Source organism: Anoplopoma fimbria, chromosome 13 (assembly GCF_027596085.1).
Source record: "Anoplopoma fimbria isolate UVic2021 breed Golden Eagle Sablefish chromosome 13, Afim_UVic_2022, whole genome shotgun sequence".
In the NCBI taxonomy this organism is placed as follows: Eukaryota; Metazoa; Chordata; class Actinopteri; order Perciformes; family Anoplopomatidae; genus Anoplopoma; species Anoplopoma fimbria.
In genome coordinates, this window is record NC_072461.1 from 5,022,335 (window position 1) to 5,310,692 (window position 288,358).

Genomic DNA, 288,358 nt, shown 5'->3' on the forward strand with positions numbered 1-288,358 from the left:
CGTATGTATAACTATATGCAGGGGTGTTTGTGTCAGATGTTCTTAACATAATCCATATAGAGACTTTCTAAAAACTGCTCAGACCTTCAGAAAAAATGTGTGCTCTAACTGTGTGACCATTCTATTGTTCATGTAATGAGTTAGTTTCTGTATTTGCGTACGTGTGTATGACACATCTGTGTAATCTGTTTTGTCCCTCACAACATTTCCTGTACATATTTCATTTTCTTTTCTTTCTCCATCTAGATAAGTTTGAGGTGACCAGGTACCTCTTTCAGAGTCAGTGTCGGGATGTTTGTCCAGAGGGGTTCTTCCATTCTTCCAGAAGACGGTGTGAACCCTGTCCTGCAGACTGCATCATCTGTTCATCAGCAGATCACTGCCTCCACTGCAGCCCAGGACACCAGATCAAAAATGGCCAGTGTGCCCCATTGGAGTGCAGTGCAGGTGAGAGATGCTGGGAGAGCCTCATAAGACTTATTTACTAATGCCACCAGATAAAGCACTCTTGAATCATTCTGCAGTAGAAATGCTAAAATAGCTGGGCCACCACTTTGAGAAATGTTGTATCACAAACAATAAGCATGGTTTAAAAAAAAGTCCCCTCACTAATGTTGAATAAGAAGAGTTTGGAAAGCATTTTATAATAGCTGTTGCTCAGCACCACTGTCATGGAGCTTGGCTGAATATGGCAAACATCACCTCAGGGAACATGTAGCACAGTGACCTTATTTTAAAGAAATAATTAAGATACAAAATATGCTAACACCCAGGTCTCATATCCACAATTAAATATATAGTATAATATGCATAGATTGACCAAAGAATGGGACATATTGGCTTCTTTTAACTAGTACACCATGATACTTAAAGTGTTTTGATTTCAGAGTCATGTGTGAAATCTGCAGTTCAGAGGAGAAATGTTAAGCTTTTAAAGATAACTAACTGATAAGTGATTTAGGGTTCATTTGTCATATTACAACACATATATATTTAATTCCACAATGATATATATTTATATATAGATCCCTCTATATCTCACAGCTATGCACATTTAATATATATACAATTGAATAGAATAAAATGAAATGAATGTGTCCATGAGAAGATTCTGATAGTTTAGGTTATTCTTATTTATAGCAATGAAGGAATACTGTATGAAACAGAATTTCTTCTTTTTTTAAACAATATAAATGCCCAGACAAATACAGTCAGTGATTATTTGTTCAACTAAATAACCTTTGCTGAATTTATTTAATTCTGAAAGATGAACACATCACACTTTATCTCCTCATATCAAATGTAAATTCCTTCCATAGTAGGATTGAGAAAGAGCTGAAATACTTTGAGTGAGATGCTTTTTTAAATATTTCAGATAAGGAGGAGAAGTGAGGTTGGGGAGTTACAACTTGAATGTGAGACGTAGATGAAGGGTAATGATGAAAGTTTGTAAGTGAGGATATAAGATGTGAGAGGGAGAATGAGACAAAAATCTTAACATATTGCAGGCAGGTCTTAACAGGCCCCACAGACCGCTTGGAGTAGGTGAAACATATCTGTAGCTATTAATGAGCCAGTTTGGCAGTCTCCTCCTTTGTTGGTATCACAGGCAGAGCAATGACACCACATTGATTGATGTGACATAGATGAAAAAAAAGGTGAACATATAAACGTTGCAAAATGAAGCAAAAATGTAAAAGATGGTTAAGTATGAAATTCTAAAATAAGACAGGCACCATTAAACTGGCATCATCTTATTGATTGATGACAAAAAATAATATTACAATGGTAATTTATGAGACAGGTAGTAATTTGATCGTGGTGTCTGTAAGATATACTGCACCCTATTTAAACATCTGTGAGTAATTTGTTGTGACAAACAAAGAAAAGTGCTGGCTTGAAAGTAACTTTTAATACAACTTCTTTTTCTCAACTACAAAACTTAAACAACATCCAGTATTGAGACCTTACCATGAACTCAATACTTATTTCAACATTGTCTTGCGTTACTGTATGTATTTTTATATTTGTTGTTTTCATCAGGTGAGGTAACAGATGTAGTGAAAGAGGACTGTGTCCCCTGTGACGAGGGATGCAAGCAATGTGAACACAGTAAGAACACCACATCTTCTTCTCACTCCTCACTCTCCCTCTTCCTCCCTCTTTCACCTACATCGATCAAAGGGATAGAAATAGAAATACAATCATGTGCGCTATAGCTATAGCTACAGATATATGGCACACCACAACATCATATATCTTATAGTCAAAGTGACTGTAGATGAGGAAACTTGTACTGCTCAAATTCAACTGTTTTTTAGAGTTGGAGACTTTCATTATGTCAGTCTTCAGGCGTGAGATACAGTGACATGTCAATAAAGCTTGTAACCAAAACATAACTGTTAATAAAGTAGGTTTTAATGTACTAGCTGGGGTGCCTGCATTTACTTATGATTCTGCCGTTGATTGTTGATGCACCTTACTATTTACTGTAGGCTCTCTTTCACTGCAGATACTTCATCATAAATTAACTTAAATGAGACACAATAACTGAGCTAAGTTATTAAAATGAAGATTTTATATATTCCAATAAGCTTTATTCATTAGGGAAGTCATTTGAGCAAACCAAAGAAAATATCTTAACTAGCTGTAGAATAATTATCAGACACTCATATGATGCCACAGGTGCAGAAGATCCGTTATTTTTTCACTTTTTGCAGGACTGATGTTAATCTTCTCACAAGGAACACTTCCTGAAATCTTAATTATGTCAGCGGCAGACATCATCTATCCCGCAAAGGGTTAAAATATTTTCCCCTACTGGGTAAATGCTGCCAGTAATTATTTGTATTTCCACTACAGGTATCCTCCATACTGTTAATTTAAAAAAATCAACATACCTTTGTACACAGCAAAACAGCACGCTATGGGCTCTTTTACTGAATGGTGTTTTGAATGAGATTTGTTTTGTCTTAACACTGTGAAATGTGAAAACGTATATAGTATACCATACAGTATAAAATCAGTATAAATCTCCTTGTTTGTGCTTATACACCTTATCCTGTCAGTACAAGCCACATAAAGGCGAGAGCACTTCTCTCAGAAATGGTTATTGACATACCATAGAAAGTTATTGATGTGCTGAACTAGTCTGAGGTGGAGACGGGTGTTATTATGTCATTATGCATTCTGGGTGGAATATCTTTCTTCACTCTCACCTCCACCACAGCCACCCTCCCACCCACCTTCTCTTAGTAATCACAATTCTGCTAGCTAAACAAGTCAGCAGATTAGATATTTGAGATGATTGGCCCTGTGTGACGCGATGCTACGGGCTAAAGCGAAGATGAAACAGAATGTGTAGTGTCTGGCAATTGATATATATGTGTTCGCATGCTTACACTTTGTCCTTATTTAACTTTTTTTTGCTAGCTTTTGATAACCAGTTTTAGACATTTACAGTAAGACATGTTTGGCATCTGAGGCAGTTTTGGATGCCCTCCACTTTTTTAGGGGCTACTTGGTAAATCTTAAATCAAATCTAGGATTAGATTGATAAAAGACATGCCATTTTTTTGTATTAAAATTAGGTTCAACCCAAAATGTTATTATCTTTTCAGGCATGTTTATGCAAACATTCTTCCAAAAATGATTCTACGTGTGTTCTGAGGCCAAACAGTTGCATTTGTGTGTAGTTTAGTGTGCTGATCCATCAGTGAGCTTGCCAGCCTGACAGTGTGTGATAGGATGCAGCAGAAGTCCTATCTCCTTCATCAAATTACCTCAGTACTTCTTTTTAACTCATCATCACCCATTCATCCTCTTTGTATACTTTACTCCTTAATCATGGTATAACATAAACATAATATAATATTTTATAATATAATTCAATCAGTCATGTTTTGAATCTTTTTTTCCCTATTAAGTTTTTTTTTAGAGTTCTTTTCCTTATGCAATCAAGGGTCCAATGTGGACAGTGGATGTTATGTGCTGCACAGATTGTAAAGCCCCTTGAGGCAATTTTGTGGTATTGGGCTATATCAATAAAACAACCTTGGCTTTGCTCAGCTCTGTATCACTTGGGCCAATGATAAAAGCTCTTTCATGCTGGCGAAACTCCAAGATGTCCTCTTTACCTGGGATAAAAGGCCTCATTATCTTAGCCCTCCTTGGCATATGGCTCCATGGCTTCCTCTATTAGGGAGCATTGCTGCTGACAACATTTCTAATCAGTCTTTGTGCTCTTCTGTGTTCAGATTTTCTCTGAACTTCAACATTCTTTCTCTCTGGGTATCTGTGCCTCTCCTTCTTTCATTCCTTTGCTTTGCTCCATACACTTTTTTCATTTCATTGATTGGAGTTGCTTGACAGCTTTTTTGACCATCAGTGTTCAAGACAAGATGATTTACACATACTGTGCAATGCACCATGATTGGTTTACTTCGTTTCAATATCAACTAGGATTTATCTTTTCTGGTCATATTAGGCTTCAGGCAAGAACTATTCCTATAGCTCCTTTACTGTTGAGCTGGACTCTTGCTGCTCAGAGGCTCTTCGCACCTAAAGCTAATCTTACCTCCAGTTCTCTGCTGTTGTGATATATGCAGCTCATATCTGAGCTTGAAAAAAAGCTGCTTTACGCATTGAATGGTGTGCGTCATTACATTACACATCTATTCTGGGGTTTTTTCAATATGCAATCCACTTCTCAAACACTTCTTAATAAACACATGTCACTTTGCAGTGATCATTTGAGGTGATGGTCCTCACTCCTGACTCTGTATCACCTGTTATTACTGAGACTAAATGCAAATCACTTTAATGTGTGATTGTGTGTACATGTGAATGTAATCTGTAGCTTGTGAGTGATTGTAGACTGTAAATGTGTGCGTATGAGTGCTTGCACATTCCACAAGTGCATACTTGTGATGTGTATGCCAGTTTAAATTCTGTTGAAATCCCCCCTCCCCTGGATTTCACAGTTAATATTTATGCAGGAGCTATTTTCTCTCTACCCATAGACACAGCCTGGAGGCATGATTTCCAGCTCCTCTGTCCCTCCCACCTTTCCTTTGTTCCAGTCTCTCTCTGTATGAGTAATAGCTTTCACAGGTAGTGGCTTGTCAAACGCATTGAAGTGCAAACCAGTGCAGTGTTAAGTTGTGGCTGCTGGAGGAAGACTGAGAGGAATGGGGTGTGGGGGTCGATAGAGGCTTTTCTGGAGAGGATTAATGTCCCTGGGGAAAGTCTGCTGAAGGGGCCTTTTTTTTTTTTTTTTTTTTTTTTTAGTCCCATCTCTTCCTCTTCCTCCTATCTCTCTTTTACTCTTTGTCTCTCTGCTTCCTGTCTGATCCTTTACTTCTCCTCCTCCCTTCTCGCTCCTTCTGTCCTTGGAGATATTTTGACATCGTTGGACTAAGAGATGACAGGCTCGCTGTTATTCAGTTACCGGTTGGATGGTTTTGATTGACAGCAAGAGTGAATAAGTTTGGAACGAAAATTAACTTTCTCCTTTTTTTGTGTACAAAAACAGCCTCTTACACACACCTGCATTACTTATTAACATCCCCTGCCTAGGTTCCTCGTCTCCAATAATAAAACACACACTGACTGCATATATGCAAGTGTTTTACATAACCTGTCACTCACATTATGCTTGTTGTGTCATTCAGCAAAAGTACACTTTCAGTGCAAGCTACACAGACGACACTTACTTAAAAAGGACAACAGGACAGCAGCATGTGACTTCTGACTTCTTAGGATGAGACGTTATAGATAAACTGATATGCCTGTAGAAACTCTTTGACTTTTACATTTGTGAGGGCTTCTGGGTTAGATTTGTTTGCTAGTTCTACATTAATCACATTCAGCTGAAGATTGAACTGTGAGTGCCATTCAATTCTACAGCATCTGAACACGTTTATGTGTGTGGTCAGAGTGCCTCCTGCTGGTTGTAAAGGAAACTGGGATAGAAAGAAATGACGGTTCAGGCAGTAGAAATTAGATATGTTTCCTGTAATACTTACCACCACAGTTATATTGACTTAATATTAATTTTTTTACTGTTTTCAGTATGGTGAGATAGTTTTGTCAGTGCAAAACGGGTAAACGGCTACATCATATTTAAATGTGAGGCTGATCAATAATGCTTGATTTTTTGTCTTGCAAAAAACTGATCTGGTAGTGATTTCTTTCATTTCTGCTCTTCACCACAGAAGATCCAGGAGATCAGGAGCAGGCAACCGTTTGTCTCAAATGTGAAGATGGTTACTACCAGTAAGTCTCTTCGGTTTAGCCACATTGAATTGCCACCCTATATTCGTATGTCCTCATATTGATACCATCTGTCTCTCTGTCTGTCTATCAGGTTAGGCACAGACTGTCATCTGTCCTGTCCAGATCGGACCTTCAGTGTGGACGACACCATGGTGTGTGCTCCATGTGAAGATCAACAATGTGTAATCTGTGACCAGTCCCAGTGCTACTGGTGTAAAGAGGGATTCTATGTCTTTGGTAAACATCTGAACTATTACCACACCATTATCATCAATTGGAGACATTTCTGGAGAAACTGAGATCCAAATCTGATTTAAAATATTTTCAGAGCTGTACACATACATTAATTCAATTAAAATTCCCAATCTATTGGTGTCTCTGATCACAAACATCCAAGTCGAGAAAAAAATCAGATTGTCAGTGTCAGATTACAAATTATCATCAAAAGAGTTTATTGTATAAGGAGAAAGTAAAGATGTGTATTTGTGTGTCCAGATGACAAGTGTGTGGATCACTGTGACGACGGTTTCTTTGTGGATGAGGAGAGCCGGGAATGTGAGCCTTGTCACCGCACCTGTCGTACCTGCGGAGGGCCACAATATGATGACTGTGACTCCTGCGAGGACAGATTCATGCTGAAGAGTGGGGAGTGTTTAACGGGCAGACAGCTTCCTTCCTGCCCTGAGACACACTTCAGAAACAGTATGAATAAGTAGTAAATGCTGTCAACATTACCTACTTGTCTCTACTTGTAAAATTACTTTCTACAGATTTCCTTACTTAAGCATTAAACCCAAATGGTGAAGCATGCAGTGAAATATGTATTTTCTGTCTTTCATTAGGCGCCCCCTTATTTCCTCCTCTCTTCCATGTCGTTCATGTTTGCATATTTTGCCCTGGTTTCCTTTTGCTGTTCACCGTCAGGTCAGGGTGAATGTGAGCTGTGCCACTCCTCCTGTAAGACTTGCTCTGCGGAAGGGAAAGAGGACTGCAACAGCTGCAATTCTGGTAAGCATTCGCTGCTCCTAAAACTACAAAATGTTCTGTGGGCTTGTCTTAGATATTTTACATCACATGTTTTCCTTGAGCAGGCGGTTTAAGATAGGATGATTAAGAATCTACCTTACATTTAAATAAGCTTTAGACCACTGACCATCTTTGTGCCCTGTATTTGTTCTCTTTTATCAGTGCTGCAATTTTTCTTTCTGTCTTCAGGCTGGTTTTTGACTGCCCAACAGACCTGCTTGTCCCGTTGTCCTTCTGGTACTTTTGCCAACAAGATGTCCAGCCAGTGTGAATACTGCTCGAAGGGGTGTGTCACGTGTCAGGATGCCCAACAGTGCCAGCGCTGTCGCAATGGGCTTTACCTCGACAATGGAGTGTGTGTGGTGGATTGTCAGAGGTGTGTGTTCTGTTTTCACATTTCTTGACTTGCAGATGAACACACACCATCATAATACATCAATGATACCTCTTTCTCTCTTCTCCTTCCCAGAGGGTTTCCTCAAGGTGGTGTATGCCAGCCGTGTGCCCCAGGGTGTGCATCCTGCCAGGGAAATTCCTCTCACTGTCTGAGCTGTGAGAAACAGTACTTGCTGCTGGACCACTCCTGCAGGTCTCACTGTCTAGAGGGCTATTATGCCACCGGGACAGAATGCCGTCACTGTCCAGCTCACTGTGGAGAGTGCAATCAGGATGGCCTGTGTATGAGTAAGTACACTGGGTGTAGCAGTGGAGGGTATAGAAATGTAAGACATGGAGAGGAGGATTAAATAGAATCGTTTTTTGAAAGGTGACTTAGTTTAGTGTTGAAGAAGCTAAACACAGGGGGAGGAAGATGAGGAGGAAATGCGAGAGAGATTGTTCACTGCTCACTGGACTGCAAATAGTTCAGCCATAAGGCTTAAATGTAAGATTGGATGGTATAAAGAGTGAGGACCAGAGGAAAATCAGATGATGCAAAGGATGGAAGAATACAGGAGAAATTAAAGAGAAGATGTTGAAAAGTTGGGGAAAGGAAAAAAACAACATTTGTCAGGGTCAGAGTATCCTTATTAGTAGTACCTATAATGACATGGCGTTTTATTCTTGACTGCTTCTTGCTATAGAAGTGAAAAGTGGATAACAAGAACAAGCCAGTTTGAGGAACAGTGAGGGCTGATTGAGGGAATGAAGAGTTAGGAGTTGCTTTCATTTAGGTTATTACGTGTGATTGGGTAGCATGAGGGATTTTGGTCTTTGGTGCAATAGAAACTGAAGCACAAATAAAATGCTACTTTTAAAACTTAGACAAACATATTAAGTCTGTTGAACAAAAATGACCTTTGAATTGGTTACAAGCGCGTAAGTGCTCCCCTCAAGCAATTAAGTAAGTCAAACATTTTTATAATGACGCCACATAAGTCAAAACAGTAATTAGTCCAGTCTTGAATACCAATAATCTTTAGTCATTGGCCTATATTTCTATTTTTATTTTTTTGTAAATTATGTAAACACCACTTATTCCACTTCTTGAAATGTTCTTCTCTCTCCCAGAATGTGCTCAGTACTACTTCCTCCATGAGGGTAAATGTGTGGATGATTGTCCCGATGGCTTCTTTGCCAGCGAGAGGCAACAGGAGTGTGTGCGTTGCCATTCTGATTGTGCCTCTTGTGACGGACCAAGCTTTGATGACTGTGATGTGTGTCGCAACCCGAAAGCTGTCCGTTACAATGGAGAGTGTCAGGCTAAGTGTCCCAACAGCACTTACTATGACGCGACTACCAATGAATGCAGAGGTAGGGAAGGTGGAAGTTCATATTAATCATGCAAAACAATATAAAGCTCTACTCCATCATTACAGGATTTATTCGTTGTCTGTGTCTCACTCCTTTTTTATTTTCCTAGTTTGTGACAGGTCATGTCTGACCTGCTCAGGCCATGAGCCTTCATCTTGCCTCAGCTGCGATACCAACAGGCGTAGAGATGCCAGCGGACACTGTGTGTGGTACATTCAGTGCTCTTTGAACTCATACATGGACCATAATGGGCAGTGCCAACCGTGTCACAAACTCTGTCATCGCTGTTCTGGACCGGGCAAAGACCACTGCCTCAGCTGCAGCAAGCCACACTTCCTACTGAGTAAGTTATCTCATTAGTAAATGTTACGCTTTTTATCCAGGTAAACTAAGTTGTTTTTCTAAATTTTAACTTTGTGTCCATTAGACAACACATGTGTGCAGGCTTGTCCTGTGGGTTACTATGCTGAGGACAAAGATGAGCGTGCTTGTGAGCGCTGTCACTTCAGCTGTAAGTCATGTGTGGGTCATCACAGTTTGCAGTGTGTCGTCTGTAAATCTGGATTCTTCAAGCAGGGAAGCAACTGCGTCGAAACATGTTCAGAGAGGTTAAGAGAACACACAGGCACATACAATGAAATCCTCTTTTTCATCAAAGAACATCACACACTAAACTGATATCCTCTCTCCTTTTTCAGTCACTTTGGCAACACCACCACCATGGTTTGTGAGCGATGTGACCCCTCCTGTAGCCAGTGTCGGGGTCGTGGTAACAGAAACTGTCTGAGCTGCCGGGAGAGCTACGTCTACGTGAGGCAGTGGGGACAGTGCCTGCCGAGCTGCCCTCTAAACTTCTACCATGGCAGCCGGTCCAAGACCTGCCACAAGTGTCACCCCACCTGCAAAACCTGCAGTGGTAAAGGAAGCCCGTCATGGCTTATTTCTGCCATTTGTTCGGTTTTTTTTTGGTGGGGGACTGTGTTTTGGACTGACTTCCTACATTAAGCATGAATAATGCCCCCCAGACTACAAATATCATAGTCACCACCCCACCCACCAAGCTATGGAATATGGGATGTGATTTATATAATTTGAATCTCTAAATTCTAGTTCAGCAATGTGATGACATTTGACAGTATTTCTCTCATTCCAGATAAGGGCGCTCTGGCCTGTCAGTCCTGTTATGAAGGCTACAAGTTTATGGGAGGCATCTGTGTATCCCAATGTCTCCTGGGCTACTACGCTGCTTCACAGGTTAAATTGTGTTTTTGTTTATAATCAAACTCACATTGGTCTCGTGAAAAATGAGTAATATATTAGACCTATAGCTCATTTTGTCAAGGCTGCTCTCTAGGTCTTGGATCAGTAGTTGGAGATAAATTCATATGACCTGACGGTGAACATATTCTTCTGTTGCTTTAGGGCTCTGAGTCCGGGAGTGATGAGCCAAACTGCAAGGCATGTGACGCGTCCTGCATTGACTGCAAGGGTCCCAGCATGCTGAACTGCACAGTGTGCCCTGTTCTCCAGATTCTGTCTGATGGCCGCTGCTTGTCCTGCTGTGGAAATAAGACACGCGATGATGATCCACCAATACCCAGGGAGTGCTGTGACTGCAAGGCCTCACGAGGTAAACCAGAGCCCACACTGGAACACAGTTGTTTAATTAAACACGCACAGATACAGACTGTATTGAGACTTTCTCCTGGAAAATTGTGTTTAACTTGTGTGTGAGTAATCAGTCACACTCTTTCAGGGCATCTATAATTTGTAATGGTGGCCACCCTGTGTAATTGATTGAATTGATAGCCTTCCTGTTGTATAGACTTAAGTCTCATTTTCCTGCCAAACATAGTTTCCAGTACTTTTAAATTATGGAAATGTGTTGCTTTTACAAAGAATGTTCCAAGCTTTCATGGCCTCTGGCCATCACAGACAAGACAGCATTCAACCAAAATAAGATTCTTATATAACACACTCATGCCAGACAGACCCAGTATACAAATTACATTTCTTTCTTGAATTGACCTAATGGCATGCTCCATCTCCTTCTTCTCAGAGGAGTGCATCCTCGGTGTCAATTTTGTGATGAGGGACGCTGAGGCTCAAGGCAGCACCGCCAAACTCTTTGTCACTGCCTGTGTTCTACTTATCCTCTCTGTGGGCTGTGTGGTCTTCCTCTTCCTCCGTGCTCGAACAAGATCACTTGCCATCGCACCTAAAACCAAAGCAGGAGGCTATGAGAAATTGGGCACCAATGTAGGCATTGCCTCTGAACCCACCACCTCTTCATTTGGGGAGTACAGCGACCGAATCGCTGAATGTGAGGATGATGAGGAAAATGATGATGACGACGATATAGTGTACATGGGACAAGATGGGACAGTGTATCGGAAGTTCAAGTACGGACTCTTGGATGAGGACGAGATTGAGCTGGAGTACGATGACGAGAGCTACTCATACGGTTGAAAAGAAAGAACTGACTGGAGAAAAGTAGCTCTGCCTTGCATATCATTGGAGTCTAAAAATTTTGTAAAAATTGTTTCTCACCATTCCTAAGATACATGATTTCCATTTAATTGTTTTTTAAAAAGTTGGATCTCTTCAGATCATGTTGGCCCAATCAGCAGGTGGAGCAGTCATTTGTGAAAGAGGGTAACAATTTAGCAGCAATGTTTTTCAATGACGATACATTTCAAAGACATTTTAGTCATACGAGCCAGTTACCAATCAATATTTTAATATATTACGACATTTATGATGGCTACAACTGAAATTCTAAAGAAGTCATTGTGACTGCTGGGTCATATTGGATGTAGACCTAGTAGTGGTCTTGCCTCAACATCGATAATTTTAAATTTACTGTTGGATTATGCAACCTATTCCTTTGAATAGGATGAAGAATTTGATTTCTTTTTGGAATCACAAACCTCAAGGGAAGTTGTAAATGTGCTGAAAATCATATTCATTGTGAAGTGTTAGTTTACATTTTCTAAAATACATTTTATTGTCGAGAACCTTTTTTATTTGAAGAACAACATAAAATTATATGGTAGTTATTGTCCACTAATAGTGCTTAGAGAAAAAACACCTTACAAAGGTATATATTCATGTTAAATAAAATTTGCAGAGTTTTCAAAGTTTTTATCTTGGATTTTAGGTGACAAAACACTTTGTAACACAGTGAGACATCAAGACTACATTTAATTGCAAATTGTATTGTGTTAATACAACTTAGTTTACTCCACATTTGGACAGAATGCTAATGTTATATAATTCCTCTGTTTCTCCATCATCTGGTAGAAAGCCTTAATGAATCAGTTATGTATGATTACTGTCAGTAGTTTTTTTGTGTTACACTGTCTAAAATTACACTGTTTAAATTGTAAACTGGACTTTGTATCGCACTGCAAGAGTCACCAAACAATTCAAAGCAAACTTTACAGTGAAGTACAACCTGTACCTTGTAGAGTACTGTTTGGGTTGGTTTACACAGAGAAAGATATGTTCTTACTGGATTTGTCTGGTTTAAGCCACAGTGAAATGCTGGCGTCTACATGTTTGTGCATGTGTCCAGAATACTACTCAAAACATGAGTGGTCATTTCGCAGACATTTTTTCTTTTATGTCTCCTCCAGTTAAGTTTTTGTATTTGCCTTTTATTACTGTCTCCCTGGGACAATAAGAGGTCTGCGTCCCACTCACCAGGGAGTTTGAAGACTAAATAATTACTATCGGTATCTGTACTTGGTTGAGGTGAAATTTGCTGTGAATCATTTTTTCATAATAAACTTGGAGTGTGCACTTTTGATGAACATTTGTGTTGTGAATTAACTTGCTGATGCAAAGAGGTGAGCTGAAGTGATTTCAGGGAGCTGATCCCTGTAATTGTTGAGCTTAATAACATGTTAGTATTGGCTTCTATGTGTGATGTGTTGTGTTAGAGAGTTGAATCAATGTACTACTTTTTAAAGAGTACAAATCATTTTTGGGTGTAAGTTGACCAATGCAAGTGCGATCTTAAGTTAGCTGGTTCCACATCTACCACAAGGGTTTATTATAACAGCCCTGCTGTTGTTTTTTCTGTTTTATTCTCACACATATTGAAAAGAAAGACCTTTAAGAGATAAATCCTTACTTGTTACCGAAAGACAGCTTTTAAAGTTCCAAGTTGTTCTAATTTCCAAGTTGCTTATGCACTGACATAATCAGGCTCACTTATCAACTCATCCCTCATCAACGTGGAGTTGTCTTTTGATAAGGACCTTTACACTGACTCCCCAGCAGAGCAGGTTGAATCCAGTGTCTTATCTCATTCTAGACTTTGTAGCAGCCAGCCAAAAAAACAACAGCCTGCTCATTAACTGCACACCAGAGGATTACTGACATCTGAATGAGAGTGGGCATGGCACGACAGATGAAAAAGGTGATAATTGCTGACACCTGGAGAGACCAGGAGACAGACACATTGCAGTGAAGAGTGGCGTGACTTAGACTTGAGTGTTGGAGCCAAATCTATAATACTGGCCTAAAACCATTTTCATTCTCATCTTTTTAAAATGATAGCAAGCTTTGAGTGGAGTGAATAACCCCAGAGCCGCAGCAGACTCTATGACGACCATTGCAGGCAAACACCAAGAGGAGGTTTATGTCTTACCATTTGGCTCCTGTGATATTTGATTGGGCTGCTTGTTGCTCTGCTCTCCCTACTTCAAGAACACATAACTGTCTCATATTTACCCCTCTGTTGGACATTAACTGTCCTCTCTCTCTCTCTCTTCAATACACACACACACACACACTTCACACACAAACCCTTGACCTTCATAATCAGTAAGTCCTTTTGGGACATTTGGACTATTGACACTTGTTAAAAGAGTATCTTGTTATTGTGGAGTATGAACGCGTATTGGGACATTGTAATTCTTTATTTGGATAAAATGGGTTTCTTTTGAAATTGAAATGATCCAAAGTGTTTATGGAAACTATTTTGTTAAACAATTAGATTGATTTCTTTTGGCCCTGAGGTTATTAAATCAAGCTACAATTTAACAAATACAAAACATTGACTCAGGGACATCTGCCACTGTCCTTCACATAGTGCCTGACATTGACATTGGCTTTCTCTTCCTGAGCCTCAACACTTCAGACTTTGTTTTTTGTTCTTGCTATGACACTTATCTACACATTCACATAGCCAGGGTGACAGGTAAGAATATCCGTTCTCAGATTTTTTATTTTAGTTACATAATTAAAAAAACTTAATATAATCACTATCTGTGCATATTTCCTGGCCTTGACATTAGGATAATAATAGTATTCTCGCAAGTATCAGCTAAACAACAGATGTCAGAGTCCTAAAGAGATCCCTCGGCTGCCACGTAAAGATCGCTCAATATTTTAGTCTGTGATTTGTTCTTTACGAATGTAGAATAAATTCAATTTCCATTGCATCTTTCACAAAATTGTGTAAACAACAAAATGGACAAATGTATTTTGATCAAACAATTTATTTGATTAAATTAAAGATAGCACAGAATGAAAACATAAATGAGGTTCTCTACATGCAACATAACGCTGGTCCCTGTGTAAACGAGAATAAATCATTGCGACAGATGAGCCTGGAAAACTTTCAACCCTACTGCAGCAACGCATTGGCATCAGAAGTGTTGGCGTTATGAAAACCTACCTCCTTAAATCTTTGACAGGTTTGAAGAAGCAGCACATAACAATTCAAAGTTACAATCAATTTTATTTTGTACATTAAGTGCTTTAGAGGATGATAATAATGGATATTGTAGCATTCAGCGTGAAAGAAAAGCTTTTTTACAGCAATGGAAGTTTCAACATGATTACAGTGACGTAATGCTTCCTCTATTGAGTCTTACAATCATTTCCCTGTAAGTTAAAAACCAAACTGCTGAAAAAGGGAACCTACAAAAACTACCAGACTGAGAATAGAAAGGTACCGAAAAACAGCCAAGATCTTCTTTTGGAGATGAACACATTTACTGTTTCATGATTGCAGTCATATCTTTAACTCCCTAAATAACAGTTTATTTAAAATACAGACTTAAAATTCCAAATCAAATAAGTAGACTCATATTTAAGTCATTAAAAACAATAATTTACAGGGGTTAAAGTATTTAACATACTTGTATATTAGATTTTGTCATTTTCTTTGTTAAACCATAAGAGGCGGAGGCGCACACACACACACACACCTAAAAAACAACCTGTAAAGCACGAGCATGTCTTGAATATATTTGTGTCAAAATTTTGAAAGAGCCCATGAACATAAAATGAAGCTAATATAATAGAATATTATGCGGATTGTAGATTATTCTGCACGAACTGCCTTTCACATATTTATGGTTTAAATCAGGGTTCATATACTTCAAAGACTGCTGCCTTTTATAAATATCAGCGCAGGATACAAGAGCTGTTCCCCTTGTACTTCATCACATATCAAGGTTTTACTATCTGTAACAAACCCACAGAGACTATTGGACTGTAGGTCTGAGCATCAGACACAACGTAACCAAAGTGCATAAGAATACATGCTTACTTATCCAGCCTGCATTCATTGACTCATCTATAATATTCTATCCGCTGATAATGGAAAGATATTTTGAGCCAACAGACAACCACTCAAACCCAGAGGGTAAATACGTTGAAAATATTTTAAAAGTCTATCCTTCAAAAAAAACAAAAAAACAATCATTCAATAAATAACCTTTCTGTAATGGTTAATAATTCCTGTAATATTTTTATTTTTGCATATGCATCAAAAACCGTAAGTCAAATCTCAGGTCCAATGTTATATGGTCGTCCATTATAGGGCAGTGATAAACAGTAGAGGGCTTGTGTCTAACTGGAAAGACATTTTATTTGGGAAAATGAGACGAGACAGTGAGAATTCACTGTTAAATTTACAATAATAATTTAATCTCCCTGTCGCCACACATGCCTTGTATTTAGCTACATTTCTGCATAGTCATCTAACTGTGCTACCAGTGTTTTTGTTACAGATAATAATGCCCAGACCTTCTCTCTAACCATCAAACACAGAAACAAATGTCAACAGAAAAGGACATTATAAAGTATCTTATCTTCGACATTGGCTAGAGAGTGTTCACAGAGTTGAGGTTATGGAACATTTGTGTCTTCCGATATATATACAGAGGCAATCTACTGTGGATATATACAAATGAACATCTATTTAGCGATCGGCTGTCTGAAACAAAACAATACAGGAAGTTAAACAGTTGAGACATATAAAGGAAGTAAAAGAAAAACACAATAAAAAAATGGATCCGTTGTTTTAGATTATGTCCATGTGCAGCCATAACGACAGCTAAGAGATCTCAGAATGAGGCTGTGCATGTTAATGAACACATATACCTGTGTGTATGTAGAAACCTTTGTGTTGTTGTATGTGTGTATGTGTGCACAAAGTGCTACAGTCACAGCCAGCTGTCAGTGACCATTCATAATAGTCTGTGATGTGGACGCGCTGGCGGGGGGCAGGACCGACGACGGGCTTAGAGCGCTGGTGAAGAAGTTGTCGTCTCTCAGTTTTAGATGCTCTGGGAGCTCCAGCTTGACCTTGGCCTCCTCGATATCGTTGTTTATGGCTGCAATGAGCGCTTCTGTTACGGACAGAAAATGAGAGAGTTGAAGACATGCAGGAAAGAAATCTGGTGTAAAGACAATAATAACAAGTGGAGAGGAAGTGTGGAATCATGGTGGGTAAAGAGGAGAAATATAGGAGCTTATATGTGTGTGTGTGTGTGTGTGTGTGTGTGTGTGAGAGAGAGTTGCCAACATTCAAAAGAAGTACAGTGCTTTGGTAATTCTGTATTTTGTTATGGTCACGCAAAGAGGGAGAGGGGAGGGAGGGGTGACGTACCAAGTGAGTTGTAGCTTCTCTCTGGACGGATGTAGCCCACCATGACGACACTGAGAATCTCTCCATAAAAGTCTTCTTTGAATGTGTGAATCACATGGGTCTCCTAGAATAAAAAGAAATATATGGATCTTTACAAGAGTACGAGTGTGTACGACAGTGTTGAAAACAGCCTTGAGACCTTTTTTAAGGACTGAAATCTTTTAGCCATATACTTTGAAAACTAATTCAGTGACTTATTTCACAGCCGCTTTCACTTTAACTTCAAAATTGTTGATTAAATAAATGTGTTACATTGCAGACTTTAGCCACTATTCTTTTTAGAGAATTCAACACGAGGGGTATTCAATCCATTTTAATGAGCAGTCGTTATTTTGTTTTTATTCAAATATGTTTCGTCCAATTTTGGGAAATTTGATTCCGAGTGGGACAATGGCCATGTGACCATACAATCCCTGCCTTTAACCCTGGAACATAAAATACTATTTAACATTTTATGAATAGGTTTGCAATGTGCAGGCTCTATTTCTGACTAAAACACCAAGCAGTTTGCAGTGAACGCTGCTTTTCTTGTACTGACCATGGACTTCTTGGTATTTTTGTAGTAAGGGTTCCAGCCAATGCTCATCACCATCTTGTAGACGTCACCATTACTGACGCAGGCCCACCCATAGTAGATCCCTGTGCCGATATCTGCTGGAAGATTGTCCACCACTGAGTCAGGAAAGTTTGCTGGAGATGGGAGAGAGAAAGGTAGGCAGAGAGGCAGAGTCAGAAGAAGAAGAAGAGAGAGAGGTTATCATGTGAAGGGCACCGCTCCTCCTGTGAGTTAGTGTCTTTCTCAATGTCACCTCAAATTAGATCAAACATTTTTCTAAACCAGAGAACTCTACATAGAGAAACAATTTGAACTGCTTGTTAATGTATCCAAGACTGAAGATTAATCCACAAAAAAAAAAAATTCTACTGTGAGAAATGAATTTGTTACAGTGGCTAACACACTGGGTAGTTTGGCAAATGTCTTCCCTGTTGCAAATGTCTTCCCTGTTTGGGAGCTCTACATGATTAGACACAAACCTATGTAATCCTATGTAAAAGCAAACATTGTTTACGCAAGAACATCGTTACAAATTCTTTGAATTTAATGAATATCTGTATCCCTGTTGAGAGACAAGTCAAGCAACCCGTCTGGAGTTTAAAAAGGGATCTTAATGAAATGTGGAAAGTGTGTTATAATCCCACACATGATTTACAGATAGTGATTCGGCAATTTACCATATAGTTTGACAATTTCCTGGGGGATTTTTTGAGAAAGCAATGCCCTGGGTAAACAGAGAGCACTGAGGTCTGCACACACAAACAGCTGCATGTCTTCTCTGGGGGTGAATCAGGGTGAACCGTCCACTTTGTTTCAAATATGACGTCACTACATAGTTCAGGACACTTGGGTGATTATCAGATCATTAATCATCCATCATAATAAACTCACACTGACCGAGGACAAAAACAGAAAAAGGTGCGTGCTCGATGCCTAAAAGTGTGTCGTCATCAAAGCTGTTCAGTTACCTGCGACACACACACACACACACACACACACACACACACACACACACACACACACACACACACACACACACACACACACACACACACACACACACACACACACACATCTCTGCAACGACTACACATGATCAATAATCACATATCTGTCGGATCAGACGAGGAGCATGTGGGTCACAATCAAAGACTGCCAATGTTACTTATGTAACGTTACGTAGCTTACGTCACGGAGAAGGTTAGCTAACGCTGCTCGTACAGAGTGAAAGGCAGACGAAGGACTCACCTGTGGGAATCCCGAGTTCCTTGCTTCCTCTCCCGAAGCCTCGGATGACCTCTCCCCGGCAGAAGTACGGAAGGCTCTTCATGGCTAACGCTAGCTTCACGATCACCGCTGGAGACGGACGGAGTGACCTCGGGCGATGCGGAGGAAGTCGGACTGGCCAACTACAGCCGGCTGCACCAGCTCTGTGACCGCTAGCGAAACCGAAATATGTCCCAAGTAGAGTTCAAGTCCGTCCTTGCATTCGGCTTTAGCCTGGTTAGCTCGCTGGAGCTGTGTGAAGTTGAACGCCTCTCAGTGAGCAGGTTAAAGTTAACCAAGCTATGCTAGCTACAGTAGCTACAGCAGCTACAGTAGCGTCTCCTGAGGCTCCCTATTACTATTACGGGTCTGTCCAAAGGCTTGTCTGCACGGCGCTCAGAGGATGAATGTCCCGGGTTCACTTCCAGGTCGGTCCGCTCACAGTATGACGGCTAGAATGAAGCTCTCGCCGGCGGTAAATATTACATGTGTGTGCTCTTGGGTTTCTGTAACGCTTCTGCTGACGTCACTGATCACATGACCAAACCGGGCCGGGGGTTACGTGTTGCGTTCACGTGTCGTAGGAAAATATAGAAAGTACAAATGAGGCGTTCAATGACACATCTAGACGCAGATATTCATATTTGTTGTGCACGAAAACGCACGGCGAGCTCTTAAACAAAGGCGAAGTTTACTATCGTTGCTTAATAGTGCTTAGCGTTTTAGAAACATTATCTTAATGGTACATGTGTAGGATATACCAAAGCCTTTAGTTGGACTGCCTTTGTGTTTGAATGAAACCACAAGAGGGCGACGTGAGGACTGTCCTCCGAACCACGGCCCAAACGACCTGTTAACCCGTCCTTAGTACATCATATTTTAATGATATAAAAAGTAAAATTATATAAAAGTATCCTCTTCTTCTTAATACTAAAGATTAAAATAATATTTACTGTAAGTCAATTAAAATATATAAATCCGGGAATCATTTTATATAAATGCGTCCACATTGGAGCAGCATTAAATGGTCAAATAAGTCAAATTCTATGAAATTATTTTACCACATCATCATTCCGACAGGGCTGCAGTGAGCCCAGAAAACGACAGAATACCTGAGCTTTAAATTATATGAGAATACGGATATTTTTAGTGTATGTTCCTGTTTTTTCTTGCTCATGATCCTGCTTCCTGAGATCGACTCTCTAACAAATATCAGGTCCTGGGGTTGCCTTCATACAGAGTATGAAGCAAAGTCAATATGTTAATGAAAACTAAAGACAGAATTCATCTACATACTGTTATTTCATACAATATGTAAAGGTAAAACGGGTCCTGAAGTGTAACATGTGCAACCTTTGGTAATATTTGCCAGTGTAGCAATTATGCTGGTCTCCACCTTAGTTACACTCATATAGTGCAATCCCAGATAAAAGTCCTTATCAGTCCCTCCCTTTGTGCAAGTTTTACACTATAACTCATTTTACGAGAATGTATTTCTTCTGTAAATCATCAGTAACCAGAGTACTAACCTGCATTAGGCTTCTTTTAATCACATTGGATAGTAGCATTCGTTAGCTTTAAGGCATCATAAAGACTGACCTGAACTAACCCAGTAAATAATCCTTTATTAGTCCGGCAGCAGGGAAATTAACAGGATTACAGCAGCATAGAGGATAGTGCAAACAAGAGACATAGTAAAAAGACAAGATCAAAAATAAGTATTATAAATGAGCAATAAAAAAACAGTAAAAAACAGTACTGTCAGTCCAACTACCTTAAATATCATTTAAACCCTTATCCATAATATTGGTCATGACTGAGACACTTAAAAGATGCAGACCAGCACAAACAGACAGGTGATGTCAGTCATCAACATTTTACATACAGTTTATGTTTAATATCTTTAAACTGTTGCTCACCTAGTCTACAGTAATAACATGATAGAATGTTAAGCATCAGCAGTCGACTTATTAAGGTCATTAGATTTATGACTTTATTGCTACACTGTAATACGTCCTTATCTCATTCTTTTGTTCAACAAAGTCTGACAATCATTGCCAGGCTTGGGTGAACTTTGAAAATGCTGACAGGAAGTCTTAGCATCAGGAGTTTACTCAAAGACTCCAATTAGATCTGCTGCTTGAAAAATGACAGGTAGGAAGCATTACATATTCTGGTGTTTAGGTGAACTTAAGCTGTAAATTATTATTATTTATTTAAAAGTATTCAATAATAATTTAGCTCTTCTTTATTACATCCTGTATGCTAGCACTGTTATTTGAACTTTTGTATGTAGTTGCCAAAGTTTTATTGTTTTGAAATAGCCATTTAAGGTGCCAGAACAGTTCAGAGGTCTGTGGACAAAAAAGCTATTCAATCAGCTAAATCATCAGTAACCAGAGTAATTGTAATTTGGTGTCTTCACCTGAAATAAGCAGAAGTTAAGTATGTTTAGAGGGAGTGGAGGAGTGGGATTTACTGTGTCTGGAAGAACAAGTCCACCAAACAATCCTTGCTGTCTAGACCCGTCCTTCCAGATTATAAAGCTCATTAACTGAATTAGCTCATTAACTGAATTACCCCCACTGAATCCTATTATCAGCATTACATCTTTAATTGCCCAACATAATTCCACGTCAGTATGTGCTGTTGGATATAACACTTTTTAATTATGACATTGCTTTAGACTTATACTGTTTTGTTTCAGTATTTTATTTAACCCCTCTATTGGTAAAGGGAGGATAATATTACAGAAATGTAATTGTCAAACAAATCTGTCATTGATGGAGAATTGGGTTTGGTGATTTCAGCATGTGAGCGCTGATGCTTCTGCGGACACATCTGTTCCTTTTATTTAGCACACATGTAAAAACCTTCCTGGAAAATCAAAAGGAATGATGTAAATATCAACAACTGACCAGAAGTACAGCTGTGTCGTTCAACCAAAATTCATTAAAAGGAGAAAACTAATTTTCAAGATACAGTGTTAGTAATGTAATTTAAAAATATTTTGAACATTGTAGGACTTCTACTTTTATTTACTTTTTCTTATATTTGTGTATTTTTTTGTGGCTTGCAAGGTGTTCATTTGTTATAAAATATGTCAAAGTTTTACTTGACTAAAGATGGATTCCTTCTCAACAGTATTTAAAAAAAGTATACGAGTAGTATACTTTTTGAAAATCTTCTTGTTTAAAAATGTTTTTGACGAAACATCAAAGAACAATTTAAGATCTTTTAAATTTCAAAGAAGGCTGAAAGATATAGTTTGCCTTTTGTTTATCTCAAAGTCTCAATCTTTTTTTGTTCTTTCATTTTTTATGCTTGTGTTTTTATTATGGTATACTTTTTGTTTGCCTGTTCATTAAACTAGGATAATTTCTAGTTGATGTATGTCAACATAATTTATATGAAAACAGGAACTTTACTTTAAGATCACCTTTACATTTTATAGTCGGAAATCACGTTTGGCTACAAAATGGATGTGTTAATACTTTATTGTTTGACTTTTTAAAAACCTATTTCCAGGGTCAACAACATATGGAGTGGCTAATCTTCCTGGATCCATAATGAGAGGAACTGATCTACACACTGTCAACATTACTCCATAAACATAATTTATAGACCTGCTGATCCTGCTGATCACATAATTAAGCAATCATTCAAAAATCACCTAAACAGTGCCAGTGGACAAAGCCTGGACCAGACATTTTAATCTTAGGTTTTGGATTTTAATAATACTAAATTAGAAATTAAAAAAGGCTCAGCAGTAATCAAGTAATTATTGTAATCAATCAGGTTGGCTTTCATAGTTTTTAGACACATACTTTTTCTTAGATATTAAAACATTAATCAGTGACTTTGAGAAAACTAAAATAACCGACTGAAGCTTCACTACATAGAGAATTTACACTGTAAAGGTAGGTTTAGTAGTTGAGGTCCTCCTCTTAAATTATGAATTTACATAAAAAATGTTGGCTGCTGCTGAAGTTCACTGTTGCACTGGAATTACTATGGGGTCTTTCCCTGCTAAATCACCTAGGCTGGAATCCTATTAAGATTCTCAGGTACAGCTGGTTGGATTATACAGATGCTGATGGCAACCCAGAGAATGTGTGCAACTGTTCAGCAATCCTGCAGGGAGAGAGAGATGCACTGGATCAGGCCATATTACTGAGCATCACTAAAGACTTCAAAAAGAGTGTTCATATCCCCAATGAATATTATGTCAATGCAAGCCAAGACTGCAGGTGTGTTTCTTTAAACTACAGGTTTCAGTAATTGCAGAACTGTAAACTATTGTTTCAATACTGAATTTAACAGAAATTAATATTTGTTAAAAAAAAATCAGGAAATTCAAGTCAAGCAGAAAATACTTAACATTCCCGTTAAGCAAGGAAGAACAGGACTTTCCTCTGGCTTACTCCATGGTTGTGCATCATAAGGTATGTTGCCTAAATTTAAAATAAAATACCTTAATTTAAAATAATTTTGAAAAGTGCTGCAGGAATGAGTCCAAAAACCCAGAAATTAGTTATAGCATGTCTGCACATCCAGTTCCCTAGTCTTTAAGTAAATGGGTTTTTAAAGTTTTTTTTGGTTAAATGCCTTAAATACAGTCTGTGACTAACACAAGCCTAAGATACTTTAATGTTTTGTTCTATGATTTAAAATACTTCAGTCGATACACCAATCGTAAATTCTGAAGCTTACAGGTCTTAAAAAGGCGGTTGCTAACAAGTGGCTGAATGAGATCCTCTTCAAAGCCTGGTTGTGTATGCTCACACTCAGGGGACCGTGGTAAAGCTTGTTCATAGAGTAACACTAGCTTTTTACTTTTACTTCTGCCAATTGCATTCACGGTTCCAAAATCCTAAAAGTAATGTTCATTAGTGAAGATTATCTTGTTGAACAAAACATTTAAGTATGATAAACTATTGTTTGCCACAGAGTTTATTTTCTGCAATAATCCAAAATGAAAAAGTTTTATTGAATTTTGTTGGTGGAACCAGTGTGACATGTGAACATCTGGGATTGGCCCAGCAAAATGTCCTCCCTGCACACTCTATTCACTATAATCAATCATTGAAAGACCTCTCCATAGATTTTACACAGAGTTCAGTTATGTTGTCTGTGAAAACAACTGTATAATGTCTTTTGTGCCTCTGGAGGGAGCTTTCCAAAGTTTTATAATAACCCAGATTATGTCTTCAAGGTTATCTCAGCTTGGTGTTGAGAATTGTCAAAAAGCCTGAATTTAAAACAGAAGGGGTAGAAATTGAAGGAATTGTGCATTTTGGAGGCACTTTTGTCTAATGAGAGAGTTGTTTTACAGGAATTGTGGGAAAGAACTTGCCCAATACTAGAGACTAAAAGTTATAACAATATCTCGGCATCTGCTGCTGTAGTTATTACATTTTTTTTTTTAAAATCTGTCTCTTGTGAGTAACTCCAACTATATGTAATACAAATACAACCTTTTTGGAGTGCCTATTTAAATAGTTCATAAAGAAAGAAAGTACATGTAACAATAAGTAAATATACAGCGTTGCATATATGATACACAATTTTTTTTTTCATATACTCTAGGTTCAGGACTTTGAGAGACTGCTGCGAGCCATCTATGCACCTGAAAATGTCTATTGCGTCCATGTAGACAAGAAATCAGAGGCCTCAGTCGTCTCTGCCATCAGTGCCATTACTTCCTGTTTCCCAAATGTCTTCATGGTCAGCCAGGCTGTGAGTGTGGTCTATGCTTCTTGGTCACGTGTCCAGGCTGATCTTAACTGTATGGCAGATCTCTATGAAGCTAAAACCAAATGGAAATACTTCATAAACCTTTGTGGCCAGGATTTCCCTCTGAAAACCAATTTGGAGATTGTAAGAGCATTGCAATCATTGAAGGGCAGTAACAGCTTGGAGTCAGAAAAGATGCCTCAAGAAAAGCAGTGGAGGATGTCAAATGCTCACCAGATAGTTAATGGACAAATCACGGTACTGGATTACTACAATATTTTTTACTATGCGATACATGGCTAAATTGAAAATTTGCACAGTAACTTTGTCATTGTTACTTTTTATTCAGATTGACTTAAATGTCTTCAACTGTTTCAGGCAACAGGAACTAAAAAGGGGCCACCTCCCTTCAACCTGCCCATTCTGTCAGGAAGTGCCTACATTGTGGTTAACCGAGGCTTCGTCCGCAGTGTGTTGGAGGACAACCGTATACCAGCACTGATCGAGTGGGCCAAAGACACCTACAGTCCTGATGAATTTCTCTGGGCAACCATTCAACGACTCCCTGGAATACCTGGCTCAAAGAGGCCCAGCCCCAAATACGACATGACAGACATCAATGCGATTGCACGGCTGGTGAAGTGGCATGCGTACGAGGGGGAGGCGTACCCAGAATGTCAAGGCCACCATGTCAGATCAATATGTGTGTATGGTGCTGGAGACCTGCAGTGGCTGCTTCAACAGCCTCACCTCTTTGCCAATAAGTTTGACACAGACACAGATCACATTGCTGTCTACTGCTTGGAGAAGTATCTGAGACACAAGGCACTAGCTGAGATGATTTAGGTTTATTGGACATTTTTCCAGCAACCGATAGCTTCAAACTCTATTTTAATATTTTATTTGCAAAGAGATTTTTAAAATTATGAACATTTGCAGTGTAACAAAGCCAAAGTGATAAGAAAAGATACAATTCAAAGCAATATTGGGAGTGAATATCCCTTTGAAATGATGCTGCTTCAGCCCAAAACCTCGAGCAAACCTTATTACAACATCTGAACGTTAACAAAGTTAAGGAGGTTTTAGTTGAGGCATGCTAAGGCAGAATCTTCAAATTGGCCTGCCTCAACATTGTTTTAGTGAGTAGCATTAGCACTGTGTGTGCTCATTTAGTTGCTTGGGGTTAGAATTGTGTTTAGTTAAAATTGTTTTCTTATGAGCTTTTTGTCGGGCTTTTGTCCGGTATGTGGGTGTGAAGGATTTATTTGTTGCTACATGCTTAAGATGTCCTTATCTGTTGTCAGCTGTTGTGTGCACAACTGGCTCGGTAGCGGGGACACTCAGTTTCAAGATGCAATGAGCAATGTGTTTATTGTGACTTATGGTGCACTATTTGAAAAGACTGTTGAGGAGGAAAACATCTTTAATGAAGTTAAACATTTTACATACTTTACAACAAAAGAATATCTTGCAAGCCACAAATATAAGAATATGTATATACAAAGATAAGAAAAACAAATAAAAGTAGACACACTTTAAACAAGGCCTTCTGCTATACTGTACCTCTATAACCATCAGTCAACATTTAGATTTTTTCATCACCCCCCAACACACACACACACACACACACACACACACACACACACACACACACACACAACTAAGACAAACCATGACTTAAATTACATTGGTAAACAATTCTTCTTTATGGTGAGTAATCAGATCAGACTAACCTTAAATTGTAGCAACTGAAGCATGCAACACATTACTGCAGCTACTGATCAATACGGTGGCCCTGAGAGCTCAACAACTGCAACTCATGAAAACAAATGTAAATAGACAAAACAGAGAAATACAGAAAACTGTGCTAAAATTTGCAACTGGTTTCCTATTTGCTTGTATTTTCTGTAGCAGCCCGCTGCTCCTCCGGGATGGGTTAAATGCAGAGAAATAATTTCCCCATTGTGGGACTAATAAAGGATTGATTATTATTATTATTATTATTATTATTATTATTATTATTATTAATTGCAGTGCATTTCTGTATTTGCATGGGTTTTCTGTATATGCAGCATGTGTTTTCAAATTGACATTTTCTTAATTAGCTTGTGTTTTGTCTATTTGCATGTGTTTGCAAATAGACAAAACACGTTGCAGAGCTGAGCTCTTAGGATCATCATAAAGAACTGCTATTTTGCAACCTTTATGATATGATGCCGCAAGTCTTTTTAAAGTGACATACAGTGTTAATAGAACAGCCAAATGAAAGCCTTTTAAAGGTTGTATGAGTTGTTAAAACACTGACATGAGCCACCTACACCATCGGAAACTATTAAAAATACAGTTTGGCCTTTCTCTTACATGCCGCTACAAACAGATGTGCACAGTGGAAACCTTTTTTTGTGTATGGATCAGGTTTGTAAACCTTGCTACCTAAAATTACATTCTTACTCGAGTATCCCATAACATTGCGGTCTAGTGACAGAAGAGTAACATCCCAACTGTCAGGGCAACACAAATCTTTATTTGTAGGTAAACGGGCTGTACTACAACTTATGTTGGCATGTGTTTGGTTTTAGGTGAAGAAGTCATGAGCCTCGCTACGGCCTCAGAGAATGGACACTTATGATTACAATGTGTTACAAAAGGTACAGATGGCAACTGACAGGTTAGATTAATACGTGAATATAACAAAGGCAGTTAGTAATTCCTCCTTAGTGAATTACATAACAATCAAAGTGTCTTTCAAATTAAATATAAAGTAAAAGAAAAACAAAAGGAACAGAATTGTGAACTTAATCAAGTGCTGTGTAATGTACAGTACTACAGGGTAAAGCATCTAGCCTTCCGCACAGTGTCTGTCTCTGCAATGTAAATACAGTATTATGTTCAGCAACCTCAGGTTAGTACTTTCCTTAATGAACAAGCAACTGCCCGGCGTTTTGTACCACAGCGTCTTAATTTCTAAACCATTGGTGGTTGTTGGTGTAACAACCGTGAGCTGTACACATCATGCTGCAGGCTGGCTTATATTCAGATATGCTGCGGTAGAGTACAGTAGAGTACAGGAGAGGATGGGCAGCATCCAGGTATCTTGTAACTGTCAAACAAAAGATTTCCCCTTCTTGTCAGCTCTGAGTGGGAGAAAAGATGAGAGAGAAGTAATTATACTACATCTTTGTCATCATGGCATTAGGGTTGAACATTTAAAGCAGAGGGGTTGCCAATGAAAATGTTACGATATGGGAGAAATAAAAACAGTAGATCATAAACTGCATGCCTCTGCAAAAGCTAAACTAAGCCTGCTGCAGATGGACATATTCCATGGCCACAATCAAAATGGGACATAGGATATGGCTATTGACAATCAATCTATACTGTTAACTGCAACACTGCAAAATCAGCATTTGTTCAGTGGCTACCAGGCCTACTCTTAGATGTATAGGCGTTATTCAATGTAGTATCTTTAAATATGGTTCACTCTGAAGTAATAGAAACTCAGTGATGAGTTTGCTCTGCAGCAAGTTGGGCATATGATTATCTATGATTCTACTGTCTTTATCAATTATCTTGCATTCCTTATTCATAAAAAAACATTCATTCAAGCAGGCACCATGGCTTTGTAATAGTGGTAGTGATTTCAGAAACCAGCCAAGCATTTTCCTACTACCACAGCCTTTGTTAGTCTGGGAAAACATTGCCTCTGTTTTCAATGAAATGCTAGTATGAACATGTGAGGCAGGCAGACCAGCATGAGATAGTTTATTGATGCTCAAAATTGTTTATTGTTCCCCTGCAGGGAAATTAGCCTGCGAAAATGTAAAGTTGTATCGGTTCAATGTCAATGTAATGAAATGTATACAGTAAACTTGAGATAATTTACTACATTTTTTTCTTGCAAATCTGTGCCTGTATGTGTCCATGTCCTGGCTAATCAGTATTTTATCACTGATGCCTCGGCAGGTTAGAAGTAGTTAGTTGACTAGATAAGATATTAGGCCAGTCAGGTTATTCTGTGATGGAAAGATAAAGGGCTAAAGAGAGGTACACCATTTACAAGGACTTTTAACATGTCACAAACTACTTAAGAAATTTGGCAAAGCAGTATGTGAAAACTCTCTTTATTTTTGAAATGTCTGAATGCTGCTTGTTTGGGCCAGTACTTCTTTATGGATATTTTTGTCCTGTCCATTGAATATTGGGGCAATATTAAGGAAACATTTTTTTCTTTGTCTATGTTAAAATTAACTCGCTGACAGAGAACAATGGCCTTACTACTTACTTAACTGAAGTGTCTTGCAATTCAGAATCCAATCTGGTGTAGCATTGGGTTAGAGGGCAAACAGCAAAGGTTAGTGAGGGAGGTAAACCAGTGAAAGGAGGGGACCATATTGTCAGGAAACATGCAGTTGCTGGGGATTAGTAGCCTGTGTCCACACTGCCATAGGAGGGTGCATTGAAGGAAAGGGAAACAAGCATCTAGTGCTCTAAAGTGGGAGTGTTCAAGGTCAAAGGAGTGAGCCACAGATGCACTGCAACGCATAGGGAGCAATCATCTTCCAACGATTAACCAGTCAAAAGAGCCAACATTTTGACCTTAAAAACTTAAACAGTAAAACACTCTTTTAAATAAGCACTGTGTCAAGGTCTCTAGTTTTTAGACTCAAGTCATGGCCCCTTAGATAATGGATGGGGTTAAAGTTGAAATTAGATAGCTTTAATTTTTCCACTGTTTCATCTCTACACTACTTATGCCAAAGTATCAGCAAGTGTGTGTTCGTGAGTGCAGCCTGTGAACTGCAAACAGACTATTTTCTCTTTTAAGGTTGTAGATCTGAATAGAAATAGATAAATAGAAAGTAATTAATTAAATCGTAAAACATAAAATCTCATGTCATATTTTTCATGGTATTTCTATTTTCCACAGAGACTGTCCTCACCAGAAAAAAACAACTGCATTGATTATTTGTTAAAATGTTCACATTTTCCTGACGAGTGACCAGTAGTCGTGTACATGACAAAGAAGTGTTAAATTGTTATATAGTGCTGCAGGTTATGGCGGCTATGTTTTTTTTTAACTTTCAGAAACTCGTTTTAGTTTTATTAAACTTGGCCTTACCTTAAAGCCACAAGTCATTTTTTAAAACTTTGGTACAATCTGGTGGCGGTATCAATAAAGCCATACACAACAATGTACACTACTATTGTCATGACTTTGGTTTAATATATGTGGCTACTGGGCACTGCTTTTTGCATAAATCATTTATGCTCCTGTTGTATCTCAATCTCACTTGAAGCTATCATTAGCCGGCTGCTGATTAAATTCATGTACCTCATATTATTTTACACTGTGGTAATATTTTGCTGCCAATTATGAGAAAGTCCAGTCTGTGAAGTCCACTAACAACTCTGAACCCTTTGCAACCTTTCATTATGACAGTGAAATTGGTGTTTTTCAGTGTGGACTGGAGTCTGTCACACTAAGCATTGCACTTAAATCACATTACAGACCAGCCTAGCTTGGGAAGCACATTTGTTCATTAGATTTCTAAAAAGAATTCACCCATGAGAGGTGAAATTAACCAATTCAGAGAGGAAGCCACATCACAGATTGATGGAAGTAAGAAAAGCAATATGTGGCTCATTTTATGTTGGATAAGAAGACACCCAAATGTCAGTAAACAGTTAGTCCTAGCATGAGAAAATTCAAAATAGTGTTGAAGGATTTTTCAGGGAGACGTCTACACAACCAACTGATCAATACAGGCAGGTTAGGTGATTTACCTCATGCATGCAAATTTGTGTATACCCCTCTCCTCGTCATACCTTGGGGCAGAGTGAGAGATTTTTTAGTCCACAAACAGCTTCTGGAAACAAGCTATTCTATAACTTGTTTGAGCTTATACATATTTATCATACAGGTCTTAGTTTAGTTCACTTTGAACTGGAAAAAATGGAATGGAGGAGGGGAGCATAAAAAGGACAAGGTGTCCTGACAGAGTGCCATTAAGTGTTATCTTAAGATAAATACAAACAAACAGTTTTCCCACCAGGTAAAAATGTGTTATTATTTTTACCTTATGTGGAAGCCAAAAGTGGCGAATATATATATGTATATTCATATATTACACATTAAAACAGGCTTACTCACTTAACAATGCTGGGCGGAATGTGGACAAACTCCATTGGGATGATTTCTCCAAGCTCCTGCAGACTGTTCACATATTTGATCTTACTGCTGAACTTGGAGCTGTAGAAAACAGAAATAATAAAGTTTTGTCTCAGTGATGTGGAATGTCATGTGCGCTTTAGCTGACACCTGGATTTCCAATGTAATCAAATAGTCATCTTGGAATTAGTAAGGGCCGTAAAGATAGTTGTATTTTTGTGGTGGATTCAAGTGCAAATAGATCACAAAGTATGCCCATAGATGGGGAAAGTGAAATAGTGTATCTGGGATACTGTTATAGCATTGTGAGAATTTTCTTTCCCACACGTGATGCATGGATATAGTTATTGGTAGAGTTAAAAGTGCAATGTTTGCATTTTCATGTACGTTCTGTTCTGTGTGATGTGTGTGTCCTCTTAAAATTAGAGTAAGTACAACAATGAGACCTTATGAAGGGACGGGTGATTCCTAGCAAAGTCCGTATGAACCAGGAGGGATGGACAATGATGAACATCTTAAGGTTTTTCTTCAGTCTGTGGAACAAGACAAGAGGCAGAAGTGGTGTCAAAAGATTTGTAAAAGCTTCATTCATAACTATTACTTATTTACTAATCATTAGGTTTTTTTTTAACCATTCCTGCTGGCAGATACAAGTACACTTTAGAATAGGAGTAGAAAGACAGTGGTAGGTAGAGAACATGGATTTTCACAGCAAAGTTTTCAGCTTTAAAAGATAAAAACAGCATGAGCAGTATCTGAAAAAAGGATGTTCTTACTGAGCTCTTAAGATTTTATTGAATCACTTACTGACTTTTTATTTGAGTGTGAAATGTATACATTAATATGTTCCATCAAATATTACCACAGTGGAGGGAGAAAAGTATTGTTTATCGTAGGTACACTCCTTTCTGTTAGCAATCCCACAATACAGGGCGTTGAATATTCCAGATTTGCCAAAATCATCATCAGTGATGACTCAAAATAATGACTCAGAAGTGCCAGGAATCTCATTTTAATAACTATGGACTCTGACTGTCTACCATATAGGGCGTGGATGAGTGAACATGGGAGTGATTTCTGACACAGCTTATAGTGACATCATTAGAGTGAAAAGGTACAACTGAGGTCATCACACATTTGTTGTTAAGCTTTAAAATAAAAGGTTTATGTTTATCCAAGTCAGATAAATAGCAACGTGTGATAGGTATGCCCCCTACTGGCCTACCTATGAAACTAAAGCTGAGTAGTGATGGTACTTATGTCCAAAAGTAATGGTACTTATGTCCAAAAGTCTTTATTCATTAATGTAATTGGCTAAGCATGCATGATTTTATTCATATAAACTCATTTATTTATATGAATAAATCTTACCAAAGTACTTTTTCTAAGCAGCACTTTAATAAAATATGTTGCAAAAGGGGAAGATGATTTACTATTCATTGTCCCCATTCAAGGTTGTTTCCTTTCTTTTTAATCAAACTAATGTATTTGAAATGTGTCATTACAGTTTGATTTAGACATTCTGCATAATATAACAGTGTTATGTAATGCCATTTAAACTTAGTAACTATGTGATATGTAATCAAAATCATGTTATAATATCCCGGTCCGAAAAAAACAACAACACTAATATCATTATTAGAGAGTAGGGTCAAAGTTTTTTTACATTATTTAGTATTATACATTGCAGTGTTTGTGTGAATATTACCTTCTGTCTATCATTTGGTAGCATTTTTTCATCCAGGTAAAGCCGGGCATCTTCCTGCGAGGTGTGGCGCCATTCAGGTAAACAATCATGTAATCTTCTGCCACCATTAGTTCCAGCGTACTTATTACATACCTACACAGATGATGAAAAAAAACAACAACTATGTAGCAATAGTTTGGCAAAGGCCCTTTCTGTTTTCCAAAGCAAAATGCTTGCATGCACAAACAAGGTCAATAAAGAAATGTTTTTCATTGTCTGTTGTGCAGGAACTTGACTTGACCTTAACCCTATTTGACAAGTTTATAATGAATTGGAACACAGACTGCCAGGCAGGCCTTATTCAGGACAATGTTAGTGGCTGACCCTATCAGTGATCACGTAGCCGTGAGAATGGGAGCAATCTCTACCAGCCTGGATCTACAATCTTGTTCAAAGCCTTGTATAAGTGTGAAGGTTACTTTTGCAGCATATTAATGAATGCCTATAGTCCTTGCTTATTCAAACGTCCACAGATATTTGATAATGTAGTGTAGCTTTACTCACAGAAAAAGGTTTTCCATTACATAATTGTAGTTTTCACAGTCACTGTCCGGTAGGAAGCATGCTGCAAACACGATGATGGCATTCTGTTCAGCGTAATAACCTGAAAACATTAACACAAATAAAGACAGTTTGTCTCACCTCCAGTGCATATGCACCAACCTGTTCTTTTGTCCTGTATTATACAGATTTCTCAAAAAACATTTGAAATTGTTACCAATTCCCCCAACTCCCCCTTTACTGCAAAGGGGGATTATATGGGGAAGTGCAGGGCAAAGCTTATGTTTACCAAAAAACCCATTTTGAGATAAAACACTGAACAGGTCATTGTAGTAGTTTCTAACATTGCGGTGGATTTGACTTACTGTAAATTCATTGTTTTATTTCAAACAAAAACAGAAAGATACAAACCAACAGGGAGTATCAAGAGGTGGCATCAGCAGAGAACACAAAGGACCAAAAGCTATGAAACATACAGCAGAAACAGGTAGGTATGGATTTAAAGCATTTGTATTTGCAAACCTCCATGAGAGATGACCCTTTTGTATGACTCAATGCATTTCATATCAATGCGATGCTCCTGCTCTCCAATCACCACGCTCCTCCACAGCCTGTTTTCCCTTCTCTCCTCAGCTGCTCTGTGTCCTGCAATAGCATCATTCGATGCTGCTCCTGCACCCAGATTAGACTCTTCTGACTCCCCTGTTTGTTACAAGACAACATAACTGCAAATTTATATTTTTACTTTTAAATTTCTTTGAAAATATGCAAGTGTCTGTCTGCATGACCCGTTTGTGTTGTAAGTCTGACCGTGTTCGTTGAGCTCCAGTAAATCGGCCTCATCCGATGTGTCCAGCTCATCTATGTTCACATCCAGGTCATCACCAGTATCCAACGCCTCGTCCTCTGTGTCCAGGGCATCTTCTGAGAGGAGAGACCCCTCACTGCGTTCCAGTGACACATTCATTGGTGGAGCTGCCAACTTTCTCCTTTGGTTTGACCCACCTGACAGATCCGCAGAGGAGGCTGGATCTGGTAAGAGAGATGGTTTCATTGTTTTCTTAGTTTCTTAATTCTTCAGAGAAAGGTTGTGTATTCACCTAGCCTTCCTCTCATTAGACTATATTTTAAGAAACATTTGTCTTAATTCTATTATAAGGTACATCTACGGTGTTGTCCTTAAAAAAAAGGTATGGACCCCCCCTGACTTGGTCTGGAAACAAGGGCAAGTCTGAAAGGAAAAATGGTGAAATAAGCTAATTTATTTAATGGATTTTCAAAGTTGACATTTCCAAAGATTATCATTTCACATGAAGAAAACAGAACTTAGTAGAGAGTTTTCATATAAAAAACGGGAACACATTTCTACTTGGGTTAACCATCTGAAAATACATCCAAGTAAGCTTCCTAAATCACGAGAATTATTCCCATAAGACTGCTTAAATCTTTCTTAAACAGAGAACATTAAATATTGTCTTGCTTTATATTTACCTTGGTTTATATTTACCTTCTCTGTTATTCATCTCTTCAGCAGCTTCCTCACTAGAGGGCATCTTCATCATCATCCCTTCTTCACCGTCTCCCTGTTGGGAGTGTCTGCTCAGAGGCACAGAAACACAATAATGAGCCACAACATAAATTATCATCCCTATTGCCACTGCCACCATAGGCACAGCTACGCATAGTATTGGGCCAAACAGGCCAAAGACAACCATCTACAAAGAAAAATAATCTAACTTTTCCCATGACATTGAATAAGTAAGAGTTTCAAATCTGTTCATTTGCCTTTGGAGATAAAAGATTACGTAAGCAGAAGGACAGAAAGCGACTCACTGCTTCATTCCCAGGCTGCACGTGTGGGCTGAGAAACAATACTGAGCAGTGTTGCTACCTCCCCCCAACCAAAGCCCCTCTAACCGACTCTGATTAACATGAGGCCTGCTAACAATAGAGGGAAGCATAACAGAGAAACCAGCACACATGACTGACTACAGAAACAAAGACACACGCATGCCCTTTTTTCTTTAAAAAAAAAAATCTCTGTCTGAGGACACCTACCTTACCCTCACTCTGTCTTCTCCCAGCAGACAGACTGACCCGCTCTTTCCACAATCAAATCACATGACCACTTGATTATGAAAAGGTCTGCTGTGTATGCACGCAAACAAACAGAGTAAAAGACAGGGGAGGGTCGTCCATCCCAAAGAGGGGGCAGGACATCAGAATTACAAAGTGGGGCACCATGATGCAGCTGCTAACAAGGAACAATTACACTGTAGTATACACATACACTCGCATACATACACACACACACACACACACACACTGAATACTGATTCCAGAGCATGACTTTGGCTTTAAATTGAGACAAACAGACACATCTTGGATAAGGGATACTGTGAAAAATAGAAGTAGCAGCAGAAGCTGAGATATTCTGACTGACACCCAATGATTGGCTTTAATGTAATTGTATTATGTCAGACTAATATTCTGTACATGTGACATCTAGTGGACGTCTGTCCATCCAGATAGAGGGATCAGTTGCTCTTCCTGAGGATTATTACTTTTTTCCCCCCTCATTAAAGGGAATTTTGAGGGGAGTTTTCGTTATCCAATTGAGGGTCTAAAGACAGCGGGTATTATATGCTGCATAGATTGTAAAGCCACTTGGGGTGAAATGTGATTTGGGATACTAGGCTAAAGCCTTTATAAATAAAATAGACTTGAAGTCACTTGACACTTTAGACCTTCACACCTGGAAATTGGAGTGGATTATTTTTTCATGAAACGAGTGCTGTGGATTCTGTCCTCCATCTCTTCTATTGGAAGCTTTTAGACATTTCTGCAAATTTTGCAATCCAAAAAAAGGAAAAAGAAATTGGTTCATTCCTGCTTCTTTAATCCTTTTTTGAACCCACGTGTGCATCGTGGAACATCATGCACTGTCTGCTAACATGCTAAATGCTAACATGCTCATGGGTACTCAAGTGACGGTAGAGCCTCGTTCAACTCAAAACGCTTTGAATTTGAGGAGTGCAGTGGGACCAGAGAGGCCTAGTGGACTGGTTATACTGGAACAAATAGGCCGAGAGGACTGGTCATATTATGCTTTGAGAATGACCATGGCGAGAAAGTCAACGAGAAGCAGATTGTGAAGGACTTCGCGTTGCCATTCAGACAGGTGAGTACAATACAACTCTGCTTTAATCTCCAGATGAATTAATTACAAATCCACTTTGTTGCCTAGCAACGTAGATGCGTGCATGAGATGCATGGTGTGTACACACTTTGCAGTCTCTCCTTTGCTGTAATATGAGTGTTGGTGGCTTCAGCCGCTGTGGAGTTTATATTGTTTACAGGTCCACATTGTCTGGTTTTGTGATGTCTCATCTTACCGTTGATTCTAAAACAAGTTTAATTGCAATTGATCTTTTTGTTTACTAATGTAAAAATAACTATTCTTTGAGTACAATATTATAGGAAACTCTTTCCACCTCTGCAAATACGTTTAGGCTCATTTCGGCTTGTCACATCAATCCTTGTCCCTGCTATGGTACAAATAAAACAAATGTTGTAAAATATCTGAAGGATTGATCACAGTTTTAAAATCAGCTGTGCTACCTCTTTGTGGTAAAAGACCGTAGTGGAGCTCTCAGTCTGGAAAAGCTGTGCACAACCAATGTTGATCTCTCTCTCTCTCTCTCTCTCTCTCTCTCTCTCTTTCACACACTTATAACGGACAGAAAACATATATAATCATGTTTTAGCTTTTTGGAAAAGACCAATGAAAGAAAACATATATCTGAAATAACGTGTTGCCGAGGCTAGCTCGCAAAGGGGCATTTGGCTGATACCAGTAGGACATATTGTTAGATCCCAGAGAGCATTAAGAATTTAAGTTTTGCACAGTGCAGAAGCTGTTTAACTTACTGAAAGGCAAAATTAAGTCTGTATGAGCAAAAGCTCACCTTGAGAGGAGCAAGTGAGCATTTCCCTCTGGCACATACCGCGCATGGTCTTCCTTCTCAGGGTGGACATGTGATTGGTAGAATGGCTGTCCGTCAAACTGGTAATGAGCGTGGTCTGACTCATACTGACTCTGGCCATCAGCTTGGTACTGAGAGCTCTGTAGTTCAGAGGCGATCATGGAGTTGGCGTCATTTCCATACTGGCTTTCGGCTACATATTGAAACTTGGAACCTTGATTATCCGAGCTGTACTCTGCATTACCTCCAGGTTCATAATAGTGCTCAGCCTGCTCAGATCCGTACTGTATAGCTGATGCATCAGTTGTAAACTCAGCATAGACATCTGTGGTGCTTTGCTGGCTGTTGGATTTAGTATGCACACAGGCCGGGTTGGCGCTCTGGTTTTCAGTTCTTTGGTCAATGTGGTGGTAGTTGTAGCCATATTGGGTTTGACTCTGAGTTACGTTCTCACTTCCTGTCCACTGGTATGCAGCGTTCTCGTTGGTTGGCTGGGAGGAAAGATGTGATCTCATCACTTCTTGGTGTCTTCATTTATGGGAATAGGGATTGGGGATCAGTGCAGAAAAGGGGAGAAATTCAGAAAGAATTGTAAATACAAATTGTATGCAGTGAACTTCATCCATCTGCGTCTGGTATTCTGTATGGTCTATGTCTTTTTTTTAAACGTACAAATGTTGGGGGTGTTACATAATAATATACTATATAATGTGCATAATATATGAATCACACATTCAAACTGCCCAGTATACTTTCATTAGGACAATTCAGTGGCTTGCGAGATCAAATTCTTATTGGACAATATCTGTTCTTCAGCTCGTTCAATAGACCGGTGAGTTTAAACCCTAATTTAGGTTCACATTAAAGATGCCCTGTGGTGTTTCTGACCACTAGTAGCATTATTGAGCAATGAATATACAAGTGGATCCTGGTTTTGTTTGTTCTCATGAGGACGCACATGCTTGCGCTTGTCATGCCATTATTATACTGATTGACAGGTGGCTGTAATTTGTCAGGAAATGCAGCATTGCCTCACTAAAGGCAGGGAAGAGGAGGACTGCTAGCAAGGAAAACATGGATGTAAACAATGGTTTGAAAAAAACAGACTTAGATACGTGTTCAATTTAAAATGATGTACTTGTTGCTCATGTAAAGTTGCAACTACATGGACAACTTTTTCTGTCTGATACATTGGATATTACCTATGCACACACTCTCACAAAGGATTGCACACATACACGCACACCCACACCTTGTAAGAGAGCTAGGGGAGCTGTTTCCATTAGCTGTGGTGGGGCTCCAGCTGTAATGAGGCAGGTAATGCATATTTAATGAGGCGTAAACAGATTTATAAATCTAAACACACAGAGCAGCAGATCAAAGCTTGCTGCCGATCACATGAAATATTCCCTCATACCAATGTTGTTTCCTTCTCACATACACGCACGCATTTATGGAAACAATCTTTTTCTGACACACTACCAATATTAATTCTCACATTCTCTTTGTCAGTCTCAGCCTGTCACTCACCTAAACAATCCTAACACACACACACACACACACACACACACACACACACACACACACACACACACACACACACACACACACACACACACACACACACACACACACACACACACACACACACACACAGTCTCAATTCCTCAGGAGGGCCTTTAAGCTCGATTTCGACAGTCTGTTCAGCGAGGCTAATATTCCTCTGACATACAGACCATTGAGAAAGCTGCAGAGATTCAGAAACAGAAAATGAAGAGTGGGAGTGTGAGGAGAAGGGGGGCACATGTGTATGTATGTATGTCAGAGGAGGTTGCTCCTCTTATTTTGAGAGGCAAGAGGGAGCTCAAAATATAAAAGGGTAATTGGTTGAAGTAAACCATCAATAAATCTCAGTGTCATTTATTAAATATTTTTTCTCTCTTCTTTGAAAGAATACCCATTATTGAAATTCGGATTAGAATGATCAAAGACACCTGCAGGACAGTCAAGATAGGTAGTTTGGGGCAGAGGAGGTCCTCCCTAATATATTTCATTTTTTTCATACTACTCTGTAAACAAGAGAGGACGTCATCAACTTTACCAATAAACAACCTGAATATAATATTGACATTGCGCTGGTCCAATCATGATTTCTAAATTTTGTCTTCAACTCATACCACCCTACGAGAGTGTGACAAACTGGCAGTCAAGTAATAGATGAATAGAGATGAATATTAGAAAATAAATTATAACATTATAATAACATTCTATTTACATTCTATATAGGCATTTTTACAAATAAAATGAGTCAGAGAAGGGGGAGTGTGTGTGTGTGTGTGTGTGTGTGTCTGTGTGTGGGTGTATCGTGCGTGCACAGGCATCCTCATTCACTGGCTGTTAGCAGCCTGGGAATAAAGTCTGACCTCAACAAGACAAGAATGCTGCAAAGACTTATACATCTTTCACTGGTAACCTCTCGGCACAAAGGAAATTCCATTCACTGTATTAGTTTGAGGTAGACATCTCTGAGATAGATACCTTTAAATCATGGAAAATCAAACAATAACCATCTGCATGGCCAGATATACAGTAGATGTTCATGACAAAAATATGTCAATTTTTTTATTTTATCTATTGCACTTTAGGTTAACCAACCTTTTTAAGATGAGTATATTGTCTAAAAACTTTAATTTGTCTTTTATGAAAAGTTTTTCATTTTACATAATTGTACTGACTTTTGAATAACTATAAATGTGACTGAAGTAGAATTGCACAGCTTAAGACACATCATTTGAGGTGCATTGCTTACCTTAAAAAAGGGGAATAGCTATCTTGTGAAGATTCTTGGTCTCCAATCTGTTGTTCAGTCGACCATTTATCAGGATTAACAGTCCTTATAGGTTTTCCATAATAGTAATCCACTGTATTCTGTAAGTATCTATCACTCTTTGGCTCAAGTGTTTGTAAATCTGTTTGTTGAGATGAAGAGTCTCCAATCACCTGCTCAGTGAAACTTAGGAGATCAGAAGATCCTAACTGTTGCCTTTCTTCCCTCTCACTTTGTACTTCTGAAGTCCATATTGGCCGGGAAGTGCCTTCTAATTCAGTTTCCCCCTCCTGCTCTTCCTCATCATTCTCCTCTTCCATCAAATCTCCAGAAAATGGTAATCCAAGTCCTCTCTCAGCAGAAATACCCGATTCACTTAATGGGGTGCCAATCAAAGAGCTAGTGTGGGAGACTGAGCTGTTGGTTAGTACAGGCGATTGTTGTTCAGATGTTTGTGGCTTGTTCTGTCTCGCTAATTGCCCCCCCCAGACTTGAAAGTCGCCCAAAGAAGTAGGGCATGGTGGAGGTGCAGAGGGTGACTGCCCACCCTCGTCTGAATCTTCCATTGAGATCTGTGAATGGACATAAACTTCCTCTCTGGTTTTCAGGAAGTGATCTGACGGATATCTTAAGGATGGAGACACACTTCTGGCCACAATGCTTGATTTATCATCATAGTCTCCTTCTTCTTCCGGTGTTTGACTGCAACATGGTGGTCTTGAATCTGACTGATGAAAAGATTCAGAGTTACTTTTCGATTGGCTGGGACTGATCAATTCTGGCACAATGGGATGCTTGATGTCATTATCAAGAAGTGCCTGGAAAGGAGTGCATGAGACAGCTTGACTTTGCTCTGTAACGTTACTAAGTGTACTGTCAGGACATCTGATTTGATTTTGCCTACTTTGTTCTGTGTTCCCCTGGTGCTCTTTATTTGCAGCTCGGGCCTGGCTTTGCAGTGCTGTTGCGGCATAGGAAAGCATGCTAAACGTCTCCATGGACTTTCTTGTACTTTTTGATTGCCTGTCAGCCTGTTTAGGCCTATCGTGCCATTCTCTCTCAGCTTCTTTAACTGTGCCAGACACAATGATGTAATCCATTTCTAGGCCTGATGATGAATCTCCATCAGAATTGGATCTGAGTTCGTCTCGACTACCCGGATGAAGGCTGTCGGGGCTATACTTCAGTGTGTCTCTTTCCCCCCCGGAGCTGGAGCTGAGAGACATGGTTTCCGATGTTTTACCCACCATATTTACAATTATCTCATTGTCAGGACCACTTTGGCTTGCAGTGGCAGGCCTATCTTCATTTTGGGCCATTGTGAATGACAGATCATGTTTTTCGGAAACAAGATCGCCCCACTCGACGAGGTTTGGGGATAAAGATTGGTCAGCCTGGATTTGAGTATCAGCAGCTTCTCCTAGACTTGAATGATGCCTGGCTGAAAGGGTCTGATTGAAAGTGGGGCAGTCCACCACAACAAATGGTGAATGATCACTGGATTGCTCTATCCAATCAGCTTCCTCTGATCTTTCTCCACCTTTGTTGTTGTAATTTGTCTCAATTGAACTTACCCCACTGGTTATCATGTGACCCACCTCACTAGTTCCCTCAAATAGAAACACCTGGTTGGTTGGCTGTTCTTTGTCTGAAATTACTTCTCTGTATTCAGTCTTTCCCAGAGGATCAGCCTTCTGGTATTGATCGTGATCCTCGTCTATCTGAGTAGGTTTTGTCACAGCAACAAAAGGGCTAGACTGCTCCTCTAGCTGTATCATGTCTGCCACAGGGCTAGAATAGGTCTCAGGGGAGGATGTGAGGCTCCATGTGCCAGCTCTTACATTGTCATATTCTGAAGTAGAGGCCACCATGCCAGGGACAGGTAGGTCCCACATGTCAGTGCCTTGGTGTGGGGAGGTCTCATTTTCTGAATGTTCAGATGCTAAGTTCTGCAAGACAGACTGTTGGATCTGAAAATTCTGAATGTCATCGTCACCTGTTTCTTCGCCCTGTGTTCTACCCTCTGCCGCCTCTATGACTATTTTTACATTGTGTTGATAACCCCTCCACTCTGCTTCTTCAGGTGACTGTTTAAGTACTTTATTTATACCTCTCTTCTCCTCTATAGCCTTTTCTTCCTCTAACTGTTTGCTTGCATGTGTATCAGGAGAATCACTGGCATCCAATGATCCCATCTGACTAAGGTCCTTTCCATTTTCAGGTCCTTCGGGGCTTGTTATAGTGGAAGAGCTGTCTTCCTGTATGGTGGTGTTCCACATCACCATTCCACCATCAGATAATTCTTGTGGACTTTCCACAGATGCGCCAGCCTCAACATGGGGGTTCACTCCACAGAAAGAACCTGAGTTTCCAGACAAGTTGTCAGGGGTTGTGAGAGGCGACAGACTGTCATCCCGGATTGTCATATTCCACATATCTAGTGATTCAGGGTAAGACGTGGTGGTTCCGCTATCTGATTTGAGAAATCCCTTCTGAGCAGAGTACGTCCAAAAGTCTAGAAGCTCCATCTGTCCGTCTCCTTTTTTCCCTTGTACTCCTTCATCCTCTTCCTTCGATGTGTCTGGCGTTAAAGTGTTTAGGATTGCTTTCTTTCTCGACAATGAGTTTGTTTTTTCTTTCACCCCCATGATTCCAGCCCTGCATTTTCCAGTAACTTCCTCCTCTGGTGGTGTCAATTGCAGATAAGCCAAAGTAGCTGGGTTCCATGGATCCTTAAGTACAGCATCTGGTTTCCAGTTGTCGTATGATTGAGTTTGCTCAGTGATCAGACTAAGCTGGGGCTCAAGACTCTTTCCCCTCTGGTGGGCATTCTCTGACTTAAAGAGCTCATCTCTACTTTCTCGTTCTATCATATCATCAACTGACTCTTTCCCTCCAACTTCCTCCACAATATTCTGAGGGCTCTCAGATTCCTTGGTCCTATTCCAGATATTATTATCACTTGAGGACGATGCTCCTTGTGTGTCAAAGCCAAGTTCATCCCAGGTCTCTGACAATGATGATGACACACTGTCCTTGTGCTGCAGGCCATTAATCCTTTCAACCACATCTTCTGGAAAGAACCTGACCCCGCAACTGCTGGGTGGGCGGCTACCTACCACACTGTTGACTGGGGTTGGAGGAACAACAGTTTCAATCATGTCGTTCCCATGGAGTTGACCATGGTGGTCAACTGAAGAATTTCTGCTGTCAAGCCCGCCCAGTGAATTGGGAGTAGAGAAATCCAGCAAGCTCAGCTCTTCAAGTTCTGATAAGCTAGAGCTCCCTGCTCTTCTTTCTCCTTCATCTTCTCCTACTCCAGAATCGACCAATCCCCCTGTTGTTGGCATAGAGTGATCACTGCTATGTAGTGGGTCAAAACTAAAAAGGTCAAAGTTTTCACTCTTATTTCTGCCAGAGCAGTTCTTCCTCCTCTCAGGTGGAACAGGAGGGGAGAGGGATGACAATCCCAGAGGAGAGGGGTTTCTCAGGAAGGGTCCTCCTGGCCCTGCTGCTGGCCCTCCTCCTGCTATAACTTCACCAACTGGGCTGTCATCACTGAGAAACACTGAACTCTCCTTGGAGGAGCGGCTGCTGCGGATGGTGGTCATACCACTGTCAGGGCTCACAAGCTCCCCACCAGTACCAGCTCCAACACCTCCTGAGTCTTCTTCACCATCTGCCATCACCCTATATTCAGAGATAAAACCGCACAGTCACCGTATTGTGTAAATCTTTGCCAAGTGTCGAAGAACAGGCCTCAATAATATGAAATCTCAGATTTCATGTTTTGATGACTTTCACTGACACTGTTGAAACATATTCAAAGGGATGTATTAAATTACCTTGCTATGGGCACCGCATCTGCACTGCCTCCCTCGGCTCTCTCTATGTCAGAGCCATCCATGTCATTGATACCAGATGATCCCTGCGAGAACTCCACGCTGCCTGCCACTCCCTCTGTGGACGAGGTCCTACTGCTGGGGTGGCAGGCTAATACAGAGCTCCGCCGGTCAACAAAGTCCTTGAGGAGGCCTTGTATTTCTTCTATCAGCAGAGGAGGAGTACCAAAAGTTAAGCAGGTGTTTATAGGAATGTTGTAGACCTGGAGACTCTCCCTGGCATCCAGTTCACCAGAAAGAGACCAGCTTGGAGACTCTTCCAACTCACAGCAGATCTGTAATGAAAGCCACCGTGTTGTATTATTTTACAAAGTCATTCATAGAGTTGTGTTTATCAAAGAAGCACTTGTGTTTTGTTCTTGACATATAGCTGTATTTATAGTCTTACGTTTTATTTACCTGCTTTAAGAGATCTGTGTTGCTTGAGTAGACAGCCACCTGCTGGTGGGGATGATGAACTGTGTCATTGATGGACAGTAGAACCACCAGACCATCATAGCCATGACGATGGCTGAATGATTTCAGCTCGTTCACAAAACCATGCCAGTCCTGGGAGAGAGATGTAAAAAAAAAAAAAAAAAAAAAAAGACAAATAAGCAGAGACAGAAAGAAAAAGGCAGAAGGAATGAAGATCTGAAATGTATAATGCAAACTACTGATGCAACTTTATTATATTATATTATTAATGTACTAATTAATCAATTCCAATAATTATGAAATAACTATTTTAAAATGCATTTTAATAATCTAAACATTTATTATCAACATTTTGGTTACAGTTGTGTAGAAAACTTTGTTAGATCCCTGCCTTTTATTGCGCATATGATTTAATTTTTTGGTAAAAAGAAGAAGTGGTTTCAAGTCAGCTTTCATCTGTAGCAATGAGAGACGAAGCTGTCAAGAAGCACAGAGGGGCAGAGAGACACTTTGTGATTTATTGTTTGGAAATTAACTGTTTGCTCTTAAAACAGCCACCATGCACAGATTATGGTAATTCAGTGCCACGCACAATGATTGATGGATGGAAAGTTGCATTAATTAATTGTTTTGCTTGTCAAGGCAACTTGCTTTTCTTTCTTTCTGAAATGATTAACAACAATGTTATGGCATCCATAATTTGCAACCCAGTGTTACACATAAAGTGATACTTTTGAAAACATATTTACTTGATTAATCTAGATTTGCACTGCAACTGTTTGCTTTGTGAAGTTGTCAAATTGTTGTTGTGGTTATTTAAGTAGAACTTTTAAACAAAAGAGATATTGTCATTTTAGTAAAGCTAATAGAGGAGTAAGTCATAAAAGTGTTTCTCTGGTTTTCTTGAAAATATGCTTTTGTTCATGTTGCCTGACTTTTCCAAATAGCATTTGATCCTGTCTGACTTTGAGAGTTTGAGTTTTTTTCTGTGTGCTGTGTCTTACATTGTGTGTGGTCCTTCTCTCTGCTTGAGCCTGTGTGCGTGTGTGTGTGTGTGTGTGTGTGTGTGTGTGTGTGTGTGTGTGTGTGTGTGTGTGTGTGTGTGTGTGTGTGTGTGTGTGTGTGTGTGTGTGTGTGTATTTGTATGGGTCCACTGAAAGTGATGGATGGGCGCTGCAGGCACTGTATCTGCCCAGGCTGTGTCAATATTAACCTGTGAGGATGAGGGGGCTACAATACTCCTCCCTCTGTTCCTCCCTCCATCCCTCCATCCTTCTCTCTCTTCACAATATGGCTGCTGTCAGACTCAGGCCAATCAATCCTAACACACACACACAACTGTCACTTCACTGACACTGCCATTTTTCAAACACTGATATCCTGATGAGTGCAATGAAGCCTCCCAAGATTCGTTAAAACACACATATTCACTCACATAAGTACAAACACACAAGTAAATGCACATGTAACCCTTACACATGCAGACACACACATACATTTGCCTGCTGTCGTCCCAGTGTATGAACAAACATGTACCATTATGTACACATACGAGCTCTGGTAAAGCAATAAAGTGTTCATGATTTACAGTACAATATCAAAGAAATGCTCAAATGATGCTGATACTCTAAAGCTACTACCCAACTGCGTGTGTGTGCACACAAAACTGCACACACACATTCTCACTCACACAGGCAGGGAGATATAGTCAGAAAACGAGCAGAGTGCAAATCTCCGAGATAACACGCAGGGCGACAGTCTGTCTGCCATTTGGCTCTTGACTGAGTAAATTACTACTCATATTGCCTGCCCCTCCTCTTTCTCCCTCTTTCTGCCACCCCCAGATACACAGATTGCCTTTTTCTTATAAACTACCAACATGTACACCATAAAAATCCACTTGCTAACTGTCTCCAAGAACCTTAGGATCCCGACAAAGAAACCTGTTTCTCATTTGTTGAGCCTCTGGGAAGCTGAGATATCACAAACATGGTTTCCCGGTAAACCCTTCACTGTACTTACTTTTTTATTGACTTTCATGTTTATTTACTGTAAATGCAGAGCCTCACTGGTAACAGTTCTGCTACTGCAAATATTTCAATTATTAACAATTTAAACAATTTTAAACTACATCTGAGAAAAGCATGTTGTTATCAACCAGGCAGTTTTGTCATAAAAGTAGTACAGATGAGCTATAGCTGTAACTTGATGTGTGTGTTCAAAAAGATACACTTTGGAACAAAATAAATTGATAGAAGAAGAAATAGAAATGATCATAGTTTTCAACATAAATAACAGTAAAGGGAAAAAGCAACAACAACAAAATTATAGAAATATTTTTAAATGTTTACAAAAAAGTATGGAGAAAATAACACTTGAAACACTGAAAACCTAACAGCATATTACAGTTTTACACCCACGATGGAAGGAAAAGTAATCTCTCTACTGCTTTTGATGGTGTCAACATAGGCTATCTGATCACGCTTAGTTTTTTTAAGTTTTATGAGGCGGTTTCGATTAAGGAACATTTTCATCCTGAGCTGTGGTAATATGACAATAGCTTTTAGCTTGTTGCTAGTTTCTGCCTGAGATCTTTGAGGTCCAGGTTTATACTGGGTATGCACCGATAGCTATATGTTCAAATACCTCTTAGCCATCTATCTTGCTCTATCTTTGAATGCTTTACCCATAATTTACTGGAATAGTTGATTGATGCATAAATTGTAATTTTGAAGATTCTTTGTACAACTCATTATTTTTATAATAAATAACATCATTACACATTATATCTATTCATTCATTTGTTACATTTTGTTTTACAAAGTTAGGAAAGTAATATTTAAGTCCAGCCTGGTGTTTCCTTACACATAAAAGAACGATCCCAGTCACTTTCACACAGTGAGGCATACAGCAACACTGGTATTTGATCAGTGCTCGGTATCGGCCGATACCCAAAGCAGTGGTGTCGCTACCCGGACCAAAAAAAATAATTATTTTAATTATTATCCTCCCTTTAATAGAACGTTGTGTGTTACATTTCATTATTTTTATAGTGGCATTCTGTCCTTAAACCCAAACCTTCCTTTCCTCACCTGTGACTCTTGTTTCTCTTTCACACTTTGCCTCTTTATCTCTTGCACTCAGAGACTTTGCAGCTTCTTCTTTCTCTCACACTAGGCATCAATCCACACATACACACTCCCTCCCTCCCTTCCTCCCTCCCTCCCTCTTTGGTTGTCTTTGCTCCACAGGTAGCAAGTCTTTAGCGGCTGCTTGCAGTTCTCCCAACCTGCCATCATTATGCACAATAGCCTTAGGTACAAAACTCAGGCCTCATAACTCACGCCCCGCGCGCGTAAATTCCCGTGCAAACACAGTCAAAGCAAAAACACATTTCCTGCTGTCGCCAACATCTTCGGCAAAGAATTAATCAAGCGTTCATCCATTTAGGCTCTTTGCATACCCTTTCCGTCAGAACACAGAACGCTAAGAGAGTTGCGAGTTCTTCTCAGGCGATCGTTTCGCCACCCTGATGAATCCATCAAGCAAGGTTTGATTTATACATCTGTCTGTGATCACAGCGGTACAGCTACAGCAAATGGGGTGGCAAGGAGCGAGCTGACACCACCCTGCTCAAATACACACATGCAAATGCACGCACACATGTGAGACATGTACAACTTGCCACACACACATGCGCAGCCAAACTCACACATGCATGTGCTCACAAACCAACAGTCATGCACTCTCGCTCACACTCGTGCGCACACACAAGAGTATTACTGCTCATGAAGTTTTTGGAGAGACAGAGGGAAAAGGGGAGGGGGTAAAAGTTTGCAGGGAAAGAAATGTTTTTCTGTCTGTCTTTCTCATATGGGCCTTCCCCACATGCTCCATTCGCTCAGCTCTAAGTGCAGGGATTTGGGGGCCAAGACGTGAGCACTGAGTCTATAAATGTTTTGTTTTGTTTATTTGTTTGCCCTCAAAGCCCAAGGAAGCCACAGGGGGAGAATGAAAATGGATGAATGAAAGAATGAGAGTTTCAGAAGAGATGATGAGGAAGAAACATCAACGCAAGTTACTTAAGATACAGTATGATGACTGTCTTGTGTGGCGGCTTTCCAAACTTGGTTAAATATGTAGACTATATAAAACAATCCACATTATATTGTGTGTTACAGCCAAATAAAATTCACAGCAAAATATTTTCACACTGCAGATAAAAATGATGTTTCTTTGTGTACATTAGTCTTAATGTATTCCCACATAAAGAGCTAAAACGCAAAGACACTAAACAGATTTAGGAAATGTGCATTTGTGCTTTAGTTTCCTGATGGCATAAGCAAATCTCAAGCTACTATTAATAGGATGTTTATGCATGTAGCTTTAGAATCGGAAGACTCTGAAGTGGCTTCAGCGATCTGTACTTAATGGACACTTTCAGCAAGACAATCACTGAGGAGCAAGAAAGAAAGAACCAGGAAGTCATGGAGGGATGGAGGGGCGGGGTACCCTGACTTCCTGGTCTTCAATCTTAGTCCCTGGGAGGCCCACCCTGCACCTGCTGTCTCCTAGTGCCTCTCATCAGAAATGCATTTACCGAGTGCCGTGGCTGCGGGCCCCTTCATTAGCAAGCATAATTATTTGTGCAAGTGGCGCAGGGCAAAACTGGCCCCGCATAAACAAACAGAAGGGCCGTAGGACTGTGAACAAACAACACATTAGAGACAATCAACGTTGCCAAAATGAAACCTAAAGCGCACCTCAGATGGAAAGCTGGACAAACAAACACATGCACAGAAAGAATAAAACAAACAAATCTAGAAACAAAAACATTATAGCAAAGAAAATGGAGAAATGGTAATAAACATCCAAAATAATGTTGTTGTATGTAGATGCATTATCCCATAACCAGACTCACACTCACACTGAACAAAAGATGATTGATTTTGTTTACCACAAAGAGAAAAGAAACATTGGTAGAACACTGGATTATATGTTTATATCATATATCACTCTCAAACCAAAATGCAAACTTTTATTAATTTCCCTCGGCTCCCCTCTTTAAAGTCTCAATAGTGGAAAAAGCTTTCAAAAGACAGAAAACAAAGAACTCGAAAACATATTGTAATACTTAGATGTCCATGTTATCACATACTAAAAGCCCATTATTCACATATTCATGACTGTGTGTGTGTGTTTGGCTGTGGGCTCCTGTCCTTCCCACAGTTCATCAACTCCACAGCACGACAACTCTTTATCCGACCAATGCTTCATCTCCCAGGGCTAATTACTGAGCCATGAAAACACACAAACACACACTCACTGGCATGAATATGTGAATAATGTGTTTTTAGTGTGTTTTTTAATTTGAGCTTCATGTAAGTGTTACACAAAAAATTTCATACAAGCAAGAAAAGCTTCCAATTTCTCAAATTAGGTTCTAGCTGTCATGTCTGTCACATCTACAGGTGATGCTGCGCAATGACTGTGTGCCCTTTAGCAAGGATCTTGACCCCTATTGGCTCCTGTGGTGTCTCTTCTGCGGGCTGACAAAATCCTGCTAACAGCCTATAGTTCACTTTGTACAAATTGGTGACGTTTCAAAAAAAAGTTGGCTTGACCACTTAAAAGTAAATACCTGAATTTTTGGTCTTTTCTGCAGTGAGATACCGAGGACAGCAAATATAGAAAATGTTATGATACATAAGACACAATATGTGTCTGCCATAACGTAAAAAACTAACACACAAAAATAAATGTAAACAATACATAATAACTAGAAATGATTATAAATGCTACTGATAATTTCAAATAGAGAATTTCTTTATGACTTATTTTTTTTAAACTTTAAAATCCTTGCCCAAAGAAATCCATGCAAATATCTAACGTATTAGATTTTGATTTAAATAGGTATGAATTTAACTTTATTCTCTCCTAGAGTTTGAATTAATATAGACTACACAAGCTTCAATGGGCATATTTCCACTGAAACTCACAAGGACTTAATTATAGTATTAGAGTATTGCTTTTATTTTTTATTTACTTAGTTACCAAATGTCAGCTCAAGCTCGTAGTTTATACAGGACGGTGACAATGAGCCAAATTGTTTGTGAGACTGCAGAAGAAATAACAGGTCTGGGCTCCAAATATTCACACAACAGTAAAATCACAATTATTTATGTGTTAGTTTTATTCACATTTATTTATGTGTTAGTTTTATGCAGTTGTAGCATGGGGTATTATGTAAACAACAGAAAAATAGCACAAACTTTAAGCACGTGCAGTTTAAACGTCAAACAAGCAAAGTCTCTTTGTTGGGTTTCACACTGGCATACTGACAATATTAAATAAAAAAAACTGACAAGGTTGCATTGCAAATATGTAACTTACTGCTTTCACAGCTTTATCTACACCAATTATATGCAGTGTGTCAACTTCAATTTGCTTAATTTTAAACAAGCATCACATAGCCTCCCTGACAAATTCATACAATTTTTGCTCATGTGTAGCATTGTGGGAAACTTTGTTCATGTTAGTTTTTGTATGCAGTATTTTTGTGCCAAACATGGAACTATTGTTTTAGGAACTGAGAAAGATATTTGTCTTCAAGGTTTCAAATGTAGCGCACATTGATGAGCAGTTACAAATGACACATAGAAACATCCCAACAGGCGCTGGGATTTTGAGAGAATGAAACTCCATTCATTTCCACTTTTCTCTTCCGTAATAAAGGAGCACAAAGACTGACTAATGTATGTTTGTACAGTATAAAAAAAATACATTAGTCAGTCTATATGATGTGTCCATATCGTTACACCAAACACACTCTGAAGCTTTTTCTTCTGCTAACTAGGCAATCACAGCCAGATTTTTTTTTACCTCAAAATCTAACTCTGTCCTCTTTAACTGCTATCAAACACACACACATACACACAGACAGAAAACACACTTTGACAAACACATAACACATAAACCATTAAAGACTAATTGAATCTAATTTATTTAGTTTTCTGGAAAGAATCATTTAAGGCAGAACTTCCCTAAGCCCCTCCAATAAATGACACTCTCATACCGTTTTACTCTCTTTTCAAACACAATTAAAAAATAATATATAAATATATACACACTGCAAATGACATGCATATAAGGAGTTCATTTTGGAGCCTGATCTCAGGTCATTAGTAACCCACCATGACGCTGTGGAGTTGGAGGGTCCGCTGGCGACACACAGGCCCCTGGCCATTTATTCTATATTAAGTCTCTAATGGGCCCTCTCCCTCTCTCTCCCTCTCCCTCTCTCTCTCTCTCTCTCACTCCTGACACACAGCATGTAGGCACAGCGATGGTAAAATATGCACAGAAAGTCCGGTGCGCACACACAGACAAAGCCATTCAAATGAATGGTTATTTATTCGCTAAACGAGGATCTGGGTGTTTAATGTTCCTTGGACGTTAGGTAGTTTTCTGGGGAGGCAGAGCCATACCCCTACGGCTACAGACATCATTTATTTTACACATAGCCTAATACCGCACGCTAGGCAGCCGCTGAGAAAAATGGGCTTTGGAAGTGAAAGGGAGATATAAAAGAAATAATGAATGATTTTTTTTTGGAGGCGGGTAGTGGTGGTGATGGGAGGGGGGTGAACGCATTAGAAGTTGCAGCAGGGAGAGAAACAAGGGGGTGAGCTTTAAGGCGTAAAGCACCTTCTGTGTGTTTGTGTGTCTGTGTATCTGTGTGTATCTGTGTGGAGGAAGAACGAGCGAGCGCCACAGATAGAACGATAGAAAAGTCAACACAGACATTTTTGTGTGTGTGTGTGTGTGTGTGTGTGTGTGTGTGTGTGTGTGTGTGTGTGTGTGTGTGTGTGTGTGTGTGTGTGTGTGTTGGATTCCAGGATATCAGTGGGCAGCAGGTGATACCTGGGTGTGTGTGAGGCTCTCAGGCCTCCATCTGCATCTCATCCAAATGCAGAACATCACAACATCAGAGGGGTCCTCTACTTGCATAACAACACTTCCCCAAAATGACACAGCGCCGGTGTGATGTATCCAAAACAACAAGACCATCAAAAGTAACTTTTTGAAGAAAAAAATAATGTTTTATTCATTTATACATTTTTGTCAAAATGTATAATTTTATTTTATAAAAACACTGTTCAAGTTATCCTGAGCTTCTTTGAAAACAACTAACAAAGGGAAGTGGACGGCATTAAACCCGGGAAAAAAAAAATCACCATGATATATTAAAAAGAACCAGTCATACTAATGAGGCCATTATAGTAAGTAATGACTGTATTTATTAGTCAATATTTCTGTGTCAGCACTCAAGCTTTAAGAATGCACAGTTACATAGTTTAACTGTTGTTATATCAGAAATATCCAATAAAATACTTATTCTATAGAGCTTCCATTTTATCAGGGCATGAAATGGACACATTTTAAATGTATTTTATAGAGATGTAAATAGTTTTGACATAAAAATTGGTCTTTGAACCTGAAACTCTCTGAGTTAACATGATTTGTCAACTGAGCCTCAGGTAATACATCTTTATTGGGTTTTCTGCCTTGCACAGCTGGGTAAAATGTACCCTTATATTTTATTTGACTGAACCAAAATTACATGAGTTCGCCATTTACATTTTTTTTTTATGATAAAAACTTACCTCCTTATATGTGGTGACTGAAGTGAGTGCTATGGTCATCTCTCCATCAGAAAACTCCTTCAGCTCCAGAGTCATCAGCTGCCCCAAGTCTACATCCAGTCAGCACACACAAACAGACTAACAGTTATATAAAACACACACAAATAATACAAAACAATTTCACAACAGAAAGAAAAAAACACAAGCATGAACACCATTTCCAGAAGTGTGAGGTAATTGAAAGGATGTTGCGATACTTGTAAAATGAGACTCTACAGGAATTATACAGAACTTTAAACAGTCATGTGACCTGGCCTCTGTCAACAGTAGAGCACAGAGAGTCTCAGACTGTTAAATATGTTAAATATGTGCTCTTTTAGTTAAAGCCTCCATAGCTTGCTGATGTAGCCAATTTGGATAGAGGAGTAAAAGTCAAAATGCTGTTAGTAATGATATAAACTGGGAAGATTTTGATTCACCTCTTACAAAATAACACAACACACTTAAAAAAAAAAAAGAAAATCACATAACAATAGAATAATTGACCAAATAACATTGGTAACAGAAGTGTAATCAGATATTTCCAGCTTACTCTGGACTGCATACTAGCTCTACAGCACATACAGTATGGCTATATAAATAAGATGTTAATACAGAATACAGATGTTTCCTGGCAGCTAGTTTTCACATTATCAAAGTATCTACCTGTATCTATCTACTCTTCGGTGTTCAATAAAAGCCCAACTGCTCCGCCTGTTTAAATATGCACCTTGTAGCCTCGTTGCATCATGTTGTCCTGCAGAGACATCACCGCATTGCTCCAACAATCTCATTAGCTCCTCCATTTGTGCTGGCCGACGGCCATGTTTGACCCACAGAGCTTCACTTTGCAGCCGCAAGGCCTCTGTAGACACACAAGCACACACATACAAATGGGCGTGTCAAGGATGCACATTCTGGCTCTTGTTCATAAGTTCATGTACATTCAGTCTAGGTTCAATAACAACATGATATATGATGATCAATATATTTGATCAGGTTGTTGATGAATTTCTGCCTGTCAGAACCTAATCTACATGTCTTAAGAAGTTGTAAGGAAACCAGCACTGCACAGTTTTGTCTTAAGCCAGATATTTTTCTTGAGTCTTTGCTTTATTTAGTTTGCGGCCTTTGTATGTATTTATTCACGTTTCAGGCCACTATAAGCACTTCCAGAGACCTATGAATGCAAATAACTGATTGCCTATACCGATAATCATGTGAGCTACTTGTGGTTAAAATATTTAAATTTGTGTGCTATTCATCCTCCACCAAATACTTCCCATTGGTCTCATTATAGTCAAGACAACTCAAACATATGCAGTTTGTTGAAACTGTACAGTACAACTATACATAGTACATTTACTGTGAATTTTAAAAATAGCTGACATTCCGTTAAAGAGCCATGAATACCTAATTACCAGTTCAGTATATATAAACCTATAAAACAATTGCTCAACTCAGACAGAGGTTATGAGGATCAGGAATTGAGCTAAGCTACTGGCCTCTTTAGGAATCAATGAACCAGATAATGCACTGTCTGAAGAGCTCTCACAAAGAAATACGATAACTGGACTATACATCGCTCTCCTGCTCTAATCATTTCTCACTCCATCCACCTAAATTCACTTTTCTTTTATAGGACTATTCTCTGTCTGTCCGTGTGTCTGTAAAGCACTGTGAGCGACAGCAAAGAAGAAAAGCAGCCGAGCGCTATTGAACAGAGATCCGCAATGTCTCCTGCCCAACCTTTACACAGCTGCTTAACATCTTGAATGACAACTTGAGTACCTGTTTGGAAGGCTGTAACTGACTTAACAAAACACACACACACACACACACACACACACACACACACACACACACACACACACACACACACACACACACACACACACACACACACACACACACACACACACCACACACACACACACACACACACCAAGTTTTGTTCTCTGCCACAATCTACATTTGACTGTTTGCTCTATTATCGGCTTGCTTTTTATCCATGTATAGCATTTACTGATATCACTTTGATTTCTTGTAACAACTTTTCTTACTTTAGTGGAAAAAATATGACTACCTGACAAAACAAAAACAACTTAACAGACTAAACTAAATTACATAAAGAAGAGTCACATTACGGGACTCTGTGTGTCTTTCAGCTCTCTCCCTTACTCACACTCACCACCCCTCATCTCTCTCTTTCTCCATCTCTCCTGGTGGGTGTTAAGCGAGTCATGTCAGGGGATTTGTGTGTGTCCTCCTTCATCGCCCCATTACTCCCCCTGGGGGGCACCTGCGCCTCCCTCACCTCCGAGAGTCTCCCCCAGCGCTGCTCCGATGTGCTCTGCTGCCTCTTGAAGAATCTCCCCGGCGACTGTCGTCACCGCAGACGATGCCCCATCATCCCCTGCGTCCTGCTGCCTGTCTTGATGGACCACTCGCAGGATGCTGGACTCTAAGATGTGGTGCTCAGAGCTAGGAGAGTGAGAATATGGTGGTGAAGGAGATATGGATGGCTGCAGGGGAAGGAGCGATGATTGTGAGGCATTTGCATAAATACAACTCCCGATGGGTCATGAGTGATGAAACAAACACCCAAACATACTCTCAATCTCCTTTTCGCCTCCACAAATACAGACTTCTGAGCGAGAAGCCCACTGTGTCTGTATATCTTTGTGGTCTTTGCGTGTGTGCTTCAGTGTTTACACACATTAATCAGTGTTGGTTCATTGAAACATAAAACTTTCTAAATTCCCTGAACCCTGTCTTAGATTTTAGATTCTAGATTTTAATTTCTTCCCTGGTGTCTATCAATATAGCAGTTAAGATGAGCTGAAGTTATCTACACACTGACCTGGTGTTTGTACTTTGACATGATGTGAGTGCATATGTGAGTGTTTACCTATCTAGCAGTCCATCTCTCAGTAGTGTGAGTGAGAATTTTCCGGTGTGATGAAGCTTCACGAGGTCCACATCCTCTCTCCACAGCAGCGAGCTCTCACAAATTTTCACCCTCTGCAGATACCTCATCGTCTCCCCGGGCAACACAGCGTCACATTGCCGGCGGCACAGCACAGGCACACACACTCCACCTGACGTTTCCTTCTGGAGCACACAATAAATCAAACCACACTCTTGAAACAGTACAAAAAACAGACTTTGAACCATATGTGCCCACAGAGTTAAACAATTAGTAGGCCTACATTTTATTTGATTAAATACAAATTCAGTATTTTACGAGATTGTTGCATATATAAGTGCAGCAAACAACATTTTACAGTTAAATCATCTTTTGATGATCATATGTTAATGATTAAAATTGTACTATGCAGCAATTCTCGCTTACTGGTTCTAAACATAACATTCAAACTCAACCCCTCATCTGCAGCTCAACGAGCAAAAGAGAGAGAGCAGCAGTGGTCGAGCAAGCTAGAGAATGATTGAAGAGGGAGAATGGCGTTAACAAGAACAAAGCAGTGAATAAGAGAAATAAAACTGTATTTTCTAGTTGTTTTTCACTGCAGTCATGTTCTATTGGCACTCCCACACCTCTGCAGGGCAAGGTATGCATTGCCAGATTTTTTTAATGCAGCCGAAAGCATCGATTCATCCTGTCCACCGTGGCCTCTATGGTCGGTGTGTGTGTGGCTCTCCTCCTCTCTCGGTAAAAACAGCTAAGAGAGTATGGGAACTAACCCCAGTTGCTCGCTGCTCTCCGGTAACAGTAGCGGGACTACCCTCAGACCAAACAGTCAAACCTATAGGCAGGCAGGAGGAGACCCTCCAACTGTTGTACGCGCACACTCTAGCGCTGGCAGCCTTGTTCGGTGTGGGGAGTGTCACCAACATATGTCCAGCATTAGTTCTTGAGAGCGGACATCTTTCTGCTGGTGTTACTATGGCTGTACCAAAAGCTTCATTCATAACGTTCCAATGATTATTATTAATAAATTAAAAAAATTGCACACAAAAGTCCAATGTCTTCCACTTTGTCCTATCCCCTCTCTCTCAATCTCTCTCACAAACACAGCGAGCAATGTCTGTAATTATATCAGTCCTTACTCCAAATATCAGAATTTATTGAAAAAAGATAGATGTTATCATTTCAAACATGTTTTTATCTCACAAAATATTTTTTCCATATTTGTTGGTGTTTAGCCTTTCAAAAACTAAAAATGTCACTGCTGTCATAAACTGTTTACTCTCCTTGCATATATGTAGTGATGGTGCAGCTTAGCAGCAAACTAACTGACTCATACTATTATATTATTACTTTGTTTCATACGCTAACATTACAGCATAGAGAAAGCAAGAGAAAAGAGAAGGGTAGAGAAGCAAAATTTATAACAGGCTGTTATTATGGCCAACCAATATTGTGTTGCAGTAAAAAGTAAAAGGTATTAAAAACCCATCCACACAAACAGAGAGAATTCATATTACCTGGCTGAGGTGTAGTGCTATGCACAGTGTCGCGGCCACAGTATCAACATCTGGCTCCGGTCCGCCTAAAACAGCGTGGATGGGATAATCTAATGCATCTGCCTGGAAACACACAAACATACAAGGTTATTGTGGGCTTCTTCATTACTAAATATCTCTGACACGATATCATTCAGTGATACTTTATTTTAACAACATCTAACAAAGGAAGCAGGTAACATCAATTGTTTGATTTGATAGCTGATGTTACTGTGTTACTTGACACTCCTTGAGCCAGTATGACTGTGTTAGATGACTGCAGCATTTTGAAACCAACAGTATGCATTAATAATGAAATGGTGCTGTAAGGTTTAGCTCATGCTTGAAAGAGGGTAATACTCAATATGCACTAGACTAGAGACAAAATCAGTTGTAACAGCGGTCTAAATTAGCGAGAGAAACGTTTTCACTGCTAACTCACAGTAACACGCTGCATCAGATAAGTGATGAGTTCCATTAATTTAACTAAACAATGCAGACAAACACTTCTCATTTAAGTTAAGTGGACATTAATGACAGATCCATTACAGAGATTAAGCATTCATCTCCGGGTGAAAAGGCATAAAATTAAGTTTCTCCCTTCATTTATTGACTGGGACTCTTGGTATTACATTTTAATATGGCATTCCAGCATTGGTATTTAAATACAGGCATTTACAGAATTACACACTCCCACATCAAAAAGTCTGGTCTCTGGACATTCAACATTTGTTTTGTGAAAACAAAATCTAAACATTCTAATAGAAACTAGCAAAGGCTTCCTCTTAAATGACATGCATCCTCATTCATTACACCTACAGAAAGTGAAAGGAAACGATGCAATCATTTTTTGGTAATTGGGATCGAAATCACACTGAGCCATCCCCATTATGCACTTGCACTGGGTGTTCTGTGTCAATCTGTAATGTTTTATCTGAAACAGATAAGCTGACTCACCACTAGTACAAGCCTGCCCTGCAGCCTGCACCATTAATCAAGAAGCAAAATGTGGATACAATGAAAACCCTGTCTATCTGGAACTCATCTTAATGGGCTTGTATGCTCTGATGGGAGAGGGAGTGTTGGAGCAGCAGAGGGGAAATTTTACAAAATCAAAGACCGGCAGGAAGCCTTGACTATTCGTATTTCTTGACTCGATTCTTGCCACAAACTGGCAACCTTGTGGTAACAAACTCAGTTGTGTATCCTCTGAGCATCTTCCAACCTTAGCTAACAAAGGATACCCTTTCTTAGTGGGCTTGACAAAATAACTTTGATAGAAGTCCATCAGGACTGTCTGAGTGGGTATTTGAAGTGGCATCTTGACAACTCTATACACATTTTGATATACCCTCTTAAAATTATTCTGCAAAGTTATTTAGGAATCGTCCAGTATGCTTCTTTAACTTCCCTGACTCCATACAAACTGCAGATTACATGTAAAATTGGTTTGCCCGTGATTTAACAGCTTTCCCCTGTGAAAAATATGCAGCTGGCTAGACATTATCAAATGACAATGCATTGTGAGTTAGTCAATATCATGAATTGCTTTCAATCTAAAAACAAAGACGACTAAATGTTCACTGTGAAGGAATAGTTATTTACATGAGGGGAGAAGAGATAAGAGACCAAGGCCCAGAGAGGGATTTGGCGAGAAGTCAGAGGCTCATTTCCTACCCGAGTTAACTCTGTTTGTAGTCGCACTCAAAGCTGATTGAAGCACTCTTCTTTAAGATGTAGGATATAAATACAATGGCCATCTTAGGGATGAACACCCCTCTCTCTGAAAAGGACAGTTAAAATAAATATCAAAATCGAAATGCTTTATTGATCCCTGGAGCTAAATTGGGTTACTGCTCCTATTCTGGAATAGAAATATATTAAATAGAGAAATTATAAGAAAAACTTAAATAAGAAATAAGTATATAAAAATATAAGCATTATACTACAAGATAAAGACAATACATAATACAAAAATGAATTATGTTTAATTATATTTATATATATATATATATATATATATATATATATATATATATATATATATATATATATATATATAAGCAGTTTAGGGCTAAATATTGGTTCAGGTAGTCCCGCGGAGCCATTTGTACAGAGCATGTTCCATGATGAACACAAAACAGCGTTGCACGTGGTCAGTAAGGGCGACTGGTTAAGCCGGCACCAATAGAGACTTCCTGTTGAAGGATTTTATAACCCATTATCACTCCCCTCTAATTGGTTTGAGACAGCACTTAAAAAAGGGGACTGCAATATAGGGACTATGGATAAGTCTGACATGTAAAGGTGGTGGGGGAATAAAGAACAGGAAAAAATAGGGGATAGACAGGTGAAAAGAATGTGATAGGCATAAGAAAGGAGGAGGAAGAAATTAGATAAGAGGGAGTGAAGATGAGAGGCAAATAAGTGGAAAGGGAGAGAGAGAAGAAGAGGAAAGAGGAGAAGGTGTGTGAGAGGGAGAGAAAAGGAGAGGGGGAGGAGGTCTGCAGCCAGTCCTTTATAAGAGAGAGAGAGAGAGAGAGAGAGAGAAGGAGTATAAATCAATACTAGATAGCCAGAGAAAGGAAGCCATGCATTAGCAAGAGAAAAGGCCACTCAGTGTCTGTTCTACTGCAGCTGTGTGTGTGTGTGTGTGTGTGTGTGTGTGTGTGTGTGTGTGTGTGTGTGTGTGTGTGTGTGTGTGTGTGTGTGTGTGTGTGTGTGTGTGTGTGTGTGTGTGTGTGTGTGTGCAGGAGCATGCGTCGGCCATCTGATATCCTTCAATCTGAGTGCTCACCCTCTGAGCTCAATCCCCTTATCCCAACACATTCACGTCCTCTCCTCTCTCCTCTCTCCTCTCTCCTCCTCCTCTCTCTCTCCTCTCCTCTCTCTCTCTCTCTCCTCTCCTCTCCCTCTCTCTCCTCCCTCTCCTCCTCTCTCCTCTCTCCTTTACTCCCCTCTCCTCCCGGGAGCCCACGTTTGGAATATATTATGAATCTCCTTTAGATGCCCTGCCGTTTCAATTTGGATTTCAAGCCAAATAACAGTCTAAGATGAGGAGATTTACTCCTCTTTACGCCCACAGTTATTGCTCAATGCATAAAAGCTGTGTGTCTTCAGAAACAGTAAGCTTTAACATGGCACTTGCAGCCATTGGAGCCACTGGAGCCTGTCCAAGCACATTAGATTGAAGTCAAGAAAACACTGACAACAAGTCACCAGTCCATCATACACAGACATTTCGATCATGTCATATACATATATCTATACATAATCATATCTATTGGAGTCTCGTTTTCATCTGAACTAAAGTGAAGCACAAACCCTCTTAACCCGGGCAGAATACAGAAACACACAGAAAGGACCTGGCCTGAGAATGAGAGACACGTTCTTCCTGCTGTGTCAGCCACTGAGCCACAATACCACTATTTACATTATATACATACACACATAGGGCTGTCACGATATTAGATTTTCACTACACATTATCATCCAATTCATCTTTAGCTTTGATCATTGTGCGTTTTGTCTGTTTTTTTGGAAAATGAATTATGCTCAAAATATGAGTGTCTGTGGTGGAGAGAGAGTCTGTAACCTTAAAATGATTTAGGAGACCCTGAATTTGCTGCAAGACACTCTCACTGCCAACTGTAATTAAGATTATATAAATATTTCATTTGTAAATATCACGGTTCGTCACTACCAGTAAATAGTGACACTCCTGAACATATATATTCTTTGTGAATTTCTCATTACATCTAATGTGTGCCTTGAAGTATAATTAACATTATTTGTTTTGAAAAAAGAATACTTAGTGAATCAACTATTATTTGTTGTTTTAGGAAAAATGTATTAGTAACACATAGGGTTTGGAAATTACCTCTTCTTTTTATCACTTTGAAATGATCACATTTTGCTAATAAACGCAAAGCCAAAGCCAAGATCAAAGTGGTCCTGAAATATATTTTCAGGTGTGTGTGTGAGGCTGTATTAATGTGCAGACTGAGAAGGGCAGATGGTGGCAGTCCACTCAGCACATTGCTTCAGCTCTAAGCCAAATGATGGTAGGGTGAAGGAGGGAGAGTCGTGGAGCCATACGAAGAATAACTGAGTGAGAAAGAAGGATAGGTTCAGTAGCACTAAGAGCCAAGCCAATTAGAGATATGGATGTTCTGGACGGTGGCCACACAGAGAGTAGAGAGAGAGGGAGCAAGATAGACAGTGGTCAGCAAAATAGCAAATCATCAAAGTTTATATTGGAGAGCTAAGAGACAGATAAAGTGAGTCTGTGTGCATGAGAGAGAAATGTTTTATAATCATGACATGTGTAACACTTTATCTGCGACCTCCATGACACTCATCAGTTGCCCTCCTTATCACTCAATTACCCTGCTGTGCTCTGATCTGCTTCTGTGATCTTCACTCTACTCTCCCCCTACGTTTGTGTAAAGTTCATCCCAGATAAAAGCTCTTATCCTCTTTAAATGTAGTTCCATACAGGCTGTTCATATGCAAGTTTGTGTTGTATTGACAGACACCTGTTTAGATGAATGAACTGTGAATTATTAATACTGTAGCATGGCTAAAAATGTATTCATTAAGAGAAATTAGGCAAATGCAAGCATTATCCTGATGATTTCAACCCTCTATGAAGTGTAGTAACAGCATATTGGTGTACATATCAACATATTTTCTACATCATCCCTTTAAGTAAAAAACATTTTTTCATGTTCATTTAATGCTATTATAGAATTTCCCAATTTCATAAGCATGTTTTACTATCTTAAATTGCTAAATCATCTTTTGTACACGTGAACACCATCACCTATATGTTATCACCAATGGCCATGAAGTGTATAGTTTGGACTTTAACATTCTCATACAATATATGTACCAATCTGTGAATGATTGCACATACACAATCGTTGTCTGCAGATGAAGAGCATGTGATATGCTCAAAAGCTCCTAGATTGTTTTCTCAACTGTTGTTTGAATGGCCAAGAATGAATGCTGAGATCAAAAGATCCAGAACAGGTTCTCTAACCGATATTCAAAGTATGAATATAGCAGTAAATAACTGTTATCTATGTGACGATATAGTGGAGAAATGGCTACTTGAGCAGGGAATGAAGCCACTCTCCCTCTGTCTAACTCATGGCTGTTGCTCTGCACAGCACTCATACGACAGTTACAGATGATAACGATGTCCCAACCCTAGCTTAGCACCCACCCTCTTGTTCCCACTCAGGTAAACGCTAGCTCAGTAAGCTCTGCTGGCGTTGTTTGCACTGTTTGTGCTGTTAGCACTGTTGGCTTCTAGCAACTGCCTATTGAGCACCTTTAAGGAGAGATTGTTTTTGTAAACCATATGGATAAAGTTGGGATTTTAACTAAGTCTTCACAGATAATCTTTCAAATGTTGAAGAATAAGTATGTTCACAGCTCAAAACCTTTGACAAATACCACCATGGACATGCACTGCAACTGCTAATATGGTCATGTCTTTTAAACAAGCACATAGAGAGGGCAGTTTCACAGGCCTTTGGCCTCAAGACATGTACATCATCATCCATGAAAGGATCCCTGATGGGAACGTCTGTGCAAGTGTTGCAGGGCTCCCCTGACAGTCTAAATGTACACTAGCCAAGACTGTATATAGAAATGTAAAAAAGACTTGAACAACATATCTACAATCTATAACAATATGCTAATATGTGTGCCCCGAAGGCTCCACAGTCATTTAGTCTATATAAATGACGTTGTTTAGTATTTGCATGAGGCTTTTTTATGTGTGAACTATATTCAGTCCTGGATCAAATGCAAATCATGAGTCAGTATCTGCAGAGCATCCAGAGGAAGGACGGACAGCCTCTGGCTAAACTTGTTGATGTCACGCCTCCCCCTCATTAGAAATCTGCTCCTCATTCAAATCCACACACTGCTGTTCCTGTAAACACATCGAGCTCATTGTATGGAGCCTCTACTGTCATATTGTCGATCTACAGGTGCTTTGGGGACGTGAAAAGGCTTTCTTCAGCAACAGGAACGCAGCCTGTAGCACAGCAGTGTCAGCCTTCCCGTCAAGGTCTCATTCATTACAGCCACAACCTGGTGTTAACGCCGCCGAGGGCTCTCAACTCACCCCGAGTCTGCACTGGACCCTCCGCAAATACTCTTCCATGTTGGCCTGCGTCGCTACGGCGTCGCTGCAGATCTCCCCATAGACCAAGTTTCGGCAATATTGCTGCTGTTGATGCGTGTGCGTGTGTGTGTGTGTGTGTGTGTGTGTGTGTGTGTGTGTGCATGTGTTTTTTCTCTCCGCTTCCGAGTCCCCCGCTGCGCTCCCACTGCAGCACGTCTCTGCTGCTGTGTGTGCCGTCGGTCCTCCCCTTCTCTACGGGGTGAACCCACAACGCCGAGCAGTGGGTGTGACGGCAGGAAGAGGAGATCCGACGGAGGCGCGCTCCGTGATTCAACCACACACACACACACACACACACACACACACACACACACACACACACACACACACACACACACACACACACACACACACACACAAACACACCTATGCTATACTGTACATATACCCTAAGCGTCCAGTCGACCAATGGTGCAGCACCCTTTCACTGCCAGTGGCCGCAGCGTTGATTTCAGCTCCTACAATATATATTTGTTTTGGTGTGCCGCAATTTTCCACACATTTTTCCATTTTTGCCGCAATGTGATCAAAACAACATGCAAGAATCAAAGAACACTGCAATGCCTTTCTGGATTGTGTGTGTGTGTGTGTGTGTGTGTGTGTGTGTGTGTGTGTGTGTGTGTGTGTGTGACAGGAATCACTTTAATTAATCTGAAAGATGACCTGTGAGTAACAACCTGAGAAATAGGGAACACATGAAGACAGAAACTCTCTCTCTCTCTCTCTCTCTCTTTTGCACATACACACTACCATACAAACGAGAAGCCTACCCTGAAACTTTAATATTTAAAATGGACAAGGCATTTATCATAGGGTCATGGTGCCACTGGATTTATCTTATATCTTATATATTCTCTCTATCTATCTGTCTAACTGTCTAACTTATTTATCACGTGCACAGCCAAAATTAACCTGCAAACAAACCTTGTTGGGCCCCTTCTGACCCCCTTTGTGCATCATACAGTATGTACCAACCACTACTCGTATCATGGAATGATTTAGTTTGTGATATTAAGATTTAACCTAACTTCATGTTGGAACTGCACCATGCAAGCACAATTTAAACAAAAAATGATAAAAGTTTTGACACAGGTCCCCTTTACAAGACCAGGTCACAACCTGTTGATTATAAACACAGGACCTGCCTTTTGCAGTTACAGTGTCAGATTACCAAAATGTGCCTGCATAAAGTGAACCTGAAGCTCCCACCTGGGGGTCTGGTACACCTGGACAGTTGCTTGCCGTTCCATGTTGGTAATCCAGCCTTGTCTTGTCATTTGTAGGCTTTAACTAGCAAAAGGGAACTATGCAAGTTTTGGACTGACTCCCAGTGACTGAAGAAGATAACAGAAGTAGGATGTTTATCACAAAAGCAGTATAGATGAAAATTATTTTCTTATAAAAGGACAAAATGCTTCTTGCAGTAATACATCACAATAAACATGCATTTGTATAACTTTGTGTGTGTGTGTGTGTGTGTGTGTGTGTGTGTGTGTGTGTGTGTGTGTGTGTGTGCGCGCATTTTCACTGTACCTGTCAATTGCTTTTTAGTTCACTATTTTTACTGCAGGACACAATGAGATGACATGAGAATCTCTAAAAGATGTTGCGAATTCCCATTTGTTGTGAAAGCAGTGATACTCTGGTCGTACAGTAATGAAGGCTGCGTTATTGCAGTATCAATGTGGGGAGCCAAAAGGTCCTTGTACTTGTAGTCAAGCCAGACATAATATAAATAAATTATGTAAATTGAGAATATTATGAGTTGAAATCTGATTTATTATCAAAGAAGCGACCTGTTGTATACGCAGAGATTCACATTCAAGATACACGGTGGTGTTTTTTATTTTATTGGAAAGTATTTTTGTCATTTTTTTATTTTTCTATTAGTTACTTATTTTATATATATATATATATATATATATATAATAAATCATATATATATATATATATATATATATATATATATGATGGAAGGAAAACACCTTAGTATGGTCACTGTGTGTAGTTGTATCAGGGCTACAGTGGATAATCCTTTACTGCAATGAGAATAACAGTATGTGAAAACAGAGGAGCCTGTATGTACACAGTTTATTAAAACTCTACAAGGAAATCTGCTCCAGGTTTGCTATTGTGGCTGTCAAAAGATAAGGCATAATATGAATAGGCATATGAGAGAAGGTTTCAGTTAAGTAGGTAGTTGGTTTATGAGCAAGTTGAAAGTATAAGCTACAAATCTTTCTAATTAGTGGAGCTGTATTCCGTGAGAAACACAAGAGCATCTGACCCTTCATGTCCCTTTAAATGAACTCACAGAAAATCTAATTGACAGTAACCATCCTCAAGAAAGGATGTGTTCAAGTTCTGTATTACAGTACATCCTGTCCTATAACAAAAACACTAAAGGAAAATATCCTCCATTACTTTCATTCCATTGTAAATTGCTCTTAATTTTTTTCATTTAAAAAAACATAAACTGGGAAGTTGGATCCAGTATTTTGCTTGTTGGTGACATTGTGTGTGTGTGTGTGTGTGTGTGTGTGTGTGTGTGTGTGTGTGTGTGTGTGTGTGCATGTGTATAATGGGAGGAATTACAGTAATTTTGAGACAGACAGAGAGAAAGATAGCAGATGAGCAAGCAGGACCGAGGTAACGATCACTGTCCAGCCCAAAAGTTCATAAAGAATGCTTTTCGCTGCTCACTTGCCTGTAAAAATCTATCTACACTGGCGTGAGTGTTTATTTTCCGTGTCTAAATGACAACAAAAACTTTTAAATTAATTTAGTTTTTTAAATAATGCACGTTTGATTTCCAGGTTAATCATTTGTTGTCATTTTCAACTAGATGTTGAACCTGTCCAGCTCACAGTTAGGAAATTCTACTGCTAACCCTGCAAAGTCAAAAAATTAAGAGTGGAAAAGTGATAAAATATTTTTCTATTATTATATTCACATATGTGTATGAGCCATTTTCCTGAAAGGTTATTGTACCCTCAGTATTTTGACAAAATTAAAGGAAAACTGTACGACAAACTACAGTCTTAGCATAGAGTTGTATTAACTACTCTCTCAGTCAGAATTAAAGAAAAAAAAGTATTACTGTTTACAAGTACACTGATTTGTAATCATACATTAATAAATTATTTTGCAAGATTTAATATTTATTTATTCAGACTCCGATATGCAATGTGGAAGTATTAGGTTAGGTTTGAGCAAAAGAAAGGAACAAATACAAAGCTTATGGATAAGATTTATTCTGGTGACAGTTTTCTTATTGTTGTTCTGGAAGTATGAGGTCAGAGAGTTTGAGGAGAATACAAGACTGAAAGCTTTATTTACAAAGTTTTCCATCGTGAATGAATAATGATGTTATAGCAATACCTTACTGACTGAAATCACTCTTGAAGGCAACAGGCAGACAGACTGCAGCTTTGATCTATGAATGTTCCTGGTTGCTCGCTCTTTTATGGGGAAACGGAAAGATTTGTCGTATTTTGTCTCTAAATAATTTCCCATTACACGTGTAAGGCTTACAGCGTTTGTCCTAAACTGGTTTAATTTTCCATTGAAAACAATAGGCCTCGCTAATTGATTTTAATGGCTCTCTCCGCGACGATGAGCCCCTTATGACTTGGAGAGAGGTCTTTAAGATTATTATTATTAGTATAATTGCCATTACCCCCACACTTTCCCTCTGCGAATGGGAGACAGAGAAAGAATATCTTTGCCCTTAAGCTGAACAAATAATTATTAGAGACAGGAAACAGACACATATGAAGGCTCCACCTTTGAGCAGACCCCCTCCTGGAGACCCTCATTCCCTCTGCCTCCTCTTCGTGCAGTAATTTATGCAAAATTAATTGATACATCTTTTATAATTGATGTGCTGTAAAGTTAATGAGTAATTTATGTAATTAGTCAATTAAGGATAATTCCAGCATATGTTCCATATGCCCAGAAGGTGTGCTTTACAACTAGTTATTTGTCCAGGAGTTGGGTGCAGGCGAAGACTACCTAATTAATTCTGTTATGCAGATCAGCCACGGTGTCTATTTAACGGCCCCCTTTGTGAAAACAGATTTAATATTGATCTTTCCCGGGCGTTTAAAGAGGATGCTTTTTACCAGCGCTGGCCTCTGAGGGCCTCGGAGTTTCAAAACTCATTTTTCAGGCGCCAGAAAAACAATTGTGCACACAAAACAAAACCAAAAAAATAAATAATAATAAACACAAGCACAAGCACAACGACGACTTTTCTTTATTTAGATATGAATATATAAATGTTCACTCTTTGTCAGGCCAAGTGGCGCTAAAAAGGTGATTTTAATTGCAATTACATAATGTCTTTAAAATATGCTCTCCGTCGACACAGTTGACCTTTTGAGTGGGCTTGAAGGACTGAGACATAACGGGAGATACACCGGCTAATTAATTGACACAGTTTTGAATATTCATACCTAATACAGCAAGCTTGCCCTTAATTACATTGTGGACTTCTCTCCTAGGAGGCTAAATCACGATAGGCTTAATTATTGTAATGTATTCGAGGCCCCCCAACGGGGCACCGGGGAAGACAGGAGCCGTCAAGGACCCAGTCATGACACCTGGCTGAAGAATACACGGGAAGGGAAGCAGCTTCTGTTGTTCTGAGCAGACTTCGGAGCAGGGGATGAAGTTTGTTTACATCCTTGTAGGATTCACAGGAGAGTGTTTGAACAGACAGACAGCCGCCGGACTCCCCTCTCAGCAATTAATCAACAACAGCCTCCCTCCTCTCTCCTCCCTGTCTGGAGCAGAGGAGTATTGCGCACTGATGATTGTGCGCAAAGGAAGACATGATTTATTGTTTGCAAAGTCTGAAAGTGCAATCGTGCAAATTTAGCAAAGAGGTTGTATTTATGTATTCCATTCTTTACTATTTATTTCCTCAAGTAAAAACAGTGTGCTAGTTGGCCTTTTCAAATCATCATCATGGTTATTTCAATGATGTTATCTCAGCACAGACGTTTACTTTTTTTATTAATAGGGATTATATGCTTTCGGCAATGGTTATGACACAGAGATCTTTATATGCAAAGCAAGAAAGCCCTCCAACACCATACCATGATGTGCAACATACAAACTGACTGACTGACTTTTTTACAACAGAGGTCAAAGGTCGAGTCAACAGCAGTCAGGGAATTGGGGGGATTGGGACATCCAGAAGCTGGGCCCTTTAAACACAGTTCAGTAATTAAAATCAGTCACTCTGGTTATTTTATGTCCCTGTGTACATTACGCAGGAATCTTTGATTGGCAAACAAGAGATGAGAAGCAAACCCATGTCTTGAACGCACCACCCACTCCTCATTTTTATTCATTTCTTTGCCCCCATCTCTCTCTCTCTCTCTTTCTCTTTCTCTCTCTCTCCCTCTCTCTCCACACACGCACACACAGCCCTCTGCTCTCCCCTGACGTGTCCCCTAAGTGTCTGGATAACAGATAACAGAGCCAGCGACCTGCGGGGGTCTTACAAAAACGGCATTCGTGGAGTGGGAGCATCGCATAAGAGGTGAGGAGCACAGAGAGAGGAACTCTTAACTTTTACGCACAGAGAGTGGCTTTTACGCGCAACGCCAAGTAAAGAGCATAATTTGACAGTGAAGAATCTGTAGAAGAAAAATCTTCTTGGGATGCAGGAGCTTCTCACGGATCTTACCTGACAGCTGCGGGCCTTTATAGGCAACTCTGTATATCACTGCTCGACAATTTACCAGCTTCTAATCCGATGACTCCGGACTTTGGAACAGATCCGTCAGATGGAGACTGATTTGAAAGCTGTCAAGATCATTATATAATTCAAAATATAACTTTAAAGTTTCATTTAACAATTCAAAACTTCTAGAAAACAGTTAACATGCCTCGTCCGGGGAAGAACTCTTACAGCGACCAGAAGCCTCCATATTCCTACATATCCCTGACAGCGATGGCTATCCAGAACTCATCCGAAAAGATGCTGCCTCTGAGTGACATTTATAAGTTCATCATGGACCGGTTTCCGTATTACCGGGAGAATACCCAACGATGGCAGAATTCCCTGCGACACAACCTCTCTTTTAACGACTGTTTCATCAAGATCCCTCGACGGCCTGATCAGCCTGGGAAAGGCAGCTTTTGGGCTCTGCACCCGGACTGCGGGGACATGTTTGAGAACGGCAGCTTCCTGAGGAGACGGAAACGCTTCAAGGTGCTGCGAGCTGAGCACATGGCCTGCAAGAGCTCTCCGATGATGCATTACTTCCACCACCACCACCACCACCACCCGGTTAGCAAGCTGGGCACAGCATCCGGCCACCAAGACCAGTCAGCCGGCCCTGCAAGCGCCGTGGCTCGGCTCCCTCCCTTCCAGGGTTACGGGGGCATTTGCTCACAGTCCGGCGGGTTTAAACACCCATTTGCCATCGAGAATATCATAGGACGGGACTACAAGGGTGTGATGGCCAGCGGGCTCCCACTCACCTCCGTCATGCACCACCTGGGTTACCCGGTGACCTCGCAGCTCAGCAGCGTGGTCAACTCCATGTGGCCTCACGTCGGGATGCTGTCGGAGTCCATGGGTGGCGTGCACGTCCCCGCGTCATCCGAGTACGCGCCTTTCGGGGTGTCAGCAAAGGGCCTGTACCACAGTGCCAATGGGCAAACCCTGCCAATCAAACCGACCCCATCTCTGGGTTCTGTGCCCAGTTTGGCTGGGCTTCAGTCCGGCCCGGCCCAGCTCTGCTCACCGGTGTCACTGATGGAGAAGAGCGATCTGCTGGAGGGGAAAGGCAACCCTCTACACCCGGCTCTCCTGCTGTCCTAACCGGGGTAATTTTTTGAAAAGTAACGCAAAAAGAAGGACATTGTTATTGCATAAAGTAAGACAGAAAAGGCTTATCAGCAGCATCATAGTTTACGTTAAATGCAGCTAAAAGAGTTGTAAAAACTAAGGTTGACATTGTGCTGTGTAATGATTTTTTTCATTAGACCCATGTTGATTGAAATCATAATTTATTTGCACAATTTGTGAGGGCATTTACCACATACTGTAATGTGGCACTGATAAATACAATCAGACAAGTAGATATGCTGAACCCAAAGAAAGCTTTGATTTAGGAGACAAGCAGCCTAAAATTATTCCCAAATGCAAACATGAACTCTGTTTTATATATTTTTTGCTCTCATTCTATTTATTCTTAATCTATGGCAGGCCTATTGACTAAAGACAAATAGGCCTTCATGTTTTTTAATTAGGCCTGTTGCACTTTTTTGTGTGTTACTTAGCAGTGAATTGAAAATGTTATGCTTGTATTATAACACTATTTATCTGAGAATATTCATAAAGAACTTAAAACCGAATCTTCTTTGGTGTTGTAGTTATTTATATACTCGTTTTAATTAAATGTCCTCGCTGCCACTGTTTGCTCCATATTCTTTTATATTAGATTATTGTGAGATTAATTTAATCTCATGCAAAAATCACACCTTTTCAAGTGAATGAATTTACGAATCCATTTAGTTGATTTTAGCATGTAATAATAACTTCCATACCCAGTTATTAACTAGTGCTTATATCACCATCTACAAAAGGAAATAATAACTGCACATACTTGCCACCAGTTGCTCTCTGAAACACATTATGGATGCCTAAATTAATTTCCTTTACTTTAAACCAGCAGTTTTCAAATACAACTGATCCCCATATAATCTCCCTTGTTTTTAATTTAAAGTACTTTTAACAGTATAGGGAGCATACAGAAATAATGGTGAGTGAAACCTGTGACCATGCAGTAATTTGGCCATTTTTAGTGAGTCAAAAACATGACATGAAAGTCCTTTAAACCATTAAGACCCTGATCTCAGCCAAACAAAGTGAAAATGTCAGACACAAATGTGAGACACCTAACTCTAATTGATCACAGGGGAACAATTGTTGCAGGACAATTTAGCAGGAGGTTGGTGAAAATGTTCATCATTTCAACATGATGGGAGTCCCCTACATTCAAGAGATACATTTGGAAAAAGAAGAATTAAAATAAATTCAGTGAAAAACAAACTTTGCCTGAGCCAAACTTTTACCCAGAGAAATGTTTAGATTGAAGTCAAGCTACCATTTTCCATAATTCATCATTATATGAACTCAGGCAGGACAGTGAGAATGGGAATATGTGCTCGTATACGTGTATGATCTTTATTAGATTGATTTGAGCAGCTGACACTTGGCTGCAGCTTCACATCTTCAAAAGCAGGCACGGTGATCGGATCAAGTTTTGCTCTTTTGTTTGCTCTGTTTAAACGGAGCTTTGAAGCTTCTCCTCTCCAGCAGCACAAAGCGCCAGGTTCAGCCCACTGAAAATGACTTATATTCAACCTCCTGTCCCCTGTTTAGCATCCCAAAGGCTCCCGAAGCCGACACTATTGTCACACCAGCCTCTGAACAAATAATTGAGATGCACCAGAGCAGGAGAGGCGTGGGAGTGAAGAATTAAAACCTATTTCGGTGTCATTGCTAACGAGCAGAATACATATAATAGTCATTACTCATATCTTCTCCCTTATCCTATCATCCTCTTATATTTACCTGTTTTATATTACTATAGTTTTTCTATATTAAACCTAGATCTCCAAAGGTTATCTCCTCTCATCTATCACTTTCTCATATCTGCACACACATTTTTGCCCACACTTTCTCTGCAGGGTGTCTCTGATCTCTAGTTAAAGGGAACTGAAATTTCAGTGGCATGCTAGTGTCTATGTGAAAAGTGTGTGCATCTGCATGTAGGTGTGTGCGTGTGTTGCTTTAATTCCCTGATCAGCAGGCCTCAATGTCTTTAATAGCCCTCGCTGCATTAGTGTATAATTAAATGCCACTAATTAAGACACAATAAGAGGAGTAATAATGCGGCCATTATTACCCTCCATGATCCTCTGTCCTCACAACACCGTAGTTAGAAGCCTCTGGAATCATAATATCACATGAGGTCTCCTAATGTGCACATGTGTTTATGCACAGGCTAATAGGAGGTATATGTGCAGCTTATTTATAAGCTTTTTTTAAAGGTAGCCACTGTGCTGGTTGTGTCAAAGCATTTAACAGCATCTGTTAAGTGATTTTCAGTCTGCGGAACAAGATGGGAAACCGAGATATATCTTAGATGCTCTTATTTTTGTTTTTATGTTTATTTGCAGGCTCCATTTCTGTGTTAGATCTCATCCTATATCTGGTTGTGTGTTTTTGTGGCGTGTCAATATAAACATTTTGCCTGATATGTTGAAATGAAATTCAATCTAGGTAGCAATGTGTTTCTACAGACTAGTTGGATTGAATGTAATTCTCAGGAGAAACAGCTTCACTTGGAAGTACTTGAACCAGACTTGCATATTTTGACAACCTCAACATCATATCCAACTCAAAGGTAAACATACTATTGATTAATTATAAAAAACTTCAGCTCACTAAAACTTCTCTTCACCTTGAGATAAAAGCGATCAGTAACTTTGATTCACCAAGCTTAAGTTTTTTTGCAGGTATTAATATGAATTAGGAGCTTAATGTCATCAAACTGATATAAAATATATTAGAGTGATTACAGGAAATAAAGGAAAATATGACAAGTACAAAAGGCTATTTTAGTGTGTCACTCAAAAGTCAAAATCACAGAAAATTACTCGTCTTCTTTTTTAGATTGCTAAAGAAGCATGTACGTACTCACCTTTTTTTTTTCTTAAAATAACGATGACGTTTTTACTTAAAATTACGTAAACTAATTTGTAAATATAAAACAAAGAATCCAGTTTTCTATCAAATGATATGATGGTTTATCCTCTCTGAAAATGAAAAAAAAATTGTTAATGTAACAACTGCAGATTTCCTTTTGTAGACTATTAACATCAACACATCAGCTTTTGATAGAATGAGTTCAAATGTAATACAATGCACTCAAAGACTGAGTCAGATGCGAAGGCAATTTAAAGTTTGTTTGAAAACTATTTGTTGGTTACTTGCATAATATTTCTCAAACATGCAATATACAAAAAAACATATTAATTATAGTGAAAACATCCATGACTTAGGCCAAGAACTAAGTTCAGTAACTTAGCAGTCTGTGCACCAGCCTGTAAAATTTGTTTCTGTTTGTTGGTCGGTTTTGTTTTTTTAACAGGCTGACCTCATGCATCCGTTACACCAACCCTAGATTTAGGAGGGCTCACTGTGATATGGTGATATTTCATTTCAACAACACAAATATAATATTACACTGCATGAAACCCAGTGATTAAAGTGTATGGGGAATTAATATGGAAAAAACTGTTAATCATGTAAAAAAGAGCTTAAATGAATAATAGGAGTCTTATGAATGAATAAAACATTTAGGTCAGAGGTGTTTCACCGTCAGCCCTCGCAACGAAACGTTGCGGTCTTGAATAGGCGATGATACATTAGCGGTAATTACCCACACTTCATAGGGGCAAGGGTGGCAAATTCTACATGCGTTTTTCTTAACGACCAGCAAGAGCAGGCCATGATAATGAGCAGCTTAATTCATTGATCTGATCTGCCGTTCACACTAACTCAAGCTCACTTGCACACATACACATTCAGACACACAAACACGCACAACCTTAAATAGTATTCTTTGTTGCAGATCGTGGTCTTTCATTCAACGTATTGGCAACATTAGATAACAGACATTTATTCTAATTTCTTTAAATCTATAATTGCTGTATGAGGATTCTTTGTGCAGTGGAGCCATTTAAAAAATAAACGGAGGCATAAAACTTCATTACAGCAACTATTAACTTTGTTCAACAATTTTTTCAGAGAACAGAAATCTGTCTGTATCAAATTACCCTCATAAAGCCCTCTTTAATAAAAGTTCAAATGCATCAAATAGTTTCATTATTTGCAGAATCAGAGTACAGTGAAGGGAGCACATTAGAAAAACTCTCACTACTGGAAAAAGGCTCAGGCTTCCTCCCTTTTCTAACCACAACCAGGAGAAATGAAAATGAATGGAGGATGAAAATAAGCAAAGAGAGAAAGTAAAGTAAACAGTGGGACAAAGACAAAGAATGAGGATGAGGCAAGAAGAGAAGGAAAGGGGGACAGGAAGAACAGTGTGAGAGAGAGATGTTCTCCTACACAAGGTCATGAGGTCCAAACCTTCTCACAGAACTAATGAAACGGTAATATTCTTAAGAGGTTTCTTTTTGTCACAGATTACAGGATCATAATGACCTCCAAATGCAGTCTGACGAGATTTGTACATGAGGACCTTGAGACAGACAGACAGAGACCTTTGAGAAACAATTTACCAAATTACATAAATTTATAATAACTGAAAGAGGCAGCGATAATAAATACGACTAATGCAGTGTTGAAACTCCTCTCTGTCCAGAGATTCAAATTTTTGTGTACTGGTTGTCGCATTCTGCTTTAACCAGAAAATTGTAATGGTACAAGCGCCACTTCTCACTTTTATTGTAGGAACCCAATTTCCTTTACATATAAGAATACATAGTATTGTATTGTTTTTAAGTTAAACCTATATAATAAACACACTATATTCTTGTCTCCCATTTTGTTAAAATAGAGACAGGATTTAAGTCCCTGTTTGTTTCGTTTTTTTTGTCCACAAGCAAAATATATTGTGATTTCAGATGTCCAAGTTGTTTTCCGTGTTATTATGTGTTATACAAATAAACATATTTATATTTTTATAACTCTGTGAATATAAAAAAACTGCCATCTTTAAGTTTACATGTAAAATAATCCATATGTCCAGATCCAAATTCTTTCCCATATTTCTTCTTCTTACTCCTGCTGCAATGATCTCATTTGCTGAGGCTGAAATGTTTGATGATTATCTTGTGAGAAATTGTGATAATAAAAAGAAAACCATTAGCTAAAGTGTTACACAAGGACAATTAGATGTGCTAATTAACAATCCTATTATTCCATTTTTTTATTATCAATATGTTATTAATAATGTAGTGAGCACTGTTTTAGAGTTAAAAAGTATTAAAACCATTTTGATTAAAACTCAGAGCTGCAGATACAGAAATACTTTTTGTAATATGTGGGCACACTATAAATTGCTGTAACGTCAAATGTAACTTTGATAGACCATTCATTCTCTATGGCACATTGTTTTATTGGGGTCCAGAAAAACTGATGTTCTTGCAGTATAACTGGTTGAAAACTACGCATTCACTTTTATTTGGCCTGTGACTCCTCATATTTTTCTGTATACTGTATGGCCCACAATCCAAAAGGTTCGTTTAATTTAGCTTAATTAACTCAATATTAATATGTGATTTCAGGTCTGCTGTCACCAATCAGGAAAATGAATAAACCTAAATTCCAAATGTGTAGTTTTGCAATTTAAGTTTCTCTGAAACTATAATATCAATACTCTTAATTAAGTCCATTAATCCAAAATTTTGGGAGATTTTCTAATGACTTTCATGTGTATATGGCATCAATTAGATCCCATATATTACTTTTCACCTGATGAACAAACACCAAATGTGCTTAAAGCACATTTGGTGTTTGTTCACTTACTGCAAGGAACAGTTGTGGTACTTGTGATAACTTATTTTAACAGTACATGTGATTCAGTGCAAGCAGGCAGCCGGCATACGGCTACATCTGCTCTTATCTTGGTAATGGTCTCCTTGCCATATTCACTGCCATGGTTTTTAATAGTGGGACGAGAGGTCATCTGGCACGTGTGGACGAGAGTCAGCATCAGCCAATGAAAAGGCCATCTGAGGGGGATTAGCATATTGGCATCAGGCCTGGAGACAGAGAGAAGTTGTCAAGGGAGCGAGTCCTAACGACAGGTCACTCTGGACCATGGCACATTACTATAACTCTTCTTCTCTGTCTTTTCTCCATAATGTACCTCATTATCTTTCTGTGGTTACACTTTTTTCCCTTTGTCCCTCTTACTTTCTATTTCTCTGCGCCTTCTTTCATTCTTGAATGCAGCTCACCTGATCCTCTTTCAGCCATCGAGTGGATGGAATGGGTCTCTGAATTGGTTTAAATTATTTACAGTTTGTTTCTGTTTTGTAACACTCTTTTCCATCTTTTCTCTTAAACAGTTTCCCCTCTCCCCTACCTCCCTTCACCTATTTCTCTCTGGCAGTCCCCCCCACTCCCTGTCATCCTCTTTCTCCTTAATAATTACACAATGATTCACTAATCTGGGGTCAAACTTTATCCCCCTTCCTCTGGCTAAAGTGTTTTGTCTCTGTGCCGTCCTCGGGGTAAGGTCTTCTGACGCAGTTCACATCATCTCCAATCTGCCATCTATCTTTATTGGCCCAAATTATTACAACTTATTAGCCATTATTACATTTTATTGTCAATTCAAAACAGGTCAACGGTTCAGCCATGCTGGCCTCCTTCCCACTCTTTCCCCTTTTCAACTTGCCCACTTTCTCTTAGGAGTTCAGACAAAGAAGTTGTCTGGCCAAAAAACTTCAGCAATTTCACAAGAGGTTAAGTGCTTTGCCCATATAGGCTCATTTTACTCCGCAATAATATAGATTAAAGTGAAATGGAAATTAGCAAAGTGTGTCATCAGCTCTTCCCCTGCTCAGAGTTCACTTGGAAAAAATCTCATCTCACAATGTCAGAATGTCAGAAGTCAGAACATAAAAGTGTTACAGAGAAAACTTTATAACAAAGGTTTGGCTTACTAAAACTGCCTTGGATCTGGTCAGGACCTGTTTGGTCACATTATCATTTGAAATTGGAGCTAGAGATGCTTTTAAACAAAGACTAACCACATAGAATCAACAAATACTTGCTTGATTGATATTTGATCATCAGGCACTACAGGTCTTTCCTGTTTCATTCAATACACTGAACTGAATCACCACGAGCACACGGGTAATTCCTCTAACTGAGCAAGTTTGAAAGAGTCAACTTCCACGACCCAAAACAGGGTCTAAGTTTTCATTGTACCTTCTTTGTGATGAAGGAAGGCTAAAAGGTCATTTTTAGCTCCGGGCAAGTGGTTAGCGGGATTAAGTTACAGCCTTAATCCCGCTAACCATCAATTATAATGTACAGAAATGCAGAAGTGAAATGTGCTTTCTAACAAACCGGCTGCTTTGTTTTGGCTTTAGCTATATACATAGAGAGAGATAAATATATATATATATATATATATATATATATATATATATATATATATATAGAGAGAGAGAGAGAGAGAGAGAGAGAGAGAGAGAGAGAGTTATATATAGAGAGATATAGAGAGGCTGGTCTCAAGTTTGAGTCCTACAAAGGTGTTCACAAATTAACCTAAGGGGTTTTATGCAATAAGACCTTTAAAGCATTTTGGATTATTAGTTGACATCTTGTTTTACCCAATGAATTAACAAAATTAAGCCCACAAAAAAAAAGAATTATCATTATAAAAAATCTAGAGCTCCAGGACAAAAAGGTTTTTAACACTAATGCACTTGACAGCGGTAGAACATTTGGCAACAATGTCCTGTTCTCCTGTTAGCGTTAATTGCAGCTGTGACAGCGGTTAAAGGCAAAAGTCCTCTGACTCCCAATCATTTATCTCTCCATTACAGAGAGCACTTTGGGTTTTTATTAGTGTAATAAAGTCGCTCTTCACTATCACAAAAAGCCTCTTGACCCCTGGGTGCTCTGGAGGCCCCTGACTCCTCTCCAGCGTGTTCATCATCTTCATATTTCTTTCTCTGTCACACACGCTTCGTGCAAACAGGCAGGCACACAAGCAGAGGTGTTGCTTCTCACTTACATACTGTTTAATTACAACAATAAGAGAAGATCATTTTAATAAATGAAAGTGGCAGGTATATTGAGTGTGGATGTATATTTATGTCTGCAGACTTAAACAAATTACATTTTTAACACTGATGTCTTGACCGAAACAAACAGACGTCTGAGGTTGCAGGACAGTAAATCTAATCCATGTACGCCCTCTTGTGGTTGAAGCACTCACATTGTTCAAGGGGCCTTCTAGATCGGCAACCCAACCCTTATTTGTGTACAGAATACAAGATGCCAGTGTTTTATGACATGAAATGAATGCAGTTTTCTCACATGGTTATGTTGAGAATGATAGCAGATGTTCTTAGATAGAAATGAACTAACTACTACTACTACTACTACTACTAACTACTAACTACTGACTATAAACAGTATTGTTCTCCTTGATATTCAGATATCTTTTCCTTTTAATGATCAATACAAAATAACAAAATGTTATCTCAATTATGTGAAAACAAACAAAAAATTAATGTGTTGCCTATAATACACAACAGGTAAATGGTCTGTACTTGTATAGCACTTTTCTAGTTTTCCAACCACTTAGAGCGCTTTGACACTACATGTTATCATTCATCCATTCATATACTGATGGCAGCAGCTACTATGCCAATCAGGACTATCTAATCATTCATAACCATTAATACCACCGCAGAAGTAGCCTGTGGGAGCAATTTGGGGTTAATTGTCTTGCCCAAGGACACATCGACATGGACTAGCGGAGCCGGGGATCAAACTGCCAATCTTCTGATTGAAGGACGACCCTGCTGTACCACTGAGTCACAGTCATCCCATGGTCAGGTGAGCTAAGTGTCTGGCTGTTTAAAGGTCAGTGGGTCTTTGATGAGGTGGGTACTCTCTGATGGCCTGTTGCTCCTGTCTATGAATCTCCTTTGAACAAGAGGTCAGCTCTCTCAAAGGCACAACAAGACACATCTCCATCTTTGGTTGTGAGTTTTAAGGTGAATTTAATGAGTAGAGGAGAGTACGGGGTCGTACATACATAATATAATTGTGTTGTGTAACCCTATTTGACCTCAGTTATCAAAATGTATTTGATGTAGTAAAAAAGTAATAATATATTTGAACTGTATTTTAAATTTGAGTGCTGCATGCTATAGTGGAATTGAGAGCATCACAGATAATGCTTTTTGATGATGACTTCCTTTAAATTACATCAGCTGGAAAGCTCACATTACATCCTTGTAGCACAACTAAATGCACACCAATGCACCCGATTCTTATTGCCACCCACCCACCCAGTGTCCAACACGCACTGAGTGACTGTATACGCTGTGTGTTGTCGTCTGTATATACACGTGTGCAGCCTGTTTTCTGATGCAGCCGGGGGCGGCATATCAGTGACGTAGCACCTCACACTACCCTTTAAAATCTGTCATTTATACATCCGTCACATTCATTTAGTTCTTTCTTCAGAGGTGGACACATCAAGACCTAAGCAGGTGAGGAAAACATATTTTTAATTTCACCATTTGCCACGTTTAACTTTCTGTTTCTATAGTTCTGAAAAGGGTTTTCTGTTTCATGCACTGTTTGTTTGATTCATCTAAATTGTATTTTGTATTCTTGTTGCCAAAGGAACGTTACATTGTATTAAAGCATCAGAAAACAACTATGTGGGTGTTTGAGAAGATCAGGGAGAGCATGGAGAACATTCCTCTAGAGCTGAGTCGTTACCTGGCTAAGAGTGAGGAGGATATCTTTCCGTCTTCTAAGGCCAGTCTCTCTTACTATCTGCACAACAACATCCTCACCCCAGACAAGATCCCAGAGTTCTGCCTGCCCCCCAAGCTTTGCAAGAGAAGCCCGCTGCTGGAAGCTGAGACAGTGTCACCTTACCTGCATCTTCAGTACCATATGCCCAAGAGCAGCACTTCGTATGTAAAGACAAAGGACGTGAAGATGAAGAATGGTGATGCATCAATGGCTTGGAAAGCTACAAAGAAACCTTTGCCATTCTCTGCAGAGGCGTATGGCCTGGCTGGGATATATGAGAGCCCGAACACTCGAAGGAAAGAGTCTTTGTTCCACTCAAAGTGTCCTCTTTACATATTTGATAGAAGCCTTCCTACTGCGGCACCCAGGCTGGCAAAGGTGACAAACCTGCCCAAGAAAACATTATCTGGGTTTTTCCCTTTGTTTTCATCCAAAAGCCTGTCAGACACAGGAAGCACAGGAAGTGAAACACCTTCTTCCAGTGACTCCTCTCCCCTCAGTTCCCCTTATAGTGCTAAATCCTCCCTCTACTTCCCACCAGGCAGTAGCCGTCTTAAAGGAGCAACATCCTGTCCCTCATTAAATGACAGAAGGGTGGACAGAGGGAGGTGGAAGAGGGGGGGGTTAAGTTTAACAAACTCGCCCAGTAGCCCTCCAAGCTTAAAGGGAAGCTCAGACAGCTTAGCCCCACCTGTCCTCCTCCCATTGGATGTTCTGCAGTGCCAGGAGGGACTTCAGCATGAGCATGTCCTCCCTTTGCAGGGCCGGGGTAAAGTCCGCGTCTTCGCTGAACACAGCACATTCTCCACCAACACCTTCCCATCACTTTCCACAGTCAGAGTCCGTGTGGTGTCTGTGGAAGGTCTCTGGGAAGATACTGACCGACGAACCCTGAACTGTGCAGTTAATCTGTGTCTGACCCCGGGGAAACTGCAGCAACAGACGAGCGCCACCATCAGGAACTCCAGCAGCCCTGTGTTTAATGAAGAGTTCTTCTTTACTGAGCTCAGTAGGGAGGATCTGCTGGAACTGCAGCTCAGGTTAAAAGTGGTGTATAAACCTGCAGCTGTAACATTGAGGAGAGAGACAGTGATTGGAGAGACCACCAAACCACTGTCTCAGTTACTTTCTCTTAAAAAAGGGTAGAGGAATAACTCATTTCGTGTAATCTGGTGTCAAATGATATGTGATAGCTATAACAATATGTAAAAAAGAAAAAGTTTGAAGAGAGGGACATTGATGTAGTTTGTGTTGGCTGTATGAGCATTTTTCAGCTGCTATGTAAAATGTCCCAGATAGTAAGAATACTTAGCAACAATATTTACACAGACAATTGTAGTTATCAGATGCTAAACAATGTAATTCTATATTTGGATTTATTTTGCATGTTTATTTTAGGTTTCCTTGTTCTCGGACTAAACCATACATCATAATAGTTTGGGATCTGCATGTGAAATTAGTTTTTGTTTTCTGGTCTCCCTTCTGTCAATCGCCTTAGGCCTACTGATTTGAAAAAGCTATAAGGTAACTGCTTACACTTTACATAAACACATGAAAAAAGAGAACATTTAACAGATTTCCTACTGTTTGTAAACTGTGTCATTGTACTGTTTGGTTTCATTAATGAGTCATGCAAATAAAGGTTTTGAATTTGTGGATATGGTTTTTGCCAGTAAAATCTTTACGAAAGCGACTATATAATAAAAAGCCCGCTTAGGACCACTTACTATCTTCTTAGCCTCAGTTAATTCGCAGTAGAACATGTTATTGTACACTGTCAGAAATATGAGCATGAAAGAAGGCAGCTAGTTTGAAACCTCAGCAAGAAAAAACTAGATACTAAAACTAATAGATATTCTGCAAAAGAACTCAAGTGAGTGTTCAAATCAAATACTCTTCAGTATCTTAGACTGACATATATATAAGAAAATATGACCCGTTTTCTTTTGGTGTTTTTTTCCCTAATGAAATAAGACATGTACTAGACATCCTGATCCACACTCCGTACCAGTTGGTGGCGGTAATGCACCGATTCGTTGTTTGCCAACCGCCAATAATCCTCAAATAAGAAAATAATAAGAAAAATATACATTTTCCCAGAAGTAACTAATGGTATGGTTTGAACTGTATAGAAAAAAAAAATGAAATGCTATACCAACAAAAAGGCCATAAAAACAGTAAAGGCATGCATTGCTTGTGATATTTGTATGTAAATATACAATCAGAATTTGTCCTTTACTGTCCTTTACTGTCCCCTTTTATCTTTTATCTTTCTTTTTTATGCTTTTCTTTTTATCTTCTGCGTTTGCCCCCCTGGCATGTTACTTTGAACATTTTGTATTTTGCTGTCTTTATTTAACATGTGCAATTGTTAAATAAAGTTCGTTTTTAAAATAACTAAAAAACGAATCGAATGACGTCAGAGCCCCGCCCCCCCGCAGAACGTCCTAATCTGACGTCGAGGCCAACGAGTCCTCAGAATGTAAACATGGTGACAGGTCGATGAGAGGAACGACAAAATGGTCTTCGAGAGCGTGGTGGTTGATGTCCTCAACCGTTTTTTAGGGGACTACGTTGTCAACCTTGACAGCTCCCAGCTAAAGCTCGGCATATGGGGAGGTAACTGATTATTTTTGTTCCATTTTAGGGGCTTGTCTCGCTCGCTAAGCTAACTAGCTAACAGAGGTTAGCCACCAGGCGTGAGAGAGGCTCCCTCAGCTGTCAGTGTCAGCTTATTTAAGTTCAACCTGTCCAGTGTGAGCAGCACCGTGCAGCCAAACACCAGACTATAGATAGTTCAGTCAGCGTTGTGTATTTCTGACCGACTACATGAACGTCGTGATAATTCTCAGACTGTTTCTCAGTACAATCATGCGAGTTTCAGAGCAGTGAGCAGTACAGGGTTACACCCTTTCACACAGCAGTGAGGGGATCAGAGGAGAGGCTTCAGAGACACTGCTAAACGTGTACCAACTTGTAGCTGCTACTTAACCAGCTGAACCTCAGCGTGCATGTGTATTTATTGTCTGTGTAGTTGTATAGTATGTGTATTTATTGTCTGTGTAGTTGTATAGTATGTGTATTTATTGTCTGTGTAGTTGTATAGTATAGTATGTGTATTTATTGTCTGTGTAGTTGTATAGTATGTGTATTTATTGTCTGTGTAGTTGTATAGTATGTGTATTTATTGTCTGTGTAGTTGTATAGTATGTGTATTTATTGTCTGTGTAGTTGTATATAGTATTTATTGTCTGTGTAGTTGTATAGTATGTGTATTTATTGTCTGTGTAGTTGTATAGTATGTGTATTTATTGTCTGTGTCTGTGTAGTTGAGCTGCTGCAACACTTGAATTTCCCCCATGGGGATCAATAAAGGAATAAAGGAATATAATCCCTTCCTATGCCCAAACAGGTCATGGTTGGCTTTAATAAAACAAGATTTCCGTTGCCTCGGTGTTGAATTAAATCAATAGACAAAGGCCAAAGACCTCCTCTATAGATTTGACTGTTTTATCAATACTAATCGGTTTGGCCTATGTACATGTATGTCATAACGATCAGTAAACAAATACTCATGTCGTCACAGGTGATGCAGTTCTTAGAAATCTTGAGATAAAAGAAAATGCCTTGGTAAGTTGCAAATACATGCTCAAGTAAGGGAGCAAAATGAGTCTTGTCATTATATTCTGGCATTCATGATGGATTTATGTCACTCTGATTTACTGTTCTTTTGTTGCAGAGTCAACTCGACATTCCTTTTAAAGTGAGAGCCGGTCATATAGGTGAGATTGTAGTTGCTGTCCCTATCTGCCATCTGCTGTCCTTCTCTGCCACTTTTCCTTTAATACAGATTTGTGTTTCTGATAACAGGACAGCTGGAGCTAAAGATACCATGGAAGAACCTCTACAACCAGTCAGTAGAGGCGACACTGGATGGCGTCTATCTGCTCATAGTCCCAACAGCAAGTAAGGTCATCGTCTGTGTCCAGCCAAATACAAACCAAATTATGGGATTGAAGAACTCATCATGATAAAGCGTATGCTGTTGATTCCCAACATTTCGATAGACACACACAGTGCCTGAAGGATATTAACTTTATGTCACTGTTGATGATTAGGTTCCACTGTTCATATTTTAGATATTTTTAAAATCAAAAACACAAAACGTCTTTGCATTTTAATGACTTGCATTGTAGTGAAATGCCAAAGCATGCACTAAAAATATCAATAATATCAAGTTCAGTCTAATCAGTAATCCTTTTGATTAGCAGACACAACACAGTGCAGCACAGCAGTCAGACCAAGAAGGTCTCTCACTTATTCATGACTCTAAAGTACTTGTCAGGACAAACAGGAAACCCTAGCTTAGCTCTTTCTAATTTAATTAGTTTAATTGTTTCCAGGGATGTGCACTCAAATGATAATTTAATTGACCCCATTCTTTCCAGGTATAAAGTACGATGCAGTAAAGGAGGAAAAGCAGCTACAGGAGGCTCGTCAGAGGGAGCTACAGCGGATAGAGGAGACAAAGATGAAGGCTGCGGAGAAAGGTCAGGGTTTGGCTTTGATTTTCAGGGGAGTGTGTGTGTGGTGTGTGGCGTGTGGCGTGTGTGTGTGTGTGTGTGTGTGTGTTTGTGTCTGCGTAAACGTGTGACCTGTTTGACAAGGTTCAAAGGCATTCTTAGTCAAGCTGTAAGGTTGAGGAACTGAAGAAGAGTGAAACACAATCAAATGAATAACTGTTGGTGGAAAAACTAAAAATTAAAAGATGATGACAACTTAATGTGAAATGGAATGTTTTATTAAAAACATTGTAAAAGAATACAAAGGACAATTTACAATTTTGTTGTCCCTTGTTATCAGGGTGAGGTCAAATCTTTGCTCCTAAACGAAAGCTGCAGGATCAGATCTGGGGCCTGTACTAGGAAGCAGGATTTGGGCTTCGGGATGTAACTTCAGGGTTCACTCTGGGTTTTCAGTCCTACGACAGAGGTTCACTTCTTATCGGAGTAGATGAATATGATCGATTGTGCTAAGATGTAAAAAACCATTGCCCCATCTAGAGCATGATAGATCTGACTATCATCACACGTGTGTTTTCCTTTGAATTAATGTGTTGCAGAACAACCTTACTTTTAGCCTGAATTATATGCTTTACTTCTTATATTTATCTAATATTATAGTTTTATCTTTGTTTGTAGAAGGTGGTGTTGACTCTGCTGCTGACAGCAGATTTGTCAATATTTGTGATTGGTCATGTGCTGCCTCTTTTATGGGAACACGCTCACAGCCAGATGGAAAAACCAGCGGTTGACTTGCTGAGTTGAAAACCACCGTCGTAGGAGCACTAAGTGTAATCACAGTTGTAAGGGTTAGTTAGGGTTAGTTAAGCCAAAGTATACCCAGGGTACGTTGAACTTGCTTCGTAGTGCAGGCCCCTGGTCTCATATGTATCATATTGGTCTGTGTTTGACAGAGGACCCCCAGCTGGAAAAGCAGGACACCTTTGTGGAGAAGCTTGTCACTCAGGTCATCAAAAACCTGCAGGTCAAGATCTCTAACATCCACATACGCTATGAAGATGATGTGAGTATTCAAACTGAGTTACATAAATGGTGTATGCGTGTACAGCAAAACTCCATTTTGTGTTTGTAAAGTAAGCATTAAGTGAAAAACGCAGGGACCAAGAGGTGATGGCATTTTTTGAGACGCCAACAATGACGGCATGAATCATGCAGACTACATACTGGCCAGCTGATTTAATTTCTCTTGTTTAATTTATTTTGTTTGTTTTCCACAGGTCACTAATCCAAACTGTCCCTTGTCATTTGGAGTGTCACTTAAAAACCTCAGTCTTCAGGTAATGTGTTTCAATGTCCCTCCTTTCAGATCATATTCTTTGTTACATTCAGCAAGCGATGTGTTCTTAATCATGAATTAATACATCAAACTTAAACATAATTATAACATATGTATATAATTACATTGAATGTAATCTCATGAACTCTACATTTCACTGCTTGTTTCATCTTTCCAGACGTGTGATGAGAACTGGAGTCCCAGACTTTTGGATGAGAATTCCAGGCTTTTCTTCAAGGTAACTACTGAACCATTCTGTCATTTGTTATTACTTTTTGAAAGATTTTTGTGCAATTTGAGCCAGTTGGTTTGTTTTGTTGTTCGAGGAACACATTTTATTTCGTCATAACCAAACTTTGGCCCGTGATCAAAATTTTAGAACTCATTGCACGCTGTCAGTTAAGTTACGTCGTCATGGTTAGCATCTGCACTAGTCTAACTGATTTGTGCTTTCTTTCTTCTCTCAGTTGGTTCAACTAGACAACTTGTTTGCCTACTGGAATGTCAAGTCTTTACTCTTCTCCAATCACAGTCCAGATGAGGCCTTGGTGAGTCTCCCTTTTATTACAGTGTTTAGTTATGCTATCGTTTGTCTTATTCGACTCTATTGAGGCTTAAGATAAAACTTCATTAATGTAACCACTCAGAACAGCCGGTCAGTTTTCCCTTTCAGGGAGTAGAACAGTTTCAAAGTAACACAGTCACAATATGAAAGGCCAATGCAGATTTTGTTAACCATCCATTTTATCAACAAGGACTTCTTCTATTAGCCTAATGCATAGAATATTTTGCAAAGGTGCCGTTGTGATTGTTAACTCCTGCATGTTCTTAAAGCAGTTACAAAAAGAGATGTAATATGTTGAGAGGTTAAAAAATGTTGAATAAAGAAAACTGGTAGAATGTAAATGAAGCTCCTCTTCCTCTGTTTTTTTGTAGCGATGTCTCCAGAGCAGCGTGGACATCCACAACTCCATGTCTGTCTCCCATGACTTCAGTGAGTGTCTCACTGTCATATAACTTAATGACTTAAATTCTTTGTCTAGACCGCCTGATGAAACCACTCTAAAGCCACATGTTACTACTGAATCAGTAGTTTGCATGTAGAATGTGACTTTGCACTTGGCATGTTATGTTTGGCTCTGACACTGCAGTGTCTGAAAAAAATGTGTGAATCACACAGCTTGATGCTCCATCACCACCAACACATTGAAACATATTTTCAGCACATTTTAACAGATTTGTTTTGAGGCACAATCTCACAGATTTTGGCTAACCTTGCTACACAAAACCCACAAAAATACATGTATTTTTACATGATTATTTTTATTCTTTTTTTTGTCAGAGCATTTTTTTATTGATTGCTTTCTTGATACAATGGGAATTTCAACAAATATAACAAAAATGTTTTTTTAAGAAAATTACAAACCCTATCTTTGAATAATCTATTCCTTGTTGCTGCTCCACAGTTTTTCGTCCTATCTCAGCGGGCGCTAAACTGCGGATGAATCCCAGGTCAGATGTGGACTTCTCCTCTCCCAAAGTGGACCTAATGGTCAATCTCAGTGAGGTGGCCATTGAGCTCAACAGACCTCAGGTAGGTGTTGTTTTGGAAACTTGTTTATTTAAAAGTCTGGTTGAAACAAAATTATTTGGGGAAACAAATAAGTAAAAGACAAAAATGGTGAGAGAAATTTAATTCAAAATTTAAAAGGGAAATAGTTAAAGAGGTTGTTCAGTGATCTTAACTACTCTTCTGCCGGTACTCTTTGCCAGTGAGTAATTGCCTACTTCCTCTCTTTCCAGTACATTAGCATCCTGGAGCTGCTGGGCTCAGTTGATATGATGTCTCGGAATCTGCCGTACAGGAAGTACAGACCGATGGTCCACGTTCACGAGAATGCCCACATTTGGTCAGGGAACACTTTGACTTTGATCATGAATTACATATTAACATATGACCTTTGAAATTTTACCAACCTTGGATGTGTCGATACTTAATGTTGGAGATTGTGGATTTGACTGTATGCTTCTGTGTTCATGCCTTGCAGGTGGAAGTACGTGATCACAGGCATCCTGGAGGTGGATGTGAAGCCTAATCTCCACATGTGGTCATGGCAGTGCATGCGCAGTCACCGACGGAGGGTAAAATGTTACCGAGAGCTCTACAAGACCAAAATCACCAGCAAGAAACCCAGTGAGGAGCTGCTCAAGGAACTAGAGGTGGGACAGGATGGAACCGGGCTGAATGTGGGGAGAGGAAGGAGGCGTCCCTGTTTACCTCTTAAGATCCTAATATTTGAACCACTGACAAGCTTCATATGATATTTGGAGAATTTCTTGATAAATTGATAAATGGAAGTCTATGATTATTTGGAGATTATGATGCATTGATTTCAAATAGATATAATTATTACATTGCTTCCATATACCAATATTAATTTGAATTCTGTTGGTAATATCTTACGTACACATCCATTATTTTTGTAATATCTTTGATTTGTTCACAAATGCTTTGACAGATCCTGTATCTGCCTTGTCATTAAGGTCTATTTGAATTTTATGAAATTCCAATGAGGATTTGAGTGCAGGGGCCACAGTGTGTAGTTAAGGAAGGGAAGGAAGGTGAAAAGTATTGCTTACTATTTATTCCACATCTCAGCCAATCTGTCCTAAATATAATTGTGATTTGGCTTCAATTGTGGCTTTGAGTTCTGGACCTTTTTTGTGTAACTTTTGCCAAACAAAATGTATTTATAGTGGGACATTACTGCTTGTGCAAGTTCAGACTGCACAAGCAGTAATGCTCGATAGTAAACTGGCAAATACCCACAGTACTTAACCACAGAGACCATAATTCATTGCCTATATGAAATGTAATATAATATGCAAGTAGTTAATAACAAAGATATTACCTTCTCAATATCATTTCAGTGATGCTTTGCTCTAGCCATAATTACCTACTTATCCAGTGTTCAGCCCTATGAAGGGATTGATTGAAGTGCATTTGAGATTGATAATGTACCTCAGAGAAATACAACATTAAATCTAAATGCTTTTCCTCTGCCATTTCTCTGCTCTGTAAGCATCATCTTTCCCTTCCCTGTGATTAATAATGGACATTTAGTGATAGATGCATTCCTGCATGGTGTTGCAAGAAGCTGCTAAAAGCTCTAATTGGCTTGTCTGGTATCTATTCTCAGGAGCCCGAGAAGACCTTGGATATTTTTAACATCACGTTGGCCAGACAGCAGGCTGAGGTGGAGGTAAGCTCTGTCCCACCTACTTCATGGAGGGCATCTTCACTTTGTTTACCTTCTTTGCACTGTATCGTTTTGTGCTCAAATGTCCTTTTTATCCTTATGTCTCAAGTATGCTACTTAAAAAAAGTATTTAATATTCTTCCATTCATGCCAATGAATTTAAGAAAACATAGACAGAGAAATGATACAGAGTAGCATTCTTTTTCTGAAATTCCCTGTATGTTTCCATCGACATTCTCACATAACCAAAGTGATACAACAGCACAAAACAGACAGTGGTAACAGTTATCAGCAGTTGCATCTAGAGGTGAAAAACTTGAGATGCAACTGTCAAGTCCTTTAATTTGACAGATGGTAAGATATTCTTACATATTCTTGACTTTTTCTGCACAGCACTTTGCTGAGGACTGCAATGTTACAATAGAGTATATCTCTTCTTCTGTAATTCATATAGGTGGCCAACAAAATAATATTTATTTTTGGATGAGTTTCATGTCACACATAATGCAGTGAACATGTGCTCCTTCGATTCATCTATGTGTTGACACAAACTGCCGAGATATGGAATTTTTTTAAATTTACAATTAGTTGAGATGTTTGAATCACTCGTTGTCAGATTAAGATTGTGCTTTTCTCATTTGTAAAAAATAAATAAACTTTAATATTTGTAACTTCCCCAGGCAAGCAAGGCAGGCCTACGCATTTACCGTCCAGGGCTTAAGATGGAGGAAGAGGAGTCTCAGGGTTGGTTGAGCTGGATGTGGAGTTGGGGAGGAGAGGCTGATACAGAAACAAAAGAGGTCAAGACCGGAGGTAGGATGTAAAAAAAAAAACCACGCAAGACATTTTAATAATAGATAATATCCACATGTGGCTAATAGGACCAAAGCGAAGCGCTCCAGTGGGATTTTATAGCCAGAGTTAATGGTGTTAGCTAATGCTTTCCTTATTCCTTTTATTCTTTCTACTCCTTTTATTCCCTCTTCTCAGGTTTTGATGAGCTGTTAACCACCGCTGAAAAAGCCAAGCTCTACACGGCCATTGGATACAGTGAGACCGCTGCTAATCCCAACCTGCCAAAGAATGTGAGTCACTCCCCTCGACGCCTACCTGTCAACAGCACTTCCTCTCTATCCCACTTAAAGGAATACTTCATCTCCAAATAGATCATTTGAAGAATACTAAAACAAAGGAATTTATTAATGAACTGAAGTAAATGGCGGCTGCATTTAACAACAGCAAAACTATATCAAAAGATCCATTTACAAACTCTCACACATCTATAGTAGTATAACCCAAGTCTCATTCATCCAGTAGTATACTCGCTACTTCCCAAAAATATGCATTTTGACTAAAACCGTGTTATTTAAAACATTTCTGAGTTTGAAAACGGATGTTTTGACATGCGAAAAAAACTACATTTTCTTCAATTATTAAAGGTATCACAAGGAGAGTAATTAAAAGACAAATGGTCATTTTGGGTATGACATATTGCTTTAAACAATATTACCAAGATCAAAATGCAAATACTGAATCGGATACTGTGATTATACTATGTTGTCATTTCTTTATAGTTTGAGGACATGAAGGTCAATTTCCACATGGAGAAGCTGTCTGTGTCCATCAAAGACAACAAAGACAAAAATGAGATCATCAGGCTGACTGTGGGAGAGCTGAAGTCCACACTCACACAGAGACCTGGAGCACAAGCCATCAAGTTCGTCATAACTTTTTATTTTTACAATATTTAAAAAAATAACCCATTATGATAAGCAAATTATCATTACAACCACTAGAAGCGTTTTTTTTTTGGTTTTACTTTTGTTCAGTTAATAAGCAACACTCTTTATTATCACAAAATCTGTGGGGGAATTTTTTTGCCTTTCCATTATTAATTTACTTACAGTATATATCATATTAAGGATCCTGGCATTGGTGGCACTGACATTTAGTCTCTTTTCCTCTTTTTATCAGAGTCACAGCTCAGCTTAGTCTGTTTGAAGTCACCGGCCTGTCCAGTAACCGGCCCGCACCAACCCTCCTGTCATCAAGGAAGGCAGCCACGGGAGCAGGGACCCCGCTGCTCTGCATCCTGTTTGAGACCAACCCGCTGGATGAGAGTGCTAACCAACGGCTTCATGTGGAATCACAACCCTTGGAAATTATCTATGATGCTGTAAGTGGTGTCCGTCAGTGTATGAGCATGAATTAAACATGAAGGGGGCCCATATCAAATGGATTCTTTGTTTGTGTGTCTGTGTAGATAACAGTGAACAGCATGTCAGCGTTCTTCATGCCTCCTGACGACCTGCAGCTGGATGAGCTCACCAACGCAACCCTCATGAAACTGGAGCAGTTCAGAGACCGCACAGCCACCGGTCAGTTGCACATACATGTACAATGATCTTCTGTATGTCAGGGGTTAAATCTAAGCCTGGTCCCAAGCCAAATGTTTCCATTCCTCAATCCTTGTTTTTATTGGGTTATTTTCATTTTCCCATGTGCTTTCAAACAGCCTGCATGTCTGAGCCACTGTAGTGTTCCTGTTTATGTTCTTGAGACAGATGGTGCCCTGAATTTTTTTTGAAGTTTCAAGCTCATTTAGTCACTGTAGCTCATTTGGGCACATTCAACGAGGCTCTTATTCAATTCAATTCAATTCAATTCAGTTTATTTTGTATAGCCCAGAATCACAAATTACAAATTTGCCTCAGAGGGCTTTACAATCTGTACACATGCGACATCCTCTGTCCCGGTCTTATGATTACTTAAACTATCAGTGCTCATCAAGGGACTGCTGTTGGAAATTAGCTTCAGCTAAATACACGTACAGTACGACTGACGTGTAATTCATGAACTTAATTCAGCCAATAACTAAATCAGTGCTTATAATAGACCTATGATTATAATTTGAATTAAACAAACATGATGCTGACCGTAGTGCTCAATGTTGAACTTTATCAAGCTTTCTTTCTATCATCATCATTATTTAAATAATAATAATTCATACGTCATTAAGGTCCGCTGTATTTGATAACAAGCTGATCTATTGTTTTGTCTGTTCTGGCTGTGATTTATAAGTCAATTACTTTTTTTTTTTTTTAGGTTTAATGTATGTGATCGAAACACAGAAAGTCCTGGACCTGAAGGTGAACCTGATGGCCTCCTATGTCATCATTCCACAGACTGGCTTTTACAATGGCACTCAGAACATCCTACTGTTGGACCTTGGACATTTCAAGGTCAGAGAGTACAAAACTTGAACATGGGCTAAAAAAAACAACCCACATCAAATTGTATCAAAATCTTACTTCTGGCCATGGAGTTTGAGTAAATGAGCCTTTTGAGTTGTTATCCAAAGGCTTAAGTTGAAGGCTTACAAAGTTTTAACATTTAAATGTTGTTGTCTTTTCAGATGTCCAGTCAAAGCAAAAAGCATCTGCCTCAGCTGTCCGTGTGCTCCAGTAACATTGAGGATATCATGTTAAGAGCATACGACAGCTTTGACATACAGCTTAGCAGCCTGCAGTTCCTTTATAGCAAACCAGGTATACGAACTAGACTTTTTAGATATATTGCAATACATAATACAGTACAACATAATTTAAGATGTTTAAGATGTGTTGTGTGATGTGTGTGTGTGTGTGTGTGTGTGTGTGTGTGTGTGTGTGTGTGTGTGTGTGCGTGTGCGTGTGCGTGTGTGGAATAAAAATAAATGTAAAACTTCTTCTTTGTGTGATAGATGGTGACTGGAAAATGGCCCGTAAGCAGAAACAGTCACCGCTCCACATTCTCGAGCCAGTAGATCTGAAAGTGGTTTTCAGCAGGGCGATGGTCATCAAAGACTCACGCATGGCAAAGTAAGTTGTTTTTTTTTCTTCCCCCCCATACATCTTGTTATATAATATTTCATGTTGTAAGGATGTAAGATGCGAGGCAAAGTTAAAGGTCATATGTTTGGGTGTGTGTGCGTATAGCGTTTCCATGTTTGCATATGTGTTCCAGGTATAAGATGTCCGGAGAGCTCCCCCTGCTGTCTCTCCGTATTTCTGATGTTAAACTGCGAAATGTTCTGCAGCTGGTAGAAAGTATCCCACTGCCTGAGAGCAGACCTGCTGCACACACCACTGCTGCATCCTCCGCTCCAAAGGTAAGACCAGCAGGATGAGTCCTAAATGCCCCTGTTCACATTTTGTTTGGATCAGATAAATTACCGAGAGGGAACAGAACTGAACAACAGTTTTGGGCAAAATCCTGGAAAAAAATGTTTTCCTGCAGTTTCTTCTACAGGTTGCTTTTGGTGTTGTTGTTCTTAGTAGAGAATGGAGAACTACATAAATTGATCAATTATCAATTGATGAATACGATGTACTTTAATTATAACAGATTTTAATAAATTCAGTGTGTTAATACTTTTTTTGCTGATACATCTAATGTTTCGGTGTTGTTTCCTCCTCAGCCAAAGCAGTCGTTCACCCCACAGCTCACTCCAAGAAGACCTCTCAACTTAGCTGACCAGCGCTCCTCTCTCATGTTTGAGTCATGTGAGACCATCAGCATCACCTCATTGGGTAAGACTTGCTGCACATTCTATAGCCATGTCCTCCTCGTTCTGAACCCCCACGCACAGCCACACATGCGTAATCATCACGCTACATACCTTGTAACACTCTACAGTATAACAGATGGGTCATTGTGTGTATTTTTTTTCACCTCTCAGGGTCAGAGGAAGATTTGTTCTACGATGCTCCCAGCTCTCCCGTTGGTGATCGGACATTCTTCCCAGATAATCCCATGCCGCTGAGCTACGCAAACAAAAGAAAAGGTTCAGAAACTAAGAAGAACATGACAGAATTCTTCATGACGTTTGAAATCAGTGAGGTACAGAGAGGTCTTGTTGAACTAGGTGACAAGCATAGTCTGTGATGCCGTTTGATATGTCTTTCTATTATTGTAATCTGTTCTTTTTCTTTGTCCCTCTGTATGTTCCTCTGTTTTCTTTGTTCATCTAGTTTTCTGTTCAGTTGTGTCGTCTGTCCGAGGATCAGGAGGTCACAGTGCTCCACCTGGACATAGAGGGTCTGGGCACCGAACTGACACTACGCACCTTTGACATGACATCTAACACCTACCTACGAGAGATCTGCCTCAAGTGCCCTGAATACATGGGTGTGTGGATGCTTGGAGGACTCACAGTTCTTGAGACATTATTCATAACTCAATTTGACTAACATTTGGTGAACATTCTAATACGCATTTGTCAGCAGTTTTAATTTGTCATTTTTTGTTTATTTCATCATTGGATAGATTCTGAAGAGAAGCAGGTTCAGCTGATCACCACTCTAGACAACACAGAAGATGACCTTCTTACCCTGGACTATATTAAAGTATGTGTGATACCATACGATAAAACTGACCCCTTTTAGATGTGTCAGTATCCTGAGTCAGTATTTTCCAAATGGTGGTAAATGGCTTTCTCATTGAGGATTGTATGTCTTTTCTAGGCTGATAAGAATGGCCCTGAGTTCAAGTCTCAACACAACAATACAGAGCAACTTATTAAGGTGAGGAAAATGTTAGTTCACTAGTTATTCCAAGTAAGATGCTTCCATATTATTATATCCGCTGTATTGGAATTCATTTGTATCAAGTTTATGCAGGTTTCCCTATAAACTGCATAAACTGTTCGATGCTGGAAGATATTGCGAAGTACATATTAAAAAACGAACTTATCTTTATGTTCATGACAGCATAAAAACAAGCCAGTATCCGAACAAAACAATGGTGCTTGATGCAAAGCATAGATGCCATTTTAATATTCTTCGCCACTAATATTTTACTTTTTGACAATGCGTTCCCCATCAGGTGACCTTCTCGTCCCTGGATGTCCATCTCCATACAGAGGCCCTTCTTAACACCATGAACTTCCTCAGCAACCTCCTTCCTCCATCCACTAAGAAGGAGGGAGGGCAGGATGATCTCCCCACCATCCCTGAGGAGGAGGGCAGAAGCAGAGAGGGAGGGAGAGAAGAAGGAGGAAGTGACTGTAACCAGGAAAAAAAGTAATCTGTCCTCATAAACCACTTTCAGAGTTTCATTCAACTTTACATTGCAAAGCTATCATTTGCCCTGTGGATGTCTTTTATTACTCACCTTTTCTTTCTCTGCACTTTTTTCTCACAGGCACAAAGAGTTCAAAGTTCGCAAATGTGGTAAATCTGCATATCAGAGCTGATCTCCGCTGTCTGAAGGTTTTCATTCGAGGACAGAAAGCCAGGATCTCAGAGATTAGTATCGAAGGTATGGAAGGGTTGTTTCATGTCCTGCTCCGTGACACAGAGGATATTAAATTAATTCTGTCTCCCCTGCATTTTGTATCAAGCCTGTTGCCACCTAAAGTTCTTGGTTTGATGCAACCATTCTGGTTTGTTCCTCCATGCATGAATTGCATAAAAGTATGCCGTTAAGTGGGAAATGCAAAACAATAGCTTTCTTGCTTTTTTAACCATCCAGGTCTGGTTTCTGAGGTTCTGATGAGGAAAAAGGAGATGGAGGTTCTTGCGAACCTGAAGAACATAGTAATCCTAGACTGTGACAAAGATGCGCTTTACAAGAAGGTACAATCAGAAAGTTGCCTTTTTTCAAAATGCTAATGCTCTATGCTAATCTATCTTGTAGCAATGCACTTAAAGTACTCTTAACTTTTGTTCTATAATAATGAAATGGTATGTATTTAAGGCTATATTTATACTTCTCTTCCTCTGCTTTTAACTACCTGTTTTTCTGGCATGTTGAGCACTGAGCATAAGTCGCTCTGGATAAGAATAGTAGATGACTGATATTCTGATTTTTGTTTCCCAATAGCTCTTTAATTCTCCTTGTGTCATTTATTTCTAAGGCTGTGTCTATCGCAGATGAGGAAGTGTTTGCTTTCCGCATGGTAAACTATACAGACGCAACAGAGGGAGATGCTTATCTGGACATGTCTAAAGTTGACACCTCTGTCACGCTGACTGTGGGATGCATCCAGGTCATCTTCCTCAACAAGTTTGTCTCCTCCATCCTGGTAAGAATCACATGTCCCTGTAACACTTGAAACCTTTTTCTGTATTAATATTTTCATGTAACAAACTTCAAAAGCATGTTACAGACAGTACAGATACTAACTTTGAATAAGAAGTCGGTCATTTCTCTGACATATTTAACAGTTTCAACTCATAAACAACCATTGAAACAGACTAAAGGCACCCATCTTCCCAGAACAACCCTCCCTCTTCCCCACCCTCCCACATGTCCTAGGATAATACACTTCCTTGAGTGACAGATGAAACAAGTAGTAAATGTGACAAGGGGCACAGGGTCGGAGGAAACAATCCAAGATTTGTACTGTTGGTTTTGTCCCAATCAGTAAATATGTGAGGGATAATGATGGTAGAACCCCACATGCACATGTATGTATTTGCCAGGCTAAGTATTTCATTAAAATGAGTCTCAAGATTTATTTTGTAAGATAATTATGTAAAACTAATGGTGCATAAACTGTATGTTCATTTTTTCTTGTACTCAATTATTTCTGCCTTCCAACCAAAACTTCTAATCATTTATCTCCCACATTCTGTAATTGTCCATCCTTTTTTTTCCTCCCAGGCATTCATCAATAACTTCCAGGAGGCTAAAGAGGCCCTGGCTGAGGTCACAGTCCAGGCTGCAGAAAAGGCAGCGTCAGGTGTGAAGGAGCTGGCAGAGCGGAGCACTCGGATCGCTCTGGACGTCCACTTCAATGCACCCGTCATCTTCCTGCCCCAGTCCTCCTCTTCCTCTAATGTCATCGTAGCTGACCTTGGTCTGCTGTCTGTCAAGAACTGCTTTGCCAAGCAGCCCTTTAAAAGCGATGCAAAGATCCCGCCTGTTGTGGATATAATGATTGTGAGACTGACTGACCTCAAGATGTACAGGTCAGAGACCAGTCGTTTTAAGGAATTAGGAATGCATGTTTACTTGCTGAAAGAAGATTTTTATGCAGAGCAGCAAAACAAATTGTGATAGATTGAATGACAATAATATATTCTTGCGATCACTTCTCTCATTACTTGTATCTTGTTGCTTCTTTTAGGACCACATATGTAGATGAAGGTTTTCAGGGAGAGACCCAGCTGTTGATGCCAGTCAGCCTGGATTTGGAAATCCAAAGAAATCTTTCATCCAACTGGTACCACACTATACCTGACATAGAGATCACTGCTCATCTTAAACCCATGAGTGTAAGTAGTGCTGTATGGTAGCATGGGAAGGAATGACTAGTTTACAGCAAATGTAGTGTTTCTTATAGACTACGTAGATTTTAATTTGTGTTTTTTGAGTATTGGATTAATAATTTACAGGCCTAGAGATTAGGATATATTATGGCTTTGTTAGTGATGGTGACTTTTTGTCTTTTCTAAATAAGTGAGAGATTTGTATCAAATCCCATGTCTGTTCCCTACAGCTGATCCTCAGCCAGGATGACATGACAGTGATCCTGAGGACTCTTAGTGAGAACCTGTCAGAGAAGTCTGATGCTCTTCCACCTCCAGCTCCTCCATCCACCACTGACCGCTCCTCTGACTCTGTATCTAACAAAGAGTCCCAGGGCTCTGGAACAACTGGGCCGGCCAGCAGTAAGGCATTGTGGTTATGCTCGTTTATGTTCATGTGTGTAAAGTTGTCCTAAAATAAGGCAAAATTCATAAGAACTTAATGAGCTGATGATAACATTTGTGTCATTACACAATCCTAAAAAATTACCATTTTAGCTTAAAGTTTGATAAGTGAAAGTGAGGCATCTTCAGGCTTTCTAGGACCAAATCCTAGAAAGATTATGAAATATTTCATTGAAAATCTTTTAAATAATTGTAACCAAAAACTAATGATGAATCTTTCTAACGTGGTTTGTGCTGTGTATCTTTGTAGGTAACACAGTGGTGACGGCTGCTGTTGTAGAGCCTCACAAAAGCAGCAAGCTGAAGAGCACACTCAAATTAGACTTCAAGTTTGACTCAATGACACTCGTCTTGTATAGCCCTAATGGGAATGAGGTAATGCATACACACACACACACACACACACACACACACACACACACACACACACACACACACACACACACACACACACACACACACACACACACACACACACACACGCAGACACAAGTGATGTGTGAAATTAAACTTTGCCCCCTTTTACAAAACACAGTCTAACCCAGTGTTTATGACGTTATATAGATACAGCTGTTGGATTCCCACGATGAGCAGCTGAAGTTGGCGGAGTTCACTCTGGGCACCATCTCCACCTCCGTCCACATGTTCTCCGACAGCTCCATGAAGGCCTCAGTCCGACTGGCTGCCTGCCTTCTGGATGACAAGAGACCCAGTATCAAGATGGTCACCCCGAGGTACTCGGGACACACACACACACGCACGCACGCACGCACACACGCACACACACACACACGCACACACACACACACACACACACACACAACACACACACACACACACACACACACACACACACACTACACTTTTACACACATTGATATGTATTGTCTGTGCAAATAAAGTCATAGCTGTCGACTTTTGCACACTTTCCCATCAAACCAGTTAAAATGCCCACAACTTAGGCTGACATAAAAATATTGAGTTACAATTTTACACGCTATCTACAGTATTCTATCTTAAATTACAATATATCCGAGCTTAATGATTACATATTCTTGTTGTCTGTCCTCAGATGCTTTGTAATACTTTTATAATACATTGCGAGTGTGATCTTACTGACAGACTGGTAGATGTAGAAAACTAACTCATAATTTTCATCCCTAAAAATATAATTTAGGTCAAATAACATTTAATGTTTTAATGATCTGCTCCTAATAATATATAAATCACTACTCATTCTGACTCTCAGTCCTTCTTTTATTATTTTTTATTTATACTCTCACTTTGTCCTCTCCTCCACATCCCTCCTGTTGATATCTTTAACCCCTTTCCTTCGTCTTCTCCAGGATGATTGCAATGCGTCCTGGTGCAGAACAGAACATGATGGTGGAGGTGAACTACCGTCAGGGCCGTGATGGCACCACTTTGGACACAGTGGTGCAGGATGTGTACCTGTGTGCCAGCATGGAGTTCCTTCTCACAGTAGCAGATATCTTTCTCAAGGCCACCCAGCAGGGTTTTGCTCAAAAGCCTCAACCCAAGAGCAGTACTGCAGTGGGAGAGAAAAAGAACATTAACTCCTCTACCACATCTAAAGAGTCCAGTGAGTTAATCATCCATTTAAATTTAGTAAACAGTGATTTTTGATTCAGCAAGTGCTCTTAATCAGACACAGCCAATGGGGAGAGCATATGGAAAAAATGATGACTGTTTCTCTCTGGATCTTGTATTTTGTGTGTGCGGTAACATAATGGGTCATATAATGTGCCATTTATAAAGAATTTAATTAATCTGAGGTTATTTGTACCCTCTTGTCGAACGACCTGAACTGATGTTTTCCTCCGACTCTCTGCCGCTCTCAGCTGTAGCTCCAGCTGTGGTGTCAAAGACAGAGATGAATGTTCTGGTGCGTAACCCGGAGATTGTGTTTGTGGCTGACTTGACGCGTGCTGACGCCCCGGCCCTGGTGATGACCACGCAGTGTGAACTACTGATGAAAAGTGGTGCAGAGGGATCACAGATGACTGCTGTTATCAAGGAACTCAAGGTTTGTATTGTCACTGTAATGTTACCCTAAAAAAGCAGATTGTTTGAATAATTAAAAGTTGTCTTGCATGGAAAAATATAACAAAGTTTGTTTTGATTTTTGCTGTTATTGTAGGTAGTGGCCTGTCCTTTCTTGAGAGAGAAGAGGAAAAAGAATGTGACCACAGTGCTGCAGCCGTGTCAGGTGTTCTTTCAGAGTAATCAGTCCCCAACCTCCCCTCAGGCTATGGAGGTCTCCATCAATGCCCTCACATTGAAGGTAGTTATTTTTTTTATTATCAATACACAATCAGAATCGAGGAATTAAATCTATGAAGGGCATTTTCTTCAAATACAAATGCTAAAAGTTTTTCGAGGGATTAAGTTGTTCCATCTAGACGTCTATGATAAGCAATGAAGGTTTACTATTGTGTATATTAAAAAAAAAAAATGAAATTTAGCTTTTTAAGAAATATGTATAAAACAGTTGTGTCTCTGCAACCTGACTCCCTGCCTAGGTATCTCCAATAATCATCAACACAGTGATGACCATCCAGTCTGCACTGACTCCCACAGCGGAGACCCCTGAGAAGCTGGATAGTCCTGTTCCTGTAGACCTGTGGGAGAAACGGGGCTGGAAGGAGCTCAAACTTTGGTTCCTAGAAGAGGAGGGGGATGAAGACACAGAGTCACGGTCCCCACTGATACCACAGGGAGAGTCATTAAAGGTATTTGGCTGCATTTTGGCTCAACTGATGATACTTTATGGTTGATTGTATGCTATTAGTCAGTTGTGATTTTTTCCCAGTATTTATTTATTAACTTTGGTCATGTTTATACTACAAATCTTTGATCTGTTTTTGCAGTATTTCAGTCTATACACAGAGTAAAAGTTTCATGTATGAGAGTATTTTGCGTCATTTCATTGGCTATTCATCCCTGCAGGTGTCCATCAAATCTGTCTGTCTGACTCTGGAGGCTGGAGTGGGACACCGCACTATCCCCATGCTTCTGGCCAAGTCCTCCTTCCATGGAGATGTCAAAAACTGGTCCACACTCATTAACTTACACAGTGAGCTTAACCTGGAGGTAAAGCACATAAGCACCATATTTATTTTATCCTAGGACCTTATCCTAATTTTTACATTACCATTTCAATGTAAAATAGCCCTAGAGCAACGCTTGAGTTCTGCAGCTGTTTTCTTTTCTTTTGATATTGTTTGTTTGGTAAAATATGAGGAATGCACAATATTCTTTAAGATGATATTTTTTTTTATACTTTACATAGACCTATTGATGGTAACTACCACAATATCTAAAACATATTCCAACTAGCTATGGCCAGAGCTGGTGTTGCTGGAGAGTTCACTGAAATTTTCTTGTGTTTTGTATTGCGTTTTACTTTTAGGTTCACTATTACAATGAGATGATGGGAGTGTGGGAACCGCTGCTGGAGCCCTTAGAAGATGACACAAGAGATGTTTTTAGATCATGGAGACTTGAACTGAAGGTACTGATATACATAAACACAAAAACACACATCCAATATACATACTGTATATACTTAGACAAATATGCAAATAGTATTTCTAACTTTTCTCTATCCTATAATCAGATGAAGAAAAAGCAAGTGAATTACACATATTCGGATGAAGTGGATTTCAATGTCCCGGACTATAAGACGGTCATCGTCATCAGCAGTGTAGACCAGCTCAACATCACCCTCTCCAAGTGTGGCCTGGCCATGCTTAGTAACTTGGGCATGGTAAAAGAAGATCTGTAAACATTTTAACTGGAAGTCTCGGAATAGACGGTCATCTATAATGTTTGTGTTCTTGCCTTTCCCCAGGCATTTGCAGAGGCTGCCAAACAGACAGCGGACTCTTTCCAGAAGGATGAAGCTCCGTTCGTAGTGAAAAACCGCCTTGGCCTGCAAGTGTCCTTCCGCCACAGTGAGATGTTTTGTCCCATCGGCCAGCAGAGCACTAACAGCACTGTGAAGCTGCAGGATGGAGAAACCATCGGTATGGACTATTCCGCCAAAGCAGACGCCGACCAGTTTTCAGCCATGATCTCCTTGAGTGGAAAAGACTACTCCATAGAGCCTAGTAAGTTGACCTGTATACACAATTATAATATATATATTCAAATTGAATCATGAGTTGTTGCAATATCACTTATAACCATTACTGCCAACAGGGTTTGGTTTTACACACAGCCTACGGTGTACTCAGTTTGTGTTTTATCTGTCTCAAACCAATATGATAAGATCTAGGGAACACTGATACATTGTTAAAACTGGGGAGTCAACTTAACAATAAAGTTTAAGCACAAATTGTAAATGATAAAAGGAGATTTCATTTTTAAATTATAATCTAATTGATTTTGTGAGTATTTATTGTTGGAAAAAAAATGGTGATTATCGTCTTTGACAAATGCTGTCATCAATCTCCTCTCCCTGTCCTGTATTTATTTTTGCATCAAACTGTATAATCAAAAAACTATCCAAGAAAAATGTCAAAATACAATACTTTCAGATTAAATTAACCGCCCTTACTTCCTCTGCCCTCTCCAGCTCCGATGGGCCACACCTCAGCCGGTGTAATCCCCCTGATCAAGGTCGGCGGGGGAATGTACAATGTAATGCACAAAGACTCAGGAGTGACTCGTTTCCTGGTCTGTCAGATTTACTCTGTGGAGGGAAGCAAGTACATCAAGATCCGCTCTCCTTTCCAGGTAGTACACTTATTATATAATACAAGTTTAGTCATTATTATCCTTTAATTTACCTGTAAAAAATATTTCATAACAATTACACTTTCCCTTCAAGGTACATTGATCCCCTACTGGATCTCTTGGGAACTTCATAATTTAAGCAAATTAAATATGTATAGCAATAACTGTATATTAAGTGTCTTGCAGATTACAACAAAATCATTAATAATCTTTTTTTTATTTTAATAAATGATAATAGTAGCAGTTACAGGTATTAGTACTGTATTTATTAGAATAGAATACGATTAGAAATCAAATTGAAATAAAATAAAATCCACCTCCAAAACCTAATTGTTTTTCTCTCATGTCATGCAGATCATCAATCATTTCTCAATCCCATTCAAAGTTTTGGAAGGATCTACATGTCTGGGTACAGCTCTCCCAACTGAAGAGTTCTGTGTGCCTCTGGACTCATATAGGTGAGGAAAAACACAAGTACAATCCTGCACATCTTCATACACGCTCTTTTTTTGTCTCATTTTCTCCCTGCACAAGACAGTAAAGGGAGAGGATGACTAAAAGAGTCACATAGTACACACTCCTTCTCACATATCTGATCTCTGCTGCCCCCCTTAGGTCTGAGCTGAGCCTTCAGCCGATAACCGATGAGGATGCTGACGATCAAGGTGAGCAGTTTGAGTGCTCGGAGGGTTTCAGCTACGAAGAATTCAGCAACAAGCTGCCTGAGACACGCCTACAGCAGACCTGCCGTCGCCGTGGAGATCAGGGTGGTGTACTGATGGTCAACATGGTGCCATTGAGAGATACTGTGACATTCAAACACACCGGATGTGTTGGGGATAACTTTGATGTTCCCTTTGTGCTTCACCTGTGGCCTTCCGTCCTGCTTCGCAACCTGCTTCCTTACCCCATCTCTTACAAACTGAAGGTATGATGTATCTGGTTATCACCAGTTAAAAGGACAATATGGGTTTGTGCATGTTTTAGGACACTGCAACATTTAACCACCTGTACAGTCTATAATTTATGGCAATCAATACAGGTATATAATAAATTACTTATTTCAGAGACTACTACTAAGCATAGGTTTTCTATCACAGTGGATATTTCATATAGTGAAACATTTTCAATAGGGACCTGTTTTTACTTTGTTAGGATACTGACATTTGAGTCTTGAAAGTTGGCCACAGATTTTTAATGCAATAAATAACACCATCTGTATTAGTTTATTGTTAATTTATGGGTTATATTTTTAACACCTCAACTTGTGAATTCATCGCTTTTTATAAGATACCTGTGAGAACACGGATGTTTTAGGATCAATGAATGCACAAACAAGAAAATGACTACACAGCCTCTGCCTGTAGCTGCTTTGCTGCCTGGAAGATTAAAAAAACCTTAAAGTAAAAATAATCTATATATATGTTGGCCAATTATCTTGATAAAATCTGATACTCCAGATTCACTGTTGAACTCAATGTCCCTCTCTGCCTGCTGCCCAACAGGACAGTGGAGTCTCTACCCCTGAGGCCACTTTGAACCCAGGCCACTCAGCCCAGCTTCACACTGCAGTCATCGACCAATCAAGTCTCGATCTCCGCCTACTGAACTACTTGGCTCAGGACTGGTCCTCTGAGTACAGGTTTGACTTCAGTTTCATTAATGTTGATATTTTGCTTTCCCATTGTTATTGTGTTCTTGTTGGTATGGTAGATCGTATTTTTTTTAAGCCTACAACACAGGACGAGATAAATATTATTCATCATCTTTATTATATAAAGGGTAAATCTAAAATCACTTGCATTCTGCAATAAAAATGTTCATTGGAATAAACAAATTATCCTGTCATACAGTTTCCACAGTGACAAGGAAGAGATCACCTTCATAGTGTTCGAGTCTCTGCGAGAGAATGACGAAGACGATGGTGAAGGGATGGAGATGAAGAGGGCTGAGTTGGATATAGCAGTGCATGTAAAATATGACCTGGGGCAAACGGTGGTTGCCATCCACTCACCGTATTGGATGGTGAACAAGACAGGCAGGTTGCTGCAGTACAAGGCTGATGATATCCACCGTAAACACGCCCTGGAATATGACATGCCTCTGCTCTTCTCCTTCAAGCCTCGTTACTTCCTGAAAAACAACAAGGTAAGAGGATTTCAATGTCAATTAAAAGAGTTGATTTGATGTTTTATCTAGAATTTTTTTATTTAGATAATTGATAATTATGCACATGATGCAGCGTTGTGGTGAAAATTGAGAAATTATACTCATATCTCCTACATCATAATACCATTCACAAATATACATTTGTCTTAACATAAGTGTTAAAGATATCCTGCTGCATTTAAAGCGTCACTAGAGAGGAACATCTAAAGGGATACTGGAGAAATAATTAGACAGGTTTTTTTCAATTAAAGCATTTATTGAATTAGCCAAAGAAATCATTAAACTGGGAAAACTAAGTAGGTTAGTCATGTTTGTGCCAAAGTGAAAAATACTGCAGTTTTGAACTCTGGAACATTGAGACAATTCAAAGATCCTTCCCCATAACCTCTGGCTGTCATTTATTTGTGTATATGAATTTGATGCCATTCTTTCATCCCTCAGGTCCGTCTTATGATCTCAGACAGTGAACTCTCTGATGATTTCTCCCTGGATACAGTTGGTAGCTATGGAGACGTCAAATGCAAAGGCCGATATAAAGATTACTTGGTAATATTTTGCTTCTTTGGCTGATATTCACACAAAGTATGCAGGTTTGGATATTGAAAATAATCGTTGTCTTTGTATATGTCTGATCTCAGGTTGGTGTGAAGATTGACGCGAGCAGTTTCAGTCTGACCCGCATCGTGACTTTCGTGCCGTTTTACATGCTGGTCAACAGAACCAAGCACAGTGTCTTCATATGTGAAGTGGGGCAGGACAACTGGACCGAGGCTCAGCCAGAACAGGTCAAAGCCAAACCCGTTATTGTTTGCGTCTGTGTTTCCCTGCACATGCCTTTCATTTAGGGATTCTGCTGTTTTTACAGCCAGTGAATTATGCTGACCTTAAATGCTTTGTATGTCATGGCAGCAACAAATAACAAACAGTAGATCTAGAGGTTCTTGACAGTTGGACATATGATTTTTGATTCTCAATAATATCAAGTACAATTATAAAGTTTGTACTGTTATTTATTTAATTGATACACATTTCATTTCTTTTTGACTTCTAAATTCATAATGTCTAGATCAGGAGAAAACGTACATATTACAAATGTACAGGTTGGGATTTTCAAACACTGAATGACTTACTTTGTAACATTTTCAGACAGAACCCTTACTGTGAAGTGTTATTGAATGTTTTGCTTTATTCCACGTTTAGTCAGCCATTCCCTTCTGGCCTGAGAATGACACCAAGCAGCTAAAGATCAAAGTAGAAGGTTGTTTATTGCCTCCTCGGACTATTGACTTCACACGACCAGAAAACTGCTTATTGCTACATCTGGACAATTCTGTAAGTACAAACCAAAATAAGTGCAGCCCCTTCATGTTAAGGGATTTATTCCGAGATGCACATTATTAAGAGAAGTTCAATTATGTTTAGTGCTCATAAAATGTACTCCCATTGGCTTCCAGAGCATTTAGGAAACCCTTATACTATGTACCATTATGTAAACCATTATTTGATTTTCTTCTGCAGGTGGGTGGGATCACTGTAGATGTGAACTTGTCAGAGCACTCGGCCACAATCCGGTTCTCTGAGTACCACGACGGTGCAGCCCCTTTCCTCATTATCAACCACACAAAAGAACAGACTCTGCAGTTCCATCAGAGGTGAGAGATCAGAAGGAGGACCGTTAGAAGGACCTAAATACATTTTTTGTGTTGACACTAAATACTTACTGGGTAGGATGTATTTGCGAATAGGCTCAGGTTAGGGAGGAGAAAGGATATAAGTTATATATTAAACATGATAGATTAAGTTTGACACCATGGTTCATCATGTCATCAAACATACACCGGGTCTTAAACTATCACAGATATGAAAAAATTCAAGTTAGGTGGGGGGCTCAATAAAAAATTGATTGAGATGCAGGAGAGAGGAAGGAGCAGGTTAAATGATGAGACTTAAACAAACCTTTGTTGAAAATTGTGTTTGCTTGGAACTTGTTATTTACAGTTAATGGTGAATAATATCTTCCATTGCTTTGTTTCATAATATTTCAGTTCTTCTTTGGTCTAAGTGTTGTCTGTAAATGTGCTTTCAAAGTGCTCCAAGTTTGATTTCAATTAAGTTGCGGAGGTGGCACTCTTGGCACATTTTTCATTTTAGGTTTTCTGTGTATTTCTCAGATTTTTTTGTTTGTGAATGAAGTCTTTTCATATTACTCCCTCTGTAAACATCCGGTTTCAATTTTTACCAACAAAGGACAATTTCCCAATGCACAATATTCACATTTGCATTCAGTGATGTGTTTTGCATATTTCTCAATGACGATTCTCTTTCCTGTTGTTGCAGCAGCCTCTAACCGTTAAGTTAATGATCACTAACAGTGTTTGTTTTCGCTGATAGAGATTCATGTTTTTTTGTTGTGGGTCATGCAGCGCCCGGACAGAATCCTCGTGGGTGGCTGACGCGATACTCGACCTCTCCTTCTCAATGGAGGAGGACAGGTAGAAAAATATGAAAAGGGAAAACTCTGCTGCCACACTCTGAACTCATATGAAGAACGGCCTAAGATAGCTAGTTTAACGGAGAGCTAATGCCAAATGTGGGATGGAGAATAGGAAGAATTAAGTATGGCATGAAAACACATCCAAAAATCAAGAAAAATACAAATACTCTTTTCTGGGCAGGCAAGAGGGCACAAACACACAACTAATGCAACATGTAAATATGAATTGGTGTAACATTATTAGGCTCATGTCATAATCACTTCACTGTGACATGCCACTTAAGTTCAGAGTGTGGTCAGATCAAGAGTGCAGGTAATGATTAGAAGAAGTAAATCGATTCTGGTTTGTCTGTGTAATCTGCTCCTCACCGTTACCAATGAGACATAATTACTGTATCAGCCTTGTCAAAGATTATATCAAAAGACATTATTGTGCTGGCAACATACTTTAGAAATGTAATTTTAATATGTGTATCACTAAATACTTAATTTGCTTAATTACCCACCCTTTTTATTGATCTGCTGATCTGAATTTACACTGATTAAGAACCATTGGGTCAGTTAAAGGAGCAGGTTAGACATCACATCCCATTTACTCAATTATTTCTATGTTCCTTTGATCTCCTATCAAGCTTTAAATCATCTTTACTTGTAGAAATACAAGTTTTGATCGCTGCTGACTGGATGGGGTTCTGCCAGTGGAAGCACACCTCCTGCTTCTTCCACTAGTTCTGTTGCTTTACAAGTATTCTCTGATTTTCCATCTCCACCTGTAGATTATGGCTTTTTTCATTTTCTTGTGTCTGCTTTGTCTCGTCCGAATCGAGATCAGTATCAGAGTGAACATGCATATCTAAACCTTATCTCTCCAGTGGCGGGGTTGTGGACTTTTTCAGTGTTTGGCCGTCCTCTCTCTTTATGGGAATTGTTTGTGATTTCTGTCGAACAGGTACTTTGGATTGGATGGTTGTCATGGCGGTATATTCTTGGTGGCTGGGCTCTGTTCTATTGTCTTCTGTTTTAACTGTAGCGTTGTCCTTGCATTATTTGCTTTCTGTCATCTCAAATCAGTGGAATATTGATTCTTGATTCTTTCTTTTAGCCTTGATATGGATGGTTACTGATATATACAGTATATGTGGGTCATTATGAGTTTCATGTGTGTGCAGCTCTCAGAAGGAGGCTGAACAGGAGGAGCTGGAGGCTGGGAAAGCTGTGCACTACACCTGGACTGAACCCACTGGATCCCGAGAGCTTTGTTGGAAGTGTGGTACTTACAGTGGGAAGCTGAAGACTGAGGAGGTACTGTGCTATGCCCGAGACACAATCATTTTATTGGTTTAGAAACAATACAATAGTTATCAATTTATCAGTTTACTCACAGACACTTCAGAGTTCGATTAGTTCATCCATTTTTCTGCATCTTTTAGGGCCAAATAATTATCTTTTGCACATCATAATATTAAATGTAAGCACAGTTTAACTGTTAGATGAGACGTTATGTTTGTTTAAACAGTATACGTGTGTTGTCTCTATCTTTAGGACCTGCGTCAGGACATGAACAATGAGGCAAAACTATTTGTGATCTCCTTTTATGAAGGTAAAGTACAAGGAACTTGAAATGAAATATCCAGACCACATAAATGGATTCTGTAAGTTGCTTTACACAATCTTGTTTAACCTCACAATAGCCTGTTGATTGTCTGTTCATGCATATTGCCATGTACTAAGAACACATTGGCTAGAACTGTCAAAATATACAAAACAAATGGCATATTTTCTCTTGATGAATTGAATAATGAATCACATATTTTCTACCAGCTTTAGGAATATGTTTACTATTACTATGCTGTACCTGATCTTTAGGGATAAAAGGCTGTGAAATCATTAGGTTTTTATTTTGTTTTGTTTTTTATCCAAAGGGCTCCAGCGCGTCGTGCTGTTCACTGAGGAGAAGCATATCTACAAGATGCTCTGTGAGAACGAGAAGGTGCAGCTGGCCGAACAGGAAATCATCCTCTCACTACAGAGCGTGGGTGTGTCTCTGGTCAACAACAGCAGTGGCCAGGAGGTCTCTTTTATTGGGATCACAAGGTAGCCAACCAGCAACATACACATGTGTACACTTTACACACGTGTATTAAAAAGCAGATAACCTGGCCAGGTTCATGTTACGACTATGGCTCACCAATTTAATACATCAAAATGTGTATGTGTTGTGGCATAGATAGTAATGTTGTGTTTGTTTTGTTAATTGTATTACAAGGCAATTATATAAAGTTGAGATTGTCTGAAAACATCCAGCAACAGACGAAATATAATTGTTGACCAATTAAGCTCTGGTTGAAATCTTACCTTATTTGTGTTTTGTTGAATGTGTGCTTGCTTGTTGATCTTAATTTTATACAAACTAGATGCAGTTATCGTTACGCAAAATGCATTGTCTCCTTACACATCGTCCCTCAGCTCAGCACCAGTGAGTGAGTGAAGCACCAAAGTTTGCAAGAAACTGGCCATAGCCGTTTCTGCTCGTACCATGGCAAAAACACAGCATGACATTTGATTCTATAATATGCAGGTGTGACAAAATTTGAATTTAAAACGTTAACATTCCCTCAACGTCAGATAAATTGAAGATCCACTTATATCAGAAGAGGGTGCTGTGTTAAACGGTTCTTATTGTAGAATAACATAGAAGCAAACGGAACCTTTTACCTATAAATCGAGTTATCTGTATACTACAGTGAGATGCACATGCATTTGCATGATGTTAGGCCACCCCTGTTTAATCCTGCAGTTATATACCATCCAATGGTTTTACACTCTTGTTTTTCCTCTCTTGTCACAGCTCTGATGTGGTGTGGGAATTAAAGCCGAAGAAGAAGAACCGGTGGAAAACTCTGAGTTCTAGAGAAGCTGAGATGCTGGAGAGCAGCTTCAAAGAGTACACTGAATCTGGACCCCAAGACCCCGTCATCCACGACCTGGAAAACAACTTCCAGGTTAGAGACTAAATACTGTAAATTTTGATATTCTGAATTGAACCGGTAACAAGCGATACAATTTGAAAAATTTAACACGAAAGATGTCCTTCACGTTACCCATGTAGGGTGTATACTCAATAAATTGACTTTAAAGAGTTGCAGCTGCAGGCGGTTAATTAATGGGGAAAATAATCATTAGTGACAGATCTATTAATTCAATTTTGTGGTGTTTGTAATTGTCCTCCAGGTGTTCTTTACTCCCAATGGCATTGATATGAAGATGTTTCAGCCATGTGATGCTCCTCTAAGAAGGCACTTCTTGCCTGGGTTGAAGGTGGAGTACAGCGTCTCACCACGACAGAGTGCCTACCGTGTCCAAATCCACCGCATTCAGGTGAAAAGAAGACAAATATGAACAAATTCCTCAAAGCTCCAGTATATCCATGTCTGTATTACATGTTACCCAATTGCCTTCCTCAGCATTGATTCATGAATGCCACTTGAGTCCTTAGTTCACTTTCTTCTATTCAGTAGCTTTAGTTATACATGTTTTTTTCCTACAGATCCAGAATCAGCTGCCAGGAGCCATCTTCCCCTATGTTTTTTACCCTGTAAAACTGCCAAAATCTATCACCATGGATGCAGGTCTGTAATCCACTCTGTATATCATATGTCATTTTCTTCATATGCCTTGTTTCAGTCTGTAATACGATTTTCTTGTTCTTACAGAACCCAAACCTCTAACTGATATCAGCATTGTCACCAGAACAGCAGGACACTCTGATATCTCTCGCATCAAGTAATTGTTTTTCCTTTGATTCTTTACTGGCTTTGTGTCCCGTGTTTGACTCTCACTTTACTGTAATTTCCTCCAGGACCCCGCCACTGTCTGTGTTTGTTGTAATGGGCGGTCCTTTATTTGTGCTCTGTTGTCCATCTGACATTGATTGTAATGTATACTCTGATTCTGATATACTCCCTACAATCCTTTTGCCCTGAAAACCATTTGTATTTTTAAATGCTTTCAATTTTAGCCACATTCATGCATATAATTAATTAACATTGTTCTCAGTTTTGCTGCAACATGGTCATGGGAGTGTCTGTGTTTTTCAGGTACTTTAAGGTGTTGATTCAAGAGATGGACTTGAAGCTGGATCTTGGCTTCCTGTATGCCATCCTGGACCTGTTTACACCTGAAAATGCCAGCATCATGAGCTCAGAACAGGAGGTCAGATACTCACATATCCAAACACAGTCACTGTAACACACCCTCTGATTTGTTCAGAATCTGTGATACTTGATATAATCTTTATCAACTTGAAGAGTCGTCCATTCTGACTTTCGTGTTTCTGTGCTTTTTTTTTTGTGCTTGTCTTGATACTCAAGGTGGAACTGTTTGAGAAGGACATAGAGTATATAAAGACGGAACTAAACCATGCCTCTGCTGCTGACAACTCTCCTATCAGCCTCTATGAGTACTTCCACATCTCCCCCATCAAGGTTTGTACACTACACAGTGTGTATTTAGGTCATGATATATCAATGACATGATGAAGAAAAACTAAGCCTCAAATTTCTGAACTGAGTCCAAAATGTTGTTATTCACCTCTGCAACAACACCAAAAGTGATGAAAATTGTAAAACAAATGTTTTCAGTGTTAAAAAAGGAAAATCATTAATAAAACAGCATCCAAATCTAGTCACAGCTAGACACAGCTACATAGAACATTTCTGAGTTCAACACCAGAAACAGCCACGGTCAGTCGTGTGTTTTTTATTCGCAGCTTCATCTGAGTTTCTCTCTGAGTACGGGAGGAGAGGACGGCCTGAAGGAGAAGCGAGATAAAGAACTCATTCCCATCCAGTCCCTCAACCTGCTGCTGAAGAGTATCGGTGCCACACTCACTGATGTGCAGGATGTTGTATTCAAGTACGAACGCATGTGAAGGCTCAAATACACAACACATAAATCATACATAGTAGCATTCACTTATTTTGGTGTGAAACCGTGCTACTTCACTGATGTTGTCATTTATTTCAGGTTGGCCTTCTTCGAGTTGACCTTCCAGTTTTGTACCACCCAGCAGCTACAATGGGAGGTCATCAGGCATTATTCCAAGCAGGTAACACACCTGCACAATGACAAAGCCATGGTTACTCAGTAACTGCGGAAGTGGCTAGTCGAGTGTTTCTCATGTGTCATTTAAATGTATCCCTCGAGGCAATAAGTATGGAAAAACTGTGCCAAATTCAATCCAAACCAACTCAGGGCTAGGTATGTGGACTTACCAGTTTTTATTCGTGCATATTTCAGGCTATTAAGCAGATGTATGTGCTGGTGCTGGGCCTGGATGTCCTTGGAAATCCTTTTGGGCTGATTAGAGGACTGTCAGAGGGAGTGGAAGCATTCTTCTATGAGCCTTATCAGGTAGGAATGTAATGCAAGTACTGATGAATGCTAAAACAATGCATCAATGTTGTCGCATTAAAAAAAATCCAACAAAAAATGAGTAAATTTTTCATTATTTAGGGTGAACATTTACATGATACTCTATCTTGAGTATGAATATATTTTAGGACTCCAGAGATTGTGAACATCTATTAAAAACCTATGAATATTAAAGATGTGTAATGTGGAGACATATCAACAATAAGTGTTTGTTAACATTTCCAGAAGTGTGCCTGCTTTTAGCCCCAACAGTACAGACAGTACAGTGTCTGTATGTCTTCTTCCTGTTTAACTCTTATCTGTGGTCTTCCAGGGAGCCATCCAGGGGCCTGAGGAGTTTGTTGAAGGAATGGCTCTTGGGGTGAAGGCTCTGGTGGGAGGAGCTGTCGGTAAGTACAGGGCTTAAAATACTATCTTTAAAAAGATGTCTGATGCCATTAGGAGAAACCTGGATTAATATCTCTGTGGTATACAAATACATTAAGCCGTTATTGCTCCTTCAACTTAGGTTTTAGTTAAGGTTTTATTGTAGATAGATTACATATTCAGAACGTTGTTATTCTAGCAAATGTGAAACCTAAATATCTCACAAAAATGTCTACATTCAAAATGAGGCTGAAAACTTGTCTGTTTCCTTAAGGCTTATGATTAGTTATTGTGTGTCTGTGGGATGCTTGTGTGGTTTGTCGGTGTCTTTTTGGAGGCTGGGTGGTGTTCAGTGTTTGTTCTTGTATTTTAATTATTCAGCACTTCTAGTTTACCTGTAATGAAATGTGCTATATGAATTAATTTTGCCTTACTTTGCCATATAAACCGAAGATAAGGCGACAGAGAAGAACACAGTTTCTCCCACTAAATATTTTTTAAGAGGTAATAGACATATTAAAGAATGAAGTAACTTTACAGACTCGTGTTTTGCCATCCAGGGGGAATAGCTGGTGCAGCCTCCAGGATCACAGGTGCCATGGCAAAGGGTGTTGCTGCCATAACGATGGACGAGGAATACCAGCAGAAGAGACGAGAGACTATGAACAAACAACCCAGTGGCCTCAGAGAGGGCCTGGCCAGGGGTGGAAAGGGATTAGTGTCTGTACGTACTGAAACTGGTTTTAATCAGCAGAAAATGTACCTTTGACACAAGTTTTTAAGTGCACAAATTTAAAGTAATGACCTTTCTGTTGCAATTGTCATTCTTTCATTTAATAGATTAACTAGATATAATAATAATGTAGGTTTGCCACTGGCCTGAAAGAGGGTCTGCCACCAGGAAGTCTAATGTTATTATTGTTGTGTTCTTCTTTCAGGGTTTTGTCAGTGGGATCACAGGGATTGTTACCAAACCTATTAAAGGTAAGCTGAATTGGAACCTCATACAGATTTAAGTGATATAATTTGTCTCATGCTGGTATGAAAATTGAAAGGCCAAAATGGTGGCATAAATTCGAAATTTTGGTTCAATATAATTTAGCATTCTGTCATGTTTGTGGAACAGCGTACAAGCTCTGTTCAATCGGTTTTCATTAATTTGATGATATGTTATTTTTGCAGGAGCCCAGAAGGAGGGTGCAGCAGGCTTTTTTAAAGGTATTGGGAAAGGTCTGGTTGGCGCAGTAGCCAGACCTACAGGAGGCATTATTGACATGGCCAGCAGCACCTTCCAAGGGATCAAGAGGTATGTGCCACGGTGTTCATGTGTTCACAGCACCAGTGTATATTTGTTTTAGAGCATACAGTTAATGTGGATCTGTGGGGGAATCACCGGGGTGTTATACACTAAAAGAAGTAACAACTTGCATAGAGTAAGTAAGAAGTAGAGTAGTACAGTAGTTGCACAGACAAAAAAACAGCTCGTTATTAGAGCTGGTCAATGGGTCATGGAAGAAGTTTTTGGGTTCTGTGTACTCGTGTACTCGTGTGCGTTGTGTGTGTTCACAAGGAAGCAGTTTCTCTAAATAAATTCCCGCGTCTCGTTTTCAGGGCAGCAGAGACTTCACAAGACATCGCCTCTCTGCGTCCTCCTCGCTTCATCCACGAAGACGGTGTCATACGACCATATAAGGAGAGTGAGGGCATTGGCAGTCAGATGCTCCAGGTAGGACAAAAAAGTCTCTGCATTATCAACTCTCCACAGTCAGAGCTCAGCAAATAACAGTCAGTTAATACTCTTTATATAACAAAAACACTTTACGTAACATACACTTTAAAACATCATCGTTTATGCACTCTAAATCATTTGCACATGGACACAGACATTAAGTTATGTAGGCAAACCCTTCTTTTTTTATTTCAAACCATCCTCCCTTTAGTTTTATCTTAAATACTTTAAAACTTTTTTTATTGGCCTTTAGTGTTTTTGATCCTCAATTTTCACTGATTAATTCACCTCTGTGACCATTTAATGTTGTTAGAAGATAAAATTACACATTGGCATCAAAAGTGAATAAGCATAAGCAAACCCAGAGAGAAGTTTCAGCACACCTTTGGTTCCAAAGAAAATATTTACTGTGACAACTGTTTAGGTTCTATTTTATTTGTGGGTCTTATTTTTGCTGACATTATGCAGCAGTCATGCTGGATCCAGTGGGTTGAAGTTTCTGATCACATGTGGCAGGTCAGAGCTACACTGTTAAGTTCAGAGTGAAGATTTACAGATGGGTGACAAATTAAAGTGTCCCTTTAAGGTGCTGGGCCACAGTGAGCCTCCAGAACAGCTTTGATGCCCCTACAAATGTCCGAATTCCACTGGGGGGTTATTTATTCCCTCATCTGGCGTTTTGATCTGCTGATTGCGAAGAATACAGCATATGAGTCACATAATTGTCATTCTCATCAAAGCGTTCTGTAGCCCCTCATGTTTGTCCCTTCCTTTCATTCAGGTTTTTCCTTTACTTTGTCACCCATCTGGATCACCATCTTCAGACCTAGGCTAGGTTTGTGTGTGTGTAGGTGTTAGTGACAGAGAAGTCTCCTTATGCCAAATTAGACTAATTAACTAATGACACAAGTAAACTTGATGTCACATTTTATGCTTGTGTTTTATGTTTCCGTTGTAGCTAGATAAATAGGCTTCACATAGATTGTAACTTAATTGAATTTACTTTATACTTTGCGTGGGAAACTCTTGACAGCAAAGCAGATGGACAGAAGCGAATTGAATTAGTCTTGAGATAAAAAATAAAATATATATTTACAACAGAATCATTCTTTTATAGAGGTAAGACGAGGCCAAACACACTCTCACCTTGGTCTGAGTGGTTTGATGCGTCTTTAATTGACAATGTGACAGTAGCTGTCTGGGTAGAAACACGCTTTGGTTCTCTCTGCTCTGATCTTGACTCTTCTCTCTTGTCGTGTCCACAGAGGAGATTGGCCTTCAGTGAATGGCAAAGAACTGACTCAGAGGATGAGGGTGATAAGGAAGACTAGCTAGAAGCTAGAAGTGAAAGCTGTAGTGTAGCGTCAGTGCTTTGTCTTCAGTCTGTGCCAGAGTTATAGTTCACATTTGAAAGATTTAAGCAAACCAAATAAATGCCTCTGATTTAAGTGTTTCTATTTATTTTACATTTGTTTGTTGCTTAGTAATTTGATGTTGTTTCTTAATTTTTTCAGTGTCTTTATATTTTATTTTAACTCCATCACTTCTACTTTTTATCTTTTTCTTTTCTTTCTTCATTTTCTCACGAGCCACAAAGGAAACATTTCTTCTTGGTTTTTGGACATTCATTCACTGTCAAAGAAATCTCATAATCATAGATTTGTCTACTTTCTTTATTACTTAATCCGTCTTATTTATCATTATCATTCTGTCATTCACTGCCATCTTCTTCTCAATAAAATGTTCACACTTTAAACTTTCGCCTGCCATTATCTTTGTCTTTGTTTCATCCCATCATCCCTCACCACCCCACAATGTTTTCACTCTTTTTTTCCAGATTGTAGCTTTCCATTCTAGCTAAAACTTATTTACAGTATGCAGCTGTTGAAAAAAGTTTTTTTCCTATATACATTGTCTTGGAACATATACATCTTGGTACCTTGCTAGTTGTTTTTTTAGTCTTGCTGTTTTTTAATATTCACTCACTTTCCTTCTCTAATTTCCTCAGAAAATTGAGAATGGACGTTTTGCCAAGTACAGGTACTTTGCTCATGCCAAGGTCAATGATTCGGACTTCCTCATGATCACCAAGAGGTAAGTGTGGTTTTAACATCTGATTTGGCTACTTTTTCCCTTTGTGTTTGAGCATTATATTTTGTTTTCCTATCATGTTCACAAATACCCATTAATATGTGAAATCAGTAAATCCTTATTATTGTTTGTTATCTGGTTTAAAACGTGCTGTGTTTTTATAAATTGTATATAATTAATCTGTGCTCTTTATTAATGGCTGCTTAAATAAATCCCTCAGGAGTCTTCAAAGGGCATATGTGTTGCTTTGCCTAACTCTTCTGATGTGGTATCTTTTCCAGGGGAATATTTTTTGTGACCAAAGGCACATTTGGCCAGCTGACCTGCGAATGGCAGTATCTGTTTGAAGAGTTCACCAAGGATCCACAGATTGTAGAGAACCGGCGGCTTCGCATCGAGGCCAAGGTACAATGGCAGACCCTGCCAACCTAAGCTTAATTTGTCCCAGAGGAGTCTTATTAACTGATTTATAGCAGGGTTTAAACAATGATTTAGCAGATTGTTGCACTAAATACGTTGTGTTGTGTTCTTCAGGAGAGAGTGAAGTCTGTCTTCCATGCCAAAGAGTTTGGGAAGATAATAAACTTCAGAAATGCTGAGTTAGCCAAGGTGAGTGAACGATTCGCAATATGCTGCAAAAAGATACTCCTATTTATATATTTTATATATAGATTCCTATTTATTGTTGATTTGTTTAAGAAATGCCTGATTGTCATTTACTGTCTATATATTTAAACTAACCCACTTGTTGAAGTGAAACTTTCCCTGTGTCATCCAGTGCCAAGTTACTGTATGTGTCCAACCTGAAGTCCCAGTAAATGTTCTAACTTCAGTTCTTATTTGTTTTCAGTGGGTTCTTGCCAGATTGGATGATGCAAGAGAGAGTTTACCCAAATTCTGACTCATCAAGAAAGGCCAGAAATGATAATAATTTATCAAAAGAAAACACAAACAAAGTCTGTGTGTGTCAGTGCCTTTGTTCTTTACTGCATGCCACTTTGGTTTACCACCACGTGTGAGTCGTGGTAAACACTACTGTACGCTGACTGTTGGTGTGTGTCTGGGATGAAAGACTGCGCGAGGAGTGTGTATGTGTGCATGCTTAAGAAAAAGTGCTAGAAATGGATGGCGGACTTCCATTAATTTACTACAGAAGCTCAGAATACACTGAACCAAACGTCATCTTACTGTCTTCACTTTGATTGAACTCATCATTGTTGCACACACATAGTTTTTATGAAAACTAATTCAAAGCCTCGAATTTATTTTGCCATACTCAATCAAACAAACATTAAGTCACTGATTTCATCTAGTTTCAGTTTTATTGAACATATTTTAAGTTGTGTTTGGATGTAGAAGCTTCTCTGTTACATTGCAACAGCTAGTAAGAGAAATGTTAGAAAACAGCTTGAATAACATTGAGGCCAAATCACTTATAGTTGTTGTTGCACATTTAATGTTGTTCACTGTTTATTTACTGGATTATACAAAAAGGGAAACTAATTAAAATTTTGAGTATGGCTCTGTCACACACATAATTCAAATTGTGCTGTTTTCAAACCTGTTTTTTTTCTCCATTTCTTTCTTTAAATACATTTACGCTAGATGAAGACTGTTCAGTGTGTGATTTAGAGCCGCATGCTATTTTTATACCGTACTATCAAGCTGTTTATTGATCTAATGTAGTATCCTATCTGTATATATTCATCAAACACAATAGTCTGTATTATGGCGTTACAGATTATAATTTTGTGATTTTTATGTTTTTATACTACACATATGCAATGCCAACTATGTTGATGACTTATGCAGAGAAAAGTATATTTCGAAGAAATTAATGCAAATGATTAACAGCTGCTGTTCACTCTGATGTACATTTTAAAGGTTTGCTTTTGGTTTGAGGTGCATCGCAGTTTAATATGACTTAATATTTATGTTGCCAGTAATGTTTGTCATTTATGAGCAAAGTGTTCACTCCCCCCCCCCACTGTTTGAAAAAAAAAGAAAAATAATAAAATATGTGTTTCAAGTGCATCTCTTGTACCCAGAATATCTCAAGCACACAAATTGCACTCATAATTAAGTAACTATAATTCTTTATTGAAAATAACCATAAATATAATTTCTCCAGAGCACAACTTGGATTATTTACATCTAAACACACGGTGGCTGTGCTGACTGTCCTGAGTAAATAAGGCACTTGCAGGCAAAAGCTGTTAGAAAAAGAAATCTACACAATATTCAATCACAAAACTCAGGACTAAAGGGACTTTACTGCTATTGCACAGAAATTGTATACTTGGATCCTATTTCTGCTAACTTTTTTTAATAGTAATAAAATAAGTAGCCCACACAATATGTCAACAATATTACTTCACAATAAATTCCACATTCTTACTTCTACTGCAAAGTGTCATTTTCTTACAGCACATTTTCTAAAAGGCCGGAATGGGAACTACAGTACACAAAACACAATAAGAAAAACGGTAGCTTGGGTATGACCGTTACATGTTTGCATTCTCTTTTGCTGGATTTTTACAGGCACAAAAAATGAAAAATGTTTAAACCTTTGTATTAAAGAAAACCATATATCTTTTTAGTGAATATAATTGTTCTCTGTTTAAACAGCCAAGAAACGAGCCAGGTAAAGTTTTGTTTTAAGTAATTCTCCTATCTTGGCTCTCCTCATGTCTGTCCTCCTGCTCCTCCTCACACCAGATTGAACTCCTTCAGGTTGTGTCTGAGGATGGTGTCTTTGACGGCAACGAAGACGAAGCGGATGTTTTCGGTGTCTGTGGCGCAGGTGAAGTGAGGGTACATCGTCTTGTCTTTGTCCGGGTTTTGTTCTTGGTACATTTTCAGGATGAACTCTTGAGCAGCTGTCGGATCCTGCTGAGGTCCTGCAATTCAGGTTTGATTATTTCAATATGTATGGAGTAAACTAAAAAACTAATCAAGCTTTTTAGCTAAACATTTACAAATGTGATGAGAGACCAAATTTGACAAATATGAAAGGCATGCTGGTCAAGAGAACAGTTCTCAGCGCATGATGTATCTTGGTGTGTTGGAGGGTTGTGAATCTTTCAAAACACATGTTCAGTGTTTTGTATGCCACCTTTTCTACTTCATGTGCCACATACCACTCAGCTGCCAGTTGGTTAGGTACAAGCTATGTAAAACCAATCTAATACAACAGTGCTGCAATAAATCATGTTGAAGTTTACAATGGTTATTTGTTGAAACTGTATTAGAGAGGTGTTGATTCAACTTTATGATAATTTTGGAGGATGTAGTTTGTGGTGCAGTTGAACTTAAATGAATTATAAATAGAGGTTCATTTAGTCTGTCCTCATTGATAATAACTATTTAATGATTGTGGGCAAAACAGAAACGACTGTAAAAATGCAGGTCTGTTGTATAAGACTACATTAGTTTAAGCTGTTCCTAATAAACTGGTGAAAGAGTTGTACATCGCAAGCACAAACTAACTAACTAACCTGTGAATTCAGGGAAGTAGGTGGCTACATGAGAGTGCAGGATCTTCTCCTTGAGGATGTCGGTCTTGTTGAGGAACAGTATGACAGAGGAACGCTGGAACCACGGATAAGTTATGATGGTTTTGAACAGAGCCTTGCTCTCCTCCATACGGTTCTGAAATGAAAATTTCAGCAGATAAAGAGACAACAAACGATGACAATTTTTTTTTTAAAGGGTCAAAGTCTGGAACATGATCTGCTGTTGAGCTGAATTCTCACCTCGTTGTCGCACTCAGCCAGCACCTGGTCGTACTCGCTGAGCGCCACCAGGAAGATGATGGAGGTGACGTTCTCGAAGCAGTGGATCCATTTCCTCCTCTCTGACCTCTGGCCCCCCACATCCACCATCCTGCAGTGATGGCCAATCCCAACGACAACAACAACAACAACACAAAAGGTATGCAACATCACCTGTGATGCCTCATGTTCCTATGCAAGACATTTCCTGTTACATTGGTGTGTTATATCTCACCTGAAGATGACATTCTCCATGTCAAAGGGGTATTCGATGATTCCTGTGGTCGGCACTCGGACTCTGAGGATGTCCTGCAGGTCAGGTATATAAGAGGGTTCAGAAATTCGATCCAGGTCGGTGAGATAGCTGAAAAAAGGAGGTGAAAATGAGTTCAATGAGAGGAAATCTAAAGGAAAATAACAGAGTTGGGAGATTTGTAGCTATAAATCGGTAGAAAATGACATAACATGAGAAACCTGATTTATCTTACCATAAAATAAAGTTATGTGATCATACGTAAGTAAAATAATGTAACCTAATGTAAGTAAGTATTGTCATTGAAGTTAAGAGTGTGGGTTTGTGGAACATAAAGGGGAAGTTGAAACCATTAGAAAAGCATTTTGCTTCAGCAGAGAAGTACAAATAGAGTGTATTTTAGGACTCACTGCATTTGCATAGCTTAAAATAGAAACCAAAAGCTAAAAACAGTTGCCTTTCTTTTGCTTTTGTTTTATCTGGATCAATGGAGGCTTCACTATAAACAGGACCTTTAATTATGCTAATTTGAGTTCCACTACGAGCAGGTACTCGTCTATGTGATCAGGAGGGACACCTTCTGTGCTCATTGATGTTTCTTTTTTAACAGCGAGATACAGGGGGTCGGCTTTTTATACATTTTATCTCCCGACATTAAGGTCTAAATGCTCAAAGCCTTCTCCCCACTGCTAGGAAACACATCTGGTGGAGAAATACTTATTTATGTTGCGCTACGAGTGGTCAGATTTGAATATTCTAGAAGTCAACATAGTAAAAAAACAAAACGTGTACTTCTGATTTGAAGATACATTTATTGCAGGTTGTTAAAACCCCAAATATAAGGGAAAAATATTAAGGACATAACGTCAGTGTCTTCAAAGTAAGCTACAGCCCTGCCTATTATAATTCCAAGCAAGCCTTGCGAAAAACAATTGAAGCATATTACTTGAAGCATATTAACTTCATGGAGTGTGTCAACTGACCAGTTGAATATTTCTAGACCTTATTCTGTGGAGTTGAGGCTTCACCTTGTTATTTTGTCTGTCACATCTGTGGTAACTACTTTGCAGAGCTGTAGAGAGTAGGATCTCAACAAGGTACAAGTTGTACGGTGTGTTTAATGCTCACTATTTGGTGGAGTCGGACAGCTGGTATTCTCTGCGTCTGTCGTAGCACTCCTGGATCCCTGCATCGTCCCACAGACTCCGGATGGCCACCGCAAGGCTTTGATCGAACTCCTCCACCTTATCCACCTCCACCTCCAGAACTGAGTTGGCATGGCTCTATATGGACACGTAGACAATTAAAGAATGGTTCATCTCACATGTCCCACTTTATACATTCTTAAATTTAACAAATGCTTAGACATATAGCTTATTTAAAAATAAAAGGGGACTTTAAAGCTGTAAAACCAACATTTAGTAAAATGAACCTGGACTCCAAACATAATTTCTCACTGGTAGTAAAAGAAGCAGACCCAGTTTTATAGTGTCTGTAGGGTACCTGGTTCTGGGGATCAGCAAAAGAAATACTAAGCGCCTCCATGGCTCGGGTCATGGACTGCATGGAGGTGTAGATGTTCTGGTAGACCAGTTTGGCGTAGCTCTTCTTGTCCTCATCTGTGTATCCTCCTCCATGGATAATCCTCATTTGTTTGATAAAGGTACTCTTTCCACTCTCTCCAGTACCTGTCGGATACAGCGAGGCTTAAATCCAGTCATCATCTTTTCACACCCATCTGTCTGTTTCTGTGCAGCTTGATACTAGGAGTCAAGTTGAAGTTAGATACTAAAGTATGTACTTTATATTCAAATATAACACAGTGCAATAGAGGGGCGTGTGTTTGGACACATACCGGCTTTCCTCTGACAGTCAAACAGACAGACACACACTCTAGATAAAAGGCCGGCTCTCTACATAGTGACAATAAATTCTAAACGCACCTCCTCACATGTTCATCTAACCGTCTATGTTTAACACACACACACACACACACACACACACACACACACACACACACACACACACACACACACACACACACACACACACACACACACACAGGTTACTCTTCAGTTCTTACAGCTCAAGCTGCTTATTTTCTCATTCAGGCCACATGATGCTGAATCTATTTGTTTAACAAATGTGTGTTTGTTACCACACCTGAATATTGAAAGTTGCCGTGTGTGTGTGTGTGTGTGTGTGTGTGTGTGTGTGTGTGTGTGTGTGTGTGTGTGTGTGTGTGTGTGTGTGTGTGTGTGTGTGTGTGTGTGTGTGTGTGTGTGTGTGTGTGTGAAGATATACACCTGCATCTGTATCCCTGCCTGTCAGCAAAGTGTGTTAAAGCTCGGTGAGGAGTGTTACCAGCAGTCTTCTGGTTTCTTGGCTGCTTTGCATGGCATCGTGATAACTTGAGGCTTTACATCTTAGCAAACAAGGCTTAGACAAATTGTCTGCATTTGAATGCACCTTGTTTACAAGTCAAGTTTCTTGGAGATGAGGGGGGTTTCAGGCGAGACGGGCAGGTAAATACTGAGATGGAGGCAAATCGTGATCATGCAAGTCTGCTGTGATTTACTTATCCAGAGAAAGAGAGAGAGAGAGAGAGTCTGCTTACTCTTTCATGCCTGTAAGCATCCTGGTGTGTAAGTCTCTGGTAGGATTCATGTAAGGTCATAAGGTTTATTGTTATTGTGACATGTCTGTCTTTAATGTTGAATTTGGTGTTGTTATTTCAGTGGCTCTAACATCAGACTATTCTTTTTATTTCTCACCTTTGGAGCTGATGTTAAATAGAATCCAAACAGAAAGGATCTGCTCTTTTATTCATCTGTATGTTAATATAATGATCGATGATTCAACAATTTGATGACAAAAAATGTATTAATTAACTATTTATGCTGTAAAAGGTCATACAGACACAAACTTGTGTACAAGAATCAGCCAGTGTTGTGTTTACATTTCTAAACTAAGCTCTTTGCATTTGTTAGCATGCCACTACTTTTTATCTGATGAATGAATATTGACCATCTTGCTTTTTTCTCTCAAAGTTCTCTCTCTAAAGAACACCTTCAAATTGATTCCTGAGTGATTTACAGATGAAGTACTGTATAGATTAAATAAACATTTGATATGCTGGGGGTACTCCACTGATTTAACACATAGAGATAATTTGATGTGTCTTGTAACATGTATGTATCTACTTTAGCTACATTGGTGTCTTTGAGCACATAATAATAATAATAATAATAATAATAATAATAATAATAATAATAATAATAATAATAATAATAATAATAATACATCATATTTGTATAGCGCTTTAAAAGGTACTCAAAGGTGCTTTACATGATGAAGACAGAAACAAAAGAAATGTATGTCAGAGTGGTGCAGTGTGGTCATTTACAGTTTACCTGTGGGTGATGAATGCTGACCACAGATGTCTCTACACACACACACACACACACACACACACACACACACACACACACACACACACACACACACACACACACACACACACACACACACACACACACACACACACACACACACACACATACTTGGGTATTTGTATTTTTGGGATTATCACACCATTTATTTTGTACTTAATTCTATGCCACTATGTCAACACAATATTTCAGTTACTTGTTTTTCGTATTTGATGTGTTCTCCGTATTGAATGCAAAAGGGGAAAAAAACTAATAAAAATTAGATTTTTTGAATTTAACTGTTTGTCAGCTATTTCAGAAGGCTTTATTTCTTCTCGGGCACAGCAGCTGTATGATATTAGCGCAATCTAGAAAGGTTGCAAGCAAGAAATTAGTCTCTTTTTTTTTGCAAAGAGCAACCTTTCATCTCAATCCACTAAACCAAATGACTAATAGCTACTTGTATACTGTGCTGTATAGAGCGGTGTTGACATGTGTGCTTTGTCCTACAGATTTTAAAGTCTGGTCACTGAATGGACAGAAGAGGCAGAATGTGTTGGTGTTGATCTTTCATCCCGGTTCACTCCTACTCGTCGTCTCCAGAGACCTGACTGTGACCAACTAATGAAACCCACTGAGAGCTCTGAGTCACTCTGATCAGGTAAATACATTTAATAGTCCAGTACTTCCCAGGTGAAGACGATTACAGATTACTTGATACGTTTGTCATCTAACTGCTTATAATATTTGAGTTACCTGGAAAATGTTTAAAAAATCTTAAGGGTAAGATACAAAGCGACTTAATGCATATTGTGTGTTTTCAATGTCAATAAGGTTTCAATTGTAAAACTGAATACTGAGCCTTGATGACACAGTCATCTTTATATTGGTGATGTGATTTACTAATTCCTGCTAATCAGACATTTAATAATGTAATAATAATAATAACTTTATTTACACTATAGCACCTTTTAAAGTTCATAAACTGCAATGATAGGCAAAGTAAAAGCAGGATACTCAGAAGACAATAAAACAGCCAAACGGTAAGACCAAACAAAAGTGAAAAAAGACTCAGAAGTGCTTTAAAAGTGATCAGTAAAATATTCTAATAAACTGTTAATCTAACAGGGAGCCAATGGAGAGAAGCCAGGATTGGGTTCATGTGATGCCGTCTGTTAAAACCAGTCAGAAGCTCATAGCAACTGCATTCTGAACTAGTTGGAGGCGAGAGCTCTGTTCATCCGTTTTACCAGTCCACTGACTTGTCTATTGGGTCTATGGGTTTTTCCACACACAAACTTCCCAGCAGCTCTTATAGTAACTTTGTCTTCCTGGGCAGCAGTGAACTTTAGGTGCATGCTCTGTACCATAATCCACATAATGCTGAATGTTAATGCCTACGTATCAATGATTCTTGATTAATCTACTGTTCAGTGAGCTGATAAAATGTATTTTAAGGCAAATTAAATGGGAATTTTAAATAAATTGGGTTGAACCCTTTCCAAGAGAGAAATGGAGGCGAACCCATGGTTTATGTCCTGCTCAGGGCTGGATTTGCATGACTTTTGCATGAGGCTCGCCCGCAGCAGCTAGTTATGGCTTTCTATCACACCACTGACCGAGACCTTGACAGTGGCTCCTGTCCCTGAGGGGCTCCAACGCGGCTGCAGTAAAACTAGCTGTGTCCAGAGCACTGATAGTCATGGATGCTCTTTGGATGCCATGTTGCTATTCTGTGGTCTGTCACGTGTTGCCAAATCTAAAAAAGTGAACATAGAATACGGGGATCATAGCACTGAAAGGTTCAAGCTGAAGTGTCCATGAGCAAGTCAGTGAACTCATACCAGGAAGTAAGCTGTAAACCTGAAGTGAGGGGGAGAAGCTCCTTTTTTACATCTCTATGAAAGACCCCACAGTGTTTAAACATCACAGCCATTGAGCCGGACAACTCTGAAAAACACAGATAAGGTTTACTCACACTGTCTATCAGCTGGAAGAAGAAATGACTCCCTTCATATTTTACCCTCACTATTTGTTTTTCTTTACTCCCTGTTTTTCCTACTAATGCACAGATGAAGGCTGGAGTTTATCCCAACAATTGATTATAAAACGCCCACATGTCTCCAGTCCATCATGGAGCACCACCAGGGGCGCCGCTAGGGATTTTGGGCCCCATGAAAAGAATCTTTACAGGGCCCCCAACACAGCGGCAAAATTGAACCATTTTACGTAAATAGAGGGGGGGAAGGGGGGGCCCTGCAGGGGTTGATGCTTCCAAAACAAATAAAGGAATTGTTACCAGGACATGGAAAATAAAACATGTGTGATTATATGTTAGTTAATAACTTAGTGTCATTATTTTTTCTGTATTATAATTTCATCATCATTAGGGGCCTCTCTGGGCCCCCCTCCATCATGGGCCCCTAGAATCCGTCTCCTTTACCCCCCCTTTTCGGCGCCCCTGAGCACCACAACAAAGAGTCATCAACGCGCGGCTTTCTGATGGAATTTTACTGGAAATGAGTGCGCACGTTTTAGTTTCTATAGACAGTCCTGGACACTAGGAAACTCCTAAATACAATATCCCAAACTGTCAGATCTCTCTGCGCATGACTGTTTTCAATATTTCTATGGAAGGTGCGAAATAAAAAGGAGTCCAAGTAGACAAAATGAAATAAGCTTGAGAATTCTCCACGGCTGCTCACACCCTGAATGCTGGAGAACAGCCGGCGCGCACTGCACCACATCCGGAGACCAGGACGAGCAGATAGGAACTGTAGAGAACAGTTAGAAACTTGTGCCTCCTTAATCCTCGATCCACAGTTACATACATCCAACCCATCAAACATCTTACAATATATAGAAGCGACATCACTTGTTAAGTGTCTGCTTATTCCTAAATCATAACATCTATTATCATAAAAAAGCACAGTTTGCTCGACAGGTTGCTCAGTGCTGTCCCACCTGCCATGATACCTGCATGTCCAGGTGTGGCCAGGAAGGAGTGAAGTCTTCACTCAATCATCATTTGTTAAGAGCTTTGCAAGATTATTTTATGGCATTTTTGGGCAGACACAGAACAGATAATAATGTAGGTAGTTTAATTATCCTTAAAAGCATCATTGCATTCAATGGTTTTACCCCCTAGGTGTAAACTCCAGTCCTCCTCCAGGTGTGGTCCAGTGATGCTCACCTAACAGCAGCAGCTTCAGCTCCCTGCGAGAGTCCTTCTTGTCTCTCCGCAGCTGCTTCTCGATCTCCTCGTTGATCCTCTGGTTCTCTTTGTCCTCCGCCGACACACAGCATCCAGCCATCGTTCACACTGACCAGCTCTCTATCCAATTAGGCCTTTTTGCTGTCACCGTAAATAAATAAATAAATAGATAAATGCTTAAAAAGCCTATGGAGGTGTCTTCTCCACTCTTTCCCCCTTTTTTTCTTTCTTCGCTTCACAAAGTCAGCTGGAATAAACGCATAGCATCTTTAAAAGGTGATGCCTTCTTCTTCTATTAACTGAGAAAAAGCAGAGTATTAAAGAAGAAAATGTTGAATATCCCGCTGCTAAAACAGAGAGTCCTTCTATTAAAGTGAAAGTACCAGATATATATATATATTAAAAAAAAATGTTTTAGGAATAACAGGCGTTGACCCTCTCTGATGAGGTGCTGGGGTTGGTCTGGAAGCTGGATGACACTTGTTGGACTTTATGTCGCCTCGGGAGGGCGTGGCAAAAAAAAGAAAAGAAATGGGAAGTTGGGAAGTTCACATCCGCAGAGAGCAGACTGTGACGAGAGATCACTGTGACGTGATAAAGGATGAGCACTGAGGATGCCAGAGAAGGGACACTCATGCTTTACTCAAAGAAAGCTGCAAAAGCCAAGAAAAGTTGGAGCAATAGGCCATGATGACGTGATTGTCATCTGCATATAGCTTTCTTTGGACATGTGTACACATCAAACGTTTTACATGAGTTCAGTGCGTTGAGCTTCCCCCAAAATGTTGCATCTCCAAAGGAAGAGGGGAAAGTGAAGTATCGGTGAGTCCTCGGACACTGCCATGTCTCCTAGCGGCCACTAGGGGTCAGAAAGGCCAACTGTGAGTGAATGAATGGGTGTCTGGGTTACAGTCTGGGTGTATGACAAACTTTGCATTTTCAACACTTTTGCATTTTGTTAGAAAAAGGAGAGGAATGGCATTCACAGTTTTAGTTCACAGCATTAGCAGTAATGTTAAAGTATCGTAATGCAAATTGTTTCAATGAGGTAAGCCTGAGTGTCACAGGTCAGTGCTCAGTATATTGATTAAAAAAACAACAAAAAAAAGGGTACAAAAACAAAGAATTGGGAGATCAAATTGGTTGTAAATAAATTCATGTAGATATCAAATGAAGAGCAAAAAGAGAAAACGAAGCTAAAGTCATAATTAATACAATTAAATACAATATAGGCCTATGACTCTGAATTATATTGTGATTTCTAGAGTAGTATACAATAATGGTACCATGGTAAAAGAAAATCATGAAATAGTGGTTGTGGATTTGTAGTAAACTACAGTCTCTTTCTTAAATCCACAAAAAACTGAGCAGGTACTTTGTAATTTGAAATGGTGCTTTTAAGAGAAGGGTTAGCCTCAGACAGTCTTTTCAAGATACGTTTTTTTACAAAACTACAAAACATCTAATTCTCTCTGAGTGTCTTTTTATCTTTTAAAGATCTGTGTGTGTGTGTGTGTGTGTACAGGCTTTGATTATATCAGTATCAGCAATGATAAACAGTAAATGTGAATGTGTACGTGCCCTGACCTTGACCTGTCCTTGTCATTCATCCACACATTGAAATATATAAATGAATTACGATTGTTGAGTATTGGGTAGAGCTAACCGTGACAAAATAATCACAAGCAGTCAGGTTTTTTTGTGCATTTTACTCTCTGTTTATCCACACTTGTGTCCTCTTTTTGAACAATGTTCTCAATACATACATGTTATAGAAGTCCAGTCTACTCTGAATCATCATGATTGCTTTGCAACAAGAACATTTACAAAAACATAAAGACTGAACATGTTATAATCAGTGGGAACAGTTAAGTACAAAGATTTCACTTTTCAATTGAGTCAGGGGAGGGAGGGTCTGTCGGCTGCTGTATTTATTTCAATGCAAATGTCAAAATAACATCTCAACTCCCATTTTTAAAAGGAAAATCTGGCTCATAAGAATTTGTTTTCTGGAATAGAGGTCATTTAGAAGGTGAGCACCAATTCTCAAGGATATAAAAAGCCGTGGATTTTATGAAATTTTATGCATTTTCTTTTTGTTGTTGCCTTAATTTACGTTTAAATGTTGTCTCACATCTAAATAAACTTTATTTATGGTGGAGTTAGGCCTTTTAATCCAGGAGGTAAACAAAGTTGGCTTCCTACCAGCTAAGTTTTCCTATTTTTCTCAAAGTATTCTGTTGTCTCTCTGTTGTCTTTTTGAGCATGTAAAACACATAAATCACCAACAATAACAGGGATAAAAGGAGAAAATTAACTTCCGAGGGGAAACTTCTCGTTGGCCTATATTATTCTACTTTGAATAAATAAAATATGTGTTCACTTTAATTACATTTGCAGTGCTTGACAGAGGTTTGTAATACAAATTGGAGTTCAAATACATCTTGACTTAGGACATCTGGCCGGTAGTATGGTGGGGAGTAATGATATAGAAAAGAAACATGGCGTTTCATTAAGAAACGTTGAGGGCCAGATTAATGAACAGGAAACATTTTCCATTATTATGATTGGAGATCATCATAACAGCACTGTGTCAAAATTAAAAATCATATCTTCAGTATGAAAGCAATCAGATGATACGTCTGAGAGTTAAAGAGCAGTTTATGTGAAGTTAATTTTCCGAAACTCAACCGTGTAATTCTACATGACGCAGTCCTCGATATACTGTATTCGTAAAACTGCTCTGCTCATTAACATACTGCATGAAATTTGAACAGCAGCAGAGGTTTCAAACTGTCAACGCCAGCTGGAGTCTGTGCTCTCTTAAAGGGGAAAATCTTGCCTGAATACAACTCACAGGTCCTCCCTCAGAGTAACGATGTGAACGAGTCACTCACACAGTCCTTTGTTGCTCGTATTTATCTAACAAAATCAAATCATCATTTGTATTTTTGCCAGTACAATATATATTTTTTTGATGTAAAAAGCTAAACCAATACATTAATAGTAGTTAAGTCTGTAGAAGTAGAAGTCTGTTTTTTCATCTTTTTATTATTCCTTGAAGCTCACAAACAAGGCCAGGCGCTCTCTGCTCACTGGGTTGAATGCAATGGGAATTGTTTAAACAAGAATTTTCCCTTTAAACAGTAAATAAGCCCCTTAATAACAGCAGGAACACAAGTTACTGATTACTTGTTGTTACGCTACAACAAGTAACCATCAAAACTGATAAATTGAAACTATAGTCCAGCTTCAAAACATCTCCTCTGGCAACCAGCAGAATAACATTAACACAGTTTTTAACATTCAGTTTTCCTTCTATCAGGCCCTGCTGTTGATAAATAGTTATTGTAAGATTTACTCAATTCTCACTGTGAATTGGGCTGGAAATGAACTTGTTGAAGCGGTTGTTGCCTGCCAAAATTAATCATCCTTGTAAGAAATTTCACCAGCCAGCTGAAATATCTGAAAACAACAGGACCTCCGAGAGACGGCTGGTTGCCTGCCAAAAGTAGCAGGTAGATGCCGAACAACAGCCAAATGTGGCAAAAAAACACTCCGCAGGTGGTGTGTGGTGGATTAGAGTCCAGGCTGTGGAACATACTACACATCCTGATGCAATGTTGTTTAATCGTAGTCACATCAGGCTGTTTAATGCATTATAATGCACTGTGGCTTCAGTTTTAAGACATGAATCTAATGCGACAATATTGATGAATGAAATCAATAGAAGGTATGTTCAGATTACAATTCACTCATGATGTTCTTACAATGTCCTGTAATGCTGCTATATTAGCTACACTTCAAAGCCGTTCCCAGGGATTCTTATAGCACAGAATAACAAAGAGAGACCACCAAGCCATAACCAAACACCCCTCCGGCTGCACAATGGGACATTATTGGCTGCACTAGCTTCACTTCTCATAAAAACACAGGTGCCTTTGCATGAGACTTCAGAGGCACAGCTTATTCAATAAGGCAATATGTACATGTGAACGGTTGTGTTTTTTCTCCTATGTTGTCATTTCATAAATAAAGTCTAAAATAATACTGTACATTTTAATGAAATGGTGGCAATCAAGATTGAAATGAAGTATAAAAAAAAAAAACAACAGAAATATAAAAGCACCTGTGAATATACCATCAAAATTAGGCCAAATGGTTGAGTCTTTTTTCGTGTACACACTGACTCTGAAAGACTCTACAATACTGAGTTTCTATTGGGCCGGAGGTTCATTTGAGGTGGTGTTAAGGGTGATGGCATTCCGGTTTAATAGCACAAACGATCAGATAAATACATCCTTAACACGATTTCTATACAAAATCTGAGCCAAAGCAACACTTAACCTGCCTGCCTTCCACCATGTTCTAGCAGTACTTGTTAAATAAAGCATACTAAGGTGGTGGGGTGGGGAGTACTCAGGATCACAAGGTGTGCGGTACACTAAGAAATCTCAAAGTTAATAAATACTTATTGAGACGCTGTGTGATTAAGTTAAATAAAAAAGAATAAGAATCAATGAGTTATGTGATTACACCTATATGACGAGTGCTCTATTCCTAAAGTCAGTTAAGAACTAAACTATTACAATTAGCCCTGTAGATTGGATTCAGTCTGCAGTTTTTCCATATAAAAGTCAATTTAACCAACTGGCTACTATAAGTACTGGCATACTGATCAATGTGTTTTAGGATAATGATATTCCTCTTTATGTCGTTCTGAAGCTGAACAATGTTTCTTAGCTGAGAAACAAAACTGGCAAGACACAAAATTAACATTCTCCTCTGAAAAAAAAAAGGAAACAAAAACAAACATGTAAATAACATTTTTTTTCTTCCAAAAACGAGTTAGCCATTAGACATACAATACAATTACATAGATACATATTTTCAATACCGCACATTCAATCTGCCAAAAAAGTAATGATTACAAAGCCAACAAAGATTCTGCCATATATATATATATATATAGAGAGAGATGTATGTACAATGATTATAGCATTCATAATTGCACTATGCCTCAATAAATGTAAAGTACAGGCTTATGTTTTAGGGAATTGTTACGAAAAAATACTTAAAGTAACGTGGAATGAGGGAATTGCAAATCAGAGGTGCCACTCAGAAAGAAGAAGGGCTTACTTTGGTACAAACTGAACATTGACACTGTGTCCTTTTACATAGGAATTAGCCAAATGTATTCTCCACTGCCATCGAACTAAAACAGCCGAGGAGCTGCGACTCTAGAATGTGACTGGATATTCTGTAGGCCGGGGGGAGGGGTTTGTAGCCACAAGCAAGGTTGTGGTTGGACAGTTTGAGCAATTCAGCACACTGGCTGGCTTCCTCCTCTCTGACAGCCTGCTAACTAACTGTGGCTTAAGTCAGTCAAACCTGTGTTTGTTTGTGGGGGGTACCATTGACTTAGTGTTATACTTGCAGGAGTTGATCAATAAATCAGTCTGTAAAGTCTTCATTCATTAGACCTGCTCTTTACCTGTCCTCAACACTTTTCGTTTCATTTAAGCAGCAAACCGCGTAAAGTGGAGTATGGTACTTGAGTCATTTTGGCATTGGCAATAAATACACATATTACCATAATAAAAAGCGTGAATGTGGCACAATTGAACATAACCATTTAACAACATGGACTCATAAACTATCCACTCCTCAACTCCCCTCAGTCTTTGTAAAGCAGCCAGCGGGATTATGATTTCCATTACGTGACAGAGCAGAGGTGCCTCCTCACCTGCTCGCTCAAAGCTCAGAAAGCATTTCAAAAGCCAGTTTCTCACAAACTTCTTAACTTCATGGTTTCGTCGCTGCTGAAGAACTGTTGCTGCTGGAGAACTGTCGCTCAGGCTATTTTCCCCCTCTGAAATGTGGGGAATGTACTTCCATGGTGACAAATTCTCTACACTTTTGATGGTAGCAAAGTCAATGTAATAACAATAATAATGATTTAAGTCAATCAATACCAAATCAAAATGAAATAATTTAAAAATCACAGTTTATACCTACTTAACAAGAGTCTTGCCAATCTGTCCATTGAAACACCCAGGACGAAGCTTCAGAATGAACCGATACTTAAGGAGGGAGGGTAAAAAAAAAAGGGGGATGAAAACTTGTATTTTCTTCTTGTTTTATAAAAAGGCAGGAGGCAGGGAGCACATTGCATTCGTTCCAGCTCTGATGTATCTGACTGACAAACAAAGCCCCCAAACCTCAAGTGCACAAAGTAGTATCTTTCTTTCTGTCAAAAAGCAAAAGAAAAGAAAACGAAACTTCACTATGCTCAAAGCCTTAAAATAAGCATTGTTCCTGTACATATCCCCCTATTTCAACAACTCCTTAAATAGCAAGATAACATTTACTTTGCTCACCCCTTGAGGACCAAGAGATCAACAAATAGCAAATAAATTAGTATTATGCAACCATTCTTTTTTCCCCCCCCTCTGATTATCTTCTTATGTGTGTGTATATAATCTATCTTTTCACAGATTGCGTCAGTCAGTGTGTGCTGAGGGCCTCCTGTTGGCGGCCCCTCTCCGCTCTACACCAGGTTGTACTCCTTTAGGTTGAGCTGCAGGATGGTGTCTTTGACGGCGGCAAAGACGAAACGGATGTTCTCCGTGTCAGTGGCACAGGTGAAGTGAGAGTAGATGATCTTATCGCTGTCTGGATTCAGGTCCACAAACATCTTAAGGATAAACTCTCGGCCTGCTTGGGCGTCCCGCTGGGGGCCTGGAGAGGGGAAGACGAGGCTCCATGAATGCATGAAAGTTTCTTTCATCACAGTGAGTACCAAGACGTTCAGAATACTTTTGACGGGATTTGATTCTTTTGCAGGCTAATGCATTTTAATCTACAGGGAAGCATCATTTTGAAATACACAATCCTCCATCCAAAATTATATCCTTTTTTATTTGCAATGCCACATACATCTTTATCTGCTCTGGAGATGCAGATATTTATAAAACACTTCAAAAACATTACACTTTTTTTGGTTCCTCTGGGGGATTATTGAAAGCTTTCCTGTTAGACCGTGATTGTTTGTATAATAGTCAAATTACTGCTGAAATTGATATTGCTTTGATCCTTTTCAAATCCAGCGGTAATTGTCATATATCAGGCAGGCTCATAATCTAAATACGAGAATTTTGTATTTATACAAGAATTTGACAATGTTACTATTTAGGTGTTGTGTTTGCTGCCATAATATAGTACATCACTGACCAACACAAACCGATATATGGACTCGGTGTTGGTCCAATACTATTCCTATGGCTGATATCTGGATGAACTGACATTCGGTGTTACTCATAACATCAAATTACCATTAATACAAAAGCCACCAGCATCATTTTCAGAATAAGTTCATTACCCTGAGAAATTCATGTTCCGAAACCTTAACTGTCTCACTATGTAGTTACACATGTGGACATGTAGACTATGTTGAAGTTTTGATGGCACTGACATCAATTTTAAACTGACAAGAAGATCTGTGAAAGTGTGCAAACTAGCAGCAGCAGAGAAGAGCTTTGTGCCCGGCTCAGATCTTTGTTATTTGAGCTGTACAGAGTTAACTCGATGCTGCTGTTACTCACCATCATACTCTGGGAAGTAGTCCACCAGATGAGAGTACATGATCTTCTCCTCCAACAGGTCCTTCTTGTTGAGGAAGAGAATCACTGAGGAGTTTTGGAACCAGGGGTACGTGATAATTGTCCTGAACAGAGCTTTGCTTTCCTCCATCCGGTTCTACAGAGAGAGAGTGTGATTGATCTTGTGTTTAATTGAACAAAACAACCGTTCTGAAAGCAAGCTTTAGATATCACAGCGCTAACATTGCAGTGTATTTAGAGTGCTAAACAGAATATCTCCTGTATATTAGAAAAACTAATTCAATGACGTCAGAATACAGAGGACATGCAGCTGGTCAGTCTTCTCCTAAAGGGCGCAAATACAGAGGACACACACACATATGAACACACACCTGCTCATTAATACACTTTAACAGACTGACACACATGCTATATCCTCTCAAAAAGGAGATGGCCCAAGGCGGTATTCAAACCAGCTGGCTGATCATTTACAAATGCTTTCCAAGGGGAAAAAAGGTGGAGCGCGGCCAGGCAGGAGGAGAGTGTGATTTCCATTGTTTTAAATAAGGAATAAATCATCTTCAACATCCCATCAAATAATGAAGCGTTTTGAAAGGATGAAGTTTGTTTGGACATGTGAAACTAAGCATTACGTATGGGCATGTTTTTATCAATCACCTCATTGTCCGATTCCACCAAAACCTGGTCGTACTCGCTGAGCGCCACCAGGAACATGATGGATGTGACGTTCTCAAAGCAGTGGATCCACTTCCTCCTCTCCGACCTCTGACCTCCGACATCCACCATCCTGTCACGGCAGCAACATCCAGGAGAGAGAAAACAGTCATTATGAGCGAAATGTTTGCAAATCTGTGTGAATCCTTTCTCAACACACTTTGAAGGGTTTAGGCACCAAAATGACTTGGTTTGAACAAGGGAACACATCATAGTTTGGGTTAAAATAAATAACTTTAATCCCTAAAGTAAATTCAGGGAGTTGTGTAGCCTGGGTGGATGCAGATAGACCCCTCTCGTGGCTACAGCCCCCCCTAATCACTACTGGGCAGACTGTGGCTCCAAATTACGTTATATGGGATATTTATATTAGGGTTAATTAGGGATATTTTGTCTTTTTTTGTCACTTTTGTACAGTGGGAGGAGGTGGAGAAGCGTTGTCCGCCTTTATATATAGTCTGTGTTAGTTACACAATTTTATTTATGTTTCTCTGATCCTGAATATATTTCTTTCCTCACCTGAATATGACACTCTGCAGGTCAAACGGATACTCAATGATGCCCGTGGTGGGGACTCGAACCCTCAACACATCCTGCTGGGTGGGAAGGTAGGCCGGCTCGGCGATCCGGTCCAACTGGTTCATGTAACTACAGTCACACAGAGAGAGGAAATGAACCAGGGAGAGTATTTGTCATCACGGAAACCATCCCAAAATATAACCCTTTTTCCTGCTTGATAGTCTTGTATTTCACCTTAAACATTTTAGAAAAAAGTATTTTAAGCCCCAAGCTCAATTCATACTCCACTCCAGAGTTTCTAAGTCTGGTTTTGACATCTGTATTGTTTTTTTGTTTTTTCAGTCTACTCACTATTTAGTGGAGTCTGAGAGTTGGTATTCCCTCCTTCGATCGTAGCACTCCTGGATGCCCGGGTCATTCCATAAGCTCTTGATTGCATCTACATAAGGATTCTCAAACATGGAGACCTTTTCTACGTCCACCTCTTTCACGATGTTTGCGTTGCCCTGGAGTAAAGAAACAAAAAGAATAACTGCCATGAGACACATCTTATTAACCAACACCATACAAAAAGTAATGCATCATTTATCAAAACATGAAAGATTTTTTTTTTTTAAATCCCAAAACACAGCAACTATAAACTTTTTTGATCGTTACATACGAGACATTTTGACTTCTGCTTTAACCTTTTAGGAGCTGTGATCTGTTGAAAAACACTTGGAGAACAATTTGGGGTTCAGTGTCGTTCAAGGACACTTCACAATGAGAACAGGAGGAGCCAGGGATCAAACAGACAACCTTGTGATTACAGGAGCACCCCCCTCTACCCCGCTGAGCCACAGCCAACCCCAATAAGGAAAGACAACCAACATACAGGTTATGCACTCCTAATTATCACTGGTTTCTTTTCTCACTCACTCACGTATTCTATATCCAGAAATTACTTTACACCCACAGGCTCCGCATGGACCTAATATCTGAAGCTTAAATCCCATCGGGGCTATTAAGGGGAAAGTTTTGCTGCTCCAGATCCCTATTAAAACTCCCCTGTGTCCAATGACAAGAGATGTGCCTGAATGTGAACGTGTTCCTCTTTTGCACATTGCACTAATTAAAAATAATAACATGACAGAATATAATATAAAAAATCCACAAGATGACATAGAAGACAAAATAGGTATCCAATAGATTCTACTTTCATGGGTGGGCTCGATTAGCCAATAAGTTAAATCATGACATCTACTATTAGTGCTGAGACAGCCAGTGTAAACATGATAGAAAAGTGTCATTTTCACTTCCTTTATGTCAGTGAACTCCTTTGTCAAAGGTATAGTACTTCCCATTTAACCCTTACATATATTAAAGCAGAGGGATGTCTAAAGGCATTCACTGGTTCTGTTGTACACATAACTTTGATTTTATCATAAACGTTGTTGTTGGCCGTCTGTTCATGGCACAATACTAGTATTCCAGTATTTTTCCACTCTGTACTGGATGTCTGTGTATTTGACTTCTGGAGGGATACTGAACTACTTGATTCTGCTAGGATAGACTAAGTATATTGTTCTTGCTTTCTTAAGTTGCTCTTAACTGTACCAAGCCTGCTTAAAAGTGTTAGTGTTTGATGCTGATTCTGTTGTTTCTGCTATTCCTGTAATCAGGAACTGCTTTGAGAGGTGTGCTTTAGTTTCAATAGGTCACTTGTCCTCTTAACTGCTAGGGGGAGTGGCTTACACTCCTGGCAGACAATGAGCAATCAGTAGGTAGGTCCTTAACCACTGCTGGTTCTTCAAGCAAAGACTTCTTGAGCGTGTACTTGTACGGGTCAGTAATTTGTTTATATTGACTACCATGTGTCTGCATCCTATTTCTGTCTGTTCCTCTGTCCGGTGGTCACGTAGACAGTGGGTCACTCCCAGGTGCCGTGACCCCACTAATCTCATCTATCCCACTCTCTCAGCCCATGGTGAGCAATTTCTAATTTCCCCAAAATGGAAATACTCTCTTGTCTCTGTTCCACAGTTCTCCCCGTCCTCTTTTGAATTTCATGCTGTTACTGTCACTTATCCAGTCAAGCTCACCATTGCTGTTGTGTATCGCCCACCAGGCCCTCTTGGTGAGTTCCTGGAGGAGCTTGACACACTAGCCTCGCACTTCCATGACGATGGCTCCGCACTCATCATGCTCGGCGACTTCAACATCCAGACTGATAAGTTAGAACCACTGCTTTCCTTCCTCTCCTCCTCCTTTGACCTCTATCACTCCTCTTCTCCTCCTACCCACAAGGCTGGCAACCAGCTGGATCTTATCTTCACTAGACACTGTTCTACTGCTAACCTCTCTGTCACTCCCCTCCAGCTCTCGGACCACTACTTCATGTCCTACTCCCTCTCCCTCTCCTCTTACTTCCTCCACCTACCCACATGGTTTCTACCCGTAGTCACCTCCGCTCCCTTTCCCCCGCTGATCTTTCCTCTTCCGTTACCTCTGCCCTCCCTGACCCTGAATCCTTCTCTCTCCTATCCCCCGATACTGCTACTGATCTTCTCCTCTCCACCCTTTCCTCCTCTTTGGACAACCTCTGTCCCTTCACCTCGAGGCCTGCACGCCTAACTCCTCCTGCCCCATGGCTGTCGGACTCAGTGCGTACTGATAGACGGAGCCTAAGAGCGGCTGAGCGTAAATGGAGAACAGGCAAACTCCCGGAGGACCTTCTTAACTTCCAATCTCTCCTTTCCACTTTTTCCTCCTCTCTAGCTACTGCTAAAGCGGCTTTCTTCCGCTCTAAAATCCTAACCTCTGCTTCCAATCCTAAAAAACTCTTTGAAACTTTCTCTTCACTCCTCCAACCCCCACCCCCTCCTCCTACTTCCTCCCTTCTCCCTGATGATTTCGCCAACTTCTTTGACAAGAAGGTAAACGATATCAGATCCTCCTTCTCTCAGCCCCCCTCCCTCCCTCCCTCCACCCTCTCCAGCTCTTCCCCCTCAGCTCCCCCTTCCCTCTCCACACCCCATCTTACCCTATTTTGCTCCCCTCTCCCCTAACGAGGTCCTCGACCTTGTTACATCTAACCGCCCCACCACGTGCTCCCTTGACCCGATCCCCTCCCCTCTTCTTCAGTCTATTGCCACTGAACTCCTTCCTTTCCTCACCCACCTCATCAACACATCTCTCGTCTCTGGATGCTTTCCCTCGGCTTTCAAGACTGCCAGAGTCACCCCCCTTCTGAAAAAACCATCACTTGACCCCTCTGATGTCAAGAACTTCAGACCGGTTTCTCTTCTACCCTTTCTATCCAAAACACTTGAACGCGCTGTCTCTAAACAACTGTCTTCCTACCTCCACCAGAACAACCTCTTGGACCCCCACCAGTCCGGGTTCAAGGTGGGTCACTCGTCAGAGACGGCCCTCCTTGCGGTGACAGAGTCGCTTCACGCCGCGAGAGCGAACTCTCTCTCCTCTGTCCTGATTCTCCTGGACCTGTCAGCGGCGTTTGACACGGTGAACCACCAGATCCTCCTCTCCACCCTCGAGGGGATGGGCGTCTCAGGGTCTGCACTCTCCCTGTTTGCATCCTACCTGACAGGCCGATCCTACCAGGTGACATGGAGGGGGCCGTGTCGGAACCACGCATGCTGACTACGGGGTTCCACAAGGTTCAGTTCTGGGCCCCCTTCTCTTCTCGCTCTACACAACATCTCTGGGTTCTGTTATTCGCTCGTCACACGACTTCTCTTACCATTGTTATGCCGATGACACCCAGCTGGTCTTGTCATTTCCTCCCGGTGACACCCAAGTGGAGGCACGCATTGCTGCGTGCTTGGCTGACATCTTGAAGTGGATGGCGACACACCACCTGAAGCTCAACCTGGACAAAACCGAGCTACTGTTCCTCCCGGGGAAGGGTTGCCCGCACCGAGACCTGTCCATCACCATTGATGATGCCGTGGTGACGCCAACTCGGACTGTGAGGAATCTGGGTGTGACCCTGACGACCAACTGTCGTTCTCAGCAAACATTGCATCCGTCACACGCTCCTGCAGATTCCTCCTCTACAACATCAGGAGGATTCGCCCCTTCCTCACTGACGAGACGGCGCAGGTGCTCCAGGCTCTGGTCATCTCCCGCCTGGACTACTGCAACTTCTGTCCTGGGCCCCTCAGTGGTGGAATGAACTCCCCACTCTGGTGACGTCAGGAGCTTGTCCAGAAAGCTCTCGGGCTGCGTCATCTTTCAGGCGCAGTGGTGGAATGAACTCCCCACTGCCCAAGTTCTCACCTCTTCAAGAAGCACTACCCTGAGCCTTCCTCGTAGCACTTATTGCATTCGTATTAGTTGTTGCACTTACTGTATTCGGATCCGTTCGCTGCACTTATTGAATTCGTATTCGTTTACTGCACTTATCCTATTCGTAGTAGTTTGTAGCACTTATTATATTCGTATTAGTCTGTTGCAATTATTGTTTTCGTAGTAATTTGCCTCTGCACTATACTTTTGATCTGGTTTATGCTTTAAGATGCTTGTTTAAGAAAGGAGATGCACTTATGACTTCTGGTGACTAGTAGTTCTCTTGAATACCTATGTTGAATACACTTCCTGTAAGTCACTTTGGATAAAAGCGTCTGCTAAATGACTGTAATGTAATGTAATGTCTCATACATGAAACGGTTGGGCTGAAATAGCACATTCGGTTTCATTCTTCATGTGCATGCACATGTGGGACAGGAAGCGACGGCTAACATAGATGATGGTGGTCAACCACAACAGCCTAGATTTAAAAAGCAGCTTTTCAAGTTCAATACAAGCTGATTTGCCATTTTAAAGTCTCAATGCTGACCGTGTCAACCTGTTCTTTCACAAAATCTCATCGTTATAAAGATAGGGATGTTACGACTAAAAGTTGTTTGTAAACTGTCAACATAAAGCCAGATATACAGTCTTAAGAACGCAACCAGCATGTGGCGGCATCTGTAATCTGTCAATACGGTCTGCCCTGATACTCAGAAATACATCCAAATACTTAAAACTGAAGACAAACTACCTTTTGTTAAAACAACAACATCTAACTTCTGATGTTAATAATAATTTACTGTGCAATCACATGTTCTGCACAGCACAATAATTGATCTATTACCATTTAAGGAAGTCCCTCCTCTAATGAAATGAATGGGAGCCAATGGCGACAGGTCAACTTGTTGATTTATGTTTATATATGGCAATGCTGATAAAATGTGATTAACCAAAAAGCATTTCTAAAAGTTCCACAACTTTTCAGTGCATTATTCATTAAACTCTTACTGGGTCCTGATACTTATCCCAAGATTATGATCTGACTTCAGGATATCACACTAAAATCTGTTAAATAATTAATCAACCCTTCGTAACCAAATCTCTAACAAACCTTTCAGCAAGCAATGTCTGACTGGACTGTGGCCAGGCAGGATGGAGCTGAAGCAGTGTGGTCAGCTGTCACCTCACATGGTCTGATTTATAAAAAAATAAAAGGGTTGCAGAGGTAATGGTGCTCCATTGCCTTTCATTTGTACCTCTCACAGGGAATACACTGCAAGTGAGAGGTTACTGTATCTGCTCCCAAAGCTATGATTACCGTTCGAGGGTGAGAAAGGAGGAAAAAAAAGACCTGCTGTAAAAATGATAAGAGTAGTGTAAGGCAGGTCGTTCGTGTAGATTTGTGTTTTTGTGTGTGCACTTATAAATTTGAGTGCACTGAAACACACAGGCAAACACAAATACACAGTGGGTGCGATAGAGGGCTGGAGTTCTTTGAGGACACAGGAAGTGTCATAAAGGACAGGAAACGATTAAGGATGGCTGTTCATAATAAGATAGACGGCACTCTAAAAATATACAAGGACGCTGTGGCCACTTTCTAGCGTCCTTTTATTCTCCCTTCACAACCGACGTCATTTCAGCTGAGGTAATTTGAAATGGCTTGTGAGAAAGTGTCTCATTTACCTTATTGTGCTCATATTTGTAGGGGACCTTGAGCGTCTCTGAGGCTCGGATCATGGACTGTATGGCTGTGAAGATGTTCTGATAGACCAGTTTGGTGAAGCCCCTTTTGTCCTCGTCAGAGTAACCGGTGCCGTGGATAATCCTCATCTGTTTGATGAATGTGCTCTTCCCACTTTCCCCAGTGCCTGAAAAAAAACAAAACACAGTGAAAGGGACCAAATAAATAGAGTTTGATTATTCTGTACATTTGCACAGGATTTTGTTTAGCCAGACATCACATTTGATGCCTTGTGTCAGCATTCCAGCTCCTTAAAAGGACATTTAGTCTTTTTTTGACATTCCTGGACCTCTTTAAGCAAAACAGAAACCACAACATAGCAACAGTTGGATTTTCACAAAATACTATTTAGTTAGTTAATTAGAGTTTTGCAATAGAGGACAGCCATCAATAATCTAATAATGTAGGCATAACTGGCTAAAAGGCTGCATAGAGCTGAGGGAATCTGCAGAGTTGGCTGATAATTCTCTTTGGTTTCATTACTCTGAACAATCGTTTTTACATCACACATAGTCATTTGAGACATTATTAGTATAGAGTGTGAATTAATAAGCTATAAAGTTAAGTAAAAAATAATATATGGCTTAATTTTGGAATGAAAGTCATTCTAAATATTTAACATTTTAATGCAAGGACTTTTCCTGAGGGGGAAGCTGAATCATGGCTTTTTGTAACACAACATCCTGTCTGGTAAGAAACATTAGCACACACATGGATACACACAGGTGTACAGCACATGCACATAGACATACAGTATGTACTCACTTCCTCAGTCAGTCACACATCTAATATAACGTACTGGCTGCTTTCCTCACGGCCTGTTTGCTTGGTCTGGTGGCAGACCAAGAACAACATCTCTCTTCTCTCAGTGGTGACAGGGACTATTTGGGTGTGAAGAGCCGGGGGTGTAATTTCTCTTTGGTTCATTGAGAATCTTGGCAGACCAACTGAAAGGTCTAACTCTACCTCACCACCAAGTCTTGAATAACTTTGGCAAGAAGGAGCGTATGTGTGTGTTTTGCATTTCAGTGGCCAAGAGATGTGTGCTGCTTTCCAGTGGGACCTAACGTTTCTGTTCTAAAAGTCTGGAAGTGTTGCACTCCTTTATATTGTATAATATAAACTCTATTTTAGCCAAATTAGCCTGTCTACTGCGGGCCCACAATACAGACCAAACTCTTAACAAAACCAAGCTAAAGACTAAACTAGTGCTGAAATACCATAACCTTGAGTGAACTATTGTATCGTTGCCAATTTAGAAGCCTGGAATGAGCAGGAAAGGCAGTAACAACAAAACATGAGTTAGCAAAGTTACTCCTGAAGTGCTCTTGAACCAAACACTTAACCCTTAAAAATACAAATTCATGTTGTAAGGTGCATGAAGCAGAGAGGAAATGTTACCACGTACACAAAACCTTTGCTAATTTATTATAATATTATACATTTAAGCTAAATATACGACATTGTTCACACTGTAGCTGTTGCGTTGTCCTTTGGTGCTCTTTAAAATATGCACCTTGTAGCGCCAAAGAGTGGGTGAGACTTGTCCCCACCGGCTTTCCAACCACACACTCTGCCCACCTACAATTAACTATTACATTAACCTCAATGACAAGTAGTAGTTGTTGCAGGCCACAAATAGTGTTGCACAAGAGTTAATGCCTCCCGGCATCCACCCTAAAAATAGACGCATTCTACTTTATAAAACAGACAAAGTGGAACAGTGAGGAATCTAAAAAAATGAAATGAAATGCCAGTGGGTTCTGGATTTGAATGGCACAAAGGATCTGGGTCTCTCTTCTGTGGCACAGTTCTGATCTCCTTGTAGCTGTTTAAACCTGATGTCCTCACACAAGAAGAGGAATGTGAGTGGCTCATAAAATCATCTTTAGACAAAAACCTTTATGTTATAGGTGCCTTTAATTTGACATGTCTGACCTAAGAAATTTGAGCTGGTATGCTGTTATTCAGTTTTATGTTACATATGGTTATACATTCCATTCCAGTTATATGGAATGTAATGTTTTTCAAGACACTTGACTTCTACTTATTAGGGTTTCTTCTGGGGATCCACCCATTCAAGAAAATAATCCTGACAGAATAAACTTAATGTAGAAGATAGTATCCTACAAGACTACAGCATTTTATACAGGTTACCCTTGGTTAGAGAATAATAAAAGGTTATTCAACCTTGTTTAACCGACAGCTGTATGTATAATGAGAAAAAATAGATATTCAAAAGCCTTATATTCAGGACATTTCTGAATATTTCTCCAAAATATTAAGGGATTGCTTGACCACATCTGGGTCCTGATGGATCTCCTCTATAGCACCAACGAGCAACATTGTGAAAGAAAGAAAGACAGAGAGTACGAGTGAGTGTTGGAGGCTGCTGAGTCACCTTTCAAACCAAAGCAGTGACCCAGGATTAACCCTGTGACTGTGGTCAGCGTGAATAGTTCCACATTACATCTGAGGTGAGTGTGTCTTATTCGTCCTGTGACTCGTTAACATAGTCCAGCTCAGTGGCAGGAAAGGGGGGACAAAAGAAGAAGGCAGGCTGCTCCGTGTCTGTGTGTGGTGCATTCAATCACAGGTGTAACACTCTGGACATTTGAAACGTGACTGTGAGGTGTCAAATATTCACAACACACGCTGACCCAACTTTAGATGGTAGAACAAACAGCACATATTGAAGCCATAAAAAGGATGTTGTTCGTTGGCCTCAAGACACAATAGCATCATTGTTGGCTTTGCACAGAGATGCCTGCAGCTGAGTTTTTAAGCCAAAGGATGCAAGAACACCGATGTGATGCTTGATCATCCCAATAATAAATGCATGAGTGAAGAAGAGGAAATTAATTCACCACTTAGAGCAAAGCATCGCCTCAAGGAGAGAGTAAACACGGAGCAGACAGAGGCCATAGTAACATAGTAGTCTTTAAATAGTCTGTAGTATCTGTGTAGTAGTCAGATCTAGAAAACACAGTATTGGTTAATTCAGATTCATCCTTTGGCAACATACATGGACCTGCTTCTTCCTATTGCATTTAAGGGGTCAAACACTGCTTGGTCCTGATTATGAACTATTTTATATGGTAACAATAGAGTTAGTATCCGATCAAATTCGTACATGTTTGCTGGAATATTATGCTCTCAACAATGAATTTTGCTCCTCTCTATGGCAATGACATGAACATGATTTTGAGTTTTTTGCAATTTCATGAATTGAACTTTGTTCTAGGTCAGCAAGAGAAAATCTCAAGACAAAACATGAATTTGATGTGTGAAAAAGATGCCGTTTATATCATGTCAATGCCATGCAAGACCGAGATTAGGTCAAGAATTGAACTGCATTACTATACCTGCTAAGGTGGAAGTGAATCATATTGTAAGTTTTGCTCCTCTGCACTTTGTATAGCACGACTGTTAACTTGGCTGAATTCATATAAGAATCATATGACGTGTTTAGTGCTTCCTCTCACAAATACAACCATGTGCTTGTTAAAAGCTTGTTAAAAGTTGTGGTGGACTTTGTTGAGTCCTAGCCTTGAAAAGGAACCAACAGCTTTCATCCATCCGATAAAAGCAGCTGACAGCGATTGAGCAGATCAACACTTTTGTAAATGTTTCTGAGAGACGACGTGCAAAATTTGAGAGTCAAAAGTGCAGTTTAAATGCGTTGTAATGCTGAAATGATTTTTAAATGTATCTAACTGTGCACCCTGTGTCCTACAAAATCATGTTCCTATACAACTAAAGTGCACTCTCAACTATGTTTTGAGGAAAAAATATTTTCTTCTGGACTAAATGGTTGCTTTCTTAAACTGTTATAAAACGTGTAACGAAAAAAAACATAACAAGAACACTATAAATCTACATTATTGGATTTAGGCAACAAAGCTACTTTGTTAGGTTTAGGAAGAAACTTCATGGTTTGGCTTAAAATGACTATGAAATCGAAATAAAACAAAAAGGCAAAGTACTTGATGTTCAGGCAACAAAACTACTTTGTTCTGTGAGTATGTGTAAGTTTGTAAAGGGGGTCAGTCATCAGAAACTAGGTCCAATGGTCCCTTGAGGATTGGAGCTGGGCTGTGCCACATTTGTAATTGAGCATTTTTTAATCAATTTAGCAGATTAAGACCTGCCTGATAATGATTCATGTTAACCCTTTGGACTGTAAACAGACGTTTCACACCTTAATGCTAAATAAATAGAAATCTGATGCATGCAATACCTAAACGATTGCAACAAGAAAGTAAGTACTATGCAGACATTATACATCTCTATGAATTTTACTTTATCCTACAAGTGTAAAAATGAAGGGCACCAACTACAGATTATTTCCCATTTTATTAATCTGCGGGTTATTTACTTGATTAACCATTTTGATTGTAACATGTCAGAAAATTATGACAAATTTGCATTAAACTTTACTAGAGACCAAGGCAACAATAATAATTTTCTATCGATGGAATAGTTGACTTCTCTCTCATCTTTTCAGCTCTAGTGAAAAACGAAATCCATTTTATTTCAAGTAGTTAATCTGGTTTAAAGGTATTTAAACAGGTTTGGCCTTAGTTGGCATAAAACAATATCTCAGTTCACTTTGAGAATACAACTTTGAATAAATAATAAAAAGCTACCATCCTAGGAGACCCTGCACTACACAAGTGCTCTTTCAGTGGTTGTCCTTCTGTGTGTTGTGTATGTACAATAAACATTGTATTCATTATCCACACAAACATGGACGCCCTATAAAGGATCAATGGAATTTGGTGGGTTGATCATAGTTATCACAGCTAGTTTTAGATGTCAGAAGAGCCCTTATCTCCTGCGCAATGAGCTCACCAAAACAAGCTCCAATAACTTAGTTTATAACAACGATAAGATTAACTCAACTTAACTCAATAAAGATAACAAAATATCTGATATGATTCATTAGGGGGTATCTACAGAAACTCCTTTTTTAACAACTGAAAGGTTGGCAGCCTGGAAGGAAGAAAATCACTCTTAAATCAATACCTCTGGAGGATGGTCAGCCTCAAAATATACACAATTTGTAGCTAATGTACTTAAATAAACAACAATAAAACTATGAAAAACTAATTCTCTATTTCTTTCTGGTCTCCAGCCGCTATGTCACCATTCCTCGGCTAAGCTGCTGCTTTTCTCTCCTCTCCATTCATCTTGAACTTCCTATGACTGCACAGGTTTGGAATCTCAGCTAATGTAGCAGAGCCCTCTTCTACCTTCTTTCCTCTGCCGCTTCACATTTCTCCAGACCCAATGTCATGCTTAAAGAGGAGAACTTCCCATAACAACAATCTAATTCTACTGGTATTCCTAATTTACCATCATTTAACATGGAATTGCCCTCATAATGTCTTGCCGACCAAATAAACATTGTTTTAAACTAAATGCCCCCATCACCTGCATATTTCAGAAAGTTTGGCAGGAGAAGGAGAAGTGCTCTTCCTTATCTCAACAACTGGTGAAGTGCCCTCTAAGCATGGTCCACTCCTCCTCCAGAAGAGGAGCAGCTCACTCAATGAGCCTTGATTGGACAACAAGACAGTCACTTGTGCCGACTTCTGTCCTAAAGAAAATTCTAACCATGCAGACGGATCCTACTCGATCTTTGCTCGCCTGTCGCGTTGGAGGGTCCCAGATTAATTCTCTGTTGCCACAGCAATCTCATTTCTCTGAAAGAAATATGTCAAAAATCTAAGATCAAGTCCTGATCTTTATGTTATTATGCTCCACTTTATTCTGACAAAATGTAAATTTCTGTGTTGTGACCAACTATGATCTCATCTGACGGCTGTTAGCATCTTACGATTAACTTAATAAACTATATCTTATTTCCTACCCTGGTTTGAATGTGAAAAGACACAGACTTTGGAATAAGTCTTGTTAACTGCTAGCATTATTGTTCCCAAATGATTCAAACATTTTCACAGTAGACACTTTGACTTCTCATAGCAAGTAAAGCACAGGTGCCACTAATAATAAGAACAGTGATGATGCTTTTTGGCCATGCAATACAGCAATTATCAATGTTATTAGTTGGCACAGTACATTGTGTGGAAAAGCTTTTGGCCTTGTTGGTTAACATGACGTTTTGAGAATAAACAGGTAGGAAAAAAAGACTTGGCTGTGATTTATTTCGTTGTAAAACACAGAGGTCCGAACTGTTCTAATGGATTATGACTGTGATTTAATTTTCAATTTATGCGTTTATGTTCATGCTGGAAGAGATCAATTTCAGCAGCTTGTTCTTGCGGAGATGCCCCGCCTCATTTGGACATCGATTTTAGCAGGACTTATCCTGAGTCACCTATCTTAGTTTAGTGTCTCTGACTCATTAGCTGGCTTTACACTGTGTGTGTGTGTGTGTGTGTGTGTGTGTGTGTGTGTGTGTGTGTGTGTGTGTGTGTGTGTGTGTGTGTGTGTGTGTGTGTGCCAGTGAGCTCCTAAGCATTACACTATCAAAACCCCATCCTCCTCCCGCTGCTTGTAATGTTCTTTAACTTGCTCATTTGTTGTTTTGTGCCAGATCCCACGGGATGTTGCGCAATTAGTGAGATGAAAAAAAACTCACAATACACAGATAGCTAATGGAGCCATACAGAGCATGCATAACTTCCACTGTTTAACTAGTAAAAGAAGCGGTGGAGTGTGTATGAACACATAAAATGCTTTCAATGTGAATTCAGAGCACTGCATAAGCTCGTATTGAATGAGTTCTAGTCTCACTGATAAAAGGTTGATTGAGCGATAATTGTTTTGTGAGCTCAGCCACGTTGGTGTGAGGTCACACAAATGGTTCACCATTACAGGAAACTTTTCACTCTGCTACTTAATGGATTGTTTATTCCCTGCAACTCAATGTTCAAATACATTAATTGTAAGCATCCTGTCATTAGAGGCATACTACTAAAGCACTGAAATGTAACACTCTGTATTGATAGGGCCGACTGATAAGCAGCTACTACACAAAGAAATACATGTTGAATATGTATCATAATCATTAATTTGGTTTAGGCCATCAAATCACAAGACTAACTATTGAATAAATACCATACAGTCATGAGGAAAACAGTTTGTCCTCAGCCTTCATCATCATCACTTTTTGGTTTGGGTCAGTGGCTGTTTACCCGTTTGCATAATAGGCGAATTGTTGGGTATTAAAAGAGATTAGAGGAAAACAACAACACAATTATTTGTCCCGGTGGCAGTCAGCCCCTTCAAATCCTGTTAAGGGGGATTCATTTCATCATTGTGTTCCAACAGGATGGCAAAGGAGAAACCTTTCTCCTCCAACCTCTCTTAAAACATGCCTAAAGAGAGGGAAAACCCTTGCAAGCCTACTTCAGAAAGTATAGTCTGGATGATGCTATCTTAAATCCCAGTCTGCTCCCACACTTCTCCTCTATGCATTTTCTAAAGGGACTGAGATCAGGAAGAGAGGGTTCTGGCTCTGCTCTCCACAACCACGGTCATCACAACTAATGGGCTTTTCAGTGCAAATCGAATGAGTGATGGTGAGTAAATGATTTGTTTTCCTCAAATTTCTCCAGTATGACAAATACTTCGACAAGATTAACACCCACCCCCCTATCACAACCTGACACTGTAAACATGCACAGGTAACAAAGAATTCATGGCACAGTTATTTACTGACTACGAGTCTATCTCAAGTTATTGTCTCTGCTACTGCTGCATTATTTTGCTTTATGATTCAATTAGTTTGACGATGATTCAAATGTATATAAAAAAAAAGGTGGATGCATGAGCATACCACCACACAAGACTCTGTACATGATAGGACAACATGCTTCCAGCCTTGCACCACAGACTGACACCTGTGATATAATCACTGCCAGGGTTAGCTGTTGCGCTGCAATACTGCCTTGATTACTCCCAATAAAAGGCTAGACTTTGGCCCAGCCAGTGTTTTGACACACTCATAAGCTCACCACCTGGACGGGCCCTCTAGGCCTGGCTGCACAGGTTGCTGTGTCAGGCCAGTGGATGCATGGAGAGGTAAGAGGTGAGGCCCATGGTGACTGGTTTCCAGGACAATAACTGGACACTAACTGGTCGCAGTTATTCAAATCAGGTGTTGTTTTTTTTTGGTTTTCTTAAACGCTGGGAGCTCTACAGGCCTGGCTGGGCAGCATCTCCTCCCTCTGCTGACCTGCCAATCTATGCACTGGACTCACAAACACCGAGGTATTTCAACCATGCATTCCCCAACTTCACTCAGGTGGGAAGCCCCCATTATTACACCCCCACCCCCTCAGCACCCCACCCCCTGCTCGACAAATGGTATTTTTGGGTGTGAGGAATCCGGGCTGTGCGTCCCCCGGCTCCTCTCCTCTCCCCGTGTCCCTCCCTGCCCAGCTTACCGAGAAGCAACAGTTTCAGTTCCCGGCGTGCGTCCCTCTTGTCCCGGCGGAGCTGCCTTTCGATCTCGTCGTTGATCCTCCGGGCTTCCTTCGCCTCCTCGCTGAGGCAACACGCCATTATGGATTCCAGGGTCATTCTCGCTTTCTTTTTTTTTTTTTTTTTTCTTTTTCTAACACTCCTCTTCTTACTGATTCATTCAGATTTCAGGGTTGAAAAAAGAAACAGAGGCCCGTGAATGCCACAAATAACGTCCTCTCGCAGGCCCACTCACGGTGAATTAACGCGTGGACGCCTTTTCGTAATAATGAGCCTGAACAGCGCACAGATTGTGGTGGAAAGGGAAATTAGATATTTGAAGAATTATTGACACCCCCCTCCCTCCCCCCCACACTGTTTCAGTCCGCTTTCTTTACCCAAAGCTTCAAAAAATACTGTCCAAAGCGGTCTGAACTGTATATATGTGCGATCTTAATTGGCGTAATCTGCTTTTCCCTTCTCAATATGATCAACAGATCCTTTTAACACACATCTTCCGTCCTGCTCTGTGTGATCTCGTTAAGCATTTCCACTCGTGTCCGGTCACACTCCCCTTTCAAAGTCTCCAATGTTGTTGTTATTTTTTTTTTTTCTCCAAAAAAATCAACCAAAAAAAAATAAAAAATCCCACCGTGTTCACGTTGTGGTCCGCCTGTGATGGCAGTGAGGTTCACCCATGAATAAAACTGTCCGTTTTATTTCTTCCAATGGCTCGACTCCCGGGCGTGGTAAGGCAGAATATGGCGGACTTTCACTCCAATCCGCTAGGCTGGGATACAGTACAGTTATCTCCCTCTGTCTGCTCAGAAAAGCCAAGAAAGCCACACATAACATGGCATTGTGTCGATGCAAACACAATCAATATCCCAGTTCGTCTCAAGAGGCGTTCACGTCCATATGGCTCATCAGTCGGGGTGAGAAGAAAAGGAATACGCGGCCGTGTTGTTGCTTCTCCCCTCGGCCAATCTTCTCCTTTTCCTCAATTCTCTTCATGTATTTGTATTACAGAGGCCATCCACTCCTCCGCTGGCAAGGGGTGACGTCGGCCTCCCATCGACGAGGGGGGAGTGTCACGTCAAACAAACGCCACACAAGTATTTATACTCCAACCTGTGGAAGAGAAAATGTGCATGAATGGAGCAGCCGAGCACGTATATCAACGTGGGCGTGGGCGTAAATAGAGGACAATCACACTTAAAACTCCGATTTTGTGCTGACTTTGTGGGAAGAGTCATCACAGTCACAATGGGCTAGGCTAAATGTCAGTGAATGTGACGTATTATAATGGCAGTATAAGATTTTCTTATATTGCCAAATTGTTTTGTAAAAGTTTGTGATGGCTTGATGAACATAGTGGAAACAATATCACATGTAGGCCTATGCAGACCATTACATATGAATATATGTTGACATTTTTTTTGTGGCGGTATTGTTTTACGGCCTCAAGATTGTTTTACGGCCTCAAGATATAGATAGTGATATTGTACATTCCATAAATTTGTAATTCAGTAGGACTAAATTGTATCCACCCTTTGTAATAGTTGGCTCATCTGTGCCATATGCCTTTAACAAACTGGAGAGTTACACAGCAGTTGTTAGTCACAATATTCTAACAACAGGCCCACACACTTACAGATTGATGAAACGATAAGTGGATTGATGGATAGATGGATGTTAGAGGTCATATCATGTAACCACAGTTGTTCCATTATGATCATCCCCACTCTTCTTGCCTGAGCCATTAGTGTTATCAGTGAATCAGTGTCCTTTTTACTTCTGCCTTTTCCACAACCAGACATTTGGCTATCATACTCATTATTGAAAAGACAGTCAATCATGTTATAAGTTGAGACTTTGTTGTGTGAGCTGATTTGTTTTGGGTCTGGGGCTCTAAGTGAGTCTTGGGCCGACAGTGGACTTCTAGGGGGGCTATCTAATGAGAGCAGTAATGACATTACATTACATTACATTACAGTCAATGACCCTGGGTCCCAAACAACATTCTGAACTTCTCATTTGGATCCCAATCAGATTAAGGTCCACAGCCATGGTAGCATGAGCGCTGAGCTGCTTTATAGGCCAGTTTTGGTTTCAAGGCTTGTGTTCAAGGACTGCCTGAAAATTCACTGATAAAAAATATCCTGCTTGATCTACTCAAAAAAATTAGGACATTTCTGGGTAATGTTTTGATTCTTATTTTGGTAAAAGGCCACAGTCCATGTTCATTATTTAAAACATTAAAATGGAATCATCTTATTAGCAAATGGGCATTTGCATAGCAAAGTTCAGGACTTTTAAAATGCTTCATAAAAGAGCAACATTACTACAGCATACTCTCAGTGCTTCCAGCAAAGTGTGACGTACATCTCTAGGTTACATACAGCAGTGGTTCTCAACCTTTTTTCAGTGATGTACCCCCTGTGAAATATCCCTAACCAGCGCAAAGCATTTTTGGTTGAAAAAAATATGTAACACACAGCGCTGTGCCATCAGTGTCTGATTTATTAAACTGTCAACACTGAAGATTGCATTGTGGCATTGAATTCAGTTCATGAACTTACACTTATATTTTATTGAATATTTATTAAATAACTATTTTGAAAGGATTTTTGAATGGATGCTAATTTTAAATATATTCTTTAAAAATCTCAAGTACCCCCTGGGGTGCCTTCACGTACCCCCAGGGGTACACGTACCCCCATTTGAGAACCACTGACATACAGTATGTCCTTGTGACAGTGTGGGTGAGGCAAATGGATCTTGCACCATCAAGTCAGAGATAGTGATTTAAGTTAAAGCATATATATTCACTGACATATCAATGGTGAGTAAAGAACCCTTGGGCAGGGACATGTGTAGGAAAACTTTGGTGTTACTGTCCCCTCTGTACACAGAAAATAAAATACTTGTAACTGGAATAGTCACACATACTCCAATGTGAAAACTACTAAGCCAAAAGTTTCTTTTTTGTAATACTATCATCGTTAGAATCAACATTATTTTGCAATAAAAATGCTTGACAAACTAATTCAACAGTTTAACTGTACTCACATAAACCATTTGCTGCTAACAAAAAGTTAGAATTATGGTCATCTCACATATTGAACAGTGCTGATTGTAACCTAGCTAAGTGGCCTATTTAGACCTTTTAAATGTGACATCCCAGTGACTCAGTGCTTAGTTGCCGTAATGCATTGTTTAATCCAGCTAATGAAGACAAAGCCTGTCTTATCTTTCCTGACTTTGTCGGACAAAAATCAGAGCTACAGTGAAGCACATGAAAACAGGACATGAAAAGAACAACTGTAAAATAGTTGAATTAATTTTAACTGCAGGGACTTGTCTGATTCGTCCCAGATTTCAAGCTTGGGGAGCTATTCAACCTGTGCCTGTAATGAAGGTCAACCAACCAGCTCTGTAGGGACACCCAGCCACAGGTCAGTAACATTTTAACCTGTCATGGGCTGTTCAGCATAATCTTACAAAAGTCAAGATTCCCCTTTAAACAAATGCATTAAGTTGTTGAGTGAAAAATCATATTATCCCAGTTTATTTTTCATCAACAAGAAAATGTTATATTTGTTGGTTTAGCTTTACATGTACCCAGCCAAATGTGTTACACATACTGTCAAATCTTTAATTTGGACTTTCATTTTAACCAAAGAAGAAAGTTGTGTGTTCTTTAAACAAATCTGTGCATCCTTCTATGACATTGAACAGTGTGAGGATAGAAACAACAGCAATGAGACTGCATGTTTGAGCCTTGGTTTGTTATTTCTGCTCAAGACAACGATTTCATAGATTTATTAGTAGCTGGCTGAGGGAAAATATAAATAAATTGGAAATTGTTAGAATGGCAGCACAAACCATGGATGTCCAAAAGTGACAATAGATGTCAGATTAGGCTAGGCCTATTCAATTTACTGTATATGAAGATAGACAGTATATAATGTCTTGAGTGATGTACACAAGGCTGGATTACCAACTGAAAAAAGCAGGCAACTACAGAGGTCAAAAATCTAACTTTACAGAACAACTTTATTGTCTAACCAGCAAGTTTAGCTTTGTGGCCCTCATCAGTATCATCAACAAGGCGACTGCCCCAGAGCGCTCAAACACACTGTATAAAATACCCCAAGTTACTGTGTGGCAGGTTGTTTGTCTCCTTTTTAAAAAAAATATGTATGGTGCATACAGTAATACTTTACTAAAGCACCATATCAACTGATGATGCCAAGAACCTTAAAATGGGTCCTACTGTATTACCTGGTCGAGGCCCTGTTTTGTAAAAGATAGGCCAATGACCTCAGTGTATTTAATAGCAATTATACACTTTGAAACATTCAGTGATCCAATTGTCCAAATGCAGTTTAAAGGCCTTAATTATTTCAGCCAATATTAGGGTCACATATGGTGCATGTTTGTGAATATATTGTCCATATTTGTGAATGTATTTGTGTTTAATCACCAATACTTTAGATAATGCAATTGAGAGGGGGGTTGATAGGAGGAAAGCTCAGCAGCTCATTTATGCCTGGTGCCCCCAAACAGGATTAATCCAGCCAAGGGTGTAGTATAGTAGCCAATGGAGGGGGAATAATAATAATAATAATAATAAACGGTTACAATTCGCCTTGGAAACTTGACCAGTTGTATTGAATGCAAGTGAATTGTAGATGGGGGACGGTACATGTCCAGAAATGCCACAAAAATATCCTAATTATTAAATGAGACTTTTATTTTGGTAAGCGAACGCTCTCGATGACGTCCTCCCCCGTGTCACATGACCTCACCCTCGCCTAGATACGAGAAAGCGTCGCTCCATGGTCGCTACGGAGAGAGGGATGGGTCTGTTGTAGTGAAACTACTCTTCTGTGTTGTTTCCCACGCAGCTAGAACAACTTTCTACCATGGCAGTCTGGGGGAAACGTTTTGGATCGTTGCGACAACGACTTTACCAAGTTGTAACGTTTGTATAACCACGTTTCGGTGCTACTAGCACATTATCTCGGCATGACAGATAAAGATTAGTTAGCATGCTAGCGAGCTAGCCACAGCCTCAGCATCTCACAGCGACCACACCTGCCCGGTGACAGGTAAGATCTCTTGATTCACTTATCCCAGAACTGCGTACCACGAGTCATGACTTGTTTTTTCACCACGAGGAGCTAACGTTTCGGTTAAAATCTTTTGTTTTGTTACATAATGACCGCCAGCACAGTTCATAGCAGGTGTTTTCGAGCGATTAATGCCTTGTGACAGTAATGATGCTGCTCTAATAGGATTTGAGCCCTCTCCTTCCTGTCGATTGTTTGAGGAGTACGCCAGGATAACGAGGGAGGAGCTTAGCTGTGCGTGTGTGTGTGTGTGTGTGTGTGTGAGAGAGAGAAAGAAAACAGTGTTTGTGTGGGAACGTGTGACTTAATCTCACTTTGTAGACTAGTCTGTCTAACCCTTACGCAAGAGATTCTGCTGTAAGAGGCTGTCTACTTAAGTTGGGGTGTATGGGATGTATGCAGGTGAATCTTAGATAAGTATTAAATAACAATGTCAGGGAGAGCAAAATAAACAGTGATACATTTGCAGCAAGCAAAGCAGTGTAATTTCTGAAGTCCCAGCATGGAGGTTGCAATCTGACATATTTAGAATTTCAGCCAATGACCTCAGTTTATATAATTGCAATAACACACTTTGAAACATTCTGTGTAGTGTGCATAATTTTGCTATTATGAGCCACAATTTCCCAGCCTTTGAACTGAACTGTTTTGTTGGCTTGCAAAGTGCCTTGATCTGTTGTCCCTCATCATCACCACTGCTCACTAAAGGCAAGGATAGACATTTTATGGATGCAGCAACGACTTTATTTATTTTTTTTTCTCTCTATGTGTCAGTGTGGCTGCAGGTTCCTAGCAGACATGGGCAAACTACAAAGCAAGTTTCGCAAGAGGTCTGACCTCTACAGGTGAGACATGCATGCTACTGACACAGTGTCTGTGTCCTTGTATCTATTACATACTAATTAGAACCAGGATTTCAGAATGTAGTTCGTTCACACTAGAGAAAAATAAAAACAAAGTACTATCAAACATGTCGGTTTATGCATAGTAAGGTCTTTTGGTTTTGGTTTGGATCACTGTCCACAATACAGTGCACAGTAGATACTCACAGGTGTACATTCTTTAAAAATCACTGAAAGACTAAATAAGTTGTTACAGTAGTGAGACGGCTTATGGAACATAAAAATGGAACGTAATATTATAATTGATTTAATCTTTGGGAAAATATTTTTTTTCTCTATGGATATTACTCCAGTAGATACCAGTACCAAGTACATACAACGCAGTATGAGTATATACTCTGTTGTACATCTAAATGGGAGGCGTCATCAACAAATATGGTGACATTCATTTATTGAGGAGAATTTCATCTTAATAATTCATCTTAAGCAGAAGACTTTTAACAGTGCAGCCTGTAAAGGAACATAATATAAGTATAATACAGACATGGATATACTGAAGGAGTACTGCATCAGTTATCACAAGAACTGTCTGAATATGTTAGTTTTGTGATCTTTTTTTTTTAATGGTGTTTTCTGTGCAGGGCATCTCAGGGGGAGAAAGCAGATAATACCTTTGACAGTCAGGTGATGCTGTATGAACCTGCCCATCAGGGCTCCGTCAACACTGTCACCAATCTTAGCCCAGATTTGTGTGTTTCTGGTGGGACCGACCAGGTAAATTATTCTATGTACTGGTAGTATAGATTACTCCAAAAATAATAGCATTTCAAACACTTTATCAATTTGCTGATGATTTTTCTCTGGATTTTAGACAGGTTCAGTTGATAACAATGCCTAATGCAAGTAAAAGAAACTTAACATTTTTAATTAGATGGTATAAAAAGTGTCATGGACTTGGCCATTTAATATGCACGGAAAATCCTTAAACATGTGGTGGTTACGTTGTGCTCATGTGTTTGGTTGTTTATATGCATGCATGTGTCCGCACCCGTAGGCTGTGGTGGTGTATGACTGGAAACAAGGCCGGATGTGTCAGTCCTTCCAGGGTCACAACCGAGAGGTTACCAAGGTAACATCAATACTGTGTGTGCGCAAACTGATAAAGGTGTGATGCTGCTCAGAGTTGTTACATATTTCACAACCATGTCTCCTCTTAATTTTGCGTCCGTCTATCTGCCAGGTGATGTGCTATCCAGGCAGTACATGGATCTTTAGTGCCTCACGGGACAAGACTGTTCTGATGTGGGACCTAAACCAGGGGGACGAACCTATCCAGGAATTTTGTGGGCATGAATTGGTGGTCAATGGACTAGCCATCAGCCCTGGTACACACACACACACACACACACACACACACACACACACACACACACACACACACACACACACACACACACACACACACACACACAAACACAAACACGAGTCTCATCAGTCATGCGTACATCATTTAACAGTTTTAAAGCATTTTCATTGCTTAAGATAAACTACATACCATATGTAGTGTGGTATATCTCTGTGCAGATGTTTTATTTATCCCAAAACATAACCTACTATGAATAAATATCCATAGTTATACTCCTGCTCACTTCCTTGTTTTGTAGTGGGTTTGGGAACATCTATCTCTGTTCTTAATGGCCGCCAATCGTTGCAGCATTTAATATAGAGTGATGAAAAACCAAAACTGATAATAATGCAATTGCATGTTTATTTTTGATGTTTATCAAGTGAAGTATTTAACTATTCCTGGTGTTGTAGAGGCTTTTGCCTGTCAATGGTGCAAATTTATGCACATTGTCATTTATTAAGATTACTGATCAAATGGAACTGTCTTTATTGTGATTTGTAGAGGGGAGAAAGCTGTGCACCGGTTCTCGTGACAACTGGATGTGTCTGTGGGATATAGAATCTGCAAAATGTGAACAGAGACACAACATTTCTAGAAACCTGGTGAGAATAACAGTATGTGCTTTTGTGTGCACATAACCTCGTGCTAAGAATTGTTTCAAGCACTCGGGATTGCCTTAGGTGTGTACCTGAGCATGTAGAAAGAAAAGAGTCAAATCAATAAGCCATTCAATCTGACTGTTACGTCTGAGTTCATGCCCTGCAGGCTTTCAACTTTTCTCTCTGTCCAGGTGACTCATGTGTGTTGGGTGCCAGGCAGCTCTTCTATAGTCCAGACCTCTGAGGATAAGACCATAAGGTAAATAAATATTTGGGACAGCAACTACATTACTGTAGATGCACATGTGCCATCTGCTGCAAAGCAAAACAAATATTAGAAATCCACTTTGTTTTCAGTTGGTAATGGAAATATGCTGACCTGTTTCTACTTCCTAGGAATAGTATAGCAAAAAAGGTGTTATGGAGTATAGTACCAGTGCTACACTACAATTCTTAGCAGTCTTTGAATGCTTCTTATTTGGTAACAATACAGCGTCAAGACTACAATAAGTAATACATAAAAGCAGCACTAAAACTGAGCGCTTACTGTCACACATTCATTAACAGGTTATCTTTATTTGGATTTATACAAATCAGTAGACCACAAAATAAATTAACGTATGCAACTGTTTACAACCAACTATTCACTGCTGAGAGATTGACTTATTTTATCCCAACAAGGTTAGCCAAAATGTATTTTCACCTATGGCAGCCAATTAGAATACGGCAGGTGTAATTAAGTCATGGGATTGTGGCCATACTCTTTCATAAAATGGAAGGGCGTTCTCTTTATCAGAGATGGGAAAATGAGAATGAAAGAATTCTGTTAAACTGAATCAGAAATACTTGTTGATGGGTTTGATATGATTTATGTGTTTTACCTAGCTACATGCATGTTATCATCTGTTAGTCTGGGAGAATGTAGTGATAACACATCTTTACACTTCACCTAACAGCTCCTTGAACCCTCTGACATCACCTCATGCAGCAAACCGTTTAGGAATAAATAATGCCCAACATGTTTATTCCATCTCCACATGTGTTACCCAACAGTGAGCATTGTATGCTGTAAAAATTGAAATGAAGAGATAATAGGCACATGTTCAATTTAAGCAGTATTTGCCCGGTTTAGAGCCTATTGCATTACTTTGTTCGCCGCATTATCTTACTGATTGTTATACCTGTGTTAATCCTTAACACTTATTTTGAGAGATATTGACTCATTTTAACATTTGTTAGAAAACAATTCTCAGAAAACAACGGTGTCATGCTTTCATTTTACGTATGGGATAAAAAAAAAAAAGCTTGCACTAGTGTATTTCTATAGTAATGTTTTTGTGTATGTGCACAGGGTGTGGGACAGCCGTGCATGGCAGGTGACAAATACTTTTCCAGCCAAGCAATACATCCAGACCCACTGTGATGTTTCCCCAAATGGAAACTACTTGGTGTCCAGTAGCAACGGCTTTGGAGGCCAGGGCTGTGAAGCCACGGTGAGACCACTGGAGGTGTTTGTGTGGTTGTTGCTTGTCAATTAACAATATGTTTATTATTGTATACATCACGCACTCATAAAGAAGAGAGACCGGTGACTACTCAGTTAATACCAGTTATTGTTTTAATTTCTACTCAAACAAAACAATACTTACACATTGCCCTTGTGCAGATGGTCTCTGAATGTTTTTTCTGAGTTTGATTCACCCTGCTTGCAGCTTTGGCCCACAGCTAGAACAGTTATACAGTTCCTGTCTAATCTGTGTCTTCTAAAAGTAGCAAGAGACAAGTCAAATATTAAGCTAATCCTATTTGACTAATTACCAGTAGTTCTGTTGTCCAGTCCAGTCTAGTAAACAGTAACGTATATAAATGCTCTGTTTAGAGCAGAGGTTCTCAACTGTTTGTGACCTAAGGCCCACTTCTGATTGGGACCATCTTCCCAAATAAATGGGGAAAAAAACATAACGTGACAAAAAAAGATAAAACATAAACTTGGCTGTAATTATGTGTTATGCCACTGTCAGCTTGATATGATAATAAATAAATATTCATCTTACCATCGCCCATCACTGCCTTCCATCATGAATTTAAATTTAATGTATTCAGGGTCATATTTCCTCACCACAGGCTTTAGAGCTTTTACTGCCGCCGGGGTTTCTCCCACATAACTTTTTAGTTCCAACAACCGACCCATGATGTGTCACTGAACAGTTTGGGTGTGTCACATTGGCTAGCTAACAGTGGAGGGGTTAGTCTACCTGATGATGCGTCCAGTTTTAAGTTAACTTTTTTTTTATTTATGTGAATTCCTGAGTACATTGAGTTAACAAGCTAAGGCTAGATAAAAATAACTAGCTTTGTATTTTTACAAAACATATATATTTAATTTGATCAATTGGTAGTACCACGGCCCACTAGGTGGTGCTCTAAGGCCGCTGTTTAAGAATAACTGGACAGGCATTGATAGGTTTTATTACACTACTGTCAGATAATTTAGAATTACTTTCAATTGTGATTGTTCAGATTCAGAACAGGAATTTGGTTGATAGACATGTAAATGTTCTTTTATCACCTTGCATTTGATTAATATCTTATTTTAAAACTTCCAATATAAGACAATGGATGCTGTCTTATGTTGGAAGTTTTAAAATATCTGACATTGCCACTTGTTCTCAGTGGAGTTGTGTCTGTGTTATTAGCTCTGGGACCTGCGTCAGCCCGGCTGTAAAGTTGTGGAGTACAGAGGTCATCTCCAGACCGTCGCCTGCTGTATGTTTCTGCCTACGCCTCCTGGTGGCACAGCTCAGGTAGCAACATCCTCCCATGACAGCTCCGTCAGAATCTGGGATCAGAACACAGCAGGTAAGATGGAAATATTGATATACAGAAAGAAGAATACACACAAAAACAGGCGCACACACACAAAAAACACACACAGGCACATTTACAGTCATTGTTTGGGTGTGTAGTGTTTTTACACCAACTCTCCTCCAACCCTCTCTCTGCCATCCTCTGTTCAGTCTGTTTAGGGACGTTGTCTCTGGATGGTGCTGGTCCACTGGTTTGCCTGGTACCTACTGACTCCACCAATCTGCTGTGTGCCAGCTTCAACAACGGCCTCCATCATATCCAGCTGGGCAACGGATCAAACCAGGCTCATGTTTCCGGGGCAGGGTCAGGTGGAGTTGGTGGCATGGACTTAAAAGTTTTGGCTCGCTTCTGACAGCCTAAAGGAGCCTGGTGTGACTCGTAACCCTGACATGTGAACAGCCCGCGACTCAGAGAGCGTATCACTGGATTAGGACATCGTGTCAGTTCTTTTATCTTTATTTTTTACTATTTTACATATTTCTATTGACACTTTTGCTTCACTAGACTGCCATAGACTGAAGTGATGGAAGAGATCAGGGAGAAAAGGAAGGGCTGGTAATGACATGTCAGGAGGATGCACCTTTTGTCCAGCAACGCCACTTGGAAGCCCATCAGAGCTGCTCTCCTGGGAGACTTGTCTGTAAGTCATATTACCCCTTAATTGACTATAAACAAAATGATCCTGCTTCGATTACTGCCTTCATGGACAAAACCAGAATAACTGTGGATTGCTCTCAGTTTTATACGCTACTTCAGCTAGGTGGATTTGACGAGATGCTTAATGCACATGTTGTATTGCTGTGATTGGTGTTGGTGTATACATGTTTTGAGGAAATCCTAATGCATCTGGAGTTGTGTTGAAAATGTGGAAGCACTCGTAGAGCAGGAAAAATCAGCTATTTGGTCAGGTGTTACTTCTTCCAAAATCTGACAGAGAAGTGGAAGCCAAAAGTAGGTGCAGTCAGACTTGCAGTCTTGTTTGTCAATCACTTTGTGGAAAGTTATTTATATAACCAAAACAGAGTATTGGGGAACAAGTATATGCTGATAATAAGGAAACCGTTGATTAGTTTGTTCTGTAGCTTTAACCTGTGTGTTAGACCAAATGAGAACCTACGACACAAGACTGTAGAAACATCTGCTTTGTATTTTAGTAGAATTCATTTCATAATGTTTTTTAAAGACACAGATTCTGATATTTTTTAACTGAAGCTGCCAAGCTGATGTTGGTGCCGATATTCAACACATTAAATTTGAAAATGACTATGCAAAATACCTGAGTAATTCCCTTTTAATAAAGTGTTTGAATAAACAAATGGGATTAGAATATATTGTAAATAAAAAAGAAAGCTGCTCTTTGACCCGTCAAAATAAAACCTGCTGCCAGTTAAGATTGATTGAGGCATTACACTTTTTCAATGTGGTGGGGCTACTGTGCTTTTAACAACAGATGTTGAACTACTTTGTTAGGATTAGCAATCCAGACTCGCTGTAGTTTAGCCAGCAGCAGCCAATGTTAATATTAGCAGCCTTCCTGCATTCCTAACTTCACTGATTATTGTCAAGAGATGAGTTAAACCACTCTTACTCTATAATTATTTATAGTGTAACTGTAATACTAATTACTTTGTAAGTTTCAGCATCTAAAAAATTACATAATTTTCAATTTTGTATGTGGATATAAAATAACAAAATGGAAAGGTTAGGATTTGGAGTAACAAATTCAACGGTAATGTACTCTCAGGTGATTCCCAATGCACTCGTGGATTTTAATCTGAAGGCATACATTAGTTTGTTGATTTCTTCCAGGCAGACGAAACACAGCAACAAAAGATTGTAGGTTAGCGTGGAACCTCAGTCAACTGTGATGGGTGACTTTGTCATATGGCGCTAAGAAATCCACATTCTATAATAAATATTATTTCTTAAATTTAGGGAACACTACAAGCAGTAGGGAACCGAAGGTCATCAGACATTTAATTTCATGAGAGTTTACTGTATGGGTATTTGTCACTCTTAACATCCAGCTTATCTTATCTATCCGTTAGATACATTATAATAAAGCAATAAATAAATAGTTTTATAATGATGAGTTAATCTTGGTTGTGTCTCATTTTGTCAGCTGAGGTTTCTGGTCACAGACTTATATTTAATATGCCTCTTACATACTTGTGATTAAATATGAATGGATGATTCATCTCAATCAGTAGAGTACTACAGACAAATCAAATAACTTATGGTATACCAGCTTGCTCTCTGAGAGATAACTCTCAGTACAAATCAATACTTTGTGTCCGCTGTGAGAAAAGATCTAGCAGAAATACGTTTACACCTGCTGTGTAGAACTTACATTTTACCAGCCGCTGGAGCTCTTTGGTGTAAATTATTTTGCTCAAGGGCACCATGACAATCTCTTAAAAGAATGGACTTCCCCTGCCAAGGCTTTCATAACTATTTTCAATCTGAAATTCATTGTTACAAGATGCTACACAGCAGGCACATATCAGCCATAACAGAAATATAGATTTGATGTTTTTTTTTAGCACACAGCTAATATCATCTAGAGCAGTGGTTCTCAAATGGGGGTACGTGAAGGCACTCCAGGGGGTACGTGAGATTTAAAATATATATATTTTAAATCCTTCAGTGTTAGTGATAGTTTAATAAATCAGACACTGATGGCAGAGCGCTGTGTATTACATATTTCTTTCAACCAAAAATGCTTTCCGCTGTTAAGGGGGTACTTGGCTGAAAAAATATTTCACAGGGGGTACATCACTGAAAAAAGGTTGAGAACCACTGATCTAGAGTGTAGATTCATGTAAATGCCTTTTTAAGGTATTTTTCTAACGTATGTGTACACAGAAAAACTCATAGCAGAGCTAAGACACAGTCGATGCCTTTTAAGAGTCTTGAAGATAAACATGTTTGTTAGATTTTCTTTTTGTCAAGTAAACTGTTAAAAATAAGTATCCAGTGTCATAAGTTTTCAAGCATTTGCTTTTAGGCGACACCAAAGATTTATCAGTGCCATCTAGTGCCAGAAATGTTGTACATTTTTTTACCAAATTCTACAAAATAAAAGTGTATGATGTGATTCATCAAATAAAAGGAAATATTTAAATCTAATGAACATTTCATCCCAAACCACACTCATTTAACTGGTTATTCTTTTTATCTTGAAATAATTCGGATAATCACGACAACAAATGAACAACCATTCACACTTTGCAGGGATATTACATCTGAATAAAATTATTGAATCAGAAAGTAGAAGACTTTGTCATACTGTGGAGTTTAATTTATTCAAATCTGGACCTCAATTTCACTTACAAAAAAAAGAACCATTTATCCATCAACAGGTTTGGATAAAGACACATTCACACACAAACAACAGCAGGCAGAACAGTTTGGTGCTTACCACATCACTGAAGTACCGAAATATTCGAATACAAAAAAAGTTTCAAAAATATCGATAAAATGAAAAAACAGATACAAATAATAGCCTTAAATTAAACAAAAACATCTACATTATTGGCACAGCATGTTATAAAAAGCAGGCGACATGGAATAATAGGAACAAGTAGGATACAGTACATTACATTTATGGAATTACTAGCCATTCAACAGGCAGTTTCAAAATATAATAAATATAATCTGAATGTAGCATTCAATCCAGTGCTGAGATGTCAACTGAAAGATCCACTGGCATCTTTCAACTTCAGTGGTAATGACAAGTGGTACATAAATGCCTAGCTAGTGGCAACTTTAAGTATACAGATTTTTTTTTTCAAGTTGTTTTTTGTCTCACAAACTGACATTTTTGCAATTCTGGAAATTATGAATAAATATGAGGGAACTTGTGTGCAACTTTAAGACACAGTTTCAGTGTTTGAAATACAACATCTGATCGCAAACCCTCAAAATCCTGAATCTTTTAAAATTCAAACTCCAACATTAATACCATAATTAATTGGAAACTGGTTAGAAACCTTCCTTCAATAACATACATGATTATTACTATTCAATTAACATCTTCATAAATCACACATTCTGTCATTAGTTAAACATACACAGGTCATTGGCTTCAGACTAGTCACCAAGCCCCTCTTTAAAGTCTGCTTTAAATTATTGTAATTTTAAGATTCCCAACATTTCAGAGGTTAATTCAATGGGTTTGTGTCCAGTTTAGTTTTGTAATGTGGAACAGACCATGTAATTGTGAGAATTTGGACTCTACAGTACAGTATCAGCTCTCTGACTCACTAATCACATCACACAACACATTTTGGAAGGGTTCTCTACCAAGGCAGTAAACAACATGTACATAATGTAACAGAAAACGGCATGCAAGAAAGTTCTGGTAACTTTGGCTATATGGGGGTGGGGAGTCACTGCTGGGATGAACTGGGTGTGTTTGGGGAGATATTTTCAATCAATTGATTCACATTAAGATAAGCTATGTTCAAATCTTAAATTAGTTTTGTTTAATTAAGACTTAATTCTAAGATAAGGATCAAATGCAAGACAGAGGGTCTCAAACCATTGTACAAAAAAACCAACTGTATGTAATGGTAATTATCTGAATGTACACAAAGTCCATGTGTCTGTGACTGCTATTTTATTGATGCAACACGTTAATTCTCCAAGAATAATATTAATACTTCACCTTTACTACATGGAGCAACATTAGGGGTGGGGCATAAATGCATCTCACACATACAAATAGTTGCTGAGTGAGTGTCAAGTGTATAAATACTGGTTGGTTCTTTGGCCTCAGTAATGTCATGAACTGTAAGTGCCCTCTGATGATTTCCACCATTCTGCAACATTACTGACGGTAGTCAAACTTTCACATGTGAAACTAAAACTAACATTTCCCGTACCAAAGTTTGCACAGCATTAGGGTCATTTGTATAAAAACATGTGTTTACAGTGTCCAGATTCTATAAATTGAAATTACAAAAAGCTGTGCCAAGGGGAATATGAACAGATGAAAAAAAAGATGTGTTGAACATAGAGAATGATAGCAGGGAAAAAGTGTATTTTATGAGGCACATGAGAAAAAGAATTATCTGAAATAACAAGAAAAGAAAAAGACACAAAAAGCCAACAGACTTCAGTTGGCTACAGTGATGCACACCAAGCCTGTGAATAAAGCACAATTTCAATATAATGATATACTGTATGAATCGTAAATCTCTAATTAATTAAGTTACTGGTAAGTATCACTTACCACATGCTAAACATAAAACAATAAAAAAATAAAATAATTTACAGCTTCATATTTCAAATGCAGGGTCAAATGAGGCTGTACAGTACGATCTTGTAGTTTTGCCACAGAATCAAAAGGCACTGGACCAAATTCAATCTGTAATCAAGTTGAGATATTGATCCTGTTTACACTTAAGTCCTCATCAAAAGATATTATGTATTAAGACATACTACAAGCCAGTGCAACTCAAAACGACTAAAGTATTTTTTTATAGACCACTATGCAATTTCAACATGATACGAGAACACAAACTGCACCAATTCATCAACAAGTATTGTAAGTTACTGAGACAGATTTCAGACCTTGTCTGAAAAACTGTCAAGTGACTCAAAAGAGACCAAGACATGATTTTACTTTTCTTGATGCCTCTTTTCCAATTCTATATGCGTGTTGGTTGAGTCCCTGAGATATTGCTGCCTGTTTGCATTTTCTCTTAGTCTGATGGTGACTTTTTTAATACAGTGCTTTTCATTTCACAAACTTGAAAACACACATACACACACACACACACACACACACAATAATGTATTTGCACACACATTATAGTAGGTCACCCAGATGCATTTGCTTATGCACCCATGCACACAGAATGAAAAAGAGGTCCCGATGTCAAACTAATGCCACTATTGGACGGTGACTTAATGAAATAAAACTACATCTACATGATTTACATCTTGGATGGAAAATGTAATAAATAAATCTTACTATGAACAACTATTATCTTGAGGATTTTTACATAATTGAAATACAATGTTTGTTTCGGCCCCCTGCATCATGCACCCCGCCCCTTTCCTATTTCAATAGTTTCAAAAAAAGGGAACAAATGTTTGTGGTCATACCTTTGTAAGAACCATTACCCCGATGTTATTCACAAGGATAGAAAAGAACAAACATACATAAAATATGACTATTCATTTAGCAAAAGCATTGACAATGCTTATCCAAACACCAAAAATTCAAACCCCAAATTGGGAGTTTTTCCAAAAGTAGCTGACATGTAAAACTAGGCCTGCGTTTAGCAAACCATGGACATCGCTCTGATAACTTCCTCACAAGTGTAGCAAAAACCTTTCAATCAAAGCCTTAACACAAACATAACAAAAAAAGATAAAAAAGGTTGTTTGGTTGTTTTGTGTAAGCTCCAAGTCCATCAATTTTTTTTAGGAATTCTGTAACTAAAATCAACTCAAGCTGTTAAAATATTGTTTTGCCCAAACTAGTTTTGTGCCCCCATTTGACAATAGAGTTGTAAATACTCAGTAGTTGTGTTGCTGCAGATTTGTACAGGAAACATCAACTGCGGCTGGTTGTACAATAACCCCCCCCATCCTCATCCTCGCTGCTACCTACTGGTCCCCGGTGCGCTCCAGGCCGTCTATGACGCGGCTCAGCCTGATGTTCAGCAGCCTGATCTGAGTGTCCAGGTGGTCGATTTTCTCTTCCAGTGAACCTGCCCCGCCTCCCCGACGCCAGTACGCTCCGACGGGCCCCGTCATGAAGTACACCGCCATGATGAAGCAGAGTGGCAGCACCACACGCTCGGGGTCACCCTCAAACTTCTGCAGGATGTAGAGGCAGGACAGGGCGAAGAGCGTGACGCGTGCTAGCCAGAAGAAGCGCCCGAACACGGCGTGCAGCAGGTAAAAGAAACCCCCCAGGAACATGGAGAGGAACCAGTAGGCCACAAGTACAGCGGCAACCAGGAGCAGGGCGCGGGCCGGAGAGTGGGTGAGAGACGTGGGGCTGAAGTAGTGGCTGAGGTTTGAGGCTGCAGAGGGGAGAGAGAAGAGGAGGCGGCGTTACAATAAGTCCCTCTCTTTGCGACCATCTTTCATTGTTAGAATGAATCATGACACATTTAAAAACTTACAGTCGATGCCCATCACATCCAGCAAATCTGACCAGATCTTCCAGATGGTGTCGAGAAACGTGTCCACTCCATGGACAAACCGCTCCGTCGTTTTGGAGAAAAACTGCAGAACCAATAGAAATGCAGAGAGAATGGTAAGACTGTTTAGTTAATTACATTTTTAGTCAACCAAAGCATGAAGAGAACTACAGTAGTAGTTTAAGTCAGTAGAGCTGCACAATAATCATGATGAACAGACGATTCTCTAATCTACTGTCAACAGGAGAGCCACTCTACGCTCACAGTAGCTGACTTTAGTACAGTATCACAGCAGCCAGTCAGCAAAGACGTCTTGTTGGCATGGACTACAACAATGCTTTAGTTAGCTTCTGGCTCCAGCTGCTACCTATGTTGAGATGTTTGTTGAATCCTAAAAGATGGGATGGACTGGACTTAAACTTGACACTTCAAGTTTGGTGAAGCGACACAACGGCTTTACATCTTGTGATTAAATGACAGTCTTTTGAACAATGTACATGTGCAGCATTGCATTTATATCTCTCTGACTCTATTGATGTCTTATGTGCATATAAATAAAACATAAATATACATTTTTTAACAGTTTATAGAGATATTGGTTATACCTGTATTTGGCACAGAAAGTCTATTCCTTAACACTTGGAAGTCATCATCAATTAAAATGCAGACAAACTAAAGAAAGTGCTCAAATACATCGGTAGGGATGATCACAGGGTCGGCTTTGTAGACGAGGAGTGTGATGTATTGTATGCAAATGATCGCCTCCATAACTTTAATCAGCCATTCACAGTTTGCATGTTCTTATCAGTAAAGCAGACACACTGACACACGAGGCTTTCCCTATACGTATGTAGGTTTTTTTTAAATCCACATATCGAAATGTTTATTTATTTTTCAATAAGACGGTTATTAATATATCTGGTGTAGCCTAACATATGTCACTTTGGTTTGCTTTGGCGGCCACATACAGGAAATAACATATGCATTCAAAATGCAGGAAGTGCATCTGAACCAATGAGGACATTCAGGGTAATCCGTTTTTACCCGCTTTCTAATCATTTGAAGTGAAATAAAGATGAAGTTGAAATAAAGAAACACATGTCATGTCACACATCTGTGACGTGATGTTTGATGCACTTGCTGCTGGACTCAGAACAATGAATGAGAACATTGGTTACACTACAAATGATTGAATTTAAGCGTTACTGCGTAAAAAACAACTCTAATTTCATGGCACACGTCGACGCTGTATGAGCTGACATCTTTTTCTAGATGGATAAAACACGAGATAATGGCTCATTTTACAAAATGGCATCCGTGGAATTGTTGGCCGGGCCCGGGCGCTCAGGTTTCCTGTGTTTCAGCCGGCTGAGACACAGGAAACCTGATCAAGTTGACCTGTCGTCTCCTGGACACATGTCCCACACTCACCTTGTACAGCCCTCTGATGTTCTCCTCTCCGAAGACCCCGCTCAGGGTCTGGTAGATCCCGTTAGCTGCCCGTCGGAAGCTATTCTGGTTGCTGGTTTTGCTCCTGGCCGCCTCGGCTGTGTACAGCAGAGCCGCGGAAAGCACCAAGAAAACCACGAAAACCCTGATTCCCTTCATGGCACTGAAAGTCCCGAGATGAGAAGCGGAATGTGTATTAAAAAAAAGGTTCAATTAAACGCAAGGTAAGCGTGGTAGCTAGCTGCCTGAAGAGACACCTTGAAGGGGATGAGACGCTGCACAGTGACGACCCGTGGTGCTTTCAATGACTCCTCCTCCCGTATCGGAAATTTGGCTTTTTGTGTGAGAGGAGCAGTCGGTTGATTTGCTGACGCTTCATTGTGTCAGTGAAAACGAGTGTGCTAAGTCGTTGCTGTAGCGGCATTATTAACCAAAATACAAGTTTTATTTTATATGTTTTTCTTGCTAAATAAATCGCTTGTGTCTTCTGTAAGCATACAAAAATGACAGTTGTTAAAAAAAAATACGCACAAACACTATTTAGAGTATCAAGTTAATACGCTTATTTTTATGTCATGTGGTTTCCATCCGTTTGACTTTTGAAACACTTGTGTCTTGGTCTCATACCGCTGTGGTTACAACATTTCCGTTTTTCTCTAAAGGCATCACTTGTCTTCATGCGAATTTGAAACAGGATCGACTCATCTGAAGCTCGCTGCTGCCCCCCAGTGGTGAAGTAGGCTCACTGCTCTCACTGACTTTTTCATCAATCCAGCATTTTGCCTTAATGAAAGGTCAAAGCTCTGTTCTGGTTTCCTGAACACCAAGCTAATCTTTTTTAAAATAATCTCATATCAAATCCTTGGATAAAAACACATTAAAGGATTATCTTATTTTATCTTATTACCACATCATTCAGTCTCTCTCTATCTGTGTCGACAGCTACACAATTAAACTACAAACCAAAATTAATAAACACATATTACACATACACGTTTTGTACTATAATATGGTCAATATCTTTATGACATTTCCTGATGTATAGATGTTGCTCCTATTTGAGAAGTTGCCCACTGTTACATATATCTTGTCTTTAATAAAACTCCACATTTGTCCCCGCTGAGTATTTGATTGTTATTGCTCCTGCTGACTTAGTGGCTGTTAGTGGGCCCTGATGTCTGACTAAGATTTCCTCTTGGGGACTAAAAACATCCGTCAAATTAAAATCCATTAGGCAGACAAACTCCATGCTCATGAGACATGGCAGGAAGTTTAATATAAAGACGCTCAAGAGAGGTGCTTATTACTTGGTGATGGTTTACCCCTGAGTTCTCACTGACCACACTTCTCAATAGTGCAGCGGAAAGTAGGTCAAGGCTGCAAACAATGATAACAGGAGTGATGACAAGAGCGGCCCAATGCAGTAATAGTTTTATTTTTTTAGAGAAACAAGCAAGTTGCCAAATGTGTTTAATAACTTGCATGTGAGTAATCAAGGTTTTTCTATAGGCTATTTTTTGCACCTTGACAACACTAACCATTCAAATATACATGAGATTCATGTAAAATAGGCTACCCTTATAGCAAAACATTCTGCTGTGGGTGAAAATGAATTTTAGGTTGATTTCACAAATATGTGAGCAAAACCAATAATGGTAATAAATAATGGTAATGTTCCTTCAGCCACCGGCTGCTTCACCCCCGGTGTGTGAAGGAGAGGTACCGCAGGTCCTTCCTTCCTGCTGCTGTCAGGCTGCACAACCAGCTCTGCTCCCAGCAGACCACATGACCACATGACAATAAAAACACTGTGCAATACATTACACATTACACTGTGCAATAATAGTTAAAAAAGTTTAAAATAGTTAAAATAGTTTTTTTTTTCTCTGTCTGTAAATATAATATTTCAGTTACTGTTGTTTTTCTACTGTTTTTTTATTGCTTATTTATAATACTGTTTTATTTTATTTTTCATTCTTTATTTTTTAGCTTGTCTTCTTCTGCTATGTCTCTTGTGTGCACTTTACTCTACGCTGTTGTAAGCCTGCTAATAAAGGATTATCTTATCTTATCTTATCTTAAAGTGAATATAATTCATTGGAGTTACATACATGTTGTCATGTGATAGCTGTGGTAGAAACATGACTAAAGGGGACACTGTCCTCTCTGCTGTGTAACGATGTGTGGTAACCAAGCAACGCCGCACTCACCAGTCAGCTCTGGACGGAGAGCAGCGGAGGAATGCTCTGACCTGGAGGCTTCACAAACTCAATTAAGTGAGAGCGACTTTTCTTTCCTACATCTTAGGCTCGACTCTAAGCAGGTGTGCGTATTTTTTTTTACAAATGACGTTTAGTTAAACTACCCAGTGTAGTTAAAATGTATGGACGAGCTCCACGAGTGACCTTCAGGACAACCGGCGAAACGTCATCGTCAGTGGGCCCCGGCTCCTATGACGTCACGTGGAGCGGTCCTAAGTTATCAGGTAGGAAGTAGCCCGGTTTAATGTACGTGAGCTAGACCCGGGTGAACCACTGTAAGCTACTGGAGGCTCGTTTTCAATCAGCAAACACGCCTGCTGCTCTTTTTTTTTTACTCCAGATTGTAGACCAACATGCACGTTATTGAAATTCAATTAAGGTTAGCCAACGCTAGCATTAGCTGTGTGTTAAAATGCTAACGCTAACGTTACCTGGTAACTGTAAGCTAACACTGGTACATTACAGTGAGTGATATTTAAATCTATTAGAAAGATGAAACAACATTCAAACTTTAGAGTGTTATTCTACATAGACAAGCAATGTTATCCTACAGATGAAAGACAAAATATATATATATATAAATATATATTTATTTATATATATATAAATATTTATATATAAATATACATATAAATAAATATTTATATATTTATAATATAATATTTATATATATATATAAATATATATTATATATATAATATATATATTTATTTATATATATATATATATATAAATATTTATATATAAAATATATATATAAATATATATATATATATATATATGGCACAGGAAAATGATATACTGTATATTGCTTGGCCAAGTTAAAGTTTTTCACATTACTCCTATTTTGTTAAATCACTACATAAGCATCACTTAAAACAAAATTTCAGCAATACAATATGAATATGAACACAAACTACAACATTGAATCAATATAACCACAGATTTTCTGTGCCTGAATCAATCAACAATTTGCTTATTCTACTTTTGTATGTTTTTCCATATTCCAGATGGCTATGCTCCATTCCTGACGTTGACCAACAGACAGTCAGTATTCAGTCAGTCCAGTGAGAGGATACCAGGACCTGGACAGTATGACTTCTCCCCTGTCAAGGTACTGTAGGTCAGACACGATCATTTACATACATGGTAGTACATATAGTGTCCCCTAAAGCAGCTCTTTTATAGCCTTTTCCTATTCAGACATGTAAAACTATTCATTTAAGAAGGTAGGAGATGAAGCCTTTAAAACTGGATGAGAGCAAGGGGGAGAATTTGTTGACTATATGCTGTTGAGGAACTCTTCATTGGTTGCAATCTGAGAGAACCTGTCTCTCTGTTGAACACGTGTCTCTGCAGCTAAACATCCACGGTGGGCGCAGTCTTCAGAACCGCTCCAAGCGTTTTGTAGAAGTAGCATCTAAGGTTCCGGGCCCCGGGGCCTACAATGTGCTGCCTGCTTCAGGAAACACTCTGAGGGCCGTGACGGCTGTAGCCGGGCAGGCTGCGAATCTGAGCAGGAAAAAGGTAGGAATATGGATGTAAATATTTGGGCAAAGTACATTTGCAGTCAGTTTACAGGAAATGATTTACTATATATTTTCTCCCTACAACCTTTTATGTTTTTCATTACAATATGTTGGCTTTTATGCAGTATGTCTGTTGTTTGCATGACTGCTCTCTTACCTTGACCTGGTCAAAATCCACCATGGATCAAAAAGGTCATCTTATGTCTGTGCAAAAGAGAGGCATTGAGCTTGGGTGTGCAGGCTTCTTACCTTTGTTCTGTTGGTTTGCACATGCCTACTGTTTTGTTCCTTGTGTTATAGCCTTATATTAAACCCTGTGCTGGTAAGAGGTCACCTTTTCCCTCTGCCCCACAGCCAACCAGGTGTCTCATGTCCCATTAGCACTACAGACACACACACACAGGGTTACATATTTTTATTTTCACACATACAAAAAATAAAAATACAATAAAATGTAAAGCTCTCCTCAGCACTGTGCACTGTATCTTTGCCAAGCAAAAGATAAGAATAACAGTGCCTCCTCCAAACGGTGACTGCCAATACTTGCAGACAGTACCTTGCCAGTACCTCAGCCCCCCCATCTTTGGCAGTTCCACCATCTGCAGACCGTGCAACACCAATCAACGGGTATTTGATGCTGCTATTTTAAAACCTTTGAGGGAAACGGTTTCTCTAGACATTTGTCAAAACAGACACTTTGCTATTGTTCTTATAAAAAGAACACCACCTGGTGTATTTGCTGTAACGTTGTTAAAAACGTATCACATTCAGTAAGGCATTCTTTGGATATGGCAGGCAAAGCAAAGGAAAGATGGATCTTTTGTCCATAACAGGTTCATGATCATGATGGAGATATTGAGCAGCGAAACTGTAAAAGACGCCAGACCGAGAGAGTCTTGACAGTCAGACAAAAGCCTGAAGACAACAGTGTGTCAATTTTACCTCTGTTCTTTATCAGACCCTGGAACTTTGCTCACACTTTTGTGTTTGTTGTCCAGTCACAAGGAGGTTTTGTCAGGCACTGCAGACATCATTGCTATTGATCAAATTCAACAAATAGCTGTAGCTTTGTAAATCCACATTTGGCACAACCAAAGCATCAAATGTATCAGGTGGTTGGAGAGTATAAGACAAATCATTGCAATGCAAGCAAACAATTTCATCATTTAGCTCACTAAATGCATTGCATGATATTTTCACTGTGGAGGAAAGATTTTCAATTTAAGATAATGTGTCCTGTCCAGTAGCCTCCAGCTCCCCCAGTGAAGCTCACCAGTACAGTTAACTGTGATGACATTAAGTTGCTCTTTTCATTTGCATGCCATGTTAAATGTATGTCCAAAGTACACACACAAAGGTAAGCTTTGAGTTAACACTCAGCTCACTGCTTTTATCTCATCTAGTGTGTTTCTTTCACCACCAGACCGGCAAATCATGAAAGAGTCCCCATAGAGAATATGGTCACATTCTCCTACTTCTGTGCTTGCTGTAATTATCTGAATAGCACACACACACACACACACACACACACACTGCTAATTCCAGACTTCCAGAAAGTTAGTTGAATAGCTTTAATGCATTTCGACTGAGACGGTTCCCTCAGCAGATATTGTTCATACTCCTGCACCTCTACTTCTCTCTTTCCTTCTCTCTTCTTTTAAATTTCTTATCCTCTTCCTACGCTTACTCCTTCCCTTTTTGTCCCTCCTTCAGACTCACACTTTATTGGCTCAGCCACTTTATAACCCGGGGGCATCCTTTCCATCACAAACCCTGACTTCTTTCCACACTGTCGCTGTCTATTTACTGCTTTTTCTCTCTGCGCAGTGGCTGCAGGCTAAAAGTCTGCGGCTTGTTCGTCAGTCAGATATCCCCTCCATTCCTTCCCCGGGCAAGGCCTATGGCTACGAGGAGGATGCCCTGGGTGTGCTCCTCAAGCAGCAGCCCCCCTCTCGGGACTCAACCCTGGGGCCAGCCTACTACAATCCACTGCTGGTAAGGACACACACACACACACACACACACACACACACACACACACACACACACACACACACACACACACTACATTACAGTCATTTAGCAGACGCTTTTATTCATTTTTTTAATCAGTAGTATATTACATATCATTCACCCATTCACACACTGATGACAGGCTACCATGCAAGGTGCCACCATCAGACTCTAACTAACATTCATGCAACATCCAGTCCACACCGATGGCAAGCCTTCAGGAGCAACTTGGGGTTAAGTGTCTTGCCCAAGGACACATCGACTGCCGAAGCCGGGTATCGAACCACCGACCTGATTGGAGAACTACCTTGCTCTCCACTACGCCACAGCCTCCCACACACACACACACACACACACACACACACACACACACACACACACACACACACACACACACACACACACACACATACACACATACACACACACATGTCGAAGTTTGAATGAACATCAATCAGAGAATGTGAAGTGTTCATTTGCCCGCATGTGTGCTTTCATTAGTCTGTACGAGTGTGTGTCTGATTGTACTTACTTTGCCCGCGAGGCAAGCTCCATTAGTGCTAGGCAGATCTAATGCACCGCTGAACCCCCACCCTCCCCCATTCATTTGGCTCAAAACCCATTTCCAAAGCTAATGAATGCAGCTCCACTTTAAAAAAAAAAAGAAAGCCACAGCGCACCGATACTCATCCATTTTACATGCCAACAAAGAGAGCCATTAGTAATTATTCTTCAAGCCATGTAACAATATTCACTTAAATTAATGCACACGCCTGCTGGTCTGGCTCCCAATTAAGTTATTTTTCATCTGTTAATGATCAGAGGAAGTCAACAGCGTCCTTGAGTGTTGGCCGAGCTTGTGTCAACCCACCGGTGCAGGCACAGCGGCGAGCTGTGATTTAAGGCTATCAGCAGTGCATCCATCCTCAGCTCTTTTTTTTTTCTGTCTCAACTTCTGTTGCTCTCCCTTTGAAAGTTCAGCCTCCATCTCTGTCTGTCTTCCTCCCTCCGTCTCTCCATCTGACACACTCTTTTCAAACACTTCCCCTTCCCCGCGCTCCGACTGAGTTCAAAAGGTGTGGGGAGACAGAATCAAGTGGTTGTCTGAGGACGTAACTTCAAAGTAGTCGGGGGCAACCTTTGAATGATGAGACATTGGGCAGAAATCAATAAGAGCGTCGCTTTGTTTTCTGTCTGAATGCTATAAGAAAAACAAAAACATCTTAATCTGTTTCATCAACTGACCCTGAACTTATAGTTCACATCTGTATTACTTTACTGCATCGACTGATACTTACTACTTAGTACTCTTAGAATAAAAGACTAAAATGCAGGAATAGGGAGTAGTTTTTGACTGATACATTGGGAAAGGCACTTATTGCTGCTGTGCATAATGCAGTAAAACACACGTAATTTAGAACATTATCACTGTGAGATATTTTGTTCGTTCTGACTGTGTAGTTATATATTTGTCAGGTGATCAAATTGAAGCTGGGCAGAAGGTGATATATGCACTGACTGTGATCGCATATAGGAGACAGAGTACACAAATCCGTGTAGAAAGTACATTGCAGCACTTTCTTACTGGCCAATCAATCAGTGGTTCCAGTGTTAGGACGGTTGTAAGAGTTATAACAACCAGCTTTTTTTGCCTTTATTAGATAGACCGAACAGATGAACAGACTTCTAATTATTCTCAAGTCTCTACTGGATGGATGAACACAATTCTGCCGAAATATATTTCCTCTCATAAGACATTTATGTTGAATAAAAATGTATTCTCATTTAAATAATAAATAGCCTGCCATTCCATTTTATTAAAGTTGAATGAATATGTTTATACCCACTTGCTGTGTTTTTGTTTTGCTTTTAAAAGCTCTCCTTGACAGAAATAGGCAATTTGTGCCTCTGAAGTCAATGCCAGCTGCGATACTATCACTGTGCTGCTACGTGCCCCCGTGCGATGCAGAACAGTAATGTTTTCCTTTTTTAACTTTAAGCATTTGAACATCCTTGTTCCCTATCTCCCTTCCTCAAAACTGGATTGGAAGATCACAGGGGACAGAGCATCAGATCTCGTTCTCCAGTCACTGTTGAAGTTGAGATAAGGAGACAGGCACCACGTTGAGTTAAAAACTTTTGCAGACTCCCTGCCAATCCTCGCATAACCTGCCCCGCAGAATAGACACCGACAGCTGGGTCAAGGAATAGTTAGGAAAGAAAGGGAAAATTTTGGAGGCTTTGATTTTTTACTCTGTGAAGGAAGCTTTTTTTCTTACATGTCTGTTTCATTTTAGTACATGTAGTTTCATTTTTGGTGACAAACTGTAGACTTCTTTCAGTGTCAGTAATGTGAATTAAGTCAATTGGGAGAATAAGGATTTGGTTATCTCATAGTTGGTCTGGTCTTTAAATATTCCGAACCTCCCACAGTTAAGAACTCCAGTGCCAGGCTTTCTTTTATGTATCACAATTACATTGCATCATTTTTACCTTTCCCTGCAATTTTTCTTAAGAAATTTGGCTAATGACCAAAATAGCTGGAAAACTAGTGGGAGCTGTACTTTGTATTTAGCCCTAATTAGCCAGTGGTAGCATGCTAGCACACTAAACTACACTGGTTTGGGATTCACAACACAGTAATCTTATTTTGCAGCACCCTTGCAATATATTTTTGAGAAAATCTCACACATTATCTCCGAAATGTGTTTGGTGACACCTGGCCAACTCATTTTCAGACACAGCCTCTCTCAGTAGTCAAGCTGCCGAGTGGACTGGTGCTATCTAAAAGGCCGGAGGCAGAGGAAGCAAGCTGTAAAACTCAGAGAGATAAGAAGGGACGGAGGGTCTCCCCTAGATCTCTGACATACTCTGGCATTTGGCTGAACTTTACATTTCATTCAACCCCGACTTCATGAGCTCTGGCTGGAAGAGTAACCAGATAAGTGTGAATGTGTCAATTCTATTTTCTCCTTCTTTGTTGATCCATTTATCCTCTTGTTATCTCCTTCTCTCTCTCTCCTCCTATCATCTTCTTTTTCTCTCTCTTCCTCCCTGGCCAATCCTTTCTTTTATCCACTCCTCACCTCATCTCTCTTATGTCTGTCTCTTCTCTCTCTCTCTCTCTCTCTTATTATTTTCTCTTTCTGCAGTCAGAGAAGAGTTCTGCACAGAATTATAAAGGAGTCCACTTTGGAAACATGACGGGGAAAAGAAGCGAGGCGACAGTGGAGGAGGGACCGGGTCCTGGACAATATTACCCTGAGATGTAAGTATTACATATCATGGTACAGTATTAAATATTTAGTATTTAGTATCAGTCACATATGACCAATGCTGATCATCATATCATAATAATGGCAACATGTTAAAGCAATAGTTTGAGGATTAGGTGAGAAGACGCTTGACATTTAAGTTCTCTATAGGAACTGCTGAAGTTAGCATTACCTTAGGAAATGTGCTAACTAAACAAACATGTAGCACCATCTGAGATTTTGAGAATTGTGTATATGGAATAAAACTATTAATTATTCACATTTTGAAACATGGAATCAGGTTGGTTTGATTAGATGTTCCAAGGCGTCTAATCTCATAAATCCACTGCTCTTGAGCTCCTACAGAGAAGCTGTTTCACCAAAGTGAAATGTTGCTTTGATCCTACAGCCAGGACTTTATGTTTGACACTTTTCACACAGCATTTCTATTGATGTCCACAGAGGATGGGACCTCCTAAGCACTTCTGCATTGTTAGGCACACACCCAGCTCAGATATACATTAAGGAATCAACTAAGTTATAGAGGGGAAAGTTAACGCGTGAGCACTCAGACTGTTGCGTGATTATTGGAATCCTTTTAAAATGCTGACAGAGCAGTTTCAGTCTTTTTTCTTCTTCACTCCTCATTCATTTCATCTCCAATCTGCTTTTACTTTTACATTACACCTCCCTTTTCTCCCCTCATTAAAATGTTTTGCATCTCCCCATTTCACCTACGTTATTCTTTTCTATTTCGTATGTAACACTTCTCTCTCTCTTGCTCTCTCTCCCTTTATTTGTATCTCTTCTATTTGTTTGTCTGTGCCTTCTATCCTCAAAGACACTGATGTTGTCTCTGTCTGTTTCAGAAAACTAGAAATGAACTGTGAGAATGTAAACCTTCAAAAGGAGCAGAAAGGCAGAGCTGAGCTTATCATCCCTCGCTACCACGAACTGGTGCCCAAGCAAGAAGAAAAGAAGGCGAGTATGTGTTTGTGTTTGTGTCCATGCGGTGCTGTACATGCTAAGATTACACGAATGATAAATGTAAAAGATAAAAGCTTCACAGGACTGAGATCAATATGAAGCTTTTCCAGTATGGGGGACACAGTTCTTTAAAGTGAGCCTATGTGACTTGCTGAACGGTGGCCACTGTGACCGCAAGTGGCAATTAAACCTACATTATTGGATTTTTGGGCACTTGGGGGCAGTGCAACACGCTGTAAGCACAACAATGACATATTATCACCTTATTATGGTTGATATGGTGCTATGCAACCCAATCATACTTCGTGCAACTGAATTATACTTCACTCTGTGAGAATATGAGACTGTGCTCTCTGAAATAACCCTCTTTCACCCTATTCTCCTTTATGGAAGATCCCGGCATTGCCTTGTATATTTACCAGGCGTATAACGGATCACAAAACTCACAGATCAGATCAGTCACGTTTTTTGAGTCATGGATAACTTTTAGAAATGCCACGATCACGTTTTTTTACTGATTGTTTAAGAGCTATTTCGAACGATACATTTATTTGTTCTTTTGTTTTTATATAACCGTTGTTTAAGCCTGAACGCATCATAGTGTAACTCAATGAAACCCCGTTGATCTGTGATCTGCCCAAACAGTGGGCAGGAAAAGGCAGGAAAACACAACCCAAGAGCAGAGGAGAAATCTGAGAGCAGATGTTTCACGAGCACACAGAAGGGCTGAAGCTGGAACTCAGGAAATCTGTGCAAGCATAAAACACATCTGGGTTAGAGCATACAGTTTGAGTAGAAATCTGAGCGCAAGCAGGAGCTACTGAGTGTGAGGACAGGGTTTTGAGGGAGAGCATTACAAAATTGGAAGTGAAATCAATAAATCATGTTCTCAAATTTGAAAGAACAAGCTCTTGAATAAAGATAGGGAAAAAGCTCCAAACATCTGCCATTACTAGGTGGCTGTATACAGGGAGTTATTGGGGTTTAGGGGTAGACTTACCTTGGGAGTGTCCCCTAACATGTGATGCTTGTGGATTACCTGCACGGTTTACAAATGTATTAATACTCATTTTCTTATGCTTTTTTAAATCTATAGCTTCACCCCTACTGTTGTTTTCTTTGTCCTGTTTGTCTTGCCATGTCTTTCCGATGGTATCAAACATACAAAATCCAGATCAGGGCGTGGTCCTCTCAGTGATCCAGTGCCATCCCTGTTGGAGATGAACACTTTAACAAATCCAGGGGAGGTTGATAATGTTCTGCGCTGTATGGTGTCTCTTGCACTATCTACAAATAGAAATGATTATAAGTTGATATGGTACCGTATGGCTTCCTGTAAGTCGCTTTGGATAAAAGCGTCTGCTAAATGACTGTAATGTAATGTAATGTAATGTAAAGGTGTTAGCAAACAGTTGCTTTCTTAAACAGCAGCAATAGCATTTACTTGGAGTCAGGTTTGTGTCCACTTACTTTGCATAGTAACGCTGTAGCTTGTGTGCATGACCCCAGAGTTACTTAAACCTCTAATCCTCAGGTATTTACACATTCTGTCTATTTTTTCAGATTTCTTACAGTAGTTTAAAACACACTAGAACACCCAGTCTTCAATTTGAAGGCTTTGACATGTTTCAGGAGCATTTTAATGCTTAAGAAGACATACCTTTCAATTGGCAGCTAAACAGCTTGTCCTCTCTCTCCACTGCACTTCAATTCAGATAAATTCTTGCTAGATAGGATTTGAAAACTGCAGATTTAGAATGAATCATGATAGCTGGCGATAGAGAGTGATTTACACTGAGAAATGATCAAGGTAAGTACTTTGGATTTATTCTTGATTTATATAACTACAGTCGATTAAAGAGGAAAATGTATTTAACCCCTCCTCCCTCTCTTGGTATAATTCATCATCTGTTCACCCATAGAGGGCAGTAGAACATAAGATGAAGTCACACACTGGCACCCACACACACACATACAAATACACACTGATACACTGGAGCCGGTTCAGTGGAGGGGAGTTACTCACCTGCAAATGAACTTGAGTGTACTGGCAGAGTAATGCTTTGTGATGCCTTATTTCACCGGTCAGTGTGGTAGAGTGAGTGAGGCGGAGTCCTAAAGATGTGGGACTGGATTTGTGGAGAGAGGTGAATGTGTCCCGTCTGTCAAGGACTCGCACCTACGCCTCTCTCTCTTCTCGTCCTCTCTTTCTTGAACATTTTGCTCTGCTGCCTCTCCTCTCTTTTAGTTCAGTTTATGTTTATGTTATCATGCATAGTTCATTGTACATGACATTTATTGCAGTGCGTTCTACCTCTATTTGAATAATACATGGCTGCTGAAATTGCTAAAAATATGATCTAACATACTATAAATTGTCCTGTGACATTGAATCAACAACTTGGCCTTCTGTGTATGCCTGTATGTGTGCACCATGCTGTATTTTGGCCCCCCCTATCGAGATGGCTGCACCTCCATACGTCATCATTAGTGCCTGACATCTCAACTCACATGTACTCCCACACACACACACACTGACCAGATGGGTCGTTACCCACAGTGGGGACACTCAGGACTAACACCTTTACTTCCTAGAGATCAGCAGACAGTCTGCCTTTAATGGCTCAAGGCTGCTGGTGTCCCATAGAGTTTAAGAGTCTGTGTGTAGGCATCCCCCATTAAACCGGCACACTGACATGGCAAGGGCAACGACTGAGCAAACCACTTTAACCAACCATTATCTGTTACCGTGTATCTCTGCAAACAAAAGCAACACAGATGGAGTTGTACCGCTGCAATGCCTCATATTACCGTGTAAATATAAAGTTCACTGCGAGTGCATCTTAAAAAATGTAGTGAATTCCATGTTAACATTATCATGGATGATGCAGTGATGGCAGCATTTGCTATATTTAGCAACTGGGAAGCAGTTCTTCTCCAACAGAAAAGAAGAAAACAAAGTTGGATCTGGTACTATCTACCCTAAAACTGAGTAAACAACTGATACAGATTATATACATCCAGTTATAATACCTTAGCTATAATAATAATACTGTATTTTTGTAAATAACGGTCTTTATGTTTTCATCATTTTTCATAATGATAATGATGATCATAATAATCTGCCATGATTGGAGATTTCTTATGAATCCTCATGGCTGATGAAAAGAGAGGAAGTTTCTTTTTCTAGTCAAGGGAAAACGAGAATATTTGCATTCCGTGCATGCCAACGGTAATTAAAAGTTTGCACCGTCACACAATCATGGTTGTCATCGTTGTTTTTTTAAAACTCAACTCTACCAACTGAAAATGGGCTCATAATTCCCAGTGGACAATACTGTGTAGGAAAGTTCAAATGTGGTCAGCCTTTCTTTAGGTGGGGCCAAAGAGACATGTCATTGTGTTGATCATAAGTGACTGGCATGTATACTATGTATGTGTACATTATATGTATGTATGATTATCATTTGTGATAAAAAAAGTAATTTTTTATTGGTTGGTTGGCTTGTTTTTTTTAAATCATTTTTACCGGCATTCAAAATGTGCTGAAAACAAGACAGCTGCGGAAAAAAAACCTGCACGGCAGAATACAAATGATTTAGATTCTGTGTGCATGGGCCCATAGAGATAGATGGGTTTGAATTTTTAAATTAACATGCAATTTCTTTGCATGAATTATTTGTGTTTCTAAAGAAAAACATTCTCCATGGCAGCATGACTGTTTATAATTATAATTATAATCTATGTCTGTTTGTCACTTTAAGATTCTGAGAGATCTCCTTTGTAGTCAATGTTCATGAGTCAAGACTGAGCTGTCCTAAGAAGACATGTTGTGCTGATAATCACCACTGTTCCCCCTCAAGTTGTGGTTTTAACTGCTAACAATCTCCACATAAATCCATGCTGTTTTACTGCAGACCTATTTAAACCACCCCTGGCCCAGCAGCCTTGTGGGTTTAGCACAAATACAAAAATGTCCTGGCTCTGCACTAGAGAATGTGGAATAGTATGTGTGTTTCTTTACCTCTCACCGTCAGCATCACTGTGTGTGAGGTCTGGTGTTTGCTAGTTACAGTAATGAAAATGTACTGAAATGGCGCAGTAGTCCTGAGTTGCCACATGACATGGTTGTTTCCCACGACTTCTCAAAGAGCAGACATGCATACGTGTTTAGTTTCTCTCCAGTCTCTGTCCTTTTATTCAACATAAATGTCTTGATTGTAGAGCAGAGAAAGAAAACAGCTTTTTCCTACTGCACTTGGCCAGTGTGTTTTCACAAGTTGCTAACTCATCTGGCATCACTTCATTTATCTCTGCTGTGTCTTTCATTTAGTTAATTAATCTTCATAATAGTCTTTACCTCCTCTGTGTGCCCTTCACACATCAGAAACAGAAAGAAATCAAAGCAACTCTCTGTCCTTTTCTCCTCTTCTTCTCAGTGTCTCTTTCGCTTCCTCGAGCTCTCTCCTTATCTTCTAATTGACCCAGCTACATGAAAAGTGATATCACCAAAGCATTTGAATACAAATATGACCTTGTACTTACTGAACATTTTTCTTGATTTCCGCTTCTCATCAGGGAGTTCCTGGTCCGGGCCAGTACTACATCAGAGGTCAGTTTGAGACGCCTGAGAAGTCCAGTGGTAACCTGCCAAAGGTCACATGCCCCTTCCTCTCTCAGACTGAGGTACAATCCCAACAGAACTAGACATAGTTCACAGTAAAGCCATTTAGTGCTTTGTGTGTGAGCCTTTGCATTCATTTTCAGGTGAATCATGCTGTACGTAATAGGTCAGGTTCTTTCTAAAGCAACTTTTGTCCACCAGGGTCCATTTTTTTTTTTTTACTTCCTATTATGATCAAAGGCCCTGTCGAACACCTGCAAAGCAAAACTTTCATTGCTAGTTTTAGACCGAGGCCGCTGGTGTTTTCACGCTCAGTTCCCACGTTGTGTAAGTAGCAAATATACTTCATTATTTAGATAGAAAGATGTGCTTAGTTAGACGTCTTCAAAATGAGCACACGCTCTGAATGTAACACACACAGGCACATGCAGCTGAACTCCTCCTCAGTTAAATACAGTTTCAGCAGGTGACAATTTAAAATGTGATGGAACGCTGTATAATGAAATAATCAGGTGTTCGGTATTGCTCAACTTGCAGTGTGTTCTCAGCGCTCATCGCCAGCAACAGCGACGCCCGGGGCCAACCACCGACTAATGCCATAAGCAGCACATTTCCTCTGTCACACACTCAGAGGCGTCCTCAACACCTGTTTTTCTAACAAAATGTGTCATGATGAGTCCACAAACGATCTTTGAACGGCTGCATTTTGGCTGATGTCTCCGCACATTATGCAGCGCCTCACCCTCAGTGCACAGCTGCAAGCCTCTGTGTAATGCATTCTCCAGAAGACATGTTTACCATATTTAATGTTTATAATAATATAATGAGTTTTGTGGGGGCACAAAAGCTTATTTGCGCCCTAATGCCCCCTGTGGCGCCAAAACCGGTTATATAGGTTATCGATTAATTTGCTCATACTATATGGAGTTGTTGATGGGACAGAAGATTGGGAGACGGCAGAGGCAGAGGGTCCACTGGTATATAACTCCAGAGCATTGTTAAGTCCCAGTGTTTTTATCTAACAAAATCTTCTACTCCAGTCATATTTGTTGCCTTTTAGCTTTTCAAAAACTTAATTTTCACTGCAGAAAACCGCTGGCTTTTAAAGGGAATGAGAGATGACCCTCTGTTTAACACTTAGTTTAGTCCACGTTGATGTGTCCTTGGGTAAGACATTTAATCCCAAATTGCTCCCGTAGGCTGTGCCTCCGGTGTATGAATGGGTATGGATGATTAGCCCTGATGGGCAGGTGGCACCTTGCTTGGTTGCAGCTGCCATCAGTGTATGAATGGGTGTGAATGGGTGAATGACATGTTGTGCAAAAGCACTTTGAGTTGTGGGAGGACTAGAAAAACGCTATACAAGTACAGTTTATGTTACGGCCAAAACACCTTTGATTAATTTAGAGACTAAATGTTGCTGAATGTTGTGACAGCAGTAACTTGTATTGTCTGTAATGAGTAGCTTATTAACCTTGTGAAGCCATGGATAGCTACGCATGAAAGTAATTCATCTATAGTCTGCACGTATGCTGGGATAATACACATCAGGCTTTATTCAGGGATGGAGATCATTGTGCACAAATATTGTTTTAACCGACAAAGAAACCAATTAGATCCAAAGATTTTGTTGTATTACTCTACATACTGCACTATGCGCAGAGAAAACAACCACATCATATTAAAAAATACTTCTCAGACTTAATCTATGGGAGGCAAATATATTCAATTTACAATTTCTCAAAGGAGACTGGATTTTAATATGGAATATTTAAGATTAAGTTACAGATCGGAGACACTGAGCCAGGCTTTGCTTGTTTAATTGATGTGCTGGGAGTGGAGGGTTTCTTCAGATGAGGGTGAAGATGAGTTTATTAAGAGGCTCAGAGGAGCAGAGATGAAGGATGTGAAAATGTGTAGTTTCACGTCTCAGGAATAGCTGAACTCCTCTGTGGCACTGCCCCGCAACATCACTCCTGTGAAACTCTCCGACTGATGTTTTAATTATCACCCTGACACACATCCACAATGTGACAGTTCTCTTGCTCACACACATACACACACTCACACACACATAAAAAATTCAGACATATGCATGTCAGAATTTTACCTGCAGACAGTTGTAGACATGACAGACAGGTTGTTCAGTACTGCTGACATGCATGCAAATGAACACACCCACATTTTCATCTTCATACACACACACACACTGGAATTACGGTAATGATGTTTGAAACATAAAACATCTTAGTAGTTTCCTGGTGTGAACAACTGATGCATGATTCTTGGGCTCATTTCTATGTGTATGTATGTGTGTGTGTGTGTGTATGTGGGTGTTTGTGTGTCAGTCTGCTCTGACCTAATTTTCCTGGCCGCATGCTGTGCTGGTGCGTCGACCCTGTGATGTCGTCACTGACAACCACCGAGGAACTGTGTGTGTGTGTGTGTGTGCGTGTGCGTGTGCGTGTGCGTGTGTGTGTGTGTGTGCACGCGTGTCACAAGTCATCTCCCATGCAGAACTAAGAGCGACAGTTTTCTTAGATCTTCGTCTCCCTGTGAGTCCGGCTCCATCTGACACCGTCACCCTGCAGACGGATGGAGAGGAAACGAGGGAAGGAGGGAGTGAAGGAAGGAGGGAGCGGAAGATAAGAGGAACAGCTGGATAGCCCCGCTCCCGTCTCTCTCTCTCCTCCTTTGACTTTCCAATTTCCTAAAACTAGTGCAGTGCCTGTTGACAACATGCCTGTTTGGGAACGGGCCGATTGCTTCTAGTAGTGCTGCTTGCAGTATTCTCATCCAAACAGCTTCTCATTCGCCGCTGCGTTTCTTTGAGTCTTAGTTCGGGTGCAAAAGCTCACACATACATTGACGGAGAGCTAGCTGTACCCAGAATGCCGTTCCGCGTTGTAACAGTTAATAGGGGTCCCCTCTCAATACAATAAACAGTGTGTACATAACGCACTACTTCTAGATGTGTCCTGGAAATCTGCAGAGCTTTGCACTCAACACTGCACTTTCTTAGTCCTCAGCAATACAACCTCCATATGTGAGGTCGATTGGATGAACGGCTGTCGAGAAAATCGAAGGACAGACATACAGAAAGAGACTCCCTCCATTTTAGTTAGATCAAAGCATCAATCTGACACTTCGTGAAAACATGCATTTTCTTCTATTCTCCTTGCCCTTTCTCTACAACCCTCTTAACCATCCTTTCCATTTCTCCATTAGCTCTCACTCTATTACGTGTTTTATCCTTGATATTTTTAAGGTTACAAGACTCTTTTGTTTCCCTAATTTATGATTCTATTTCCAACCCTCTACTCCTGTTTCCTTTCTCTCCTCTGTTGTTTCATACTTGAGTCCCTTGTGTCCCCGCCAGACTGTTTTCTCTCTTGGTGATTCACAACCCTTTATATAAAATATCAACAACACAATCCTAAAACAGCTCCATGCAGAGGAAAGAAAAATATTGACAAGAATAAAAAGAGATAAATAGATGAAATATAATAGGCGAGGATTTAACAATACTAAAAGATCAATGATAGCAAATAAACAACAATAAATAATAAAGTCACCAATCATTTTAAATTAAAGATTTTATCCAATTCAACCGATTACCAGAAAAACTTAAAAAATGATTCGTTAGTTTTGAGCAGGGCAGGTAAGGATTCGCCTGAGTCTGTGACAAAAATCAAAATATCATCAGCGTAAATTGTAGGTATGTGTGTTACGTCCCAGCCTGGACCCCAGGAATATTGGGGCCCTTTAAAAATTCAGTGCGACAAGAGAAGCTATTGCTAAACAAAAAAAAAGTATTTCCACGCAATCAAATGCTGGACACTACATGTCAACATTCACCCATTTATAGACACATTCCTACACTGATGGCGGCAACAACCATACAAGGTGCCACCTGCACTTCAGATACAAACATTCTAACACCAATGGCAAAGCCTTTGGGATCAGTGTTTTGCCCAAAGACTCTTTGACATGCAGGCCAGACTGAGAGTGAGCAGATAGCGACTGTGGCTCAGTGGTAGAGCAGGGTCGTCCTTCAATCAGAGGATCGGCAGTTCGATCTCTGGATCCGCTAGTCCATGTCAATGTGTCCTTCGGGAAGACACTTAACCCCAAATTGCTCCCCAATGAATGGGAATGAATGGTTAGTTAGAGTCCTGATGGGCAGGTTGCACCTTGCGTGTATGAATGGGTGTGAATGGGTGAACGATGTCATGTAGTAATAAAGCGCATTGAGTGGACGGAAGACTAGAAAAGCGCTACACAAGTACAAGTCCATTTACAATAGTAGTACCATTTTTATAAACGTGTGATTTATGTTGGTTGACTTTGTGATGAGGACCGTCTCCTGAGACTGGACTGCTATAAATGCAACCATAGATTCCTGTTGCTTAATGTAATGACCCAAAAGTTTCCTGCACTAAACCCCCAGATTTGAAATACATTTCCAGGACTCTGAACAATCCAAATGTCCCCTAGATGTCCCATAATGAAAGCTTTAAGTGCTTCCCAAGTTGTAGCTTCTGATTTGTTATAAGGAAAGAATCAATCTTCATTTTTAACATTACCTTAAAGGCATTGTCTTTCAGGAGAAATTTCATCTCCATCTGGGAGATTTCTTTATACCTTCACCCTAGCATGATCTGATACTAGTATGTTGCCAGCATATATATTTGCCTTTATTACTGTTTTGCCCTGGACTTGGACTGCATCTTTTATGTCCACATAATGTTTTTTACTCTGCGCCAGCGCCTTTTTTCAGTAAGTCCCAACTGGAGAGAGCGTATCCGGCTGCATGCAGACGCCTAGAGAAAAAGCGTTACACCAAACTTCTTTTGTCTGAGCACTCTGCCTTTTTTGTGCTGACGCTGTGAGCGCTTCAAGTTCTCAGAAAATGGGGAAGTGATGTCACTTTAGAACATCAAGGAGATGAGAACTGCCAGAAAAGTTATGCCAAACCAACCAAGTCCATCAGGGCCCTCCTACAAAACAGAAATGAAAAAAAGAGGCACTTTTAAATGTGACAAGGTCTTAACGTCACACAAAGTTATCCATTTCAGGCAAAAGAAAATTGTAGACAAGTGCTTAATTATTCGCTGCTCACATTTGTATGAGTATGTAGGCTTTTACAGAAAACTTAAAATTTGTTATTAACATTAGTGTACAGCTGGATGTCATGGCAGTCTGCTAAAAAAGACTCACCAGTGACGAGATGAGTTAAGAGGGGACTAAGTCAGTCGGCTAGTTTGGTTAAGTTGGATAGTTTCTTTTGACTGAAATCCATAGATTTCCTTGGATTGTCGAATCGATGCAGTCTGTTCGTTGTGTTTTCTAAACCACATCACGTGACTCCTCAGTTTAAAGTCCTCACAACAGTGAAAACGGGGTTTCGTTGGGTGCCAGAGGGACATGTGGTCACTTACACTGCTTCTATTGTTCCATCACTCTGTGGTACCATTAATCCACATTAACAGATGTCAAGACGTTCTATCACGGAGTTACCCACAGAGGCATCTTGAATGGACAACATGTCGGTCCTTGGCATTATAATCAAAAGTAATCCTTTGGCATTTCCTGTCATACTGTATGTGAAATACAAACAAAGCTCAGGAAATAAAATGTGCCCATGAATAAGACATTATCAAAGCCAGTAGGGCAGCATTGGATTGACAGATGGCCACAAACCCCAGCTTTGACTTTGAATGACCACAGTTTGCTTTGGCCTTGGAACAGCATCTCTTGTCATTCTTGCTCCTCTTTTATTCGTCTCTTCAAAAACTCTCTCCATTTCAGACCCAAACACTTCTCCTCTCAGTCATTTACTTCTTTTCTCTCCATTTCCTCCCCCAGCTGCACTGCACGGCTTTACTTGTTCTTCATTTCTAATTTCTCCTTTTTCAGCTGAAAGCTCAATAATTCAACTGTGCATTACTAACACTGTTTTCATTACCCCACAACTACTTTTCCATAGGCTGCATTTTGTTTAAAAAAAAAGAAAGTGCAAATCAATGAACACATTTATTTTATTTAAGATCGTTCCTATAGGTTGAATGTCATCTGAAATGACTCCGAGTGTGTGTGTGTGTGTAGTGTGTGTAGGCCTGGCATTGTTAATGTGGACGCTGCTATTTGAAGTTATCAAGTTCTTTTTTCTCCTCTATTGCTTTTGATAACAGCCAGCTGAATGACTCAGTTGTAAGAGGCTGAACAGAAATTTGGAGTTACATTGAAACACAGTTTACCTTCAGTAATTTTGACTGAAAAGGCAACTTATCTGCTTTGGTCCAATGATTGCCTGTGTTGTAATAATAGGCAATCAGATGAACACATTTATAGCCTGGAAGTGAAGCTGGCAAGCAGTTGCAGTGCTGAATCAGCTCTGATATCAGCAAAATAGTCAAAGAACATTACATACCTGATCGTGTGCATCATTATTTTTGAGTTGGAGGTGCTGTTTACCTCATCTCATTTTCCTCTCCTCATCTCACCACTTTGTTCTGTCTGTGTTATTTTGACTCTTTTTTTCTTCTCTCTCATGCATTGCTTTTGTCTTGTTCTTTCTTTTTTGTCTTTTCTGTTTTCTCTCAGTTCACTTTAGTGTGTTTTTGATTTTCTGAGACAGCTTTTTCGAATTTCCGCATGCAAATGAGATTGAAAAGCAGCACACTTGCAGTGCTGCTCTATGGATGGCAATGGCAATCTGTCTGTCTGTATGTGTCGGTCCACCACTTTGGGCCAGACTGAAAAATGAAAGATTTATGAAAGGGTTTGCACTCTTGAATTCAGGCTTAATTAAAAAAATATATATCTTACATGCTGAAAAGTTTAAGTCTGACAATGTCAAGCTGAACCTGAGATCTTTTAAATGGCCCCTAATGATAAACAGTTGATAAAAACATTTCCCATTCCAACCATCATTCTTTCCCCCAATTTTGCTGGTGTGGAATGAGCCATAAAGCGCCATAAGGCTGATAGTGTGATTATAGACTGTTAGTTTTGTCTACAGGTGGGCTGTGTAGGCAGGCAGCCTGTATTTGGTCAGGTTCTGTCTCTGCTTGGTGTCTCTGAATGTGACATGTCATTTTCTGTTCCTGTGGATGTAGCAAATATTCACAGCTTGATTTGTTTTGATGTTCCAGATGGGTAGTAGTTAGAGAAAACAAATGGATCATTTAAAACAGTGTGGTTTCATCAATAGAAAGTGCAATTCATTGTTAAATTGTACACTGTCATTGTTTCAGTGTCTTATTCGAACCTTTATCGGTCTCATTCCCTTCTATCTCCTTCCATCAGAGGTTTAGCCCTGTGAAAGAAGTGGCGCCCCCTGTCGGTGTTTATAATGACCCACGCTGTGCCCTGGAGCTGCTGAAGAAGGCCTCAGGAGTGAAGAAAAGCCCATTTGGCATCACCGCTGTGCGCTTCACTCGGAACCTCAAAGCATACTCTACGCCAGGTCAGTACAGTTTGTGTGATGTTGTGTGTGTGCGCCAATCTATGCTGTGTCCCATTTGGGGCTGTTCAAAGTCATATTCCTCTTAGATCAGTGGTTCTTAACCTTATTGGAGGTACTGAACCCTGCGAGCTTCATCAGTGCATTCACCGAACCCTTCGTAATTGGAAAAATAAAATATGATTTCTTCAAAACATAGGTATATATTTTATTAGTGCACAAAATGAACCATGCATCAGTTGCACACAAAATCACTGTGTGCAAAGAACAAAACCAACTAAACATGAATTTCACACAAAAACATAACTCAATCAATGATTTGCGATCAGGTACGCAACTTCGTACGATGCTGTGAGGATCGGTTTGTCGACAAACAAAACATGAATTTCACACAAAAACATAACTCAGTGAATATTTACTGCAAATCAATGTGACTTTTGCTGTTGCCTTTCAGATACAAGTTCAGAAATGCGCGGCTTCACCTTGGCAAGTGCCACTCTCATATAATTTTCGCAGCAAAGTCTGTTCCTTTTCTTAGTTTTCATGTCCACCATCCTCGAAAAGGATTGCTCACAAAGATACGTTGTAACAAGCGGTGTGAGTATCTCAAGGGCTTTCTTGGCAATACGAGAGTATGGTATGATTTGGTGACACCAAAATGTTGAGAGCGTTGTTGTTCCGAAGAGTTGCTGTTGAAGCTGGCTCTGCTGAAGTTCAATGATTTCGTCGAGGCATTCATCGTTGACATCTGCTGTCATCTGCTGAACGCAGCATAAGTTTTAGCTTTCTCCGTGCTTTTTGGGCTACCCAAGCCACCGTACCTTTATGCTGCGTTCACACCGAACGGGGCGCTCGGTGTGAACGCACCTTAAGGAATAGACGGTCATTCATTTTTAAAGCGGCTCACTTGACCGCAGTGTGTGTCTGCCGAACCCCTGAGAGTCGAACCCAGGTTAAGAACCACTGTCTTAGATAGTATATGTATCATGACATCAAAGAGACTTGACTTGTGTGTGTGTGCACGTATTGTCCCAAGACTTAACCATTATGTTTGAGGTATGAATCATTTCCAACACCTGCATTTAGCCTTTGAAATGACAGATTGCGAGTCTAGAATATTGCTCAGTAGTATAAAGATTCAAATTGAATGTATATTTGTTTTATTGCTGAGGTTGTATTGTACATTATATATTACACTGGACAGCAGCCATTTGTATAAAAAAAACACCTTCAGACTATGCCACCACACTAACATTTAGACCTGTTTTTATAGTATGACTGAGTCTGAGGACATTCCATGATTTTACTGGAAAGATTACATGTTGGTGTGGTGTTAAAGTACAGGTCTGAAGAAGTGTTTGACAAACAGAGATTGCAGCAGTTGAGTCTGCGCTGCACTTTTAAGAGCCTTCCATCATTCTGTTCATTATTATCTTGTACAGAAGGTGTACTTGCATTTTGTTGCCTCTTTGTTACTTGTTTTTTGGTCGAAATATATTTAGTTCTTCATATAATTCATAAGTCTTGTAGAATTTTTGAAATGATTATTTTATTTTGATGTCTAGTGAACCCGACTCATTTGCGTTGCCTTGTAGATTGTTGCATTTATGTGTTTACTGTCTGTATTTGTATCATGTTTATAAATCTGCATACTGTGTCATTGTCGTCAATGTTATAATTTTTTTTTCTTCATTTGCTTTGGTTATATATTTATTGTGAGTGTCTTCTTAAATTGTAGTATGCAGGGCTTTGTCAGTCATGGTATTTAAAATTTGTTGTACAAAAAAATCATAGTTTTTCTGTGTTTTTGACCATTTTGAGCTGTTACCAAAGCAGTCATTCACACATGCAGACATTTAGTGTATTGTTGAGGAGACAGTTTTTAAATAGCAGTAACACATGAGTGTCTCCATATGAAATTTGATGCAGGGCAGGTGTAGCGCAGGCGTCATTTTCAGTGAAAGGCAACACTGCTAACACACTGCCAGAACTAAAGACGCTAAGCCAAAGTCACACCTACGCTACATGTGTCTTATGTCTATGTCTTCACTGTTAGTTTACTAAATTCCTTGTGCATCATCGTAGAGGTTTGGACAGAGCTAATAGGATTGGGGAAAAGTAAACACTCCAGGATGTTGTCTCGGACCAGTTCCTCTCAGGACAGTGAAGAGAAGGACTATATAAAAACATACTCTCCACGAATACACACAATAATCTCACCTTTCTGTACTCTGTGCAGGTCCGGGGTCCTATAATGTGTTTGAGCATGGTTTAGCCCGTGAGAGTTTTAAAAAGGCCGTTTTAGAGAGAACCAGGAAGGGAGGCTTTGGCTCCACTGCTCAACGCAATTCCCTCTTCCACAACAAAGAATCGATAGAGGCCCCGAGTCCAGGACAATATGAGGTAGGAAGATCAATCAATATAGTCAGTGATTCATTCATTTTTCTGATAGTAATTAGGCTGAAATATCAAGTTTTTTCTTCATTGCTATGTTTGTGAACATGTGTGTGAATGTTATGTCTTTGCTTATAGACAGAAAAGAAGACAGAGGAGCACTACAAAAAGCAGCACACGGCGGTTTTCAAATCAACCACAGAACGTGTGGCACTGCTGGCTGAAGTAAGTCTGCTTCCCTCTGTCTCCCAGCATCCCCTACAGTTGTCTTCGTCTCACTCTTTCTTATCCCCGCACCGGGTTTCTGTTGCAAAGCCGTTAAAACCTACTTAACAGAGGAGTCTAAGATGAAGTAAAACAGCGTAACATGCCAAGTTTTTACTTTCACAAATGGGCCATCGCAGCGGTAGCATCTAACCCAATATGCCGAGGGAACTGTTTTCCAGCAGTTAATTGTCTTTGACTGCTTCTTCTCTTCCATTCCTCTTCCTCCTAATGCTCATTGATGCTGGAGAAAACAGGTCACAATTTGTGATAATTAGTTCCTTGTTCTTCTGCCTTGTTCCTTTCCTTTTTGCCACAATCTTTGTCATTGCTCTCTTGGCCACTTTCCGGACTTTTTTCCTCTTGAACTGATGTTAATATAAACCTAATATAATACAGCATATTAGCAGATGTGACTCTTTTCTCCAAACTAAATTTAGTAAATAAATAATTATCTTCTCTTTTTATTCATGATCAAACTTTTATGAGTATTTCCTCAAACTAAAACAAAAGGAGATCATACTTTTTCTTTTATGTTAATGATTATACATACATTTAACGTGGAATACTTTATTGTTATAGTGAAAATCTGATTATTTCTATAACCCCCGGGAATCAATCTTAAAACCATAATACACAAGCCTAATAGAGACTCGTTTATCTAACCCTCAGATACAAACAGGTTTCAATAAATTGTGTCATTTTAAAGTCTACTGACTCCTTAAGGTAACTGTCCATCAGTGACTTGAATATCAACTTTGGTAAAGTTAGTAAAATTGAATATCTTTATGGAGCTAATTGAGAGAAAATAAATAAGTGGAGGATTTAAATCATCAAACACTTTGTTTCAAATTATTTTCAAATTTCAAATTATTTCTATTTAGTTACATATTACTGAAACAATTTTTTTTAATTCCATGTTCTTCAAAAACAATTGGGTAGATTGCTTAAAATTATGGATGTTTAAATATCTTAATTTGCTATGAGATGGAAGCACAGCCAAGGTGAACATTGAAAACACTGTAAAGAGTGCTTTATTTCTAGGGCTGTGTGTTTCATGATTGTGTCCAAAATTAAGTAAAAATTGTTAAAGTTGTCTTCACACTCTCACATTACAACACTTATTTTTTATTATGTAGACTGGATTTGGTGTTAATGTCATCAAATACATAATAAACAATGGTGCTACATTTGAAAAAGTGACAATGTTTGTATTGTGCAAGCTAGATTTCTTTGCCCTGTATGACACATAATGGTGTTTACTTGCATAAAAATCATGCGTTAATGAATAAACACAGAGAAGCAGCTGGACGTGAGGGTTAGCAGTTACTTACTGATTCTGGTATTGATAATTGACAAAAAGGTTCGAGGAGAAATTATGTAAATGTTCTACTTAAGTGTATTCTACAGCATTTTAATATTCCTGATACAAATTTTTTATTTTCAAGTACCCTTCTGGGTACCAGCTGGTGTTTACTCTGATTAACTCCAAAAGGTTAAAAGTGTTTTCTAACTCTTGAGGCAAAGGTCTCCAGATCTGATCTTAACATTGCAAACTATCCTCTCTAGAAAGACAGAGTTTAAAGGGTAATTTGGCACTTTGGGCAGAGATTGTAGATGTACCGCTTTTAGTTGGTCACCTTGTAGCTTTCATTCATATCGGAAACCTGGCAACATGCAAATCAGATTTCTCTTCTCCCATACCACAGTGATGCTTTCTTGTTTACATGACGTTTACACACACAGGGAAATGATGGAGGAGGACATTTCTACCCTTTGCTATCCAGTATTGAATGACCTTTAAACTGTTACATCTTTGAGCGGTGCTGTTTTTTTTTCACAGAAGGCAATTTTGAAAGACTCACTAATAACAAAAGAATGGAAAGAAATGATGTTTCACAAGTTAGCAAACAGCCGTGCTCAGGTCTCACCTGGGCTCAGTAGTTATCAGTCCTCACTGTCAGGACACAGAGCCCTGCTGGTTTCCATTCCTGCTGTCTAATCAGGTAGTGAATTACACCTTGGTCACCAAGTGAATGCAATTAAGTACCTGGTAGGACATAAAACCAGCAGGACTCCAGGTACAGAGGTACAGGATTGAGAACTTCTGCCCCAGTGAAAGAGGAGCAGAGCCTGAGCAATATACAGGTGTTACATGTGGATACATCACCAAATACCCCTGCATTAGTAAGTGAGCATACTAATGTTTACATCAGCGATCTCCATTGGAAAATACCCTTGTGTTCCTTTGTAGTGAGGTAAGAAGTCAGGGTCAGCTGTGTCTGGGGAAAGGACAGTCCCTTTATTCCCCGTGCCACCCTGCTGTGGCCAGCACAGTAGAAAAATAATGTCATAAAACCCTTTGGATGGTAGGGAATATCATTTTTTCTGTCTTAATGAGTTGTGCTGTAAATCTCTGCAGCTATTTAACCTCTGGGCAGAGTATAGCATTTGTTACAGTTTCTGTTTTCACACTCTAGTAGTTTGTTTAGTAGTTTGGAAAAACTTTGTCACCAACCATTGTTAGTGTTACATTATTTATGCTTTCAGATCACACATTTTGTGCATATCAGAAAATGAATTTAAGTGAGTGTGATGAGACTCTGAGAAAGATCCATCAATGATTGTGGTGATGATCACCTCTGTTCTAGTTTCTGCCTCATATATCTGTCTGCACTGCTTGCCATTTTTCATGACAATGGCTCAGTGTGGTTTTCTGTCATGCTGTGGGATATTGCGCTGACGGATGATCTAATTCCCTCAAAATCCTTGGCTTCACTCAGTCCACATGATGTTTGTGTTTCACATTGTCATGGACTAATACAGTGGTAGCTACAGTATGGATCTGGATGTCGAAGGTCTGCAGGTTCAAATGATCAGTGGTACCTTCTTTCAATGCGGGACACACAGAGTGATTAAATATTTAACAATGGCTGTGACTTGGTTCAAATCTCAGTGGCAGCACCTCGAGCTTGGTCTTGTGTTCACACAAACATAATTGTCTGCAATCGCAGGTGGGGAGCCGGCGGGTTCAAGGTGAAAATAAATGTCTGGCGGCACAATGTGACACAGAGGTGGCATATGTGTGTCTGCAGCACTCTTTAGGCAAACAGCAGGGTTAGCTGTGAAAAATTGGAGAGGGAATTGAGAGAGTTTAAATTGGGAGAAAAAAAAAAGCTTATTTCAATGTTCCTTAGATACAGAATATTACTTCCATATTTCCCTCCTTGTCTTGCTCTTTTTCTCTTTATTGTAGTATTCTGAGTACTTTGTGGAGAAGATCTTAGGCCACTTGTATTGGAGCCACACAGAGCCTCCTTTATGACCAGTTAATGAAAAATCACCTGGGGATGTCTAAGCTACAACAGTTAGCCACATGCCGCGCTGCAGCCTAGGCTGTATCCCTGGAAACGGCACCCCACTGGGATGGATATTAAAAGTGTCTAATTAGGAAACGATCACCATCGCGAGAAGGGATTAAGACAAGAAAGAAAGAAGAAAAAAAAAGAATACAGGCAGGAAGTACGTCTTCGTTATCTGTTTTATGTTTTGAAGTTCGTGTCTTCAGTACTTTGACTTAAAAGCTTCCTCTAGCAACAGAGGTTGACATCTTGTTGGAGAAATTATTCACACTGCATGGTTTTTGAAATCAGAATTATAAAAGACGCACTATGTCTGTGGAAATTATAGAAGCTGTCTTGTGGGGTGCATTAAACACGGCAGGGAGAACTGTTATCTGACTTCGGATATTTATTACAGTCTTTCCTCTTTGCTATTAGCTGCTTGTGTGTGTGTTTGTTTTTGTTTGAGGCAAGGTCCAGTTTATGTACTTGCAGTTTATTATCATTTATTCCATGCACAAATCTGTCTATTCCCAAATTCACTCTATAGAGATTAGATCGCCAAACAATGGGGAAAATACATTTTGAATAGCAGGCATGGCATGATTTATTTATGTAGATTTTTCTTATCTCGTGGTATGCCCTCATTCAAAGGATGCTTATATTTCTGACAGTCTAAATCAAACACACCTCAACTAGTTCAAATATTTGAAGCTATGTTGAATCTGTACTTTAGCTGCAGGTCTGGATCTGATAGGAGTTGATTACCTGTCTGTGGAGAAGAAAGAACCATACATGTTGTTGAGAAGTGACAGATCTGCAAGAAGATATGATTATGAATAGAGAATATGTCAAAAGAGAGTTTGCTTTTCTCTCCTGTCTAATCCAGGGCTCTTTCCCAGTGTTATGTCTTCTGATCCCCATCTTTTTCTTTTCTATTCTGTTCTCTCCTCCCTCTTGTTTCCCTTTCATCCCTCTTTCATTCCTCCTCCTGTCCCACTTTCCACATTCCCCTCCTCTCCATCTCCTGTCTTCATTTCCTTCCTCCTGGCCAACCCTTTCCTGATAATGACCTTTATGTTGCAGAGGTCGTGGGATACCCTCAGGCAGCGCTGGGAGTGAATAAGTATGGAATTTAATTTAGAGCTATGTTTTACCCGGAGGCAGTGGAACTCCTCCACTATGGATCAGTGTATTATTGCCTTGTCCCCTCAAGCAATGGGGGGTGGTTGACATGGCGTTTTGACTGTCTGTCAGTCAGTTTTTACTAATGCATGTCTGCCTCTGTCAATTTTGATGTGGAGATTAATAGAGGTCTTGATTGACGGTTATTGTTCTACTCAGTGAGAGTGAGAGAATGTCAATGGCAAGGGGGTCGGTTCAATAATGAGGTGTTGGCAATAGCTTTAATGAGAAGTGCACTTTCACTTGTAAGTGCACTATTAGTAGATTGTGGGCAGCGGGCTGAATTTGCACTGTAATTCATCAAATGTCAGTTAATCGTGGGTCATTTGGTTCACAAGATCATCCATGAGTTGAACGTGTCAAGAAATGGTAAAACAGAAGGTGACTACAAGATATTTATAAATTAAACCAATGTATCAGACTCATCATGTTGCAACGTTAAGACAGTTAAATAAATCCATGCCAGCAAAGCAGCCTCTTTACTTTAAGTATCCAAAGGTGAATTAGTGAGGTTACACAGGATTTTCTTTATAGTTTATGTGAATTTTTCAACTAAAAGTGTCTTTAAACTTTCTCAGTTTTTGCAAGTTTTCATATAAGTTTATTAAGTAATACTTTTTATTAAAATATCTAATTTAACCCTCAGTAACATAAGTAAATATTAAACCATTTACAATTTCATTCAGAAGCAAAATATTTGACTGAATATTAAGTTCTTGTTCCAGCCAATCTGTTGGCTCCATGCAAGTTATTTGAAATTGATGTAACCAAGCAATAATGTCTCTGCCAGTCAAACAAATTTCAGTTTATCTGCACTAATATCTGTTATGCTGACAACGAACAACACTTCATAATTCTCCTTCCTCGCCGCGTAACCGTCTTGATGGAATCAGACAGACAATATTAATACATGGCTTTTATTACATGTATCACTGACAGTGATTGTCGGCAGGATTCATAATACGCCTGTGGTGTGAAAATAATAACGAAAAACAAATAGAGAGAGGAGGCACTTCACACATCCTTCACTTGGCAACTCTCACTGTCGCTGTTAGAGATTATTCACTGACTTCCAATGCCATGGCAACAAATGTGATTTTTAAACTTTTTTTTATAGCTTCACATTGTATACATGCTTATACTTTGTAATTTTTCCCGATTGTTACCATGATTGACAGGTAACAAGGTACTTGTTTCAGAGAACCAGTAATTTAGTGGTAGAAATAGATGTGATTGCTACATTATGCGTCTGTGTCAGGTGTTGCTGTATGCGAGGTAGCTCTATAGGACTATAGGCTCCATGTGGTACATGTGCTTCTCCTCAAAAATATAACTTCAGTAGGAGCTACTTTATGTGGGCTATATGGAGACTAGACCTCTGTGTTTCATTTCCACCTTTTTATGGTGCTAGTTGTCTTCATACAAGCCATATACAACATCAAATCATATTCAGTAGCTACTCTATTATGTTTCTGGTCCAGCGTCACAGACAGACATCATTCACAAGGCCAGACGCAGTCAACTGAATCCCTATTAATGTCAATTACAAGAAGAAAAAACACCACATTGCTCTCAGAAAAAGATACCACACACAATGGGCTTGAGAAAGACAGAGAAAGAGAGGAGAGATGAAACTGAATGGAAGAAGCAGTGGGAGGTAATGAAGGAAAGACAAAGAGGATGAGAGAGAGAGAGAGAGAGAGAGAGCCTCTGTGTATAATGTGTAATTATCTATCCTATTAGCTCTGTTTGAGATAATAAGAGTGTTTGCTAAACATGCATTTATCAAACTGAAGGACAGCATCACCCTCTCCTGCTCTCCAGAATGAACCAAATGACATAAATCCAGTAAGGGAAATTATACTGAGAAGGAAAGGGGAGTGAGATTGACATAAGGAGGAAGGAATGATGGAGAAAGATGGACATATAGAGGGAAAGAAAGGTTGACCCTGTAACCGAAGAAAGATGGAAACGAGGAGACGAAGTGAGGCATTGTTGTCAGTGGCATGACTAAATACAAGCTGTGTGAGTCAGAGAAAGAATGCGACAGCTGCATGGCAGGTAATGCCATGGGCAAGATATTCCTGAAGTATCTGGAATAGGAAAATCTAAAGCGGGTCGGGGTTTGTCCCTTATTGACTTTTTGTCTCTTTGTTTCATTGCATTTTTATGATATATCCATGGACAGCTAATGGCATGTCATGGCGCAGCCTCCATTTATGGGAGACAAGGGAGTCGAGTGATGAAAGAAAGGAACAAAAACAGGAAAATGGAGTTTTGGATTTGATATGGATTTTACTGTCAGCTGTCGGTGTAATGATGATGATGTGAGTCCCCGTGAGAATTAGAGCGCGGCCACATACATAGGGCACATGCTGGGAAAGTGACTCACTCCAAATGTGCCCATTAACACATAAATGCACATCTGCTTATGCCACTAAACCAAGAATATACATACAGGATACATATATGCATGCGCTTATAAATGCATACTCATATATTGTAGTACCACATGCACAATTAAGTGACCGAATGAGAAGAAGTGCTTTATTGACACCTCCATCCCGAGGCTTCAGATAGAAGCACTGTGATCCTGCTCTGCTTATTGTTTTCCTGAACAATTCATAAATGTGATGGACAGAAAGATTTGTAGAACAGAGTGGAGCAGGGTAGTTGTGTGAAAAGCAAAAGAGTTGACACATCACTGCTGCTTCAAAACGATTCATTGATAAAACAATGAGTTACTCTAGTGTCAATTAAGGACCATTTTAAGACGAGAAGAGAACATTTCTCTTTATTTTATAAGATTAAAAGTAAAGTTAGGCTTTGATGTCGCTTTGTAGTTCATTTAAAAAAAAGACGAGATCAGGTGAGTAAGCTGAGAGGGCGAACACTTGAAGAGAAGAGGAACAGAATGAAAGAAAAAATGTTATTTTGTTCTCTGATTGTTTCGCAGCACTAACATTCCAAAGCACAAATAGATAACCGTTAAACACTTAACAGATCATTTCTTGAGGAGATAAAGGCTCTTAGTTTATTTTTCCTTCTCTGCAGTTCATTCACTGCAATGTGCATCAGTAAATCCGAGGCAGGATTCATAATACGGCAGTGGTGTGAAAATAATAACGAAAACCAAATTGAGAGAGGAGGCACTTCACACATCCTTCACTTGGCAACTCTCACTGTCGCTTTTGGAGATACTTACTTCCAATGCCATGGCAACAAATGTGATTTTTAAACTTTTTTTATAGCTTCACATTGTATACATGCTTATACTTTGTAATTTTTCCCGATTGTTACCATGATTGACAGGTAACAAGGTACTTGTTTCAGAGAACCAGTAATTTAGTAGTAGAAATAGATGTGATTGCTACATTACGCGTCTGTGTCAGGTGTGGCGTAGTCGAGAGCAAGGTAGAGCAAGGTAGTTCTCCAATCAGAGGGTCGGTGGTTCGATACCCGGCTTCGGCAGTCGATGTGTCCTTGGGCAAGACACTTAACCCCAAGTTGCTCCTGAAGGCTTGCCATCGGTGTGGACTGGATGTTGCATGAATGTTAGTTAGAGTCTGATGGTGGCACCTTGCATGGTAGCCTGTCATCAGTGTGTGAATGGGTGAATGATATGTAATATACTACTGATTGTAAGTCGCTTTGGATAAAAGCGTCTGCTAAATGACTGTAATGTAATGTAAATGTAATGTGTTGCTGTATGCGAGGTAGCTCTATAGGACTATAGGCTCCATGTGGTACATGTGCTTCTCCTCAAAAATATAACTTCAGTAGGAGCTACTTTATGTGGGCTATATGGAGACTAGACCTCTGTGTTTCATTTCCACCTTTTTATGGTGCTAGTTGTCTTCATACAAGCCATATACAACATCAAATCATATTCAGTAGCTACTCTATTATGCTTCTGGTGCAGTGACACAGACAGACATCATTCACAAGGCCAGACGCAGTCAACTGAATCCTTATTAATGTCAATTACAAGTGCAAAAACACCACATTGCTCTCAGAAATGAAGTACTTACAGATTAACAATGTGCATGATCGGGCGTGCACCCTGAACTTCCGCCTACACATTGTGTTCACGGTGCGACCATCAGCAGCCCTCATCCCGGGTCATGTTGCTTTTTCACCCGTCAGCGGACTATTTGCCTCGTCTTTGCAGGTTTTTAGACCATTATGGAATCGCAGACAACAATGAGCTGGAGGAACCTTTTAGTTGGTTGAGAAGAACTCCAGGGGCCTGAAATTACCAGGAACTTCTTGGTCAAAACACGGCAACAGATTCATGAGTTTGAAGGATTATCAGAAGTTTGAACATTGCACAGCTGTCTATAATACAAAGAGGAAGGTCCATACACTTTTACACACAACAATCATTTTTATCCCTCGATCCAATGATTACGAGGTGAACCGTATCAATTTCATCTACTAGGAATGTGCGCTTTGCGCGTATGTGATTGCTCAACACAAAGCTTTGCTGGATAACATTGCTTTAAAAAACATTGTTTTGTTTTTGACAGAGCAGTGGCCTCATTGAAATGTATCAGGGGGTATCAGTGTTTACCAGACCCAAACTGCCAGTGTGCTAACTGAATGCTAGCTGTTAGCTGTGAGAACCCCAGTTCTTTTTGTTATTTGCCTTCAGTCCTTTCTTTGGTGTCAGTTGTCTCTGTATGTTTGTAGTAGATTCATTAAACCCCGGGCTAATTCACTAATTCTATTTGCATCTTTGACATTGACTCCCAATGCAATCTCTACTGCTACATCAGTTTCCACATGTGACACGAACACCATCCCCGTCAGAAAAGCACAACTCCTGCAAAAGTTCTGAAGCGGAGGACTGAGGCAATCTAACAAAATGCTCTTGATGTTAAACATTTGAGCCAACAGGTGCTGTCCCTGCATGTCGAAGCTGTCTTTTGCTCCATGTGTACAGTTTTTACTGCAGTTTTTAGACCTGAAAAAGCTCAGAAAATGTCCAAATTCCATAGATTAAAAACTGATGAAGAGAGCAGCCTTGCAACAAGATGTAAAATACACAGAATACATTTAAATAATTTAGGTACAACTTTATTATGCATATTTCGAGCTATGTCTCTCTAGTTGGTGTGAATTAATTTGACTTTACAGTAAATAGAAGTGTCTGAATTAAAGGGGCAGGTCCAGTGCTTTAGTCTCCCTTTTTTCCTCGTGGATTTATTATTTACAGACAGTTTGAGGCCAGCGTCTGAATTCTTAAGCAATTCAGTCTGGGCTTTTAATATCTTTGCCTGCTTTATTTTTCAGTTAGATACATGTTAGATTGCTGGCCATTAAAAGATGTGTAAGTCTCAGACTTGTTGAAAAAAAAGGTCTCTAATTGAAACATTTTGCTGGATCTAAGTGAAGTCTGATGCTCAGAGCTCATATCGGCCCGATCAGCTCACTGAGACAGAGACACAGGCTGAGTGACTGATCGACAGAGAGATAAAAGGACGGGACTAAAGGTTCAGCCACTGACTAGAGGCTGAATTGTTCATGACTCCTGACAATATTACAGAATTACACGCAGCAAATAACAAACAAATTATTTTTCTACTCTTCACTAATCTTTGTCCTGATGGTGGTGCTCAAGAAAGGTCATGGAGTCATTAAAGTCACAGCAGATTATCCCCCTAGGAGTATGAATATTCTCAACAAATTATACTGCAATTTGGAGACTTGCTCCTCGCAAGAACGACAAATCAGTTATTTCAGTAAATGCCCCAAAACTACATTTGTTTATGAACCAATGTGCTCAGTTAATTTCATGGCAGTCGTCTCATGAGAGTTTTATATTTCTTGTGTACAAATAGAAAGTTTTGCCCCGTTGGTGATGCCAGAGAAAAGGTCAGCGACTCATCAAAAATGGCAAAGGAGACATTAAAGTTAACATGTTTTTAACGGTTTCATTATATATATAAAGATATAGATTTTGGGAGCTGAAAGAGAATGCTCACTTCTGACCTCATCTAATTAAATTGTGGTAAGCTTAATTTCCTGCCTAGAGTGGGATGGATTCATATTAAGTGATTCATATCTAATGGAAATATTGTGTTGACATCTCTTAATAACACTTGCACGTTATTTCAAATCTGTCTTGATTTACAATGACACCACGGGAAGGGGGAGGGGCGGAGAAGTAAAAGTCAAATGAAAGTAGATAACCACTTAGATGGTAAAAGGAGAGCTTCAGCGGTTGGAATAAACATGGGAAATGAGGATGCATGCATGCAAGTGAGTCTTAAAATGTGTGCTAGGGCACAGATGGAGAACTTGTCTGTATAGCACTTTCAGATTTTATGATGTGCGGATGCTCTCTAAGTTATTGCTTGGAGGAAAAAATCACATACGCTCGGTGAAATTCCTTTTTCTCTCTTCCCTTTGCTTCCTCTCTTGCTGTGAAGTCCTGGTTATTGTTACCTCCCTGCTGTTTTGCTGTTATAAAACAAGTGAACTGAAAAACAGCCCTTCCTCAAAAACAGTCTGACTCATAATACAATACATTTTACAAGCGAAGGTTGATAAAAGCGACATTTGCACAACTCCAGAGCAAGCCTTTGTGGAGTCTGTCCTATTGTATGCAATGTAAACAAAGCAGAATAGATTTTTTTTTAGAAATTGGCTTTTAATATGTCAATACACTTGTTTTATGTGAGCTAACAGCCACCAACTGCTGTCCTGTTTCTGCTGAGGAAAGTGTTGCAAAAGTACTGCATAGAAGAAAATCCATATTTGGGTCAGCGCAAACTGTGTTTATTGTTTTAAGTAAGCTGAACTGATTTCTATTTTTTTTTTTTCTCTCAGTCTTGGTAAATGATGGCACATACGCAAAGGAGATAATGTCTTCTTTCATCTGTTGTCTGTCTCTCTACCCGCAAAAACAATCCAGTGTCATGCTGAAGATAACAGAGTAGCAGGTAGCCGCTGTCATACTTCTGCAGTACATAATTTTGATAAATGAAGCCTTTCAGATGCACCTTTTCTGTCTAGTGTCAGAATCAGCCACGTGCTCCGTCTGTAAAATTGAGTTTGTATCGACCTGCTTTGGAAAATCTTCAGGGGCATGTGAGAGATTGGCCCCCATTTGTATTTATTTATCTGAGAATAATGGAATCGTCAGCAGATGCCTGCGGACCTGTGACACTGCCCAGAGAAGAGATCAGTATTTAAACAAATTAAAAACTTATTTTCCCCTTTTAGATTGGATTAGAGGAAGTGAAATAATACCAGGCCTGGTCCTTTAATCTGATATTGTCCATGTTTATTATGAGGCTTGACTTCTACTTCTGCTGCCAATTTTCTCAGTTTCCTTATTTTCTCTTTTCTCTCTTCATCCTATTATACATCTTATATGTAGTCTTTATATCTTCTGCAATTTTCTCTTCATCTTGCTCCATATCTGTATTTTGTTTGTCTGTGTTAAATAATTATCCCCCTCCGCTCTCACTCTTTTTCTCCCCCCCCCCCCTGCTCATGAGGATGCAGTAGGCACATGGTGTAAGCTTCTGTGTCCGGTGTTTGCATGTGCCCGCCTACACGTCCATTTCTCTGTCCAAGGTAGGGGCACCAGCTGTGGCAAACAGCTGTGTGTGTAGTGCATTGTGTGTGTGTGTGTGTGTGTTCGTGCACCCGTATCCAGGTGTGGGCACGTACCCATTTTATGCAGCAGCTGTGTGTTTTGTGTGTGTTTGGTTATGGACAGCTGCTTAGTAGCAGGTGATGATTTTAGGAGCCAAGCACACAGTCAGCCAGGCAGGCGGCCAGGCAGGCGGCCAGGGGAGCGGCGGTGAGCGCTAAGCCCAGTAAGATGTAAGGAGGCCTGGGCTGGGCGGTCACTCCACCAGGCCTTCTAGACCTCTGCTGGATGGCTAGTGGTTCAGGAGAGAAACAGCTGTGGGGGTCAGTGTTTATACATGACTCTAAACTGGCCAGACTACACAGACAAGCTTAATGATTACAACAGTATATAAATCAGTCACAGGAAGACAGTTACAGAAAGACTAGGCTTAAAAGGGTCTGAGTTAAGATTCACTGTGGTTTAGATTTAAACTGGAATCCAATCCTTCCACTCAAAGTCAGATTAGCTCTTTAGGTCTACATATTCATGTAAATGTTACATGAAATGTGGTAAAATGAGAGAAATGTGAAAATGAAAGACAAATGTGAAATGTGAAAATGAAAGACAAATATAATATAATATATATATATATATATATATATATATATATATATTTATATATAGCACACAGATGAAGAGAGATAACGCAAACAAAACAGTGAGACTGCAAATATAGAGTTGATTTGATACACGTAAAGGAGGATGGAGTCTTTGAACCATTGGAAGAGAGGTGAGGTGCATAAAAAGAGAAGCTGGTGGATCAGTAGGCATAAAAAGGTAATGGAGAGAGAAAGACTGCAGGGAGCGAGAACGACAAAAGAGAAGACAAGCATGTGATGCAAGCGTATACAATAAAGGAGAAAGCAAGATATACAAGACTACTAAACACAGCAGAAAACTGGAGCTGTCAGCAAATTGTTCGACTAACTGCTGCCTATAAAGTGTGAATAGGAAGCAAATGGGACCCATATGGTTTCCCTCTGCCATTCCATCTGTATTGAAGACCTGTCTTAAACCTCATTAAGGCCTTATGACACCTCCACTACTAAAATCAGACAGATGGTTATCAAGCGCTATGATGAGACACCAGCTGTGCTTATGACACAGAATGACATAGCCTATTTTGGGAGCAAACAAGCAAACAAAGGCTGGGTTCACTTTTCATTTAAATACCAGCAATCTATTTTGTTACATAAGATGAAGAAACCCGCAAACATGAAAAAAGCTTAATAGATTAAATAAAGTGCCACACAGCATTTTTTTCTATCATTTCTATCATTGTCTGGTTAAGTGTAAGGACATATTATTATCATATATACTGGTATTGGTAGGGCACTAACAGATATCCCAACATTTGTAAGTTAGGTTGCACGGGACACCAAGCTGTGACCTCGTGTTTTGGAGTTTATTCATTGTGCAGTATTTGTTTTAATATGTCCCACCTTTTTCCTGCCAATAAGTTTCACTGTTAATAGGAACAGATGAACCTCATGTGACACTGGAGTTAAGTGACCATTATTATTTATTAGACTCTCAATAGGGATATCCAACTTGTTCATTATCTGCATAGTATGCCTGCAAGACCGAGGACAAAATGCAGTTGGTGCAATGACCAGTTTAAACGTGCTAAATTTTAAATTCTGAACATTAATATAGCACCAAAACAACTATTTGCTACGTAAAGATATAGTGTGAAGATAAAATAAAGATATAATGCTCCCACTCTGGTACATATCACCTTTAAGGATGTGCAGCTTTTAAAGCATGAACAACCTTTACACTTCTGTCTCAACTTTTCAAAGTGGAAATACAAAAGTATTTGCAGATCTTTCTCATAGCCTTGGAGCATCGAGTACAAATTATCTCCCAACAAAACTCAATCAAGTGATCCTCAGACTAGTATCAGCTATTTCCCAACACAACACAAACTACAAAATGTATTTTCAACCCGAAAAAGATCAAATGAGTGATAAAAATAAGTTGAAAGATAAAGACGACTCAGAGCCATCACTGACTGAGCTCAATAGTGAGTTTTTTAATGTATTTTGTGAATATGTCACGGGTGTCATGTGGACAGCAAAAGCACGGTGCCACACACAGACGTACTCGTGCACAAACACACAGACAAGCATGTGCGTTGGCTCATATACACTGTACCAATATTTATTATCTGTAGTACACTGATCTGAAATATGGTAATATAGAGTCTGAAAATAGCACTCTGCTCTGCGTGGAAGAAAGAAAGGATTTAAGAGTAATGAGAGGACGAAGAATAGGATATGGTGGAAGCATACGCGTGTGCCCACACACACACACACACACACACACACACACACACACACACACACACACACACACACACACACACACACACACACACACACACACACACACTCTCTTTCTCATGTTTTATGCCTGGCCATTAGTCAAAGCTGTCACAGAACATACTAAGCCATATCGTTAGTATGGCGGTTGTCAGGTGTACTTGAGTGGCCATTAGTGTGAGACAACTTGGTGTGGAAGACATTCTATAAGAAGATAACGAGTAACATCTGACTTTGCGTTTGCATTTACTTTGTTTAAACTGTTCTCAAGCGGGCCATTTATCTGGGAGTATGCTTTGCAATAATGTGAAAAATGCTACAGTATGATCTGTTGTTGATTCTTGCAGAAATGTTCTTTTTACTTGATGCAAAAGAAGGTGAGAACAAAATGCAAATGAATGGTCTTAAATTAGTTACAGATACGGTTCATTATCTAGTGTTACCTTCACGTCTGTCTGGGACAAATTGATCACTATAAGCCAATGATTATTCGAACTAATTGACATTTGTCAGTCATGGCTGCTAGTGATGGAGACAGCCATGTAGCCCTAATGAAAGGGCTGCTTTCCTTTTTATTGAATGTTTCATAATATAGTCGAGCTGTTTCGCTATTTCAAGGTCAGCTTCATCCCGGGTGCTTTCCCTGTGCACATTCATTTTCTGTCTCCATCCCCAGCAGCCATGACTGTTACAATACACAAGGTAGCCTGAGGAACACCAAGTTTCTCTGCTGTCATAAGCTTCGAGGAGACTACGTTTTTTCATTTAGAGAAAAAAAACCTAACTTTTCATGATTTCAATGGGCATGTAGCACCACGGAGTATCATGGGGGTAATGTGATAAAATAGAATTGCAATAGTTTTAAACAATTTTCATATGTGCCATGACTGAAGGGACTAAAGATGGAAACTGTAGGCGGACTACGTGATTGAAAAGCATTTGTATGGGAATGATTCTCTCACATACTATTTAATGCATCCAAGCAATCTCTCACCTTTTGGGGTTTCCACCGTAAAAAGAGTCAGTAAGTTTATTGGTGTTTGTTTGAAATATTGAAAAATTGCAGAATATTGGATAAGGGTATAACTAATGCAAATATCAAACTGAAAATCAGATTTTCAAAAAAATATTTAATAGTTACTTTGATGGACACTAAAGCTTTCATCCTTAAAAGATTTGTTTCACTCGGCTTTCCTACGACTTTCCAAATGCATTACCCATGGTTCATCAGAATAAGTAGCAAATAGGTGAAGTTTTCAAGACACATCACCTTTTGACAATTAAAAATACATAAATATCCTCAAGGAACTCGCCAGTAATGCAGAGGCTGCTCTCAAGCTGTCAAGGAGCCCTCACACAAGAAAGTAAATAACAAGGATAAAAAAAGTAAAGCAATTGGCAAAGTCCTTCCTGCAAATGGTAAATGGACTGTACTTGTATAGCGCTTTTCTAGTCTTCCGACCACTCAAAGCGCTTTTACATTACTAATCATTCACCCAATCACACCCATTCATACACTGATGACAGGAGCTACCATGCAAGGTGCCACCTGACCATCAGGACCCTAACTAACATTCATACACATACATACACCGCAGGAACAGCCTGCGGGAGCAATTTGGGGTTAAGTGTCTTGCCCAAGGACACACCGACATGGACTGCCAGAGCCAGGGATCGAACCACCGATCCTCTGATTGGGGGACGACCCTGCTCTCCACTGAGCCACAGCCGCCCACAAATTCATTTTGCTTGGTCAAGGTAACAGCTCTGAATCGTTTACACTTTTCATGAATAAACTATCAAAGGAGAAATTTAGCTGCCATTGTGGACCGCTCAGGGAAGCCTACTATAATGACTTTAGGGATTTTGCAGCTGCACTGTTTTGTGAATTGAAATTTTTATGCCTCCGCGCCGGCAACAGTTGTGGCCAGAGGCATTATGTTTTCGTGTTGTCCATCTGTACGTAAGAACATCCGACCTGTAAAGTTTCATGGTTGCATCTTGAAGGGTTGTGAAGCCATCGCGTTGAAAAAGATCTGTCCGCAGACAGACATACAGACATTTAAACACCTGGCAAAGTATTAAAAAACACCTCTGTGGTAGTTCCTGCTACAGTATCGCCATGATGTCACACAAACATGTGGCTCTGTGGTTAATATATCATTTTGCTTATTTTGATCAGTTTGTTTTTCGGATAGAAGACATTAACAGAACAGAGCTGAAGTTGTGTAGTAGATTTATATATAGCTTAGGATTCATAAGAATGTTTCATGTTCCTGTGTAAACATGTCGAAACATGTGATTTGGATTTTTGGCACAACTGTTTAAGCACACTATGCCTCTTTACAGTATCCTATATAAGGCAGCAAATTCAGGAATTAATTTGGTGTTTAATTCCTAGTTTATTATCGTGACTTCAGGATTTAATGATTACCTCTCGCAGTGTGCTTGTTTGTTCTATAGGGTCTCGAGATACAACTACAACCTCTGGCATGCATTAAAAATAGAAAGTTATAAATTTATTTCTTGCTTTACTTATTAAAACAAAAACAAAAAATAGTTTTTTAAATACTGTCAGGTCTGACAATCTGTCTTGGTGCTAGCATCACATCAATATTCAATTTCAGTTATTCTGCGTCACTGCCTGCCTGCCACAAATGTGTATGTGGCATCTACAGTTCACTATATGCACTCTGAGGTATTTTTCAGACTGTCAAGGGCGATGTGACAGAATCGTTAGGGAAAGGTGTGTTTGTGTGCGTCGATGTGTGTATGTAGGAAGATAAGCATTGAACTGTCTAAATGTCGAGGGTGTGTAATTAAAGTCAACCTGGGTGCTGTCAATATGCGACGACTGCGACTGGGAACAGTGGTTTGCTTCATTTTAAGGTGTAATTACGGACCATAGGGTCCCTTGACAGGTGTGTGTGGGCACATTATGTTGCAGAGGTTGGAGGATGATTGCTTTGCACTGTTAGAGAGATATGTGACAGATGTGTGCCTACAGGTGCCTGTGTCTTCCTGTGTGTGTGTGTGTGTGTGTGTGTGTGTGTGTGTGTGTGTGTGTGTGTGTGTGTGTGTGTGTGTGTGTGTGTGTGTGTGTGTGTGTGTGTGTGTGTGTGTCAGTGTGTCAAATCCACCATGAGAAACAGCAACAGTAACAACCCTTTTTTTTTTTTTTTTTTTACCATCATTCAATTAATCTTCCCACAGTTGCTTTCAACATCACAGATTTTGTTTTGTGTCTTTGTGTGCGTACCTGCAAAATGTGTGTGCGTGTGTGAGGTCCCATTGTCGTGCACATGTTGTGCTTGCCTCCCATTTTCCTCCCACTGTGTCTATAATGAAAAGCTAAATGGCCAGGGTTAGCAATGATTAAAGATGGACAGCTACCCAGGAGGAGACAGTTTGAGTTAAATGGCAGCTCTGCTATGTTTAGGATAAATGGATCGTGCAGCTATATTCAGCCTTTCGCCATCAATTATTCAAAGACCCACCGACAAGACAAATCCCCAATAACTTAGATTCCTCTGCAGCGGTGGTAAAGCAAGTTTCCGAACCAGGTGACATGATTCACTCAGTTTCCTTTTCAGATTCCAGTTTCTACAACTGGGATCTGTTACATATTCACATCCGCAATAGTGCCTCCATCAATTAGCTCTTAATTATTAGCAATTCACTAACAGCTGAGAATGTAATGGCCTTGTTATGGGGGCTATTTATCTGAAATTACCTGTAATATTTCCTATCATTGTTCCTCCCTCTGTGGAGAAGCAGCATAATGACAGCTTTTGAGACAACCACTCATTTGCATCATGGAGGAGATATCAGAGTGTGTGTGTGTGTGTGTGTGTGTGTGTGTGTGGGTGTGATTGTCTGCATTTGCATGTAGATGATGTGACACGTGCTGTGTGTCCTTGCTCACGCTGATATTCCTGCATGAGTGTGTACACATGGGTGATATTGTAGCAAGTCTGACAGTGTGTTCTGATAACAGATGGGTGAACGGGTCATTTGTTATTTATAATGAGTGTGTGTCCGTTATACTCTGGACCTGTCAATTGTGTAATCTAATAAGGTGTGTGTGTGTGTGTGTGTGTGTGTGTGTTACGTTGTCAGACATTTCCCAGACACACAGTGTCAGGTGACACTGCAGCTCAACCTTTTGTTGCCTTCATCGTCATTCTGTTTTATCACCTCCAGTATAAAGAAATGATGTGTGAAGTGTGTCTGTTTTTAGCCCTAATGACTTAAGTGTTCCCCTGACTTTTGAGCATGAGTTTAACATTTAGTTTCAAACTGAAATGTCTCGACAGCTATTGAATGGATTGCAATGAAATTTGATAGAGATGGTGTCCAGTGAATCAATGGAATGACTGTTTCTTGCGCCAACAGCAGGTCAAATTTGCATTATTCATACCTTTAACATTTACTGCAAGGATTGGAACAAAATCTTGAGCAGACATACATCCATGTTCCCCAGACAATGTATCCTTAGGAATTTGGTGATCCCCTGATTTTTGCTTCCATGATTAAATGGTCAAAATGTTAGGACTTCTCGTATACTTTTACAGTTTATGACCAAGTGCCTGCAAAACTAGAACATTCCCATTGGATCTCAGTGGTGCATTCTGCCTGCTAAACATCAGCATGTTAGCATTGTCATTTTGAGCATGTTAGAATGCTGCTGTTAGCAATAAGCTAACCTGACATAGCGGCTACCATGCTGTAGACCAGTGGTTCTCAACCTTTTTTCAGTGATGTACCCCCTGTGAAATATTTTTTCAGCCAAGTACCCCCTAACCAGCGCAAAGCATTTTTGGTTGAAAAAAAGATGTAATACACAGCGCTGTGCCATCAGTGTCTGATTTATTAAACTGTCAACACTGATGATTGAACATTGAACATATATGCATTGAACTGAGTGCTTTTGCAATTACATTTTAGTGAGAAACTTGTGCTTGTGCTTCACTGAGAATCTTTGTCAGTCTTGGTGGCAGGGAGGCCACTGCTGTGATCATTGCAGAGAAGGAGGCCTCACATAAATATGTGGAGGCAAAGGGTAGTAGCTGCTCCAAAGCTTTCTGTCCCAGGTCAGGGTGCTCCTGCTTCACACACACGCAAAACTGTGTGAGTGTGGATGTGGCAAACTTCATCTGGAGGCCACGGTCAGATGACACTTCCAGGAGTTTTTCCTGATAAGTGAAAGGTAGCTTGCTTCCGTTTGCTTCGGACAAGAGAAATGGGTTTCTCACCCAATCCAGCTGAGCAGATTTCTCCTCCATGTCAGGAAAGTAGGAATGAAAATCTTGAATCAAGTTGGTCAAATGTCCCACTATGACCGACTTGACTGGAGCTCTGTCCACATCCTCACTAGAGAGAAAATCATCCACCTGAGGAAAGCAGGTGAAATCCCCCTGTGCAGAGGCCCTTCTCCACAGCTCTGCTTTCTTTAGGAAGCCACCCACCTTGTCATACAGGTTTAAGACGCTGGTGTCCTTTCCCTGCAGAGACATATTCAGTTTGTTCAGTTTGCTGAATATATCTGCCAGATAGCACAGCTTTGCAAGCCAGTCTGTGTCCTGGAACAAGGTGGCATGGGGAGATCTGTGCTCTATCAGAAAGGTGTGTACTTCAGATCGTAATTCCAACAGCCGGTTGAGTATTCTCCCTCCAGAGAGCCAGCGCACTTCTGTGTGCAGCAGCAGTTGTGTGTGTTCAGCTCCCATGTTTTCACAGAGGCGGCGAAACAGGCGTGCGTTACGTGGCCTTGACTTTATGAAGTTGATCACTTTGATGCTGTCGTTCAAAACGTCATGTAACACAGGGCTCATTTTCTTGGACGCCAATGCTTCCCAGTGTATGACACAGTGAGTCCACTTCACATCGGGGTTCTCTTTTTTAATGCGCGCTATGAGTCATCGATGCTGCTGCGTCCGTGCAGATGCTGCTGCAGGATTTCCAGCTCATGCTGTTTTCACAGTAGAAGGTGTTGACAACATAAAAAATGTCCTCTCTTGTTGTTTTCCCCTCCAATCCATGTTTTCAGCAGCATTTCTGCTACGCTTCAACCACGACTCCATTGTTAAGTTTTGAAGGCGGCAGTGATTGACAGGTGATGGCAGGTGGCGTGTGCCAGGTTGGGTCAAACCATCCTGGTATCGGGGAGACTCTGGGTTTTTAGGATAATGAAATTGAATAGCCTACTGAATGTAACATTCAGTTTATGAACTTACGCTTATATTTTATTGAATATTTATTAAATAACTATTTTTAAAGGATTTTTGAATGGATGCTAATTTTAAATATATTTTTAAAAAATCTCACGTACCCCCTGGACTGCCTTGGGGGTACGCGTACCCCCATTTGAGAACCACTGCTGTAGACTACAAACGCATGTAAACTTAAACGCGCTCTCCTCTCTCTCCTCTCCTCTCCTCTCCTCTCCTCTCCTCTCCCTGCAGGATACCCCTCCACCCAACATCTACAATGTGAGTCAGACATTTGAGAAGGCTAATGGACGCTCTTACTTAGAACCTCGAAATGAAGGAGCTAAGAGACGACAGAGCTGCTTCCTCTCAGCTGCGCCACGGGATAACTTAATTTTGCAATGTGACCCCACTGTACCAGGTAACACACACAAACACATTCTGAACAGCATCTCATAGAGAGGAACTGATCCATCTCTGTTTGAAAACCGTACGGCTCACCCTTTCACCATAATGCGGTCCAATTAGCTCCGTCTCTGCAGGCCTCTAACCTAATATTTACCTCAATTACACTCCCATTGAAAAATGTTGTTTCAAAATTGATAGATTCATGACTTACTTGGATAATTTATGACTAGCCCCATTTCACCAAGGGACTCAACCCATGAGGCACCCCAAACCGTTTAACCAAAATCCAATTTGCATATAAATAGATTTGGACTGTTTGCAATAGTGTTTCTTCTTCACACACACACACACACACACACACACACACACACACACACACACACACACACACACACACACACACACACACACACACACACACACACACACACACACACACACACACAAAGACACACAGATATGCAGACACAAGCATATGGCACATACTGAGATACACACATTGATGTGTGCATAGCAACACTAACATACAATTGTTTAGCCCATTATTGAATTTGCATTTATGAATAGGCCAACAGTGTATGGAACATTATGGAACATAATATTCCTCATCATTGCGAGTCCCCTGTGTTCATATGTCTCACAGTGTAAGAGCATTTAACTCTTTAACAGTTTGGAACACACAGGCGCATTAGAGTGAGTCCCTGCAGAATGACTCTGTTTCATATAACTGTCTGTGACTTTAGAAGTGATCCAGGTTTTTTTTGATGTGTACATTTTTGTCCCTTAATTATATGTTTTTGTATTCATGAACCTGCAGTTACCTTTTGGGCCAAACAGGCACCTGCTGCATTCTGACTGTAAAACTGTGTTGGACCAGTGGTGGATTATTTTTCTTATATCCCTTTTTATCATAATTTAATAATTTATCAGAATACAATCCGTAGCCCTGGGCTCCATTAAACATTTCAAAATCAATTGTAAAAGTTGTTTCTATAATATGAAAAGTTTGCAGTTGGGGTTTTAAATATAAATGTTTTATGGTAACAACGTTTTGTAATGGATAACCCCTGAGGCTTAGTTTCTCCATTTAAAGAAAAGTTCTTTGAATGAAAATGCCTTTGTAAGGGGTCTGTTTTCAGTTGTAGCACAGCGTATATGTGTGTGTCAGTGTGTGTGTGTGTGTGTGTGTGGTGCTTTAAAAGAAAATGTTAGTGTCATTTTGCTTGTTTGTTATCATATCAGCATGTGTGCAAATGTGTGTATGTACATGGATCTCTGTACACCTGTTTGTGTGTTTGTCTCATTCTATAGCCACAACATGGACACTTTTTCCAAAAGGACATAAAGATTTTCTAATGTCTGCAGAGTTTTGGGTTGATCTATACAGTTCAGTTCAGTATTCTGGTAGACTGAGCTTTGATCAGTCTAGTTCAGACGATTCCAGTTACATTAAACGGAATCCCATGAAAAAAAAAAAGCTAGCAAACCCTGTCAACTCAGTTCTGATTTATACTCTAAAATGCACCCACGCTGCTGTGACTTTTGTTGTCCAATGTGTATGGCAAGGAGCAAAACATCAGGGTAGCTTTTTACATAATAAAGAAAAGCATTAAAACCTTTTGAACTTGAGCAAAACAATTCATCCCAATCTTAATGCCATGGCTGATTCAAATACCGGCATTTCTACATTATCTGCCACAGCTGCTTTGCTGTAGACCTTTAAGCATTGCCGAGGGCAGAATGTGCAAAAAGTTAGAGGCTTTACCTTAGACCACAAGTATTTCACCTACCGCAACCCACAAAAGTCACACTTAAAAACGTCTCTGAGTAGCTGTGGTGGAAAAGAAACTGTGATGCTCAAACCTCCAGTTTCTTGCATTCACTGAAGGTCACAGTATGAGCTTCTTAAAAGTATAGTATAAAGTACTTACGTGCCTCTGTTAAAGCAGCTAAATGTGAAATGATGTATTTGGGTGTGATTTATGTGTTAATGTGTTCATCAGGCCCTGGACAGTACAACCCCAGTGTGAAATCCTTTCCACAAATGGCTCTGATCTCCTCCAGAGAAGATCGATTCAAAGTCTCTGAAGACACCAACCCTGGTCCAGGCGCTTATCAGGTAACAATGTTAAAGTTTAACTCTCGTGAAACATTCTTACCACCCAACACACTCCCAAACTACATGACTTCTTGAGCAGCCGTCATTTAGAAAAAGTTGCACTGACATATGTGTCGGTGTGGATGTGTGTGTCCTTGGATTTTAATTTGCTGTACGTCTAAGAGTGAAAGATAAAACATGGGTGTGCGTTCACAGACCCTGTTTGTGTGTTTGGCATATAAATGAGAGGCCACAAATATATGCCTGACATTATCTCATATTTTGATCCTCAGAGAATCTATCAAATTTCTCTCTCTGACCTTGAGCTGTGCGGAAGCAATTGATTGCTTTGTAAGAAAAATCCGAACTTCAATAAGTTTCTGTGGTTTGGACCAAATCTCCACTGCTGCAACACGGGGCTGAAACATGCAGCTTCCTGCTTTAGGCTGCTTTTCTCTTTGTGGGAGAATGCACTTAATTGACCTGCCTGGTTAAATTAAAGTGGGAAAAGTGAGTGCATTTTTTATTAAGTGTAATGTTGTTTAATGCAGCCACCTTAGACTGCTGACAGAGACAAATGCACTTTATGGTAGAAGCATAATACAGCTGTAATGGAACCTAACCAGAACCTAATCTCTCCCTGCTCCATTTCTGTGTTTTAATAGGAATTACAGCTTTGGGTTACAGCTGCTGGAGTGTGTGTGTGTGTGTGTGTGTGTGTGTGTGTGTGTGTGTGTGTGCGTGTGTGCGTGTGCGTGTGCGTGCGTGTGCGCGTGTTGAATGATTGAAAGAGCTAATGTTGCTTCCAGTCCCTGCTGACTTTGAGTGGTGAACATCAAAGACAAAACCACTGAGTTTGATTTAAACCTCGCCACAGAGTTCATCATCATGTTCATGTCCATGGGTGTAATGTTATCACAGGGCTCTTTCTTCTCTTCTGTCTGTCTGCCTGTCTCCCTATCTGTCTGCTGTCTGTGTGGATTTATCCCCTCTACTTTTCCCTCTGTCATCCCTCTGCAGTTCACTGTCTCTGTCTCTCTGCCTGTTCATATCTCATTCTCCCAGATTCCTTATGGTTATTAAGCAAAGAAAACTGTGAAGCAACTGTTTGGATGACAGTACCTTTAGCCGGGTACACACAACATGATTATTGGGTTGATCATGAATATGGTTTGGGCTCTACAACCAATCTTGATTGTCTTGATTGTCTTCTGATCAATTTACTGCCCTTTATTCTAACGTAGATTATTTAAAAAATGTTACATTTTCATGACAGGATTTGGGACCCCTTCAATCATGTATTGGGAAAAATAATATAGTGAAGCACAGTAATCGTGAGAAATGTCAGGGTATAATTGCCACACTGTATACCTGCTTGAATATGATTGGACATTGCATTAGTCAGGTGGTAGCCAAACAGCCAAAGAATGAAGCTTGACATTGGTGCTGCCTGAGTTTACACAACGCTCCACAAAGCTCACTAGAGGTTCACCAACACTTATCAGGTTTAGCCATTTTCAGTTCTCCCTCTCTCTCATCCATTTTCACCCTTTCTATGGAAGTGGCATTATAAATTAGCAAGGCAGAGGAAGATGTGAGAATTTGTGTTCTCGCTGCATTTAATTTGCTTGAATATGATTTGACGGTAACAGTCAGCTAGTAGCCATGGAGCTGATTAATAAGCCACTAATCTTGATTAATGAAGAAAGCAGCCAATGCAGCAGCCATTTTCTTTGCTCAGCCTGACCCCCATCCTCTATTCCAGTTCATCAGGTTTCCGTAAAGAGCCACAGCTCACCTGAAATTGACTGCACTCTCCTGGTGTTCATTCCTCTAAAGCTTTCTCTTTTCTGCAGAGCTCTCTCTCCCTCCATCCACCAGCTCTTCTGAATTGTTTATTTTCTAAGTATTTTCTGTTCAATATGGAACAGCTTATGATTGTGACCCATTTCTGTTTTGGTACAGGAACATGAAAAAAAATGTGTGTTCAATTGAAATTGTTCTTCTTTCTGACCACAACAATAGAAACCCTGTGCCTTATAATCAGTGCGAATAGTCATTATTTTAGTTACATGCTTAAACTTGGTAGGTTTGAAAAATCGTAACTTTATAAAGCATGTCCCAGTTCGTGAGTGTGGCGGTGTATCACTTTGGAAGTACTAAGCCTCAGTAATGTAGGCAGAATGCAGTGCATATTTTTCCCCATACATTTTTAAACTGCTATCATCCTATGCGAACGCATGCTGGTGGTTGTTCTTTCATCACCATATGCAGTGATTTTCCGCTCTTTTTTTGCTCTAGAAGTCCCTCTGTGCCGCTCACTCTGTCTCTCAGCTCCATTTCTCTCTCTTAAGGGGAAACTGTGGCTTTTCCACCGACAGTAGCTTGTGAAACTGTTGAAGTATCTCATACAATCCTCCACTCCTCTCCTCTCCTAAAAACATTTTCTACCAGGGCATTCAATTAAAAGTAAAATATCAAATCTGCATTTTGGCTTGTCAAGTGTTTGTCTGCAGCCACTTCAGTCAAAGCAGAGTGTAGAGTTAATGTTGGGAGATAATCGGCTCAAAGTTAAAATGGGTTAGTTTATGGAATTAAGCTAATAACAATGCTTCCTACAGTAAAAATGAATTGCAGACCAATATTTAAGGCCCTGGGTCCTGGTTTTGACTCCGACACTGCCTGGACGAGGGCTCTTTGTGTGGAGTTGCACGTTCCTCCCGTCCTTAGATGGGCTTCAGCTGGGTGCTCCAGTTTCCTCCTGGTACAAGAAGAACAAGCAAGTCTGTGTCAATGTTTCAACCCTTTGATAAACCGGCTACCTTTAGATTATGACGGCAGATAATGGTCAGATGGAGAAACATATCCAGCAAACCCAGTACACATCCAAGCAGATCTAATAAAAGTTCTTTAACTACAAACGGCAGCAGAAATGTGTTTGCCAATGTACTATCAAAGGGGTTCTACAGAGACAAAGTATTGTGCAAAGTATTGTGCTTCCAACGTTGAGGGGTTTATGAGGAACCGATTTTTAGAAGAATGAAAAAAATTGTGAGAATCAAAGCAGCAGATATCCATATCCTGACTTTTAGACCCTAGTATGAGATTTATGTCCCAAAAACGCTGTGTCCTACTTTTCCCATGAGGCAACTTGGTAAAGTCTTCATTAGACCTTCTCAGCCTGATAAGTACCCATCACTTTCCATGTCCACACAGTTTGCAACACACGCTTTCTGTTAGACTTTTTAAGTCTCTAGCTGATGACATTATCAGGGCAATTTTCACAAACTTTGAAAAGCTCCCTGCAGAGCCACTAAATACATTATACAGCTGTTCCTGTGCAAAGCATGATGAGTTAAACCAAAATGAATTGGTATAATTGGTGGACACGTTCACGTCACACAAACAATGAACATTCTGATGTATTTTGTGATTATTTCAGTCTTTTTGATTCAACATCAACCGCGTCTACAATCACATCACTCCACATTAATAGTGCAACATTTAAATATGGTTGTATTTATATGTTTCAACTAGTGTTCACTTACAAGCGTTTTAACTAAAAAAAAAAAGGTGACACCACAAGTATCATAAATGATTTAGCTTTTAGTTGTTAAATTGTTTTTCCTGTGACTTGAGCCCAGGTGTTAATGAGGAGTTCATACATATGTGTTGCATCATGTGACGTGTCATTGCTTAATTTAGCTTCAGGAGGTTCCGTTCACGTCTGCTTAAGTGTAACGACTGTCTAAGGCCTAGTCTCGTTAATTAGCTGTGCAACTGTGAATCTATACAACACCATAGGCCATACAGAGTTAAAGATGGTGGGAAGTGGTGCGAGAGAGAGAGATAGAGAGAGAGAGAGGTGGTATAGTGTTGAAGAGAAGTCAGAGAGTGACATGATAGCGGGGAGTGAGAGAGAGGCATGGCAGGGGTGATAGAGAAAGGAGGGACAGAGGTGAGACAGTGATGTAATGGATTTGGCAAAGCATAGAAGAAGAGAAGCAGAGAGACAGACAGCAGTGAATGGAGCTGCTGAAGAGGATCGTTAAACTCAACAGCTGTAAATGTGTTCTGAGGGCCGCAGAACGACATAGTTATGGCATCAGTGTGTTCCCATATGCATCCACCCGAACATGTGGTGTAATGTCACATAGCTATCTCCTTGAGCAGCATTAGGTCACAGTGAGGGCTCATTCAGTGTTTCCATTAAACGCACCACGTGAGGCACCTACTTCTGGAGGCTCGATTACCTTTTTCTCAAGCACAGCACATGTCGGCTCTTATTGGTCGGGCTTAATTTAACAGAGTGTGGAGGGAACATATGAGTGTAAAAAGACACGGCAGCAGACGTCAAGCAGAAACAAATATGAATTAAATGCTGTGATTTTCGCTAATATATAAACCCGCAGAGTGCAAAGAACACACAGAGCTCAAGTTCATGTGATCTGATCATTATGAGTTAGTGCAGATGGTGTCCTTAACAAAGCTTACATTTCATCAAACTTTCCTCAGGGTGTGCACTTTATGTGTGGGAAGCACTGTCACCTGATACCACCTCATCATGTTCTCATCATTATTTCTGATGAGGGCAGCGAAGTAATATTTCTTATAATTTAAAATGCAAAAATATATCTCCGCATTGCTGCATTTTAATTCAACCCACCCACACTACAAACACTTTCTGTGTTTGTTTGCTACGTTCTTTTTCTGTGAGGTTGGAGAGTTGGAAACCTTAACTTAACTCAGGAGTTTGCATGACTATACAGTATGTATGCTCATTAATAATATATAGTGTTCCAAGCATATACTGGAGTCCAGTATATGTCCAGTGTATGCTTGCAACCCCCGAAAAGTAGTAGGAAAAAGAAGTTAATGAATAAATATTGGTGTATTGTTGATAATAGTTCAAGCTTCATTCTGAAGTTAAAGGAAAGTACTTTTTAATGCACATTTTCCCTTAAATGTGGCCCTCCTAACTCTATGGTCATATGTCGAAAGTAAGCACAGAAAGTAGACTGACTGTGCTTGGCAGAGTAGTTTGGTCAACTTGCCGGCTGACCAAACTACTCTGCCATATTCCTCTCATGCACACTGCCTCACATTAGTCCTGTGAAACCATACAACCCAGAGGGCACGTGTAAAGTTAGCATGACTAATAGAGTCACAATGGACACATTTGTGAGAAATATGCTGTCATTTGCTGCTGTCCAAACAGCCTTTCAGAAGCCAAACCTCCACCCCAGCATCCACCTGTAGGCTAGGCAGGAGATGATTATCGTCACTCCCCACTCCCATCTGTGCTGAGCTTGCCGTTTGGGGAGAGATGAGGTCATAGCCCAGACGCCAAACATCACAGCTGAACATACATATTCTATTTCATTCTCATAATAATCTATTCTACATGTGTTACAAGACGGCACTGAACTGATGATGACATCAAGCGGTCTGTCTCGAAAAAGGTGTTTTGATCATTCTCTCCCCTTCATGGTTTACCCAAAAAACAACAGAATTATACTAATACGCTTAAAATGTGAATCTTTTCCTAACCAAGGAGTCTTAGTTGCCTTTATCAAAGCAAACCTTTCCCTTAAATCATTATTGTTACGGTGCGTACAAACAGCCTATTTTGTTGTTGAGGATTCAGGTATGAGGACTCTCTGTTTCTGTCTAGTGATTTATGTACGCGTAGCAAAACACAGGCTTCTCCTTATGTGTGGTTTACGTGCAAATCTCTGCACGCTCCAACAGAGAATTTGCATCCTTTGTTTTGCTGGCATGTGTGTGCGTAGGTTTGGGATGAAGCTTGTGTGGTTGTGTCATGTACTGTATGTGTGTTGTGGGAAACGACTTTGCATCCAGCACTCTCTCCTCTGGGCTTATGTGCACACTAGAACACGTCTACAAAACATACCGAATAACATCATCACCATCTCCCTGCACAGATCCGCTTTCTCCTTCTCCCCTCTGTGACCTAGTGATACATCCCATAATCTCCCTTATTATTGCTATGCCGGTGGTGTCGTCACTTCCAAGAGCTCTTCCACATCTTCCCGACCTCCTGGGCAACCCTGAGGGTGACCTGGAGTTGAACCCGCAACCCTTTTCCCATTAGGATCAATACTGAGATCTGAGCGGCCCCGCCGATGCGCCTAAATCCTGCTGTGGCACCTCTGGCATACTGATAGGTGTATGTGCACTGGGGGGTTAGGGGGAGGGAAGAAAGGGAGAGAGAAGTAGAGAGCTTCTGTTACATTGAAGAGGTAGATTCTTCAGGCAGTACCTGTGTGTGTGTGTGTGTGTGTGTGTGTGTGTGTGTGTGTGTGTGTGTGTGTGTGTGTGTGTGTGTGTATCGGGGGGGGTTAGCACATAAGATGGGTTTGCATTCAGCATATGCATGCGTGTGTGTATGTGTGTCTGTGTGTCTGTGTGTGTGTGGAGAGAGAGAGAGAGAGAAAAAAAGAGTTTCTTTTGTTTGCTGAGGTGATTCTAAGGTCAGAGCTTGAAGCGCATGTAGCCCATATTCCTCATGTTCCCCTTGGTAAGACCTGGGACAGACAGACCTATCATTTGTGTGTTATGTGTTGAAGAGTGTGAATTCAACCTTAAAGCTAGGGTTGGTAATCTTGAAACTAGCAAGAGTACGTTCGATTTTTCAAATTATCCAATCAAAAAATTTCAGCCTAATGTTAAAAGGTTTCTCTTTTTACACTTTTTTTTTTTTTGTCAAAGCATTTGATTCATTTATTGCTCTCAAGTTCTAGTGAGAATTTCACTAAATATATACAAAAATGTTCTTAAAGCAGATAACCAACCCTTCCTTTATCGACCACTTTATAGCAGAAAGACAAGTGTTGTACTTTGGGTGATTGTTTGGCTATGTGAGTTGTTTAAAATTAAGATTGTAATCCAATCAATAAGTAGTTGTTTTACTTTAACAGTCAAGTGACTGTTTACAAAGACCAGACAGAGAAAACAAAAAGTCTGAAAATCACTGGCAATTTATCGTAGTTGAAAATAAAGTGCTTCACGCTCCACTTTGAGACTTGTAAAGTCAAAAATAGCTCCTCAGTTCACTCAGGACACTGAGGTCAAAGTGTGATTCAACTCATTTTAGTGGCTCTGCTCATGTGATGCTTCGGAACAGTTCTGTGTGACCACCAGCAGCTTGACGTACAGAACGTATAGAACGCTTCAAAATTCATGTACGTCTTAATAGTGCTCATATAATGCTAAATATTAAAGCTAATACAGGAAGAGGCTGGTGAGGTGGAGAGAGGTATGGACTACCTAATATGTGAGGGAGGTCATATGATTGGATAGTGTAAGGAACATGTGACTATACAAATGACTTCCATACCGGCACAAATCACCCAGTGATTTGTGGAAAAACGCCAAGAACAGCTGATTACTCCTGTTTTAAAGTAAAAGGACAACCGCCCATCATTCCCCATTTCATCATGCTGGCTGCCATCCATCCATTTTTGTTTGTTTCATTCTATATTTCCAATTCTTTGTTGCCATAGAGTTTGTCTTGTTCAAAAACAACAAGCTTGTGTTTACACCTTTTAAATATTTCCCTTTTCATACCTATTTTTCAAAGTGTATCATCGTCCTGTTGTCTGGATCTTTTCACATCTAGTACTGTACAAAAGGGCTGCCTAATGGGACTGACTGTTGTTTAACGCACAGTTTAACAGTTTTTGAGTGGACTGTATTTTCAACACTTAGGACACCTCATATTTCACCCAAGCATACTGTATTGCTCTCATTTTACCTTCTTCATCATCCCTCATCTCTGTCGTGTTTGTGTCTCTGCAGTTGAGTCCGGGCATCATGAACACCGTTCTGAAGGGCACCTTCAACGTGACTCTCAACAACCCTCTGGGTCCCTGCTGTTCCCCCCGTGTGGCCCCTGGCTCTTTAACGGCCCACAAAACCATTAACTCTGTCGCGGCCAACACCTTCATCGCCACCAGCACTTCTTAGCGCTCTTTGTGGGTCAAAGTTTAGAGGGGAAAGGTGAGTGGGGTAAAAGGTCAATCTGAAGGTCATCACATTTCAATTCATATTCTGTAGAAAGCTTATTTCCCATGAATATTTATGCTTCTCTCCCTTTCTGTTGAATATATTAGAGACAATAAGTGAGCTTATTTTCAATTATTGAATTGTAACTTTACTAAGCTTATTAATAACATGAACATAAGTGTAGATATATCTTGATTTTGCAATAGTAATATGTAAAATGTGTTTATGTTTTAAATGTGTCTATGTATTTAGATGAGTTGCAATTTTGACAATAATCATTAAAGCACTTTATAGCTTGTTTGAGTCACTTTCTCTTTCAGTATTTATTTTCTTTGCCACTGTTAAAAGCTACATTGTTTCGCTGTGTGTGTGTCTGAGCCCAGAATTTGCTATAAAATAACAACACACGTAAATCCAAAAACTGTTCTCCTGGTGATAGATTTCAGTGTTTCAAGTGTTAGTAATTTCTCTCACAGTTCATTTTACAGTTCATTTACAAATCCGAGTAGCTAATTCATTTTGACGCTTTATTTATCGGAGCAAACTGCTGACTGATAACCTTTTCTTTTATTGTTTCAGGCAGCAGTTTGGAGGAAGATGGCGGATTTTCATTCAGTGTCCTAAAGTGAAATACCTATAATTGACCCCGCCTCCACAGCTGATGGTTCCCTCGTTCTTTACTCGCAGTAATGACAAGTTTGACGCACTGATTCAGCTGTTTTTGTGGATCGGTTCCCTCTGCATGAACCACTTTGCTAATCAATAACAATTAAAAAGCTATTAGTATGAATGTTGCCTGAGGTCTTTTGAAAGCATGTTTCTCTTGATGTCTCTTTGTTTTCTTAAAGCAGTAATCAAAAGATCCAATCTGAAAAAATGTAATACGATGGGAATGTTTTGCTGGAGAGATTTCACTGTGCTGCTCATATTGGCTAATCACAGGAAAGCTGGGCACGTTGTAGCGTGGGATCACATGATCATTAAGCCTGATGTGAGTCTTATCCTTTGGAGGCCAAGATTGTCAGAAATCATGTTCTATTTAATGACAATAAACCAGTAGATGTGACAATTATAAAAACATTTTTGTCAGAATTAGAAAAAAAAGGTTTGTAGCTATACATTATTGCTTAGCATGCATAAATCATGATGCCATTCATTATGTATATTTGTTCTGACCCACAGAGAAACAGGTGTGAAAGTCATACAGAGGACTCGTAACTTATTTTCCATTTTTTTGGTACACTGATAGGCTTTGCTCATTAATCAAATTACCCCCCCCCCCTTTAGTTTCACACACATACACACTGACCTACTGCACACAACATACAGGAACACACATCCACACCAAAAGAGGCAACTACACATAAAAGTACAGAACATTCTGCTCATAACGAGCATGTATTTTAGTCGTGAACCAGTAGTGACTTTGTTTTTAACTGAGCGTGCAGTGGGGAGATCTGATGTGTGACCACAACATGATATATTAAGTGTTCAACGCTCTGACTCACGTCTAACAGGAGAGAAGAGGGTCAAGAAGAGGAGGGAGAGAAAAGTTTTGATGGAGGACACTTTACCTGGAACTTACTCAGCAGTAAGCAAAATACGCCTTTTTTGCTTTCTTGCCGATAGTAGAGAAGAACTATGAAACATTTCTCATAAGGCCCTTAAATATGAAGCTTCAGCTGCAGCTGCCAACGGGGGCGAGTCTCTGCTGATTGCCTGGCTTATCCAAAGTGACAACTGTTGCCGGCCAAGAAAAAGTCTTGCACATATTTACCCCATGTAAAAACCACACTTTATCATTTTTACACTTACGTTTTTGTACGGACGAAACAAACAAGATATGATGCGTTAATTATTGAGCTTGAGAGGTGCTCGTTGGTGGATTCTGTTCCCTTCAGACAGAGCCAGGCTAGCTTTTTACCTGCTTCCAGTCTTTATGCTAAGCAAAGCTAAATTGAAACCGGCTGTAGCTTCTTATTTAATTACAATACAGACATGAATCCTCCCATTCAACTCTCAACAAGAAATATAAAAGTATTGCTTTGAAATGAAGGAACACTTTTTTATAATATATGACTTGTGTTTTTCAGTATCCTTTACTACTCGACTATCCCTGGACCCTGACCTTGTTTATCTGGGATCAGAGCGACAGAGATGGCTGGCTGTGACGAGGCGATGCGGGCGGTTCAAAGTGTCAGATAAACCACTTTTACTGGCCGTAACCTCTGGAGAGTGTAGATTTATGCTCCTCATCTCTGCTGATCACTCGCCGTAAATCAGCTCTCGGCTGTGTGTAAATGTGTGACTTCTCGGTGCTTAAGAGAGAAAGCAACAAAGACTGTTTAGGCATCACAAGAAGAGGCAGAGATGACACTGTGCAGGTAGATCATGCGGTTGTCATATCTGATATGAAATAACCTTTCCAGTTGACTGCCCCCCCCCCCGCCCCCTCACTTCCTGTGTTAGATCCGTCCACGTCCTGCTGTGTTCAAAATGTCTCTGTGAGCGTCCAGAGTAACAGGTTCGATGAAGCACCATGCCTCTGATTGTTCCTGTGGGCCTTTTAGCCTAATGAGGTGTTTACCCCTTATCATTATTCAGCTGGGAGCGGAGCGGGAAACAGAGGGGGAGAGAGGGAGACGGGAGAGAGAGAGGAGGGTAAGATATATAGAGTAAAATGGAGACAGAAGAAAGTAAAGATAAAAGAGAGGTGAAGGGAAAAAGACAATAGAGGATGGAGGGAAAATGAGAGATTGAATATGGGTAGAGGAAAGATCAGGGAGTTGGAGAAAAAAGAGAGGAGGGGGAGGAAACAAAGGCAGAGAGGAAGGAGAAAGAGCCTGGTGTTATTTATGCCTCCCTCGGCACTCGTCTTTACCTTTTTTTCCCCCACGAGCTGTTTTACATCGGCGATCTAATTAAATCAAATAAATCACAGCGCACACACACACACACACACACACACACACACACACACAGGCACAACAGCCCCTCTTGATTCTGGGATTGTGAACATCTCCTCCCCCCCTACCCCCTCCTACCGAGATTGAATAAATCTCGATTATGGTGCATTACACGGCACATCATTCATGTTGTTTATAGGTCTAAAATATGCAAACAGACCAGGGGCATAAAAGTGATCGATGCTCCAATGGGCTCTTTTTTTTTGTTCCATTCTCATCTCTCATGAGGCTCCAAGCGGCGTCACTTACAGACGTCTCGTGTGGGACGAAGACATATTGTATTGTGTCCTTACTTTGTCCCCTCATGATGGCTATTTTCATTGTCTTTGTGCACAGGCATCCACAAGGCATTTTTATTACCTCATTCGCTAAAGCGCTCTGTCTCTGCCGATGAGCCATCATTAAATCTAATTAGCTCTGCCAAACCTTGAAGCTGTTGCTGAGAGATCTCTTGATAATTGTAAAACAGGGGTAAGTCGATCAGTGTTTTTATCGGTTACAATGGGACTCTTAATACATGAAACACATGCAAATAACCAGCAGCTGGTAAAGCTGCAGTTTCTTTCCAAGAAATATCTGCTTCTGGGAGATAATTGTTTGGGCATATGTTGTCCAAATATGTTGTCAGGAAATGTGTTTTTTTTTGGGCAAACCCAAGCATTTAATTGATAATCATCTTCCATATGAACCAAAGTTTAGAAAAGGGTTTTAAACTTTCAAGACGAAACTCATCATAAATCCATGATTGTGATGGGTTTATTTTAATGTTTTGGTTACAATATCTTCTGTCTATTGAGGAGGTATCCTATTGTACAATGGCATTGAGATTTAAAACAATACCTGCAAACAAAATAGCTATCAATAAAAGCAACAATGTATAAAAGCTTAAGGTTTAAATACAGGATAATAAAATAAATGATCCTCTATTATAGATTAATAAAATAAATGAATAACTAGATAAAATTACAGGCAAAAGCATTTACATTGAATCAAAACAGGATCTGAAACAAGGCCTTTGAACAGCCATAGTGTCATCAGAGTCCAAGTTAAGGCCTTGTGCAGATTATTCCACGTATGAGGTGTTTTGTTAGAGAATAACATTTTTCCTAATTCAGATGGACTGTGGATGGACAACAACTATTCTGTTTCCAAGATTCTGTGAGTTCAGAGTTAAAAGCGATGAAAATATAGGGTGGAAACATTTGCATCAAAGCTTCATGCATGATTTAAAAACAACTCTGGTCCCTTCTCATAGCCAAACATGGACTCATTACATTACATTACATTACAGTCATTTAGCTGACGCTTTTATCCAAAGCGACTTACAATAAGTGTATTCAACATAGGTATTCAAGAGAACTACTAGTCACTAGAAGTCATAAGTGCATCTCCTTTCTTAAACAAGCATCTTAAAGCATAAACCAGATCAAAAGTATAGTGCAGAGGCAGATTACTACGAAAACAATAATTGCAACAGACTAATACGAATATAATAAGTGCTACAAACTACTACGAATAGGATAAGTGCAGTAAACGAATACGAATTCAATAAGTGCAGCGAACTGATACGAATACAGTAAGTGCAACAACTAATACGAATGCAATAAATGCTACGAGGAAGACTCAGGGTAGTACTTTACTCCCCCTTTAAAATTTAGAGTACAACAAAATGATTTTTTTTCTGATGTTATTCCTTTGCAAACGGTAAAAAGACAAAAATCTCTAATTTAATGTCGTTTTTCTTCTGGTTAGGGTTGAGTTTCATTCCATTAACTTTTAGCTTTGCTGATGTATAACTGTTAAGATGACATTTTGTCTATATCATCCCTCATTTCTTTTTTTTCAGCGACTTAGCTGGGAGCAGGAGGTGATTAATAATGTCTACAAAACCAGAAAGATTGAGATTAAAGTAGTATATTTAGTCATATTTTGGTAGATATGTGCAAGTTTGGAACATACTGAGGCTGTAGATGGACTGTAGAGTATGCTGCGGGGGTGGTTTGGCAACTTTCTATCGATGGTTTGGATCTTTTGTTCCACAGTAAATGAGTCATCGTAAACTACAACATTTCTCTGCTATGCTTATGTCAAAGTAGTTTCATCAATCCTCTGCTGACCTTTATAACTCATTTTGTCAATACATGTAAATGTAAAGTGCTATATTTAGCCACAATCATCTCGAGATGACAGCTTTGCGCTCACGAACACAGCTTGGTGAAAGCCAGATTAGTCGGCGTCTTTAATTAAAGGAGATGTACAGTAGTGCAGAAGAATCGATGTGGAGGTTAACAAGTGCTGACAAGGGCAGAAGAGACAGCAAGGCTTCATTTAGATACAGTAAGAAGAATGAGACAGGGTAACAAGCAGAGGCAGTCACTGCTGAACTCCTCCCTGCATCTACCCAGCTTTAGGCCCAGAGCTGCTGTGGATCATTTTCTTTCCTAAATGTAGAGGACAAGGGCATTATGGGGGTTTCATGTTTCCAAGCTAGTCAGGAAGCTGCTTGAAGCTTCTGCAGAAATGAGATTTACCGAACAACAACTTCAGTTCTTGAGAGTAAAGGTTATGAGATACATGCAGGTCTGTTGTATATATAACATGGGACAAAACAATTGATTATGAATTAGGCCTTTTGTGTATTTAATAAACACAAGAGATTTATAAATAACTGTCATTCTGTACCAACGTCTACTGTGTCTAAGAAATGAGAAAATGTTGTTATACTTTTACAAAGTGTTGGTGTTATGCAGGTACATGCAATCTTCTGATTAGGTAAAAAGTAAAAAAAAAAACTAGGCCTATTTAACACACTGTTCAAATACGGGCTGTCGAGATACCTACACTTAAAGATAATTAATATGTTACACACTTGGCTGCTCACACAGCTCATCGATGCTCACACAAACTCACACACACACACACACACACACACACACACACACACACACACACACACACACACACACACACACACATTATCACTGATTATCACCCCCCATCTCTGCAAGTTACTGATACATTATTAAACTCTTGCATGAGACAAACTGTGTTCCACATTTGGAAGTTTTTAACTCTTCAACGGTAGGTCTACATTTTGTCTGCCGAACTGGAAGGCAGTAGTTTCAAAAAGATTGGAACTGTATTTTTATTCTATCTTTTGGTTGCGTGTTTTTACACAATCACTACTTCCCATAGAATACTGTAACTACAATAGTGACACATTCATCATAGGCACTCGTTAAAGCAAACATCGCGGCAATAAGGGTTTTAAATACTCAGCACTTAGTTGTGTTTTTCCCTCTTTTTCGTTTATAGCATAGTGTGGCTATTGGACCCGTTTCGGTAGAGCTGCTCACTTAAAAACTTCTGACCTCAGATGGCCTCATGGGATTTGTTGGGGATTGTAGGATACTAAACACAGCGATGAGAGATGATTCATTTATTAATCCTACCTGCACACTTTCACAACTTGTCTTGGAAATCAAACAACTGAATATTAGACAGCAGACTTTATGATAAAGCCTCAGTGAAGTTAATGTCAACCATGCTCTTTTCCTAAGTGGTTTCTTTGCCTAAACCTAACTTCCTGTGTAGAATGAGGTTTATTTTGAAAAAACACTATGCATGTAATGAGTGGAAACTGGCACACTGTCCCTGCAACGTACTAAACAGGCACTATAGGGGTACCCAGAGCGTCATAGGTTGAAGCTTTGGGCAACTAATCAAGCGTTGTTACTTTACAAGTTGGGACTGATAATGTGTTATAATTTCAGACAGATGTCTAACAAGATAAAATTATGAAGTAATGACATTTTGGACAGACATGGATGTAAACTGCAAGTTGACAGGTAGGCAGAAATTCTATTTTGAGACTAACTTAATTAACTTTAAGTATGAACTATTTCAGAATGTGACAAGTTAGCTCACATTGATGTGACACCACAATTATTAACCATGTCTCCACTGAGGTTATTTTTTTAAATTACTATCAAAACAAAATCACAATGTGTTGTAACAATATAAGCACTAATTAATTTTTCTGTCAATGATCAGGTTGTGTGAGATTGTCTGAAGCTCCTTCTATATTAAACAAACACACTTACGGTTTGGAAGTTCAGGACTCAAATAGGACAAAAATAGATTATCACTATTATTATACAGATTGTAAAGCTCTCTGAGGCAAATTTGTGCTACACCAAATAAATTGAATTAAAGTACTTCAATTAAACGATTTATTCGTTTCCCCAAATAAGGGAAACAGCGCCTCTCTGGGTTGTAAAGGCTTCTCCTTGTTAACTATCGTGTGTGGTCAAGCTCGGTATTGCAGCCTCACATACGTCATCCCAGGAGACAACAGGTGACGTTGGCATCCTTTAATCACACCTTAACCTCGCTACGAATCAAACAGTTTGAGCCTCATAACACACAGGTGCGAAATTGTGAATAAACTCTGGAAAATAAACACCAACTGCAGTTATTTTGAGGCCAGTTATAGTCTCGTTTTACATTAAGACAAGAGCAAGTTTACATTTTAATGTCACAACCGGGAGTTAACTTGTTTTCCAGCGTTGCTAATGATGACAGCCAACGCTAAAATGATGAAAATAAAAATTATAATGGACTTTACACCCTCTCTATCTGTATTTCTGTCTGTCTAGTGTTTGATCGGTAGTTTATTCTCTTATGTTCATTTGAATGTCTGTATCTGCATTGTGCATGCTGCTGAGCTGTGGTGTTGTAGCTGATATTTTTAATTCCTCCAATTTTGCATTTATTGTTTGTGCTGTCACCTGTTTGATTGTGATTTGTGAATGACTTTGTGCAGGTCTGTTTGCTACTTGTGAGAATGTCTTCATTCTTGTCTTTAAGCTGTGCTCTATACTGAGATAGAGATTTAATATAGAACTGAATACATGCCTTTACAAGCTTTCGTTTAAACGATAGACACATTACATTACATTACATTACATTACAGTCATTTAGCAGACGCTTTTATCCAAAGCAACACACAGGCCCACAGTGTACAAGAGTGTGTACTGTTCATCTTTGTTTTAGATCTATAATGTGTTTAGCTCTGCAGTCCTTTTAGCATTGTATGATTCCTACCTGTCGAGTAGAGGCTTTGTAGTGCCGTACGTACAAAGAAAATACATAAGAAACATTCTTAAGTCATGCATGTATGATATGTGCAGTTTCTTTTTGATGTGAGAACATAACATATGCATGTAAACTCTAATGCATCCACTTCAACAGCTCAGCCAGAAATTCTCACTCCACAAAGAAGGTGTTCAGTTTTGATTTACATTGTCTGAGAGGTGTTGGTTTGAATATTTTTTTATTTTTTTTATTGAGATTGCAGTTTGCAGTTGTTGTTGTTGTTGTTGTTTTCTATGGTCACATTGAATGTAACTCTGTTGTCAAAGAACTTTAACAACCAAACAGTATGTGGTTTGCCATATTACACCACAGTGAAATGGCATTACTGATCTGAATTTGTTAACTTAGTTGGTCAAATGACACATCGTCCTACATACTTTATAATCTTCTTTGTGACCTGTTTGTTTTGTCTTCTGAACCACGCCAGGTAATTTGAGTTAATTTGACTGGCCATTCCGAAAAATAGCCCGCCCCGTATACATGTATATTTATTCAAAACGTCTTTGTGTGTGTGTGTGTGTGGTGTTTGTGCAATTTTTTGTGATTATTCAAAGAATGCCAGAGAGTTTCCTATGTTGTGCACATGTGAGAGAGAAGATGAGAAAGAACGGCTGCCTCTGTTTTTGCATGTTGGCAGACACCGCGTGATTGCGTTCTTGTGTTTCCAAGCGCACACACACACACACACCAGGCTTTTTTCCATGTGTGTGTGTGTGTGGGAGCGTTGGAGCATGCGTATGTTATTGTGACACATTGAATCAATCCCTAAGCTCTGTTCGCTCCAGTGCAGCGAGGGCCTCGAGGCCACTCATTTATCTTTCTGGTCTTTGCTGTTGGGCACAACTACGGTGATGCTGATTGGCAGCCATTACCGAACCCCGGCGGGAGGAGACGCCTCATTGGTTCAGAGCAGATTTGAGGGCGGGTTCGAATGAGGGATAAAGAAGTGTGTGCGTTTACGTGTGCATGGTTGGATTTTATTGATGATGCCAAGGTGGACTCCAGCTACTGTGTCACTTTGGCATGATTCATGGTCGCTCAAAGAGTGAGTCATGCACACATGTTCTCACACACTCATGCGAGCTCAGTCTACACTCAGTTATAGAGTCATCTGTGTGTGTACTTTTGGGTTGTTTGCTCACATGTGTTTGCATTCCTGTATGTGCATCTGTGGACTTTAAGGCTATAAGTATCAGCACCATGTGTTAGTGTGTGTGTGTGTGTGTGTGTGTGTGTGGGGGGGTGCGCCTCCCTTCATGCCTTTTTAAGCAGCAAGGCACTTTAAATGGAAATGTACTTGACATTTAGGAGGAGATGTAATCAGTGCCCATTAGAAAGCAGCTGATTTCCTCTTCAGAGCTCCCTCGTTGCTGTCCCTCTCCCACCGCCTCCCCCGGGGTTTCTCACTCTCTTTTTTTTTCCATCTTACCACAGTATATCATTTATTTTTCACACTTTTGATTTATTTCTATTTCTTCCACATTCTGTTGCCTGGCCTTCTCTCCTTTTCAATCTAATTTACCTGCACTCTCTTCCTCTCTCCTCCTCCTCCTCCTCCTCCTCCTCCTCCCCCCTCCCCTGGCTTTCCCCCATCAGGGCATTGTCGTTCAAGAATAGATGTCTGATTTCATTTCCACATTTTGTTGTGTTCATCGCAGTGTCATTATCGGGTCTCGTTCTCAAACGGATAGCAGGAGCGTTGTTTCATGCAAAGTAGTGAATCACTGGAGAGATATTCTGCTGGTAAATGTAGGGTTGAGATCGCAGCATAACAACATACAAACACACATCTCTCTCATCATTATGAGTCAGGGCTCAGGACATTACCTTAAAGTGTTATAAAAGGGGTTCCTGCCTAGATTAGTAACCATCCCCATAATAAAGTAGTCATTTTCATATTGTTTAGGAGAATGCATAGAAAACAAAGTTTACTTTACCTTTTTTTGTCTACCGTCTAGTGTTTCAGTTCTTTTAAACACTTCCGGCACTATTAATCATAAGTTAAATTACCGTAGTTTGTTCAGGACTTCTTTAATAATTTTTCAACAGTGAATGTAGTCTCCTAAGGACACGTATTAAATGATCATTGGAATAAATATTTACAATGCTTTATCATATCATAAAATGATCATAAATATAGCTGAATAATCGAGTTAACAGTGAGTTATCAAGTACTTTTGACATCAACTGAGTAAAGCTGAAGTGAGTGAGTAGGGCTCCAACTAATGATTCTATATTAATTATTCATTAATCTAGCATTGAAATATATTATAATTGTATAATTGTTTTGTCTAAAATATGTCAGAAATGAGTGAAACTTACTCTCAACAGTTTCCCAAAGCCAGTCCAAAACACAAAAGCTGGAACAGAGAATGTTTGATATTATTGCTTGAAAAACAATAATCAATTATCGGAATTGTTGCAAACTTGTAGATATTGGAGGTAAATAGTTTTTGTTTTGTTTGCAGTCCAGAAATTATGACAGTTTTGTTTTTATTATATGTTTCTTACTTAATAACCAAAATCTGTTTTGGTCTGCTACCAAGATTTTAATTCATCCCTCTTCATGTCTTATAAAATGGTAAAAAAAATATGCTTAGCACAATTTCCAAGAACTGAAGGAGACATCTTCAGTGTTTTTGTTTTGTGAGTCCACACAAGTATATTGAATATCAAAAGATGTTAAACAGGGGAAAAAAAATAAAATCCTCACATTTGGGAAGCTGTAACCACAGAATGAAAGTTCTCATTTAATTTTCTCTCTATCATCTAATCACTAAACCTTTTAGGCACTAGTTCATCTCTTTCCCAACATGTAAGCAGTGATTTGATTGAACCTGTCATGTTGCTTTATTAATGTGCTTAGTATTGTAATTGCTTTATATGTAGTTGTAATTATCTGTATTTCTCTGCTGTTTATCACTCTGTTGAACGCTGCGCGTCGTGAGCAGTGGTCTGTTTTTCTGCTTGTTTTCCTCACTCCCCCTCTCCACTTTTGTCTTTCCTCATCAGGAGACCGTAGTTAAAGAATAGAGGTCTGATTTCATTTGCGCTGTCTTCTGTGTTCATCTCAATTTCATTATCAAAGTGTCTTGTCAACAAAGTGTACCAGGGTTTGTTGCAAGAAAGAATAACAAAAACAGTACACTGATTAGTATATCCTGATTAGCGTTTGCTTTGAATATCTTTCAAACCTTTTACCTGATCATCCACAGAAATGAGACAAATGTCTTTGTCACCAGCTTTGCTGTGCAGTCCTCACAGATATTAACATGCCCTTTATTTTAAGAAGGGCTGGGAAAGTCAGACCTCTCATTTTTGAACATGACTGTGTGTGCATGTGTGTTTTTTGAAGTTTTGTGCGCGTGGATTTCCTTTTTAACGCGGCTTTCAAGCTCTTCTTCGACTCTTTCAAGTTAGATAGGTGACAGATGGAACTCTTCAGTTCATTTTAGTTCACGCTCGGAGTCAAAACAACAAACAACAGTCATGCTATTTGCTGAGGGATGATTTGAATAATAGAAACGATGAAAACAGGTGGGAGAACAAATCATATTAATTATTGATGAGCAGCGGAGAGGTGAGCGTGTATGTCAGCATAGTGCAGATGCCTCAGTTAGAGTGATGCATTGTTTGATTTCAGATCCGAAGTTGAAAAGAGTTTTATGGAAAGTAACAAGAGTAGGAGGAGGATCAGCGAGGCACAAGGATAAAGGACAATACAAATGTAAAATAAGGGCAAAGTCGGGTCAGCTGAATCTGTAGCTGGAGAATAAAATAAGCTCTTTGGCCTCTGTTATAATGAGACTGAACCTGTGGATAACAAAAGGCAACAGAGAAAAAAACCTGTATATTTATGTGCCACATTAGGACTTGCATGATACCTGCAAAAGATTGATCTAATTCCATGTCCATCTCGTTGTGAAACTTTATCAAAAATGGACTTACCCGTCATTTTCTGAAGCTTGAGGCAGATTACCAGATAATAATGTTTCTGTGGAAACACAAAGCAACATGTACTTGAAAAGAAATATGAAGTTCATCTGTTTCTCCGTCTCTCCATGTGAGATTGATGGACCGAGATGAAGGGCTTTAAGGCACCAGACAGATTGAAGGTCAAGCGGATTTCATTATTTCACATCCAAGCAATGTGGAAGATGTGATTTTCTCTTCTTTATCTCTGATTATTCAATTTAGCTGTCAGCAATCAGAATTATTCTTTTTCCTCCAGCTGCGTGTGGATGTAACCTGTGGATGGGTTGGTGTGTGTATGTGCTCACACTATCATGTGTGAGGTTGATACAGGATTAACAGTAAATAAACACTGCCTTTGTGACTGTAATTATGAACCCAGAAGTACTGACATTAGCTGCTACATAATTTACATCAGTGTCACAACAATGCACTTTTTAAATCTAGATTTTTGGCAGATGGCGTTTCTGTTTGAAATGTTTTCCATTTCGGTTGTATCCAATCGTATCCAAATTGATGAGCCACCGCCCAGTGGTTTTTGGCTGCTCTTGTGTTGAAGATGAGATGAATGCTGATTTTTGAGATTTGGCTTTCATCTTTGAATAATAAATAAATTGGTAACATTTAATAAAACAATGAAAGACTGAAATTATCTCAAGTTATCGCAGATTTTGTGATACTACATTGTATTTAATTTGTGTATTTTTTGCAGTAATTATATTTTTGGTCATGCATGACTACCTTGTGTCCCATGAAATAAATGTCAAAGCCATCATCTTTGCTATGTCTTATCAATGGTACATATACATACTATATATAATATATATACTATAGTATTTACACTTGACGAGGTTGGGAAATGACAGATAAATCTGGAAACATTCTGTAAAAACAAGGCTGACATATAATCACGCTTTAAGTTGATATGGCGAACTTGAAGCAAACTGTTGTGTTTATTTATACATTCAAAAGATCCGGAGCAACATCAGCATTCATTTGGAGATGTGTTTTTTTTATCACCTTGAGAAACCAATATTTGCAAAGGATAATGATTTCTCAATACTATAACCAGAAACAATTTAGTTCTGATTTGAATGTCTGTTCATGTTGCAATCAGTCGATCCAGCAGAATCACAACAGTTAGGAAGCATCAAAAATAGAAAAGAGAATCAAAACAACAAATGTCAATTTTGGCATGACTTGCGCTAGTACATATCTGCTGTGGCAAACAGAAAAACAATGTTTTGTTTTTTTAAGTAACAAGAAATATGTTTTAATTAAAAGACAGCTTTATTTTAGACTCAAAGGATGTGAAAATATCAACTTTTATTACAGCTGCAGTCATCATTTGGCTGACTACCACATTTATTTAGCTAACAAGACAAGGTATAGACGAGTATTGACAGCTCATATATCATCCTTAAGACTAAGCCGCAGGGGTGTGTGTGTGTGTGTGTGTGTGTGTGTGTGTGTGTGTGTGTGTGTGTGTGTGTGTGTGTGTGTGTGTGTGCTCTCTCTGAGAATAAGTTGTGTCAAAATGCAATTTGGGCAGTGTGTGCAATCTGTACACACAGTGATATCATGTTATATGTTAAAGTGCAGTGTGTTTACTTTGCACAGCCGCTGGATTCTCGTGATGTCACAAGATCACACAAGAATCACTTGATCACTTATCATGAAAATCCATTTGGAGGGCTTCAAGTAATGCCGTTTTGAACGGAAAGACAGAGCACGGACCAATCAGGTTCCTGACATTCCTAACATGGGTTAGGTGTGTGCACGGCGAGGAGTTTAGCGTGTTCTGTGTAACAAACCATCTGGAGGGTCAGGTTAGCTCTATGTATGCTACTGTATCTGCTCACTTTTGGGTGTCTTCTGGGTGAGCAAATGTGTATATACATGTAGATGAGATGCTATCTAAATTAAACACACACACACACACACACACACACACACACACACACACACACACACACACACACACACACACACACACACACACACACACACTTTACTGTCATCTCCATTAAGCAGCTTGTTTCTACTTTAGGGGAAACGAGCCAATCATTTCTAGCAGTTACATTTAATTTCATTGGTCATGTAAAAGATCCAAAGCGCACAAGTAAAGCTGCATATTTACAATTTCTGGAAGATTTTGGTGGAAATGTGGATGTTTGGAACATGCTGAGAATAAATATTAACAGCAGAGAAGTGGGACAAGCTGCTAAAGTGGTTCGATGAACATTTTGATGTGTTTTAACAGAACATCTGGGTCACCAAAATCTCTATAACGGACTTCAGCTGCTACAAGCTTTTAGAGCAAACCTTTCAAGTAGGGATGGGCATTTCAAGCAAAAATACTAACCTTTAATACAAAAAGAGGAGCAGTCAGTGGTAACTGCTCATGCTTGCATTGATGGTTTGAAGTAGTGGAAGGGTGTTGCACAGGAGCAGTTCAGAGCGTCCAATGGTCGTGAACTCTAGCACCAGGTGAACAACAGCACATGGAAGTGAGTTATTTTGTATGGTGTAAAAATGAACGGTATTAACAGTCTAGAAAATTATCAAATATGGCATGGAGAGACTTTTCCACATAATGGGACACACTTTTTATCCTGGGAACACACCAGGCCCAGATGTGTCCATTGCTAATAATGACAATTCCATATTTGTGCTTTGCTGCAAAATAGTAAAATAAAAACTACAAACCACTAAACAGGAGAGCATGATTGGGATCTTGCTTAAGAGTTGCATATGCTCTAAAAACGACAAGGATACTCTGTTAAAAGCTTGTATTCACGAAATAGATACTTCTGGTGTCTTGCCAAAGAGCTCTGGTAATAGCATAATCTATCAAATAGCATCACTACTGAGGACATGGACAGAGATGGTGGCACAGAGAAAGGTCTGTTTCTCATGGTTGTGTCAAAGCGTGCAGGCTCATTGGTAAAACTGCATCTCCGGGTCAGTTGAGAGATTGGTATTTTGGATGAATGTGGTTATTGGCCCTAGTACTTGGCTGAACATTTGCTTGGGGAACAGAATGTGAAATATCACTGTGGACAAGGGACATGATCCATAGACATGATAAATATTTATTCTAATGTCCCCTAATGTAAATGGTACAGCACAGTGTTTAAGGCAATATATGAGGCCAGATTTGCTTCTACCCCCTGAATGACATTACTGTAATGCATTTCATTAGAATAAATAGAGCTGCAGTAAATAACTAACTCATACAAACCTTTGCCTTTAGTACTGTATATGGTACTTTATGCCAATTTTTTGGCATATTATCTCTTATTTTCCCTGCCTTTACAATGACTTCTATAAATACTCTAACGGGAGCTGTAATGAAAAGCTTCATTCCCCAAAAGGGATTGAGAAATGTTTCTACAACTGTTGCAATTCATTTCGCAGCATACTCCCCTGTTCCACATGAATGTTACACACAGTATTTAGTAGTATTCAAAGTAGCTTAGAGTACAGTTTAAGGCATGGGAGCCCAAATTGGGGTCAAAATCCCCTAAAACCTGGCAATAATAGTCTTACTATACTCACTGAACTATAGGATAGACCAAATACAACCAATATGAGAGAGTGTGTTTGTGGGAGTGTGTATGTCTTCATATCATCTCTGACCATTTATCCAGTTTTTCCTGAGCAATCGGCAGCTGTAAGCCAGGACTTATTGCATCCGCCTTGGTTCTGGCCCCTGAACCCACCAGTTGGTTCTGGCATCCAAATAGCTGATACCCCAACTGCTCCCATTAGTATTGTTGCTGGGCAACGCACACTATTCCACTCGTCAGAGTTTTGAGCGGATTTACAAATTGTATTCCAAGAAGTAAAAGTTGGATCACCGGAGGCTTAAAGTCACAGATGCTCACTGCCACAGCTTTGCAGAAAATGCATTTCTGCATTCATTCCATAGAGCGTTTCACCATAAAACAGGACAGCAGGGTAAAAGCTGTTGTTTATCTTGATCATGTGTCAAAACTTAAATAAGCGCCTATAACCTGCAGCTCTTTACATAACCTCCCAGTGGATTGCAGGCGGAAATCTTTTAACATGAAGCAGCAGCAGCATAGCACAGACATTAACTAGAGCTTTGATATCACAGCAAAACTCTAACCTACAGCTATGCACAGCTTCATCTTTTGTTCACTGCATGGCCATAACTATTAATATGACATACAAATTGGTTTACAATAACTACCCAGTTCATAGGATGGTACTGTATGAAACATATGTAATATCAAAGGGCGGCAGATTTATAAATGCACACCATCATGCCACAACTAGTGTGCACAGAACCAAACCAGTGGAGAAAAGACAGGGTTTTGCCATTTTCAGTACTTGACAATTGTAAATAGTTTCCTTTCTCTTTGGCACAAATGAATTGAGTGTCTTTGGAATACAAGATTTGGTGGCTGTTTCTTTAAAAAGTGCTCAGTAATTATGGCATTATTCAGAGCACAATAGCAGTCCCTTTAAATACAAGCGGCATGTGAGTAGCATTCACTGATGGAGTCGTGATTAGAGCGAAGACGAACGTGATTTTCTTCATTAGAACGGACAGTTTTGTTCCTTTGCAAAGTTTTTCCACTCCCAAGGCTTGTGCATCAGAAGATAGAGAGGAAGATAATGAGATAGAATGGGTGGTGGTAGAAAGAGCTTTTACCGGAAGCCTGAGATACAGAATGGAAGAACAATCAAAACTGAGAGCTGACTGAGAGACTGACAGTAAAAGGAGGAGAGGGAAACCGACTCATTTGTCAGGTCATTTGTAAAGATTTCTCAGTATGAAAGATTGAAGAAAGAAACAGAAAAACAAAGATCCGCTCTCCTTGTGCCGCTTGTTACTTTATTACAGCTAGAGGAACAAATTAATCAACATAATGCATTTAACCAATTATGCTAGATTTAATCTGCAGAGCTAATTCAATAGAGATCCTTGGTGATTCATGAGGGCCAGTTTATTGTTGTTCTGTGTTGGGAGGTCCGATGTCCCAATGGGAGATGACTAAGAGGCTTTAAGGAGAGCTCAGGAAACATCTAAACTGACATCTCTCAACAGAACCCGCTATAAATATCTGACGACATTTTATTGGTTTTCTAAAGTATTTTTGAACTCAAAACCAACTTTTACATTTACAGTTAATAGCTTCTATAATTGGTCTCTTATGCCGGAGACCCGCTGATCACATTCAGAGCACTTTCTATTAAAAGATTCAATTGTGAAAAAGAGAGAAAAAAGCCAAGAAAAACATGAATAAAATGAACTCCCACATGACCAGTCTCACATTCATGGCCTCCTGTGACACACGTTAACGTCATCAGTAACACCTGTGGTTTTCCTTCCTTACAAGTCAGATGATCTGTAAGAAAAAGGTCTATAGTAAGGGTGTTATTTGGGCTAACAGGTGCAACAGAATTAACAGGCAAGTCTATGTATACACTCTCCTAAGAAGAGAGTGAAAACACCTTTGGGAGTGAACCTTGGATGTGTTGGGCAATGAACAACCACTAGAATTAGACAGTAGGCATTTTTCTAACCATCCATCTATTATTATACAATCTGTTTTTAATGGTTATTCTTTATCTAATGTTTTCCTTCTTCTCCGACCTCATTGTCCATTCACACAGGCAGCCTCCTTCACCTGCACACAGTAAAATAATAAGTAAACATGGTCGGATTATGGCAACTTTTTAACAGCTGTTTTATGATCTGATAAAAAATGACCAATCTTTCTGCTGTAAAGCCATAATCATCATTAATCTCTGACCTCAGTGCTGCTCATCTCTCTTGTCTGAGAGTTAAGGAAGCCCTGTTGGCTGTCAACACACGGACAATCAGTCTCTTCACCAGGATGAGAGTGAAAGTGTAATAAAAGTGCCATTTTTTTTAATCCCAAAGTAATTTAGTACATTTTCAAAAACTTAACCTTAACATTAATTCAATGTTGTCATTATTCAGTCTTTGTTTTTTTCTGTACTGTAAATGTGTTTCATCTGCCTTCCTTCACACTCAGACCTCACTTGACGTTCTATCTCATACTCTACCCTCCACACTCCATTATTGCTGTTTCTACTCCTCCTTTGCCTGGATAATGTGCCCCCTCTACTCCAATACGCACTCAAACACTTCTAAACACTCACACACACATACTCGCACTAACACACATACAGACTATTCAGTTACGCCAGCTTGTCGGAGTGTGACTGATTGATTACTACCCAGAAGGCTTGGCTTTGTAGATGTCGGAAACAGGACAGGTACCCCAGACCACAGGGGGCACGGAGAAGATTGATGTCTTTCTTTTTCACAACCCCTCACCCTTTCTTTCTCTCTATTTCTCTCTCCATTTCCATCTTTATCATGACTTACACGCACACTCATTGACCCCAACTAATCATTTTAAGGGCTTTTATGACATTTTGTAGCTAAAAAATAAGGCAACTTGTAGCTTTTTTCAGTTATAAATTTAGCTGTCAGTGGTAAATTGGAACCATGAATTTTTAACTGGAAGTCAGTGCTTGTCCAATCAAAGACAGGCATGTAAACTATCTGGGTTTCAATTGAGCAATTACTTTATTGCATGTAAATTATGTTTCTCAGCTGGGGAAGCATAATGTGTACATCGGTGCAAATCAATTTCAAATGAAAGCGTACAACCACAGAATACGTGAGAACAAGTGAATGTGTTACTGTGTAAAGTTCATCGTTTTGTATCTTAAAATATCTCATTTATTATTTAATGTAGCCTTTAAAACCAGGAAAAGAAAACAATTAAGCCATATTACTATAATCAATATCCAAGATGATGTCTCATATCACAATATCAATATAATTTTGATATATTGCCGAGCCCTAAGTAATAGATGAAATAATTGCAGCTTTGATAGTTTTACAAAGTGGGGGAAATTCTATGTCATAGTATTATAAACAGCCTTAAAATTCAATTATGTGTTACTCGTTCTAGACTTCCTGGATTGTATATCATTGTCTTGCAGCCCTTTGCTCTGTTTAAAAGCATGGCTGATTTTGACCTTAACCCGGTGTCAGCCTTTCATGCATCTGGACGGTCTCATGCTTGCTTTTCTCAGATTGACAGTGTTGACCTGCACATGTGCTCTTTCCCCCTTTCCTTTTTTCCTGTTCCTTTTTGATCAGAAGGTTCAGTCTCAGTGATGCCCACAGTCCTGCAGCAGGCTGGTGGGTCATGAGTCTTTTGCACCAGACGTTACTGGAGGTTAGACGAAAGGGGAGATAGAGGGAGGGAGAGAGAGAAGGAAGAGGTTTCATGAGGCATCATCGTCTTGTCTATGTGCCTCACCAGCTCCTGCCCTTCTTCTTCTCCTCCTAACTTCCTCCGACTCTCTCTGGTTCAGCTCTCCAGGAGGCATTAATGATCTGATGCAGGATCTGCCCTTTACTACCCCAACCAGCTGTAACACAGCATTTGCAAAAATAACAGCTGATGTTCGGCCATCCAGTGTTCACCCCCAGCCAGGTGTTCTTGGGCACCTGGAAATTTAATGATGTGACCATGGAAGTGACCCTTTCACACTTTGACCAGTTGTCTGTTTCAGCTCTACCTCTCGTACCACCTACTGTATATAAGCCACATTGCATAAGAATAGGAGAGGCCGATACACAAGCACACAGTCGATGTTTGTTTAGTTGAAGGTTGGTTAATGTGATAAATGTTTCCTACAGGAACTGGAGTTTTTGTTTCAGAGATTTTTCGATGCTGATACGTGCTGCTTTTCATTTTTATTTTTTTTACCAACCTCTAACTACTTAAAATCCCGATGGCTTCTGGTACTGGTACCAGTAGTAGTGGCAAGTAGTAATGTATTTACCATAGTTAGAGGTATTTGCCTGCCCTTGCATATTACAATTACATCCTGGAATTATTTAAAACCTTCAGCTTGTTTGTTTCTTCTGATTTGTCAATCATAATCCAGAATCTGGAAAGAAAATAGCAATCAGTGCGTCTCTAGTGATCAGGTTCTCTATTAGCACTTTAAACCCTGAAATATTTCCAAATAGGTGCTTTTGCTTTTTGATTTGACTCAAAATCCTCCACCATTGTCTTGTCAGCTCTCATCCCATGATAAAGTGAAATCTCTTCATACTAAAGTGTCTGTACAGTTCAGACACTGTCAATAGCATCCGTTGTACAGTCAAGGATCGATAACACGCTTGATATGATTTTTTAAATGAGAGATTTCCTATCTGAAGAGTGCTGACATTGATTCGCGAAAATGAACTAAAATGGGTTTTATTTCACTAAAAGAAAAGCAAAATAACAGTTTGGCCAATGAGCAATTAATGTTATCTGTGAATCCCTAAACACCTTGTGACATTAGTAACACAGACTTCAAGTGCAGGCCTAATCCACAACTCACCAATTCTCCTGTTTTTCATCCTGAACATGCATCACTATACAATCAATCACACACTCACTGACCCGACCAAAGATTTGCTGCATTTTATTGCAGTGCTGAATCCACAATGTGAAGCAAAGCATCCAGACAAGATTAGCATGATAAAGCAGCTAGTGGAAGTCTTGCAGGGAAATCTTTCATATTTTTTCTCGGAGAATTGTATTCTGGGAACTGCAGAAGCAAAAGGGGTGAAGGAGATGTTGTATATACAGTATGTCTCGAAAACATTTTCAATACTATTTATACATCTGCATCTCTATGTACCCACTATTTACTTACGCAATACTGGACAGATATATTTGCACCTCTATCAACTTCCCTCTTTTATATTGCAATATGCAGAAAAAAAGACTGTTACTTCAGATTGCCTCCTTCATCACGGCCAGAGCTGCAGCAGACCGTGTGTCTCCAGGCCCCTGGAACCCCACGCAGAGCTCAGCTCAGTGTGGAGTAAATCCCCCAACTTGTCTCTCTCAGATAGATTACTCTCTCTCTCTCTCTCTCTCTCTCTCTCTCTCTCTCAAATCTTCCCATAGCTTTGGACTACATGCTGTGCTCCTGTCCCTATTCCTCAAACAACCTTGAAGATTCCCGTCATAGAGTTTGATGAAATAATTTACCCTTCATTCAACTGAATAGGGATATGTGTTTCTCTGTGCATCTTGTGTACTTGATCATGTTTTAAAGCTTTTATTTAAATGTGAAAGTGGAATGGAATATTATTACATCAGTAACTAGTTCTCTGTCCCACAACTGCAATAATACTGTTTATCTTGAGGTTATCTCATACATTTTACTTTTAAAATGATGTGTGTCATATTCCTTTTTAGTGATAACAATGATATTGGTAGTTTAATTCACTAGAGCATTATGATATTGCCAAATGACAAAATTCTGCTCAGAGAAATGAAGCAAATGAAACCTCACTTGAGATCTAGACCTCCATAAATTAAAATTTAAATAGGCTCTGAAAGTATGGACATGATTCAGCAGATGAAATGACGGAAGGGTCGTCAGCGCTGTCCATGATAATCAGTTTATACCTATTACATCATTCAGATGTACACTGCTCAAAACAATTAAGGGAACTCTTAAATCACACACCGAAAATCAAAGTTAAAAGTTAAAATCAAGGCTGATTCAACTTGCGTGAATTTCATTACGACAACTCATAATGTGGGTCAGTAGTGCCTATGGCCCTTACATGCCTGAACGCACTCCCGACAACGTCTGGGCATGTTCCTGATGAGACAGCTCATGGTGTCCTGGGGGATCTCCTCCCAGAGCAGTGAGCTCCTGGGCAGTCTGGGGGGCTACATGGAGGCTCCTCCTGTTCCTCCCTCACAAAGGGGCAGATACCGGTCCTGCTGCTGGGTTGTTGACGTTCTACGGCCCTGTCCAGCTCTGCTCCTGTAATGGCCTGTTTCCTGGTATCTCCTCCACGCTCTTGAGACTGTGCTGGGAACCTTCTTGCAATGGCTTGTATGGATGGTTGTGCCATCCTGGAGGAGCTGGACTACCTGTAAAACCTGAATGGACTGCAGGTACCGCCTCATGTGTCCAGTAGCAACAAGGGCATTAGCAAAATGGAAAACGAGAGAAAAATCAGGAAGGAAGTAGAGGAGATAGAAATGGTCTGTGGCCACCACTGGCGAAACCATTCCCTTTTTTGATTCACAATCGCTTACGCTTCCTAACTGGACAGATCTGTATCCCAGAAGTTTATCTGACATGGTGTTAAATTGTGATGTGCGTACAGTGTTACCTTCATATTTTTGAGTAGTGTATTTTTTCAAAAATAATAAAAAAAGTTAATGATGGTGATTAACTAAACGGCAACATAATAAACAGCATGACAAGAGATATCTAGATAATGATTGGAATAATTTGGTCACATCATGTGTGGATATTTTCTTGATGGTCACCATAGCAACATGTTTAAAACTAAGTTTAATATGGGTCCTGGTTTTACAGAAGCATGTCTGAGATCAAATAACAGGCCTAAATAGAGGAAGACAGAGCGCAGTGATTTTCTGTGATGTTTGGTGACATCCAAGATCAAACTTTAGTGTGCATGAATACTTTAAATCCTTTAGCAAACCATGAACTCTGACTCAAATGTCAATACTTGTGACTTACCTCAGCTCTAACATTATTTATAATGAACTGATAAGAAATGATGGTAATTGGCCTCCAAAAAATCCAATATTTGCAGCTACTATCCTTTTAACTTTTCTAAAAGGCGATATGTGAGATTTTTGCTTTTGAAGGAAGTTGAGCAGAATGTGTTACGGAGTGAGTGTCATCTGGGCGATGTTGTATGGACTGAAATGTCATTAATGTGTGTGTAAGGTGTTCATCTTAAATATTCCAAAAAGCTCCTTATCTATATGAAAGTCTTGCCTTTTCAATCATACAAACTAAATACAGAAATATTTAACATTGTTTGATTACTTCACATCACATTTGAGGACTAATTAGCATCACTTGCAACAACCAAGGATGTGACATAATTTTTTTTGTGCAATTTATCTTCAATCTATTGATTACTTTTGTACTTTAGCTGTGTTTTTTTTCTTTATCAGACTTATGTATTTTCATAAATGCATAACTTAACTCAAAGGGTTGGCACAGAAATCGAACACCATATTGTGCTGCACGGGCAATTTAAATGCCATTTCAAACCATATTGAGCGTGTACAATCTTCAAGAGTTGCCAAATGCAATCTTACCATATGTGAAACAACAGAGGGATTGGCAGGGGGAAAAGGCTGTCGGTGTCGTCCCAAAGGACTGATAAAGATATAAAAGGCATATATATATGAAAAATGAAATTTGTCATATATATATATATATATATATATATATATAATGGTGACAAATTTCATTTTTGAGTCACTGGAACATTTGTTCATCCTCAATATTTTTCGTTCTCTTGCTAGTGGAAGTGCTTCTGATACGTATATGATCGTTGCAGTTATCACACTTGAAGCAGCCTTTTAAAAGTAACTAGATCTTCCTTTAGCATGCTTTCAGTGATGAGAAGCCACAAACGACCATATGTGAATGACTGGAGGGATAAAATGCAGAAACAGACTCAAGGTGTCGTCCCCGAGGGCTGATGAAGGAGTATGCAAAAACTCAAGGAAAACAACATATTGCTTCATGTTTTAATTGGAGCAAGTTAATGGTCCGTGAAGACTTGTGTATTAGTCACTAAGACAAGCTGTTCTGATCCAAAATGTGTCTGTGCTGTATGTGTGTGCGTGTGTGTTTGTCCACATGAAAAAGTTTGGTTTTCTGTATCTCTGCCTGTTTTGCGTCAGGCCTCCAGGGGGGGAAGACTATCGAGTTGCTATCGTCTACCACAAAACTTTTTCTGAGATCAGATTTCTTAGAAATATAATAAGAGAGCTCCTTCAATGATAGCCTGTGTGAACACATAATTGCATCCTTGCTCTAGTAAAACAACAAAACAATAATTACAACCTTTGTACAAAATGATTTTAAGGTTGATAAGAGGAAGAGGAAGAGGAAGAAAAAGATGCCTGAGTTTTAGAGGTAATGTGATGACAGAGAACGTGTGTGGTAAAACTGTTTGACTTAATTGAAGTGTGTTTATCTAAGGGAGAAGGAGAACACTGTTGTGATATGAATACAGCGTGTCCATCATCTTTATCAGCTGTCACCACAGTTAATGGGGTGGACCGCTTCCTAAACACACACAACCATGAGCGGGAAACGAGGCAATTCGATTAGGATGACATACATCTTGTCTTTACAGTCAATATATAATGGAAGTATTACATTTCTTACTGTGTGTCCTCCAAATTAAATGAAATTACCATTTAGTCATTTTAACTGTTGCAGGAAACACTATAATTATATTATTACTCCATTCGATTTTTTCTTTCATGAAATAACAGAATAGACTAAGTATTATATAATTGTCATACCACATTAAAGATACACAATTGATCATGTAAACCTCTTAGATGCTGCACTATTACAAAGGCACTGTCAGCTTAATGCTAGCATGCTCACAATGACCAGTCTACCATGGTGATGTTTAGAAGGCATAATGTTAATCATTTTATTTAGTCCCCCAAACCCCACCACTCCTACTGTAAATGCACTTGGTCCTCTGTCTTTAAATATAAAATCCCCGGCAAGGAATTTAGGAGTTCTATTTGATTCCGACTTCACTTTCAGACCCCACATCACAAAAGTAGTCCAGTCCTGTTTCCTCCAAATCAGAACCATCTCCAAAATAAAACCTGTCCTCACTCCCCCAGACCTGGAAAAAATCATACATGCATTTGTCTTTTCAAGACTGGACTACTGTAACTCCCTCCTCTCTGGCATTAACCACAAGTCACTCTCTCGCCTCCAACTGGTTCAGAACTCCGCAGCTAGGCTTCTTACTGGTTGTAACAGACGACATCACATCACCCCAATCCTGGCTTCTCTTCACTGGCTCCCTGTTCATTTTAGAATTGATTTTAAGATTTTGCTGATCACTTTTAAAGCACGTCTGGGTCTGGCCCCGACATACATAGGAGAAATGTTGACCCCGTATGAGCCAGCTCGCAGCCTTAGATCCTCAGGTGGGGCCCTTCTGGCTGTTCCAAAGTCAAGACTGAAAACCAAAGGCGACCGTGCTTTCGCCATAAGGGTCCCTCGGCTTTGGAACGACCTGCCGGAGGAGACAAGGCTTGCAGAATCAGTAATCTCTTTTAAATCACTTCTTAAAACACATTTTTACAGAATGGCTTTTATGTGATGTCGTCGTTTTAATGTTTCATTTTCATTTTGTCTTAGTATTTTATCTTATATTTGTTTACTATATTTGACCTATTTCACTTGATTTTATTTATTTTGTTCGTTTATTTGATTGTCTCTTGTTATTTCATTTTGTTTCTTTGTTTAGTTTTATCCTAATGATTGTTCTTAATGTTTCTTCTATTGCACTGTTTTGCGGGCTTGTCTGTCGAAGCACTTTGTAAACCTTGTTTTTAAAAGGTGCTATATAAATAAAGTTATTATTATTATTATTATATTAGTGTTAGTACGCTAACAAATGCTATTTACTGTATAATCAAACACAATGAACAACTAAAGCTGGTTTGAGTGTCATTAGATTTGCAGATATTTGTCTTAAAAAGCCCAAAAATTGACCCTATAAGTTAACAGGAATCATACTGTGGGTTCAATTACTAATTTCATGGCAATCTGTCCAAAGTTGTTGAGACATTTTACTCAAAACCACAAATGTGAACCTCGTATTTTAAGAGGAATCAACAGGGGATCTTTAAAATATAGAATTCACCCTCTGGCCACTACAACCCTCTGCACAACATGTCTTTATCCATCCAATAGATGAGGATCTTAGATAATAATATAGCTAACATTGATGGCAAGATAGGGGTGAGGTGTTGGTGGTCAAGAATAACTTGTTATAAGCATTATTTTTCATTGCTTTCTTTGTATTTAAAAAAAGGTCTTTAACTTCAAGGGAGTTGGCTCTATTAAGAGACAAAGGGAGAAGAAAAGTACATCAGAACATGAAATGGGGCATTTGAAACCATAGCATGAGAGTCAAGTGAGAAGAGGAAAGAAAGAGTAAAGCCACAAAGTGATAAAACTGACGACACAGACCACTGAGAGCAGAAAAAAGGTCTACAGTTTGTATTTCATCCTCCTGCTGTTTGTGTCTGCAGCTCTCATAGGAGCACTAAAGCTTCCAAGGCGAGATGTCTTTATTACGATGTATCCCCACACCACATTTAACCTGCCCAGCATGTCCTCTTCCTTATCCCTGTCTCTCCTCTGCAGCTGTTTTTGTGGATTTTTCTCTCTTTTTGTTTCCATTTTGTTCTTCTCTTGAGCAGCCCTTGACATATATTGGCAAGTCTTTTCACGGTAGCAATACATCAGAAAAGGTAGTGATACAGACCCACTTGCTTTGATCTATTCAATTCAAGCAAGGCATTTATGCGACTTACATCAGCACTCACCAGTCTTCCCTCTTTCCTCCATAACCTTGGTGTGAGCCAAGCCTGGCAGGATTACATATTGTGTGTGTGTGTGTGTGTGTGTGTGTGTGTGTGTGTGTGTGTGTGTGTGTGTGTGTGTGTGTGTGTGTGTGTGTGTGTGTGTGTGTGTGTGTGTGTGTGTGTGTGTGTGTGTGTGTGTGTGTGTTTGTTCATCTCTTTCCTTTGCAAAGCAATGTCTTTTCTGAATGTTTCTCAAGCAGAAATGTGAGTTTTTGCTTAAACATTGTGTGTGTGTGTTTGTGTGTGTGTGTGTGTGTGTGTGTGTGTGTTTGTGTGTGTAGTGGTGAGTGCTATTGGCTGCTTAAAGTCTGAGTGGTTGTGTGGATCAGGTGGAGTTTATGTGCCGCTCAGGAATCTGTCTTTATCCGTGTGTGTTGTGGTGAACTTGAACTGTGAGCTGCAGAGAGATCTCTTTATTTGAAGGGGAATAAAGCGTGTAAAGTAGGCTAGTTCTATTTGTCCGCAGTGGTCAATGTCAGCTCGCTGGCTCTTTAAATTCAGATAGGCAGCTTTTAACAAGTGGAATGAGAATCACTATAAAGTGGAGTGTGCTTATATGTGCTCCAAAAAGGATGAACAGAGACTCCTATTCAACTGTAAAGTAATCACTGGTCAAGTAAAGTTTGGCCTTACTGATAATTCCTCTCTATTTGGTGAGTCATGATATGTGATCATCAATTTGTGTTGCCAAATTCTAGTCAGATTGGAGCACCTTTTATGACATTTTTCTTTCTTAGTTATTTATTTATTTATTTTTAATCTAAATTGACATTTTGTAAAGACAAACAGCAAAAAGATCCCCAAGAAGTTTCAAAAAGTGGATTACTCATTATTTTTGTATGATAGATTTTCTGAAATGTTTTGTTTAAATTTGCTACCTAGTAGTGATTTAAGGAGAAATCAACAGTTGCAAATAGACAAAATAAAATAAACACCAAAATGTGTATTTCGGAGGTTCTCTCTCCACTAATCTTAAATGAGACATTTTATGGAAGCTCTCTTTTTGATATATAGTTAGCTATAGTAGAAGCTATATAGTCCAAAATATCAAAATTGACCGCTGCATGAAAAACCTTTTTTGCCCCGGGGAGACCCCCTGTTGCTCTGAAGATGGTTAATACATGTAACAACGTCTAAAAAGTAGCATCAAAGCAAACACTAAACAACATGGTTTGACCATCTTTTATTTAACACTCTGTTAACCATTCTGGGAATGGGTGAATGATTCTAATATGAGACATAACTTCACAGTTTGACACATTTAAGTGACAGCTTCTGCAGTTGAGGTTTATCCCTCTAAAATCACGTTTGGAGTCCCAGAGAAGATGCCACAGCAGTAGCACAGTTTTAAACAATGATTGACACTGATTTTGGGTCATGTAGACACATACAGTACACTCCCAATGCAGTATTGCTAAGGAATATGAACACCCACACACATGAACACACACACACATACACACACCGACACCGACCTTTATGTAACCCTCAGATAGTGTCCTTGCCCTCAGCTGCGACTGGCTAATGTGTCGCACTTGGAGGTGGTAGAATTTGGTCATAGATGCTGGCACTTGCCTCGGGTATCTCACACATAAACACACACAGACGGACACACACAAACACATTCGCACAAATGTGCAAACGTCCCAGAGGGTGTGACAAGAGGACAGTGAATCAAAGGACGCTGTAAAACGGTCATCTCTGACACAGATTGACTCAGACAGTCATGTTCCTCCTCCTCATTGTTCCAGCAGCGCAGTGAATAACCTTTACGTTACACTGCTTCATATGTTTGTATGCAATGCAATATGTCGTCAGTGATGCAATGGCATTAAAACAAAGCTAACTGCCAATTAAAACAATCTCACAAGGTACAAATAAACTGTACCCACAGGCATCAATGTTGCACTTGTATCCAGACTCCATCTGTATTGCCTCAAATGTAAATGTCTTGGTTGTATTTCATTATTTCCTGAGTTTGGACTTTCTCTTCTCACTGGACTTTATGTCAAAATGAGGTGTTTAATTACTGCACCTCCACCACATCCCCAACCAGTGACCTTCAGGTGTACAGCAGAGAATGATGCTGCTTAGTTTTGGGTGTGTGGGTTGATAGAAATTGTCCCATTTGTCCTGGAAACCAATTATTTGCTTCCTTTGAATAATTGTGCAATGTCGGTTAAGGTCACATCTAGACAACTTCAATTCATCATGACTCTATTTTCCTTTGACTCTGTACCCACAACATTGTCATTTCAAATATTAACGGAAGGTAAACAAGTACATAACTTTTTAAAGCTGTCCTTTGAAGTCCTTGAAAATCTGCAGAGATTCACTTGATGGAAGCAAACTTACATCATATGCACACACACACACACACTCACATAAAGAAATGGCAAACCCATTTTCAAGCTACAGATATATTTTCCATCTGTTTATTGTGGAACAAACGGTTGAACAGGGAAGAAAAATGCTCCAGGGAGTTCAGTTTGCCATTCATGTGTCCTATCTGTGTGAATTAAGAGCTGAAAGTGCTAGTGTAGATACCCCCCCTTCATATCGCCCCCACCCCTTTATACAAATGTGTATAGAGAGGCAAGGTGGTGCAGACATCAGCAGTTTAGTGAATCTCTGCATGCACTGAGAAATAGGAGGACCTGAGGGAAAAGGTCAAAGCAATATAAATTTGACATGTAGATAGGAAGGGCTTTCTCACCTTCGGGGGGTGTGAGTGTTCTTTCCCACAGTTTTGCACATTACACAAGGCTGTATGCTGCGTGCAAAATGTTCTTTCTTCCTTTCAAATATAAACCTATTTTTTATGTTGTGTGCATGTACACAAACTTTGGCTGCATTTCAATGACATTTTTCACTAAAAGTTATAATCTCGAAATGTCTGTTAAGTCACTATCTTCGAAGGAGGGGGCACGATGGTGACGGATTCTTTGGGCCACTGATGAAAATATTGCAATATTTATATACTTGCAGTATTCCGAACAGGTTGTTTTGTTGATATTCCAGGAGAAAATGCAGTTATACTGTTGTTCTCCATTGTACACACACAAAAAATGCAATTCTGAAAACTTGAGGCTACTAAACTCTAGGCACAATTCCCTATTTTACGTTTTCGCTAAAATATAAATTCCATACAAACCAGGACTGAAGACTTCAAGTTCAACATCTTACCTTACTAAACATTGGATACAAACTAACAATGGCACCATACTTACTTGGTAAATCTAGTTTGACGTAACTACAGTTTGTTTTTTATTATATTTGTTGTCTTGTTAATCCTCATTTCAGACTTCACTGTACTACAAAGTCTCTGTTATTCATAGAGCACATGCATTAATTAGTAATTAGCACTTTGTGTGCATGAATTAGTAACTTCCACCCTCTAATTGCTTAAAGAGAAACTTAGAACCAGGCTATAAAGCAATGTATTGCATAAGTGTGATGTCGCAGTGTCCTGGAGTACGCCTGCACATCACTGCTGCAAAGCTAAGCCTAAAATCAGTTTTCAGGTTACTTTTGTATACGAAATTAAACAAGAAGTGCTACATCCAATGTAGCATAAACTGAAATTAGCATAAAGAGTGTTAAGGGAAAGAGGAACAAATGTAAAGAAGATAATGTTGTTAGTTTTGGAGATCCATTTATAATATGAAGGCACCGCAGTCACTTTGAGGATAATTTACTTATACACAAATAATCCTGTGTGTCAAATGTGCAATAAATTTATGGATGTAGGAGTTTACTAAAAATCCTTTTAGTGCTTGGCCCTTTTTTTGTTTATTAATAACATGGATGAAAGGCATCCAATTTGAACTCAAGCCAAGAATCTACTTTAGTGGATGATAATTTATCTGGATGGTTCAACACATTATTATGATTTTAAGATTGCAGGTTTATTATTGACCTTGGAAATAAAAGTAGCCAAACATCCTCCCCACAAAGTCAATTTAGTAGCTGTTCAGGAGCTTTCCTGGATTGGTTTGTTGGTCAACTACAGGACGTTTTCTAAGGTCAGGAAGTTTAATCCAACTTTTACATTACGCACCAAAACTGATATACAGTGGAACTGTAACCACGGTTCGCAGGGTTGCTTTAAAAATGTATTCTGTTACCATAACTAATAACTTGTTTAAAGATGTAGACAGTTACCTAAACTATCACAATTTTAAGGTAACAAACTTGATTATCTCAAAAAGTAACAAAACAGAAATATGCAAATACAGAGAAATATTAATCAGATGGCTCTGTTCAAAATTTGCGGGTCATCTCCCTCGCATCTTTGGCGTTTTGAGGCTGATGTCTCCATGCATTCTAAACCAACTCTATGACACTGGCGGGCTGCAAGCCTGTGTGTAAGGCAGCTGGAACAGGCTTCTGCTCAGCAAAATTCTGCTCGCGCCCCCCATGGGATGCAGAACTTTCATACACGAGGACGGACATAACCCAGGAAAGACTAACACAGACATTTCTTCGTTCCCTGCTTAGATGGCCAGCATAGCGCTGCCACACTTTTGGTGTCGTTAAAGTCAATCATTTTTGAGGATTCTGTTATTTGACAGTATTGTTGTTTTGTTTTTTATTTGTTATCGAATAAGAAGCATTTTCGAAAGGTTTGGTGTGTCTTGTGCATGTTTATAATGTCGAGGGGTTGAAAAACAACAAGAAGAAAACCCGGAATATCCGAACACACCAACATTAACAGAACATTCAGCTTAGAGCTACAATTTGAAAGAAAACAAATGCTACAGCTTCTTAAGAATGTAGCACAATTCTGTTGACCAGCAGATGAATACAGCAGCAGGGGGTTAAGCCCAAATTCAGCTACATCTTTAGCCCAGAAACAGTCTCCCTTGTGTTTGCTGACCAGTCTGAAGGATTAAAGACGTTTTTACCGTCACACAAGCTTTGTTAGAATAACATCCCCAAAGCCGTCCCTGGGATTACAAACACCATAAAAGTGTTAATTAGATCTATTTATAATATTCATTATTTTGACACTGCTGATATTTTCTTATGCTTTACTTTACACAAAAGGTGTGAAGTAAATCATATATATTTATATATTTTTTCTATTTTAGAAAATACTTGTATACTTGTACAGTGTACAATACTTGAACTTCTGGGTGTCAAATATTACTTTTTTACTGTCTATCGTTCAGCATGAGGAATTATTTAGAGCCCCATTGTGAGGATGGAGAAATTAAAAATCTCCAAAATGCTAACAAATCTCAGAAACAAGAAAAACTAAAAAATAGACACACATAGAAGTGCCGGCGTACACATACAAGGCAGTGATACAGCCCTCATTTGTTCATGCTCATACAGACACACACACTGCTTGTGGCCAAATATCCATTAACACATTCCCACTGAAGAGAGATTTTAATGTGAAGGGACAGCCTCCCCCAGGCGCCAATCAATCAGCATGTCCTCACGCTCTAAGACAGCCTTCATGTGGGACGGGGTTAGTGGTGAAGTCCAGCCTCATCACTGATGTTTGTGTGGGTATGTGCGTAGTCTTTGTGTGCAAATAGTCACGTCGGTAATTATTATTGATCAAACCCTCACAAACGAGAGGGAACAAGATAAAAAGGAGAGTCATGCTGAACACAGGATGGGATTCCTCTTCACCTTCTCACTCTGTCTCCACGACTTCCTCGTCTCCATGACGCACAGAACAGGCACGTAGAAGTCATTTCTGAGAGTTGTGTTGAAAAGTTAATCATGTGAATAAAATGACCTTAACGGGGAAAGGGGAAAAAAAGAGAGAGTGACGGAAGGAGATTGAGCAGAGGGCTGAACGTGCGAAGTGTGCACCTTGTAAGTGATGGGTGCTTGTGTGTGAGTGTTAGAGAGTGACAGGAATCGAACAAGAGTGAGAAAACATGTTTTGTCTCCTGTGTATTTTTTTCAGGACTTTTGAGGAGGAAATAATGGAGGAAATTATGACTTTAGGTTTCTTGTGTAGGGGCATTTTGAGAGCATTTTAAAGGTCCAGTGTGTAACATTTAGAGGAATATTATGGAAGAAATAGAATATAAAATTGATGAGTATGTTTTCCTTAGTGTATAATCACCTTAAAATTAGCATTCTCCTACACATTTGGCACACAGGAGAAGTTTGAATTGGTTGCAATCACAGCTAGATGAAGTTAAATCCTACACATTAGTCCATTTAAGCCATTTCTTCAATCTGAGAAAAAAAAACAGAGGTGTAAAAACTTGTACTTCTGTATGTAGGGTTATATAGTGGACACTTTCTGGTATGTTCTTTTCACAGTGAGGTTGTTAATCAACCAGCACAGGCTTCATGAAGTGACTGCGCTGGGCTGAGGCACATAACCCCCCATTTTACAAACTAACCAAACCTGATGTGATGTTAAGCAATTGGTTTGAGTAGTGCTGGTGGGTGGATTGTGTTGCTATTGTACTAGGGTTGGGTGATCTTTTCTATTTCCATTTTGTGTATTTCCCAAGATCGACGATAGGTGATCTGATTGTCGTGAGGCAGGGCCTTAGCTCGGCTTCAGATGGAGCTCTGAAATTATAGATCCTTCAAGCTCCCCGCAAGCAATACTGAAAAGAAAATGTAAAGTTGTAGGTTGTGGTCTTGTTCTCACCTTGAGGTTGCCAGGCAACCAGCAATGTCATTGTCAGACACTTTGCATGCTAACACAACTCCCTGACGCCCACACTTGTATGCTACCCTATATGTGAAATGAACATCACACTACCTCCTATATAAGCAGAAAATGTTGCGAGTGAATGTAAATATCTACTGTTAGGTGAATAAACATCAACAATTGGAGACAAGGTTGCAACTGGAATAAACGTAGGTCCTGGAGTGTGTTTTTAGGGGAGGAAGCAGAAAAAGATAAATGGACCAAACTATAAGATGATAAGGGATGAAGAAGGCGAAAAAAGTCCAAATGTTTCTATTAGGCATTAAGGACAGTTCAGATATCTCAGCATTGTGTCTGTGCATCATATTCTACATCCTTACAACCACATATCCCCTTCCTGTCTTTCGTCATTTCATATCCTCAACTGCACCATCACTAATCCGTCTATGAAAGAGGGATTCCTCTCTCTCTCTCTCTCTCTCTCTGTCCTTCACCTCCTTAGAGTCCCCTTTCATCAATATGCCCTTACTTTCAACTCTTTATCTCTCCATCTATGTCTTGTTTAATCTATTTGCTCTATTTGCTACGGAATTCACACCTTCTATTTTATCTCCCTCCTTCCTTGCCATCCTCCCTTCCTTCCTCCTCTAGGGCAGATCTGGGCTACTTTAACTTTCTCTCCCTCCAATCCCGGCTTTCATGTCTTTTGGTCACCTTGCATCCCGCTGCCTCTCACCTCTACTTCTAACCCGCTCACCATGCGTCCATCGGTACCTTTACTGCAGCCAGTTTCCGTTCCCTTCGTCCTCTCTTCCGTTCCCGTTCTCCTTCACCGTCTGCCTCTTCCTCTGAGCTTTTTGTTTTTGGTTTACTCCTTTCACACAACCTTCACTTTTCTGTTCAGTCCCTCCCACTATTCACCTATCTCTCCATCTCTGCCTCCTTCCCTCTGTCCAACAGATCTGTCTCTGCAGGTCTTTGTACACCTGAAAGCAGGCTACCATCTGCTCAATGCGACTCTTCCTTTGCTTTACATCTTTTAGTATGATATCCTGCTCCTCTCTGCCCTTCACACCAGACTTTTCTTGAATACATTTAAATGCATCAGTGTCCCCTTCATGAAACTCACTTAAGTACAATTGAAAGATATTATTTTACAATGTTTTTTTTTCAATTATCAAAAGGTTATGTGTATTTTTCATTAAAATGGTTATATTTGTTTTATTTCTCATTAATTTAACAACCCCTTACAAAATGCAAAGGCCATTTTCAAATAATAATTATTTTCTTGTTTCATTTGTTGAAAAAGAAACATAGGTAAGTGATCCTTACATAATAAACTGGACAGAGGTTAGACATCAGTATGTTATCAGTATCTTTTTTATGAACAGTTGTCTTTCTTTATGGGCAATACTGCACTCTATCTGAAATTAAAGAATCAAGCTTATGAGGTAATAATGCCTCTTGGAGAGGCTTTTTCCCTTTTTTAATGCATAGAACTACATTTTTGAGTGTTATATTTTGATAGACAGAGTGGTAATTTAGCAATTAACGGATAAGTGCTGGGCTTTTTCTTCAATCTATATAGTCTGTCACTTTGTCTAACGTTGGCTCGTTGCCAATTTTAATTAGTCTAGTCCTTAAAATTGAATTCACCTCAGTTGAGGTTTTTACTTGAAGGAAATAGTTTTGTACTTGTGAGTGGGAGAACTCTTTACCTAAACCTTACATAACACTCAAATATCAAGAAGGTTCCCCCTAGCAACGTGCTGTGGAAGTGGCAGAGCAAAGAGTCTTGGCCTTTTTACTGTCAATGTTTACCTCGCTCGTTTTCAACTCTTTTAGTCTGCTCTTGATTTCTTGCTTAATTTCTCTCATGCTCTCTTTGTTTCTTTACAACATGTGAAGGCCATTTGTGGTATGAGTCACTGCTCGTCTGCTGTTGATGTACGACTGCACTTCGTTAAAGAGGCTACATAAGAACATTCTTGTCAGGTACACTTGCTGTGTTTTGGCACTCACTCCTCTGGGAGTATGTGGGATTTTTTTTGTGTGTGTGTGTGTGTGTGTGTGTATGTGTGACTGCATATGGGAAGGTGTATACTGCATTAACAGACGGTTGCTGTGTGGGAGACCAGTATATGGCCGCAGTGGGATGTTGTCACTTCAAACGATGGAAAGGAACTGAAAAGAAGGTTGTCACCTGTGTGCTTTCTGCGGGGACAGAAACACCAACGCATGTCAGGATGTCCAAGGACAACACAAGGACTTCAGGATCAGGGGAGGTGATGTTCCTGTGTGTTTGTGTGTGTTTGTGAGTGTGTTTGTGTGTGTGCACTCTCATATGTCTATCTTTGTGGGGATGAAGGACACAGATTGTCTAAAGGGCTCTTAATGTTTAAGTCTTGGGGTTAAGTGTTTGGGAATGCAGTGGATCCTAAGAAGTATAGGAGAACAGACATCTCCCAGCACACACAGTACAGGAGTGATGCATTTCACCTTTCTTTCTGCCTAGGATTTAACAACAGAATAAACAGTAGATTTACAGGAATAATCTATTCCTTCCTACTTGTCTAATGCATTTATTGGGCTGCAGGTTTAATGGTTTAATTCTTTCTTCAACTGGAAACACCTCTTCTACTGACATTTGTCAGTTTCTTCCAAATGACAGAGGTTGTTTGATGTCATGCGATTTGATGTAATTTCAAATATCAACATTCGGTGGTTGTAATTTGGCGAAAAAGTTATCAATGCACCAGTAAAGGAGGAGGGATCATTAGCCAATGTAAACGATTCAAATAGTGGCTTTTCAAAATAAGAGTGTGGATGTACAAAAATGGGAGACGAAAACTTTAAGGTATTAAGGAAACAGGGAAGGGTAAGCATTAAAAAAGTAGAAACAGAGGTTTCCAGGGTAAAAAAAGGATAATGGTGCCGTAAGAAGTAGAAAGTGAAGACAGGAATCTACTGTCAAAAAAGGTTTACATGGCCAGTTTCACTTGTTAGATTGAAACAAAAATGTGTTAAAACATACTCAGTTTTATAAGAATCAAACAGACTGAACATCAGCTGACCTCTACATCTATCAAGTCGAGGCACCACACTTGCAAAGCCATATTAAGATTCTCTCCTGTTAATTATTCCCTCTACATTAATATTCCCTTTATAAGCACACCCATTTGATTTCCAAATCAAAACATGCATCGTTATTAGACAACACACAAAATAACTTATTTACTCAGCCCTTCACCCTTTGGTCATTAACACTTTGCTTTCAGCACAGTAATACTCAAGACAAAAAAGAAAAGAAAAGACAATCCTACTCTGCATAGGTTGCCCTCTCTGACACTCAGGGGCAAAGGATGTGCCCTATTTCTGGGCTCTGGGCTGAATGTCAAGTTTAGATGAGTGTGGAGCTCCGAGTGAGTGAACACACACATGATTTACAAACACACATACACGAGGAAGAAGGGATTACCGTCATACTTTTTGGCGCAGTGCAGCTTTTCACACTGATTTTTTAATTTATTTTACACACAAGGGAAAGACATGCATAAGGTCACAGGGCTTCACTCTTCACTCGAGGCGAACTTGTCACTTGGTTGCATCTTCTTATCAAATTTGTTTTCAGTGTCATTGTGAGTCTTTTTTTTTTTAGTCATGGAAAGGAATGCAAACCCCAAACTCTGACGACAAGGTTATACATGTTCCCTTTCACTATTAATAAATGGCACAACTCTTATTAGGTTGCACTAGACTTAAAGGTTGGACGTGATTCTTGTGCTGCAGAATCATCCATAAAATGTAATTTCTAGGACTGGTAGACTGTGTTGGGGTTAACTGTTTCTGTTGAGAGAGAGGGTTATGTGACAAAAATGCACCATGATCTTTACTAGAAAGGCCACGCATGTCAGCAGGCATGTAACATAACCATTAGTGTCCTGGCTTGCTGGTACATTATAGCATTTACAAAGCTTGGGGTGGGCACGCAGGTCCTGACATTAAAGAGGCTGCAGTCGCCCGCTTCTCAGTTTCTCTTTCTATCTCTCGCTCTCTCTCTCTCCTTTAGACAGTCTCCCCTTTGTCCTCTCTTCAATCTCTCTACTGGTCAAGTTAATGGGTCTTTAACCTCGTGTCAATGAGCTAGGGGCTTTGGTGTGCTCGCCCACACCACGACTGCTCCCTTCCCAATTAGGGTCGAGGCCAGAAGACAGCTTCAGTGTTTGTATGTGGGTAACAGATCCTCAAAACATAGCCTGAGGTGCCCACAATGAGTGCCATTATTGTCGTTAATGACAAAGATAATGGGATACAGACGCAAGCAGCACACACACACACACACACACACACACACACACACACACGCACACACACACACACACACTAATCCACACACACACACACACACACACACACACACACACACACACACACACACACACACACTCACACACACACATTCACACACACACACACACACACACACACACTCACACACACACATCCACACACACACACACACACACACACACACACACACACACACACACACACACACACACACACACACACACACACACACACACACACACACACACACACACACACTCACACAAAATTCCACACACACACACAAACACACACACACACAATACACCACACACACACACACACACACACACACACACACACACACACACACACACACACACACACACACACACACACACACACAAACCCTCCGTACCACGGAAAATAATAATTATTTTTATAAGACACACAGATTCCCACTGGGGGCTAGTGAAGATAATACAATCAGAAGATTATTAGCATCACCAAACATGAGGCGATTCAATTTATCAAGAGATTGCCTGATTTGATACCCTACAATTTCCATTGTGTGCGGGTGATGTCTGAGAGATTGTATTAAGCCTGATATTAGTCTGATTTATTATTAAAAACCATTGACCCTTTGTTTGCAACTAAGGATGACAATGACCCTACATGAACTACAAACCAGTCTGTCTTATGGCCTTTAGCCAAATGGCCCCGTGAACTGAATCTGAATCAGTGCTGAGAAGTTCCTTTTTTTGCATTCATGTTTGAGTTTCCCCCTTAAGGACCGTGAAGATAAGCCAAATTAGACCAATAAAGGATTCATTGTGTGCTTCTGTTGAAAGGATTTTGGAAAGGAGATGTGCAGAGTTGCAAAAAGGGAAACTAAAAACCACCGGAGAACCAAAGTAGGTATGAGTGTCTACCAGTCAAGTTTTGGATTCAGTATGTAAGATATTTTCTCTAAGTCCTAATATTGATACTACCTACAATCAGTGTTTGCTTGCAGTTTGAACGAATGCTTGGAATGGAAATTAAAGGCCCAAACCCACTGAAAGTGATATTTCAAGCCCCTCATTTGGTGCGCATCAGTTGATGCTGCTATGGTGCCATGGGCGACATCAGATTTAAAATGCAAAAAGCCACTGAACCAGTAGTATTTAAGGAAAACTTCGCTATTTAGGCAATATTTTGTATATTATAATACCTCTTAATCTTTTACCTTAATCTAAATAATGAAGTTCTTGGTATAAAACTATAAAAGGGATAAAATAAAATTATTGGTATGATATATAATAGATGAAAGTTTAACTTAATCTGAAATTGGCATCACACAATCCGCTAGTTGGAAGACATATTGGGCCGTTGGAGATGTCCTGACTACAAAAACACTATGTCCATTTGTAATCAGTGGTGTTACAATGTGAAGCTTCTCTTGCCTCATATACAATCTTTGGCTGAGTACATTCACCGTCCTGCAAAGAGCACAGAAACTCGATAACATTAAAGTTTTTTTTCGCTCCGCCATCAAGTTACAAATGGAATTTACGTTAAGTCGGCTTACAAATGACAGCTGAAATGTCTACTGCTGACAACGTTAGTCATTTTAACCGGTGAGAGCGACAGCATTATTATTATTATTATTAATCAATAATTTACATCTTCAATAAAATACCATCCCCTGTGGAAAAACAAGTGCTATTGATTTCTTTTAGCTCTCTCCAAACAGGTACTGCAGCTGCAGAACATTTATCTTTGTTTGCTTGGTCCTCATTGACACTCTAAGTTAGCAACAAGGTCAGAGTAGGGACGTCAAAGTAGTTTGTTTGGGCATTTTAACCAATAGGTGCATTTAAAAATGTGTGTTTCAGACACTTTCAGTGCTTTTGGGCCTACACTATAGCTCAAGAACCAAAACCGTAACAAGGTACCTTCAGTGAAAAATGCAGCTGTAGGATACACTGTATGAAATGATCTTTACTCCCTGTACATTGTGTGCTGTCATCATGACACATTTCTGTACATTTCTCATTTTGTCAGTGTTGACTGGCACAAACGCCTAGGCACATACTATATTTATTACGAAGTGTTTTGCCGGGGCAATAATTGTGCATACAATTTTTACACTTTAATTGAGTTGCCTGCTTAAATCAAGCATAACAAATTCCCAAAGGCACATCTGCCACAAGTGAAAAACAGAGATAGTGTGTGTGTGTGTAATTGTGTTTGTTTGTTTTTGCTCAGACTAACTAAAAATTTGTGTTTGTTTGTGTGAGTTATGGGGTTGGCATCTCAACATGAGTACCCCTCTTCTCCACCACCACCACCAAATCCAACTTAGAGCTTTTCCCCCCGCAGAGATGTGTTTGAAGGGGAGTATGTGTGTGTGTGTGTGTGTGTGTGTGTGTGTGTGTGTGTGTGTGTGTGTGTGTGTGTGTGTGTGCGTGTGCGTGCGTGTGCATTGGGCTGTCAGAGTGGGCGGGTTAGAGGGAGAAAAAGGAGGTGGGGGAGATAAGAGGGCATTATCTGCCCCGCTCATTCTGTCTTTCACCAGCGGGGGGTGTGGCGCCTTATCCCTGCCTCCCGCTCTGTGGGTCGCCTTCACAGTCTGAGGGAAACCGATGGATGTCACACAAACGCACACGCACACACACTTATTGTCGCCGTTGCTTTTCCTCACTTTATTACATGTCTGCACTGGCATGCAAACGCACACAGACCAGAAGGGACTGTGTCACTCTCATACAAACACTCAGATATCTTTCTCTGTTTCACATGTTCCCACTTCCACACACACACAAGCCTTGACAGACAGCTTATTATCACACCGTAAAGCACAAATTTGAATGGAAAAACAAAACAAGATGCAGTGGGGAAAAAAAGTTAGTATTTGTGAATGTTACCAGTCACCCTTTTGCTACCACCTCAGTAGAGGGTCAAAAATAGCAGAGCAGATCCTAGAATGTTGAGTTAAAACAATGCAGACTCTTGATTGGGCAGAAAGATCGCCCCTTGAGAGAAGTTGGACATCCTGCACAAACCTATACGTACACGAGATATGGGCAATTATAAAAAGAAAAAAGGCAGCCTACAAAACTATGTTGTACAACAGAATTAGTGCGAACGTACCTCCGAGGAAAGCATTTAGCAAGTGCGGCGATGAAGATGATGCCGTCTTGGCGATCAGCTGAGATTAGCTCTTACACTGAGGGGGTTTACACTATGTGCAAGTCGAACCTGAATCATGCAGTGGAAAAGAGGCAAAACAGTGCAGAACAGTCGAAGGGGATAATCCAGGGATGCAAGGACAAAGGATCTAAGGAAAGAAGGGAGGCAGTGGGAAGGAGGCAGGTGTTTTGCCTCAGCACCGGTCCTGGCCTTTAATTTCTCTACCAGCGGGGACAAAGTTATCAGCCTTTGTCTGAGAAAGAGCTTTTTTAATTGAGCACAGTACTGTTATCGGTCACATAATTTAGTTTACTTTAAAAGCAACACCTGATCATGGTCTCTGCAAGCAGGAGGCTTTTTATACGATAAGAGAAGAATGGAGCCATAATGAAAAAACAGGCCAAATTGTGGCAATCAGTGTAACATTTACAAGGGAGGTGCAAAGTATTCATATGAAAATGCCATCAATTTATTGCAAGACACAAGGCTTTTGTTTTGTGTCTAGCTAGCATCAAAGATTAATTAGTTATTGGAGGGGTTTGAAATTTCACGTCGCTGTAAGCAGAATGATCACTTTCCATAACTGAATATTGTATTCAGTGGTATTTAAGTTACAAACATCCTCTAATTCTTTTATTTAAAAAGCTTATAGTGTCGATCTTTGTCCCAACATGTCAGTAAATCTTTTTTGAATCTCACAATTAAGAATCTGAAATGGAGCATTTACACGTTTTACCAAAGTGACCTTGAATTAAGAGTTGTTATCTTAAGAAAGAGGCGTCACCTTTTCAGGTGGTATGTGGAACAAAACATTTTGTAATTAAAAAAACATAATGTCATTATGTTTCAGGATTAGTCAACAGCCCCATGCACATTTCTACTCATCTTTCAAAGTTAACTCTGGATTCAACCTTGAGCTGACACCGTCTGTGTACAGGTCTAAGCACAAAAGTGAATGCTGCCAACCTCTACTATTCAAAACTCCAAAATCTTTCAACCTTTACAAGCTATTGATATGGCCATTGTTGGTTGTAGTTATTAATTCGATTATTCTTTTGATTATACTAGTTTAGTATATTTTATAAGACTAGTTAATTGGCAATTATTTAACCTTTTTCATTAAGGCTGGTGCCCTGAGGTGAATTTAATGTAAATTCAATTCTGTTATTCACTATAAATACAGATTGAAATGCATTTAAAGCTGTTGTACCTATAATGCTGTTGTATTTCATTGCAAAATTACATATTCTGAGAGCAAAGTCAGACTGCACATGCATATAAGACACACAGATTCATGCATATGTGCATGAATTTGCATATCTTGATTGATGTTTTACAATACCAATGGGGATATATTTGTGCACAAACTCAAAAACCAATATCAGCAAACTCTGTTGACTGTAAATGATTGAGTGATTGGATTGTAAAATAGTAATGTCTCTTCACTGGCCCATGTTCACATGATTCAACGTGTGGAAAACCCTGTTCTTGTCGGTTGACTAAATGTAGAGAACAGAGATATGTTTTCCTCGTAGTGTTGCACAGAAAATCAAGAAGAGAAAAAAGAGATGATGAAAGACAGGTTTACTGTTTCTCTGCAGAACAGGCAGTATACGACTACCTATAATATAAGAACCAGAAGTGTTTTGTAAGGAGCGAAGCATACACGGAAAAATAAATGTACAGCTGAATATCCAAATGTTTTTCCAGCTGTACTAGGAATGAGATATGATTTCCACTCTGCCAGCTCGTAAAAGGATTGCCGATAATGAGCGAGTAGTAGAGACACTGGGCATCTGGGGCAAGCATATGGATACCTCTGGTAATGGTGAGCAGACAGACCATAATTCTGCAGCCTTTCGACAGTGTCTTAGCAACAGCTGCAACCCAATAAACACCAGTTGTTTTGAACTGCAACTGTTACTTAATGAAGTAGAGAGGATAAAGTGATTTAATGATTGATGTCCAAACTGTTGGAAACCTTTGTTGTTGTGCCACAAACGCACACACAGTTGTACCAATTACATAATTCTCATTATCTACTTGTCAATCCAAAATAAAGTCAGTCCAGACAGTCATTACATTTTTGCCCAAACGAACTGTAATTACATGTTTTCATTTTAATTGATTACACACCAGTGGAAAGCGTTAAGTTCTACAATCAGTGACCTTAAACCATTCATGGGATTATTTCACTTCTGTCCATAGACATTTAAACAACTTGATATCAAGCTACAATTAATCCCAGGATGTTCTTCCACCACCATGTCCCCTTTCTATCATCTTTTTTATTATTATTGTTCTTTTAATTAGAAAAAAAGTCAGACCAATTTAATTCAGATAACACAGAGAGGCTGGCGTTGGCCCAGTTTGACATAGACACTGGTTTGATCATGCAACAGTTACTCTAGACAACGGTGTGACTTTTCAAAGTTTGACAGCCAATAATCTTGGTGTTACGTTTGATCCCACCCTCTCATATGATCACCACTCAACAAAGCTAAAAGAAGGTCTGTCTTTTTTCTTGGAGGCTGATGAAGAGACTATCATTTACGTCTTAGTTTCATCCAGACTTCACTATTGCAGTGTAATTTGTCATGCCTGCCGAATACTCGTACTAAAAGTTTTCAGGTTGTTCAGAATGCTGCAACTAAAATTCAACTAAACTAGAACATTTTTACCATATTACACCTATTTGAGATGCCTCTCCACTCTCAGAATACATCTGTCTGTCCCCTGACCCCCTTCTTCTGGAATCACCCCCTTACAATATCAGACTATCTATAGGCTTAATCTTTTGTTTACAGTTTTGTCTCTGATTACTTTTGAGTTGTTCCTCTACAATAAGATGCTACAGTCGCCCACCTCTCTCATTCTCCTGTTGCTCTCTCTCCGTCACTCTCTCTCCCTCTCCCTATTTTCTCCTCCTTGTCTTCTCTTTTCCTTCTGGCGTCTTTGTTCTGAACCGTCGGCCGTCCTGGGACCTCTCTCTCCCTCCCCTGGCTATCATTGCCTCATTCCAGATGTTTAAAGATGGATTTTCTTCAGCCTCTCTTCTTTTCTCTCTCCCTTGTGCGCTTATTGTGCTTGTCTCTCTCTCTTGTTTGTTTCGTATCTCCCATCTGGGCTTGAGTGGGTTTGAGTTTTGCCTCTTGTGTGTTCGGCTACACCTGAAGTTCATCAACTCCTCTAGGATACATATTCTTCATATATGTTTACAATATATCTTTAATGTTATCATCCTGATTGTTATGCTGGGATTTTATGTTGTCTGTCCATCCTGGGAGATGGATACCTCCTCTTTTGCTCTTCCTGAGGCTTCTTCTATTAGTTCCTTGTTAATGTTTTTTAGGGGGAGTTTGTCCTTGGATCCTTTGCTTTGGATGAGTGAAGAGGGTGTCTTAGGCTCTACACATTGTAAAAGCCCCTTGAGGCTGATTTGTGATATTGAGCTATATGAATAAAAGCGACTTGACTTGTCTTTGGTAAGCCGCAGAGGCCTTACCCAAAGAAATTCATTGCATGTTATTATGATTAGAAAGGTTTTGGTCAGAAGGAGTTCCACACATCTTTAGACATAAAAGTCATATGGTATAAGAACACTGCAATAAATCATTATAATGGGGGCAAGTTCCAGGATAACAGTGAATAAAATGCTCTCTGAATAGAGTGTAATTGTACCTTGCCCCCATGTGCATTGTGTTTTTAAACCAAAGTCAGACACTTTGAGTAGATCAAAAGTTTACTATAATGATCATTGAGAACACATTTAGTCAAAGTTGTCTTATGTATATATATTAGCTGTTTAGTTCCAAACACAAACTTGTCAATGGAACAATCAAAGTCTATCTTCAGGCCGTCTTTCTCAAGTCCACTTTCTTCTATTTCATGATTTTATTCAGCCCGGAAAGACACAACGCTTGATTTTTTCAAATTGCATTCAAACCGCTGATTTGATATTTGATTTAAAGAAGCTGCATTTAACACTCATAGCATTAATAAAGCAACAAACGACTGTTACGTATGAAACGATATAGTTGAGCTTTGTCTTCTGAGCAGAATAGGTCTCTCTCCCTCTGTGAGTGGGGCTATCCGAGCTTCTCGTTGCTTTGTTGACATATCTGTCCGGCTGCAAGTGCTTTTAGTTTATGTTACTGCTTGTGAGCGTGCCCCCCTGTTTAGCTCACCGCCGCTGCATCCCACTGCTCTCATATGGCAGTTACAACTGATGATGTCATCCTGACCGACGGTGTCATCGCGAAAGCGTAGCGCCCTACCTCCATCACTGTTAGCTCTGTTAGCATGGTTAGCTATGAGGGGCCGGTTCGCCGGTGACATGTTGAGAGCCATTGAGAGGCAATCAAATGCTCTCTATCTCGGATATTGCACCTTTAACTTGAATTTGTAGTAATGAAATAAAAAAAGTTGTTCATGTAGGTGGGCGTTGGTAAAATGCCGCCAAGAATTTTGTAGCTGTGGTGTTGAATTTGGATAAGGTTTTTATTCAACAAAAAAGTTTTTTGTACTTTTCTGCAGAAGATTGCATTCACTCATCACTTGTCAAGTTATCCTGCCAAAGTATTTCATACCTAGCAAAACAACTGTTTTTCTCCTGGAAAGTCACATCTGCTGAGTTTTCTATTATTTTCTGTGATGGAGAATATAATTAAAACAATGTGGTATTTGGTGCAACATCAGCTGTCGCTTTTACTGGTCTCTATGACAAACCATGGAGGCGGCAGATACAGCACATAAATATAATGTGCAGAATTTATTTTTAAGGAGAGTAGGCAGCCCACCTTTCTGAGCTTCTCTAGAGGCAGTTGCGACAGTTTTAGGTAGAAGCTGTGACCTCTAATACATATCTGAGTTTACTTTGGAGCAAAATGAACAATCGTTTATTTGATATTTGATGTTGAATGTGAATATAGGCTGTAACAGAAACCTCAGACTTGACTCATAGACGCACTGCTCCGTCTCCGGTTGATTCTGACATTATTCAAATCTTAAATTCTGTAGTATTCCAGCTGTAGCTGATACTGCCAGGGAGGTCATTAAACACACTGCCTTGACACTTTGTGCTACAGCTCAACTGACATATGTTTCTATCAGAGCAGCCAAGCTAAAGTGGCTAGTGCAGTTTATGACGGAGTCATACCAGCAGACAGCTTTATGACCTCTGTCATGTCTGCTGAACTGTTATAACTTATGTCACATCTCGGCCAGCTTAATGGGGTGTGCTGATGTATTGACGCCACATTGTGCTTGATAACTTAAGTGATATTATTCCTGTACGCTCAGAGTGAAGAGCAGCGTCTCATGCTTTGCCTGCACACTACATTTAGTATTCAGTGGAGAAGAGCCTCTGACACAGCTCACCTTAACCACAGCCTGTTGTGTTTAGTGGCATTTTTGTGCCTTGGAGACACATTTACAGCCGCTCTCTCTGCTTTGCCTTGCCTTCTCTAGGTGTGTGCGTGGATGCACATGTCCACGTTCTAAAATGTAGTTATCTGTCTTGCCTCAACTCCTTTCCTTCTCATTAAATCTGGGGGGTAAAATTTGCATGTCCTCACCTTCAGAAAGGAGATTATTCATGTGCTGAGGTGTTTCTGTTTGTTAGTGTGCATGTGTGTGAAAGAAAGAGAGAAAAAGAGAATGACGCAAACAGAGGACAACTTAACAGGGTTTAAAATCACAGCATCAGAAGCTTTGAGCTTGGCTTATATTAAACATGTGTCATCTAGTATTTTGAGAAAATGACTGCTTCTTTTTCTACACTAGAAAAGTGTTGATGGTAATTGCTTTGTTTGTTGAAGGGTTTTTCTCAAGTGCATTGCAAGTCCAGCGCCCCACCAGGCTTTAGCATTAGGGATTTAAAAAAAAGTTTAAGATAATTTCTAACTAAAATGTGTTTGTAACTGTTGCACTTCTTTAAGGGATAATTCAGTGCGTAGGTTGTGGGACAGAATAAGATGTAGAGCACCGAAGCTGATGAACTTATCGCCATCATTCAATAGTTTTTGATAAACTTGTAATACTGCACGTATATCACTTAGTTTTCATAGTGAGTAAAAGCGCTGCAGTGAAAATGACTTAATTGATTACTTTATGGTTTATTCCACATGGAAAGTTACAGTTCAAGGACAATTTAAAACAGCTATCTGATGCAGGTATCAGAGCGCACTGGAGTCACCGCGGTGTCACACACTCTGCCTTCTCCAGTCACCACCTGCACATAAGGATTCTGTAAATTATCAATCTCTAGAAATAAGCCAGTGACGCTCCCGCACAATCTCTCCTTATCCTCTTTATGAGTCCTAACTATTATGCGGGCCAAGTACACCATAAGAAGACTAAACTTCGTTTTTTTTAATGATATCCAGGGTGGCGGATACCACAATTTGTAGCGACCATTTTGGAAGCAATCAGTGTGATTGCTGTAAACATATAAATACTGCCGTGACACTCGTAATGCGTAATGCTGCACGATGGAAGCACTGAAACTGTTTGACTACATTAATGGAAGAATCAGGAGGGAACGAGTGTTCATGGATCACCTCATTCAAAAAGCAAATGGATTTTTGTGTGGAAAAGGAAAACCTTTTCTTGGTCTTCCTCTTGGTAGTTGCCGGGATTAACCCTAAAGAACCATTGATCAGCAGGGTCGTTTCTATGCAACAACATTAGGTGCTTTGCATTTATGGTTGAATGTGGGCGTATAGAGGGCGGGATGTGAGGCTGAATCAGCTGCACGCATTTACAGGTTCGTTTGGGATTTATAAAAGGAAATTGTGCACTTACAGGCGAACGCAGGGTTTCATAAATATAAATATTTTTTAGCTGTACGTGCATTTGCTCATGTGTATGTTTTATAAATAAGACCCCTGGAGTATAAAGCCAGAAAACAACGTGATGGGGCAAGGAGTCAAACAAACAAAGGAATTTCAAACAGAAGAACAGTGTTCAAGACAGTTGTTTGTGTCCCAAAGTCATGTTGAGTTATTTTGATGCTGAGTTCGTGTCTGACATGTTTGTGAATTGTTTTTTGTGCTTATGTTACATTGTTCACGTTTCACTTAGTTAACGAACGTATATTTTTGGCTGAACCATGATGTTTGTATTGAACCTTACCAAGTGGTTTTGTTGCCTAAATCTAAGCAATTGTTTAAGTTAGAATTCACAATGTTAAGTGTTTAATGCGACGGTACTCTCACAGGTGAGATCGTGATGACTCCAGAGATAGAGAGTGTATGTGGCAGTGCTTGACATTATTCTTTTAGCCACTTGGCATTTTTGGTTCTAATATGAAACCAAATTTTGGTTCCCTACCCTTGTATAAAGTTACCTGTAACATCATGGCTGTGAACATACTGCAGCAGTGCAGTGTGTGCACAATTTGGTCCAGTGTTTCCCAAACTTTTTCTGTGGACCGACTTTTTGAAGATAACAAACCATCCCTACCCAATTCACAACAGGCTTTACTCTAAATCTTGAGAAGAGCAGATTTGTGTGTAAATGAAGGTTTTCGACCATATAATATAAGCATATGTCTAAAAAGAAATAACCTAATTAGTGTTGCAAAAAGGATTACATTTCTGTCTGTCAGTCACTCTGTGTGAGCGTTTTTTTTGGGCTGAATCATGTTTCCTCCATATACTGTTAATAATGTGGATGTTTCTTGTGGGTATCTTTGGTACTGTTCCCAGAATATCTCAACTCATGTATCATCTGGTGTCATTAAATTCCTGAACGCACGTCTTCTGACTCGTTCTTCTCTCTCTGCCACTCAATCTTTCTCGCTCTGCCTCATTCTCTCTCTCCCTCTCTTTCGTTCTCTCTCATTTTCCCAATTTCTCTCCCTGTCTTCATGTCCCTCTCTGTCTGTCTACCCACTAATCCACAGTTGTTGTTTTTTTTTCAAGCTGCATCGACTGGTGACAGGAAACGAAATCATTAAAGGCCACAGTTTAAGCAAAAAATGCAGCAAGTACATTATCAGCGAGTGCCTTTTGTGCCTAATGGCTTAAATGTCAAGTGTGAGGAAAAACTGCAGTCAGAGTAAATACAAACATAAGACAACAACAAAAACAATAAAATAAGGTACTGTATGTCTGTAAAATGTGTAAAGTATATGAAGACAGACTTTAGTGCCATATCATTTCTTATTAAACTCTAGCTGAAACACTATTAGACAGTATTCATAGAAACGCAATCATTTAGTTGTATACAAATATTAACACTTGCAACTGTTCGCTAGACGACCAATTGTGTAATTGGGATACACCATCACCTTCAAGCGAGTTATGTAAGCGGGGGAAAAAAAGAAAAATATATCTAGGTGAAATATATTACCATGCTGCTTGCCATGTTTCATCACTGTTTTGCAAACTCTAAAGCTTTGAGATCTTCCGTGACATTTTTTTTCCAGACTTGGCGTCTCTGTCGATTATACGAGTTTTTGAATATCAAGCTATTACATAACAATATCTCTCATTTTCTTAATTTACTTCATCCCAAGGCTGTGAGCCTTTTGTCAGTAGAAGTGATTGTTGCCAAATTGACACATAACTCTTTTTGATCAGACAGCTCATAGACAATCAAATTGATATACGATCCCATCAGAGCTCTTCAAGGAACAGCTGCAGTTTTTTCTCCAACGCTATTTAGTTTCTAAATTCTTACACACCACCCATATGCTCATTGTGTTCAAATGACAAGCCGAGAGCAATGTGCTTTTGCCTGCAACGGGACCAAAATGAGGATGAATGTCAGGCTGTAGTTCTTGGTATTAGTGAAACCACAGTCATCAAGCCCCTGAACAACATGCACACCTCAATTGTATTAGTGTGTGGGTGATGGCAGAATGCACACTGTGACTAGAGGATGATGGGGCTGAGAAAAGCACAAACAATAGAGCTTATCAGACTGCTGAAGTGTGGAAGAAAGTAATAAGCAGGGAGCCACAGAGATGTGTGTTGTGTGAGTGTTTGTGAGGGGGCAAGTAAGGTGATCCAGTCTGAGTAAGAGTGGAAGGGTAAAGGCAGGGGGTGCAGTTGTGCTGGTGGCCTCAGATGTCTTTAGAGAGGGGTAACTTTGTCCACACGGTTAGCCAGAGCAGTGCAGGCCGCGCTCCTCTCGTCTGTTCTACCTGCTCCTTATGCAGGCCGCCAGATCAGTCGCTGGCCGTGGTGCTGAATTTTGCACCAACAAAGCTGGTTGCTGCCGTTGCTGTCCAAGGTGCTGAACCTCTGATGGTGTAGAGCCCTGGGAAGCGGTGCGAGTGTTCTTTTGGCAAAAAGCCGTTTCTTCATTTCCCACAGCTGGTTGATATGAATGAATCAGAAATTGAATTATGTACACGTATATAGAATCAGACTACATCTTCATTTTGGATAATCACCTTTGCTCAACTGATATTTGAAGCTTACAAACATTACTAAATTGGGTTTGTACAGCTTAACTTCTACAATATCCCTCCATCCACTTCACCACTTCGCCAACTGCTCTTACCTTTAACGGTATCTAGGTCAGGCGGCACTTAGTGAGTCACCTCATGACTGTGATTGCCAGGGGAAAAAGGCAGCTGATCGCCTTTTTCGTTTCCCCTTCAACCCATCACATGGAAATATAAGAGCTGATGTGAGCAACTCCTGCTCCGGAGTAAGAAAAAATATAATCTTCCCTGAAACAGTCAGGATTCAGGTTTTTTCAGTTAGTTGGAGATATACACACATGCTGTCTTTTCTTATATCTTCTGGGTGATGGCGATCCACCTGCCATTACCTATAAACTGTTCTGGATCTTCTATCATACAGCATGTGCAGCTTGCTAATGTTAAAATGTAAAACAACTTGACAAGGATTTAATGTTTTTATGTTTAAGTAAAGCTAACACAAACACTTGAGCACTCTGCAGTTTAGATGTGGTGGTAAGGGGCAGCTATGTTTTCTATTATCATATTCGTAACATCAAGGCATTTGAAAATACACTTTTCTTTGGTCTTTTAACATAGAGGTGAGTGCCACATCTTGAGCATGACTGGTGCTAAAGTAATCCCATGTACACTAGGGGGACAAAACTTAAGCCTCCTCCTTTATTTTGTTTCCTAAACCGATAATTTGGTGGTGTGTTTTCTTTTCCCAGTGAACTAAAGCAACAAATAATTTTATTGAAACACGAATAATTCAAAAATAATGCCTTGTTTCCATGCTCCACTGAAACCAATATGTATCTGTAATCAGGAGCAGAAGAAAGTCAAGTTAGTCTAATTACAGGCCGTGTAATGAAGCACCTGCTGTGAGACTGTGGCGCCGAATGCTTATGAACTGGGCCAGATATGCTCTGTGCTCATAGCCACACAGAAACACAAACACATCCTGTTCCCCACACTGTTGTCGATGCAGATCAACAAATCAATGCTTTTCATTTTTCTGCAGATACACACAAACACACTTCTTGCTGTACACAATGCACAAACACACACTTATGCACACTGATCCGGCTGCAGAAGCATTACCCTTAAAATAAACCAAAGTCATAAATAATTAGAGAGAAAATGGCCATCCATGGCCACAGTGACCAGCCTCACACACACATAGCACACACACACACACACACACACACACACACACACTGAAGACCTATAGCTACCCATCTAACCTTTTATCTCCAGATGATGAATGGAGGGTGTGAAGGATTCTGCCTTAGACAACGTTGCCAATTTTCTCCTTCCATGGCTTTCAAATTCTAACAGATATTTTTCTGAACTTTCAATTCATCATCCTGGACAATGTCCACTCAACCGACAGAGCTGAGCACAAAGGCCAGATCCATTCTCACACATGCACAGACACACAGACACACACACACACACACACACACATGAAATGATGTTTGTATGCGCACACACATACAAAGGCTAACGCATACAGTATAAGACACTTGAGTTTGGCTGCTTAATTTTGCCTGCAACGCTGGAAACAGGGAAAGACTGATTCTTTCAATATTTGGTTTCTTTTGAGGTCTTCGACAATAGAGCATTATTTTAGGGTCGCTGCATTTGAATAAAACATGCTTGCAGAAAACAGCAGCTGCTGGTGAGCTAATTGAGTTTAAAATATCACTCAAATAAAGTATGACTATTACATGAATCATTCTCTTTTGTGGGTGGCACATTCTAAAATTGTTCTTTTAACTTATTCTCTTTATAAGTGCATGGAGCATAGTCCTAAAAAGTGACAAATTAGATAACATTAAACATTAAGACGTGACAAACAGGGTTATTATTCTGATTTGCTGCAGTTTTTTTGTTGTTTTTGTGTTTTTGTTAGTGTTACACATTTCATATGTGTATGTGTATCTATGTGCTCTGTATGTGTGCACACATATATTTATATGTATATGTAGAAGTGTGACCAGAAGAATGTGCAGGTATGTGGAGGAGAAAAAAACCTTAATAAATCTCTGAATAATAAAACCAACCTAGTTCTGCAGGGAGTCAGTGCAGCCCTGGAGGGGGCAGCCAGAGAGGGCTGACAGGGTCCAACGGGTTTTTCTTACTTTTGCCTCTTTTCCTTGTATTTAGTTTTCTTATCTTTGTCTTACCTGTTTTATTGCCTTTGGCCTCCCCCGGAGCTGGTCCATTACAGATCATTCCCAGCTGTAAAAAAACAAAAAATAGAATTTCAGTAAAGTAGGAAAGTAATAGCTGTTTTGAGTTTCATTATGGTGCTTTCAAGCTCTTTTCAACAACACTTTTGGGAGAAAGTAAATTATGACTTATGTGTTCAATTATTCTGTAAAATTGAAAAAGTAATTGTTTGAAGGAGATGTTTCTACAGCACTAAATCTTTTTTTTTTTTTTAATCAAAGCAAAATAAAAAAAAATAAAAATGAATTTGAATTGTAAGTAATGTTTAAACAGGCCCTATTATGCTTTTTTCCGGGTGCATATTTTTATCTCAAGTTACAGTTACAACATAATAATCCTAATTTTCTCATCCTGGCTGTCCTGCAGCACCTCTTCTCACCCTCTCTCTGAAATGCTCCGTTGTAGCGTTTGCTCCTCCCTGCAGAAAGCAAAGTCTGCTCTGATTTGTCAGCTAGCCCGCTCTGTTGTGATTGTGATTGTGATTGGAACATTTCACATTTCAAAAAACTCTTCCTCCGGACCTTCAGCTCCGTCTCTCTCTTTTGTTGTTTGAGGGCGGGTCAAACTAGCCCGAGAGTTTTACGTGACTTCCGTTACATTATGACCTCATAAAGTTACAGAAGTGAAGAAGAGAATTCAATGGAGCCGTTTATGACAGCTCAGGAGCTTCTGAGGGGGAGGGTAACTCCTTTTAGGCGTGGACTTCAGGTTTTAAACTCTACAGACCTTTTACATGTACAAAAATATATATAACACACTAAAGTAGGGGGAAAAAGTGGAAAAGCATAATAGGGCCACTTTAAGCAAATAACCACTATAAATGGCAATAAATAAGTTAAAGGATAACATTTAGAATTTATGGATTACATTGACTTTGTGGCAGTTGAAATTATGGTGGCGAAAACAGGGTGTCTGTAGCCGTGTGCTGTATACCAGCTGCTATGATAAAACACAACAACAAAACCAGTCGGCATCGGCAATGTAACCACCAGTATGGACTGACAAATGTGGCGCCGGCAAAAATGTGTACGGAGCATTTCTAAAAGCAATAGTCACCATTAGCACATTTAATCTCACATTCATGCCATCACACATACCTTCAAACAAGTGCATTTATTTACTGAGACTTGATCCTCACAATGTTCTTAACATAAAATGTCATGTACAGAATAAAATTGAGAGGTTAAAACTGAACACACACCTCAGTTACAATATAAATATAGCATGTGAGATGAGGCTAGAGAGAAAAATTAAGTTGTAAAATGATTGTAAGAGGAGGTACTATGACACTGCAGATAACTCATAATATGAACATAGAGGCTAAGGTTACTGTATCTGCGGGTAGTCACATGAAGATGTACGCATAAACCTGCATACAAATAGAAAGTTGTTGGTGCAGACACACACACGCACACACACACACAACACACGCACAATTGGGACCCACCACCATTTGCTAGCCTTGTGCTTATGTCCTTGCCTACAGCGATATCAGTTTCACCAGCTGAGCCTCACAGAGATGACAGTCCTACAGAAATGTGCATTTGTGCATTTGCCTCTCCCTCCCTCTACAGTCAAGTAAACAAAGTCCTGTTTTCAAGGCTCTCAAACCCCTTGTGAGGGATGTTGCCCTGACTCTTTGCCCGAGCTCTGTCAAAGCTTCACAATACTTTTGGATAAAGACTGACCATCCGGTACTGTAGCAACAGCACAAGAATAACTCTTCTGAAATTCCAGTCTGCTCTAGTTCTTATTCTTGGCGTCTTCGCAGTCATCTCAAACGAACAGAAACGCATATGGTATCTGCCCTTCAAAGGACAATTATGTTCATATAGTCATTATGTTCCTATATTTTGGTTTGCAATGTTGATATGTCATGGTAAAAGTTTTTTTTCAGAGTTTTTTACCCATTAACAAATCTGATTACTTAAACACAGATTGCGATACAGTTACACAACTTTCCAAATAAGTGTGCAAATAGTTTTGTTACAATAACGGCCCCATATCTACTGCGCATGTGTTGACCCTGTATGTGTCAGTTTGGGAGTGTAACCGAGGCTTTACGCTTTCAGCAGAAGCAGAGCATCCCATTGGAGTTGTGTTTTTGGTCAAACGACTAATATGAGTTTGGTTTTTGTTTGCCCTATGGTTCTTCTGTGATCAACTAACTTTTGAGAAAAAATGTGTCGGAAACATAGGGCTTGTGTTTACTTCAGCTCCCTGACATTAAGTGGTTTGCAGGTAGCGTACACTCTGTTTGTAATTCATGAGTTTGTAGGAGTATGTTTCCAACATGTTTAACTATACCAGGCAAACAAATTAAGTGACCAGGTCAACCGGGATAACCAAAGAGAAAAGAGTGCACATACAAGGAATTGTCTACACAGAAATAGAAAGAGTAGCAGTGTAGAATTGTATCAGCAGCTCTCAGCCTTCAGGCTGGACTTATATCTGTGTTGTGCATCCCTTCAATGTGCACAATGGCAAAACACATGTTGAGCAGTAAATACATCATTCAGACACCTTGAAACATACACTTTTTGAAATACGTTCCTGAGAACCCAAAATCCTCCATCTGTGTAAACAAGGCTTTCATGCCATACGTTGGTCATGAGGTCATTGTTAGGGCAGTTCCTGAGTACCCTAACTGGTCAGCATCACACAGCATGCAACAACTTCATGGCCTCATTACAACAAGGTATAACAGAATATGATAAAATACACTACAGTTCCACAGCAGACACAGTGTTGTTCAGTATGATGCTGAGGGTTAGTGTAGGGGCCCCACTGACGTCCACCGTCATCTCCACGGTATGAAGAGCATTCCAGGTTGTTCTGACTGCCTCAGAGGGCCACCTGATCAACCTCCCGTTTATAAGCAGAGAATTACTTGCGATCATTGTTTGAAGATGGTTTTACTGCCGCCCGTGCTTGCAACATTATTTTTAGACCCAACGCTTTTATTGGGCTGTATCGTATAGTTTGAAGCTTCATTCATACCGTTGACATTCAAATTCTCAATCAACATTTTAGGTTTTTTTTTGCATGTCTTTCCTTCTAAATGAACCCTCCTCCTGCGCCTAGAATGTCTAGAAAAAGTGGAGTTGGACATTTCCCAAATGCACTTGTGCCATGCTCTTCAGACCATCCACTACAGATCATTTAAATAGCCCCATAGAGTCAGAGTGCTATGACATTTCTATTCATACCTACTACAGATCGTGTAAATACGAAATAAGACTCCCTGAAAAGGAAGCTGACATGCTGGCTAGGGCTGGTCCTGTATTACCATGACCAATTTAAACAAAGAGAGATTAGTGCAATCTAGATAATCCATGTACTCGTTCATCATTGTGTCTTCTTAAATAAGGTAAAAATATCTTCCATCTGTTTTTCCAATGCATGGTTTTCCAGGAAGGAGGCAGTTTATGTATCCCCAACACTGCTTTTCTTCATAAGCTGTGTTGTATTTAAATTATTGGCATTGCTTCCCTATATTATGTTTATAAGTTTATACCCCTGGATCGCAAATGTATGTTTTGTGTAACATTGCTGGTTACACCCCCTCTAACATTAAAATAATGGCCTTATTTTGTTTAACTAATTCATTTTGTTGTGTCCTGGATCTGTCTATGGTAACAGTTCAACAGTTACATTACATTCATGATAGGCGATGAGATGGGAAATTGCACATAACAGCATCCCGTTAAATGAAGTGAATGCAATTTTCCTGGTAACAAGAATGAGTTACAGAGTGGAGAGACACATGGATGAGGTGGAAGTCATGCATCTGAGTTAAAGGAGATCTAACTGCACACGACACGAGTCACTTCTGTCCATTAAAGTAAAGCAGTGATCAGTTTAATAAATGGGCCTGTGGTCGTATCACAGTTTTTTTCCAGATGGCCCAGGTGACACGTACATATATAGTACACCTACGCACATTCAGACAGATAAGCACAGGGGCCTGAGAACACACACACACACACACACACACACACACACACACACACACACACACACACACACACACACACACACACACACACACACACACACACACACACACACACACACACACACACACACACATACATCCACACATACATCCACACTAACATCATGTCAAGCTGAATAAAGCGCAATGACAGCTGGGTAAAATTGCACCTATAAATCATTTGTCAGACTGGTCTAAATTCTATCTGCCAACCATACATGCAGTCAAATCTGCGCTCATACACACACACACACACACACACACACACACACACACACACACACACACACACACACACACACACACACACACACACACACACACACACACACACACACACACACACACACACTCACACGAATTGTATTCCTGGATGGATATGTCTGTGATATTGGGCCATCTACACTGACAAATTCTCTCTCATAAATACAGCAACTCTGGGCTCCATTTTCGTGCAGGCACAAAGATGAGGTGTAGTGGTGCTTTCCAGGGAGGGAGGGAGATTTTTTGATCTCACCTGCGCCTATTTGGCATTTCAGAGTCTCGTTGTGAACATCAGTATTTGAGGGTGAATTAAGATCCACTGTATTTTGCTAAATTAGACACTAAGCTTCTCAGTCCAGCTGCACATGCATTTGTGTTTTTCTTTATCACTTTAATTGATTAAGGCGCACCTACATACAGTAGTCCAGTCACCAGCTGTCATTATACACTATTTCATTCTCTTGTATTGGACAACAGTAGTGTATGCACAGTCTTCCTTTTCTGTTGTTAGTTACTCTCATTTTGACTTAGACAATACTTCTGACTTCTAAATATTTTCCTTCTACCAGTAGACAGAAGCAACTGCACAGAAGAAATCACTTAAGTTAAATTCTGATGATGGCAGTAATGCTGTGAAGGCAGAGTAATGATTGTCAGATTTTTACCAGCATCTCTCAGCAATATGAAGGCTCTCACATTTATCTGATTAACTCCCAGACAAGCATGTGGAGTCATCAGGTTTGTGTTCTTTGCAGATTTGCAGAAATTTGAATGACGTGCATTTTCGAAGCACAGTTATATGGTTATCTTGATTGAATCATTCAAAGATACCACCAGGTCGTTGCAAAAACAATAACATGAGCTGTTGTACTCTTGTGCACATCAAACTACTGTGCTATAATTTGGTATTCTACATTGCCATGCAGTAAAAAAACGTGTTGAATGAGTGTGGAAGACATTGACATCCTCAGGACAAACAGTGGTCTTCCGTGCAAATTCACAATGTAATTAAACTGTCTGTCTACTTTTTAAAACCCCTCAGGTTCTCTTCGTCTGACCGTTTCTCTCAATGACGCCTGAAGCATCACATTTTTAATTAGGACTGAGCTTGACCTGTGGCTGCATAGAAAAACTAAAACACAACAATCTGAATCAGACACATAGGGCATAGTCATGGCTGGTGGTTAAATGCTGTAGTTTTATAGCAAAAATCAAGAAACTGGGAAGAAAAAGAAAAAATCCTAAACACGATCATCAGGAGTGTTCAGTGCGTCCAGCCATGTGATGACTTATCCAGACAGCTGATGTGATTATTGTAATTTTGACTTTCTATTACAAAATAACTTCCTTTGTAACAGATATGATAGTATGTTATGATGACGGACCATGATTGAAACCAGCCCCGAATGGGCAATAATAATGTATAATAGAATGATCCTAATCACAGTATGTTTACATGCACTGACGGGCACATGGTCCAAAAAAGCCAAAATACCAGAAGAGCTTATGTGCATTTTGCTCAGAATTCACAGAATTAGCACTGCTCTCTTTCTCTCTCTCTCTCTCTCTCACACACACACACACACACACACACACACACACACACACACACACACACACACACACACACACACACACACACACACACACACACACACACACACACACACACACACACACACACACACACACACACACACAGCATTTCCTGGTCCAGATAAATTAGTCAATCAAAATGTGACATCGTCCACACCTCTCAGGGTATGTAAAAGAATATTTCAACACAAAGCAAAAACCAAGACAAAGCCCTATATATTTTTTTTGTCTCCCTTTTCCTTTCACAAACATATTCTCATTTAAAACTGTAGGAAATCAGAGGGTTCCGTATGTCTTTCTGGTGACATTTGTCACTGAGGAAAGCGGAGCGATCAGGCCCGGGTTCTTTGGCTGGGGGCCCTGCCATCCATCATGGAGACCGGGTGGTAAATGGCTTATGTAATTCTGTTTCAGATGAATGACCATGGAAGGGAGTGTCACCACTAACATTATTGTGATCTATACAGTGGCGATGAGAGAGGGAAGCAGGAACTTAGAGGGAGAAAGAGAAACCATTTCTGGCTTGGAACACGAGATTCGTGCATATCGAAAGCAGATGCATGAATTCTGTTTATGGTCAACTGCTTTAGTTGTTTTTACGGCTGCTCCTTATTTTCATGATTATTAGATGAATCCCTTAGATCATGAATATAAACATATTTAATTGATTATAATATTTGGCAAGAAACTCAAATCTGAGAAGCTGGTTTTTGGGTGGAAAAAAAAATTGGTATGCACTAATGCAATATAGGGAGTAAAAAATAAATAAATTGAAACAGTGAGGGTGTAAAAGGGTGGAACATTCACAGTTTGACATGTATGAAAGTTATTCAGCTAATGCTTGGTATTTTTATTTATTTTTGTGGAGAAAACAGCATCTCTTTAATTTTTCTTTTTAAAAACATCAAAACTAAACAGAATCTCCTGGGCTGTAATTAATGTGGTCATTAAATTATGTACAGTAAAAATACAGATAAAAGGGTTTCTGCTTTTCTTAAACTTAATAAAAAAACATTATGTACCTGATTGAATATTGAATATTATACCGAGTTTAAGCACTTTCTGTTCTTACACAGCTATTCCATTCAATATAGCTTTACATTGAAATGAATCTGCAGTTAGAAGCTACTTCAACATTGTGTGAAGAAAAGCTGACAGCTCAGTCTGTTTTAGTTTACCTCTAGTAATGGATTCAAACAGGTGATACCATCACAAAATGAGAGAGACATTATTATACCAGAGTACAGTTGAACAGCACATTTCATTTCTGGAAAAGTTTTTTTAGATTTGTGATTTGTTGTGTGATTGTTTTTGTCACAGAGCCCATCATCAGTGTCAGTTGTCTCTTTGTATTCTTCAGTTCCTCTTGACCTAAAAAGACAATAACGAGTTTTCTTTGATTTAAGCTGCATATACAAAGAGTAAAATGTGATTTAAAGGTGTTGAAGTTGTTTGAGGTTTGTCCACCACTTCGGCCAATGGTGCTATTTAAATCAGCAATTACTTTTTCTGGTCACTTGGGGGCAAAATAAACTATGTGCGAACACGACATTGTAATTTCGTTATTGACTTATTGTACGATATGAGGACATGACCTCAATAATTTTTTGCTGACGTCAGTATTGCCCGTTGTGTTTACACGCACGCTTGTTTACATAGCAATGTAACCAACATTTGGGCAACGTATTGCCAGAATAAACTCTAACAACTCCTGAGGTAAATATCTGGCTTTTTATCTGCTAAATGCACTATGACCACATAAACTTTGTCTGTCTGCCGATTGGGGCTGAGCAGTGTACAGTGGGTTTTTAAAGCTGATATCAGCTGCCTGCTGCAGCCAAAACAACTCTATTAGTGGTGATAAGGTGATTCAGCTGATAATACTCTCTAACAGCAAAGTGTCAGCATACAGGGACGAGGTCATTCTCAACAACAAAAAGACTAAGGAAGGAACATCAAGTCCTCTACTTCCTGAGGAAGCTGAGGAGAGCCAGACTGCCGCAGAACCTTTTTGTGAACTCTGACAGATGCACAGTGGAGAGTATCCTGACGTACTGCATCACAGGGTTGGGTCAGGGATTAGGCTGATAGGGCAGAGCGGAAGCCTCCAGAGGCGGTGCATAATGAACGGACACATCAGCCTCAAATACTGACGTTTAGGGCTGGTTAGGTACATCTGCACTCGCACACAGAGAGGGATGAGGAGCAGAGACACTGAGCACAGACATAAGAGTGTGTGCGCCATCAACACAAGGCGTAGCCTAACCAAAAAAAGCACTTGTGGACTCATGATAAATTTAGTTCAAAAACATATGTGAGAAAAGCCTCTTGAGTGTTTGACAAAGGAATCAAGCTGCTTTATTGACATGCGTCCGTGCTACATACTAATTGAGAGGTTAACACGCTTACTGTTTTTGATACTTGTATGCATCATGTGTTGCTGCAAGATTTGATGCTACTGTTGTTTATTAATTATTTGCACACCTGATAGAACTGAGTACTTGAGTACGGCACTTTGTTGGCTCACACAGCAGTATAATGACTATAAAGCATCTTATCTTTCACATTGTGAGATTGTTTTAACATTGTCATTTTAAACTTCTTTATACATCCATCAAAATATTAATTCTGGCTGCTTTAAATTTCTTTTTTACATAACTTAATCAGATGACTCAATCCAGATCTGATTCACTGTTTGATAAAACAAATAATTTAGTTCAAAACATTGGTCCACCCATCACTGTCAACATTGGATTTATAGTGATGACACCATTCTAGCTTCCTTTTAAACTTGGACTTCAGTTTTTACTTTGTGTTTGGACTCGTTTCTGAGAGATCAAGAACCAAAAAGGACACAAGAAAGAAAAAGGAGCGGACCAGAGAGGTCTGCATCATTTATTATTTCTGAGTGGTGTTATGAAGAAAGTTGCACCATAACGGCTCAAAGACGGAGACTCAGGAATGATTGGCATGAGTGCTCGGTTAATTCTTCCATGCTTTTGAAAATTGTTTTCATTGTTATAACCCTGTAATGTTCTTAATGGGTCTGTAGGCCATGATTGACAGGATTCCACTCAGATTGATATTTATTTCTTGATTCTTTTGCTTCAACACTGTTGCTTTAAGACTGGAGGGAGGCTAATTTCCTGTTCTGCACACAAGCTTGATACTTTTTATTTTACTTGTCACTTTAAACTTTGGTTGAGAATCCATAAAAAAGACTGTGCTTTTATTTGAATAGCATTTCTATGGTTACATATCAGACTTGACTATGTATGGAACATGTGTATTGATTATATATTCTAATGATTAAGTATAAGTCGTAGTAGTGGCAGCATCCTTTTCCTCCTTCCTATTGATTATTGTCATTGTTGCTGAGAAATAGGGAAAGAGCTCTTAATGTTAAATGACCTCTCAGCTCCTCCCGTCATTAACCCTGCCAAATCAATTTCACCCTCCCCTGCTCCCAAAAAGACAGAGTAACAACCATGACCTCTACTTTCACAAAGGTGGTAACATCTGTGAGCGAATTACATCTGAAGTAATGTTCCTGTTTGAGAAAGAGTGTGAGTGTGAAAAAAGGGCCATAATGGTTTGCTAAACTTTTGACTGAACCTAGCTTCAATAATTCTAATTTTCAAAAGTGTGCTTATGTTTTTGTGTACATTATCAGAGGGTAGGATAAGCAGTTTGTGTACAT

The 288,358-nt window shown here is 39.7% G+C and overlaps 10 protein-coding genes across 10 annotated transcripts; 6 read left to right on the forward strand and 4 right to left on the reverse strand.

The window, feature by feature from the left end:
* Positions 1-15,803: 15,803 nt before the first annotated feature.
* rfk (riboflavin kinase) lies at positions 15,804-19,347 on the reverse strand. Its single transcript, XM_054611115.1, has 4 exons — positions 18,810-19,347; positions 17,544-17,695; positions 16,967-17,069; positions 15,804-16,706 (listed from the first exon to the last, which is right to left on the reverse strand). The coding sequence occupies exons 1-4, from the start codon at positions 18,889-18,891 to the stop codon at positions 16,534-16,536; spliced, it is 510 nt and encodes a 169-aa protein (XP_054467090.1). The 5' UTR covers positions 18,892-19,347; the 3' UTR covers positions 15,804-16,533.
* Positions 18,946-26,187, forward strand: LOC129101834 (beta-1,3-galactosyl-O-glycosyl-glycoprotein beta-1,6-N-acetylglucosaminyltransferase-like). The gene is made up of 5 exons (XM_054611777.1): positions 18,946-19,025; positions 22,895-23,077; positions 23,179-23,272; positions 24,417-24,821; positions 24,942-26,187. The coding sequence occupies exons 1-5, from the start codon at positions 18,946-18,948 to the stop codon at positions 25,407-25,409; spliced, it is 1,230 nt and encodes a 409-aa protein (XP_054467752.1). The 3' UTR covers positions 25,410-26,187.
* Positions 26,188-69,361: 43,174 nt separating this feature from the next.
* foxb2 (forkhead box B2) lies at positions 69,362-70,336 on the forward strand. Its single transcript, XM_054611571.1, has one exon. It carries the CDS (start codon positions 69,362-69,364, stop codon positions 70,304-70,306), a length of 945 nt encoding a protein of 314 aa, XP_054467546.1. The 3' UTR covers positions 70,307-70,336.
* Positions 70,337-79,939: 9,603 nt separating this feature from the next.
* LOC129101838 (C2 calcium-dependent domain-containing protein 4C) lies at positions 79,940-81,187 on the forward strand. Its single transcript, XM_054611781.1, has one exon. It carries the CDS (start codon positions 79,940-79,942, stop codon positions 81,185-81,187), a length of 1,248 nt encoding a protein of 415 aa, XP_054467756.1.
* Positions 81,188-82,536: 1,349 nt separating this feature from the next.
* On the forward strand, positions 82,537-118,929 carry vps13a (vacuolar protein sorting 13 homolog A). Its single transcript, XM_054610646.1, is given in 76 exon segments — positions 82,537-82,660; positions 83,628-83,671; positions 83,781-83,823; positions 83,912-84,007; positions 84,490-84,591; positions 85,518-85,627; positions 85,842-85,901; positions 86,079-86,138; positions 86,368-86,448; positions 86,837-86,894; positions 87,367-87,494; positions 87,704-87,810; positions 87,949-88,120; positions 89,101-89,163; positions 89,841-89,973; positions 90,151-90,245; positions 90,735-90,877; positions 91,135-91,336; positions 91,424-91,538; positions 92,266-92,402; positions 92,576-92,708; positions 92,903-93,020; positions 93,166-93,310; positions 93,620-93,731; positions 93,881-94,041; positions 94,173-94,329; positions 94,468-94,547; positions 94,665-94,724; positions 95,026-95,162; positions 95,164-95,222; positions 95,344-95,460; positions 95,674-95,777; positions 96,059-96,226; positions 96,808-97,115; positions 97,274-97,421; positions 97,646-97,817; positions 98,110-98,234; positions 98,424-98,593; positions 99,206-99,462; positions 99,722-99,906; positions 100,021-100,164; positions 100,403-100,612; positions 100,830-100,973; positions 101,293-101,394; positions 101,500-101,649; positions 101,734-101,992; positions 102,460-102,620; positions 102,975-103,078; positions 103,236-103,548; positions 104,126-104,262; positions 104,474-104,768; positions 105,231-105,335; positions 105,428-105,574; positions 105,990-106,121; positions 106,308-106,441; positions 108,453-108,585; positions 108,826-108,883; positions 109,206-109,377; positions 110,132-110,285; positions 110,515-110,661; positions 110,831-110,912; positions 110,997-111,066; positions 111,381-111,495; positions 111,654-111,767; positions 112,052-112,197; positions 112,309-112,390; positions 112,582-112,695; positions 113,030-113,105; positions 113,643-113,806; positions 114,021-114,066; positions 114,265-114,388; positions 114,694-114,808; positions 116,820-116,905; positions 117,184-117,307; positions 117,437-117,511; positions 117,753-118,929. Coding segments are annotated over 76 exon segments (9,750 nt in total). The 5' UTR covers positions 82,537-82,560; the 3' UTR covers positions 117,804-118,929.
* A 99-nt stretch (positions 118,930-119,028) lies between these two features.
* Positions 119,029-127,704, reverse strand: gna14a (guanine nucleotide binding protein (G protein), alpha 14a). The gene is made up of 7 exons (XM_054610647.1): positions 127,553-127,704; positions 122,432-122,616; positions 122,057-122,211; positions 120,911-121,039; positions 120,658-120,787; positions 120,400-120,553; positions 119,029-119,802 (listed from the first exon to the last, which is right to left on the reverse strand). Exons 1-7 carry the CDS (start codon positions 127,671-127,673, stop codon positions 119,612-119,614), a joined length of 1,065 nt encoding a protein of 354 aa, XP_054466622.1. The 5' UTR covers positions 127,674-127,704; the 3' UTR covers positions 119,029-119,611.
* A 1,568-nt stretch (positions 127,705-129,272) lies between these two features.
* On the reverse strand, positions 129,273-152,024 carry LOC129101647 (guanine nucleotide-binding protein G(q) subunit alpha). The gene is made up of 7 exons (XM_054611537.1): positions 150,883-152,024; positions 142,408-142,592; positions 136,780-136,934; positions 136,429-136,557; positions 135,853-135,982; positions 135,178-135,331; positions 129,273-134,314 (listed from the first exon to the last, which is right to left on the reverse strand). The coding sequence occupies exons 1-7, from the start codon at positions 151,016-151,018 to the stop codon at positions 134,124-134,126; spliced, it is 1,080 nt and encodes a 359-aa protein (XP_054467512.1). The 5' UTR covers positions 151,019-152,024; the 3' UTR covers positions 129,273-134,123.
* A 3,742-nt stretch (positions 152,025-155,766) lies between these two features.
* wdr31 (WD repeat domain 31) lies at positions 155,767-163,282 on the forward strand. The gene is made up of 10 exons (XM_054611384.1): positions 155,767-156,015; positions 156,811-156,881; positions 157,520-157,652; positions 157,933-158,007; positions 158,119-158,263; positions 158,788-158,888; positions 159,077-159,144; positions 160,237-160,378; positions 161,582-161,744; positions 161,903-163,282. Exons 2-10 carry the CDS (start codon positions 156,835-156,837, stop codon positions 162,103-162,105), a joined length of 1,077 nt encoding a protein of 358 aa, XP_054467359.1. The 5' UTR covers positions 155,767-156,015; positions 156,811-156,834; the 3' UTR covers positions 162,106-163,282.
* A 1,750-nt stretch (positions 163,283-165,032) lies between these two features.
* On the reverse strand, positions 165,033-170,652 carry bri3bp (bri3 binding protein). The gene is made up of 3 exons (XM_054611007.1): positions 170,348-170,652; positions 168,899-169,001; positions 165,033-168,796 (listed from the first exon to the last, which is right to left on the reverse strand). Exons 1-3 carry the CDS (start codon positions 170,522-170,524, stop codon positions 168,375-168,377), a joined length of 702 nt encoding a protein of 233 aa, XP_054466982.1. The 5' UTR covers positions 170,525-170,652; the 3' UTR covers positions 165,033-168,374.
* Positions 170,653-172,692: 2,040 nt separating this feature from the next.
* On the forward strand, positions 172,693-227,143 carry stpg2 (sperm-tail PG-rich repeat containing 2). The gene is made up of 14 exons (XM_054611550.1): positions 172,693-172,850; positions 173,637-173,740; positions 173,986-174,153; positions 175,983-176,150; positions 179,321-179,436; positions 180,292-180,403; positions 184,988-185,095; positions 192,345-192,504; positions 194,741-194,904; positions 195,034-195,120; positions 216,122-216,287; positions 218,278-218,393; positions 226,194-226,394; positions 226,980-227,143. The coding sequence occupies exons 1-13, from the start codon at positions 172,745-172,747 to the stop codon at positions 226,359-226,361; spliced, it is 1,743 nt and encodes a 580-aa protein (XP_054467525.1). The 5' UTR covers positions 172,693-172,744; the 3' UTR covers positions 226,362-226,394; positions 226,980-227,143.
* Positions 227,144-288,358: the final 61,215 nt, after the last annotated feature.

What these genes read in the sequence shown, in the direction of transcription:
- gna14a (XM_054610647.1), bottom strand. Translation starts at nt 127,673, where the DNA reads ATGGCTGGATGCTGTGTGTCGGCGGAGGACAAAGAGAACCAGAGGATC. An exon ending in GCTGAAGCTGCTGCTGTTAG is followed by an intron (nt 122,617 to 127,552) that starts GTGAGCATCACT and finishes TGTATCCGACAG; the next exon opens with GTACTGGAGAGAGTGGAAAG. An exon ending in TGGCTGAGTGCGACAACGAG is followed by an intron (nt 120,554 to 120,657) that starts GTGAGAATTCAG and finishes TTTTCATTTCAG; the next exon opens with AACCGTATGGAGGAGAGCAA.
- LOC129101647 (XM_054611537.1), bottom strand. Translation starts at nt 151,018, where the DNA reads ATGACCCTGGAATCCATAATGGCGTGTTGCCTCAGCGAGGAGGCGAAG. An exon ending in ACAAATATGAGCACAATAAG is followed by an intron (nt 136,935 to 142,407) that starts GTAAATGAGACA and finishes TCTTTACTCCAG; the next exon opens with GGCAACGCAAACATCGTGAA. An exon ending in CTACTTCCCAGAGTATGATG is followed by an intron (nt 134,315 to 135,177) that starts GTGAGTAACAGC and finishes TCCCCTCTCCAG; the next exon opens with GCCCCCAGCGGGACGCCCAA.
- wdr31 (XM_054611384.1), top strand. Translation starts at nt 156,835, where the DNA reads ATGGGCAAACTACAAAGCAAGTTTCGCAAGAGGTCTGACCTCTACAG. An exon ending in AAGAGGTCTGACCTCTACAG is followed by an intron (nt 156,882 to 157,519) that starts GTGAGACATGCA and finishes TTTTCTGTGCAG; the next exon opens with GGCATCTCAGGGGGAGAAAG. An exon ending in TCTGAGGATAAGACCATAAG is followed by an intron (nt 159,145 to 160,236) that starts GTAAATAAATAT and finishes GTATGTGCACAG; the next exon opens with GGTGTGGGACAGCCGTGCAT.
- bri3bp (XM_054611007.1), bottom strand. Translation starts at nt 170,524, where the DNA reads ATGAAGGGAATCAGGGTTTTCGTGGTTTTCTTGGTGCTTTCCGCGGCT. An exon ending in ACATCAGAGGGCTGTACAAG is followed by an intron (nt 169,002 to 170,347) that starts GTGAGTGTGGGA and finishes TTGGTTCTGCAG; the next exon opens with TTTTTCTCCAAAACGACGGA. An exon ending in GGATGTGATGGGCATCGACT is followed by an intron (nt 168,797 to 168,898) that starts GTAAGTTTTTAA and finishes TCCCCTCTGCAG; the next exon opens with CCTCAAACCTCAGCCACTAC.
- rfk (XM_054611115.1), bottom strand. Translation starts at nt 18,891, where the DNA reads ATGAAGAGCCTTCCGTACTTCTGCCGGGGAGAGGTCATCCGAGGCTTC. An exon ending in AAAATACCAAGAAGTCCATG is followed by an intron (nt 17,070 to 17,543) that starts GTCAGTACAAGA and finishes TTTTTATTCTAG; the next exon opens with GAGACCCATGTGATTCACAC. An exon ending in GAGAAGCTACAACTCACTTG is followed by an intron (nt 16,707 to 16,966) that starts GTACGTCACCCC and finishes TGTCCGTAACAG; the next exon opens with AAGCGCTCATTGCAGCCATA.
- LOC129101834 (XM_054611777.1), top strand. Translation starts at nt 18,946, where the DNA reads ATGCGGAGGAAGTCGGACTGGCCAACTACAGCCGGCTGCACCAGCTCT. An exon ending in AATGCAAGCCAAGACTGCAG is followed by an intron (nt 23,078 to 23,178) that starts GTGTGTTTCTTT and finishes AAAAAAAATCAG; the next exon opens with GAAATTCAAGTCAAGCAGAA. An exon ending in CCATGGTTGTGCATCATAAG is followed by an intron (nt 23,273 to 24,416) that starts GTATGTTGCCTA and finishes CATATACTCTAG; the next exon opens with GTTCAGGACTTTGAGAGACT.
- foxb2 (XM_054611571.1), top strand. Translation starts at nt 69,362, where the DNA reads ATGCCTCGTCCGGGGAAGAACTCTTACAGCGACCAGAAGCCTCCATAT.
- LOC129101838 (XM_054611781.1), top strand. Translation starts at nt 79,940, where the DNA reads ATGTGGGTGTTTGAGAAGATCAGGGAGAGCATGGAGAACATTCCTCTA.
- stpg2 (XM_054611550.1), top strand. Translation starts at nt 172,745, where the DNA reads ATGTATGGACGAGCTCCACGAGTGACCTTCAGGACAACCGGCGAAACG. An exon ending in GTGTGGCACTGCTGGCTGAA is followed by an intron (nt 195,121 to 216,121) that starts GTAAGTCTGCTT and finishes CTCTCCCTGCAG; the next exon opens with GATACCCCTCCACCCAACAT. An exon ending in CTGGTCCAGGCGCTTATCAG is followed by an intron (nt 218,394 to 226,193) that starts GTAACAATGTTA and finishes GTGTCTCTGCAG; the next exon opens with TTGAGTCCGGGCATCATGAA.